The sequence below is a fragment of the Polyodon spathula genome, chromosome 8, assembly GCF_017654505.1.
Source record: "Polyodon spathula isolate WHYD16114869_AA chromosome 8, ASM1765450v1, whole genome shotgun sequence".
NCBI classification, from domain to species: Eukaryota; Metazoa; Chordata; class Actinopteri; order Acipenseriformes; family Polyodontidae; genus Polyodon; species Polyodon spathula.
Window position 1 is genome coordinate 46443693 of NC_054541.1, and position 288358 is coordinate 46732050.

The 288358-nt window shown below is 39.0% G+C and overlaps 7 protein-coding genes across 20 annotated transcripts; 5 read left to right on the plus strand and 2 right to left on the minus strand.

Annotated features, from left to right (window-relative positions):
* The first annotated feature begins 5385 nt into the window (after positions 1 to 5385).
* LOC121320041 (cysteine and glycine-rich protein 2-like) lies at positions 5386 to 13958 on the plus strand. Its single transcript, XM_041258177.1, has 6 exons — positions 5386 to 5470; positions 7652 to 7770; positions 9843 to 10011; positions 11106 to 11235; positions 12109 to 12202; positions 13673 to 13958. Exons 2-6 carry the CDS (start codon positions 7659 to 7661, stop codon positions 13747 to 13749), a joined length of 582 nt encoding a protein of 193 aa, XP_041114111.1. The 5' UTR covers positions 5386 to 5470; positions 7652 to 7658; the 3' UTR covers positions 13750 to 13958.
* A 1933-nt stretch (positions 13959 to 15891) lies between these two features.
* Positions 15892 to 46054, minus strand: LOC121320042 (palmitoyltransferase ZDHHC17). The gene is made up of 17 exons (XM_041258178.1): positions 45980 to 46054; positions 38489 to 38592; positions 38107 to 38229; positions 37421 to 37498; positions 35358 to 35502; positions 32930 to 32994; positions 31859 to 32021; positions 31247 to 31372; positions 30227 to 30369; positions 29588 to 29688; positions 23308 to 23432; positions 22071 to 22133; positions 21770 to 21863; positions 21262 to 21345; positions 19920 to 20077; positions 19195 to 19289; positions 15892 to 18740 (listed from the first exon to the last, which is right to left on the minus strand). Exons 1-17 carry the CDS (start codon positions 46040 to 46042, stop codon positions 18602 to 18604), a joined length of 1869 nt encoding a protein of 622 aa, XP_041114112.1. The 5' UTR covers positions 46043 to 46054; the 3' UTR covers positions 15892 to 18601.
* Positions 46055 to 52069: 6015 nt separating this feature from the next.
* Positions 52070 to 156025, plus strand: LOC121320043 (oxysterol-binding protein-related protein 8-like). Of its 12 annotated transcripts, none has more exons than XM_041258179.1 (24): positions 52070 to 52209; positions 87801 to 87904; positions 109506 to 109542; positions 112931 to 113071; positions 126587 to 126657; positions 129713 to 129793; positions 130724 to 130825; positions 133452 to 133655; positions 138574 to 138658; positions 139243 to 139414; positions 139996 to 140233; positions 143016 to 143200; positions 143936 to 144017; positions 144468 to 144566; positions 144742 to 144838; positions 145800 to 145898; positions 148926 to 149023; positions 149334 to 149423; positions 149705 to 149841; positions 150324 to 150509; positions 152006 to 152159; positions 153167 to 153272; positions 153627 to 153732; positions 154646 to 156025. In XM_041258179.1, the coding sequence occupies exons 2-24, from the start codon at positions 87860 to 87862 to the stop codon at positions 154779 to 154781; spliced, it is 2751 nt and encodes a 916-aa protein (XP_041114113.1). In that variant the 5' UTR covers positions 52070 to 52209; positions 87801 to 87859; the 3' UTR covers positions 154782 to 156025. The 12 variants fall into 12 exon arrangements, with proteins under 12 accessions (XP_041114113.1, XP_041114118.1, XP_041114125.1 ...); XM_041258184.1 differs by having other exon boundaries at positions 152006 to 152093; XM_041258181.1 differs by lacking the exon at positions 52070 to 52209 and adding an exon at positions 83418 to 83516.
* A 2770-nt stretch (positions 156026 to 158795) lies between these two features.
* Positions 158796 to 163047, plus strand: LOC121320276 (Bardet-Biedl syndrome 10 protein homolog). Its single transcript, XM_041258528.1, has 3 exons — positions 158796 to 158888; positions 160026 to 160239; positions 161052 to 163047. The coding sequence occupies exons 2-3, from the start codon at positions 160049 to 160051 to the stop codon at positions 163045 to 163047; spliced, it is 2187 nt and encodes a 728-aa protein (XP_041114462.1). The 5' UTR covers positions 158796 to 158888; positions 160026 to 160048.
* Positions 163048 to 178350: 15303 nt separating this feature from the next.
* Positions 178351 to 204869, plus strand: LOC121320045 (nucleosome assembly protein 1-like 1). 3 transcript variants are annotated; one of them, XM_041258194.1, is made up of 16 exons: positions 178351 to 178466; positions 187231 to 187269; positions 188219 to 188307; positions 196093 to 196195; positions 198196 to 198337; positions 198720 to 198812; positions 199973 to 200101; positions 200512 to 200583; positions 200832 to 200971; positions 201103 to 201248; positions 201621 to 201640; positions 202045 to 202167; positions 202299 to 202331; positions 202782 to 202832; positions 203363 to 203400; positions 204087 to 204869. In XM_041258194.1, the coding sequence occupies exons 1-15, from the start codon at positions 178354 to 178356 to the stop codon at positions 203366 to 203368; spliced, it is 1299 nt and encodes a 432-aa protein (XP_041114128.1). In that variant the 5' UTR covers positions 178351 to 178353; the 3' UTR covers positions 203369 to 203400; positions 204087 to 204869. The 3 variants fall into 3 exon arrangements, with proteins under 3 accessions (XP_041114128.1, XP_041114126.1, XP_041114127.1); XM_041258192.1 differs by lacking the exon at positions 203363 to 203400; XM_041258193.1 differs by lacking the exon at positions 203363 to 203400 and having other exon boundaries at positions 198720 to 198800.
* Positions 204870 to 206872: 2003 nt separating this feature from the next.
* Positions 206873 to 209383, plus strand: LOC121320046 (pleckstrin homology-like domain family A member 1). Its single transcript, XM_041258196.1, has 2 exons — positions 206873 to 207565; positions 208184 to 209383. The coding sequence occupies exon 1, from the start codon at positions 207068 to 207070 to the stop codon at positions 207521 to 207523; it is 456 nt and encodes a 151-aa protein (XP_041114130.1). The 5' UTR covers positions 206873 to 207067; the 3' UTR covers positions 207524 to 207565; positions 208184 to 209383.
* A 59155-nt stretch (positions 209384 to 268538) lies between these two features.
* On the minus strand, positions 268539 to 282323 carry LOC121320047 (crystal protein-like). The gene is made up of 8 exons (XM_041258197.1): positions 278833 to 282323; positions 278248 to 278449; positions 275514 to 275647; positions 273494 to 273621; positions 272983 to 273101; positions 272052 to 272192; positions 271320 to 271492; positions 268539 to 270146 (listed from the first exon to the last, which is right to left on the minus strand). Exons 1-8 carry the CDS (start codon positions 279220 to 279222, stop codon positions 269694 to 269696), a joined length of 1740 nt encoding a protein of 579 aa, XP_041114131.1. The 5' UTR covers positions 279223 to 282323; the 3' UTR covers positions 268539 to 269693.
* Positions 282324 to 288358: the final 6035 nt, after the last annotated feature.

The following is a 288358-nucleotide window of genomic DNA, read 5'->3' on the forward strand; positions in this document are numbered from 1 at the left end:
TTGATTCATTACCCAATTGAATGGAAAACATGATTAGCTAAAGAACACATGCAGAAAACTGGCTTTGTTGATGAATGCAAAGCAGTAGGTTGGAAAAAGGATTAATTAGCTTGTACAAATGTCCAATTAATGTGTTTCATTAATTTTATTTCTCTTTTATACAAAATAATGCAAATAGAATCCATACTGGTATTTTGGGAAGCCAAAGAAAACAAAAGGGGGGGGGCTCAGTCCACATACTTCTGAAACACCTGACCACTAGCACAGAGCTACGAAACTCGTCAGGAGTGAACCCACACTGCGTGTTATACTGGAGAGACGTGGACAGCAAAAAATGAGTAAACTGTATTTCAGACAATGTGAAAGCTGCATTTATCTATGAACATGGAAATGAGAATTTAGCTAGATATAAACAGACCAAATTATTAAGGCAGAAATTCAATCATTTTCCCTTGTTCTCTGCAATCGCCATGACCTCCACTAGACCTTCATATAGTTGTAGTAGAGCCCGCCCAAGAGAACACACTTCTACGCTTTCTGCTGAGAGGGACCTAAATCACCCCCACAGAGAGCCGCTTTGCTCAGACTAGGATATTAGCTAGGGCTTCTTGACAAACACCAGGCATTGCAGCTCTGATTCACAGCCCCCGTCCCGCCAGGGGCATTTTCCAGCATATAATGAAAGTTAGTTTTTTCTAGACATGGATGTCTGCTCTCAGATTCAATTCCACTACTAATAATGTTTGCTGATGAAATCCTATTTTTAGCTGGGCACTGAATAAAATTCTTCTAGGCCATTCAGAAGTGTCAAGGTTAGTACAGTCACATGGAGGAACAGTGTAATTGCAGTCTGGAAGAGAAAGCCACATTCCATTCAAATGCAGTGGAAGGCTGTAATAAAGAACTAAAAATAAATACACAATTTTGGACAACTTCAAAAGAAAGTTAAGTAAGTCGTACGAGAACATTAAGTTCTGAATAGAGGCCTACCTTGATACTATCTGGTTTAGCTACTCCCTTTTAGATAAACAGAAAACACGGCACAGAGACTAATAGTTAATAAAACATGGTTTTAATAGGCTAACAAGTTTTAGTGAGACAAGTTGTCCCTAACCAGCTACAGCAGTCTCACTTTTTATCACCCAGACAGAATCCCATTTGAGGGCACACAATACTTTTCAATAATAAAGTAATTATTTTTTCAAAATACCACCAGTGGGCCAATATAACAGGTTAATATTTCTGTGTTATAAAATTGTATAAAACAAATAACAAAATTGTTAGACTCCTCTTTTTTCAATGGTGAGCTCAAATTAGACCATTTTAAAATTGTACCAGGTTCATACCATAAGAATATAAAAAAATTACAAAAAGAGGAGGCTATTCAGCTCATCTCAGCTCACCCGGTTCCTTGTAGCTGACTGATCTCAAAACTTTGGGAAGTTGAGTCTCAAAGGATCCAAAGGATTCTGCCACAGTAACATGACTAGGTAGCCCATTCCATCCCCTCACACTCTGTGTGAAGAAGTGTCTCCTTCCCTCTGTCTTAGGTCTATCGCCTCTTCATTTCCCACTGTGTCCTCTAGTCCTGGTTTCTGTACTGTGCTAAAAGTATTGGTTTGGGTGAACTATGCCAGCTCCTTTAAAATTTTAAAGACTTCAGTCATGTGATGTCTCTCCTAATTCCTCTTTGTTATGTGTTCCCAATCCGAATGTGCTCTGCCTGGAGTGAAGATTTATTCCCTGTTTGTTGTAAAAACAGTTTTCCAGCGTTTGAGAAGGTAGTTACCCGTACGGAAAATATCAGGGCATTAAATGTTTTCTGTATGATCTTATCAGTATTACAAACATACCACTTCAGTATTACATCTGTTCAACTCACATAATGACTGTGGAGAAAAGCTCTGGGGAGGTAAGGAAGCTTTTGTTTCTTATAATTCACCAGATAGGCCTGTACAGTGCAGAGAAGGGCAAACTACCGTATGGAACAATGCATTGCCATCTCCAGTCAAACACAAACCCCTTTCTGCAATGACAGCTTTAAATTCCAACCCTTCCACGGAGAATTACTTTAAACTGGCACAACCGATGCAACAGAAGACACTAAGACTTTCATCATGGTTCTTAAATATCATGGGAATTTCATGAATATGAAGATTTTACCATAAAAGGTTCACAGATAGATTAAAGCTACCAACCTACCAGGTCCATCTGTTCCTAATTAAGACTTACCTCAAGCATTCTCAAAGAACTATACATTCTTTCAGGATGACATTCCACGTGCTTTGCAGTCCAATACAGAGCTCTGGGCACACAAATAGAGCGGGCAAGACCAGGGTGATTCTGGAAATGAGTGTTTAATGGGTATTTTATTGTACAACATTCTAAATCTGGTGCTTGATGGTATACACAAATGAAATGTAATAAGCTATTAAAGAGGCCGTGCATTCCAGAGGCACAATGTTACAGAGCTCTTGGAATCTGAATTTGCACACACGGAAGGGGAGGAAGTATCCCAGGACGCGGGGTAATAAAAAGAGCAGCTAGGGGTACAGGCTTGGCGTGTGGGGGCGGCTCCAGTGAGGCCTTTAAAATGAAAGATCTAATAAATGAATGCAATAAATTGTATCCTTGATGCTGGGCTGAGATTCATGGAAAAGGTGCACAGGTTCAATTTTTTTTTTTTTTTTTTTAAATAAGTTTCTGTAAACTCAATGTAGTATAATGTAACAATGACACACACTGTGTTTACTTTGCTTCCCCTTGCTTGGACGCATGGCTGCACCCATTACTGTGTTACCAAGTAGTGTTTAAAAAACAAATAACTGAAACAGTTACAAAGCATATCAGAATTGAACCAGATAAAGATTTAAAAAAAAAAAAAAAAAAAAAAAAAAAACGAACAAACAAAAAAAACACACACACCCACAAGACAACTGACATGTAACATTCTGGAATATTTTCAAAGAGTAAGGGGAGATTTTCCAATGGGCTGAGTGGCCAAACCAATTAAAAGTACTGCAAACTAATTAAAATACTGAGGCATTACTTTTACTGACTGTGGCAGGAAGTAGCGTTGCGGTGACGTCAGGCCAGGAGGAGGAACTGAAAACACAGGTACTGCAGTTGCAAAAAGAGACGCGTGGTGCGCTGTTTATTTAAATACAACAACAAATAAAATAGTTAAACAAAAACAAACACTTGCGCACAGAGCGAAATAAAAGATTTAAATAAAATAATACGGAACACAAAAATACAATCCAGGTCAGGCTTCACTGTTCCTAGATGTTTTAAATAAATTCTCCTCTCTCGCACTCTCCTCCATACACCCACCCAGAGCAGGCAGACTTGCAGGCTTGAAAATACCGTGGCCGAGGGGTTTAACTAGCTAGTAATTATTCTATTACCCCTCCGCCACAATCTGCACAAGTTTATTAATTGTGTGACTGCCGGCTAGTTTAACAAAATAACATGGGCAGAGGGGGAGACTCTGTTCTAAAAATAACTGAACACGGTTGCTCGCCTTGATACACTGACTCAGCAGAGCTAAAAGTTTACCTTTCTTCAGACTTGACAGAGAAAAATGCTTGCAATAGCGTTTTAAGCTATTTACTTTTGAACAACTTTTTTTCTTTCAGAAACCTGACCATTTCTACTGCTTTAGTGCCATCTGCTGTTGAAGCGACAAGAACATCCACTGGCCATAGTAACTATGGTAACACACCTGAAATATGCAGCACACATTTTTTCTGTAAATGGTCTGTTCTTTATAAGCGAGTCATGTATATATTATGCAAACAAATCCTTCTATATAAGAGATGCACCTCCCTGTTGTAATTACCTTTCCACTGTATATATTGTCTCCTTTTCCCCTGCCCCACCTCCCTGTCCTTTTCTTAACAGCCTCCCCTTCTCCCTGCATGTGTGCATGACTGGGCCATTACCAGCAACTGGGAGCAAGCAGTTGCATCTCAGTGCTTATCTCCTGTATAAATATTGTATGTATAATAAATCACCACCTCGAAAATAAGAACAGACTCTTATCAACGATCTGACCCCCGCCCAGAACCAACTGGTTCCTTACTTAAATACGCTTGTTCCCCTCTGGCATCCTGTAAATAATAGTTCCCTATTCAGTACAGAGTTTATATGCTCAATCAGACCTGAGTCAGATTAGATATGCAATTTACAATGCTTTAGAATGCATTGCTGCCAACACTAAAGTGTCAAACACAACTCAAACAAGCTCCTGCCACAGTGTTGTGTGGACTGTTTGTCTGGTTACAGCTGAATCATGTATTTCACAAACACACACACACACACACAACTAGGAAAAGATACAATATTAACTGGATTTAAGGACACCAGTTCTATATGCTATCTATAACAATGTATAATAAAGTATATGATTGATACAGCTTTCTCACCACCTTCTGTTCAAGGGGTATTGCACTCTGCAGATTTCTTTATTTCAGAGACATCTGCCATTCCCTAAGAAACGCTTGCTCCATGATTTTCCGGTTGCATTTACAGTCCGGCTTGCAGGATGTCATACTTCTTAACGCTCCCTTTCAAATTCTGTTTTTTTTTTTTTTTTGTTGCTCCAAAACATTTAGAAAGCAACGAACGGCTAACTGCTCTAGGCCTTATATACTGCAATTGATCAGATGACGTTGCACAGCATTGTCTCATCCCTTATCATCCCATTATTCTTGATAATGTGTGCAAGCTATATAATTAGGAATTAAATATTAAAATTACATGCATTCTTTACTTTAAGAAACATAACTTGTTAGAGTAAGCAGCTTAAGTTGTCATTTGTAGTCTTTTTTTTTATTTGAGAGTGGTTACTTGACACTTGCTCCCCTATTGATCTATCATACTCATTATTATTATTTTGAGTCTTTACTTGGCTTAGTGCTTGTTGTTCTAATATTGGGTTCTTATTATTTTTCTTATAAACTGCTTTGATCTTGTCTGGAGGATCCCAAGTGCGGGAACCGACCAGCCTTCTTTGTATAATTATAATTCTGTGACAGTATGACATCATTTGACAGCATGACCTTTTCTACAAATATATCTATAGAAAGAAAAACCAGGTGAAGTAGGCAGAACAGGTAACACTCACGTGAACTGAATGGAACGAGGAAGGCTGCTTAGTCCCAGACACAATATAGAACACTCAATCAATTCAAAGAATGAATTATATAACCATGGAACGAACTTGCAGACGGTGTGTGTGTGTGTGTGTGTGTGTGTGTGTGTGTGTGTGTGTGTGTGTGTCTTTAATTTAAATGAACGCATGACATCATTGCTACACACTCTAGATTGCATAGCTCTGACTCACTACTACATCCCTAACCACGCCCCTCCACCAATCAAATATGAGGTGCCGAGTTCGTCTCTGAGACTTTGCAGGCATCCCGTAGGATATGAAGTGTTGGATTCGGTGTCTGAGTTAACGAAGAACGTGAGTATTGTATTTGCCTGTTATCTGGGACGGACGCTGTAGAATTTGATAAAAGGATATAGTATTTGTCAGTACTCGTATCATAACCTTTGTTGCTCGATTTTGAATTTGCACGATAGATAAATATTGATGTAAGCAGTGTCCGTTTTATTCAATGTATTTAAACGAAACATGATTTTCAAATGCGTAAGGTAACTTTTTTTTTTTACTACAGTATATGTATTTCTCTCCATTATCTGTATAAAGAATGTATAAATGAGGCAGTGTAACGCTAATTGAACTCTGGACACTGCCTGTGTATACGTTCTTGTAGACATACAGGATTGTGATGTTTTGCATTGGAGAAAGTATAATGTTAGAAACCTTACTTAAACCAGAAAATATGTACAGCAGAAACATACTGCCAGGCAAGGTATGTTTATCAATATTTTGGTTGTCAAAGCCTTTACCACAGGGTCTTGGGTTGGGTGGTGTTTGGAGGGGTGTGTAAAAGACATTGTGCTTCAACTTTAGAAGGACAAACTCATAGTTGACTATGTAACATCAATCAAGAGTTGCAACACATGGTTCCTGTAGAAACAATAAATAAACCTGTGTAGAAATGTAGATACCTGGAGTTTTACAGATGGTTTCCATTGTATTGTCAGTGATCCCATGCCCACAGAATGTATGTGGGGATGGGTGTCATTAATCAGAACAATATTGTTTAAATACACAGAAATGGCCATTGAGTCATCTTCGTGGGAAAGGCTTTGTGATGTCATTTTCTTTGTTGCTTCCCTCCCCTAAAGATTGTCATACTTAATGAATTTTTTATACCAGACATCTGGAAGAAACACACATTTTGCGTGGGTGGATTTATTTAAAGTATTGATGACACTACTTTATAAAATCAGTGGAAAAAGTTCTAGACCATTTTTTTCCCCCATATTGAATCATTTGATCCATAAAAGGGTAATTGTATTTTTTTGCAGTGAAATATTTAATGAGACCAACTAGATTGCATGGAGGTAAAACGACGGTTTGTTTGGTCTGATAATAACGCCTCTGAGGAATGTGTTGCTGTGTGTCAATGCAGCCTTTATACTTGGAGTCATCTGCCATGTAGATCTGGGTTGCGGTCAAGCTGAAATTCTGTGTGAGCGTTTTATTAATTTTTTTTTTAACAGTCAAGTGGTCTTGACAAGAGCAGTGCGGTGAAGTTGCTATCTGGTGTCTCTGATCTGGTTTCTGATGTAAATTGAGGAGGCACTGCTCTGATCTTGATATGCATTTAAGAAGGTTAATTATACAACAGACTTCACATGCTTGTAGGGAATCGAGCATAACTTGCAGTTCCAGTTTACACAGTGCAGGGCTGGCTCGGAGTGGCCCAGGGTCAAAGGGGTTGGCTTTTAAGTTGCATCATTAACGTGTTTAGACTAATATTCTGCAGCAGTCTGCTTTTAATGCAATGCTGTCTGAAATAAAGTATACATTTTCAAATTAGGCCTGGCATTGCTGTGAACTGTACAACTGCAACTTGTTTTTTCTGAGGAGAAAGTAACAGACCTGAATTGGATGCAAAAGAAACCAGAATTGTTTGGTGGTGGGGGTGGAAATGCGCACAAGTCTAAACTGTTTCATATCCCCTTCTAAACTTTCATGCATTTGTGGTTGATTTAAATGGAGAAGTTGGCTACCTTTTACTCGCTTGCAAAAAATGAAATTAAAAGCCAAACCAGCTTTAAGTAGTCATGCTGATTGTGTGGAACAGCCATATTGTGGTCAGTTTCACACTTTTTGACTTTGCCTTTAACTGGCCTGCCTCAGTGCTGTGTTTATTGAATGAGAGCCGTGGAATGCTACTGCTGTGTGGTATTAAGCAAAGCTGCAATTCCATCTCTGACCTGAAGGCACAGGTCTGAAGCCACTTTAAACATCAGAACCAAATAGGGTTAAGTTTTGTTTTGTTTTTTTAAATTGAGTAACCAGTTCAGGTCCTCTGCTCCCAGAGTTTTGTTTTTGCTGTAATGGTGCAAGTGCATTGTGGGTAGAGTTGGTCGGTCATGTTACACCTCGGCTTTTTTTTGACATCGGTGTAGAACAGGAAGACCTGCATTGCCTCCACTTCCTGTTGGAGCTGCATGTTTGTTAGTTTTTTATACAGCTAACTGTTAACACTTGTTTGTTTTTGCACAGTGTCAATATGTCTGTCTGGGGAGGTGGTAACAAATGCACTGCCTGCAAGCAGAATGTGTACCATGCTGAGGAGGTGCAGTGCGATGGGAAGAGCTTTCACAAATGCTGTTTCCTGTGCAGTAAGTACCTGTCACGACTGTCTTCATTTGGTTAAAGATACCTTGCACCAAAAACCAAATGTTTTACCAGGAACCACTGTGGAATGTGATTGATACTTTTTATGATCAGAAATATTGCAGCTGCAATACCTAAATTAGAGCTATCTGTGAAATCACCACCACCACCTACATCCACCGTGTACATGGAAGTGTGAGTTCTTAAAGTGGATATAAATATCGGCTAGTGCCTTCTATCCCCAGGCTCTGATGCATCAGTTTCTTGTGGTAAAGACTGAATGTGCCAGGTTTCTCTAGATACCTGTAACTCCCAATTGGGACTTGGGGAGGACAGACACCACCACTGTATCCCAGTCACTGTTGTAAACTGCCTGCTGCCTCTGTTCTGTGCACTTTTAAGATGATCCCTTTAGGTTTGACTTTCTGTCTTGTTTGCGGTGGATATCCTGCCTCAATCAGAACAGGTTGTACAGGAAAAACTAATTAAAACTGGCAGGCTGACTTCTTGTGATTTGGGGAAGCATAACCATAGCACCTTGATGTATATGGAAGGACCCCCACAGTTCAGTACAGGTGTAAACTGAGAATATGTAGTTTTCTGCTCTGTTGCAAAGGGCACCGGGGATCTTTGGGTTTGGAATAGGGGACATTTGTAAGTAGTGGTATTTTAAGTTTGTTTTGGTCTCCAGTATTTTGAAGCAAGAATCTGACCAGTACTAGCATGTATGTAGCTGGCGCCAGTACTAACTTGTTTGTAGTTTAATTAGTGGAGCATAACAGAGTAGTGAGGTGTATAATTCTTTGCATTTGCTGTTGGTCTGTTGAAAATGATACTTGCCTCGTGTGTGTGATAACAACATTAATTGTTGGCAAGCTTGTGGTGTTGTGTATGGCACACTAAGCTGGCTAAGCGTATTTATCAATTGACCTCAATTTCAGTAGTACAAGCAAGCCGAAAAACATTTAAATAAAGCATTTGTGTAAGGAGTGAAGAGCCCTACTTCACTGTTCATTTCAGATTGGTCATGTTGCTGTTTTACGGTGTGTGGATAATTCATTCTCTGTTAGACAGGAAAGGAAAGAACCTCCGTGACAGTCTTGACTGTAACGCATTGTAACTGTCGGGGCTGCACTATAATGCAACACGCATGCTTTGGATTTAGCGTGGACATTGGAAAATATATTTTGTTTTACTGAGAAGAAATATTTATAGTTTTACAGAACTTAATGTATACTTCATAGAAAAGTGTTTCCCAGACAACTGCATGCACAGTGTTAAGACTGCAGTTCTTCATGTGTGCTCTTGCTGTATGCAGCTCACTTTCGTCCACTGGGTGGCAGTTACGCAACAAGGTCACTTTTGACCCAAGGCGGCCCCTGGTTGTAAAGCTTGTGCATTGGCCCAGTGCGCCATCAAGAGGGTGACTTTCTGTTGCAGGAGGTTTACCTTTTGGAGTTGGGCCTTCCTTTTTTTGTTTCACACATCCTCCCAGGCTGACCTCTTGAACCTTCAGGGAATAATGTTGTAGCACATGACTGAGTAAACAAACTAGTCAGGAGGATCCAAACACTGGATTCATAACTAATGTGGGGACAGTCTCCTAGCAACACCCTCTCTGTGACCTCTTCTGAGTTAACATGTGCCCTGCTTGAACAACAAGTAAAGCAAGACTAATGGTTAAGAATTGTCTCAAACACACATATACGCTCACTCTCTGGTGGGCTCTGTTCTATACACCATCATACTTCCTTCTTTTAAACTAACCTGAAATGGTAAAACTGTATGTGTAGACTAGGTAACAGGGTGCTTCTGTCCACAGCTGTGCTCTTTGACAGGTTAGTGTAATAGTGTTCATTTTCTTTCCTATGGTTAAGCTCTGTCTAGGTGCAGCCCTTCTGGAAATGCCAGCTTCAAGTTAGACATGCTGGAGCGGGGGCTACATTCACTGGTATTGGTTGTGAACTGGAAGGGGAGACCCTTGGTTCCCCAGTAGTGGATCATTATTCATGTTGCACCTGGACATACTGAAGAAAGGAGCTTTCAAATAGGTCTTAACTGTTACTTTATATTGCAGTGGTCTGCCGCAAATGCCTAGACAGCACTACGTTGGCCATTCACGATGATGAGATTTACTGCAAGTCCTGCTACGGGAAGAAGTATGGGCCAAAGGGCTATGGCTACGGCCAGGGAGCAGGAACCCTCAACATGGACAAAGGAGAGAGACTGGGCATCAAACATGAGGGGTAAGTGCCGTCATCCAGTGGATACAGGCCTTGATCAGTAGCATGCATAGATATTTTTGGGTAACTTTGTATTTTCTAGTCAAGATAGAGAATATATTGAAGTTCGGGGGAAACGCTTACGAAATGACAGTGCACCTTTGAATTGAGGAAGTGGGAACCATTGCTCTAGTGTTGGATGGCTAGCTTTCTTTATTAATGAAGTTATAAACAAACTTCATTTAAACCAGGGGCTCCCAAATGGTGTGTCCAGTAAAGGCCCACCGTGTGGAGTGCTGGATGTGCCCTATAGCCTGGAGATCACAAGTTCGAATCCAGGCTATGTCACAGCCGACCGTGACCAGGAGTTCTTACGGGGTGGTGCACAATTGGCCGAGCGCTGCCTATGGAGGAAGGCTTAGGTCGGCAGGGGAATCCCTGGCTTGCCATGCATCAGTGACCCCTGTGGCCGATTGGGTATCTGTGGTTCTGTAGTGGAGCTGCAAGATCTGTGTTGTCCTCCGGCGCTATAGGTCTGGTGGCATCGCTGTGGATCCGCAGTGCGAAAAATGATGGGTTGGCAGGAGCACGTTTCAGAGGACGCGTGCTCCAGCCTCTGTTCCCCGAGTCGGCAGGGGGGTTGCGAGCGGTGAGCTGAGGATACAGATAACTGGGCATACTAAATTGGGTTGAAAACTGGGGTAAAAAATTGGTGACCTAAATTTAAAAAAAAAAAATTGTAAATTTCCTACAGTAGGTTGGGACCTGGTGCTGTGCATGTTTATTTTTTTTATGTAAATGAGTGAGAAATCTTATTCTAAATCTGACTTGAGTGTGTTTATTAACATGCTTACAGCTGTGTGTTACTGCAGTTATGAAAAGTTGCTTTGTGCAAGGGCATCTCCTGTGATACAGTGCTGAACCTAATTGCTTGTCAAGTACAATGTAAACCTTTCAGCCACTCCTCACAAAGGATATGCAGCTTATTTTAGCATTTCATAACCCAAGCATAAAACAGTAACACAATTTAAGACAAGGGTAACTAACGATGTTTCTGTCATTTTTGTTAAACTTTTTGAATTTCTAACTGGTAGTTTTTCCACTCTGTCTGGGAACAGAGCGCAGAGTCACAAGCCGACCACAAACCCCAACACTTCCAAGTTCGCCCAGAAGTTCGGTGGGGCTGAGAAGTGCCACAGGTGTGGGGATTCTGTGTATGCTGCTGAGAAGATAGTCGGGGCAGGAAAGGTGAGAGGTTAACTGCAAGCTTGCAATGGCCATCCTTAACGGGAACATTTTCCTGTCTTGAGGAGCCAGATAATACAAGTCAGACAATACTCGAATGTTCTGACAAAAAAAAAATTGTGTGTGCAATGATAGATATATATTAAAAAAACCACACACACACCTTAAAGCCTAAGGGAATGTACAAAGACAAACTTTAACTAGTCTAAACAACACAAATGAGTAGCATTATTTTGGTTCCTCTTGGGGAATCTCTTGCAAAAGCCATTATTTGGTTCACAGATGACCAAAGTAGATAAACTGTGCTTCTTGGCAACAAGGCAGCTCTCCAAATGAAGTAAAGCTGTGAAATGTTTTATTGTTGCTGCTTCAGTAGTAGGAAAACTGTCTGGTCAGAATCTAATACCACTCCACAGAGGGGTCCGGTCAGCACATTGAGGCCAGTAGGGTGCTGTGAAATAGTTAATCAGCAGTCTCCTAACAAACAGGCATTCAAAGTTTCATCAGATTAGAATCAATCATTTTTCTAGATCTTGCCTTGAGTAGCTCGGCTATCCTGTGATTTGTAGCCACTGTGTGGAATCGCCAGTCCAGCTAATTTGGGAACATGATTCTGAAGATGGAGCATTTTATTAGCTCTAATAGTCAGAGGAGAGAACTCAAGGTAAGATCCCCATATTTATATAAAAAAAAAAAATGGCTCTTCATGCCACTCAAATGTTAATATAGGGACTGGACAGTGTATGTTGTAGTAGTTGTATTGGATAGTCATTCTAGCATATACCAGTAACATGCTTTAGTACTTCTGCTGAGCTGTTACCAGCATGCAGATTTACATCCCTGCAGACATTTACAGTGTCTAACTTCTTCCTTCAGCCCTGGCACAAGAACTGCTTCAGATGTGCCAAGTGTGGAAAGAGCTTGGAGTCCACCACCCAGACTGAGAAGGAGGGAGAGATCTACTGCAAGGGTGAGCTTTCTCTGCACAGCTTTATAGTACAGTATAGAAAACCTCTCTGGGGACAAATACTGCGGAATTGGACTCTCGGCATTAGGTGAAAGATGTTTTTGACATGCTTGGTTCTGTATCTACAAAAAAGTAAAACCACCAGGGGGTGGCGCACATTTGGTGGCGTGGCGTGGAGTGGCAGCCAGGGTGTCCTCGCCTCACCGCGCCCCAGCGACCCCTGTAGTCTGACCGGGCGCCTGCAGGCTTGCCTGTAAGCTGCCCAGAGCTGTGTTGTCCTCTGATGCTGTAGCTCTGGTGGAGAGTCTGCAGCATGTAAAGAAGCGGTCGGCTGGTGGCACATGCTTAGGAGAACAGCGTGTGGTCATCTTCGCCACTTCTGAGTCGCTGCAGGGATGGTATTGGTGAGATGAACTTTAAATAATTGGGTATTGTAACTAGGGAGAAAATAATAAAAAAAAAAAAAAAATGGTGACTACTAAATATAAAAGAAAAAAAACACAATAAAACAGTTGGTCTTTTTGAGCTGCCTTTTTCCTCTGCTAACTTTGAGCATAACAAGGTTTCCAGTGTAATTAATAGTCTACTAGACAGACAGAAGGCAATGTAACCACAAGACACTGGAAGGACACTTCTTTCTGTACTAGGAGAAATTTTGTTTGCTGGATGGCTTTTATTTACAAAAGCGTACGCACCAACAATGCTCTGGATGGTATCTCTCTATCCTTCTGACTAATGAACCGCAGGGCTTGAATATGGCATCTTGCCTTATTCTCCAGCTTCCCTTCTATTTTCTGTAAAGGGCCAGGTACCTCAAGATTTATTGGATTTGCTATGGTGAATGTAATAGTTTTGCCTTCAGTAATTTACATCTGCCACAGCTGGTAAGGAGAAGCAAGTGGAGCTGTTTCTGATTTCTCTTTGGCCATGCTTTCCAAAAATAAACTGAAGATTAAATACAATGTGTAAAACTTAGAAGCAGTGTGTGTTCTCTAAGCAGATATTGTTGCCCAAAACAAACTGTAGCAGTTTGTTGCCTTTTTAAATACTTGGCGAAGGGTGGGAAGTGCAATGTGTTGTGGTACAAAAATTGCTTGACCATGAGATCTGTATGGTGCAAGCAGGTTGTGGTCCCCCCCCCCCCCCCCAGGACATTTTACATTTTTCCTGATATTTAAAGATATATATCTGTTTTTTTTTTGTTTTTTTTTTACTTCTAGTAGCAGACTTGATAGGCTGAAACACAATCTAGTATTTTATTTCAGAATGTGTTCTTTGTTCCTCTTCCTTAAGGTGCGAGCTCTACATTTACTGTTCTAGGGTGCACTGCATAACACGGTGATAGGCGCTGAGTGCTCGGGAGAAGGAGGGTTTCTATCATTTTACTGGTTCTTCAAAAATAATTACTCATGGAAGGTTGTTATCTTTTTGCATTTTGTGGTGACTGTCAAAGTGTGAAATCTCTCTCTGCAGCTTGTTACGCTAAGAATTTCGGCCCCAAAGGATTTGGATATGGCCAGGGTGCCGGAGCCCTCATCCACAGCCAGTGAAGGAGCTGCAGACCCTGCTCTCTTGGAACACGCGTAGTGGAGATGAAAATAGCAGCTTTGTATGTTCTGCTGTGAAAACATTTGTGCCATTTTCTTACATTGTTGCGAACAGATGTGTTTTGCTTCTTCCTTTTACACAGATGTACATAAAATGGCTTATTTTTCCATTGTACCGTAATAAATTAAATAAATAATTGTATTTTCAAAAAGTGTTTGGTCTCTTGTCCCATGTTGGTTTGTTTTCAGTACTCCAGGTCTTCCTCATCTGACTGAAGACCTAACTCCCTCTTTCCTCTCTCAATTAAGATTGTTCTTTTCTCAATTTGGACACAATTGGAAGATCAGACAAAAACAGTGATGTATCTGATACAACACATTTCTGTGAAACACTTGGATGCATGTTTAAGAGAGCTGGCAAATTTGAGTAGTTCTAAAAGCTGAAAACAGAGGGCTGATGCATCCTTCCTCAAATTTCACCTCCTGGTAAAGTACAGTTTACAACGGCTGTCAATTATCATGACTTGATGAAACTGACTTGATAAACACTGCTCCTTAATAAATGAACTGAAAGGTAACCTGTATCTTTACTCTCATTTTTTTAAACTTGTAATTGAATTGCTCCATTACACAATTTGTACTGGATAAATGTATGGTATTGCTTTTAATTCATGTGAGCACTCATTTAGGGTTTGTGCAGGAGGACCAAGGACATGGCTGGTTTGCTTACTATTCAAATTCTAGTGTCCATAGTTGCAGTTCTTTAAGTGAAGTGTCATGGAAATATTCAGTTGTATAATTTTGAGGTGGGCTGTGCCTTTCTCATTGGACAATCAGTCTTGTCAGAACATGCTGTATTTGTCTAACTGCAGTCATAAACACTTAGATTGATTGCAAGCAAAGAATCAAAATGAAAGCAGTAAGTGATGTGAAGCAAGTTCCCCTCTATCGTGACTCCAGGATTGAGCCAGGTGTGCGGTGGGGGAGAGGGTGAGTTCTCCGAAAGGTTTTGTGAACCAGGAACATGCCTGATCTCTGGTAGAAGTAATGGTAGTGTGCTCAGAAGGCTTTGGCCCTATGCAACAGGCTTGAAAAATGACATTTTGGAAAACTAACAATCATTTCATTCTTGTCTCTGTACTGTTGTACTTGAAAAAAATGGCTAGACCATTTGCCTGTAACAAACTGCATAACTGAGCTGAGATTTTAAAATGCCCTTTGTGGATAAGGCGGCTGATTTGTCCCATTCTAAAAAATCAAAGTTGACATTTTTCCTATAGATCCTAGCCAAGTATAATATAAAAATTTGTAGACAAAAATCAAAAGAATGATCTGAATTTTTTCCGACACTCAACTTGCCTTCTTGAGGTGCGTGCTGTCTGGAATTCAAGTACTTTAACATGCAGAAAGTGTCCTGCACATCCTGCTAGCAATGTTCTGGAAAAACAAACTGAGCTTGGAACTGTTGGTGGAACCTAAACAAGTATTTGGACAAACAAGTTTAAATTTGCACGAGTTTATTCATAGGGCTATGGATTATGACAAATGAAATCCTGTCCTATTTAACACCCAACAGATGAAATATGATTTAGGTGAGATGACTGTCCAAACCACTTCAGCAACTGAATGTCCATTTGTGGCTTCATAGCTAAAAACAATTCCGTTTTCTAATCCCCATGTTAATCAGTTGCCATCTTAAGAGTGTTAACCTTTCTCTCCAATTCTTTCTAAAAATCTATTATTTCATAAAAATCTCGCAGGACAGAATGTTCATATTTAGCTTATTTTGCTACACAAAACTGATTTAGTCACAGGAGTACTACAGAATATAGCTTATGACACGCAGCAGTTCCAATATAGATATACTTTTCACTACCCAAGCAGGGGTCAGTATTGTAAAATGCAGGTTCCCTAAACTAGATCCACAGCATGTGGAATAGTCTTGTAACAAATGTACCTGTAAAATGCCGTCATATTTAGTGAGTGGCTCCCAGGATCCAACCTTCAGAAGCTCAACAAATTACTGTAGGAGTACCAAGCCAAAGTTGGATAGTACCAACGCAGACTCTGAAAGCTTTGTGTAACATATAGACATTTTACAGTAAAGGGAACAGCAATCAACAACAATGTCTAAACATTATGTAATAGGTTGTGTTTATTTGATTAATAACTTACAAAATCTGACATGTATAACGAGAGCTATTATTTTTTTCTAATTAACATTTACAGGTTTGATTTTTGTTCACAATGTAGTACAATGAAGGTCTCAGCAAAAGTAAATGAATTATTGACAGTTACAGGTGTAGAAAAACATTCAGCATTCAATGCATTAGTTATTGAACTACCCTTTGTAACTCACCTGCTTGCATGAATGCAAAAAAAAACACGTAAGGTTTGGGGTGCAGGTCGCAATAGGTGAAAGAAGCTTGTGCAAGACTAGAAGGCTCGATATACTGAAGCATTGTGACAGCTATGGTTTCTAATACCTGCTCTGTACCATTTTGTAAGCAATAGTCAAATTTTCTTTAAAAAAAACATAGTAAGTAGTAGTAGTATTAAATTCCAGTGCTTGCACCGATTAGTCATTTGCACTAATGCTAATAGCTCACCTGGCCTCTCCTCTGACATGCAGGCAATCTACCGATGGTCCCCTTTCATATATTCACAGATCACTTGAACAACTCATAGGGATACTTTTTAGAGGTCTCAAGAGTTAATGATCGTGTAGTACATAGTTAATCTAACTGCAGCCTGCCAAACCATTTTTTAATCAAGCAGAGTTGGCAGGTAAACACCCAAAAGATTCTCAACTGTCTCTAAGGTTGCAGTCTGTCTCTTTAAAAAAAAAAATTAAAAAAATAGTTTGGAAGAGTTATGATGCAATCCCTTTTAACCTTTTGTTTCAAGTCAGCATTAGCTCTTGCACGAGATCTGTAACAGTGTGCATGGATTGACCTAAACTACGATGCAACCTGTCCCCATAAAACAAATGCATGTTGCCTTTGTGTGACTTAAATGTTGCCTTGAAGTTTCTGCAGCAATCATCTGTGACCTCTTGCGTGCAAACAGCAAAGAACACCAAAGAAAAAGGGTTTGGTTTGTTTTTGCTTTGCATCTTTACAACCGTTTTTATGACAAACCCAGCATATGCCCCAAGACTCTTTATTAAAACTTTTATTCCCCAATATTAAACATTCAAACATAACAGTACACTTGGTTTTTGCAATTTTTTGTTTGATATTTGGTACTTGCAAATTATGAATGTTTTGCGCTACCAAAGTAACAGTTACTGGGAAAATAAAATGATGTCTACTTGCAAATACTGAACAATCACTATTTACAGATTCTCAGTTTCTCTGGGTAAGATCGTTCTGGGCCAACACCAGGCTGCTTCAGTGGAGTAAATGGATTGGATTATAGGGACTGCCATACTTGCAAGCATCAGACATGCAGTGAACTGGGAAAAATGCCTATAAACGGCAGCACTGGACGTCACTAAAAGCTAAAAGCTACAGTAATACAATTTTATTTTTTGGTTGGATAAATAAAATGAGCAGCTTCAACTAACACAGACAGATTCACTCACAAAAAAGGTAAAACTAGATAACTTATGTACAGATGAAGACTCTTTACACTGGTATCCAGGTGCTGCTACAAGGTCATTTCATAGGTGTGTCTCACAAAAGCTTGGTGGCTACCATATTTATTTATTTATTTAATCTAAAACAAGCCTATGGCTGTCTCTCTTGCTGTAAACATGGAAGTGTTCCAGAAGCAATGAATTAGCCCAACTTTATCGTTTAAAAAAAAATAATAATAATAATCAGTGCAATGGTTTAACAAAAATAAAAAAAATAAATAAAAAGAAAAATAAGTTTATAGTGTCCAACAGTGAAATGGAAACTGAAGCACTGTGTACTTTCATTTAACAGTTCCACACACTTTCAAGTGCAGTCTGACTACCCAGAACAGCTCAATGTTTTGGGGATGTTTCTGCTGTACTTGTCATACACCCTTTTAAAAAAGGCTGTCTTAAAATACATTACGTTTTTTGTACACTGTGTTGATTGTTCCACCTAATGTAGGAGAAGGGTAACTGAACTGCACAGTAAATTAGAGAATACAGTCCAAAACAAATTATATTCCAACAGTAACTTCAAGCTATAAATAGTTTAAAAAAATAATAATGTTGGCTGCAAAGGCATGTTTATATTTTAAAGAATACTGCTCACTTAGTACCCCTTGGTATGCATTTATGTTTTGTAGAATTGAACTTTGACAACAATTCACATTACACAAGATAATTATTTGAGCTTCTTCACATTACTCCAAATACTGTACTCAATGTCAATTTTAGTACAGGAATCTTGGATGAGATATTTAAATTAGCTGGTGCACATACGTTAACAAATCAGATTTGGTAACATGCCTTCGTCCCCAGGCCAACAACTGCTTAAAATTGTTTCAATGTATGTCTCATATTCTTAATTCATTACTTAAAGGGTAAAATCTTATGGAAATGTTAAATTTCAAAGTTTAAACCAGCCAAAATGTATACAGAAAAATAAAACAAAAAACAACCCAGCTGCAATGAAATGAACTGCAAATGACTGCCGTTTCAAGAACAAATAAATCCCCTTTTGCATTCTCCTCCTCCTCCTCAGCGTGGCTGGCAGTTTTATACTGTCCGTGTTTTTAAGACGTTGAGTGAAAAGGAGGTTCCAGCAGTCGTTCTTCTGTAGCCCCACAACAGCATGCTAGTTCAAGCTGATGTCAGTCTCAGTAAGGAAATTCTCAGGCACCACTCCGAAACAGCCAATGGTTGATAGGACTTCAGAAGGAAGCACCAGCAGCGCTACACCAGCTGATAGCCCGATCCTGTCGTTTGGTCGTATTCTATTGTGTACTGCTTTGTCCAGTCTACAACAACGAGACGGATAAGACCACAGCATCTGTATTCAAAGAAGTCTATGATGTTCCGTACACATCCATGGCTGGTAACGGGGTGGCAAAAAAGATAAAGATGAAAAATAAGAGAATTAGACCATCATGCCAATAAAAAAGGAGAGATGTATTATTTGTTAGAATTAAACAAATGTAGAATATTTAGGTTGCTATTTGATGTGTTATTTTATTGGAATACAGCAAAAATGAAAGTATTCTGTTGTGTACTATGCAGCTAATAGAAGACCGAAGCACACTACGACGTTGTTGCTCACTGCCTGAGTGAGGTTGCTTCTTCAGATGGTCATGTTCAGATCGGGTTTGGGTTAAGTGAATTTTCTGCATCGCGTTGGGGTCATTTTGCATGACAACCCCACCCTGAACATGGAAAGATTTGGTGGTTCTAAAAATGTAAATAAACCCCATATTATATATATTTGATTGCGCATGTGAGAGTTGTTGAAATCATTTTTTTGTATTGAGTGACAGATGTCAAGTACTTACTTGAATGGGCTTTCGATAGATGTTGTTGTAACTTTAAAGTGCTTGTATCTTCTTGCGTTCATCCTTTCATTAGTGGTTATACCTAGGCAAGCGATCTGGCCAAACAAAGAGAAGAATGAGAGCATAAGCTTACATATCAATTACAGGTCTCAATTCAATGCACCTGTCAAACTGAAAGGTTTGAATCAGTCTTCACATACTAATAAACAGTTATTACAATTACAGGTAGAGATGTTGACAAGCTGGTTACTCTGAATAACAGACTGAAGAATTCTCAGCTTCTTGATGGCGAGAGCAGACACACTAGTGGTTAGCACCCAGTTAATGCAGTATTTTCCAGACTATGGAAATGTACAAAATCGTTTACTAAAACCTGGTCAGTTTGAACGAACAAAGCACTTGGCCTACTAATTTACCAATTACTAACCCGGCCCAATTTTGCAAGGTACAGGCAATATCATGCTACAAGGTGGTATGGCTGTAACATCCATAGAGTAATCATCAGGCATTTGTGATCGATTTATATGTAAACACACATAATAATTAAAACAGGTTACCACTTTGATTTAGTTGACAATAAAATGTATCCTATGTCACCATTTCAACATAAATAGCTTCACACATTTAAAATTTCAGCCCTGATCTTAAAATTCAGTCATGTACTAATCTGTGTGGCTGAACTATCGCAGTCAATCTCCAGCAATGGTATGGGATGCTGCACTCACCTGGTACATCTGACACATGATCAGCACTGCCACCCACATGAAATGGAAAATACTGTTCAGGAACATCCAGAACATCCAGGGCGAGCAGGTAGCAATCTGAGTAATGTACGCCCAGAATCCATCCGTTGAATAGCTGGTTGCACAATGAATCCTCCAGTCTTTAAAACAAAACACAGACACGTTTACACCACAAGAATGGATGTGAACACTAAGAACCACCACCTTAGGGTTTCAAACCCAGGGCTTTATTAACTTGTAAAAACTCTGCAGGAGTAGGTTTAGTACATTAGTGTGCGTCTTTGGAAATGTTTCTTATGTACCGGCTGTGTCTCCATGCAGAAATACTCAAAAAGAATGCAATTCCAGAACCGCAAGTAAGGATCAACATTTACATTAAAACAGCCTGAATCAAAAACTCTGAGTATCATGGCTTCGTTGGCTTCAAAGAAAACATTTCTCACTCATTACAATAACAGTGTTTCTTTCTTCTGTAGTGCATTGCTGCCTCTGCTATATTTACACAATACCACTCAGAGCTGCAAGTGGCTGACTAAACAGTAAATATAACAAGGTCATGTGGAACAAATCACTAGTGGCTGACTGCGCAGGGTTTGGCTTTCTGTACCTCTCAAAGGGCTGCTTGCTGGACAACCTCATGCTGATCTTTAGATAGCAGGGTATTACGGTTAACTGTTTCCAGTTACATTAGGCTATGGTTTCATTTAAAAGCTTTAAATGAAAATGCTGTGTGATAAAAATGGCTGTTCAAAACTTTTATGGATTGCAATGCTCCCTTATCGAATAAGAGGGAATTGTGCACAAAGGCTCATGCGGGTCCATTTTATGGGAGAAGGAACTTTGGTTTCATGAACAGTACTAGTCCATGTGCCCGTAACCAACCTATAGTCACATGGATGAAGACGAGTTCAAATGCAAGACACGTAGGATTAATTTGCATGCCTATACTACAGATGATATGTTGTGACAATAAAACTAATAAGACAATCTCAAAGGATTTTCACTTTCTTCTATATCTCACAACTAACACAGTCCCACATGCCAGCATATGCGTTTAACTGCACATAGACATCCTCCCAACACACCCCCTTGAACAGTATTAGACTAAAGTACTAGACTAAAGTTATTGGGTCTGGAGCATTGCAATACCTTACTTCCTTACAAGGCAATACCACATGCAGACCTTTAGAGTGTACATCACACACCAACTGATCTGCCCAATCCTGGAACCCTTGGTATAACCAATTCCCTGGCGAGTCCAAAACGGCATGCTATTCCAAGCAACTGAACAGTTTAAAAAGTGAAAAAATTTCAATACACTTACAGCAGATGCAACCGTAAATCATCCAACAGAGCATACACAGCAAGAAGAATAAATATCCAATGAAGTAGCGGTGATTTCCAGCTCCTAAACAACAAACAAAATAAGAGTCAGTCATCTCTTTTTCATCAGAAAGAGAAGTCGCTCACCGCAGGGTTAAATGAAGAGACTAGCAGTGTTTGATGTACAGTGCCGGGTTGTAGCACACTTCCAGCTGGGTGAGACTGGAGCACACAACAATCAAGTGGCTTCATCAAGATGATAGTGAGTCAAGGACTGAGCTGGGATTTAAACCCATGATCTTCCCAAATCCGTCCCTTTGATCCGACAGCTAGACTAAACTGCCTCACCTTTCCTGTTTCCTCTAAACTGTTTTCTATGGACACCTGCTCAAACAAAACAAAAAGATCAGGAAAAACATATATAGTAATAATTTAACTGTGCAGGCGTCTGAGGAAACATGTGCTTCTCAACTGCATTTCTTAAAAGGACTATGTGTGTGATCACTTACCTACACAGTTGCCTACCCACGGGCAGTGATGATCAAACTTTGCAATGCACCGGTTACACACAGCGCAATGCTTGGATCTTACTGGTTTCTGTATCTGTTGAACAAATACCGCGATGCAGAATTAATATGCGACTCACATACTCTCCATTGAAAATAATTTAAGGTAAAAGTGCAAAAAAGTAAAGCATACATTTTTATTTCTAACAAAGAACCACTAACAAGGGGAGCATTTCAGCAGCACCTACTCACAGTTTAAGCTTTCAACACACAGCAAATTAGAGTTAAAACAGAAGGCATTTACCAAACAGGTGCTGCAGAATATGCTCAGATCCAGACTCCCTGTCTCTGCAAGTTCAACTATGGTCTGGAATTGAAAACAGCGATTAATTCAACAAAGGAAAGAATGGGCACAACAAAACAGCTAAATGAATTCAAGTTAGTGCATTTTTATATAGGCCGTGTATCAAACATCATAGATAAAAAGCATAAAACAGATTTCATTTTCTTTTTCTTTCTTTTTTTTTTTTTATCTCAAACAATCCCAGAGGACTACTTTGGACAAAACAAGTTGCTACTGGCCCAAAATGATGGGGGCACATAGGGGAGTGATGTTTGCTAAACCTGAATGAAAACAGTGCTTTTCTGGATGTCTGAACAGTTCATTCATATTTAAGAGTGGGCTGTAATAAATTCCCTAATCCTGATATCATGACAAGTTTGAATTTGTGAGATAAAGATAACTCTGCATAACAGCTCTTAAACCATTACCACATGATCCAAAGCATAACAATACTGACAGACAGAGATGCAAGATTTATACTGCCTAAAATCTGATCAAGACCAGAGGATATGAAGCATCTTGCAGAGGCGTTTTGGCAATTAGGAGACTTGTTTTAAGTAATACATGGCTATCTATAAATTTATTAATTATGCAGTTATAGATCTTGATTAGAAATAATAACATTTAATTCCAAAAGATCTTTTTTAAAATGAGATAAAACATGTACGCAATAACATATACAGATCAAATGCATACACAGTGGCAAAGGGGGGTTGCATTGACACTCGGGTCCTTTAACACTGTCTCTTGTGTAAAAAGTACTCTAGACCACAGATAGATAAGTTTTCAAACAGGGCGGTGCCTGGAGATTTATTTTCAATACAAAACAAAATACAAAGAAACCAAAAGCCTAACTCTACCTAGGAGTCTTAACTAAACTTTGTAAGATCCAGGTCTCCAAAACCAACACTTTCTCAAATATGAAATACCTTTTTCATATTGGCCTGTCCCCACAGACTTCACGCAGACACAGGGTCCAGTTTTAGACTGGCTTAAACACCTGCTTGCTATTTAAATTAGTGCTAGTTGATTCTTATTCTGGTTAAACGGCCCAGAGGCATTCAGGGGAATGTAATCTTGTGCTAACTCCTGGACTACATTTGTCCTCTTTCCTCCCCCTATTCTGCCACAACACACACACACTTACATTTATATCGGATCCCTAATGTGTAACCGCTCTAACATTCAACATTTTTACCTTTTTCTTTTGTTCCTCTGTGGCTTTAATTATCCCTGGGTCAGATTTCCAGGATTTTCCAAAGTTGTAGAAAAGTGCTACACTGTTGAGAATGAATGGAATATGGATAGTGACAAAAGGAAGATGTGTGAAGTGTTAAGGAACTAACACAGCGTTTCAGAAAGCAGTGACAGATCTATAATGCTCCTGGAGCGACGACACAGAACAACATCTGTATGCCTTTAACTGCAAACTCTAAAAATAGGTTGCGTAAGCCTATTTTTACAATTCATTCATTAAGATTTAAGAAGATGAAAGAAAGTGGATGATGTTTTGAGTAAAACCAGATCAGGAATATAAGAGACTACATTTTTTTGAAAGCTCAAACCAGTCAACTCCTACATTATTTACTTAGATCATGGTATGCTCTACTTAATTTCCCGTATGAAAAGTAAAACACAATTTTTTGTTTTGTTTTTATAAACGGCCATTCAGGAGTCTGACCTTACAGAACAGCCAGGCTATTTCCTCCCTAACACACACATGCACCTACTTTTAAATCTCTCCAAGTGACAGCTTATAAACAGGTGACACATTTAATATTGTTTAAATATTTCCTTTTATGAAATTAAAACACTGAAGCCGTAACTTATTTTGATGGCTATTTTGACTAATTTAAAATAGGTTTAAATAAAGGTACTGGCAAATAAAACATGTACTTTACAAGTGCTCACAGATCTGGTATTACCGATGGCATTAAATGGTATGGAAGTCATTTACTCAAATCAGTTGATCCATAACTCTTCACTGATTTATAGTGTAGCGAGGTTACCACAATCTAATTCCCACACAGATATTTATGATATCAATAGCCACATTAAAGGCTACACTAAAACGACAGCAACACAATCCCATTTCTTTAAATGCTTATAAAGCTATTAAAAGTATTACTGAACAGGCTACTGGGCTTACCACAAAACACTTTCCCTCCCATTGCTGCCTGCTGTGGTGTACATATCACTATTAACGTTTTATTCAACATAATCACAATTGTTTTGTCTTTTTTGCACATATGTCCTTGGTCATAAATCAGTTCTGAATACTTATTTAGTTTCCTATTAGAATTCCTATTGTCGGTACTTTCCTGTACATAGCCAAACCCAGACTGCAGAGGTAATGGGAGGGCAGTCTATGATAACAGCAAAGAGCAGATATGAAAAAAAAAAAAGTGTTAAAAAATGACAGGAAAGAACAATAGTTATAGACAAAACAGCTCATCCTACAGTGTTCAGGAACACTAAGAGACTGTATATAATACAGACCCATGCACAGGCATCATTAAACACTGGTAGTATTATATAGACAGGGCATGTATAGTTTGGTGGGCTTTTGTGCAGTTATTTCAACTCCTTTTAGAAGGACTGAATACAATCTAACCAACAAACAGTTTGTATGTAATTTGTGGGGTTCTGAGGCGGAATGCTTTCCAGTATGTTTTATTGGGAGAGCTCTCCAGTGCCACCCAGTTAACACAGCTTCAGTCGCAGGGGAAAACAGAAACAGCAACACGGCACATTATGCTCAAATTATGAAGAGAAATCTGCACTTTTTTTTTTTTCCTGGAATAGATTAAAAATTCTGTAAACTTCTTTGAGCTTTCTTTTATTCTTTCTCTTAATTTACCAGTGTTGCGTAGTCTTGGATCGGGCATTATTGAAAGAAGCTCTGTGTATGTTATGCCTGTTTCTAGATAGGAAGACAGGATTTAAAAATTGTTTTTTTAAATGAATAAACACTGGAGTTCATTTATTTCTATTTTGTCCAACTCCTGGTTTATGTACTTTTCTCTAGCGGCCATAAATTGCTGTCAATCTGGCATAAATGTTTTTTGTTACTCGGGATAGCTCAGAGCTACTTTACTGTATTTACGCTTGTTTGCATATTCTTATCTAAAAGCTGGCTGTTTAAAAATTCCATATCGCTGGGGAATGAATGTCAAAATCTCCTTGCTTGCACACTGCTATCCATTAGGCAACACTTCTTTCATCTACTGTACATGCATAAGAATGTTTAAAATGCATAATTTATACATGATATATACATGTAAAAAAGTTTATTGATGCCTAGCACTGTTTTCTAGCACCTACAGTTTTGTCAGTGGAGTGACTGTAGAAAAGGTTAGACCAGTTGCTGGGATGCACCCAGCTGGGTACCTTTTAAGACTCCACAGGATCTTAGGTCACCTCATATGCACATAAAACCAATCAGGCACAGACATTAGTTATTCTGCATCATAACTGGGGCACAAAATCCACATACAGCAATTGTTGTTAATACTTTGGCTTTTAGCTCCCACCTGCCCTGCATACCAGGAGAGATCGGCTACAGCTGTTCCGCTGTGATGCAAACTTCATTCTAATGTATTGTACTGATTGCTCATTGTTTACAACTGCAACAGTAGTTCATGAAACTAATACCACTTAATAAATGTGCATTTGATGCATCTCTATTCTTGTAATTACACCTAGTTTATAAACTAGTGCTTTTACATTCGCGGAAATGTATTGTATGCCTTTCCCCAATGTAGCTCCCCCTGCCTAGTGACTTGCAGATACTGGTTGACAGTTCTGAAATTCCACTGGTACCAGCAGAAAGCTATCCCACAATCCTCTAATACCTGCCTCGAGAGTCAACACACATTTGTAATGCCATTTTAAGTGTCTTTGCAGGAATTAGGCATTTGACTCAACTACAAGTACACTGCCATAGTTCACAAAAAAGAAAGCTTACAATAGAAAAACATACTGTGTCCACTTACACCCCCCAGGTACGATATATTCTTTCTACAGGAGATGTATGCTTCAAGGGGCATTACATGACAGGAAGTTGTCAGGTTTATGGAAAACTAATGTGGCTACGAAGAACACTTTCTCCACTTGGCTGAAAGGCTAATCATGACTCATTCCTACTTGCATCACTGTGAAAACGGCTTGCTCAAGGAAGAACTGACATTTATTGTTCTGCAAAGTCTTTTTAACAGGAGCAAGGCAAATGGCCAACAGAACAAACTAGAAATAAAACTTGAAACAGCCTGTCAATGTAATTAGTATTCTAGTTACATCACGGGTTACTGAGAAAGAGAAGGCGATGTGGCTGTTTAACTGGTTTGTGGCTTCTCGAATCCAGATTTCACAATAAAATTGAATTCTTTTTCTTGTAATCCCTATGAGGCATGGCTAGTGTGTATAGAAAGACTGCCATTGTGCAATCTTATTCTGCAAATGTAATAAATTCTACTAGACTTTGTTTTTGACATACTGTACATTCCATAGTTTTAACTAAAACCATACTTGTATTTTCAGCTCTTCATAATACAGAAACTTTGGTTCTGATTAAAAGCAATAGTGAATAGAAAAAATAAATGGTTTAAAAAGGAAGCATGTAATTTAAAACAACATTTCTATTACTGTATAATAACTGGAGACGCTGAAATTTGCCGATGTAGGGTTACTTAATTCTTCACACACTTTAGTCTTCTGTGCACTCCACTTAGAATTTTAGCTTAAGCTCCCTCCATCATTAACTCACTTGCCACTACATCACTACATGAGTGAAGAAGGTATACTTCAGCTACTGTATTTGTTATGATTTTACTAGAAACAGCCAAAAGTAAGAAAAGGTGAAAACGTAACACCGTAGAAATCATTATATATTTGCCTTGATGACAAAATCCTCAAGAAAACAATACAGGCAGCTAAACACGGCCCAGAAAAGTCGCAGTTTGACTGTGGAGCGATCCAAAAAGAGAATAATTGACTGAGTTTGTTTCAAAGCACTTGGCTTTTTCAAGTGTATGATTTCATTATCCTTTATTAATGACTATGGAATTTTCCATTACAATAAGTTTGACTTAGAGGAAAGCTGTAGCTGTGCAATGTCTGTCCTCTGCAGCTTACACTGGCTTTGAACTACTGTCCAAAGAGAGAGAGAGAGGCGTGCACCGCAAGACTTAACGCTGAGTGAACAGATGCACACACTTAAAGTACTCTACAGCAGATCAAAACATTCATCGCATTATGAGGAACTGAACATATAAATTAGACAGGCTCACTCATGCCTCTACAATAAAGTTATAATGAATCATTATAAACGTTCAGCTAAAAAACGGCTCTCAATATACAATTTTAAAAGTTCAAAATGAGCATCCGCTGTCCCTCCCATTGCTGTGGATAACCATTGACTTGAAATCCAATATTACAGCAAACCAATGTGCTCCACGTAGTCGTAACATATAAACGGGTACAGACCTTGATTTACAGTACTCCTAAGTACACAGACAACCTTTGACAACATTTGTTGCTCTGGAGACAGCTACAGGAATACTGCCAGATGGTGAAACTGCACTGTATATTTCTCTTGCTGTCTGAATGAGCTGTTGAGCAGGTGGGTGTATGGGGGTTGTATAATAAATATTCTTCAAGTTAAACAGTGCAGCCAGTCAGAAAATAAGTACAGCTGAAAGCATTTTGAGGAAAGACTCATTTCTGTCATAGCACATCCAGCCAAAATATACAATTAAATGGTCCAAAATAAGCCTGGATTGGTTTGATAAGCTCAACAACATCTCACTGACTAAATCTGTAAAGTGCAGGTAGACAGGCTGGAGAAACTATACTACAAAACGAATCTTAAGGAGATCATAAATGTCATTTGGGTTTCTTTCAGCAGACAAAAAACAAAAAAGCTGAAACAGCAATATCTAGTATACACACGGCAATCCCACTCACCTACTGTACATCAATCTCATTACATCATTGTCTACTATACTATAGAAGACATTTACAGGAATGAATGTGTGATTATTTTCTTTTTTGTAGCTATGTTGTCAAGACTACACACACCGCAATCCCTCTCATAACTGATTCAAGGCAGACTGGGCACTTGGTTGGCAGGTGCTTCCCTATAAGGCTTCACAAATTTGAAATGCTTCCCAAGTGATAACTCAGAAGATATCAGCCCCTCAGAAGAACTCGGACGCAGATATTGGTACAAACTGGCCGGCCGAAGACTGGACTAGCAGAAGAAATGCATGAGCGTGTGCCTGTGTGGTCCACATGTCCCAGGTGCTGGGGAAGTAATCCAAGAGAAAAACAAACTATCAGAAGCTCATGCATGTTTTTACTAGAACGTTTTAGTGGAATTATAGGCAAGTCTGATGTGCAACAAGTCTGTTACAATGTTTAACTTAAGGTAAATTAGTTTTGGAGATAATATACAGCATGTTCAAAATTGCCCGTTACATTCTCAGTACTAACCTAGAGGAAATTTAAAGTCTAACTGCCAGTCGGAATTTCCTATGCACTGCATCCCCTATTGAAAACTGGTAATCTCTTGGCAAAAGCATGTAGCATCTTAAAACTATTCTCTGCGTTGCCCACATTTCAACACTTGCAATAACGAATCAGCTGTCTAATGCAGACTATATTAATCTGGCTTTGATCGAGTATAATCTGGCATAAAAACACAACCACTGAAATACAGTATTATTTAGTGAAATATACCACAGCTATTTAATATCAAGTGGATCAAGTCCTTGACCAGTAAGTCAACTCCTTGCATCAGTTAATTAATTTTTGTTGGAGGGTCTTATAAAGAAGCTTTAAAAAATACTCAAATGTGCCACATAAATATTGCATGAATTGCTTTTGTATCAGTTTTGAAAAATCAGAATTAAAACATCCTGTGGTAGGGCAAAGACCTGGGTGTGTGTGGGGAATATTGGGTGGCAGGGAGGGAGTTCAAATCCTCCCTGCAAAAATATGTGGGAATGTGGCTGGAGCCAGTAACTGAAAATGTGATTAAATGCTTAATTAAGGCTCCAGCCACAGGTGTATAAATAGGATGAACAGAGGTGTGTGTTAGTGTTCATGCTGGCGAGAGGTGAAGGTGTTTTTGTGCTGACCCGTCTCAGGTGTTCTCCAGGTTTGTTATTACAGACCTTTTGTTTTGGCCCTTGTGCCGTTTATTTTGTTTTATGTGTTTTGTTCTGTCTAATGTTTAGTGTTTTGTTTATTAATTTGTATTTATAATTAAAACATGCACATTAGCGCTTGAAACCTGCAACGTGCGCCAAAGTCTCCGTTCCTGGTCTGAACATCATTGCCAGTGACGTTGTCTTGTCACACACCCACAGAAAGCAACTCAAGGGGAAAAATTACAAACACAACAGTCATTGTCTACTCTAGAAGATTCTTACAGGAGTGAATGTGTGATCTACTCTGAGAGATGTTGTAAAGGATATCATTCCAGAACCAGAAGAACCATGTTATGTACATCCAGAATTTCGTTGCCAGGTATATTCCAAGAGGAAGGGCACTGTGCATGGAGTGATCAAAGAAGGACCTTTAAACAGAAGAGAAACAGGATTAGAAGCAGAGGCCTGAACATCTGCAAAGTGTCACCTAATACCACGAAACAGCATTACTTTAAAGTATTGATGACTCAATGTAATGACCTCCCTTAGCCCAATGCCAATATTGAGTGGTTGGGAAAACATTTTTTGATACACCTGCTACAAGACTGACAAAAACAAAGCATCCCAGGTATCATTATCAAAGGGTTATGTCATATCAGATCGAACGTTTTGTAAACATGGAGTAGAATAGAAATGTGAACAACATCTGTATTACTAACATGTCAGGAGGTGAAAAACAAATGTGCCAGTAAAACAGTTAATTTCTACTGGACACCACCTGTAATGAGAGAACCATATAACACAGCTATGCAGATCCTATGTCAAAGCATGTGATCTGTATCATTGAGAATGCCAGAGCCGAAAACAATGTTGTAGTGAAAGGGTTACCACATATCATAATTCTAGAAATGCCTTCAAGTCCAATAGTGTTTTGGTAAAAAAAATCATCTTGACTTTTTCACTTACTTTGAAAGAAACTGCACTGTCACCCAGACCACTCCATACAGAAGGCCTTTGATAAGCCATGAGTCAATGTCTAAGTCAGCTATGAAACCCACCAGCCAGATGACAAGAAACGGAGTTCCCAGCATCACCTTCTGACGAAACTCCTGATTGAACAGAGCAAGACGAAAAAGGGTGACCCTGTGCATAAGGCAAGCTAAAGGCATTGTTTTATTGTTATTTTACACCTCCTTAATTTGAATAACCTTGCTTTGAACTTGAAGAGACATCTTGCCTATTCATTTCGACAGACTGGTTCTCAGCTCTAGATTTAATCTTACCTAGGTTTCAGATAGCAGTGTGCAGTGTAAGCCTTCAGATGAATTTATATCATGAACTTCAACAAATTATCTGGAGGGTCTGGAATCAACTCCCCAATAGTGCTGTTGAAGCTGACACTATGGGATCCTTCAAGAAGCTGCTTGATGAGATTTTGGGATCAATAAGCTACTAACAACCAAACGAGCAAGATGGGCCGAATGGCCTACTCTCGTTTGTAAACTTTCTTATGTTCTTACATCTGTGGTCAAAATCCCCTTTCCCCTTGGGTGTTAAACGTTTACATGGTGCCACCTGCTGGGCAAAAACTGAAAATGCACAGTTTTGCAAGAGAATTTCAAGGTCTTTACGGCCAAAAACAAATCTAAAATTTTCAGCAAACATTTTTTGGAAATATTAGACAAGCTTCTACCATACTACCCAGTAGAATTTAACACATATCCACTATAGTTCATTTATCACATAGCTATTTGGTATCAGGGTCATTCCAGATCAAGCGGACCAAGGAGGGTTTAACGACCCCTCAATGGCTTGGTTAAAATCATGCAATCGTTGCAATCTTCACACATGTTCTCAGTATGTGGGGCCTGAAATGCACAGCTCTTATTTTGCATGCACCATAACTACTCTGGAACACCTCCCCCGAAACCAGGTCAACCTCAGCTGGATTGACCAATGGAGTCGTCAGGGAATCTGCAGGTTTACCTTGTCTGCCTTCAACCTCTTTAGGAACGAAGGACTGTCAAAACCCTTTGCTTGTCTTGCTTCCTGCAGATGGTTAATCATCCAGATGTTTTTCCTTTGTTTGGAGAGATCTAGTGGTGTTTCGCCCTGTTTAAACAGAACAAGAGCTTGCAATTATTATTACTCTAACAATAGTAATTTGCAGACACATATAATTCTCATGACTGTTACAATCCTGTCATATTTGTCATCTTCATAACTGTTGGGTTAGCAATAAAGGCTTTTTATTTAACTTCCAAATAATGTACTACTGTATTCCAGCCTGAAAATGGATACAGTATATTATTACATTAATTATGAAGAAGAACTCTGATTTGTAAAGTTCTGTACCAAAGCATGCTCCACATAAGCGATACAGAAACAAAATAGTCCTGGCATTACCTATCTGCCAATATTTCTATAGACGCAGCAGTTGCTAATAGCTATTGTTATTTAAATGCTGATCTACTGAAATAAATTAAACCAAAAAAATATTTTATTCTTGCCTATGTCCCGTTTTGTCTTTCTCATATCTGTACTATTACTGCCACACAAGCAACTCCCCTTTAACGATAGAACTGATTAGATTCTTACCTTGATATTCTGCGAGTCCACATGAGCACCAGCCTCCAGCAGCAGGCTAATAACCGTAGTGTTGCCTGCCAGGACTGCCCAGTGCAGAGCAGTGTTCTTGTGATATTTGTCCCCCAAGTTAACTGACACGTTGAACGTGAGCAACAACCTGGTGGGATCCACACTGCAAAAGCAATGAGAATCAAATGCTAAGCAATAAGGCCTGTCTTTCAGCAATCCTAAATACGACATTCTATTGGAAAAGTCTTACCATCTGGAGAAGAGCTTTAAAAGAGGAAGCAGCGGGGTTCTGAAGAATACAGCGTTACACGTCCCAACGTGTTCCTACAACTGGTTAAATAACGTGCCTGTCATTTTTCATTTCACTGTTAACATCCGGACAGCTTTTAAAAATTCAGTTTCAAAGCTCTTTTGAAAATGTCCTCAGTAGTGCACTGATAGTGTGAGGATTATTGCCCATACTGTCAAACAGGTAACACAGTAATAATGATCCAGAATATGGTACGGAACAGAAAAGCAAGAGCACTTGTTAGAGGTTTTTTTTTTTTTTTTTAAATAGCTCTTCCTGCAGTGATTTAGAGGACAGATCTGAAACCCCAGTACACGGGGGGTGTATAACACTGTATTTTCCACAATCCTTCTGCTTACTCTAAGATGTCTGTGTAATTCAATATGTATTTCTACTCTTACTATGAAATGAGGGTGTTCCTGGTGCATTATTGAGCAATCAAACTAAAAATATTGTTTTATATTTATAAAACTAAAAAAAAAAGTTAAAGGCAATGAGTTATGTTGCAGAGTCCAAAGGCAGATGACACTAGTAAAAGAGTACAGTATCTATAACATATTGAAAGAATAAGTAAGCTGATCTAATTTAACCAAAGCCTCTTTGTATGTTAGGGATTAGAAGACAGCTGTCAACACTAATTTACGTATGTGAGGTGACAATCTACTGGTTGTCAACAACTGTCCTAGAGACTACTCACATAGAAAACTAGTGATTTTAAACTTTCTTTGGATGTGCATTCTGAAGGCGTAAAGCTATTTTAAGCGCAATCCAAGCGGCCTTACCTGTGTGTCCTATAGGCTGCCCACATTAACGGGGTCATACCATTCTGATCCATCATATCAACATCCTTTGAAAGGAAAAGAAAAACTAAATTCATTGTCAGCAATTATTCCCAAAATGAGTTGCACCAAAGCTAACAATATTAAAAGGCCAAATAAAACAACTTCAGAAAGATTTCTTAGGAAGTTACCGTGAAGAGAATTATTATGACCTTACAGATGCAGTGCCACACAAACACCCCCCCCCCCCCCCCCCCCCCCCCCCGCAACAGAGTAGCTGTCTGTACACTTTGTAAACCATTCCTTGTTAACAATGTTCTACATTCATAAAAAGGTACAATAGCTTAAGCTGCACTTATTTTTCAAAACGGTTGGTCTCTTTAATGTGTCTACACTATATGAATCACATGGCTACACAGATAAAGTCTGATACATATTTGCAAAGCTATGCTTTATGCAGCGGACTTGCACTGGTAAACACATACAGAATTACATCTGCAGGAGTGCGGATGTTATACACTTGACAAATCCCTGCTTATTTTTAAGTCACTGGCTGCTGCTGTTGGCCTGATTCGGTGTTAACAAGTGAAGCTGTGCTTGACTCAAGCACTGGTACGCCCAGCTAACCATGGCAGATTTTACACCACACTCCCATTAACAGTATGAATGGCTGCTGCTAAATCAAAGTCCTTTTACTCAAGTGAGGTGCTGCTACTGCCACACGAATGCCCTCTAAGTATCTCTTAAAATAAGGACTTTAATAATGTATTGTGTGGCGATGTAGCAGCCCATTGGACTTGTGCTGTGGAACATGCCAGGGACGCTGCTTTTACCATCTGGCTTTTTATCCTGTTTTAATCATGCATGAGTAACCAAAGTAGAGCGTTGTTGTTTTTTTTGTTTTTTTTAAATAAGTGGGTTGCTGTTTCTGTTTCAAAGACTGGATTTGAAGCTCAAAGACAAATAATATCATTACTCAAATACTGGATTTCATCTCACAACTATAAAACTCTCAACAGCGCTATATTTAAAAATACTAAATGAAAACAAATGAATGCAATGACAAATGTTTCTACTAGAGGTCTTTAAATGCTGCCTGTTTTTTAGAATTTCTGGATTCACCATAAACACCATATACAGGGACACTCAGCAACACAATGCTGCATTTTAAAAGGTGCAATAGTCAACCCAAGCCTGTTACCTCAGACGTCTGTGTTGAAAATATTATATTTACAGGTATTTCCTGTCAAAGCAAAAATAACCCTTTCTTCCTTTGTTTGCATTTTTATTTTGCTTCGCCGACTGAAACAGTCTTTACACATGATACTAAAACCCCCCAGCGCAGCAGGTAGTAGCGAAGGATGGTTGTGTCGTGACAAAGACAAAGCCAGCAGTGTCTGCTTTCTAATGAAGCAGAGAGTGCAGGACGATAAACTGGGCTAGAATGCATTAAACATGCAACCAGAAATCAGATTTCAGTATAAAACTGAACTTGATTGAGAGACCCCTTAGTATTTAAAACTGAAATATATTCCTGAAAGATATTCACAGAGAAATCAACATACTTCAAGAGATACAAGAAACGAGAGGGTCAGAATAAAATTTGACTGAATAGATTCAACCAAAACGGATTGTAATTTCATTTTAATCAGATTCTATTTATACTACTATACATTTTATAAGGAGCCTTAACTGTTAAACGAATTCATCTAAAATTGCCTGCAATACTGGGTGTGAAACAATTGCCTTTTCATTAGTCAACAATTCTAAAAAAAAAAAATGAAGGCAGTATGGAGGAAGATCAATTATCCACCAGTATTTAATCACATCCACAAACACAGAGCTTGGAGCTGCACTGTTACAGCATTAATAGATAGCAAATACCATGATGAAGAAGCATAATAAAAACCCAGTTTACCCTTCAACAGGAACTGAAGCGTTAAACAGTACATTCAGTCCCAAGCACCAAACACCACTGCCTCAATACAGAAGGGTTAGCCAAGTTATTTCACATATTTTGGTAATTTTCCTGTTCTTGAATTTGGAACGTGCAGATGTTTCAAAAGACAACGCTATAGAAGTAAAAGTAGCTGTTACTTCCTGGTACCAAATCACTTCACTGGGATGAAGCTGAGCTACATCATAGGGTCTGCCTGTGATCAGGACCTACCGCACAGGAAGTGATTCTATACCAGGGAAAGAAAAATGCTTTATTTATTTAAATTTCCAGCAATGAACTTGAAAAGGAACCAAAAGATCTTCAATGGAATAAAAGGAGGAGAGCAGTGACAATGCTGCTAATGCGAACAACACAGAGGCAAATGGGTTTGAAACACTTGGTTAGTACTCCTTTTTTACCTTTACATATTACACCTGTTTGTATTCATGGAATGCAATTAACCACCACAGTGGAATCGGTATTTGCACCTACCTGACCCTTGGCTATAAAATATGCAACAATTGATGTGTGTCCAAACTGAGCAGCCAGGTGAATACAGCTGCAGCCCTCCCCATCGATGAGTGACGGGTCACCTCCATATTTCAAGAGCTGGACAACCATGGACAAGTGGCCCTGTCTGAACAAAAAACAACATCACACTGCATGATGCAGGGTATAGGAAATAGTGATCCCCATTTGGGACTAGTACTGTAGTATTTTATACAGAGCGAACACAGGCTACTGCCAGTATGTCTGAATTGTGTGGGTTACTACTAAAAGGTGTTTAAATACCCAGAATCTGCAGAAAAAGTATTCTCCAGAATGGACCAAAGGCTCCTCATTTTTGCAACTGTTCCTCATGAATTAACAGTGATGTTTCTGTCTTGGAAAGGGCCTGCCTACCAGTTCCGCACTATCAACCCTTTATCACAGTCTATCAGATCTGAAAGAGGGATGCAGCTTGGTATTTCAGAGTGCATAACAGGATTCCATCAGCAGAGAAACAATGAATCAGTCACCTGATATAGTCATAAAAACTTACAAAAAATGAGGTGGAAAACATATTTATATCTGAAGAATTGATACTGTTTATTAGAGATTACAGTATATACAAAGAATAATATACAAGAGACCAAGGATCTCGTATTCAAGGTTAAGTGTACACTTAAAGAAACAGTTGTTACTTATAGTGAATAAACAGAAGTTTGTCCAAACCTGCCAAAAAGCAATTTCACACTCTATCCAGAATATTTACAGAAGCAATGCCTGCAATTTAAATAGTGCTTTGAATGGCATTCACTCCATTTTTTAAGAGAAATTCTCTCCTTCTCCTGGTAACATATACAATGTTTTCCCTGTGTGACTACTGATGTGTGAATAAAAATATCAAAAACAAAATCAGGATTATGTTTTTATTGTAATATACACAGGATAAAGCAAAGGTAATGTGCAAATAAACTTATACCATAGTGTCAAACCTATGTTTTTAGATCTCTTGTGAACCTTCAGTAACACAGTGTGTATAGATTATTTGAATAAAAGTGTGGCTTTCTATTATGGAAATTAGTCTTCTCCCATTCAAATGTGTGAGTGTAAGGTTTAAAAACATCATATACTATTCCTTATTAAAAGTTATTTTCTTCCTGTATTACCAACACTGCATGACAGTAAATAGATATGCTTGAGCTTCAATCAAATCAAGAGAAACAATAAAGACATGTATAGTCCTGTGTGGGACTGAGCCTGGCTATACTAGAACATATCTTTAAATGATTTTAGCGACAGCCTGTCTGACCGACTGATTCACACACGTATATATATATATATATATATATATATATATATATATATATATATATATATATATATATATATATATATACACACACACACACACACACACACACACACACACTCTAGGGAGGTAGTATTTTCATAGTACTCTAAAAGCTTTCTGTATTTCTTTCTTTTCTCTCCGTAAACTACAACTATCAGTTTCATGTTTATTAATAATGCAAGTTACTTTTTAATCATCACACACACACACACACTATATATATATATATACACACACATACTGTACACAAGTTAATCTTTACAAAAAAAATAAGGTCAAATATAAATAATATTTTAAGTGTAATAATCAATTAGTTTATACCATGAACACTGCTGTTTAAACAAAAATGCTCAAAGATTTGACCTATAAAATGATCACTTACAGATTTAAAATGTAAAGTACACACATCTAAGCTGAGTATTATCTGCTTTCAAAAGCCATTACCTACGGTTAAGCTTTTAAAATCTTTCATTTCAAGAACCACCACCCCAGGCTGCTCTGAAAGTGAATTAAAGATGACACCAATGCAGAAAAGGAAAACTGTGCTTTTCAGATGTAGCAGAAAAGCATCTGATTATTTTCAAATACCCAAACTGCTTGAGGAAATAACTCATCAAAAGAAGTGACTGGCTAGTGTTGCTGGAAATGCTGAGCGAGGATGACACAATAACAAAAACAACACAGATATCCCCAGAAAAAGAAGTACAGGGGCCTCTACCTTGTTGCCCAGTGGAGCGGTGTGGAGTTGAGATCTCCTCCAAGCTGATCTACAATAGAACCCTTTGATATGTAATACCTATAAAAACAGAACATGTGTAATTGTACAAATGAGCATCTAGACAGCGTTAGCAAATTCCAATGCAAAAAATCCTGTTTTTTCTTTTTACCCATGATCTCTTGGAACTGTATCAGATCAACATCACTGGTAAAGAAAAGCAGGCAGATTTAAGTTTTTGTTTTTTTTTTCATTCTTTATTTACTCAAACAAAGAAAAGAATCACACGGAGCAAAGTGTGCACCGTGATAATAAACAGCACATGTGTTGATCACAAGGGCATGTAAAGCATGTGTGCTGCTGATAAAGAGTGAGTTAAGTTGGAGGTACAGGTATTTAAAAAAATGTTGATGTAAAATAGTCAAATATGGGGGATAAAACTGAATCCAATTGTGAGCTTCAAGTCTGATCTAGTAACACACATTGATCTTTACATACATTTCTTCGTTATAAAAAAAGTCATGTGTGTATCTAGGTTTATAAGCCAGCTTGCATACTGTTAGTATTAAATTTATTTAGAAAACTAGGGTGTTTTGTGAACAAAAACAAGCCACCACAGGGGCTTAAGGGAAAGGCATCTCATAGGCTAGTTCATAAACAAGTAGTAAATAATTAGCAGTGTTACTTACTTGACTAGATCTATTCTGTTGTTGATGGCTGCCCAGTGTAGGAGCGTGACGTTTTCTTTGTCTGGTTGTCGGACATCATAACCTGCCTCCACCAGCTCTCGGCAGCGTTCAAATATTCCATACCTGGAAAAAAAGAAAAAATTCTCATTACACAAGGAACATATTCTATTTTTTTCTTATCTTAGGCCCATTGATATTAACGTTGCTTTTAACATATGCATATTCCTTGTAATGTTTTGCAAAGCTACTTTAAAATGAAATGAATAAATAAAACAAATAAAAACAGATTAATCGTAAAATGCATGCTAAGCTAATCACACAGGTAAAACGACAACAAAAAGCTCACAGCAATACAGAGTTTTCACCAGGGTGTATGACTTACTGTGTTGCTTTCACAATATCCCAGGTGCTGTAATCATCAATGGTGCTCTTTCGCCCAAGAGATTCGCTGTAGCCTTGGTTATAATGGCTCTGAGGCTTGATTTCCTGCAAGAAGGAAAACCACAAGTGGAAAAAAAAAAAAAAAACACATTTAACATTCATACAGAATATGACTTCACTGTTTTTCTTTTCATTTATAAGTATAACAAATGTAAAAAATACTTCTCTTGTGCATGTCATAAATTATTAATATACCTGTGACTAAGGTCCTCTCAAATGCCTTACATTCGGGGACGCCTCAGTCCCAATTAATCGGCTGTCCCAGTTAATGAAAGGGGTATGGGGGGGTGGATGATTAGGTAATTAGTACAGTAAGTCAGGTATCATTGTTAATACTGGTTGATGTCTCTTTTTGTGCAGTGTGAAATGTCTTTAAGCAAAGATGAAGGCATTCTGATCATTTTGATGTGTGGTGCGGCTGCCTGACTTAACAGAGAACTGCGAATCCCTATTTATGGGACTTATGTATTCTACCCTGAGAAACTCAGCAGTAAGAAACTGCTTGTTCATTAACACTGTCCTGGCAGTACAATCCCCACATACAGAATAATAAGGAATACGAAAACAAACATAATCATCTTTTAGCTAGAAACACAGGATTTTATTTTAAAAGACCAGCGATCATTGGATGACCTGATATAAGATGGTAATGTATATAGAGTAATGCTGCTGGATATATACAGTACCAGTCAAAAGTTTGAGTACACTTGCTGGAAACTAGGTTTTTTTCATAATTGACCATGCTTTACGTCGTATACGTTTCTGTAAATACTTGAAAATGAAAACACATGTTACAATATACAAAACGACTATCAAAGCAATGTTCAAGAAAATTGAAAATTGTCTCTAAATCTTGGATTCCTCAAAATAGCCACCCTTTGCCTTAATAACAGCCTCATAAACACCAGGCATTCGGTTAACAAGTTTCAGCAGGAAATCACCCGACATGTCTTCCCAGCTCTTCTGCAGCAATTCCCAGAGATGTAGGGCACTTGTGGGTAACTTTGCTCTGACTGTTCTGTCCAGTTCGTCCCATACAAGTACTATGGGATTGAGGTCTGGAGACTGGGCAGGCCAGGTCATTAGATTGAGTTGTACTTCACTTTCCTTCTTCGCCAGATAGTTCTTGCACACCTCTGAGGTGTGTTTCAGGTCATTATCTTGCTGAAGAATGAAGGACTGCCCAACTAGCCGTAATCCTGATGGAATGGCATGCCTCTGAAGTATGCTATGATAGCCATGCTTGTTGAGCTTGCCATGGACTTGGTAAAGATCACCAACTCTGTCACCAGCAAACCAACCCCAGACCATGACACTGCCTCCTCCATGCTTGACAGTGGGAACCACACATGTAGAACTCATGCGTTCACCCTCTCTGCGTCTTACAAATACTCGGCGGTTGGACCCAAATATTTCAAATTTTGACTCATCGGTCCACAAGACCGACTTCCACTCCTCAAACCTCCAGTTTCTGTGTTTTTTGACCCAGGCAAGTCTCTTCCTCTTATTCTGCACTCTTAACAATGGTTTCTTTGCAGCAATTCTTCCAGTTAGGCCAGCTTCACGCAATCTCCTCTGAACAGTTGATGTTGAAACATCTGTACTTCTAGTAGCATTTAGCTGAGCTTGTATTTCAGGGGCAGTTACCGCCGGTTTTGCAGACTTGTGACTCTAATGAACTTGTTCGGTCCTCATGAGTGCCAGTTTCTTCAAATCGTTTGATGGTCTTGGCCACAGCAGTTACAGACACTTGCAAATTTCTTGCGATTTGTCTTCAAGATTGACCTTCATTTCTTAAAGTAATCACAGACTGCCTTTATTCTTTGCTTAACTGAGCGTATTTTGCCATTTTCTGCTCCCTTACATTCAGGAATGACAAACTTGTGCCTATGCTACCTATATTTATAGTAATCATGGACCCTCACCAGTTAACAATAACTGGTGACAAAAGGTTAATTAGGCAACATGCTAGTTAACTCCAAGAACATCTAACAAAGACACTTTTATACTTAGGCCAGTGTTCTAACACCGTGTTTTACATATTTCAGACTTTTAACTGACTTGGGCTTCAGACTGAAATCCCCTTGCTTTGTGACCATTTAATTGAAATTGATAAGATTTACATTTTCATTTAAAAGTTAAATTTTTGAATGCAATTCACTTATGATTATCCGCTCATATAAGTACACGTATCATATAATGAAATATTAAGTGTTTATAGACAAGTTTATACAGTAAAAAGCATAGATAATCATGAAAAACCTGGTTTCAAGCAGGTGTACTCAAACTTTTGACTGGTACTGTAGTCTGATAGGAGGTGTGTTACCAGATTTAATTCCTTTCTATACTAAGGAAATAGAAGCATTCCGGACACACATTAATGCCTAGATGATTTTTGCATTAGTGATCATTTCTTCCCCATTGACTTTTTCTCTTCCTCTAGGAAACAGAAGTTTACAAAGAATTGAACACATCTCTGGGATAAACAGAACAGATCTAGATGTTTGGCATAGCTATTCTGGTACCAAGAAATATCTCTTCCTTTAGCGATGAAAGCTAAATCATCACAGATTAAAACTGCCAACAACTGTGGAAAGGTTCCTGCTACGATACATTTAAATTGCAGTGTAGCATTTATTTTTTTTGTTTAAATTGTATTTAAAGCCACATGGACTTTTATTATCGCTGAATACAAATGTTGTAATTTTTCCAAACAGTGGACATACCCTTTCCAGCAACAGAACGTTCCACTGCTACAGTCTCCTGTTGACAGGTTTTTTGTTTTACTCCATCAGCCTATATACAGATGAACCCACTTTATATCATCATTGTCTTGCAGGCACAGTTTGTGATATAAACCGGGTTGTGATATAAACCGGGTTCCACATTTGCCATGACAGCACATTACGAGTGCGAGAAAAAAAAAACTAAGAAAACTAACAGTGAAAAGAGCAGTGTTAGCACTGTACATTTAGTCGTTTTTTACATTTAACAAATGCATGTAGTTTACTCATTTTGTGTCATTAACTGGAACAAAAGTTTGTGTCATTATCTAAAAAAAAGGCATGAATTGTCAACTGATGAGAGCTATCAATTAGGCGTTTTTTTGTGTGTGTATTTGCATAAAACTGACTTAAATGGTGACGTTGGTGTTTTGCACCCTTAAGACCGCCCACAAAGCATTTGTTGACAGGCCGCACAAAATGTCAGTTTATCAGCCGAGGTGATCATTGGTTGTTAGGCTGCACAAAACGAATATGCGGGTTTGTGAGACAATATCAGAGAGGTAATTTCTCAAAGAACCTAACCGACTTGACCCGAGCCCGAACCATAATATACAAACTACACCCAACCCGACCTGAACCCAGTACTCATTGTCGGGTCTCGTCAGGCTCTGATCGGATAGCAAGGCTCTATTATTCGGAAGGATAACCTTTAAATAAAACATGTCTTCATTCCTCAGTGATTAATACTCCCAAATGAATATCTTTCATCACTCCAAAGGACTTCAAAGTAACTGTGATATTTGCTAGTGTAAGGAAGAAAGGTAAGGTGCAGTGCATGGGCCACTCAGTGCCTCGCCAGCACTTCCAGATGTACATCTGGCAACAAAAGGCTTGCAGCAATCATTTACTGCCATACAAACGCCCACTGTCGACAGCATAATACTGAGTCTGGTAATGATAGTGATAGTTATACAGAAGCTCTCTGGGCCTGAATCCTTGCCTGACAGCAAATAAACCCCCTGACCTCTCTGACTGCCAGGTCAGCAAGCTGATTGGCTTTTCTTCCAGGACTTGTGCTAATTAGGTCTGCTAGCCATGGGTAATTACAGAGATGCAAAACTGCAAGGGGTTTTATCGTGTTGGTTTGCATGTTGACAACAGTGATCAATGCAGCAACTGGGTAAAACCAATGAACATCTTTACAAGAATTTACATTTAATTACACATTCTGAATTTACTGTACAGGTAATCACTGATGAACAAAATATGTTTTAACACTATGCAGTATTGTTATGCAAACTATCAATTCAACAAAAAACAAATTCTGATACGCAATATTGCTGAGCATATGAATTGTCTCATGTTTCCCGACAGAAGGGGTGAGAGAAATCTGCAGGCTAAGCATTTGGGTTTTTTGAGAGTTGTGCAATTCCACACTGATATTTGATCAGCGTCTACACATTTACTACATGCTTCTCTAAGAAACTATATATTTTGAAAATGCAGAGTGTGCTGTATAGGTATCTCTAAGTGCAGTATATAAATGCATTCCCTTTAAGATCTCTGGTGCTTCTGAACATTTGGCCACCTACTGTAGTAGGTGTTTCTTTTTTTTAGGTCGAAAAAGTCCCTTGGGTCGACATTGTCAATACCTTTTAGAATTTTGAATGCTTGAATCAGGTCGCCGCATAGTCATCTTTTTTCAAGACTGAATAGACTCAATTCTTTTAACCTGTCTGCATATGACATGCCTTTTAAACCCAGAATAATTCTGGTCGCTCTTCTTTGCACTCTTTCTACAACATTCAAGATGAGGTATTACTAATGCATTGTTCATTTTTAACATTACTTCCCTTGATTTAAATTCAACACTTTTCACTATATATCCGAGCATCTTGTTGGCCTTTTATATAGCTTCTCCACATTGTCTAGATTAAGACATTTCTGAGGCAACATAAACTCCTAGTTAGGAGTTCTTCAATTTCAGTATCTCCCATATGATATTTATAATGCACATTTTTATTGCCTGCGTGCAGAACCTTACACTTTCCTCTGTTAAATGTCATTTGCCATGTGGCTGCCCAGTTCTGAACCTTGTCTAGATCATTTCGAATGACCTTTGCTGCTGCAACAGTGTTTGCCACTCCTATTTTTGTGTCATCTGCAAATTTAACAAGTTTGCTTACTATACCAGAATCTAAGTCTTTAATGTAGATTAGGAATAGCAGAGGACCTAATACTGATCCCTGTGGTATACTACTGGTTACCTCGCTCCATTTTGATGTTTCTCCTCTAATCAGTACTTGCTGTTTTCTACATGTTAACCACTCCCTAATCCATGTACATGCATTTCCTTGAATCCCCACTGCGTTCAGTTTGAGAATTAATCTTTTATTCGGGACTTTGTCAAAAGCTTTCTCGAAATCTATATAAACCATGTCATATGCTTTGCAATTATCCATTGTCGATGTTGCATCCTCAAAAAAATCAAGCAGGTTAGTTAGACACGAGCTCCTTTTCCTAAAACCATGCTGAGTGTCTCCCAGGATACTGTTACCATATAGGTAATTTTCCATTGTGGATCTTATTATAGTTTCCATAAGTCTGCATATAATAGAAGTCAGACTTACTGGTCTGTAGTTACCTGGTCCGGTTTTGGTTTCCTTTTTTTGTGGATTGGTATTACATTTGCAATTCACCAGTCTGCCGGTACAACCTCTGTGTCAAGAGCCTGTTGCATGATCTTGGTTAGTGGTTTGTAAATTACTTTTTTCATTTATTTGAGTACTATTGGGAGGATCTCATCTGGCCCAGGGAATTTGTTTATTTTAAGAGCTCCAAGTCCCTTTAACACTGCTGCCTTGGTTATGCTAAAGTTATTTAAAACTTGATAATTCATGAAAAGGGTTTAAACAGAATGTAACACCCTTTTGTTTGTGGGTAATGGTTTTGATTGCTTTTTAGATATATTGATTTTTGGGGTGGCGGTCCCCGAGGGGATAGGTCAGGGTGATGCCGTTCCACAATTCATATAAAAAGAAACAACTGGTAATGCAGCAAGAAGTGGACCTGCACTGACAGGAAAGATAAAGTTTACAATATTGTGTTGTTGTTTATACAGACTTCTGGTGTCCAAAATTACATGTTATTCAATGTAAAAATAAATATGTATGTAACCATGGCCTGCAAATCCACAATTGTATTAGCTTTCCCATGACATCGACTGGGTCTGCACTTAGATCTGTAGTGACTCAAGAGTCTTCATATAACACTCAACACTACTTTTATATTTAAGCGCTGCCATATTCAACATTCAATGGAGTGCTGTTATTCATTACTCTTGAAATGCCACTTAAAAATTGTGTTTTGTTCCCTTAGCTTGCTTTGCTACATAACTGCAGAAATGAAACTTGATAGGAACCATTATCTTATTGTGACAGAACAATCATGCCACTAATGTACAGGGAGATAAGACTACAGCTGTGACTTATTCAAATAAATACAAAATAAAAAAAAAAAAAAAATGTATTAGGAAAAAACGTACTGAATTCATAGATCTGGATGGTTTTATTATATATCACCAATATTTATAGCCGGACGGTTTTAAGGAAATGTATACCATCAGCATAGTGGTTCTAGTAATAGTTACAGACAGACAGTCGAGAATCCCAGAGCAAATATGACAGTTATTCTAAATCATGCTAATAAAGCATATTATTTCATTTGACTTATTTGAGATTTGTTTTCACATTTTCTGTCATATATAATATGGAATAACAAAGACAATGTATTTTTTGTTTCTTCCTTATGACACCCCGTTTCTATTTGGTAAACAACCCCATAAGGGGAGGGGAGAAGGGAGAGATAAAACCAAAACAGAAATCCGACATTTGCTATTTGACAGGATAGAAAATATTGTGCAATTCGAAAGTTTGGCTCATATTCTTACAGTTCAGGACAACGTTTATGCCGATTAGCAAGTCAAAACAGTTTGAACATTGCATAAGTCGTATTTTAACATCCATTCTTGTACACCACAGGAGCCGCTTGACCACCGAGACTATGATGCAAAGAAAGAGCGCTTACGAAAACTGTTACATTCTGTGAAAAATACGGGATACGCGACAATTCCACAAAATAAAGCCGTGGTTATTTAATCAGAGCTCAGAAAATGTCACTGGAAATATGCGCAAAACCCGCACTGAGGTCGTTATTTCTGTAAGCTGGTCACTCCTGTGAAATGCATCGGCCCAGCCTCAGTCCTGCTGCTGTTGCCTGGCTTGTTTCCTCAATGAGGATCTTCTATTCTGCAGCAACATAGTGTATAGCCCCCCACTGCAGGTCTGCAAAATGCAAGGCTCAGCTCGGGGCATACCTTAGTTAAATAAAACGCGTATTTAAAATAGAAAAACGGCGTTAAATACTATTTTAAATTACATTTTTTCGTGCCGTTTAATGGAACATGTTATTCAATTACTCCTGCCTTTCACAATAATTACACACCTCTGACAACCTGACAGATTCATCTTGCCACCCCCCCCCTTCCTAGTGCTACTGTACGGGGGGTAACCCGTCACTCTCCCACACGTACTGTTAACCTTGTGGAGCTATTGTTTTGGCTTGGTTTATAAGATGTATTTTACGTTGTTGTTTTTTTTGTTGTTATTTTTGTGTTTTTTCAGAAGCACGATGGCTGAAAAACTTACCTCTGGATGAAGAATCGGGACGCAGCCAGCTTCTTTCTCATATTCACCCATAGCTTCAGCCATCTTGGTGTTAAACTTCGCGTAGCATTCTGGGAAACAACGAGAGAGAGAGAGAGAGAGAGAGAGAGAGAGAGAGAGAGAGAGAGAGAGAGAGAGAGGTTTATTTTTGTCAATATGTACCTATGTATCTTACAGTAGTGGACTTACACTGTAAAAAATGTCCGTAAATTAAACAGTAAAATTATGGTAAACAGTGAAGGTAAATCGCCTTCTCTTATAAAATGACAATTTACCTTAAATTTACAGCAAATTACCTTAATACTAAAAACAAACAAAAAAAAAATGTTTATTTTTACATAACATTTCCTTTAAAAAAAGCAGACCACATTTCTTTAAAAAACAAACAAACAAACATGGGTAGCGTTGACAGTTAAATACCGTCGATATTACATCTAATTAAGTTAAAACTGGAACCCGAGAGTCCATTACAGGGCTAATTGCAAATAGTAGTGTTTTAACAGTGTTATTGTGTGTTAAATGTGCCGTGCGGTTGCACAGTTCTACGTACATTTACATGTCCTGTGTGTTCCCTCACCATTTTATGTGTTTTGTTCATGTTTTATGTGGTCACCAGCTTGTGGTAGGTCAGATCTTGGAGTGGGCTAGCCTTTTATACCCTTTATTGCGTCTCCGTTCTATGCTGAGTTCAATGCTGGCAGTATCGTAACCTATTCGGTAAATACAAAGCGCAATAATTGCTGGTTGAAACTTGCTGCTGTAGAAGCAAATCTTTAAAAAAAAAAAAAGATTACCCTAATATATGTAAAAACATGAAGTGTTATGATACTATTTTTCATACGGCAACCCAGCTGCTAATTTTTTGTTTTTTATACAGTATATTACTGTCAACCCAGCTACAAGTTTTTTTTTGTTTGTTTTGTTTTAACCGTAAAAACAAGTTTTCTTTACAGTATACATTAAGACTTAATCAACAGTTTAAGCTAGGCAATGGTTGCAACCTGATTTTCTTGTATTTGTTATCTTTAAATGCCCCTTCTATATTCATATAGGAATTTTGATCGAATCACTCTCATCATGACATAAAACTTAAATATCCACAATCTCCTACTATTTTGTTTTTTAAGATGAGAAACCCGCATATAATGTTCAGTTGAGGTGAATGTATAATATCCATATGGTTTAGTGCAGCAATCGATTATCTGAGTTGGTGCTGTATTATTTTATATAGCCATGCATTTATCAATGAGGTCTTTTAGCGTTAGTTAGCGTAGAAAACGTTAGAATGCGAACAGTTTTAAGCAGTATGCGCCAGTATATGTTTTCAGTCTTGCCTACGTTTCATATTTTTGAAAAAATTTAATTAAAAAAACAAAAAACAAAACATGTATCATTGGAAAAAAGACACCACAAGACTAAGTCTGTGAGGCGTTTGGTTATTATGTACCACAATAACCTCTGTATCATATATCAGGTATTAACACAATGTGTTACAACAAAATGTATATTTTCACACCTGCAGGTAAGAGGGATCTAGTGGACGACTATGGCATAACATGTCGATTCGATAGCTGATACCTTTGCACATTTCTACCGTAATGCATGACGAAACTAAATTAAATTTACATCAAGCTATATCAATAGCAGTAATTGTGACGTTGACAAGTTATTGCCCATGTGTCTTTCTGGTCTGAATTAGAATGTTAGTTATAAACACGAATGCAGCATATTTAATTAAACAAAAGTTTCAAATTCAGAGAACAACAGACATAATTTTGAAAACTTTTCCCAGTAAGAAAAAAAAAGCTATAGATTGAAACTAAATATGCTTTTCTATATTAACTTAACATCAGACTGCCATGATGGACATTCCTCACTCTGGGTGCATTGTTAAATCTTCTTCATGGAGAGGGCTGAAGCTATGCCCCTGGCCGACCACTCCGATCCCAAGATGCAGGGCTTTCATCTGTCCCAAGGATTGTAAAGCAAAGGGCAGGTGGTAGAGCATTCAGTCATAGGGAACCTGAACCTGTTTTTATTGTTTATATTGTTTTTTATTGTACTAAATGTACTTCCAAATGGTCTTTTTCTTGTTAAAAGCAGCTTGGGATGGCTTGTCATGAAAGGCGCTTTATAAGTACAATTTTAATTTGATTTGATATGAATGAATGGTTGGAGGCAGTGTGTTCCAGTTGTTAAAATCCACGGCTTGTAACCGGACTCGTCACGATTCAAATCCCACCTCTGCAATTGACTCACTGTGTGACCCTGAGCAAGTCACTTAACCTCCTTGTGTTCCATCCTGCAGATGAGATGTTAAATCAGTGTCCTATTGCAAGTGACTCTGCATATAATGCCCATTTCACAGCGTACCTCTGTAAAGCGCTTTGTAATGGTGTTCTGAAAGGCACTATATAAATATATTATTTTTAATAAATGGATTTTGAGTAAATGTACTCACTTGTTTTGTTCTGTTAAGCTATTTTGAATAAGTAGTTTTACATGAAATGCTATTAACTTTTTTCGTCCCAGACTTTTTGTTTAACAATCACTTACTGAGTTACCAAGTTTTGAAATTATGTTTCTTTTGCTGCATAGTTGCAGATAGAATGCATACAATAAATAGGCACGTTGTGTACTACCAACAGATGGCACTGCAATGTCATGCATTGCATTTCCTACTTGTTCCCCCTCAGGACAGTCACATCTAGTTCTATCAATGGCCAGTGACGCACTTGCCTGTCACAGAGCATCACTTCAAAAAGAAGTATCTGGCCCCCAGAACACTTTATATACACAGACAGACGATATACATTTGCAATCTTAAAACACTGTTAAATCTTTTGAACAGGTGGAGACTTATTTGGCTTGCTAAGAAGCTTTAGACAGCATTATTTGAGATATGAAGTCTGATGGTTGGATATCATAGTATACAGTTCAACAGCTCAGCAAAAAATAAACCAGCATTGCCTTCTCCTGGAGCATCATTCACACCAATTCTTAAGAGTGCACCTGAGGGGTCTATTGAAAATGCTGAGGGGCTTTGGTTACTCCTTGTCTTTATTGCATGTAATGCTGCTCATGTTTGCCATATTTTATGTGCTTATGTGTGTGTGTGGGGGTTTGTAGGATAATATAAATATTTTTATGATCATATGTGCTAACATTTAATTAGTCTCGCTCCCCCTGTTAAATGTTATTAAATGTTGCAGGTTATAAAGCTGTTTATTTTTCCTACTGAAACCATGGAATGGAGGAAGATGAAGAAACTGAAATTCTAAAACACTTTAAGAGGCCAAAATAGATTGCATTTAACTTGCAGCTTCTTAACTAACACCAGGAAACTGCCAGGCACCCAATCACAGTCTTCACATGACAACTGGGTCTAACCCACAGTGTTATTAAAACACATGGCTGGAGCAAAGGGACTGTTGTTATTTCTCTTGGCTCAGACAGTCTGGCACATCTAATTGCTGTTAACTTCTGAGCCCTTCACTTACTTGGCCAGTGAACAGGTAACTCTTAATGTTTAAAAGAACACAACCTTAAATAATGGTGATGATTTCCTATTTTTCAACAATTTCTGTAACAAACAATAACTTTTAACACTGAACAGTATTCCAAAGGCTTTCGCTGGTGGGCTATTTATTTTGTGAAAGTCTTATTTGAATGCATATATTAGTTGTGCATGCATCATACTTATTTTGTTTCATAAAACAACAGGCTGGAACAATTTTTCTTACACAACAGGCTGGAACAATGTTTCTTACAATACAGTGAAGCTGTAAAACGTTGGAAGCCTTTGATTTATTCATTTTCCCAGATTTTTCATAGATAACCTTTTTATTTGTATAACTTTATTACTGGTGCTGAACATACTGTTTCTCTTTTAATTAGTTGTTGTGATCTTATTTTCCTAATGATACAGTAGTTATATATAAAACTAATACAAGTAACTAAAACATAACAAAGTCTGGAATATATTGTATAAACTATATTTATTTCTTAAATCCATTAAAAAAAAAAAAATAATAATAAAACATTCTTGAAATTATCTAAAACTTTGTGAAAACGACCCAATATGCATTTTACACAGATGACGTCTGCTGAAATGCAAGGGCATCTTTCTTGCAATAGGATCTGTAATGTCCATAATTTGGCCCCAAGGGAAAACACTTCCTCCTAATGAGCCAGTGCTAATGCTTCCTGCAGCATATCTCGAGAGTGCTTCAAACATCTGTAATTACATTGCACAGAAATGTGAGATTTGTTTTATGAAGTCAACAGATGTTTTGTGTATTCAGGGTCTCCCATTGACATAAATACAAGGTCCAGACCTGCTTAGCTTGTGTTATTTGATGAGACTGGACTCTAAGGTAATATTAGAGGATTGAAGGTGTCTATACAGTGAACATTGTGGATTTTATAATATGAATCTGTAATATAATTACACAGTTCATATTATAATTCAGATTTACTACTGATTTACTGCTTTTGTTAAATTACAAGTAAATTTAAAATTGTGCTGCAGCAATTATAATTACACTACAACTGCACACCTGAACACGTTCACTCCTATTTATTCTAAATAACATTCAACAAACGGGGTCACCAGAAGTGGTTTAAAATACAAGAATAATGACCAAATGCCAAATGATGCGTAGCTGAACTGTAATCAGTCAATTCTATGGTATAATTACAACTGCAATTACGCAGGCATACTAAGACTCCACCACAATTCCAATCCCATTGCAATTTGCACAGTTCCGAATACAGTTGATCCCTGGTCTGGAAAGGAGTTCATTTGATCAATTTATTCAGGATAAACCGCCGCTTCCTTTGCGCATTTTAATGCATCAGGGTCTCACTGAAATTGCACCAACCACTAATTGTACTTCTTGAGCCCTAGAAAAATAAGTGATCGACGCAATTTGGGGTTAACAGTTAAACAAAACATAATAAAGAGGTTACTTTTTTCAAAGTAAAAGAGATAGACGTATAATGTCTCACATACATTACAGTTTCGCAAAACGCATTAATTACCTGTGTGTACAAAATGTTCGTTTTTCCTCAAAATACCACAGATTTGAAAAAATAGGTCGTAGCTTGAAATACCGACAAGGGGCGCACGTAACCCACGTTAACTAGTGGCCTGGATTTCACAAAGATTTGCGGGACTTTTTCGCGTTCACAGAACTGCTAACATCCACGTTTTGGAAACAGACTGGCCTCTTTTGAGAGTGTATGACACATTCAATATGTAATATATCCACATTGAATTCTGTTCGTCCACAGGCGGGGCTCAATTCCTGCTGTTTACAGTACCAGCACTTTTCAAGAAAATGTATATTGCCAGACTCGACAAATCAATCCATGATCTCTGCCAGGCTAGTCCAGGCAATCTAATCAAGCTTTGATCAGTTGAGTTTAGGTTTGCAGGAAGGAAGAGGCAATAGAGAAACAGCTGATCAGAAGTCGGGAAAGAGAAACGGAGAAACGCTGAGCACGATTGCAAATTGAGCCGTTGATAAGGAATGAAGACATATGTTTGCTTGAAGTTTTAATATTAAACCTAGCATTTTCGATAAGTACACGGAAGAATAGACGTAAATGTTCCCTGCCCACATTACATTACCAAGTTTTCCGCAAAACGCATTTCATTACCCTGGTGTAACAAAAAATGGGTGTTTCGTTTTTTTTTTTTCCCCGCTCAAAATAAAACCACAAGAATGTTTTTTGGAAAAATAGGGTCGGAGCCTGCTTGAAAATACCGACCAAGGGGCCGCCCCAAACGTACAAAAAACCCCCGCACCGTTTAAAACTTAGTGGGCCCCCCCTGGGATGTTTCACAAAATTTTGCCGGGCTTTTTTGTTCGCGGTTCACAATGAACTGGCTAAACATCCACGTGTGTTTGGAAAACAGACCCTGGCGCCTCTTTTGAGAAGTTGTTGAACAAAACATTCCCAATATGTTAATAGACCCACATTGACTTCTGTCGTTCCACCAGGCTGGGCCCCCTCAAATTCCCCCCCCTGCTGTTTACAGTACCAGCACTTTTCAAGAAAACCGTCCTCTGGACAGAAAACTCACAGTACACAGATCCTGATGCAGAAAGTGAACCTCGTATGATCATTTGCTTTCAGTAAAGAGTCAGAAACACATTGTGCCTTGCACAGCACATTAACATTAAGGCCGTTTACATCTGAAGAAGGTAAGCTAAGTGTTAAATGCTGCTGCGTTGCACTGAGGGTGTTTATGTACAGCACTCAGTGACTACAAACAGTCAGAGTACGTATTATAATTGCACGAATGTTTTCAATCTGTTCTGGCATGTTAGGATTTGAATTAAAGTAATACAAAAAATAGTGTATAATATATTTATATATTTTCTTTGATGTGAATATTATTTATTTGTAAATAATTGTGTGTGTGTGTGTGTGTGTGTGTGTGTATATATATATATATATATATATATATATATATATATATATATATATATATATATATATATATGTGTGTATATGTGTATATATATATATATATATATATATATATATATATATATATATATATATATATATATATATATATATATATATATATATATATATATATATACATATACATACACACACACACACACACACACACACACACACAAATGTGACAGGTCTTTAGGTAACATTCTCGTCGACCATGATTTAATAAAGCTGTGTTATGTTTTATACGCTGCTTTGTTTATATGCTATATTAAAAATATATTGATCTTAAAAATAATTAATGAACAAAATACGCAACCGTTTTGAATGTTCACATATGGGTAAGTGACCGATGAAATACTGATCAATAAAATCGAGTAGGAGCGAGTTAGTTTAAGTTTTAACCATGTTGATGGGTTTTTCCAAAATGTTTTGCTCTAAACTCTAAACTAAATAAAAACACAAAAATTGGGTGAACGTGACTAATGGCAACTCCCATTAAATATGTGTGGTGACATTCTCCGTCTAAATCAAATCACCCATTTGTATATTCCAGTGTCTTCTTGCATGCAGCTGTTTTAAATAACAGATTCCTAGAGAGTTTTTAGAAAGTCTGATGTGCCAATTTGATTGATAACGAAACGGTGTATTTTTTACGTTGATCGCCGTGCCTCATATGACGTGCACTGTGTGATCAGGTCCCCTGCCATGTGTCATGGGTTCCTTCACAGGGATATGAGTTAAGATGCTATCGGAATGTGTATTGTTTTGGTGTATGATTCCTTTAAAATTCCCATAGGAAATATACAAACTTTAGTCTATCTGCTGTAGTACTTACCAAAATACCACATCATTCTGTCAGGTCTTTCTAGAAGCTTTCTTTCTAAAATGTATGCTGGAAACTGTATAGGTTATTGACAGAGCAAACTGGGAAACAGCTGGGTAAACTTGTTTAGGCATTGTCTCTATTTATAAATAGTTGGAGATTGTATACAACAGCTATGCATTGCACTGTACAGTGCTGTATGCCTTACCATCATATTAAGGTTTATGCAGTTATGTTATTGTTGCCAAACGCTCTTTTTCCACTAAAGCAAACGATGGCTGTCGTTTAATTGCGTCAGTTACGTTTCACTTTTCATTTTTCTCCTTGTGGATAGGAGCTGTGACTTAGTGTTCTGCAATGTGACTCTGCCATTGAAAGCTTTCATAGGTTTAGAGCAGACTTTTGTTACCTTTTGAACGTTTACTACAGCTTCCTTCAGGTTGCTGGCTGAACATACTGTATATGGTGGCTGTTAATCTGTGAGATTAGTGAAAAGGGCAAATGAGACGGGTCTGCCCTGTAATTTCTACACATTGAATGCTTTAATTGTGAAACCCTCAACAAGAAGCTATTATCACATGGAAATGGGAATCTAGCATGCTTTGTTAATTTAGTCAGTTAAGTCCACTGCAAATAACTGCGGCTTAATTTAAATAGAACAAAATAATTTAATCCATAGAACTCGCAGCTCATTAAAGTTACTTCAATGATAACGTAACATGACGTAAAGCATCATTTTACAAACTTTCTAACAAACAGTCAATTTTTTCTGCACTGCTGAATATGTTGCATTGTATGTACAGTATGTATTCTTTCCAGTTCAGTTGTATCTAATGAGTTCATACAGTTACTAGAAGTTAAGGAGCTGTAAATGAGTTTCTCAAACAATAATTTACACTAACTTTCTGAATATCGATCTACTGTGGAATTATACTCATAACAAAATAATAATAATAAAAAAGTCAATGTATTTCATTGACATAAGAGATCTAGCAACACTCATTGGTCAATTTTAAGCTGGAATGACCTCCCCCCTGGATAATGTAGGGGTATGAAATCAAAGATTTCTCAAAGCATCATCAGCAGCTGTTTTAAGATGGCTGTGCGTGATGCTCTGGATACAGAAGCATCAACCGAGCGCCTAATGTGGTCTCTCTATCAAAGTCTGCTGGATCTGCAGTCTTTCCCATCTTCATTGAAATGTACCGCAAAGAAATGCAGCTTTCAGAGATTCCATTTAAGTATTCATTTGAGTGATGTGAGGGACAGCATCTTTACACAAAAGAATCTGCTGCATGTTGCAGATGTTTCCAATTTCATGCCCAGCCCTTGAGTTTTAGTTATTTGACATCACTATGTAATTAGTATTAGACAGAAAGTAAAGTTATTTACTGTATGCATATGTTTTAATATACTGACAGCATGGAAGCGCATTCAGCAGAAGAATCTGATTTATTTGCCCATGGTTAATCACTGTTTGATCGTTCGGCTACTGGAAAGGATTGAAGGCGGGTCTTCTGGCATGCAGCAGGTTTGGGTTACTTCAGTTTATTTCCTGAGTGCCCAGAGGTTCGCAGTGTCTAGCTAATGGTATCCCACGGAGTCCACTTTCCACCGGCACAGCGAATAGAAATGAGCTGAAACCAAGCATTCTAGAAGCTGCTTGAGTGACTATAGGAATCTGCATACTTGAAAAGAGGCAGCTCACTTAACAAAACAATTAACTGAGCGAGTTTGGATTTTTACACTCCTGCTCAAGCTAGAAGTAGCAGGTAAATATAGTGGCTTCTCCCACAACATTCATCCCTGAAGACAAGGGTTCAGAACGTGTTGGTCTCAGTCATTCTGTTTATCCCTCGCTCCCATGCTTTTATTTATACAGCAGTGTCTGGGTTCTGTATATTTTCCATCATTTTATGGTGAGTACAGTATGCTTGTTTAGTTACAAAGTTCTGCACCCAATAAAACAGCAGACCCTGTTGAATATTCATATTTTTTTTATTTCATAGATTTTATATGTCATTATTGTGTGGTACAATTAGCATACATAACATAATTTGTAAAAAAAAAAAAAAAAAAAAAAAACAAAAGAAGAAAAAAATGACTTGCAGGTGAGTTATGCTGTTTTTTTTACATGATACAGTACTGTTATCCTAACTCAGGATGTATATCATGATCTTTTAAACGGCAATAGACTAGGCGCTGGGCTGGGCTACCTGATAGTCATATTGTGTAATGGACAATATGAGAAGATGTTATCGGAAGCAGTGGCTGGGTTAGAGGCTTACCTTTGGTGCTAAATATGTTCTGCTGCGGTTTCTTTCTGTGCCTCTTGTGCTAGTGTTTTCCTATTATGAAAGGCTAATCTGGATCAATAGTGGCCAATAACTGCAATTCATTTTGTTGTTCCTTTAGGTTCATGGCCAAGAGATAAGAATTGTTATCCCAAAATGAAAAGACGCTTTATCTTATTTGTATAAGAAACAACTCCCAGCAATGCATTATTTAGTCCTAATGGTATTAACACCTGCTAGATCTGCATTCTTATTAAAGGAGTGACGTCCTCTGTGTCCTCTATAAACAATCAAACAAAAGCCAGTCAACAGTGTTTGAGGTGGCTGTGCTTGGTTAAGGTTGTGTTTGATGAGCAGGATGGTGAAGGAGCTGTATGCATGCATTTTGCCATGACTTAAAGGTTAGATCTTCCCAGCCAATCCTGTGCACAGAGCAGACATTAATACAGATTGCATGTTTCCAGTCTGTGGTACATTTTTATAGAAAGCCTTTGATGGAAACTGATCTTCGGTACATACAAGTACTGCAGGTGCTCCATGGAGGCCAGCATCCATCTATAGCACAACACATTCGAGGAGTGATTTGCCTGTCAGATGCTGGTTTATAGGCTCCTGAGGCTTAACAAACTGATAGAATTACCTTTGGGTGTGTGCAGTGTTATTTGCAGTACTTTTGCCTCGCCTGTCCTATTAAAGTAGACACTTTGTTATAAAGAGTGTGGTTGATAAAAGTAGGCCTCGCCATCATCACTTTGTGAAAATCCACCCTGCCTGACTCCCAGTGGATGCAGCGAGATCAGTACCTCAGTCTTGGGGTATTGTGTATATCAATTGATTCCTTTCAGATGCCGTCTTTCCCAATCAGTCACGGTCACGTCCAATCAATGCAGTAGATCGATCAGGAGATGTCTTAGGGGAGGCTTGTCTTTCTTTGAGTGCCTATAATTATTTTTTTAGTCTTGCAGTCTGTGGTTCCATCAATTTTACAACCCAGGTAACCGTGCCATACAAAGATAAGGCATAATTGATTATGTACTTTGTTTGCTAAAAGAGACGGTCACACTACACACTGCTGTATATTATCTCAATGCATGGTTAACTATTTACCCTATAGTCTACAGCATATTACTTCCCTAAGCACACTCAGTAGTACTATATATAGTGTCAGCTTACTGGTGTGTTGATAAGGGTGCTTTGTTGTATGAACTATAGTCCTCTCTCTACTGGTACAGTAAGAGCAGTTCACTCCTATTTGTGTGTACTGGTTACTGGATAGGGTTAGAGTCGTTTTCACCTCTGCTTTAGTTATGATATTGAAAGGTACCTTTGGACATGATTGACTCTGTTATTATTTTTACCAAAAGTTGTAAGTGTCTTGCATTTACCTCAGAGCATCTAAGTTGAAAGGCAAAGCAAACTCATAGTGCCGTTTAGAATAGCCCTTTTCATTATGCATTCAAAAGCTTTAAGAAAACTGAAACACAACACAATTAAACAAACACTTATTTGTTTTGAATTATGCTACTGTACTTTCAAGCTGTTTGACAGTTGTCAGATAAGGAAAAAAGAACTACTTGTCTCTAGCTTGTGAATTTCTTTCTGTTTGTTTCTGTGGATGCTGGACAGGAGGCAGGTGCAATGGTTCATCTGGGTGATAATGAATGAATGCATGGCTGATTTTCTTTAGCAAGAACTTTGTTTGCCCGCTGTAATGCAGAGCTTGGACACAGCTGGTGCCAGACAAGTCATTTCATACCTGAATGACTTGCAGAAAACTTTAATAAGGATTTAATAAGACATTTAATAAGAATGTCCAGTCAAGCTCAAAGACTGCACTGTGCTTTATTGCCTTGAGGATGCCAGCATTTTAAATAGTTTTACACTTTAGTCTTCCGAAATTCTGTAATTCCCTTGATGTGCAATCCTGAATCCCAAGGGAAAAAGCAAAACCGGCAAAACCCCTTCTCACCAGTGTAGCAGTCACATACTGTAGGAGAGCTCTGGCACAGCTGGCAGTTTGAGCTTTCAGACAGTCTGTGCCCGAGAAAATGCTGCTGTTAGTCAGGTTTTTTTAAAGGAGTGATAACCAAGGCTTCAGTTTCTGACTTCTTGTTAGTGTGAGTCAGAGATCTCCAAGACACATGAGATTTGAAGAATACTATGCACCCTTCCAGTGAGTGTGCCCCATGCAATCCCCAGCTTTAATCTGCAGCATGGATAGAATTCAAACCTGAATGACCCACCTTACACACCATGCATTCCTACAAGCCACTTTTCATGTGATACAACCCTGTATTTCACCAGTGAAATATGAACTTAAGTAATGTAAGTATCTGAGGCTCAACCAAGCGGGTAGCACATCCTCCTCCCTTCCTTCACTTTCCAGCGTATTCCTTCATATCACACTGCAACCATCTGCTTTGCAGACAACACAGACTCCCACAGCAAGCTGATTTTAGCAGTTCCATAAGCCTTGCCAAGCAAATTCCCTAAAGTAATGTGTTGAACGAATATCCGATAGGCACAGGTCTTTTCAGGAAGGGTAGTTCAAAGATGCATACCGGAAAACACGGGTTCTCCCCACCTGAGGGAGGGAAATACAGTCTAGAGGAAACACTTTTTGTGATCTTGTTTCTAATTTAATAATTTGAGCAAGTTAGAGTTTTTATTAAGATTTTAGCAGTAATAATATTAAACATTAAATACCAAAACATTGTAAAATAAGCTTCACAAAAGCTAACTAGACACTAAAACATGCATCTCCCTAATTAATCTCATATAGATGTGCAGTCTTTTATTAAGAGTTTAGTGGTAAACAGAACCAACTGTTTACTTGGGGATAGCAAGATGAAGGAATTCCACGGTAGGGGATCTGGTTAATGGAAGCACAACAACAAGGTCAAGAGTGATTTGTTTGGTTGTATTGGTGTATTTATGAACCAGGCTAAGCTACAGAGATTCCCCCCAATCTCATTTGCAGTTGAATCCCAGTGTCCGACTGCACCAGTAATTAACTATCATTCAGAATGACAAGAGGCATTAATCTCAATCGTTTTGGCTGTTCTCTGTAATATGTCAGCCTCAAGCTGTTTACTTTGTCATTGTTTCCCTTGAGATAAAGTGCGGTGGTGTTCTATAAATACTGTTTGTTTATTAATTGAATATTTTTGGTAGGCATACAAGCAGTAACGCTAATGCCAGGTAGCACTGTAACCTTGAAGGAAGATGAATTAGTAAAAAGGAACAAAGTTTAGCTTTTTTAATGGCTATCCTGTCGCATTATTTCTTTCTTCAAACTTGGTGATTACAGTAGCATCCCCTGATGAGGGAGATTTCACTGCGTGTGTGCACAGTGTTGAGCATCCACAGAGCTTTTGTCTACAGATGGTTTGAATTAAATTTAAAGGACAAGATGCTTCAAAACCAAAAAACAACCAGATCCAGCCACAACTTAAGTCATTCAGTTAAGCACTTAGCAGTACTTTATGTAGTTCTTTTTTTCAGAACTTTTAAAGTTGCAAGTGTATCACTCAGTCATATTAATTGACATTGTTCTGTGCCGCTGGACTCCTGTACCTCACTATGGGGACATGAAAGACAGTAGTAAGCCAAAAATGTAAAAAAATAGTTTTACTGTACATGAAATGTCTCTAGAGTTTAACAAGTGTTTTCAACATGGGGATATGAAGCAACAGCCTTTTGAAATACAAATCAAGCCATATTGGTTCTGGATGCTTCTTGAGAACCAAAGCCACACAGTGACATGACCAAACTGTGCAAGTGTCTTTTTAGAGGAGTCTTTGTTAATTGGGTTATTTTTTGTGAATGGCTATAGACATATACTTTGCTGTATAGTGTATCAGCTTGTCTCTTACTGGGCTTTCTCTTTGTAATAAATAGTGATATAGCAGTTCTGTGGTAGATTAGAAACCTGATGCATGGCAACGCTGAAGATTACAGGGTTCTTCTGCGAAGCACAGAACTCAGTTCGATTTAGAAGAATCACTCTATAATGGTCCTAGCAATTACACTTAATTGATTGCTATAAGAACATAAGAACGTTTACAAACGAGAGGAGGCCATTCGGCCCATCTTGCTCGTTTGGTTTTTAGTAGCTTATTGATCCCAGAATCTCATCAAGCAGCTTCTTGAAGGATCCCAGGGTGTCAGCTTCAACAACATTACTGGGGAGTTGATTCCAGACCCTCACAATTCTCTGTGTAAAAAAAGTGCCTCCTATTTTCTGTTCTGAATGCCCCTTTGTCTATTCTCCATTTGTGACCCCTGGTCCTTGTTTCTTTTTTCAGGCTGAAAAAGTCCCTTGGGTTGACACTGTCAATACCTTTTAGAATTTTGAATGCTTGAATTAGGTTGCCACGTAGTCTTCTTTGTTCAAGACTGAACAGATTCAATTCTTTCAGCCTGTCTGCATATGACATGCCTTTTAAGCCCGGAATAATTCTGGTCGTTCTTCTTTGCACTCTTTCTAGAGCAGCAATATCTTTTTTATAGCGAGGTGACCAGAACTGCACACAATATTCAAGATGAGGTCTTACTAGTGCATTGTACAGTTTTAACGTTACTTCCCTTGATTTAAATTCAACACTTTTCACAATGTATCCGAGCATCTTGTTAGCCTTTTTTATAGCTTCCCCACATTGTCTAGGTGAAGACATTTCTGAGTCAACAAAAACTCCTAGGTCTTTTTCATAGATTCCTTCTCCAATTTCAGTATCTCCCATGTGATATGTATAATGTACATTTTTATTTCCTGCGTGCAGTACCTTACACTTTTCTCTATTAAATGTCATTTGCCATGTGTCTGCCCAGTGGAAAACACTTTCAGATAAAGCACTTTAGTTGTAAGATTTAGTTTGCTTCCAGTCTTCCTCTTTCTTTCATGGAGATAATTAACAGATGGATCAAAATCAAATTTCATGCTGACTCAAAAGAGCTATAATATTAAAGGTAATGAATTACTGTAGTGCTGCTGTACAGTAAAAACCCACCAGAAGCCTGAAACTATTTTATTAAATACTTTTTTGTTTTTTAATTTACCAAACGCTACTTTTCTTCTTTTAAAAGTTGTTGGCAGTGTCGTTTCCATGGTTTAGTTTCAATTCAGTTGCCTTTCTCAATTTAGTTTAAACTTTTCCTTTCAAATAAAGTTATAAAGATACAGTATGTGAAACTTGGTGCTAATTTCCAACTGTCCCTTCTTCCTGGTTATTGTGGTACTCTTAAAGTAGTGCCTATTGTTAATTTTGTTAACTTCTTTTAAAAACTCAATCAAGTACCCCCTAATTCTACTTTGATCTAGGCTATACTGTACATTCAGTTCCCTCCGCCTATCTTTGTAGCTCATTCTTCAAGCCCTGGAATGAGTGTTTGCTCCTCGCTGGACTCTTGACACTCTCTCCAAGGCCAACATGTCCCTGACTCACTTTCCACTGACTGACCAAAAGTGATTCTGTGTGCTGGTGCACCATCTTCCATAAAAACAGGGATCTCAAGTGGTAGTGATGAGTCGATCGTACAATGTTACCTGGAAATTTTAAAAGTTACACTTCTCTTAACAAGAACAGTTGACGGTACTGAAGCTAAACATGGCTGCACTTTTAAATACTGACTCACAGCAATCCACAGTCAGCCTGTTGAACTCTGTATTCATCTGAGTCTTTGTATCCTGATAACATGGGTCACTGTTTCATACAGCCCAAAGGAATTTGGAAATTGCAAAAGTGTTGTAACAAATATTTGGGCTCATTGTATTACAATATAAAGCACCTTTTAGTTGTAGGTAACAGAATAGTATTGTTGCTGCTGTTATTATTATTATTGGGTTTTACAGGTTATGTTGATGAGTGCTTCCCTCGGTCGTGAAGATTATTTGGCCATTAAGTTTAAACCTGCTACATTGCAGCACACAAATTTCCATTTGCATGTCTGGGTATAAAAGGAAGGGATTAGCAACCAGTAATTGTGTTTTTCTTCCTTTTGAAAGGAGAAAACTCTAGAGTTGTAAATAGGGTCAGACCTCTGCTAGAATATTTGTGATGACTCATATCTTATCGGCTTGCTGGCATGCATCTTAAATGCTCCTGGCATTATACAGCAAGTCTCTAAATATACTGAGAAAGGCTTCTCAAGAAAGAAGTGATCCACATTTTCAAAAGTCTGCACTCTGGAGGGTTGTACACTTTGTATATTAGTTAATCTGCTCTACTGACCAGGCTGCCTTAAGTATTTAGTGTGAGTGGTGAGCAGTGACACTGTTTATCAGTGCAGCTGTTTGTAATACATAACATAATCCATGCTTAGCCTCCTTCTACGAAGAGTTTGATACGTTTACATGCAACACTGTTTTATCCATACTGTGTAAGTCACCTTAGAAGACTTTGATACAGTAACTCAGGAAGCCATGGAACTTTCACTGACCGCTTCTGTTGTCATAAAATTGGCAAAGAGTTTAAACTTGCAGAAACTGATAAGATGTGCTCAAATCAGCATTGCATTTATTTTTTTTCCCCAGAAACAATTAGTGTCATTAGAGGATTCAACAATGCTATGTGAAAGCAAATCATCTTAGTTCTGTAGTGCCAGCAGTGGACATTATTTAATTAGTCGTTTAAAAAATAAATAAATAAATAAATAAATAAATTATAGTTGCAGTGCATTGTATTTTCTGTAACAGTGTGTGTTTTTTTTTTTAACTTTTTATACTCAAGTAACATGAGCTGCAACAAACCTACAAATGTTGAATTTCCAGGAAGGGTCTGTGATTGGAACACTGCATGGCTCCATCCATGTCCAAACAGATGTATTTTGAGCCACAAAAAAACAAATGCAACATAATTAAAATTGAATTACGCATTGAGCAGTGGATGACCTTTTACCAAGATCAGCACACCTCTGGGAGGTCTACTCTGGGTGGACCAGATTAAAACTACTGCATTAGAGCTTGTGGGCAGACTTTCAATATTCCAGGTATAAAATAGATGGAGTAGCTCCATGATAGCTACTGCACATCGCTACATTAATGAAGTGGAATAAAACATTCATGACTCAAAACAGTACTGTCTTTCGTTTTCAAACGTGTTCATGACTCAAAACAGTACTGTCTCGTATTTCCTCGTTTACACAATTATTGAGCATCAGTCAGTAACAATCTGACTGATATGATTTTTTTTTTTTCCCACTTTCCTTGGTTTCCTTAGAAATGTGCCATCTCTGCAATGAATTGAGGGATTGTAGTCCTGGGCAAGGTGTTATCGCCGATTATACTCAACAAAGAAATATATATCCCAGTTTCCACAGCACTAGAGTTAGGGTTAACAAAAGGTAGTGTTTACGTGATGAATTGGTTGTATTTGCTAGTTTTGGGTACATAGTTTCATTGTCAGTTTCTGGCCGCGGTACGACAATATGGCAATAAAAACGTCAGTGTCCTGAATGAGAGGAAAATTCACCTCCAGCCGGCTTTTAAAACACAGTGTGGAAATGAATTGCCAGTGATTGATACTCAATTATAACGAAATCAACACATTATGATTTATTTAATAGCACTGACATACTACTTGCATGTAATTATATACAGTAATACTGAATCTTCTCTGTTATGAATACTTCAGATGCTTAACAATACAGCATTTCGTGTTTGACAGCACTGAATGCGTTCTGTCTACATTTAGCCCCAGGTAAGAGTTTAGCTTAAACGCGGTGAACAAACCTGATTTAGCACAGTGTTAGGAATCCTTTCAGAGCTTATACAGCAGAGGACAGCCATTTGGATTTAATGATGGTTCCCAGTGTATCATTCTTAAACACACAATCTGTGTCAGACTGCCTAAGGGAGGAGCTTTGCGGAAGTAGGGACATTTTTGCTGGTGCAGCAAAAACTCGGTTAGGTTAATTAAACTTCACCAAAGTGCTGATCAGTGCCATCCTTCATAGAGAATAATGGAGCCAACGGGGACGCCTTGGTTTTACTCCAGTGTAGTGAAAAAGATTAAGCTGACAAATGGTTTTTGATTCAAAAACACTTTATATACAAGAAAGGTATACCTCCAATACAATCATATAAGCACGAGATTTAAACTGACTTCGGACGAGACCTCAGTACAGCTCAGTGCATACGTTTGTATCAGAAAGCACGGATATCCATGGAGTCAATTCGAAAGAGATGAAAAGACTGTTTACCATTTTGGGTATTTATACCTTTGTAAACAACTGTTGACTCCACTCCCATTTGTTTTACTTCTGTCCAGTGATAGGGGTTTCCACTCTATCATTGCAAATTCTCTCTGCGGGGGAAAAGGGGGGCTGCATACCATGTTGTACCTAGCAGGGCGCATCCATCTTGTCTTTCAGTTCCCCTCCCCCATCTCACACTATCTCTGCTAATTTCCTGCCTTTTGGCGTTTAGCTCAGACGACCATCTGTGACTTTGAGTCGTGTTAGGCTGTGCAAAACCGCACGTAACTGGTTTTGCCAAATGGTAAATGAAATAATTCAAAACTTACAGAATACTGTATAGAACCTTAATATAAAAGCATATTAAAGGAACTGAATTAGTAAGCACATTAAAACGACTATAAAAACGCATTCACATAATTTAAACAATGATTAGAAAGAACTAAATTATAAAAGACACATATACAATGTAAAACTTACAATTAATGACATCATTAATACCGCATGCAGAAAGCCATCACTACACCAGAATGAATTGGAATTTGTTTGAAGTGTTTTGGCTGTAAAATAAATCGCACAGATACCTGGTAGTATTCTAATGCTTGAATTAATTAAAAGTCCAAAATGATCCGCTATTTGAAGAGTGGCAATAAAAAATCACTACAGAATCAAAATTTATACGAAAAAAACTGTTATTAGTAGAACGGTCAAAAAAGTAATATAGTGCAAAAAGTGCTCCGTGCAAACATTTCGGTCACATGACCATCCTGATAGACTCAGTTTCAGAAGCTAATCTGTAATATGTTGTTTGCATCTTAATGTGCTGTGATGCCACTAGCATTTCCGTTGAAGGGAGAAGCTCAATGCCACCTACATTTGCAATGATTATTTAAAGCCCTGTAGGGTGTAGTGACTGGTGTTCAGTATAACAGCATTCCCATATTTAATCAACAAAGAATAGGCAAGTAGTCAATACAACAATTGATACACAAGCCACAGCAAGCAGAACATGCACAGAAATCGGTGATGTCATCTATCACTGTAGAGTACAATATATTTAGTCACCATGGAAACGGCCTCCGTTATGTCACATACCTGCTGATCTGTTTAAATCTGTTCTAATTGAAGTATGGTTCAGTGCACATACAAAGAAAAAAAGGTTTGTTTTTTTTCTGTTCTAGCACTGTGTCATAATAGAAATCTATAATGTGGTCACAAAGATTAACATTAACAAGGTGAATTACTAACAGGCCTTGGCTTTAATACCTGGTCATAGCCCCCTGTCTGAGCTCCGTATTCTATACATTACTACCTCATTTTCATTTCCCTTGATTGCAAGCCATTAAGTGTCAACGTTACAGCAGAAATTCAACATTTTAAACACTGCATGCAAATAATCCATGCTGTTCGGTTTCAAAACAGTTAAATGAATGGATCCACTTTTTACTGTGTTGTTTCGGGCCATATGCAGTATACCTGCTGAAAAGTGATAAAGGGCACTGGGGGGGTGGAGTATAACTTCCAGTCTGATTGCCGAGCACAAAACTGATCAATAAACTGATGTATAAGAGGAACTTTTTTTACCTTCAGTTTCCATTTTACGCCTGAAGAAGAGACCTTTGTGATCTTGAAAGCTATAATTTTTATGCATATTTCGCTAATCCTACTGTAGTAATGTGAATGTTTATGTATATAATGCAGTTCGTTATGCCACTAGAGGTCACTAGCGCCCTACATACTTACCCTCTACCTAGGATACCGTGGGGTCGAGGATGTCCTTAGAAAACACTAGTGTGTAGGTTTCAACAGAGATTGTTCTAATAAAGACACTGTGATTAAAGTTATACTCTTGCATCTTGGATCTCGGGTTATTACATATGGCGACGAGGAAATCGGACAACTTGTCTTAGGTCGTTGAAAACGGAGACATCGAAGGAGAAAAGTGTAGCTGCAAAGCTTCGGCCGAACCTGCTAACGTTAGCGAGAGCGCTCACAGACAACGTAACATGGCTGCCACGGTAGGAACAACCGCGCCGTTTGATAGTCAGCTACAGACATGGGAGGAATATTGCGAAGTGCTGTCGCATTTTTTTGAAGCAAATGAGATTGACAACGGCAATAAAAAGAGGGCGATTCTCTTAAGTTCGGTAGGAAGCCAAACATATAGTCTGATGAGAAATTTGTTAAGCCCAGATAAGCCAGGGGACAAATCGTTTGTTGAAAACGCACTACAACCCAAAGCCCAGCGAAATAGTTCAACGCTTTAAATTTAACTCGAGAAACAAACAGGCGAATGAGAGTGTGACTGAATATATGGCATTGCTACGAGAACTGGCTCAACATTGCAACTATGGAGACAGGCTAAAGGAAATGTTACGGGACAGGCTAGTCTGTGGTATAGACGATGATAGTATTCAGCGCAGGCTGTTAGCAGAAACCGAGTTAACATTTGAAAAAGCACTGAAACTTGCTCAGGCATTGGAGACAGCGAACAAAAACGTTCAGGATTTACAATGGCAAAGCAAAGGAAGCAATGGTGCTAACTGGAAACATGCTAGCCAGGCTACAGTGCAAAAGCTAAAAACGTGGAGGGAACCATGAACTAGCGGAACTATGAGGGCATGTTATAGATGCGGTGGTGAGCACATGGCGAATGACTGTCGTTTTCTTAAGGAAATGTGTCACAGATGCGGAAAAAAGGGGCACATCAGGAAAGCGTGCAGGGCGAACTCACCTGTGGAGAAAACCAAACCTAGAGGGGGAGGAAAACAAAAGCAGGGAAAAGTAAAAAAAAAACATGGGGGTCATCACATTAGTGAAAATCCTGAAACAGATGCAAGTGACGGTGAAGACGTGTTCATTATGAATAATGTAACAGAGACAAGCATTCCCAGGGTAGCGCCTATCACATTATAGTTAAAATTGAACAAGTCGGATGTGCAATTTGAGGTTGACACGGGGTCCAGTGTTACAATTATGAATGAAACAGAGTACTCCAAACTAAAGAATGGGGCAAAAGTACCTGAGCTAAAGACATGTTCCCTGCATCTCAGAACCTATACAGGCAAAAGAGTGAAAACAACCTAACTGTACAGTACAGAGAGACTGTTAAACAGCTGCCAGTAGTAGTCGTGTCTGGCAAAGGACCAAACCTACTGGGCCGCGGTTGGATTAAGGAGTTGGAATTAAACTGGGGCACTGTAAACCAGATAGGTAGAGACAAAACAACACTCCAGGATATGTTGAAGAAACATGAGAATGTATTCAAAGAGGAATTGGGGACATTGCGAGGCCCACTGGCTAAAATATGAGGCAACACCAAGGTTCTTTAAGCCAAGACCTGTGCCTTATGCTATGAAACCGAAGGTGGAGGCTGAGCTGGACCGCCTCTTGAGAGACAAAATAATTGAACCAGTGAAATTCTCTGAGTGGGCAGCTCCCATAGTCCAAGTGCTAAAGCCTGATAACTCTGTGAGGATTTGCGGAGATTACAAACTTACTGTAAATCGGGTGTCCAAACTGGAACAGTATCCCATTCCCAGAATTGAAGATCTTTTTGCAAAGCTCTCAGGAGGGGCAAAATTCAGCAAATTAGACATGAGTCATGCCTATCAGCAGGTAATATTTGATGAGGAATCAAAAAAGTACGTAACTATAAACACACACAAAGGGTTATTTACTGTAAACCGTCTTCCATTTGGGGTTTCATCCAGTCCTGGTATCTTTCAGAGAATTATGGAGGGTTTGCTGCAGGGAATTACCCATGTAGCCATTTACCTGGACGACATCATGGTGACGGGCAAGAATGATCAGGAGCACCTGCAGATGCTAAGCGAGGTACTTCAGAGAGTGGAGGAGGCAGGCCTACGGCTAAAGAGAAGGAAGTGTACCTTTCTGGGAAGTGAGGCTGAGTTTCTGGGTCACAAAGTGGATGCTACAGGACTACACCCACTTAAGAACAAGGTACAAGCTATCCAAAATGCACCTGCACCTACCAACATAACAGAGCTTAAGGCTTACTTAGGACTGTTGAACTATTACAGCAGGTTTTTACCTAACCTGTCAACACTGTTGGCCCCACTGCACAAACTGTTGAGAAAAGACACAAAATGGCAATGGAAAAAAGAGCAGGAGGCTGCTTTTGAGAAATCTAAAAAGCTCATGCAATCCACAGATATACTTGTGCATTACGACAGTGAGAAAGAGCTGATTCTGTCCTGTGACGCCTCCCCCTACGGGATAGGCGCAGTACTTTCACACCTCATGCCAGATGGGTGGGAGAGACCCATAGGTTTTATGTCAAGAACACTCACATCAGCTGAACGAAACTACTCTCAGCTTGATAAAGAGGGACTGGCTGTGATTTTCGGGGTGCAACGGTTTCACAAGTATCTCTATGGTAGAAAGTTCACCATCTGTTCCACAGATGGTGTCACCGAGGATCCAGAGGTGGGCTGTGACACTGCGAGCGTATGAGTACGTGATAGTCTACAAGGCGGGTAAGGACCATGGCAACGCAGACGCCTTGAGTCGTGTGCCACTGCCGGACACTTCCCAATCCACAGGTCTGGAAGACAGGGTGCTGATGATGGAAGACATAGCGATGGTGACCACAGAGGAGGTGAGAGTGTGGTCAGGTAAAAATTCCATACTGTCTAGGGTGAGAGAGTATGTTTTAAGGGGGTGGCCACAGCAGGGGGAAGGAACAGATTTTACACCTTATTCTGCTAGGAAGACAGAATTGAGTGTGCAAGATGGTTGTGTCTTGTGGGGGGCACGTGTCATCATCCCACAGCGAGGACGACAGGCTGTGTTGGAACAGCTGCATCAGTGCCATCCAGGGGTTTCGCGCATGAAGGCTCTGGCCAGAAGTTATTTCTGGTGGCCCAAACTAGATGAGGAGATAGAGACATGGGTAAAGGCATGTAGTGTCAGGAACACCGGAAAGCACCAGCCACAGCCCCGCTACATCCCTGGGAGTGGCCAGACAGACCCTGGAAGCGATTGCACCTAGATTATGCAGGACCATTTATGGGGCAGATGTTTTTGATACTCATAGATGCGCATTCCAAATGGATGGATGTTTACTCGGTAACTTCAGCTGTTACAATTGACTGTTTGCGAAAAAGTTTTAGCAATCGGGGATTACCAGAAATGGTAGTTTCTGATAACGGCACCTGTTTTGTCAGCTCAGAGTTCAAGGAATTCATGAACAAAAATGGCATTGTCCATGTTACATCAGGCCCGTTTCATGCGTCTTCCAACGGTCTCGCAGAATGAGCCGTTCAAATATTGATGTTACTAGGGAGGAAACTTCGGTCTACCCTTGATTTAGTGCATCCCGATTTAAAGAGAAAAGTGGAATTTAAGCAGAATAAACAAAAGGAACACCACGACAAGCACACAAAGGGGAGGAGTTTTGGAGACGGAGACTCTGTGATGACAAGAAACTTCAGTTACGGTCCCAAGTGGATACCAGGAGTCATTGCAACAGTGACTGGTCCTGTATCTTTCAAGGTAATGCTGGGAGATAGGAGGATAGTACGCAGACACATAGATCAGATCCTGTCTAGACAACAGGACACCGTCATTGGGTCAGAGGATATTGTGCAGGACACACCTGCAGAGGTTCTGCAACCACCAGCTAGAGTAACCATGCCAGATGAACTTGTTCCAAACAATGCGGACACTGTCTCAGAGCAGCTTGCTTTGAAACCAGAGGAACAAACTGGGAGTTCCCCAGAGGTGGGCAGGGACAATCAAAGTATGGCACAAGCTGTGCGTCGTTCCCAAAGAACTGTCAAAAAGCCTGGTTACCTGAAGGACTTTGACTTGTAAATTTTTTTTTTAAAAAGTTTGAAATTAAATGTTTATGTATAGTTAAGGATGGACTATTGTGTGTAGTTGTTACAGCAATAGTTCAGAGATATCTAGTGTATTAGCGTTACATTTTGTTTATAACTGTGTTTAAACTGTTTCCAAATTTTAGAGAAGCTGAAATGTTAAGGGGGGGAGAATGTAGTAATGTGAATGTTTATGTATATAATGCAGTTCAAGTTATGCCACTAGAGGTCAGTAGCGCCCTACATACTTACCCTCTACCTAGGATACTGTGGGGTCGAGGAAGTCCTTAGAAAACACTAATGTGTAGGTTTCAACAGAGATTGTTCTAATAAAGACACTGTGATTAAAGTTATACTCTTGCATCTTGGATCTCGGGTTATTACACCTACAGATAGGAATACCAGCACAGGCAGCTTGGCAGAAGCTGGAGGAGCGATTTGTCACTAACAAAGTCAGATGCTAATTATTTTAAACGTGCAACACACAGACTATACTGTTACGTATTCAGCATTGAGTACTTGCTACATTATTTATGGGAATCTGAGATTAGCAAATAATTAAAGCTTTTAAGTTTTGGTACACACTGACTCTTTAATCCTGCCTTCTTTCAGAAGGATTGGATACAAAATAATCCATCGCTTTTATTGCAGCACAAGTATGAGGCATTCTTTTTTAAAAACTTTAAAAGACCTCTCACAACAACGTGTATTTATTGCGAGTTTAATATGTAGTGTATTGATAATGTATTGATTGAACTGTGCTTCGGCAAAACAGTTCTGCTGTTCACTGTACAAGGTAACTGCAGGGTAAAAAATCCTCAACAGCCAGTCAGCGTGCAGCATCCAAACGTTACGTTCTATAAATAAAGATTGTACTAGCTGGAGATTCGTAGCTCCGACTGTTGTGCTACCTCATGGATGTATTGTAACTTCACAGATTATTAATTCACCTAACTCAATTTCTGCTGTAATTATCAATGAAATGAAAAGTAAACTAGAACCGTTCTTTAAAACTCAAATTTTAAAATAACTTTGCGCACAGAAACAGGCCCTCCCATCGCTTTAAAACAAAAAAAGGTAAGTCACGGTTATTCTTAGTATTATAGTGATTTTTTTATGTGCATATTTTTCAGTCGGCTATACTATTTATTGTGTGGTCCAACAAGGAAAAAAAAAATCAGATGGTCCGTGAATAGAAAAGTTTGAGAACCTCTGACCTAAACCACAGCGATACGTCTCTCTTAAGGTCATTAAAACTGAGTGCCATATGTGTTCAAAGAAATGCCTTCTGATCCTTCAAGGGTTACTGTCCTACCTTTCCCATTTGATTTCTAATTGCTGCTCTAGATGTCTTAGCCAGCTGTCTTCCTGCAAGCTAGAATATCATTCATAATTTATATGCATTTCACAGTAATTTCCATCCTTGGTTTATATTCCTGTTATCTGCCTCCTGGTATTACATTGCTTTTCCAAGCGCTTTATTCCAAACCAGATTTTTCTTGAAACCTTTTTTCATAAAAATAGCTGTCCATACAGTCTGAGTAGTCTTGAAAAACGCACACTGGGAGCTTCCAGACTGCCGGACCAGCTTCTCAGAACTGCTGATCTTTTCATAGTACAAAACCCTGTAACCCAGTTAAAGTTGGATTTCAAGGCTGCCTCTCTGTATTGCTGAAATACGGTTGGTGACAAGGCTGATTTAACCTGGGCTGTTGGTACAGAAGATTAAGCCCCTCCTCATAAAGGGTTAAAGTGTGGTCCTTTTTATTTTGTAGGAGCTGTTTGTTTACCAGACACCTTGGCTGTTTGTTGTGTAAAAGGCTTACAAGCTGGCTTCAGGGTTGAAGAGAACAATTATATTGCGTAACTGCCACAGACCACGTGGCTTTGTGGTTGGTAAATAAACTTATACTGTAGCTTCAGCCAATTACATTGCAGTTTGCGTTGCGAAACTGAGCTATTTTTCACTTTGATGCCAACTAAAAAGACACTGCGTTTATAAGCTTCATTCCCAGCAGCCTCAGAGACAGTGGTACGGTATGGAATATTTGCTGAGTGCCAGCATCCAGGGAAGTGAGACACTATGTCTACTTTCTCCTGATGAAGTAATAACAATCAATAATCACTACAGAGACACTGCTCAGCCATTCCATGGTATTTTTTATATCTGTAACAGTGTAAAAATGTAAAAGAATAAATGTACCGAAAAATACAATGGATTTACTGTACCCAGCCCTTAATGGAAGGGAATGAGCATATTGTAGTTTGATTATTAACTTGTGTAGTGCTTAGATCTAAAATAAACTGAGAGACCGCTTATTTTAAAAATACCTGTCATGTTTAGGATGACCTCATCCGTTTAAAAACCTGGGCAGGGTAAACGTACTGCAGTATCCCTGTCGACGTCCATTTCAGACAGGTTTCATTACGCTCTTGATTAATAGCATAAAACCTATGAAACCAAAACTAGTTTCATGCAAATCAAACGTGTCATGTTTCCATATAGCCTGACAAAAGTGGCCCCTTTGGCAATGTATTTACCACTCTGCGCCTGGATTGGGATTCAGTTTTGTAAAATATTTGCATCGTCATCTACAGTTTACTACATAAAAAACTGAAAACCAGAGTTGCAGAAATAAATGGTGAATCCAGTTTGGAAGAGAAATCTAGCTCTGCAGCTTACAAGGCAGGCCTGTGTGTTACAGAAGCAATATTGGAATAAGCTCAGTTAAGATTAGTCATCTAAATGACTAAAAGCCAATTGAAGTCTTGGGTTACAATTCAAGGGCTTTGAAGAGCAGTGTTTGGAGCTCAGATGTGTTCTTGAGCCTTCCTCCTTGTTCCAGTACTAAAATAGTTTTCCGCCTGGCCGTGCCAAGAGCTTGTATGCTCATGAATGTTACTGTAGCTTGTTGTTTGAAATGTTAAATGGCTGTGCATCTCGCACACACTGGGACCTTGTTGTCATTTACAAAGGACATTTTTCTGGAGTGGTACAAAAGGAAACACCATATTCAGTTCTGCCTCAAAACAGTACAAATTCCTGCTGTGCCATTATATTATTGCCAGATGCAGGTCCTGTTCTATGGGTAACTTGTATCTCCATTTTGTAGCCTGTAGTACATCACATGCAGTGTGCTTCATGACTGCTTTCTGTTCTTGCCAAATAAGATATTCACTTTAAGAGTTTCCCCTGCATAACAGAGGCTGAAGCGTTAAAGGGACTAGGAGTGCTTAACATAAACAGATCCTCTGGGCCGGATGAGATCCTCCCAATAGTGCTCGGAGAAATGAAGGAAGTTATTTACAAACCACTAACCAAGATCATGCAACAGTCTTGCGAGACAGGGGTTGTACCAACAGACTGGAGAATTGCAAACATAATACCGATCCACAAAAAGGGAGACAGAACCGAACCAGGTAACTACAGAACAATAAGTCTGACTTCTATTATATGTAAACGTATGGAAACTATAATAAGATCCAAAATGGGAAATTACCTATATGGTAACAGTATCCAGGGAGACAGTCAGTATGGTTTTAGGAAAGGGACATCGTGTCTAAGTAACCTGCTTGATTTTTTTTTTTATTTTGAGGATGCAACATCGACAATGGAAAATTGCAAAGTATATGACATGGTTTATTTAGATTTCCAGAAAGCTTTTGACAAAGACCTGCATAAAAGATTAATTCTCCAACTAAACTCAGTAGGGATTCAAGGAAATGCATGCACATGGATTAGGGAGTGGTTAACATGAAGAAAACAGAAAGTACTGTTTAGAGGAGAAGCCTCAAAATGGAGCGAGGTAACCAGTGGTGTACCACAGGGATCAGTATTAGGTCCTCTGCTATTCCTAATCTACATTAAAGACTTAGATTCTGGTATTGTAATCAAACTTGTTAAATTTACAGATGTCACAAAAATAGGAGGAGTGGTAAACACTGTTGCAGCAGCAAAGGTCATTCAAAATGATCTAGACAAGATTCAGAACTGGGCTGACACATTTAATAGAGAAAAGTGTAAGGTACTGCATGCAAGCAATAAAAATCTGCATTATAAATACCATATGGGAGGTATTGAAATTGAAGAAGGAATCTATGAAAAAGACCTAGGAGTTTATGTTGAGAAATGTCTTCATCTAGACAATGTGGGCAAGCTATATAAAAGCCAACAAGATGCTCGGATACATTGTGAAAAGTGTTGAATTTAAATCAAGGGAAGTAATGTTCAAACTTTACAATGCATTAGTAAGACCTAATCTAGAATATTGTGTGCAGTTCTGGTCACATCACTACAAAAAGAATATTGCTGTTCTAGAAAGAGTGCAAAGAAGAGCGACCAGAATTATTCCGGGTTTAAAAGGCAAGTTAGGCTAAAAGAATTGAATTTAATTGGGCTTGAACAAAGAAGACTACACGTCGAGCTGATTCAAGCATTCAAAATTCTAAAAGGTATTGACAGTGTCAACCCAAGGGACTTTTTCGACCTGAAAAAAGAAACCAGGACCAGGGGTCACAAATGGAGATTAGATAAAGGGGTATTCAGAACAGAAAATAGGAGGCACTTTTTTACTCAGAGAATTGTGGGTGTATGGAACCAACTCCCCAGTAATGTTGTTGAAGCAGACACCCTGGGAGCCGAATGGCCTCCTCTTGTTTGTAAACTTTAAAAATGACCGCATTATCACCCTCCACTGAATGTATTCCCATATGAATGAACTGTAAAAAGTACTGCTGCCAGTCGATTAAATTCGACTTTGAGAAGTATTGTGGCAGAAGCCAAAGATTTGGACCAATTAGCTGTGCTGTAGCTAACTCAGAATTTAAAGTTCAAAATTCCAAAATGGACCAGGGTTGAAGTCATTTCCCATTTTTTAAATTCCAATTGCTTTTTAAAATCAAGGCCCAATTTCAATTCCAATTCCAGTTCCTTTGAAGGAGAATATAATGATTGTTCAGCGGGTTTCATTTGAAACCAGTTTAACTCTAGAAGTGCTGCGGTTAAAGTCATACCTGAAACCTCCACCGGCAGTCACATTTTAAACAACATCAGTATTAAAATGAAAGACAAACTCAGAAACAACTCAAAACTTATTCAAGCACATCATATCAAACATCTGCACAGCTGAAACGCCGTATTTAAATTAACAATTAAACATAAAGTTTTTTTTTTTCCAACCTACAACATATAAAGCACTACTTCAAAATATGAAACGCTATAATAAAGTAAACATTTCAAAAGACAGTAGTGTGTAAACGGGTAGACGTACATATAAAACCTGTAAAAACGAAAATAGTTTTTAATTTAAACATCTTGCATGTGTGTCACTCGATGCAGCACTCAATACAGGCTGAGCTGCTGCAGCCTGTTGCTTTGCAGTTTTCTGATCAAAATGTTTAATGCCGAAGCACTGTGGTTAGCTTCAAGATGAAATCTCTCCTACTGATATTTTCCCCGGAGCATTCCTTGTACAAAACAAAGGAATTGATGGCTGCAGGTCCAGTACAGATAACAACAGAATGCTGTAGGTTATATTCACAATAAAACATATATTGTAAAAGGCAGTCAAAATGACAGCTTTGGCAGTTCTAGGTGGGTGGGATTATAACTAACTTAATTTCGTGATCCTGCCTTTCAAATGCAGTCATGGTATTTAATACATGTATTTAGAAAAAGTAAACAGACAAACGTATAACTTTCAGAAACGCAGAGTAGTTTAAATTTGTAAACCTCAAAACATCAAAATGAGTGCCGTGGCGGTTCTAGTGTTGATTGATGAGCAGTGACTTTAAATATGTTGTCACAAATGAGAAATGTGAGAAGCTCATTTTAACAGAACACTGGAAATTGCAATTTTGATGAACGCTAATGTGTGAATTGATTTAAAAGGGATTTTAAGAAGGTATTGGAATTGAAAAACAGGAATTGACGCCAACCCTGATATGGACAGTGTTGTTCACAGAGGTAAGAAAAGTTTGTTTTTTTTCATAGCATTGTTTTGATTTATCAGGGCACATCCATTTTGTTTTTTGTGCATTCCTGTGACACGAATAATTGTCTCTGAAGCTTGCTTTCGTCTTGAGGACAGGCTATTTTTGCTCCGATGTACGTACAGGAACAGGCTTCTCATTTTCAGGTAAAGAGCACTGAGTTTGTACCATATCACTGTACACAGCCGAGGCACCAATGCTCACAAGCATTCATAGAGTAATGAAAACCTCACAGTCAAGAAGTCAATGGACGATGAAGGGCCAAAACATTTATTTGAAATATTTATTTACTGCACATGCATAAAAGGACTGCTGAAAGTACCATGGGTATTCATATACATATCAAGGCCTACCTGTAGAGTACAGCAATATGAGGAAGAACTTGGATAAGTCCTAATGCGCTGTAAATATGGTAATACTGTGCTGTACAATGTTACTATGACAGAAATTAGGACTTTATACTGTTGAAACAGAAATGAGTGAAACCAGCTATGTTAGAAAAACAGTGAAAAACCCTTTGCAGTGCTCCGAAGTTGTTTTCCACTCCGCTTTGAAAAATACAACCAAGCATTGATCCGTAACTTCAAACCTGTATCACCTTGGACTGTTTCATCTTGCCGATAACTCCTAGCAATAAGTGCTTGATGCAATCCAGTGGCATTCGCAGGTACTATAAAATGCTCTAATAAAATCAAGCTGTGCTTGATCCCAATCAAACAAAAACACTTATGGCTTGAACTATACTGTAACAAAGTAAGTGACTGTGACAGGATGGACCTGTGATGTCAGGCCAGATGCAGGAAGAATAACAAAGGCAGTACTGCAGGGCAAAAAGATGCGGCGCAGTGTTTTTATTAAAAAAAAAAGTAAATAAACACTGCTCACAGAGCACAAAAATAAAAAGGCATACAAAAACAAATCACGAACACGACACGCAGGCCCGGCTGGGCAGTGGCCTTCACGGATCCAATAAGTTTTCTTAGTTTTAAATTTCTCTCTCTCCTTGCTCTCCCGTTCCTCATCTGAACACCCACACAGAGTGCAGAGAGCTGCAGGTTTATATGTCGTGACTGAGGGGTTTAACCAGCTAGTAGTTATTCTATTATCCCTCAGCCACAATCTGCATGAGTTTATTAATTACTCATGGCAGAGGACGAGCTGCCAACCTCACCTCTGCCAGAACACGCTTAAATAAATAAAACACATGGCGCTTCGCCGTCATATATAAATACAATCATAATACAAACAAATACAAATAACATGGGAGGAGGGGGAGACCCTGTTCTAAAAATAAATAAACAGTACTGTACAGGGCTCCTCGCCCTGTTACAGTGACCTTAAACAGCTTTGCTAGATTTAGCAAAACCACAGTTCTTTGGAGTATTATCTCCAGACTAAAGGGGATTATTGTTGGAAAAGCCATTTCTTGATTGATTGTAATGGTTTTTGCAGTGTTCATCTCTTATCTGGCATCTGTCTTTTATCAGACAGGCAAACCCAACTCTTACAGTATACTGCTTTTCTCCATCTTATTATTTCAACTGAATTATGAGGGACTGGCAGCGTGTAGTCTGCTACTTCAATCAGAAGTCATTTCGTTCTTTTAACAGTGTTTCGTTTTTTTTCTAATGCGATTCTGAACTTCTCTAAAGATTTTGGTCTGGTTCAGACATCATACAAGCACATTGCTTTGTAATGAGAAACTTAAGGACAGTAAAAAAGACATTTATAGCAACAAGTGAAGCGCTAGATGTTTTTGAGGACTTTGACCATATGGAAAAAAAGAATTCTTCAACTGGAACAAACAAACTCAGCACAAAACAAAACTCTTTCTGTCGAACACTGGCCTGTTTTATAAGAGCACTAAAATACTAGTCAATGGAAATGTTCAGCCCCATAAAATAATACTTTGTAAAAAGGTTGTTGTACTGAAAATGAACCCATTAATTGCCATTGTCTTCATCTGAATACAGGCAACTTTTGCATGACATAGATTGCCTTATATGGAGAGAGGAGATCTGCCACTTTATAATGATGCGATTCCCTGAATGCATAGTGACAAAGTAAGGCATCAAGTGTGAATGCTTACAAAAAGCAATTAATAACAATATTTATAATAATAACTGTTAGTTCACAAAAAAAGTTCAAATGTGTGTGCTTTCATTTTCTGTAAAATCCCCAAGTGGACTATTAGGTTACATAGTGTTTGCATCCCAACCTGATTTAAGAATTTTGCATCCTTAACCTGATTAGATAATGTGCCAGTCGGCTCCTTCAGCAGCATGCAGTATTTACAAGACTTTCAGAACTCAGGACGATGTCTGCTGCACTGAGGGCTTCAATCTCTATTGTGTATCAAAACCAGAGCGGGGATGTTTTTTTATAGAGACATTTACCACGTAGTAAAATACCTTACCTAGTGAAAAGGCTAACCGTAAACATTGCTGTATTCCCTGCAGAGTATCATGTGCGTTTCATGATCTTGCATCTACAGCATGTTCTCTGTACTCCAGTTTAATAATCAGAATGAAAGAGCGGAATACAGAGTTGATTAGCATTTTCAGAAGGTGGCCATTAAGGTTATCTATTGCTGTGGGGAAGTGAATTTCTAGTGGAATGAATCATTTCAGTTCTGAGTCCTGCGTTTTCACAGAATTGTGGATGCTGGTGCCGTTATAAACCATTTCTGGAATTCCGTCTGCTCGGCCTATCAAAAAAGAGAGTAATGATACCTTTTTATTTATTTATGTATTTCAATAACAACGCATATAAAGAAACAAGAAATGTTTACAAAAAAGGAAAAAATGTTTTTTGCTCCATGCAATTTAATATGATTTAAATAGTCGCATTTCTATTTATAGGCAAACAATGCCCGGTCTTGAAAATGTGAATGCTGAAATGATGCTAGAAAGGGGGCATTGGTATATTGCTAAAGCTCAGCTGCAGTTTACTACGGTAGCTGCATGAAAATTGTTAGAAACTTCAAATTGCCACCGTGGGCCACAACACATGTCTTATTTCTGTCTTAATGGGTTAAATAAAGATTCACATGCATGGCACTTTCCAGAATTCTAGAACAAAAAAAAAAAAAACCAGGCTGAACTGTTATGTAAGGAACGCATGCTAGATCATCTTTAGGATCCGAGCAGCCTCGGCTTCATGCAATGTGTCAGAAAGATCTCTTTGGAAACATACTGTCATAACATTTTTCAGGTTAAAGATTGGGTCGTGAGAATAAATATTTGGCTTGTCGTGTCTTATGGGGGTTTTACTAGAAAATATTTTACGCTACAGTACTGGAAAGGGGGAATTAAGTGCACTCAGTTGTGTTATTAATCAGTGGTTATAGTCCTTGCAAAGTGGCAGAGGAAGAAATTACTGCAAATAGAGTTTAGTGGCTCTTTAAAGGAATTCTAGCTAATAAAATATTGGCAAGGAATGCCCAAGTCCTTTCATCCCATCACTTTCCATTCAACATGCCTGGGGTTAAAGGAAGTTACACAGTTACAGGTCCTTTTGAGGGCAGTGATTCATTCTTTTTTTTTTTTTCGGGGACATGCCTGTAGTGTTCTGACTTGACAGCTGCACTACACCTTACCTGAGTAGTCAGAAAACAGCGTGTTACTGTCAAATACAAATAGGAATTTTGCAAGACCGCAAAATTCAACATTGTTGCAATGTGTTATTTGTGGTTCATTGTTCTTACAAGTCTAATGGTGTAATCATGTGATTACAGTACCTACAAAACCAAATTTGCTAATTTAAAATACAAGCACAGTTTGTATTAATGTGTATTATGTGCACGCAAGCCAACCGTCAGACAGTCAGTTTTGCTGTTCGGGTTGTTTTTCAGTCTCTTCCTTTCCTTGATGAAACTCGTCTCTCCCAGTGACCCTTGCTGACCTGCGTTCTGGTGAATCGCAGTGACTCTGCATCCAAACAAGCTTAGCCTGGGAATCTCTTCTGTCTCTGCGCTAATGCTGTGCTGCTATTTCAGGGTTCCCGTTACCTGTTGGGATGATTTAAAATGCTAATACTGGCACTCTGCTGAGGAGCGCTTTAAACATACAGCTGTGTTGAGTGCCACACTGAACCACAACACTGCGTGCTTTGTGTAAACTAAAGAAAAATAAATACAAATACTATCATTTCTTATTGTTTTTAAAAGAAGATAATGCTGTACTACATCTTTAAGTGGTATGTTTAAGAACGTGATTCAGCGGTTTGAAAATTGAGAAATGTGCTGTATAAAGCTAACCTGAATCAGCAGGCAGGCTCCTGCAGGTGATGCATTTAAAAGGTGCTAAAATACAATGAGGAAAAATAATGTAACTGTATAAGAACATAAGAAAGTTTACAAACGAGAGGAGGCCATTCGGCCCATCTTGCTCGTTTGGTTGTTAGTAGCTTATTGATCCCAGAATCTCATGAAGCAGCTTCTTGAAGGATCCCAGGGTGTCAGCTTCAACAACATTACTGGGGAGTTGATTCCAGACCCTCACAATTCTCTGTGTAAAAAAGTGCCTCCTATTTTCTGTTCTGAATGCCCCTTTGTCTAATCTCCATTTGTGACCCCTGGTCCTTGTTTCTTTTTTCAGGCTGAAAAAGTCCCTTGGGTCGACACTGTCAATACCTTTTAGAATTTTGAATGCTTGAATTAGGTTGCCACGTAGTCTTCTTTGTTCAAGACTGAACAGATTCAATTCTTTTAGCCTGTCTGCATATGACATGCCTTTTAAGCCCAGAATAATTCTGGTTGTTCTTCTTTGCACTCTTTCTAGAGCAGCAATATCTTTTTTATAGCGAGGTGACCAGAACTGAACACAATATTCAAGATGAGGTCTTACTAGTGCATTGTACAGTTTTAACATTACTTCCCTTGATTTAAATTCAGCACTTTTCACAATGTATCCGAGCATCTTGTTAGCCTTTTTTATAGCTTCCCCACATTGTCTAGATGAAGACATTTCTGAGTCAACAAAAACTCCTAGGTCTTTTTCATAGATTCCTTCTCCAATTTCAGTATCTCCCATATGATATTTATAATGTACATTTTTATTTCCTGCGTGCAGTACCTTACACTTTTCTCTATTAAATGTCATTTGCCATGTGTCTGCCCAGTTCTGAATCTTGTCTAGATCATTTTGAATGACCTTTGCTGCTACAACAGTGTTTGCCACTCCTCCTACTTTTGTGTCGTCTGCAAATTTAACAAGTTTGCTTACTATACCAGAATCTAAATCATTAATGTAGATTAGGAATAGCAGAGGACCTAATACTGATCCCTGTGGTACACCGCTGGTTACCACACTCCATTCTGAGGTTTTTCCTCTAATCAGTACTTTCTGTTTTCTACATGTTAACCACTCCCTAATCCATGTACATGTGTTTCCTTGAATCCCAACTGCGTTCAGTTTGAGAATTAATCTTTTGTGCAGGACTTTGTCAAAAGCTTTCTGGAAATCTAAATAAACCATGTCATATGCTTTGCAATTATCCATTATCGATGTTGCATCCTCAAAAAAATCAAGCAAGTTAGTTAGACACGATCTCCCTTTCCTAAAACCATGTTGACTGTCTCCCAGGACCCTGTTACCATATAGGTAATTTTCCATTTTGGATCTTATTATAGTTTCCATAAGTTTGCATATAATAGAAGTCAGGCTTACTGGTCTGTAGTTACCTGGTTCAGTTTTGTTTCCCTTTTTGTGGATCGGTATTACGTTTGCAATTTTCCAGTCTGTCGGTACCACCCCTGTGTCAAGAGACTGCTGCATGATCTTGGTTAGCGGTTTGTAAATTACTTCTTTCATTTCTTTGAGTACTACTGGGAGGATCTCATCCGGCCCAGGGGATTTGTTTATTTTAAGAGCTCCTAGTCCCTTTAACACTTCTGCCTCTGTTATGCTAAAGTTATTTAAAACTGGATAGGAACTGGATGACATGTGGGGCATGTTGTCAGTATCTTCCTTTGTAAAAACTTGTGAAAAGTAATCATTTAACATATTTGCTATTTTTTTTTCTTCATCTACGATTTTGCCATTTGTATCTCTTAAACATTTAATCTCCTCTTTGAATGTTCTCTTGCTGTTGTAATATTGGAAAAACATTTTGGAATTGGTTTTAGCTCCCTTAGCAATGTTCATTTCTATTTCTCTCTTGGCCTTTCTAACTTCCTTTTTGACTTGCGTTTGCAGTTCTGTGTACTCTTTCTGCGTGCTTTCTTTTTGGTCCTTTTTTAAGGCTCTGTAAAGTGCCTTTTTTCGCTGAATATTTTTTTTAATTGATCTATTAAACCATTTTGGCAATTTAGTTTTACATTTAGATTTGTCTACTTTAGGGATGTAATTGTTTTGCGCCTCTAGTACTACATTTTTGAAGAACAACCATCCTTCTTCTGTGGGTGTTTTCTCTATTTTACTCCAATCTACTTCTGTTAGTCTCTGTTTCATACCTTCATAGTTTGCTTTTCTAAAATTGTAAACCTTAGCTTTAGTCATTACTTTTGGGGTTTTAAAAAACACTTCAAATGAGACCATGTTGTGGTCTGAGTTTGCCAGTGGTTCTCTGACCTCTGTTTTAGTTATTCTATCTTCGTTATTTGAAAAGACTAAATCAAGGCATGCCTCCCCTCTAGTCGGTGCCTTGACAAATTGTTTTAGGAAGCAGTCATTTGTCATTTCCACCATTTCTATTTCATCCTTCGTGCTACCCACTGGGTTTTCCCATTTTATATGGGGGAAGTTGAAATCCCCCATTAGTATGGCTTCTCCTTTGCTACACGCATTTCTAATGTCATTGTATAACAGATTATTTTGCTCACCTTCTGAATCTGGCGGTCTATAACATGCTCCTATTATTATGCCCTTTGAATTTTTGTCCGTTATTCTGACCCATATTGATTCGGCTTTATTTTCTTTGTCCAGGTTTAACACCTGGGCTTCAAGACTGTTTCTTATGTATAGCACTACCCCTCCTCCTCTTCTGTCCTGCCTGTCTTTCCTATACAGTGTGTACCCAGAAATATTATATTCGTCCCCATCACTCTCAGACAACCACGTTTCTGTAACACCTATCACATCATAGTTACCTGTTAGTGCAGTAGCTTCAAGTTCTAGAATTTTGTTTCTGATACTTCTAGCATTTAGATAAATACATTTAATGGATGGTAAAGCTGGTGCTGAACATCAAAGCAGCAGCACAAACTCGCAGCCAATAGAGGGAGGGTACGGTCTTACTGAGGTCCTCAGACCGGCTATGAGATTGCCTGCAAAGGTGACAGTTGCAGAGTTTGTGTACCCATTTATATTCTAAATCCCCCCTCATTGTAATTGTTAACAGTGGTGACTCAGAAAAGGGCTACTTGCTGAAGAAGCACACTATGACTTGTATTGGGAGATTCCCCTTTCCCCAGAGAGAGTTCACTAGGGTTACTGGGAGGAAGAAAAAGGGTAATAAATGTGTTTTAAAAATTTAAAACGTTTTCTTGTAACAATGCATACCAGTGCACATGGAACAAAGGTGTGTTAATATGCAATAAAAGTCCACAGGGGTGTTCTGTAATGCTTTAACTGGACTTGGGCCATAACTGAAACCAGAAAGATTGTTGTATGCAAATGTTTTGCTAACTGCAAAAGGAGAAAAACCTGCTTTGGCAGCTGACCTGTTCTAGAATTTGAATCACAAAAGCCAGTTCACCCTGCATGCCAAAGCAGAATGGAGGTTCTTAGAGCTGTTCAGGTGCTCGTTTTGTGTTGACGTTTATCTTCCCATCCTGTTTGGTAATGAAACAAAGTCCTCAACGTGCAGACTGTCAGAAATCTCATTCCTGTACAGCACATCCACTTGGCTGAGCCTGACTCTACAGCTGCACTGCACTCCATGTTCAGTTTGTAAGTCACCATTCATTACACTATCTATAATGTGGCTGCTTCAAATGTGGTTTAGTCTGTGGTGCTATCTAGCAATGGTGATGCATTTAAAAGGTGCTAAATCTACAATTGCTAATTGTAATTTAGTTTGCATGATTCTTTTTAGCACTGTAACTGAAGCAGTTTATAATGTGTTGCATTTCAAATATTTCCAAATTTCTGAATTAACGTAAAAATGAAAGAACTAAAAGATTGTGAGTGGGGGTCCAGTAATACTGTTTAAAAAAGCTAACTTTAAAGCATTAGTTTGCATTTTCAATTTATAGTCATGTGCTATCTTGTAAAAAAAGAAAGATCAGAAGAGATTCTTTCAGTGCTATTTCCAGCATGGAAATAAAATGACAATATCTTTGTGTGTTTTGTTTACTCAGTGTACATATTTTCCATTACGAATGAATAGTGATTGCTAGAACAGACAGTATAATGTAATAGAAACATACTGTGTGTATTAGTGTCACTGGTGGATGACATCCCTCGACTGCATGTACTGGGTGCAGCTTACAGTACTTTTAATTAAAGAATTTGTCCTATCTGGCACAGCATATTTGAAATTGTTTCAGTAAAACAATGGGAATAGTTAGACCTATAGGATTAACATTTTGAAGGTGTGCTTGCACAAGCTGAGGGTGATTGACACACAGAATCTATTTCCAACGGGTTGTGAATCTGAGCAGCAGGGAAATCTCAATGCATTGCGCATTGTGTACGGAGAGTGAGAGGTCTTGAGTCTTAGTCATTGTGTTCCAGCATTTAGACCAAAGTACAGTGGCTTGCGAAAGTATTGAGCCCCCTTGGCATTTTTCATATTTTGTTGCCTTACAACCTGGAATTAAAATTTATTTTTATTTGGATTTCATGTAATGGACATACACAAAATAGTCCAAATTGGTGAAGTGAAATGAAAAAAATAACTTGTTTCAAAAAATTCTAAAAAATAAATAACGGAAAAGTGGTGCGTGCATATGTATTCACCCCCTTTGCTATTAAGCCTCTAAATAAGATCTGGTGCAACCAATTACCTTCAGAAGTCACATAATTAGTTAAATAAGGTCCACCTGTGTGTAATCTAAGTGTCACATGATCTCAGTATATATACACCTGTTCTGAAAGGCCCCAGAGTGTGCAACACCACTAAACAAGGGGCACCACCAAGCAAGCAGCACCATGAAGACCAAGGAGCTCTCCAAACAGGTCAGGGACAAAGTTGTGGAGAAGTACAGATCAGGGTTGGGTTATAAAAAAATATCCGAAACTTTGAACATCCCAGAGAGCACCATTAAAGCCATTATTAAAAAATGGAAAGAATATGGCACCACAACAAACCTGGCAAGAGAGGGCCGCCCACCAAAACTCACGGACCAGGCAAGGAAGGCATTAATCAGAAAGGCAACAAAGAGACCAAAGATAACCCTGAAAGAGCTGCAAAGCTCCATAGCGGAGATTGGAGCATCTGTCCATAGGACCACTTTAAGTTCACTCCACAGAGCTGGGCTTTACGGAAGAGTGGCCAGAAAAAAGCCATTGCTTAAAGAAAAAAATAAGCAAACATGTTTGGTGTTCGCCAAAAGGCATGTGGGAGACTCCCCAAACATATGGAAGAAGGTACTCTGGTCAGATGAGACTAAAACTGAGCTTTTTGGCCATCAAGGAAAACGCTATGTCTGGCACAAACCCAACACCTCTCATCACCCCGAGAACACTATCCCCACAGTGAAGCATGGTGGTGGCAGCATCATGCTGTGGGGATGTTTTTCATCGGCAGGGACTGGGAAACTGGTCAGAATTGAAGGAATGATGGATGGCGCTAAATACAGGGAAATTCTTGAGGGAAACCTGTTTCAGTCTTCCAGAGATTTGAGACTGGGACGGAGGTTCGCCTTCCAGCAGGACAATGACCCTAAGCATTCTGCTAAAGCAACACTTGAGTGGTTTAAGGGGAAACATTTAAATGTCTTGGAATGGCCTAGTCAAAGCCCAGACCTCATTCCAATTAAGAATCTGTGGTATGACTTAAAGACTGCTGTACACCAGCGGAACCCATCCAACTTGAAGGAGCTGGAGCAGTTTTGCCTTGAAGAATGGGCAAAAATCCCAGTGGCTAGATGTGCCAAGCTTATAGATACATACCCCAAGAGACTTGCAGCTGTAATTGCTGCAAAAGGTGGCTCTACAAAGTATTGACTTTGGGGGGGTGAATACTTGTGCACGCTCAAGTTTTCTGTTTTTCTGTCTTATTGCTTGTTTGTTTCACAATAAAAAATATTTTGCATCTTCAAAGTGGTAGGCATGTTATGTAAATCAAATGATACAAACCCCCAAAAAATCAATTTTAATTCCAGGTTGTAAGGCAACAAAATAGGAAAAATGCCAAGGGGGGTCAATACTTTCGCAAGCCACTGTAGCTCTGTGCTTTATCTTGTTTTGGATTTGTGCACCCCTTTTTATCCTCTATCACATAATTTCTATGAACTGTGTTGGCCAGTAGGAATTAGAACAGTAGTTGTTTACCGTGATATTATTAATGACTAATTTAATATGTATTTACTTACTGTACCGAAATATTATTAGGGATAATTGTGTTCTGTTCAAGAATCGTGTTTCACACGGTCATCTCAAATGCCACTGCTACCTATATTGTTGTTCCTCTCTTCCTGAAGACAGCCGATGTATCCCCTCCATTGTAGGAAACAACAAGAAGAATTATTGCTTTATTTTAAAAAGCCAAAAAGTAAGGGGGCTCCCGAGTGGCGAATCTGGTAAAGACGCTCTGCGTGGAGTGCAGGATAGTCTATAGTCTGGACATTGCCGGTTCAAGTCCAGGCTATTCCATTGCTGATTGTGGGGAGCTCCCAGGGGGTGCCGCACATTTAGCCAAGCACCACACTGGGTGTCCTCGGCTCACTGCACACCAGCGACCCCTGTAGTTGTCCTCCGATGCTGTAGCTCTGAGGTGGCTGGATGGTGAGTCTGCAGGGTGAAAAGAAGTGGTCGGCTGACGGCACACACTTCAGAGGACAGCGTGTGTTTGTCTTCCAAGTCAGCGCATGGGTGTTAGCAGTGAGCTGAGCCTAAAAATAATTGGTTATTCTAAATTGGGAGAAAATACAAAAAATTATTGGCAACTAAAAAAGTTTAAAAAAAAATAAAAAAATAAATAAAGACAAAGTGAAAGGCAGACTGGAAAAAATGAACAATGCAAATCCCAATAGATGGGATGTGAAAACCTGATTTTAGATAGTCATGATCATTTTGAGCTGATAATCGATAATGTAAAATGTAATTATCGTCCAACCTTATTGCAGTGCTACTGCATGCAATTTCAGTTCAGTTTTCTGATTTGAAATAATGAAGGCTTTATACATTTATGGCTTCCTGAATTTTTCAGTTGAAGGAGGGGGTCTGAAGATAAACTTGCCATGTGAAAATGATTTCCTCGTATGTGTTTTGAATATAGCTTGTCGAGATCTGTTTTGTATCTTGTGCAATACATTGTGTAGTAACTCTAAATTTTGTACCTAATCTCTTCTGTTCCATATAGCCATCTGTTTGTAATGCCAGGCATTGGACATCGTTTACAGCCTTTGCCTCTGTGCTGAATATAAAAGAAAAGAAAGAAAAAAGTGATTCTTTGCAGCTTTGTTTTGCCTTTTTTTCTACCTCACTTTTCAGTATATTATTCTGCATTTCATATTTTTTTCTGCCGTTGTTGCTTTAAAGGAAAAATTTATTACATTTGAAGCAATTTAGTCCTTAAAATGCATTATTATATGTAGTTATTAAGTAAAATGGCATCTGATTTAGCGAAAGTGAATGTATACATCGAGCAGGGACACAAAACCAGTACTGAATGACCACACACTATCTGCTGATTGCTGCACTTGTAGGGTTTCAGTGTCATTTCCTGACACTCGCAGTGAGGTGCTGACTGTGTATTTAAACCAGTTTCCTTCTGCAAATGGAATTGCAGATAACTTGGACCCGTGGTCTATCTCTATGAGACAGCTTCTGTTGTGGTCCCGTCTCAAACTGGAATTCAGACCTTTCTTGAAAGCTTTTCCAGCGGGAGTCTCTTTATCCTCGCCCCCTTTTTATTTCCCTGTCTTTTGTCCTGCACTCAGGACTTAGATGTATGTTGAATTCCTGTAGAAATTGCAATGGCAGTGACAGGCTTTTTTGTTTTCTGTCGGTGATTGGTGTAATTGCTACTTTTAGGTCAGTGACAGGCTATTGTGTTTGTGTTGAAAGACATGCAGGTTTCTGAACAGCGGTAACCATCAGGAAGAAGGAGAGGAAGAGGGAGGGACATGGAGCTTGCTGCCGAGTCACAAGGGGAACCTGAAAGAACTCTGGTGAGTTTGGACTCTCTTCTGTCTCTCTCTATTCTCTCTCTGCTCTCTATTTGAAGTAGAATCTATGGACTTGAGAATCACTTGATGCTACAAAATAGGCTTGAGATTGTCGCTGGTGTTCTTCATTTACAGGTGTGTTATTATGTAATCAATATTGTTTTATTTTTTGAGGATTACAGAAAAATTACTTCTGCCTTTATTACATGTTGCACCTTTAAATATATGCAGCAAAATACAGTAAAAATCCACAGTACATGCTCCTAGTATTTCATATCTTACCTGTTTAATATCCTGTTGTGTGTTTTCAATCATTACATAATGTTGCACTGTGCACTTAACCCCATTAACAAAGCAGCAGCATCATTGTTTAATATCTCTTGATCTCTATTGCTGAATCCTTAATGCTACAAAGAGCAGACATACATACAGTAGCCTCCTGTGACAAAGTGACCGCCCCTGTGTATATTATCTGTTATGTGTTGCGTGTGGTGTGTTTAAATGTTGGTGTATAGTCATTGGTACACGGGATATAAACCGGTCTGTGTAACACGAGTGTTTAAAATGTATATGTGTATTTAGGCACGAGGATTGCACAGCACTTCACTTGCAAGTAAAATGTAGTAATATGTGAGCACGGGGAATTGCACTTTATTAATTCACGTGCTGGGATTCAAGTGAATAATTAATTGGTAATTGAATCCCAGCACAACAGTATATATAGATGCACGTTTTCACATACTCACGGTTGGGTGTTCGGTGAGTGGAGAACGGGATAGAGAGTAGGAGAGTGATAATTTCAATTACAATTGCTATTGCGTGCTGGTGGGACCAGCACGATACTTGTGTGTTCAAAACTCACCATGTTTGTCAGTGTGTCTGTCCGTGCACCGTTTTGTTAAGTTTAGTCCGTTTTTGTTTCTGTTTATTTTGGCTACCAGTGCCGTGTCCTGTTTTTGTATTGTTCCAACCGTTTATTTTCTGTCTGTCTGTTAATTCATTAAATGCTGAGCAAGACCATTCGCTCAGCTCCACCAAACTCCACCTCTATCTTTGTTTATTTTCCTGCTACTGGTCTGACACCACCCACTCCGGCCGTCTCTGTGACACCTCCTTACAACGGTTTATAGAATACTGGACTGCAGTCTTATAGCTTGGGTGTACTGTAGAGGGTGTATGAACTACAGTACTGTACATGCAGTACCCTATCACTGTGTGTAATAACACATCAGCCTCCTCTAATTTAAGTGCAAGGCAGTTTGAGATGATATTGTTGATGGGAAGCTTGATTTTTCTATTTTTTATACCTCCATCATCCATGTCTCATAATCTAGCAATAAATGATAATCCATTTGATCTCTTTTCTGACGGTATGATGGGTATTCGTCAAGATGATTGTGAGTATGAGTTTTCTTTCTCTGGGGGTTTGACCAGAGTGACAGACGGTTACTGCTGTGTGCTGTAGTGGAGGAATTTAAAATGGGGGGCATCACTCTTCACACAGAATCGCTTATCCAGTTGTTATGAATCTTGCTGTAAACATTATTAGCATTAGTTCTGGAGACGGTCAGATTCTGGAGATACAGTGGTGTCTGACTCTGTCTGTCTGTCTCTCAGTCCATTCATCCATGTGTGTCGCACTTAAATTTTTTCATATTACCTGGAGAAACACTTTAAATTGTGATCAAACTTTTCATTAAACTGATTTCAGTTTTGAGTCCGTGGAATGATCCGTAGCTCTACTGTTTTTGTTCAGCAGATTAATAAAAGCTAGACGTTTTAGCTGGGATATGTAATGCATTGTAATGTGCTTTTGCATGTGGTGCTCCAGACAGTTATTGATTTTGAAGGTGATTGAGAAAGGTCTGGCGTTGTACTGCCAATGCAGTACATTTCAATAGGTGGCACTGTAGTAGAGTGCATGCCAGAAAATCAAACCGTGACGGGAGATGTCACCAAACAGGAAACTCAGTTTGAAGCGCAGGCAAGTTTTCAGATTTGTGGTGTTTGCTGTAGATGTTCAGTACGCTTTTACACCAGGTGTGTTTCAGCAGTTGGTTTTCACAAGTTTATTTTTACTGTACGAGTTGATGTTTGCATTATAATTTTAGTATTTCAGTCTTTTTTTTTTTCTCTGCAGCCTTTTAAAATCTTTCTGTAATCTGCAATTGCCTGTTTAAGTAGAAACTTGTATTTTCTGTTTCATTTACTTTTACGAGGGTAGTATACTAATTTAAATTTTTTTAATCTAACAGTTTTTAAACTAAACTATCCACAGTACCACCCTGAAGACCAGTCCCTCTGGGGTAAGGTGTAGACAGACTGATGGAGTGGTCTGGGTGAAGACCACTCCATCACTAATAGTTGGTAACACACCAGGTTAAAGACGTCTCTGTTTGCAAGCCTTGCTTTCAGGTTGTCTTGTACTTCCTGGGTCATTTCACCAGGAGAGTGAACTTGTCCCCACCCCTTCAGGGCCTCCTTTCCTATCAGTAACCAACCAGCTGCTTCCCCTGATGACTGACATGCTTTACAGCTGCTGTAACCCCAAAAGCATACACCTGGGGTGAGATGGCATCCTGCAGGATGTGAAGCAGTGACAGACTGTATGTCAAAGAAACCACACGAAAATGTAAACCCCTTTCAGGCATTTTTTTATTTAATTTTATTGTAGCGTGTTGCTGTTGAATGAGAACGTAAATTTTTGTATTATTATTATTATTCTGGTAAGACTAGAACTACATCTCAGTAAATGCACAGACTGTCCTAAGTCCTTCAGCGCCTCAATATGAAACATAGAAGAACGTTAAAGATGTGGCCGGAGGATTCGCAAGCAGTTCCCAGTCTTAGTGCATTTCAGATCAGAGTGCTAGAAAGCAATGTGGAGTTTAGCGCTGTTTATTTAGTGTGCTGTATGTGAGGAATGTTAAAGTAGCACGCCTCTGGCATTTAAAGATCTTATGTAGGGGGGGGGGGGTTTGAAAGCCCCCACAGCACAACTGGATGCTCAATCATTTATGGTATTCTTCACATTTAGACTAAAAAAGTAGAGCCCCCTTTTTCAGGTAGAGAACACTCACTTATCAATCTCGTATTCAAATCTGCAATAGGAGTCTTATTGCCATCCATGTAATTTTTCCTAATTTAATATTTAAATGGTGGCAGTGTTTGGGTCTTGATGTTTTTGTTGTGTGTTGTTTTTACCCGGGTTTTCTCCCCAGTTTGGAATGCCCAGTTGTTATTTTTATCCCGGTTCACCGCTGCAACCCCCTGGCTACTCAAGAAACGGAGGCTGAAACATGCGTCCTCCGAAAAGTGTTCCTGCCATTGAACCATGGATTGCCCTGCTGACCTACCCCTCCCTACCCGAGCAGCGGTTGGCCGATTGTGCGCCGCCCCATGGTAACCCCCAGTCACGGGCAGCAATGCCTGGATTCGACCCTGCGATCTCCTTTACTGGATGCGCCACTGGGTCTTGATATTTAATAGACCCTGTTATCTGTAGGCTATAAATAGAAAGGTAGCGAGTGTAAAAAGTATTTCATTTAAACATGATATAGTTTTTTTTTTTTATCTTAAATTACATATAAGTATACCTTCTGTGTACATTTCTTTTTCTAATATTCTTAAACTGATGGAGCGAAACTGTGTGTGTGTGTGTGTGTGTGTGTGTGTTTCTTTTCTCCCAGGGGGTGTCTAACAGTTCTGGAGTTACAGTACTATGCAGCAGGGTGGAGTGCCACAGACACTTGTGGTTTTTGTTTTATCCAAGCCCTAATTGATTGAATGATTGGTTTAATTGGTCAGAATTACCATGTGTTCCAGGTATTTAGCAATTGATGATTTAAAGATACATACAAAACCTGCAGGATTGTGGCACTCCAGGACCTGGGCTGCCTACCCCTGCTATAATTTGCAATCTTGGAATACTGTGTATTAATAAACACTTATCATATTCAAACAGTAATGATCGCTGGAGAGCGTAATCAAAATTAATTTGTAGAACCGTAAATCTTTCTGAATGGTCTTTGACACCTATTCTGTTACTGAAAATCTAAACTAATAGCTGAACTCTTGTCACCCTCGCCTTCTCTGCAGAGGTCTCAAAGGTGAGCTCTGTATGGGGAAAAGGCCTGGCCTTATCTGATATTTGCATTTGTATATTGAACCAAGCTGCAATACAGATTGTATGCTAAATGCTTAGTTCTAGGAAGAAACAAAAAAAGGAAAGGAAGCCTTTACTGTGTGTTTAATATTCTTTTAAGACACATTAAAAGATGAGATAAATCCGTTGTTTAAATGTTATATCAATGATTTGTGTCAGTGTTTCTTTTAGATCTACTTTAAGGGTAGTGTAAATATGCATTCTACTTTTTATAAGCAAGAGTTGTGGTCAGACATACTAGACAAATACTGGTGATAAGAGATGTGTGTAATGGAAAAATAAAATCCAGCGACCTTTACACTATCTCCAAAAAGAAACAACTTAGGACAGAGATCTCTAAATTAGTTTACGCCGCTGCTAATTGCTACTCCTATATTAATATGGTCAGCAGCGTATTTTTAACTAACTGAGTAAGAACCAATTAATTAATCTTGATGTAATTAATCCTACTGCATACTTTTGTGGTGAGGTGTTCTGTGTAGGTAGATCTATATGTTTGTAGATTTGTTTCTGTCTGTATCCAGTAATGATTCTTTCTTGTACAAGTTGTTCTTTTCATTTAAAACCCAGTTATTGCTTTATGAAGTCTTGCACAGTCTTCCTGGCTTTCACTCCCAGCTGATTTGATAGTCTCATCATGGTCGTTCACAGACACCTGCATTGCAAAGGTGTTCTGTTTAGATACCTGCAGAGCGAGACTGGAGGTTTTCAAATGGTATAAAGGCTTATCAGAAGCTAGGGATGGAAAGGGAGGATTTTGATGCTTTGTTATGTGATTTTAAAATTGTTATTTTTAAAATTGGCAGTTTTTTGTTTCATAAAAGATGCTTTTTCACATTTAAAAGGGAAGAATTAGTTGTGGTTAACCATCTAATTGCAGGAATTTTCTAAGAGACAATTGTATGCTTGTATGTCAAGCAAAAAAGCACAAGATTTTAATTAACTAAAGGAAAAAAAACAGTTTAAAACACCCCTGGTTGACCTCGAAAGAACCAAGAATAGCTCTGAAGTTTCAGAAACTGGCTCTTCTTGTCTGCTGGAAACAGCACTGTAAAACCTTGTCTTGAAATTAAAAGGTGGATCATTAAAAGCCCTGCAGGATTCTGATAACTGTATATGTTTCTAGTTTACTGTTAAGTGTCACAACAGGGGAAATTACTGTAGGCTGGCCATTCCATGTACACCAAGTCTTTATCCGTCACGTGGTCCGAGAGATCTCTCTCCCTGGTGACCCATGTCGTCCGCTGGGAGAGGGAGAGGGAGAGGGAGAGAGAGAGAGAGAGAGGGAGAGAGACAGACATGCCCTCTGCTCCCCCTTGGGCTTCTTATGTGTGTGTCAGCTTTCTCAGACAGGTTTCTCATCACTAGAGCGCTGCCTTAGCCACAGAGGGGTCACAGTCTTCTTGAGAGGCACTGCAGAGCATGTGGAGAGCAGCGGGCTGGGGGAGCACAACTTTACAAGAGAGGCTTCCTGTTCATCTGATGTACACATCGAAAGTGCAGTGAGAATTGCCGTTATATATAATATACAGTATGTGTGTTTCTTTTAACTTTGCTATTGTTAATCCTATCGTTAGTCTATACAGTACTGTAAGTTGATTGATTTGGCTGTTAGGAAAGGCAACATACTAGACTAGGTTTGATTGATGATGTACTAACAGCTTCTTTAGTAATGAAAGGATGAATTGAATGTGTCTGTCTTTTTTTTTATTGTTTTTCAGTGTTTAAGTTTAGGATCGTATACAATCATTCGTGTTTGAAAATGATCTTGATAATGTAATTTTGACTTTTGTCTCAGGGACATGGACATAGGTGATACTTATGTCTAATTTTCCCCCGAGTTTGAATCCCATTAGGTAATAACATACGTCAATACAATGTGATGTACAAACGAAAGAAGCATAATATTTCTTGCATTATGTTTCTGTAACTTGTCTTGTTGAAGACTGCATTATTTTTTATTTGATTTTTAAAAAACTGTTCCTTGGCTTATGCACAGTATACCCACAGCTGAGGCATCTTGTGCTTTTCCTGCTGTAATAAACCCAGCATTACATGTCAGTGCTCTCATTAACAACCGTGTGGTCCGATTTCTCAAGGGTTATTATTACGCCTTGCTTTACAGGAATGAATGCAGCTGTTGAGTGTTTATTACTGGAGCCCCCAAGGGCCCCTTGACAATTAGATGCTGATTACAAAGGTATTTTATCCTATGAGTGGAATTTAAAACAAATCAATACATTCAAGCACAGCACTTAAGAGAACTGCAAATCAAAGCAGGGCCTGTTTCCAAACACTTGGCGTAATTGAAACAATTGACCGGAATTCATCCCAATGAAGGCGGTAAACAAATTTGTAATTTCTCAATAGGATGCATTTTCAAAATACAGTAGTGTTTAAATGTAGACACGCTTCTTCCTTGTGGTAAAATGTATTTTACGGTACTATTTATACTTTTTCAAGTTGTTTTTGTATTCTGTACATTCATCATTCACTGTTTCGTTTGAATGATGTAACTGTGTTGTTTGTGTCTGGCATCCCCCAGGATTTTGAAAGGAGAAATTGCAACTCTGGGGTGTATCTGGAAGTCATAAATAAATAAATAACACCGTAAACAAGTGCAGTTAAAAAGAAAAATAACAAGCAAACAAAAATGTTGTAATGAGATAGAGATACATAACACAATATGTTCATCTTTTTTTCCAGTAGATATTATCATTCAGCTTCTGAATTTTTATTTTATGAATAAATAAAATACAATTGTTCCCTCGTTATTAACAAATTCACAGTTCGGCCATGTTGACAGGAAATTGTCGTGCACTATACTTTTTGTGTAAAAGGGCCTTTGACTAATTCACATCTATTTCCTGATTTTATTTATTTTTATTTTAAGTACTATGTCAGCCAGATAGCAAAATAGAGGGAGCACTGTATTTTGTAGCATGTCACTTTGACTTTAGCAAGTAGATTTGACACATTTGTATTGTTGAAATCCAAGGACACCCTGCAGTGTTTTTCTTCTCAGATTTTATTTGCACTGTAATATTCTTTTGTGTAGCTTTAGGGTTTATTCTTTATAAAGTATTCCAGTTTGCTCCAAGGCCGAGGTGAATGCATACAGACTGACTGACCCTCTGAGCAGCGGAGAGTTCCATCTCATCAACAGCACGGCACAGTAAAAACAGCTGCAGCGTATCGTTCTGAACACTGTCAACTGCTGTCTCAACACCCAGAACAAATTGTGCTAAGGCCATCTTACCATCGTGTGTTTTAAGATGTTTATGTAACATTGAGAGCATGGCTTTTTTTATTTTTTATTACCATCTCTTTTCCCTTCTCTCTTGTGACCCCAAGCAACTCCCTCCTGTCGTGCTTCTCTTTCTCCCTCCTTCCAGTAATCCTTCACTATTGAAATGGTACTTTTCACGTGTGAGCCGCTGCTGTTCAATAGGACTGTGGTCTGTTCCTCTCTCTGCAGACCAGGAGAACGCCATTCTTACTCTTTCAGCTTGTGTTTACATAGCTTGTCCCTTAGATGTAGCATGTCTTCTTCTGCATTAGAGTACTATGCTGTCAGAACACACACACGCTGGTTGCATTGTTGAGGTGTCATCCACAGACTGCATTGAGGGTAAGCAGCCTTTTACTGAAAGCGCCACTGTTGCCCAATTAAAAGTGTTTGCATAGAGAGGAAAGTGCTGTGTGAGCAGCATTAGCTAACTACAGTACTTAGCTTTTTCCTATGAATGGTGAAAAGGTGGTGTGTTGATATTAAAGCCAGACCATTCTATATTTTCCTCAGCTGTGGAGATGGGCGTGTGTAAATGCATTCAAATCTTCACTGTATGACACATTTCTTAGGACTTGTACCTACTGTAGGCCAACGTTTGCTCAGATCACAGCCTTGACAGAAAGTGTCATAGACTCCACAAGATGCCTTAAGGGATGTTATTTGTGTATTTCACATATTAATACAATAAATAATCTTTCCATATGTTAAACTTTTACATATGGTCTACAGTACTGTAATGTAGGTCATGGTAATCTGCTTTTTTAAAGTTACAGATGCTAATAATAGTTTCACATTTTTTTTTTTTTTGATAAGGCTTCAGTCAGTTAATTTTCTATCTGGATGGGATGATTTTTTTTAAAATGTTGTTCCTGCTCCTCAGCTGGAAGCAGACTTGTTCCTGAAGTTACACCACTCAATCATCCAACATGAATCGCAGCTGCGGATTCCTGACAGCGTGCATTTTTAGGAAAGGGTGAATTGCCTCCATGCATCAGATGACAGTGAGCTATTGCCAACTCCAGCAGGCAAGTCTGGATTCCACTGAATTTAGACCAGTGTGCTGCAAATCATTGAAAAAAAAAATAAAAATAGGGTCTCTATTGTGAATCGATAAAAGGAACAACTGAAGGACAGTCTGATCAGCAACTGGAACAGTAAGCACAGTCTACACCTTAGCTACTTCACAAGTCGCACAACCAGCATTTGAAGAAACAGTACTGTCCCCACTTCTGTCACCTGATTACAGGTAAGTTTTTTCCTGTTTTGTTTCTGTTATTTGCAAATAACTTCTTCAGATGCGTGGTAAACGCTGTTCAATGGATTTTGCATTATGATTGTGTTGGATGCATTCTGACAAAAAAAAAAGAACTCTTGCAAAAGCATTGATGTACAGGATGTGAGACTGTGGCTTTAGTGACAGCAGCAGCGCCGTGTTTGTCATGTTCTAGAGAAGGAGCTGAGACTCAAGGACGCAGACAACCTATAAAGCAGCTAGTCTGTGAAGAGCTACAAATATGTTGCCTGTGGAGATTTCTTCAAAGCAAAACACAGCTATACCCTCAAGCAAATAGATCTCTGAATCTTCGCTATTCCTTAACACATCAATTACCTTTATAGCTGAGGGAAATTATCCCCAAAACAAGTGCTGTATAATAGAACTTTATTGAGAAAAATGTATTCAGTTAATAACAACAACTTTGATTTATAAAGATTGCCTTATCATGTGCAAACCTGCACATCTCAAGGTGCTTTACACAGTTAAAAAAAATAATAATAAAATACAATACCTAAGAGTTAAAACACAACAGGGCATCGACCTTATTTTTAAAAAAATTTTACCTTCAGTTCAGACGTGAGACATCATGAGTTGAAAAAACACCTCTGCAGTTATGTTGTTGTTCAAAAATTGAAATAAGTGTCTCACCTGTTAGAAATCTGATTAAGTGGAGGAGTCTTTGTTGAAGCTCATAAAAAGACTCTTACAAGGGTGATATAGTTGACCAAGCTGTTGCGTAGAAAGCTTTTGGTCTATTTTAAGCTTTTATTTTTATGGAGACTGTCCAATGCCTCGTTTTTTAAAGCTGTAAATCAACACATTTAGCCATGTTTCGAGTACGATTTAGCTTTGAGATGGGCCTTGAGGCATGCAGTGTCAGGGTTTTTTTGTGTTTTAGAACCAGTCTGTGTTTTTTAGTTGGTTTTGTTTCATTTGGGGTTAGACTCCTCATTAGAAACATTTAGCCATGGTGTAGTCCTGGGGAGGGCAGGGCAACTGTGACACAATCATGGTATTAAAAAATAACCTAATTACAAAGTGATTAGTAATACCTGCACAACACCATCCATGAGAACAGGAAAAGAGAATGTAATTATCCTAACAATGGATTCTGAAAGAGAAAATCTACCTTCAGCCACAGCATTAGGTCGTGACATCACTCTAGGGACCTGGTACAAGACTGAGCCTGCCTTGCCTGCACAGTGTCTCTTGTCTCATTCCTTTGTTTTGAATCTGTTGAAGAGGACCTGCAGTGGATCCTGCTGGTCTAGCACTAACCTGCTCTTGGTCTTGTTAGTGGTGCAGTCGCCATACAGGCACTGTGTTTTGCGCTGACTGGGATTGTGCAAGCTGTCTAATATTTGACACAGGAATTTGACACACGCTTTATCCAGTGGTGGCGTCTCCTGATGATGTGTCCCATACCGGAGTGGTTAACCAGCACAATTCCCTTTGTCACGGATGTCAGCAGGACAGGAGGGCTGCTCATTGTTTAGGAATACTGTGGAAGGGTTAAAGGTACTGTACTGTAGCATTTCTGAATTTTTCTCCCAGTTTCTTGTTTGTGTGTGTTTTGAGTGAATGCATGTTGTTTCTGCCTGCTTTAGAAAACCTTTAAAAGTTGGATTGCAGGGTGCTGTGTTTGGACCAGTTTGCACTACTGGTTTGAGCAGAGGACTGATCCTTGAAGCCCTGGGTTAGATTACACCGTGTAACAATTTTATTTTTATTTTTTGTTTCCTGGGTAGTAAGTGTTATTTCCTAATTGCTTATGCCTCAAAAGTATAGAAAATGGCTATTATTCCCCACAAACTTTGCTTTTGTGACCAGGACAGTGATATTTTGAAATGTACCTATTTTCCAGAACATTCCAGATAGATTCAGTGCTGAGTAAACTTGGAGTAACTTCTAGAACTTTCCAGTAATATAAATAGTAGTATAAATACAGGGGCCTTAAGCCCACCAGTTCAGTTCAGTTCCAGCTGCCTAAGTGGATACATATCTGCACTTTTCTGAGATGGCATCAAGAGGCTGCAATGGTGGCATTCCTGATGGGTCTCCAAGGCGGTTTTACCAAGTTTCCCTGCTATCTTTGCCTTTGGGACAGCAGGGACACCAAGGCGCACTACCACAGGCGGGACTGGCCACAGCGGACCGAGTTCTCTGTGGGGAGGAACAACGTCAAGTGGGAGCCACTGGTGGACCCCCGGAAGGTGCTGATGCCACCACTGCACATCAAATTGGGCCTTATGAAACAATTTGTCAGAGCTCTAGATAAGGAGTCAGCAGCCTTCAAGTACCTTCAAGACTTCTTCCCTAAGCTGTCTGAGGCAAAGGTCAAAGCCGGTATCTTCGTCGGACCACAGATAAAGAAGATCCTGGAGTGCAATGAATTCCCCAAGAAGCTCACTAGTAAGGAGAAAGCGGCTTGGAACAGCTTTGTCGCAGTGGTTTGGGGCTTCCTGGGCAATCACAAGGCCGAAAACTATGTGGAGCTGGTTGAGACTCTGGTGAAGAACTACGGCACAATGGGCTGTAGGATGTCCCTCAAAGTCCATATCCTTGATGCTCATCTTGATAAATTCAATGAGAACATGGGAGTGTACTCGGAGGAGCAAAGCGAGCGCTTCCACCAGGATATACTGGACTTTGAACGCCGCTACCAAGGACAGTATAACGAGAACATGATGGGAGACTACATTTGGGGGCTGATTCGTGAAAGTGATTTACAGTATAATCGTAAATCTCGAAAAACTACTCGCTTCTAAATCTTTTGTAGTCATTTTTGTATTACTTTAGTATAAATACATGTTAATTTGGATTCATATGTTGTTTTTTCTGACTTTATGTGAACGAAAAGACAAAAATTCACCCTTTTTCTCATTGGAAATAGGTAAATTTCAAAATTTCACTGCCCTGGTCACAAAAGCAAAGTTTGTGGGGAATAATAGCCATTTTCTATACTTTTGAGGCATAAGCAATTAGGAAATAACACTTACTACCCAGGAACAAAAATTGTGTTACATAGTGTTATCGGCTCTGCCACGCATCTGTCTCACAAGATGTATGTAAAAAATTAAGTGTGACATTCAGGCAGTGGGACAGACAGATGGCCTCCATACATGCCCAGATTACGACACACAATAATACGCTGTAAAGAAGGTTAGCCACTTTCATCACTTGGACAGTCAGATGGACAGCCAAACAGCCACCTTATAGCCCACACAGCCCCCACAGATACTTAGCAAATTTTGGCACAATTGGACAGATGGTTCTCTAGATATTTGGAAAACAGCAGGGGATAGATAAAATGGAAGAATCTGTTTTATTTTGAGTTGTAACTGGAAAGGGAAAATGAAGCATGGGGGAATATGTTAGGCGTGGACCAACTTGAGTGAGAAGACTTTCCTCTCCAGTGTTGTATCTTCACAGATGATTTCAAAGTGAGGACAATGTATTGGAAATTAAAAGCTCAGCTTCGCAAGGAGTTGTGAAAATGGTAGGGAGCTTAGTCCTGCTTTGAAAATTAGATAGATTTATATCTCTCAAGGGTATTGTACAGGTTAAATAAAATTTAATTAAATTAAAATTATATAATTGAGATAGAAAATTGCTCTAACCATGCGACCAAACTACCTTTTCTGTGCTCAGGGATTTGCTGTAATTAGAATGGCTTTGGAAGGAGTATTTAGATATTCTGTGAAGCACTGCAGTGGTGAATGAACAGTAAACCATGCATGGTAACTAGATCCATCATGCTGATCAGTCACATTTAAGAGGGTGTAAGTGAACAGAAGTCCAAACGAGGAGGCTTGCAGTTGAGCCAGGAGATTCTGTTATTTAACTTCGATACTAACTTGTCTGATATCCATTAACCATTTACTGCACCACCCCTTCCAAGTCACAATAAAGGTACATGATAGTGAATCTCTTTAAATAGCCAATGATTTACAGTGTGTAATATTAGACATTGTGTAAATGACTGCTAAGGATTACACAGCTCAGATGTTCATTAATTCTTCTAGGACTCACTAACTACACTAGCACAACTGCACTAGTGCAACTACCTGCTGTATAAGTAGACCTGCCTCCACTGTTTGTTTTCAAGCAGACACTCCCAAAGGAGCACCCACTTCAGCCAGAGCCCTATTCAAAATAACACTAGGCGTGGTTGTGTTCCTGCATTTCCAGTATCGAGTCTTTGAAACCACACACACTCTGGAGTATACTCCGAGTGTTTGTAATTACCTGTGTTACTTCTATATGTTAATACAATTTCAAAACCGTAAAAGAACAACTGATCAGTATGCAAATCCCTAAACGTATGGTGAAACAAAAAAATAAACCTGAAAAACCCAGCATCCGAGCATGGTTGTTTTCTGGGTTGCGCTAGATTAGAGGTTTACTTATAACACCAATTAACAGTTGGCGTGTGAAAATAACTTCATTTTTAGCTTCTGCTACACCTCTGCACAATATGTCCCCCAGAGAAATGAATATTCATATTTTAATGAGGCATATGCATAGCTTGTTAACAGTGTTTTGTTGCACTGTAAATTTAATACCGATAATAATGGCTGACATTAGTTATTGTCACAGTAATAAATGTGAGTTACTGTACTCTCAGGCACTAGGGCTGCTCCTGTACAGTATAGAGCACAGCCTTCACTAAAGAAAAAAGTGCTTTATTATCTGAAGATACCTATTGAATCGAAACATGTTTATTGAACAGGTATACCAAAGTTTAAATGGAGGGAAAAAATCTATAACACAGAACGTTTGAACTAAAAAGCTGGGCTGGTTTTACAGACCATGGTTAGCACTAATCTTAGACTACCTATGCAGTGTTACCATTGTAGCTCTAAACCATTCAACCCAGACAGTATTGAAAAGGGCCGGGTATTGGGATATACTCTAGACTGTATCACTTAGTCATCATTGCTATGGCAACTGTGTTTCTAATAAGCCGAGGACAGGTTAAATAATCCATTCCTAGAAAGATTCTTGGAATGCATGCATTCCACTTCTTTTGTAAACATGCTTTACACTAGTTTGTGTGGGATGATGCAGTAGGTGTCTAACATTTCAAGAACGGTCTTTAAAAAGGCAAGTGCAACAGCTCATGAACCAGACATAAATAAGGATGGTTTTATAAACTGTGACCTTGAATAGAAGAGCAAGCAGTGATCCTGTTGCATTCTGCATTCCTTGGGACCTGCTGTGTGTCGTGCTTTTGCTGTCTACTCACATAATCAGTTTTTAGTGTTGTGGACCTCGTACTGTAATGTGCTACGCCAGCAGGGGTGAGTGCCTCCCCTGGATACTTTAGTGCGGTACGTGTTTCACACGTGCGTTTCAAGTTATGATGCATCACTCTACCAATTTTGATGAAAATTGCTATGGACGTTCTTGAGGGTACTGGAATGTAGGTTGCGGTGACTGCTGTCTACAGTATGAAGTTTGTAAAGTTTGCCCTTCCAGTCTGGATTTCAGAATACATAAAAGATGGGAGCAGCACTGGCAGACACTATTGCTAACGGTAGCTGCAGGTAGATCTCCAAGTTAAAAAGCAACCCAGCGTTGAGTATAACCCTGGGGTTTGATGTCCGTGCAGCTTGGTCTCCGTTGAGTTAGCTCTCCTGCAGCACATTAAACAAAACACATACACAAGTCCTTTTATTGTGTGAATTAGTGATTGTGGTACAATGCAGTTTTACGGTGATACAAATGAGTCGCTGTCTTGGGTTTGTGCTGGCCTCAGGCAACAGCTCCGGAGTGTATTAGCCGTCCAAATGCAGACGATTACTAACAGACACAAACAAAGAAAACAGTCACGAATATTCTTAAAGTACAGGTTTATTTCAACAGTGGTTACTGTGTATTTCACGGTTCTTCAGGCTCAAGTTCACAAACCAAGCAAAGGAACAGACTACAATTCTCCGCCGAATGCAGCTGCCTTTACAATCTGCGGCTGCTACATTGTTTCCCTTCCAGGTCGACACATTCTTGCAACAGAGTCTCATCTTTTTCCAGACTGACTGACTTCCTGACCCGGGGAAAGAACTGTCAAGTCAGCCCGCCCAAAGAACTCTGCCCTTGCTTAGCACCCTCACAGGTAGAGAGGGGGATTTACAACCAAGGTTCGTTACATTTCTGTCACAGTTAATTATTTATGTTTTACACATCACATCACTAACCTTTTTCAGGAAAGCCTTGCAAAATTGTGAAAAAATATGTTAGACTGGAGCCCCATTTATTATATTAAACAATGAACCACACAACTTATTTGGCTTTTGTAAACACTCTGGTGGTTTCGATTAAAAATAAGAGATTGACCATTTATTTATTTAATAACCTCAACCCTGTCCCAAATGGAATACATTGAGGTTAACTGTGGAACACTGGATAAAGAATTTTCTCACCACTGGCTCAGCGAGTTGTACTTTAGCCTCTATTGTAGCTTCCAGTAGGGTTTTTCCAGCTGGGTTGGCTTAGGCCCACGGAGGTCAAGGGATAGGGCCAGGGGTCAATTAGAGCCTGAGCTGGGATTTGAAACCTAGAGTCTCCTGGAACTTTATTCTGCCGCCTTACCTACTGTATCACAGTGATCCAAGTGGTGATAATATTATTTTCTTCACAATAGACTCCAAAATGTAGTTTTAAAATAACATTCAAATTGAGTTGTTCCAGTTTCTTGATATTTTATTCAGGTACACTGCAAAAATAAAGAATATTTTTTGTAGTTATCAATTTATTTTATATGTAAAGTGGGTTATGATTGTGATTTATTGTAATTGTTTTCAGCCAATGAAAGTTAAAATAGAATGTAATTATTCTGCAGCTCTACTCAAGGGCTGTTTTAGATTAATGAAACTGCAAACAAACTCTAAGCTACCTTAGATAAAAGACAAGAGTCCTTGGCTAGCAAAGAGAATTTATTCAGGTTTCTCTACTTTCACTGATGAAGGAGTATTCTGCTTTTTTGGAATAGTAAAGCAAAAGTCTACTATTTGTGTTTTTAAACCTGGATTAGAATGTATTATCTGTAATTTAATACATCTGACAAAATACAATGCCTTTCTTTGTACTGTATTGTCGTGCTTGCTTTCAGGTTCACATATTAATCTGCTTTTCTGTAGCCCGTTCTCTTTCATCTTCCATCAGAAACACTGACCTTTAGGTCATTCCTCTCCTGATGGTTTTCAGAATAATCAATTATGTGGCAAATAGACTTCCCCTAGCTTTCTACAAAAAAGCTTTACTGTACTGTATTAAATGAAGGTTTTAAAACCTCTTACAGACTTAGAGTCTAATTAGACTGTAGAGCACCCTGACCTCTGCTCAATGCTGGCCTGGTATCTGAGCCCCCCAGTTCTGTGGGGTGGAGGGCCCTTTCTGAGAATCTTGAACTTGTGTGTCATTCACCTGACCACACTGGAGCTTCAGGGAAGTAGGATTTAGCAGCACAAACTGGAAAGAAGCAAAGGAAGCAGGAAGGACTGTTAATGGGTGCGGACCAGCATGATAGCATGGGATGCTGGCTGTATTGTGTGCCGTTTTGAGAGCCTTTACAAAGTTAGGAAGATGTATTCAAATGAACTGCAAAATAATAATTATTTATTTCTTAGCAGACACCCTTACCCAGGGTGACTTACAGTTCTATACAAAAAAAATACATATCAGGAATTACAGTACAATGTAGATCAAGGTGAGTAGGAGAGACAGTGATCCAGGGTTACTCCAGGGTTCTTTGCTGAGGAGGAGGCAGAGAGCATGGTAGATTCCAGAACAATGGAGAGAGAGATCAGAGACTCAAGACTGATCCTTGGGGGTTCCTGTTGAGAGAGGGTGAGGTGTGGAGGTTGAGCCGCGCTAGGGTACCTGGTAGGAACCTGGCCCTCTCATTATACAGTACAGCAATGGATTGTTAATGCACATGTTCATTGTGGAGTTCAGTCTGACAGTCAGAGCCCAGTTTATTGGCAGCTGAAGCATGTGTGCAATATTGACAGAAGCTTTTGTGTGTTACAATAGGTTAGCTGCATGGTTTAATATTGAATATGGATAGCCTTGTGTGCAGTTCTGTGTGTTCTACTACCAGTGTTTTATACTGTAGGTCTGTTTATTAAGCTTTGTCAAGGCTATGTTCTCTCAAAGAATATGAATTTTATCATGAATACATGAACCTTATTGCATCATAACATAACTTTCCTGGAATGGATCAAAGTGCCCGCCCCTATATATATATATATATATATATATATAGAGGAGAGAGAGAGAGAGAGAGAGAGAGAGAGAGAGAGAGAGAGAGAGAGAGAGAGAGAGAGAGAGAGAGAGAGAGAGAGAGAGAGAGAGAGAGAGAGAGAGAGAGAGAGAGAGAGAGAGAGAGAGAGAGAGAGAGAGAGAGAGAGAGAGAGAGAGAGAGAGAGAGAGAGAGAGAGAGAGAGAGAGAGAGAGAGAGAGAGAGAGAGAGAGAGAGAGAGAGAGAGAGAGAGAGTATATTATTATTATTATATTATGATTTATTGTATTATTGTTTACAGTTGTTATTGTTTTTTGGAAAATTACCTCGTGGGAATGCGTGACTGATCAGCTACATAATATGATTAGCTGACAGTCACGCATCCACAGTGAACCCGTGCAGAATGCAACCGAGGGGTTAACAAGATAATGAATAGCTAGTTAATCCCTCGGTCACCACTATAAAAACCTGCAGCTTTGGCTGCCACGGGTGGAGAGTATTCAGGAGTAGAGAACGGGAGTAACAGGTGGTAAAATCATAATAATTAAAAGAAACAATTGTTACGCATGGTACTGTTATTATCTGTGTGTTTGTTTGTTTTGGCCCATGTGCCGTTTGTTTTGTTAAGTATTTTATCTTGTTTAATAAAAACGTGCATCAGTGCGTTTCATACCTCAGTCTGCTGTGTGATTCACATTCATTTCACTCTCAGTACGCTGTGTTCTTCCCGGTCTGATGTCACCGCCCAAGCCAGCCTACGACAGTCCCCTGTGAAACTCCAGTCCTATTCTCAATCCCATGGGATTGAAAGAATTCTGATTAATTGAGTAGAAGTATTCAGTAATGAATTCAGGGGATAGTCCCTCTGTATTTGTGACATAGGCACAATTTTATGAAGTGAACTATTCCGTGTAATGTCTGGAACCATTCTGCATGTGGTAGTCGTGTGACTCTGGTTTCTTGGCACAGCTCTTTATTGATATGGACCTTAAAACAAGATCTGTATTTTTTCTTGTTACTAGACATTGATTTTTTAAATGCATTTATTTAGTAATGTCCTACACAACATATTATTTACTGCTGAGATATTTTCTATTTTAACGTGTTACATATTGTAATAAAGGCACACACAGGGGCCACATCCCCTGCTCCTGCTGCTTTGCTGTCTCTGCCTGCATTCAGAGCAATTTAATGGTTTTTATTACTTTTTGAAAAATAAACAAGTATTTAAATAATGAGTGAAAATCCGAATATGAAAATCCCGTGTTCATCCCAGCACTAATATTAGTAGCCATTTCGAGGAATACCATAATATGTACATAATCTGTAAGGGTTATTTTACCCTGAAGAGGCTTCTTGTGAGGATGTCATACAGAAATACAGTGTTCTGTGTGTGCTTACCATTCATTGGCTTTATATTGCCCAGTTCCTAGGAAGAAATAGAGATGTGGTTCTGTTTAGAAAATCCTCCTATTCCACTGTGTACTAATAATTTAGCAGCCTGCTGTGATCTTATTTAACGCTGTTCTGGGTGCCCTGTTTGTTTATTCTGCGTTTGCCCTGAAGTACTGCTAGTAATCTCTTACTTTATCCCTGTGGCTGACTGGTGAGGGGAGGATTTAAGATTGGGTTTTTTGCAATTGTTCAGTGCTGTTGACATTCCTTTAATGTGCTTGATGAAAGGGGAAAAGCCAGAAACGGTCTTGGAGTGCGCTGAGCAAGTGCTGCTGTGAGTAAGAAGATAAGAAAGCCTGGACTTTATAGAATAGCTTCTACTTCTCGTCTAAAGATCCCGTGAAAGAAAATCCAACAAAAGGTAGCGCGCAGCGAGGGAGTTTAGGATCCTAGCTGCATTGCTACAATCCTAGCTGCGAAGCTACACGCTTCTCTGAATAACTCGTCTGCAGGTAAGTGTGTTACAGACAGCAGGAGCCAGTGCAGCTTTTTGAAGGAGTACTCTGTCTGCTTGGTGTGTTTCTGAGCGTCTTAAGCATTCTGAAGTGTTGCACTGAGCTTTCAAAAACTCTTCACTCTGCTTTTATAGTTGGTAGTTTAATTGTGTGTTTGTGCATTGAGTTGTTTCAACCATTTTCTCAGTAGGCAAGTAAAACCTCACAACTCTGATTGAGTGATTGTAAGATAAACACATTTTAGGTAACTGAATAATATTTAATACTTCCTCAGGCTATTTTTCTTATGTTCTTGCCTGGCAGAACGAGTGATTCAGTACAGGCATGTTAATTACCCCAACAGCACTATCAAGCCTTGAGAGACGAGCAGTTTTTTTTCCTCAGTTGGCCAGTGTGAGAAGTGGCAGGGCAATCCGACTCTATACAGTGCTGTATATTTCAGTTTGCATGCACAGTACGGTTAGTTTTTAAAAGTGTTGAATTGTTGATTTTCGTGCTTGGTCTTGAAGCCTCTCTCTCTTTTGTTGTTGTTTTCAGAGGCATGTTTGTTTGGACAGGCATGCAGACGGTGACATCATTTGAGTGCTATTATTGCCCAATAATGCTTGGGTGCTTTATGCACTTGTAATCCACAGATGTACTGCAGTTATTTGGTCATATCGCTCTCATAATGATGTAATTACATTGTTTTCTATTTAATGATCCTAACAGTATTTGTGTGTGTGCGTATTTATTTCATTTTTCAATTTGTCTTTGTTCTTAATTTTTCTGCATTTGCTCGCATATCTGGGATAGATTTGTTTTTTTTTTCAAGCTTGAAAAGTTACATAAAAGTTTACAAAATAATATATACAGCAACCAAAGCCATTCATTTTGTTGGCCAGAAAAAAGCAAGTTACTGTATGTAACTGAAGATATATGGAAAGCAAGCTAACCAAAACAAAAAAGGGAAGCGACATTAGAGTAGCTGCGGCAGATTTCAGTCTTTTAGAAAAAACAGTGAAACGTGCTGAACAGGTACTGGCATATCTAGTGTGCAGTGCAGTATGCACAGTATGTGTTGTAAAACTAATACAAATGAGACTCTCTGGTGAGCTCCCCCTTCCCTAGCAGTACATTTTGAGAGACACATTGCATTCTTTACTGTAAGCATATGGGTTTGTTAATAACCAGTACGGTTCACAGCAGAGTCACTGTGACATCTCTTCAATCGAGTTCCGGAACTTTCTGCTCAGCAGGCTACCACTGAAAGGTTACATTGCTCTGAACACACCGTCACACACAGCACTCTGCACGATGACAGAGTGCTTCTTTTGATGTATGAAGCTGGGTGGATGGTAGCTGGGTGACTGAGCTGTAGATACAACTGGCCTGGATACTGGGAGCATGCCTTGCCAAGCCTGTGGGCCGGAACACAACAGCAGCGAGGAGAAATGTTTAGTAAACAAAAGCATTCTGTGCTGCTGGTGAGATGAGACAGCAAGGAAGACAGTTCAACAGGCATGACGGTGTGTTTGTATGCCTTTAACTATGCCTGGCTCTCTTTATGTAAGTATTCAGGTTAATTTGATGCTTATTCTGCACCTACTGCCTTTTAAAACAAGTCGTAATCAGAAGATTGGTTTCCATTCTGTGTTTCTGTTGAACAGAGGTAATGTTGTATACAATAACGTAGCACGTAAACATTTGGGTTTTAAAGCGAATGTGAACAAATGCTGTTTTTATTTTGAAGTTATTAGTGCCTTTACTGTTTAGCGTTTTGTCTGTTGCACAAAGCAGCTTATTTTTAACATGGAACCGGAGCTGCAGTACTATGATTAAATGTGTCATGATTGCTGTTGAAATGGTATTTTTCCACTTTTTTTTTTTTTTTTTTTAAATAGTATTTTTCCACAGATAACTCATTTCCACATGTTTGGTATAATAAACTCAGTATTTAGGGTTGCTGTTTTCGTCAGTTGACAGTCCACAGCACAGTCTGGTGCTGCTCCAACCTGTCAAAATACACATTCAGAACCAGTTACGCTTTCCCAGCAAAACGTTCATTGTGCCTGGTTTTCGAGCAGGGCGTGAGAGTCTCGTGTAATGTATGTAACACGAGAGAACTTTCCTGTTCAGCTTTTCAAAATGACATAAAATGAGCGGTTCTGAAGTTCTTGAATCTTTTGAAGTCAAAAAAAGAAAAATGATTCGAAGGCAGAAATCACTGTCTTATGTAAAGTGAATTTGTGAAACACATCACGACTGCATATTGAAAATTAGTTTATTATGAAAGCAACACAGCATTTGGCTGTGCTTTAACATTAACGTGGAAGCCTGTGAGTAGCTTGGTGATTCTTGCATGGCAGATTTTGTTCTGTGTAATGTTTGCAGAACTCAGTAACCTTCATTTGGAATAAAAACACATTTTTTTCTCCTTTCCTTATCTTTTGTAATCCCAGTCTGTGTTTATTGTATTGCATAACGACAAGCCAACCTGTGACCCGTTTTGCTGTGACCTGGAATCCATGTGGTTTGTTTGCACACCTTGCCTTGTACTGTTCATGTACTTTACTAATGCATTGCATTGTATTGTTCTCTCTCCTGTTTCCTGTGCTGCTGCTGCTAAAGATTTCTCAATCTCTCTACCCCCGGGCTGGGATCTGCATCTGCTTTGCATTTTGCATTTACCCCCCCCCCCCCCCCCCCCCCCCCCCCCCTTCGCCAAAAACACAAACAGCAACATGGAGAGATCAAAGACCACCTTGCAACATCAAGTAAGTGACTGACCTTCCCTTTAGCATTAAACAGCAAAGAACATAGAAAGCGAGCAAAACATTTCACTAAAGGTCAAAGGCTGAGCTTTGTGTAACCTGCTCTATAACTAGTGGTCTGTACCAGCTTTGCCATTCAGTATTAATAGTGTGGGAAATCCCTCCCCTGCGTCTCTGTTCTCTGCACAGTGCCTGATCTGAATGTATTTTGTTTTCACATTGTAGAGATTGCTTGTGCATCGCTCCTCTCCTGTTCAATGAGTCACTGGTGTCCACCTTCCTGGATTGATCCACTCAGCTGTGGTCATCTTTTAACAGAGGCATACTGAGCTCAGTTCAGAAAGAAGCTCCACACACAGGTTCTTCCCTGGGTTTGAATGAGCTCAGGTTGAAATTCGTGCATGCAAATATTTCAGGTTTAACACTAGATAAGGTGCTGCGTCCAGGTACTGTACTGTTGTGTTAGGTCACATGGAATGATTAGGTCGTTGGCTGTTCATATCAACTGACATGTTTTTATGCTGTACTTTCCTGGTTTTAGTTTTTGTATAAGATGAATGCTGGTTGGCGTGTTTGAGACACATTGTTTTGAATTTATATATTTTTATTAAGAAATGTATCCACTCAGAAATCAGAATCTGCAGTCAGAAGCATGTACAGTAGCCTAACCCTGCATCACCTCATTCTCACATCACACCAACCTTTTTCCTTCTGTTTTCATTTAGTGTTAATGGCTTGAAACAAAAATAAAAGTGTATATTAACATGTGTGAAAGTGCCAGAGCAGATAAAGGTAAATTGAAGCCTGTCCAAGGGCCTATGGCCTTGTGGTTGGAAGCAGACCTGCAGAGCGAGAACCACTGTCACACGACACAAACATACATCGGACCACATTCACAATAGTCCTGGTTAGCCTGTGGTTTAACTATGAACTACATCTGACAACCTCTTTTTTTTTTTTTGTTTTAGTTTTTTTTTGGACTAATGGCACAGCAAAAACAATGTGCAGTTGTGAATATGGCCCAAAATATGGAAAGCAGGGACTATTCACTTAACTCTTTAACGTCTTTTTCAATGATGAGATTAAAGATGGAATATGTTTTATTTCTCGCAATTGCGTAACGATTTTTTGAGCCATAGTTTATACTGCTACCCACATTGGTACAGAAGTGATTGCAGTGTCATGTGCTGTAAACTACCCATCCAATTAGACTCTAGTTTACAGCACTGTCTGTTCTTCCTCCACTCATAGACCAGGGTCTAGCTCAGACTGGCTTAGCTGGCTCCCTGCTATCATCGAGAGTACCACTTCTGTTTTTCATCACCTAGTTAATGAAAGTGGCGAGCCTGGGGCCTGTGAACAGCCTGTTGAGCTAGGAGAAATGCGAAGTCATGAGATAGCTGCTGGTAACTAGGCATTACAGTAATACATATAACAATTATCGGGCTTTGTTTGCGGAGACCAACAGCTAAGTATAGTTGCTTGCAGATTGCTTCGGTACATTAACCTAATTTCTGTGAATTTAGCCCTGCTTTAAAGCGACATTGACCAGCACCTGCAACTGATACTGCACAGTATCTACCTGTAATGTGTATTGTGCTTTGTCTTCTAAAGTTAGCAGACAAAACAAACCAAAACCTCAATCAGACCAGTGATAATACCATTGTGTAAGTAAACTAACACATCTCAAAAAGAAATGATTCGGGAAATAATATAAAAGTGTACAATGAAAGGCAGCAAGTGACTCTTTCTCACCAGCAGAGGGCAGTATTTGGCTATGTCTGCATAGAGCAGGGGGTGCTGTGGATGCAGCAATCTGTTTTTCAGCAGGGGAGTGACGCAGTAAATACACATTTACGTTTGCTCTGTTGTGAGCAGGTTTTGGTAATTGTCAATAAGCACAGCTGCCTCAATTAGCAGTGAAGAATTTGTGAATATACACTCACCTTCTGAAAAACTCAACAATGGTTTAAGTAGCCCATAAAGTGTCGCAACTGTTGTATGTTTCTGTGCTTGTCCCATGTACACATATCTGCAGGCTTGGTCTGTCATGACCTGTTTGCAACTGGAAAGCCTTGTGCTTTCAGGTGGTAGATTTCTGTGAACGTTGCCACTCCAGAAACACTCGGAAGACTGCCTTGATAGACCCAATGCAGCCATCTCCCTTGTGAAGTCACTGAGATACTTGTCCTTTTTGTTCATCTTGCACTCAACTCTCACATGACTTACTGTATGTAGGTCATGTGAACCACGTACATCTGCATACTGCACATTGCTGACTAGGGGATTTTCTCATTATACTTACATTCTCTGAATTGCATTGGTCAGTCATTGTAGGTCATGCGTGCTAACCTAGTTTTACACAGTACTATTTTGAGAATCAGTTTTTAAAAAGCTAGTCCATTCCATTTGTGTTTCCATCCCTGGCTGGGATATCTACTGTTGACGTTACAGGCTTTGTTTTAATGTCACAATGCTCCTCTTCTAAGGAGTCCCTGAAGAACCTCTTAACTGCCTTATTGTCACAATTACACAAATATCTACTGTCTTTCTGTGCACACAGTAATCTAGCAACCAAGACTATAGAAGTCTAATGATTACGAGTACAAGAAATGTATGATTTTGTAATATCTGAATTCCTTAAGCTCTCTGTATGTTACCACCACCCTGGAAAGACGCAGCACCCATTCACAGCTGCGTAGCACAGGGTCTGCTGTTCTGCGGAACTGACAGTCAGAATGCTCGCAGTTCTTCAGTTCAGGTTTCTAATTGGTGGTATCGGTACTAGGATGGGCAGCTCTGTGAATTGGCAGTGGGTCACAGACTCGCCTCTAGGTTATCTGGTCAGGTTAGGGATCAGTCTGCTGGGTGAGTCGGGGTGAAGGAAGTCATTGGTTTTGTCTGACTGTCATGGAAACTAAACCACCCTCTTGGCTCTTGTGTGCAGGGATGGGGTACTGCGGCCTGGTGTATGCATGGCTTGCATAGGCAGTACTAGCTGAGCTAAACAGTACCTATTGCATGAATACTTTAGAAGACTTCAGGCTACCAGTACATTTCACAAGCACTGAATCGGTACAAATGACCAGCATAGTTGTTCAACTGTAAATGTTTATCTTGCATTGATTTTTTTTTTTTTTTTTTTAATAAAGTGTGTTGTGACTTGGTGCATTGTAAGCCATTTAAGATTAATATTTTAAGTGAAAATCCATCAAAATTTGAACTCAATACAAAGTAAAACATAGTACTTGTTTTTTTTTCTTCTTCCTAAAGGGAGCTGTTTTAATATTGTTTTGTGCTGTTACATGCTCATTGATATTTGCCCTGTCCTAAGTGGCGCTGCAGCTGTCTGTGGGAATTGTCTGTAATCACATGACCTCTTGTTTTTCAGCTGCCTTAATGACCAGTGATGAAGCTCATCCTGTGACTCCTGGAAAGATGAGCCAACGCCAGGGGAAAGAGGGGCATCCTATCCAGACTAAAGAGCTTCTACAGCCCAGCGCACTGAGCCCGGGGGTCAGCTACAGCATTGGTAAGGAACACCAGTGCCCTGTGCAACTCTGAGGTCTGGGCACACATTACAGGAGGTGGAGCTTTTTATTCCATGTGCGCAATCAAAAAGATGACCAGATTTGATAACATCTGTTGTGAAGGAAACATTATTGCAGTTAAAAATCCAGTATGCGGCTATCTTTTTATCCACCACTAGAGGGTGCTTTAGGGCAAAGGATGAATTTAATCTCAAGTACTATAATAACTGCTATGTTCAGAGGACATTAAACCGAGCTTGCTCTTTCATTGTAGTTCCAGGACAATCTAGGCACACTTGTTTGCTTTTTTCTGCACTTAACATTGTCAATCATTCTGTGTCTGGGCTCAGATTTACTCATAAAGGGTGTTGTGCCAGGAAATCCCATGCAAATATTAGCCTAATACAGTGGAGTATCACTTATAAACATAATTCAAGCATTCAAAATTCTAAAAGGTATTGACAGTGTCGACTCAAGGGACTTTTTCAGCCTGAAAAAAGAAACAAGGACCAGGGGTCACAAATGGAGTTTAGAAAAAGGGGCATTCAGAACAGAAAATAGGAGACACTTTTTTACACAGAGAATTGTGAGGGTCTGGAATCAACTCCCCAGTAATGTTGTTGAAGCTGACACCCTGGGCTCCTTCAAGAAGCTGCTTGATGAGATTGTGGGATCAATAATCTACTAACAACCAAACGAGCAAGATGGGCCGAATGGCCTCCTCTCGTTTGTAAACATTCTTATGTTCTTATGTTCTTATGTTCTTATGATATAAGAATCAACCGCATATAATGATCAAAACCACTCAGACCAAATTATTCCTATACCAACCAATGTAAAATAGTCGGGCAAACTGACTACATGTTAAATGGTACTTGATCAAGTGCAATGAAGTGTACAGCCAATAAAAGCTGTTTTTGAATTTGAATTTGATCTTGCGTGATTAGGCACGTACGCAGCGTGGATAGTGCAATGTTACAGGAAACACTGCATTGTTTGTAATCAAACGTGACTGCGTCACTGCATTGTGCTGGTATGTTTTTTGTGTTCTCTGTTAGTGAAAATGTGTGTCAGTAAAGTGAATACACATTCATTGAATACATGCTGAGTACAGCAGTCTTATTGTGTGATATGCATGGAGACGGCGTGGCGTGGTGAGGAGGAGGAAGGGATTGCAGCGCTTTGCATCTCCATTTAATGAAAAACTCTGAGATTTGCATTCCAACAGAAAATAAGAAAGCCATAGATGTTTAAAAAAATGCAGTGACTTTTAGGTGTAAACCACACAAAGCATTACCAGCTAAAACAGCCATGGACCTCAGCCTGGACTATAATTCCTGGTATTCACGATATGGAAGGTCTTGATGCTATATTAAGACCTGCAACACTGCTTTCTCGAACAAAACTAGATCTCATTATTAATACAGTACTGCTTTGTGAACTGTGTGTTTTATTTCATGTTCTATGGCACAGTTCATCCAAACATCCAAGCCTGGAAATGGACAGAACCCACCCTGGCCACAGAAAATAACATCTCCTTGGAAAACACGGCTGAATCATTGAATCCACTGCTTCATATGAAGTCTTAGTATTGTTAAGAGTCTCTACACATCATGCTTTCCTTGAATAAAAGAGAAACATTTGTTCCTGTGAAACGAAACTACAGTTTTTTTATTTTTTTATTTTTTTTTTAAATACGCTACAGTGTCATAGAGTGTGACATGTTGCTAGGCTACACTTTACACTATAGGACCCATTATGCAGAAAGATAATTGCCTCAAAAATTGAAAATAGACAATACCTCCCCCCTCCCACAATATTCGTGTGGGGGATGTTGAATGAATTACTTGCCTCTTGTAACACCCTTTAATTTGATTGTATTGTTTCTTTTGTTTGTAAAACCCTGTTCTGCAAGACAAACATTATGAGTTAACCAGTTGTGGGCTGGATGCATTGGCTCTGTTGTTCTGAATATCCAATTTGAAATTCAAGTGGACCTACTGTAATGTCCATTTCTTTGTAGCTACAATTACAATGCAAATGTAATTACTGTTTTCAACTTGAAATCTCAGTTTTTTGCTTGTCCCTAGCACACTCCAGAAATTGTAACAAAAGATTTGCCCCTTCAGATTATACACTAGTAAAATCTGGTTTTATTAGCTGCAAATATCTATCAAAAGCTATTATAATGAGCAGATTTGCATATCAGTTTAATAGCGTATTTGTGAGGATGTTAAACAGCAGTAAGGTTAGCTAGGCAGAATTTTAGACGCAAGAGACGTGTTTAACTATGTGTGCTTCAGTTTTGTAATTAGGCCGTTTGTGTTATATGTGTGAATGTATTCTTCCCTTGTGTCATTTGGGAGACTCTTGAAAACACGGTAGCTTTGTTTAAGTCGGTCTTTTGTATTTGCCTGTATGGCCAGGTTTGATTTAATACAAACAGGTGCAGCCCCTAGGCATGAATGTGCTGGCCAGTGCTAGCCATAGAAGCAGTCTTTTATTTCCGGTATCTGACAAGTCTCAACCCTCTGCCCAGTCCTAACCCGGTACAAGACCAGTGTACTGGCATGGCTCCATTAGCTTTCCCTCACAGCTCAAACCAGTTGTACATCTTCTGCTCCTAAGGATTGAGATGTGATTGTCTTTTACTTGGGTTTCCTTGCCCCAGTCCCAACTCCCATACTGAACCATACACAACCATACATATTGTACAACAGCTGCTGTTTTTAATATCACCTGCAGACAATATGCACAAGAAATTCTGTTTAACATATATATTTAACAAGAAATACTGTATACGTTGTGGAATGTATTTATATATTGTAAGGTATTGTATAGCACACACATAATACTGTAGTGGTAATAAAGCAGTGTACTGTATCTGAAACAGGAAGATTTGTTTTTGAGGGATGTTGTTCATTGTTTTGTTGGTGATGCTAGAGATTGTCGTCAGGTCACACTAAAAGGCAAGTACAGCGCTGAAAATGTAATGAGCTTTTAAATGCATCAGCTGAATATCAAAATGAAGTATGATTTAGTAATGTCCTGGTCTTGTACTTTACCACATCCTGGCTTTGAATATGTACTGTACTCCATGTGACTTACTGTGGATGTTTTCTTGTGTGAGGACCACAGATTATTAACAGTTGATTCTTTCACATGGGTGTTGGTAATAGTATTCTTGCATGCAGCAGTATCTTTGTAACATTTAGGCAGAAAGTGACAATAATATGAAGCCGAGTCTTTGTATTTCCCATTCATACCATTGTCTTGCAAATTATTCATCCGGTTGTGATGAGACGTGACATGAGCTTTCCTTAGCTGGCACATGGTCTGGGTTACGTTAATCTTGCTTAGCAGGATTTTTGGACTAATTATTTGATCTACCGACAGCTCCATGTTACAAACTGTGTTTATCTTCTTTATTAGGGATATATGTTAATAACATGCCTTGTTTGTATAATGAAAAGGGACATTAAAATAGCCATATTACATATTATGTAGTAAAAATTATGTAGAGCTATTAAGTTGAAATGTATAATACCGTCACTTTTAATAGCTTCCCTAATGCTGTACTTAATCCATAACTATAAACAGCTACTATCATTTTTATAGTTCTGCAAAATACAGTTAGAGGGAGCGTGCTAACATAAGGGATGTTAAACCCAATGGTGGTTGAGTGCTTGTGCCTGTTTAACCCTTTACAGTCCCACATTACAATTCTCCCTTTCCAGTCTGATGTCAGACCCTGAATGGCATCATCAAAAAGACATAAAGCACAGATCTCTAGTTGTTTTTTCACTGGAAAAAGCCGAGAAAACCTTTCAATGGCCGAGTGAGACCAAAAAAAAAAAAAGGGCGCATCTGATAGCACCATGCACTACAGAGATAACACGGACACAAACAAAGGAGATAGCTGCTTCTGCATCCAGCGCTCAAGGAGTATCACAGGCATTTGCAGACCTTTTTGAGATGTTATAGTAATAAAATAATGACTTTATTCTCATTATTGAGGAGTTTGGCGATAAAACGAGTGATCGGGAAATGATTTATTAGTATGCACTATAAAGAGGTATGTGAAAAATACAGCGAACAAGGGGTGGGACTTGGCTGGAGATACATTACTGAGTGTCCTTTTGTGATTCAGGTGGTAGTTTACTGTAACAAGGAGCTGGGTTTTCCAGCTGAAGTGATTTGAAATGCTGAAGAGGGAAAATATCTGGTGATCACCAAATAACAGTAAATGACTTCCCTCTGAGACCTTGGCCAATCCTTTTATAATCTACGTGTAGGCAAGTGGTCCTGAGGCACTGACGGGACGTGTCGTTTGCAAGGGTTGTGAATTCGAATCCTGGCAGCATGTGGCCTGTCACTGACTCAATCTCCACTGGGGTGGGGGATATCAAACCGATATTTGTCACACTAGGGGACTGTGACATTGTTGCTGTAAGAAAATTGATTTTACAGCCTTTATTAAGACTAATTTAATAGCGGCAGTGTCCATAGTGGATAGAAAGTAAAAAGCACATGCAGTGCTAACGCCTAGAGATCTCACAGTGACATTTCCAGAGGAGAAGATGTTAAAGCGATGGTCCAGATAATGTATTCTGTGTGTTTGCAGTCTGGATCTCCAGAGCTTTCCTCCCTCAGTGTTTTCATATCATGTGCATTTCACGCCTTTGCAGTGATACCACGCGTTGTAAGATATTCTACAGAGACTACACATAGAAGTAAAAAGCTTATTGATGGCGTGTTTGGCAAATCAAATAGAAAGTGGATCAAAAGACAATCCAGTGTACTGGATTCCGGAACCTAGCTAAACCAGATGGATCCTCGAAGAGAGCAGTGTTCCATTCAGAAAGAAAGCGACCCGAACCGGATTCATGAGTATCCCACAGTCCATTGGTGAATGTTGACATTCTTCCATAGCTAGGCATTCTCTGCCCAATCACAAGCTCCCTGCTTGCCACTACAATAGATCTGTCACTGACCCAGATGTGTGTCATGCTTTTACTTGCAGAAATAGATAAGGATGCCATTTTCAAGGTCTGTTAGCTCCGGACATACCACAGAAATCACAACAGAGGACATCCTTTGAATTCCAAACACTGTCCTTGTTCTACAGGAAACATGTTTTCAGCATTGTTTGATAAGGTTAACCTTCTTTAATTTGTAACAGATATTATTAGAACACCATGGGGCACTACAGCTTTGAAGTAGCTTTACCAAAGGCATGCCACACACAGCCAGTGCAAGTACTGTACTGCAGTTAGGGCTCAATTTACTGCTACGTTAATAAAGAAACATACGCTATAGATGTATCCAACTGTAAAGCAACAAACTTAATTCAGCCGTTAGTACAACACATTTGTATACCTTTTGCATTTTTTTATTTTTTTTGTATTGGACTAAATTTAAACATAGGAGGTTGAGAATTCCTTGTAAATCAAATCTGAAACACTGTAGCTAGGACTTTAGCTAAGAATCAAGCCCTTGGGGTACATTGGTCACATGGCTATTTTGGTATCTCTAGTGTCTTTGGGTAGTATTGTTCTTTGTCTCTATCCACTAATTGATTTTTACTGGATGCAGAGGTTAAATGGAGGGGGAATTAATGTATACACAATCAGCTCAAGAGGACAGTACATGGACTGCAGCGATTAGTTATTTTGAAGCACAGTATAATTGTAATAGGTAAACACTGTACCGTACAAGCTTGTTCATTTGCACAGTCCTTTCACTAAGGAATCATTCCTCCTCTATTGACTGAAAGTAGACACTCAAAGGCGCCATGCATTCTGAATGACGGGTTCCGTCTCAATGGCTTTCTCTTGGTTAAATACATTAGTAAATAGTAGAAAAGGGCATATTGATTTTTCTTCCAGTTTGGAAGGTCATGTTCTTAAAATATGCCATGCAGAACCTCTTAGGAATTTGATTTGGTCTTTAGTTCTCTTTAGAAGTATGGAGTTTTATGGTATTTGAACTGTATGTTTTCATCGTTAATAGAATTTCCACACAGGCCAGATTTTGCCATAGACAGCAGGCTGTGATGATTGTGCCTGATCAGTATGTATAAGAAACAGCAGCTAGCACAGAGGGAATTATGGGACATTGACTATTTCTCCACAAAGTTACTTAAGGAAGACAGCACTATTGTAACTGATTTAAATACTGTCACTTTCTTGTTGGGAAATAAGTATGTATTGCTGTAGGGGCATATCCAAGAGCATTGCTGTTTATCTGCTGTGCTGTGTTCAGTGGACTCATTTAAAAATGTTAGGGAAATGAATTTTGATATGGCATAAATTGGGCATGAATTCAATAATGGAATTACAGGCAGCTGCAGAAAGATCTGTTGGGCCCAAGCTAAAGCCCAAGACACAGATAATTCCTGAGGAGCACATTACTGTATTAGTAGTGCTCTTTATGCTTACATAATACGTGGATTTATTTGTAATTTTAAGCATGTTGGGTTTTATTTTTTTCACCGAGGATGAAGTTTCCTTTCTTTCTTAAGACGTAGCTGTTCAGTTTGCTGGGGAAATGGCTGAGATAGTTGAGGAAAGGCCATGAAGAAGTCTAGCTCTATAAATGGTGGATTATTAAGGACTTTGGTGCCATGTGATGCACTGAAATGAAGGCAGTGTCAGATTTCCACATGTGGCAAATAGAGAGCAGTGTATCAGTGTGCTGCTGTAGTATAATGGATAAGTCCTCCTCACTTCATTGCATGAACATGGCAGTGTTATGTTACGTGATGAGCAAAAATGATAATGCTATTTGTGCCTGAAATAATGAGGGATCAGGTTTTGCAACTCTACCTGGGTTTTCAGGACGTACAGTGGCTTGCGAAAGTATTGACCCCCCCCCTTGGCATTTTTCATATTTTGTTGCCTTACAACCTGGAATTAAAATGGATTTTTATTTGGATTTCATGTAATGGACATACACAAAATAGTCCAAATTGGTGAAGTGAAATGAAAAAAATAACTTCTTTCAAAAAATTCTAAAAAATAAATAACCGAAAAGTGGTGCGTGCATATGTATTCACCCCCTTTGCTATTAAGCCTCTAAATAAGATCTGGTGCAACCAATTACCTTCAGAAGTCACATAATTAGTTAAATAAGGTCCACCTGTGTGTAATCTAAGTGTCACATGATCTCAGTATGTATACACCTGTTCTGAAAGGCCCCAGAGTGTGCAACACCACTAAACAAGGGGCACCACCAAGCAAGCAGCACCAGAAGACCAAGGAACTCTCCAAACAGGTCAGGGACAAAGTTGTGGAGAAGTACAGATCAGGGTTGGGTTATAAAAAAATATCCGAAACTTTGAACATCCCACAGAGCACCATTAAAGCCATTATTAAAAAATGGAAAGAATATGGCAGCACAACAAAACTGGCAAGAGAGGGCCGCCCACCAAAACTCACGGACCAGGCAAGGAGGGCATTAATCAGAGAGGCAACAAAGAGACCAAAGATAACCATGAAGGAGCTGCAAAGCTCCGTAGCGGAGATTGGAGTATCTGTCTATAGGACCACTTTAAGACGTACACTCCTCAGAGCTGGGCTTTACAGAAGAGTGGCCAGAAAAAAGCCATTGCTTAAAGAAAAAAATAAGCAAACACGTTTGGTGTTCGCCAAAAGGCATGTGGGAGACTCCCCAAACATATGGAAGAAGGTACTCTGGTCAGATGAGACTAAAACTGAGCTTTTTGGCCATCAAGGAAAACGCTGTGTCTGGCACAAACCCAACACCTCTCATCATCCCGAGAACACCATCCCCACAGTGAAGCATGGTGGTGGCAGCATCATGCTGTGGGGATGTTTTTCATCGGCAGGGACTGGGAAACTGGTCAGAATTGAAGGAATGATGGATGGCGCTAAATACAGGGAAATTCTTGAGGGAAACCTGTTTCAGTCTTCCAGAGATTTGAGACTGGGACAGAGGTTCGCCTTCCAGCAGGACAATGACCCTAAGCATTCTGCTAAAGCAACACTTGAGTGGTTTAAGGGGAAACATTTAAATGTCTTGGAATGACCTAGTCAAAGCCCAGACCTCAATCCAATTGAGAATCTGTGGTATGACTTGAAGATTGCTGTACACCAGTGGAACCCATCCAACTTGAAGGAGCTGGAACAGTTTTGCCTTGAAGAATGGGCAAAAATCCCAGTGGCTAGATGTGCCAAGCTTATAGATACATACCTCAAGAGACTTGCAGCTGTAATTGCTGCAAAAGGTGGCTGTACAAAGTATTGACTTTGGGGGAGTGAATACTTGTGCACGCTCAAGTTTTCTGTTTTTCTGTCTTATTGCTTGTTTGTTTCACAATAAAAAATATTTTGCATCTTCAAAGTGGTAGGCATGTTATGTAAATCAAATGATACAAACCCCCAAAAAATCTATTTTAATTCCAGGTTGTAAGGCAACAAAATAGGCAAGGGGGGTCAATACTTTCGCAAGCCACTGTAGCAGTATAACAAAACAGAGGCATGACTGACGTACTGCAGAAACCTAATGTTACCTGACTGCATTTTAGAAGGAATGAAAATGCTAAATTAATAACTGAAAAAACTCACCTGATTAAATGATATTATGAGGAACCTGTTTAAAATCAAATGGGTTATCAGTACACACACACATTCACACCAGGCTGCTAATTTGTATGATATATACATATATTCTCTTTTATTGAACAATTTAATATGCTCCAAACGAGAAAAGGAAGGCAATTAGAGGCCTACTCTCCCTCACAGAGCAGCCTGTAGAGAATGGGAAGTTTGTGAGGTTGCCTAGCAACCCTGTGCTTGTCACCTTGCTGATGCGGAAGTCAAAAGTGAATTACGTTTAGAGTTTTAGGGGCTGTAGAGCATAAAGGAAGACTGACTTCATCTTCTGAAGAGATGTAACAGACTTTTCAAAGGAAAGAATCATCCTGCAACCCCTGAATACATCACACTTTACAAAGGGGGTGAAAATAGCTTTATGTTATATCTAAACAAGAATAATTTCCTTTAAAACTACAAACCCAATGAATCTGTACAGGTTCTTTAAATCCAGACCTGTTTCTATGTATATATGTATGTATATATGTATGTGTATATATATATTATATATATATATATATATAGAGAGAGAGAGAGAGAGAGAGAGAGAGAGAGAGAGAGAGAGAGAGAGAGAGAGAGAGGATTGCAAACTACAGTGGTTCTGGGTAAGCCTGACAGGCAGCAAAGCTCCTTGGTAGTATACAGTGCCTTTTTCTTTTTTTTTTTCTTTTTAACTTACTTTTTAACTTGCTCATTCTTCCTACACTTTTTCTAGGGTTTAATTTAAATAGTCTTCAGCCTTTACATTTGATGTTGTTATGGTGCAATCCATGTTGCTTTTGACAATCTCTGAACTAGGACGAGCTGAAGGAGTGTTCTTCAGAGGAGGAAGAAAACCTTTAATATTATTCAGTTATATTAAATATATTCAGTTGTGCCACCTTTGTGCTGGTTAGCACACATTGTGTGATGAGGCATCGGTTTCTTCGCTAATGTTGACTTGGCATATATGCAATCTAAAAATGAGCCTTCAGAGTGGAAGTGGTTCCAGACCCAGTAAAGGCATTTCTTCAAGTTAATGATTTATCAGTAGAACCCTGTATTTTGAAATGCCTGTGCGTTTCAGGGGTTTATCAGTAGAACCCTGTATTTTGAAATGCCTGTGCGTTTCAGGGGTTTATCAGTAGAACCCTGTATTTTGAAATGCCTGTGCGTTTCAGGGGTTTATCAGTAGAACCCTGTATTTTGAAATGCCTGTGCGTTTCAGGGGTTTATCAGTAGAACCCTGTATTTTGAAATGCCTGTGCGTTTCAGGGGTTTATCAATAGAACCCTGTATTTTGAAATGCCTGTGCGTTTCAGGGGTTTATCAGTAGAACCCTGTATTGTGAAATGCCTGTGCGTTTCAGGGGTGTATCAGTAGAACCCTTTGTTTGAAATGCCTGTGCATTTCAGGGGTTTATCAGTAGAATAATCTCCAGTGAATTAGCCAGTTAAGTTGTCTCCCCAGGTAGTTGAGCACTGAAAAAAATCTGAGTTTGCAAGGATGTATTTAGGCAGCAGAGCTTTGCAATCCTGTCATTGTCAGGGTAACATGAGAGTATTATAGGATGCTGAGAGACAAGTAGGCAGAGTATAATATATTAAAAGATGTCGCTTTTTTTTTTTTTTTTTACCCTGAGCCTTTCAAAAGCCAGTTGTCATGTGCATGGTCTGAAATGAAAGGGAAACGTGCATTATTCACACAGCAGGGATTTACAGCAAAGGAGTATTTTGAAGAATCTGTGCGGATACAGAATTAAAACAGAAAGTCTTGAATAGCCATGCTGTTGCCCCAGATAAATACTAAGAGAGATATGATGTTTTTTACAGTTTGTTTGAAACACCAGAATTTGCAAGAGGAGTAGACTTAGTGCTGATTCGCTGGTTTGAGATCCAGTGGCCAGTTGAGAGAGAGAGAGAGAGAGACAGAGAGAGAGTGTGGTCGAGTTTGTATTAAGCGCTGCTCTTGCTTGCCTGTGAGTCTCACTGTTCCTACTAGCTCATGGTAGCTTGCTGCTTGTCTCAGCAGCCTCAGTCCTTTGTGTTGAGGGGACATTTGCCCAGGGTACAGCGCCTCTATGATGAAAGAAGAGGGCATGCTGCGCAGGAGGTTCTCCACCTGCGCCGGGGTGACGGTCGTGTTTTCACCCCGGACCGATGGGCGCAAACTCGTTCGCAATGCTTCTTTTGGGGGGTACAATGAGCTCTCCCCCATTCTGTCAGGTTAGTTATATTTGTTTTTATTCTCTTTTAATGTAATCTCTATATGTTACTGTACCTTAAACTGCGGGTATGCTAGAAAGGTCAATTTTATTTATTTTTTTTACTGCAAATGCAATTTATGTTTTTTGGTCTGGGAGTTATATCTTGAGGTTTCTAACTTCACCTGTTGATTAGGCAGGTGATGTAGAAACCTTGCGTTAAATGCAAGAAACGTAATGCTATTTAAGATATGTTTCCTTCCGATGTGAATCTCAGATAAAAATGAGAAGCCTCAATCAAACACTCAAATGCATGTACTGTATGAACCTCACTGTGACTCATTCAGTTTCTCCCAGCCACCTGTTTCAGTTACTACGCGACACATTATGTTCTCTTCTCCGTTATTTGCATTGTGGCAGTGATGACTTCTGGTGTTTCAAAGGGTCAGTTTCCATTGTTGTGAGGTGATGGCTTGTATGGGGGGGGGGGGGGGGTTGACATTTTGAGTTCAAAAGCTGCTTCTATGATGCAGGTTCTCTGTTCTTTTACTCCAAAGGTTCAAAGATGCACACTAAAACAAATCTTAAAAGTTCCCAAAATGTTTCACTTGATAAAACCAGTACAGTTTAGTATTAGAAATTTGGATTGTTGGAGTTCATAATTTAGTAGTGCACTGTAAGTACAATTTTTACAAAATACTAAGCCTGTTGTGTGCATTTTCACCTCTCGTGGTGTGTTAACCTTCTACTGCATGTCTCATTTGGTCATTGAGCATGGCTACTGGAGGTGGCTCTTGCCAACTGGGGCTTTTGAGCGGGGCTGTGAAGAGGTCACACCGGCTAAACAAAGTCTCCTTAATTTTATTTGGTTTATGCAGCACAGGGCTGGAAAAAAAAAAAAAAAAAAAAGGTGTTGAAAAACATCTCAGGCCTCTGTAGGAAATGTGGTATTATTACAGTATATGAAGCATTTTGATTCTGGCTGATTTGGTTGTGTTCCTAACACGATTCTTATCCACACTGTGCATTGAGCAGCACGTCTCTTTGAAGTTAAATTATACCGCTGGACATGTAAGGTAGTTAGGATTTTGAGTGATCTCCTACAATGATTCATTGCCCACTCAAACACACACAGAACGTGCTCCTTATTCCAGCGATGGGCACTGAATTGTTGAACAGTTCCCTATTGTAGGATAGTCTGTAGTTTAAAGCTGCTTGTGTGTGGACACTGGAAGGGATTCCTGCATTAGGTACAATTGGCATGAATGTATGTCAGTCTGAAATGGGTATGTACAAAACCAGTACTGTACTACACAGTTTAGTGTATGTACACACAAAAAAATCGGGCTTAAAGCTGGAGTCTAAAGACTGTCATGAGTAGCTAAGGCTTCTACTACCTTCAGTCTGCAAAGAGTTTAACTGGTCTTGGGTTTACATGACCATCCCTCAAAAATAGCTACTTCTGTTCTTCAGAATGCATACAAAAGAAATTGTAGCTTCTGGGCATGAAGAATTTGGCAGAGTGTGCATTTCCGAGTTTGAAGAAAGGGCTGTATGAATGAAGCAAGGTGTTTTTCAGTAGAGCATTGAGTAGAGTGGGAGGATGGCAAAGAAGCTGAACTAGTAAACTCCCTTCTCCTCTATCTATCCAGTAATCCATCTATCAAACAGCATTTTCTAAGTGAACTTTTGGGGCTGTATTAGGGTTACAGGATTGTATTATTAAACATACCACAAAAAGTACTGCTGGTACACTCTCTTAATTAATAAACTTTGCTTCTATCATTTATGAATGCCTACAATTAATATTGAAGTTCAATGTTATATTACTTAATATATATATATATATATATAATATTAATAATAAGTGTATATCATATATAGATATATCATATAATTATGCTATATATAAACAGTTGCCCACCAGCCCAGGCTCCAAAAATACCTTCAGTATGCATCAAAATCTGAAACCTCATGCCTGTGACCGCATCCTGTTGGGCTCTGTGTGAAAGATTGCCAACATATTCTGCACTGCATTCCTACCGTGACCTTGCTGACAACATAATCTTAAGGGGGAGAAGAAACTTTATCCAGAAGTTTTCAGTTAACAGTAGAGACAAAAGAAGCTGTACAATAGCTCTCAAGGATATTAACTTGGCAGCCTCACAACACTGCCAGTGACGGCAAGTCTGTAAGTCTGGTACAAAGAATTTTATATTCTCTGTGTATCCAGAAATATAACAATTAATACCTGATTGAATTTCCTCTCCAGTAGAGGATAATTTAAAAGTTTAACAAGGTCAGAGTCAGACCAGCAAGATGATCAATAAGGCCTTGAATTCTGTTGTCCTTAGATCTCAGATTTCATGTAAGGCAGGGCGCAGTGAGCGTTAGGGTGAGTGCTTTAGCAGGCCGTGTTAGTGGTTCCATAGTGCATGCTGTGATAGTCAGCTACAGGTTTGCTTCGCATTGTCTTTGTACATTACCCCAGTGTTGTAAAATGAGTACCTTTGACCCTAAACAAGACCTGTCTGTCTCTGGATGGACCCAACCAAATACACATTCTACCCTGGCTTCTCAAACTTAAATCCGCGCAATCCCCAACATCGTGGCTGGGAAGACTAGATTCAGCATTCATTCTGAGGGGTACACTGAACTAGAGTTCTTGCAGCCCTTGAAATCCAGTGTTTTTTACAACAGCTGTTTTTTTGTCTTTGCAGGTTTCGATAGGGGAAAGGATGACGTTTTACAGCCCAAAGAGGACTCTGCCCTTTCCATGTCTAAAAGCAAGGTAAGCAGGAACACAAAGAGGTTTTAACAGTTAGTTTTTTTATAAAGTGTATCTATTTACATTATATTACTGTAACATTTGTATAAAGTGACAGGTTCTGAGTGTCCCCGTAATAATTCTTATTTGCTTCATTTTTACTGTTGATTATTGCACAGACATTGTGGAGTAAACTTTCTTTTAAGGTGTGAAGCTGCGTTTCAGTGTAGCCTTGGAAAGGTAAATTGGGTGTATTTTGAGCCACTCAAAGACAGCACTTCTCTGAAGTAATTTAAAATCAGCCGCACAGTGAGGCTGAGCAGTAAATACCCTGTGCACTGTCAGTAGGATGTAGGGCCACCATTGGCAGCCAGGCCCTGTTTCGTTACAATAAAACCTTGCATAAAAGACATTTAAAATGGTCCTCCATTTCATTGCATCCAGCTTGACGACACACCTGTTACTTCAATAATATGAGTCACTGTCACTTCAGAGTAAAGTGATGGGTGTGCGTTTCTACAGTGTTGTGGAACATGCGTCAGACTGTGATGGAGGGAGACTGGGGATTTTTAACTGATTTGACCCTTGAGGGGTTGTAAAGTAGATGCAATCACCCTATTACTGCCGTGTCTCTGGCTCTGAGGCTGTGATCAGCACCACAGCACGCAGGCATTCATTATAATCATTAAGCGAGGCAGCACAGAGGGAATCTAAATGGGATTAGTGTCCATTTGAGAGCACAGGGCTGGAGTAGCCTCTGCGAGTGTGCTCTATTGCAGAGTTTATCTGGTTCTTAAGCCTCTGAACCAATTTCTTAACTCTGCTGCTGATTCTAAGCCGGGGGGTGAAGGGCACCTTTTCTAAGCAGCCGCTGGGAAAACCTTGTTTACCGTCTCCAGCAGTTTGTTAATCCTCCCCAGGGTAGTTTTACCCGCTGGGAAGCACTCTTTCTTTCTTTCTTTCTTTCTTTTTCTTTCTTTCTTCTCCCCCGATACCTGCCATTCTAGAAGCCAGACTGCTACACAACAGGATGTGTCTCGTGTGCATAATCCAGGAGATATTTGAAAATTTAAAAACAAAACGAAGGAAGGAATTTCGGTAACACTAAATGTCGCTAATTACTGCGTATTTACATAACGTAGTAGTTACTTCATAAATGCATGCATATTTACACATAATTACAATGCTATTATGCATAGCTACTTAATGTGTAAACGATTTTGCATGATATAATGGTAACCCTAACCCTTTTCTGGTACAGTTGTGTACTTGCATGTATTGGTAAGGACTCTGTGTTTTGGTGGTTAAAGAAAAAGGGATTGTAAACTGGAGGCCCCCAGCTCAAATCCCAGCAGGTCACGTAATCTCCTTGTGCTCCGTCTTTCGGGCGAGATGTTTTTTTAAGTGACTCTGCAGCTGATGCATAGTTCATATTCCCAAGTCTCTGTAAATCACCTTGGATAAAGGCATCTGCTAAATAAAGAAACAATAGTAATTGTAGCTATACATAATAACATTTGGAATTGTGTGTAAGTGCACGTGTGTGTGCCATGTAAAGAAACAGTAATTAGAGACACTTAATGTAAAGTGTTACCCGTAATTATTGTAACGGTCTTGTAGCATTATAACTAAATTGTGAACTTTTATGCTTAGCAGGTTGTATGGCTTTTTGTCTGTGTCAAAAAATACATTCTCTTGTTAGAGCACCACACCACATTGGAAGAAAATTAAAAAAACAAGCACTGAACTGTAGCTGTCAGCTGCTAATTGGATGTCATTTTAAATGTGTGATAAGAGGTGTCAAAGATATCCTGGGGCTCGTTATCCTAATTAAAGGTGACGCGCTAGTCTGAACACTTAAATCCTCGCTTCGGGATACGACATTCACTCATTTGGAGAAAGGGTCTGCGATGAGCAGTCTCAAGACAACTTCACCCTGCATATGAAAGTGGGGACCACACACACACCTCATAGCCTAATGATGTCTGCAGATAACAGGACAGCCAGGCCTGCTGTGCTGGGGAGGCAGTGGTTTTAGGTATACCAGATATACTCTGATTAAAATGGACAGAAGAATCAGCGAGAAACCCGAGATCATTTTCACATGTTTCAGCAGAACAGTGAGACCTGAGTATATAGTACTTTAATAGTCCATTCTTTAACGAGCGAAGCATATGCTGTTTCATTTTTACACATAGTCAATGGGTTAATTGTGAGACACTTCGACATAAAGACCCGTATCTCAAGATTGCATATTTCATTGTATACCAGTAGTTTATGCTTGTTTTACATAGTTTGTGTTCAACTTTTTTGGGGTGGCATTTAATAAAAGAAATCCCAAACAGCAGAGGATTTTCGAGACATTTCTTTCAGTACAGCTTACGCTATACAGTGCTTTGCTGTTGAGATGGAGAGTGAAGAAGTGCCTCTGGATAACACGAGCTTGGTGGAGAAGGGGCGGACGGCACTCGGTTTTCAAAATCCAAATTATTAGTGTTAGCGTATGTTTCAAACATATTCTACTATAACACTTCTCTTACACTGTCTTGTACACTAGGTATTCAGTACATATTTTACTGAAGCACTACAACTGCTATAGGTACCCCCCCCCCCCCCCCCCCCCCCGCCCCCGCCCCCGCCCCTGTGCTTTGGTATAATAATATACCCAGCTTCATACACGGCAGCGGCGCCATATAGAGTTGCTTACGATTTGGTAGTGGATTTTCATACAAGTTTTATTTAAGTAATATGCATTATACAAATCAAAAGATTGGATTTTTCATGAGAGTGACATTTCATTTTTGATTTTGTGGTATTCACACATTGTTAAACGGATTTTGAAATAACTTTGGATACCTGGCTAGCGAACAAACCTTTGAACATAGCCCTAGCTACCACATGTACAGTAAAGCACTGTAGGCAACTGTAAACTATTAGAGCATCTTTCTGAATATGGTTGCTTCATTCAGTTTACTTTTTTCCTTCTAGAAAGAATCCTGCATTGTTGGTTTTAATACCTGTTCACCAAATTGTAGTTTATATACTGTATATATCTAGTTTTCTTTTTTATTTTTTTCAGTCTGAATCAAAGCTCTACAATGGTTCTGACAAGGAGGTTTCATCCACAGAGAGCAAACTTACGAAGAAGGAGTCTCTTAAAGTAAGGCAACTTCAAACGTATTCCTCATTGTGTATTATTTACTGTCTGTTTAGAAATGTAGAAGCTCTGAAGGACTTGAGTCTGACGTCTCATTCTGAAGGGCTGAGGAAATTCATTTATTTTTTTCTGTTTACTCCCAGTACATTCTTTTCACTGCAGACATTTTTAGATCTTTAGGTATGGTTAGTTCTGATGGATTGGGTGCAGTGCGGAATGACTGATCGTTTGTGTTGAGTTATTAGTATGTCTGCTGCTGTACTGCGTGAAGGCCAACCAGCTCTTGAAATTAAACCTCATGGAAGGTCCAACCTAGATACATCACCTTTCCACTCTGTAAATACAAATATACTGTCTTTAGCCTGTTAAAATGAAAGCAAGTGGTCAATTATCTAAAAGTACTACCCTCAGAAACACTGTAGTTGCTAAGAAAATCTAGACATTTCTATCTGCACCCTACTGCTGGCATTAGAACAGCTTTCGAGGGCACTTAGAAAAGGGTTGATCTACCGAAGCATCAGCAATCTGGGGGATTTCATGACTCGTTTATAACATCTCAGGAATGTGTTTGTCTTTTATGTGTGATTATCACACAGGTTACAGGGCGAGCCAGTGGCTCAGCTGAGGTGTGCACCCAGGATATCTTATCATTGCTTATGAGCTGTAGCTTTTTCTGGAGCTCTATATAGTTGCTGCTTCCAACACGTTTTTATATTCGTTGTTTTTTTATTGACAACTTAATATTTTCACTTGAAGATAAGTGACTAATATTGTGGTCATGTGACTATTTGGCCCTAACGCTCTGAGGTACTGTCTTCATTTCTAGTGTACATATTTCATGAGTTTTTAGGTCAAGGTCCGTCATGGATAATTTAGGAACACAGTAAGTAATGATTAAGCAATGAGTAGCCTATGCGTACATCTTTATTGCAGGTACAGAAGAAAAATTACAGAGAAGAAAAGAAGAGGGCGACTAAGGAGTTACTCAGCACCATCACAGACCCCTCGGTGATTGTCATGGCAGACTGGCTGAAGGTCAGAGCAGTTCTGTTGATATTGATCGCCGGGGCCCAGTCGGTGTTTTCTGAAGGCATGGGGTTGTAGACAGTGAAGTCTATTGTAAGGATTTAAACTGCAATGGAGCCAAACACTGCAGTGTTTACATTGGTAGAATATAGTTTCATTTTAAAGGGAAATTGCGTTTGGTGGATATTTTGGTTTTATAGTTCAGGAGCAGTAGGGATAGCAGCTTTTTATTTTGTTTTGATTTTTTTTTTATAGCTGATTCAAGTAGTATTACTTTGATGTGAATGTGCTAATATATATAAAGTGTGCTCCAGCTGCCTGAGTTATGACATAGGATTCAACTTTTGCGCTGGCAAATATCTTTCAAAAAAATGACCACAAAAATGTTAAATAGACCACACGAGTACTAGTAAGTACACTGAACAAAAATATAAACGCAACATGTGTTGGTCCCATGTTTCATGAGCTGAAGTAAATGATCCCAGAAATTGTCCATACGCACAAAATTCTTATTTCTCTCAAATTTTGTGTACAAATTTGTTTACATCCTTGTTAGTGAGCATATCTCCTTTGTTAAGATAATACACCCACCTGATGAATGTCATATCAAGAAGCTGATTAAACAGCATGATCATTACACAGGTGCATCTTGTGCTGTGGACAATAAAAGGCCACTCTAAAATGTGTAGTTTTGTCACACAACACAATGCCACAGATGTCTCAAGTTTTGAGGGAGCATGCAATTGGCATGCTGACTGCAGGAATGTCCAAAAGAACTGTTGCCTGAAAATTGAATGTTCATTTCTCTACCATAAGCAGTCTCCAACGTCGTTTTAGAGAATTTGGCAGTACGTCCGCAGACCACGTGTAACCACGCCAGCCCAGGACCTCCACATCCGGCTTCTTTACCTGCGGGATTGTCTGAGATCAGCCACTCAGACAGCTGATGAAACTGTGGGTTTGCACAACCGAAGAATTTCTGCACAAACTGTCAGAAACCATCTCAGGGAAGCTCATCTGCATGCTCATTGTCCTCACCAGGGTTTTGACCTGACTGCTGTTTGGTGTCATAACCGACTTCAGTGGGCAAATGCTCACCTTCGATGGCCACTGGCATGCTGGAGAAGTGTGCTGTTCACGGATGAATCCCGGTTTCAGCTGTACCAGGCAGATGGCAGACAGCATGTATGGCGTCGTGTGGGCGAGCAGTTTGCTGATGTCAACGTTGTGAACAGAGTGTCCCATGGTGGCGGTGGGGTTATGTTATGGGGATTATGGTATGGGCATTTTATCGATGGCAACTTGAATGCACAGAGATACTGTGCCGAGATCCTGAGGCCCGTTGTCGTGCCATTCAGCCACCGCCATCACTTCATGTTTCAGCATGATAATGCACGGCCCCATGTCGCAAGGATCTGTACACAATTCCTGGAAGCTGAAAATGTCCCAGTTCTTCCATGGCCTGCATACTCACCAGACATGTCAGCCATTGAGCATGTTTGGGATGCTCTGGATCGACGTGTACCGCAGCGTGTTCCAGTTCCCGCCAATATCCAGCAACTTCGCACAGCCATTGAAGAGGAGTGGGACAACATTCCACAGGCCACAATCAACAGCCTGATCAACAATATGCAAAGGAGATGTCTCGTTGCATGAGGCAAATGGTGGTCACACCAGATACTGACTGGTATTCTGATCCATGCCCATAACTTTTTTTTTTTTTTTTAAGGTATCCGTGACCAACAGATGCATGTCTGTATTCCCAGTCATGTGAAATCCATAGATTAGGGCCGAATGAATTTATTTCAATTGACTGATTTCCTTATATGAACTGTAACTCAGTAAAATCTTTGAAATTGTTGCATGTTGCGTTTATATTTTTGTTCCGTGTATATTCTGGAGAAAGGAAAATATCACAACCTCTGAACAACAACACATCCTGTAACTCGAGCAAAACACTGATTCACTACTATCATAGAATTGTGCTCAAATGTTATAATTTGCTAAAGGATTACAGGGATGGAAATAAGTCACATTGCATAGCAGTTTGATCCATTCCTGGTTTTACTAGGAGTTTAGTAAGACACAACACACATGATCTTGTTATCTTTATGCTGTGATCAGGTGTCTGCAACTTGTCCGTACATGGACACGCATGTCCATGGCAAGAGTTATCATTATCCATGGCAGTGAATACGTCTAACACACATGCACATAATTGTATATAACTTCCGTTTTGTTTGCCGTGTCCAAGATTATTTATTTATTTATTTATTTATTTTTAAACGTCTGTCACCACTCTACGTGGTGCCAACCCCTCTGTGACTGATCAGGCTTGAAGTAATGTCTGGAATGGATGAAACTGCTATGCAATAGGAGTCTTATTTCCAGCCCTGTTCAATTAGAAAATAAATTCTCATTCAAGACTTTTTAGCCACTGCGATTTCCCAACAGCAGTTGTAGTACGTTGTAACCCACATGTCTAACAACAGCCATGCCCACTGGACCTGCTGCACAGCAGTGTCCTTGCAAGCCAGGGACGAAGTGCTGGAGTACGGGTCTCCTGCGAGGCTCCCGCGCATCACAGAGTGAAAGTTCTGAAAGCTGTGCCTCTCTGTCTGTGTGTGTGTCTCAGATCCGGGGAACGCTGAAGAGCTGGACGAAGCTGTGGTGTGTGCTGAAGCCGGGCGTGCTGCTGATCTACAAGACTTTGAAGAACGGACAGTGGGTCGGCACGGTGCTGCTCAATGCCTGCGAGCTCATTGAGCGCCCCTCCAAGAAGGACGGCTTCTGCTTCAAGTTGTTCCATCCCCTGGAGCAGTCCATCTGGGCCGTCAAGGTGAGTGCAAAGGGCCCGCACCGCACAGGGGTGCAAATGTGGCTCCATGGTACCTCGTATATCGGCAGCAACATTAAATTCTGGCACCATGAGCAGAGATTTTGAAAAGAGCTTTGAAACTGTCTCATTGGAGTATTATAAAGGAAAGGCTCAGGAGGGAACAGTACTCCTAGTGGTTTAAAGGTTTTTACTCATACACTGGGCCCGAGGGAAATTTATACCTTAAACCCAGTAAACTTTATGAGAAACAAAAACAGACAAGACGCTTGTGTTAGGATAACAGCCTCCTTCAGAGAGGCTATGTTTAATAAACAATTAGGAACACAGCAATGCTTCTAACAATGCTTTCTCACATTTGGAAATGTTATCTCATTTTATTTAAACACGCTTTGCATACAGAGAGTATCGAAAGAAGAATACTTAAACGCAGCTACTGCATTAATCAGGCGTAGTAATCTAACTAAACCACACTATACGTACTATACATCACTATACATGATTTCCATTACATGAGAGTAGGTGTTAAACTTCATGCTGATATTGGACTCGGCACTCGCCAAGAGAAGCACCAACTAAGACATAGCTTCTTTTACTGTTAACTAATGTGATCCATCTGCAATTTCCTGCCATCTGCTCATGTAGATATCATTCTGCCTGGATGTTGATGGCTGAAGTGTAATGCTGGCTCCAGGGATCAGCCTATTTTGCCTCCCTGGCGCATCAGCACACACAACTGCTGCAATGCTGGCTCCAGGGATCAACCACAGTGCGGCCTCTCTAGCACATCAGCATGACAACCGCCTGGACTGAGCTGAATAGGGTAGTTCTCTGGGGTCTTCAAGTGGGCGCCTTCCATCCTTGGTGTTTTGTCGACAAGCCCATGACACCTTAGAGGGCTCGACAGTGATTCTGGCTTCTCGGCATCACTCCCCCTCCTTCCCCCACTCAGCTAAGCCCAGTTTATTTTATTTCTACTGTGCTTGAGGTCCCCAACCAGAATCTTTTCATCTCAGCTAGAGCCAGTTCCTTCCTCTCCTTTTTAGCTGTTTGAATTTGCTGCCAGATCACACTGATGTGTGCTAAGCATCCTGGGAAGCCTGGAATACCAGCTTTCTGTACTGAAGTGTCATTAAAGCAGTTCTTTTCTGAGCAACAATACTGAAGAAAATCTTGCCTTCCACGTTTAACAGGGAAATAGGGCCAAACTGACCGATACTCGTAGAATCTTTTTCTTTGGGTATAAAACCCCCACCTGCACAGCACCATGCTCTTGGTACAACCTGTTTTTCATAAGAAGAACATAAGAAAGTTTACAAACGAGAGGAGGCCATTCGGCCCATCTTGCTCGTTTGGTTGTTAGTAGCTTATTGATCCCAAAATCTCATCAAGCAGCTTCTTGAAGGATCCCAGGGTGTCAGCTTCAACAACATTACTGGGGAGTTGATTCCAGACCCTCACAATTCTCGGTGTAAAAAAGTGTCTCCTATTTTCTGTTCTGAATGCCCCTTTTTCTAAACTCCATTTGTGACCCCTGGTCCTTGTTTCTTTTTTCAGGCTGAAAAAGTCCCTTGGGTCGACACTGTCAATACCTTTTAGAATTTTGAATGCTTGAATTAGGTTGCCACGTAGTCTTCTTTGTTCAAGACTGAACAGATTCAATTCTTTTAGCCTGTCTGCATATGACATGCCTTTTAAGCCCGGAATAATTCTGGTCGCTCTTCTTTGCACTCTTTCTAGAGCAGCAATATCTTTTTTATAGCGAGGTGACCAGAACTGAACACAATATTCAAGATGAGGTCTTACTAGTGCATTGTACAGTTTTAACATTACTTCCCTTGATTTAAATTCAACACTTTTCACAATGTATCCGAGCATCTTGTTAGCCTTTTTTATAGCTTCCCCACATTGTCTAGATGAAGACATTTCTGAGTCAACAAAAACTCCTAGGTCTTTTTCATAGATTCCTTCTCCAATTTCAATATCTCCCATATGATATTTATAATGTACATTTTTATTTCCTGCGTGCAGTACCTTACACTTTTCTCTATTAAATGTCATTTGCCATGTGTCTGCCCAGTTCTGAATCTTGTTTAGATCATTTTGAATGACCTTTGCTGCTGCAACAGTGTTTGCCACTCCTCCTACTTTTGTGTCGTCTGCAAATTTAACAAGTTTGCTTACTATACCAGAATCTAAATCATTAATGTAGATTAGGAATAGCAGAGGACCTAATACTGATCCCTGTGGTACACCGCTGGTTACCACACTCCATTCTGAGGTTTTTCCTCTAATCAGTACTTTCTGTTTTCTACATGTTAACCACTCCCTAATCCATGTACATGTGTTTCCTTGAATCCCATGCTACTTTCTTTCATCAATTTCCACAGGATTCGTAGAATACCAGGAGCACTCTTGTACACTGATGATGATGACGCCCTTGCCTTTTTCACAGCTTGCTCTACTTCTATCCATTTAGATGGGCAGTCCTCCATTTGGTATTCTGGTAGATTGATAGGTGGGATGTCTAAAGGAATCCTGCCTTTTTTATCTGCATGCGTTTCCTCGAGATATCTCTCCAGCTCAGACTTGGTTGCTTTTAATGTGCCATTTTTCTCCCTGGTGAATAACTTCTTTGAAAATTTGAATGGGTCTTTCGAAAAGTTAGTTATGGCATGCTCCTTCCTTTTGCAATGTTTCCGTAGGCGCCCAGCTGTGTGCAATGTTGCAAGCTTATCTTTTATAATAGATTGAGTGCCTCCTCCTGACTTTGTTCTGCTCTCCTCCATTGCTTCCTCAGCTTCCTCCTTTCTCTAAGCGCTCAATCTCCTGCTGCCATCTAGACTTTACAGGAATAGTTTGTACTTTCTCCTTTCTTTTTTCAACTCCAAACCTCTCACTTCCGTATGCGTAGATGGTATCCCTAAATTTATCCAGGTTCTTTGACTGTTTCACCTAACCTTTCCAACGCAAAACAGATTCATGTTTACTGTGTCCCGCTCTGTTTTCTCAGAAGCTCTTGGCCATTTAACTCCAGGCTTGTGCCTGTTGAGGGTTCTTTTCTCTCTTGTGCTGATTCATCAGACCAGGCTCATAAGAATCATTAGGTTCATCAATAGTGTTTATGCAAGTCCTCCTGTCATCTGTGTCGGGGGTGGTGTGGTTTGCTTACTGTAGCTGGATTTCATACTAATTCTACTCCTCTTTAAGACATCTATTTTTCAGGCAATGAATATATGCTTACCGCCTTCTGTGAAGTGTGATTAATTCAGAATCTAAAATCAGGATTCAACTTCAAAGGCTGGGTCCGACAACACATATATACTGTTGTTATTTAACAGATAGCGTTATTTGAAAACAACAGTGGTTAACAATGAAAAGAAAAATGACAGATGTGTTATTTAAACAGTTGTGGCAACACTTTGGGACTAACTGTTTTTTTAAAGAACTTCCTCTTTAAGAACCATACAAGGTGACAGTTTCTCATTGTATCTGCACTACTCACATGACCCACCCACATACACAGGAGAGGTGGTTTGTGTCGTGTGGAAAGTTGCAGAAACTGGTCGCAAGTTTAGCACCAGTAAGTTCTCTTGTACTGAATAGTTTAGCACCAGTTTTTAACCCCATTTGCGCCCCTGATCGCAGCGGAACGTACAGTCCACTTCTTGGAATATTTCTCACTAGAGAAAGGCCGCGTGGGGTGGTGTTTACGGCTAGTTAAATGTTACCCAAAGATACTCGCTGTGCAATCTTAATCATCTTATTCTACATCTCTGACTGCAACCCTGCACAAGCAATGACATCATTTCTAAATAAAAAATACAGCAGAAAGGCAAATTAAAAATACATTCTTTGTTTGTAAGGTTTGGCCTTTGGCTAATTCAGGACAGAGAGAGAGAGACAAGTTGTTTGACCGTCCAGTTAAAGTTAACCTAATTTAAATTCTTGGTTACCTACCAATCAGATTAGGGGACCTTAGGAGTTGATATGATGCCATTGAATACAAACATGCTGTAAAACTGCTGGAATGTACGTGTTCAAACATTGGAACAGTGGTGCTTTGGTTGCAGATCAAATACATTTGTTAGCTTTTACACTTGTTAGTGTTTACTGCATTGCTCAACAGTTGTCTGATATAATGTGGATTGTTAGTGTTTCTAGTTCAGAGGGCCATAATAGTTGAACCGCTGAGTGGCCGGGGAGTGTGTGTGGAAAGTGTATACGTCATACCTGATCGAGGATTTCACTTATCAAATATGAGAGGAGCACTGCAGTCACTTGGCCCCTGTCACTAAAGGAACTAAAGCGTTTTTAGCTTGAAAGGATGAATAACCAAAAAGATACCGTGAAATAGGCAAGATTTGGGGCAAGAAAGACAGACAGTGGTTAATAATACCCTCTGGGTCTGCGATACAGTTCTCCACCAGAATCTCACACTATAATGTATCATTTTAATGCATTGAATGCATTTAATTTTGGACACGAAAGCAGTGACACTTCAGAGTGTCAGTTGTTTAGTGTTTTGTACAGCACAGTTCCATGGAGTGGTGTTTTATATAGCACAGTTGCATGGAGTGGTGTTTTGTACAGCACAGTTGCATGGAGTGGTGTTTTGTACCGCACAGTTTCATGGAGTGGTGTTTTGTACAGCACAGTTCCGAGAAGTCAGTGGAGGCTGCACAGAGTTATCAGCGTCTGCCAGAGTTCCATGTGAATGCTTTTACCAGTAGCCTACAGATGCTGTGTTGTCACTATATTGTGGGCTGGTATTTTGATGTGGCAGGCACTGCTGAGCATCTGAGTTACTGTTCAAACAGCACTTTCACTGCCATGCCTGTGTCTCCGGTTGCCATGGTATTGTTTTTAGACCTATTCAATACCAAACTCTCTTTCTGAAGCACCGTCTGTTGAATTTCAGGGTCCAAAAGGGGAAGCTGTAGGATCCATCACTCAGCCTTTACCCAGCAGTTACCTGATCTTCCGGGCTGCTTCCGAGTCAGATGGTAAGAGGCCGTTTTTATCAGTGAATTTACAACCTTTACAGAATCGTGGATATCTGTGCACATCATAATAGCAACTGCCTGTCTGGTTGAGGGACACTCGGTCGGGGTGCCATGGCTGGAACAAAGATGCCAGACAAATTAAGTCGCAGTGACACCTGGTGGCCATTAACATTACAATTACAATACATTAACATTACAAGAAGTGAGGCCAGTGAATTGAGTCAAACACTCAATTATACTGCATATACTTGTTTATTTACTACCAATACAGTTTTATAATTTTGTTGAACATCAGGCAAACTCTTACTCCCACTAAATTCATTTGTTGTGGTAGTGTTTGTACTGGTCAGTTTATTTGAACACATTTGGTATTGCTTTATTAATGAGGAGCACTGTTCCACAATTTATTTTTCATGGAGCCCCTACATTGTGCTGCTGCTTTGATTTTGGCACATTCAACAAGTATCCAAGTGTAAAGAGTTGGGTTTGTGCATCTGCAGTGTTTGTATGTTGAGTCATTGTTGAAAGGTCAGCTAGTAACAGTTACTAACTCCTGTGTTAACTTTCCTGGTCTCCCTCGGCAGGCAGATGCTGGCTGGATGCACTGGAGCTGGCGCTGAAATGCTCAAGCCTCCTGAAGCGCACCATGATCAGGGAAGGCAAGGAGCTCGAAGTGGGGTCCTCAGGAGAGCACTCCCAGGTCAACTTCTACAGCCTGCTGCGAGCCAGCAACCTGCAAGGACCCGATAGCTTCACGTGAGAATCCTACTACTCTGTAATCTAGCACTGGATTAAACCAGGATTATGCATGTCTGTAATTGAGTGGTCATAATCATTGTTCCTGACCATTACCATCCTTTAAAAACATCCTTTGATCTGCTTGTGGTTAAAAAAATATATATGTATGCTTTTTATATAACACTGAATAATGGTGATTAAAACAATAGTGCATACCTAGGCATATTCAATATTTAGTTTAATCCCCGGCTTTTTCTAATGGATCTCTTTCTTATAGGCCTACTGCCATATAGTGTTGAAAGAGTTATTTCTCAATTTATGACTCAAGAATGGCCAAGTAAAAGTGACATCAGCAACCTGTGTCCAGTGTTTGCCTATTTTATTTGAGTAAAATGTTTTATTCTTATAAATTAATAATATGATCAATAAATCTGACATGGTTCCCAAATAAGTGATTTTTTCTTAACAGCAATGGCTGAGCAGGCTACTTAACCCAAAATCTGTTGTCCTTTGTAGGGTTTAAAACATATAACCTGTCATTGTCTGTAACTTCCAAGTTGCAGTGCCCTCCACCATTAAACGAATTGTGTGTTGTGCAGCTTCAATGACAGTGAAATCGAGACGCAGCACTTCAGGGACCACGACCTTTACTCAGACAAGTCGGACCGGGAGAACGAGCAGGACCACGAGGAATCGGACAATGACGGGCTGGAGAAGAGCGAGGAGAGCGACACAGATACTTCGGAGCGGCAGGACGACTCTTACCTGGAACCCGAGCCCATCGAGGTGCTTCGTGAGACCACCTACCTGGAGCAGTCTCGCGAGGAGCTGGGGGAGGTGAGGCAGCAGTGCTCACGCTAAGGAGAGGGAGCAGGCTGGCAGAGTGTAGGACTGAGGTGTTGTGCGAGACCACCCACCTGGAGCAGTCTGGCGAGGCAGTGGTCTGGCACAATGCAGGGCTGTAGCCTTCCTAGCCCCCTCTGCGATGCATGTTCTTATGGCTCCCTATTCATGACTAGACAACAGCGACACACAACACAAACCATTATTCATCCAGAAGAACAAACCCAAAGATTCAGTTTTATTCACTCTCCCTCAAGCGATTTTTCCAGACATAATCGGATAGATCAATTGAAACAACCTCTTAGAACAAGCCAATTCATAATACAGTGCTCCTGACAACAAACTGCAGCTCTGGCAGGGTTTTTAACACTGACAGAAATACATATTTGATTGCTGAGGCTTGTTGCGCCAGGTATCAACGTCTATAATTCAGGGTCATTTGCCAGTGAAATAGCTTTTTAATTTCTGTATTGTAAATAAATGTGACGCGCCACTTCCCTGAATTGCAGAGGTAACATCTGCCTGTAGCTGTATTCATTAATCTAGAGGATGGGAATGTCAGTAATTGAGCACAAAGCTGTTTGTTTCCATTGCAAGTTGTTTCTCTGCTGTGCTGTCTCTGGTCCTGAGACAGGTTCCCTAGCTTTGTTGTTTTGTATGATGTTCCTTGGGCTATTAATGAAATTGTTGTGATGTTATTAATCCATCTAGGTTGTTCAGGTAGATCTCTTGTGGACAAAACAGTAGTCTGTGTTTTTGTTCAGCTTGCTTGTCATCAGTTGCAAAGTCATCTACTGGAGTATATGGTTGTACAGATTCTGTGTAGCCCGCTCTATAAACCTCTGTGCTATTGAAAATTATTTTCAATTGCTTATTACATCTTTTGTAAGGTCATAATAACACAGTTTTGTTTTAAAAGTAACTGGTCATTAGTAATCATCTCAGATCTATTCATTTTATATATGATATTGATTTGCAATCCTTCACAACAAACTTCCTTAGTATTCCTACTAGTCACATAGATCATATGCATATACTGAGTCCATAAACAAGCATTCAGATTTTTTTGGAATCAGCAAATAAGTTACAGCGTAAAAAGGGATTTAAAGGGGACCTGAGGAGTATGCTTATCCCAAAAAACGTTTATTGGAAGCAACTATAGAACATGAAAGTGATACAAGAACCATGAGAGCATAGAACACATTGAACAGTATAACAGCAAACACTATCAACACTTGCAAAGCAGAAGCACGCAATGCATAAAGTGTAAATTGGTTTAACCAGCAACTTCCAATAAAAGGCAAGTAGATAAGGTTAATTAAAATATAAATTTAACCACAGTTCAGTTGGTAGCAGAGAATGGTTAATTATAATCTAACCACAGTTCAGTCTCCTTCGTGAAAAACAAAACAAATCCAGAAAGAAGATTCATGAAATACTCCAAAAAAATCAAGAATCCAGTGAAAAAACAAAATGGCCATTCAACAAAACTGCAAATACAAAAATGAAACAAAAGGTTTGATCTCACCCAGATGTTGTTTGCAATCCACTGTATAGGTCTTCCCTTCGAATTCCTTTAAATTATGTAGTTTTATAAGTCCAGACAAGGATCCAAAACTGGGCAAGAAAAGTCACAAAATAACCAAGAAAAAAAAACAAACAATACAGAGAAAAGAAACAGTTAGTTAGCTTGACTGTGCACGTAGCAAAATCTAAACACAGCAGAAGATTTTGACTCGATTAGCAAAATAAAATACTGCTGAACAAATGAATAGAAATGCCTTTAAAACACAGACTAACAGAATGAAACTCCTCATCTACCAAAAGTTCTAATAAAAACAAGAACGGCAAGAGTGAGTCGACGAGAGAAAAAGCGCCTCCTGTTACCTAGCTGGTTCTCTTTTTGAACTGGCCGGCAAAGAGCGAAGGGTAATAAGCCCCGCCCCCAACTACGGACAGTCAAAAGGGTCAATAAGGAAGACCATACCAAGGACAAAATGCATAGCAGACCTAGAAAACTTCTACAAACCAGCACACTATAAAAAAGAAAAAACAGTTAAGGCACAGTTTCAAAATATTGAATTATTTTATGCATTTAAATCAATGCCTGGAGAGTTTCTTTAAAAAACTAGGCAATCTTAATAAAAAAAAATCACAGAACAAATTTGAAAACTTGAATATTTGAATATCAGAAATCAAGCTGACCTGGCCAGGCTTACTGCTATTCATTTAATAATAAAGCAGAGGCTGCACTTACTGCAGCACATATGGGGCGGTTGTCACACACTAATAACTATTTTTTTTGTATGGGTCATTATCTTTATTTTCTATGAAACATACAATAAAGAAAATCGAATGAATAGAAACGATTTTGAAAAGAGTGACACTGACCCATTTTTTCCCTGACCCTGTTTGATCTTTATGTTCTGTAGATTTCTTGTTATTTTGTAAACAAGTTTTTGGTCCTCACTCACTTCAGTTTGCAGCAGCCATGCCTGGAATGAGTTTCAACAAAAGTTAAAATTAGGAAAGTTCTTTTGTGAGGTTGGTTCTTTTGTGAGGTTGCTTTTAGCTGTAGAGTTGACTCATTGCTGAATGACACCTGCTGAGTTTTATGATTGATGTGTTTTTTACTTCTTATTTGTTGTGTTTGATGTTGTTTGCTGTGGGGGTGTGAGCCTCTTGCCAGCTCGTTATTGTAAATGAGAATTTGTTCTCAACTGACTCATCTGGTTAAATCAAGGTTTTGATTGATTGATTGATTGTTTGCTTGCAGGCTGGGGAAGCCTCTCAGACAGAGACAGTGTCCGAGGAGAACAAGAGCCTGATCTGGACGTTACTGAAGCAGGTGCGTCCAGGGATGGACCTGTCCAAGGTGGTGTTGCCTACATTCATCCTAGAGCCTCGATCCTTCCTGGACAAGCTCTCCGATTACTACTATCACGCCGACTTCCTCTCTGAGTGAGTACCCCTCTCCGCTCGTGGAACTGGGTGATTTTTAAATAGTGCAGGGTCTGCATTAAATAAGAAAACCAGACCTTTCAAATGTACATAGCTAGTTAGACAGGAGTCTCATTGATTGCTAGCCCGCTTGGGAGAAGTATCTGAGAAGTGACTTGGTTTCCCAATATATACAGTGTTTCCTACTGCTGCATATTTTTCACATACTTAAGCATATGTCAAGCTGCACTTGATGAGTTATTAAGAAACACATTAAACCGGGCTCTGCTTCAGTTTATTTTTTGCTCAAAAGAGCCATGAATCACATCCAGTCACAGGCAGTCTGTCCACATGTCGTGTTTCCTATTGCAGAAGTATTAACTCCCATTGCACTCTGTGCAGTCCAACACTTTGTTAGTCAGCTACTCTACTTGATGTTTCTCATGCCTCGATCATCCATGTGCACCAGTGCTGATTGTATTAGCATTGTTGTCTGCAGAAGATTGATATACTACGATATGTGTTAAGATTATTTCAGTCCCTGTGCCAATTAGATTGGATTACTGCCACTCATTTTAATATTACCCATGCTATGGCTGGTTATTCTCATGAATAGGAAGATTCTGTATTTGGGAAGCTAGACGTGTTGCAGAAGCATGACACACATTTCCAGTGCAATTGACACACTGCTCACACTGTTACTGCTCACAATTGTTCACACTGCTAGGATCAACATTCATTTGTTTGTGCCAACAGGGCTGCTGTTGAAGAAAATGCCTACAATCGACTGAAGAAGGTTGTGAAATGGTACCTGTCAGGATTTTACAAAAAGCCACAGGTAATTAAAAAAAAACTACAGGTATTCATTCACTTTTACCTTTTCACATGGCTGTTTTTCAAAGAGCAACATAATATGATTCTCTTAAGAACTAAAAGGTGCTGTACCTTTTAATGTTGGCCTGATGGGCTTTTCTGCAGCATTTAAAATTGATCTAAATATCTGCAACTAAGCAGTACAACAAACAGTAAAATGTCTGTTTTGTAATTATTAATAACATGGGGGGTTTTCTGCATGTTTACAGGAGGATGTGCTAAACGCCCAAGCAACGATTGAGGGACGATTTTTAGAAAAAAAACATTCAAATTATTATTTTTTTTATATATAGCTGTTATAAGTAATTCCAATTTCGTCTTCCTATATTTAAAAACATTCTTCAGTTGAATCTGGAATTTCACCATAGGTGTTTTCATTTGAATAAGGTTCCCTTCCTTTGCTTTCTGTTCTCAGGGACTGAAGAAACCTTACAATCCAATTCTTGGTGAAACATTCAGATGTTTGTGGATTCATCCCCAGACAAACAGCAAGACGTTTTACATTTCTGAACAGGTAACAAAAATACCCTTAAAAATGTCTTGGGTATGATTTACTTTGAAAAGCTTTTTTCTTGGTGTTTTCTGATATGAAATGTTGTTTCTCATTGTTAGTGCGATGTGTGCTGTGCAGAATTTCTCTCATACGCGCTTGCAATGCATTCAAGTGCTGTGTGTTGTGTGCTCAATAGGTGTCCCATCATCCGCCAGTGTCTGCCTTCTATGTAAGTAATAGAAAAGATGGGTTTTGCCTCAGTGGTAGCATCCTGGCCAAATCAAAGTTTTACGGTGAGTTCATTTTATATATTCTACAAAGGTTATGCATGTGTGTGACTATCCCCATAGTTCACACTACCCCTGTCATTTTGTATGACTGTCCTTTCATTTGATTAATGCTGCAGCACCCTCTTCAGAAACCTTTAATTGATGACCATTCAGTGGACCTCCTATTGACTGCTGTATGGAAGCTTTGTCACAGCCACTACATTGCTTCCTGCTGCAGCTCTTAGTGTTCGATTCATGTACGCATTGTAGTTTTGCAAGTTTAAACCCAGCCTGTGTGCTCATACACAGATGCTCAACTGTCCTGCACTAGATTATACTATTCTATGAATATTAGAGTAGAGCAAATAACATTAAAAGGTCTCTCTGTGTGAACTCCTAATTATACTGTGTTTGCTGTATAATACGCCTCTTTTCTGTTTTCTCATGAGCACTAGAAGGCATTATACTGTCAATCCTATTAATTGTAGGCGTTTAACCAATTGAAATATTTCAGGGTTTGGGACAACTTTCTGGTCATTTGGTCAAGTGTCTGGTTTAACTGAATGAATGTCACATAGGATGTACTGGAATGTTTGTAAATGTGCTTGGATATAATAAGTTGCATTCAAAATAACTAAAGATGAACCTGTAAGCATACAGATGAGTAGCAACAAATCCTGCACCGCTAGTATATTTACCCAATAACTACAAGAAGCATCGATTGTACAAGGAGACAAGTCTTCTGGAGTCAAAGAGAGACGGCTTAGTTTTCTGTACTAGTGAGGGAGACTGTTGCCCTGAAATGTGCTCGATAAGTCCTCTAGTGGACCCTGTATCGTGTAGTGTTATCGAACGATCCCAATGAGAATTAATAGCTGAGAAGTTTCACTTGTAATAGAATCTGTAATAGCACCATGTCAATGCAATAATGCAAGTCATTGGTGTCATTCAAGGGATTTACTCAGAAAATCTTTTCTTCTTGCAGGTAACTCATTATCTGCCATACTGGACGGAGAAGCCAGACTAACTTTCCTGAACAGGGGAGAGGATTATGTGATGAATATGCCGTATGCTCATTGCAAAGGTATACCTCCTGTTCTGTCGAAGGGATGGAACCACATTTTTGAACATGCCATGTACACTGTGTCTCTGCCTGAGCCATCTGCTTCTCTTGGACAGGAGAGAAGCTGAATCATGGCTTTAGTTTGCCTGATATAGAGATGTATCCATGGTCCCAGCACATTTGAAGAAAGTATCCGAATGCAGCTGCCATGGTTATCACCAGCTGTGCCAGGAGCTTTTTTGATTAATTGGAAAAAAATTGTCTGTACTATAGAAGCTGAAGTATCTCAGTGGTAAAAGCATGGGGGCTGAGCGATGTGGGGTCTGGTGTAGGACCTTACAAAATTAATCTTGTTGCCACTTGGTAGAACCTACAGTTACAGCGAAAATAGTGTATACTGAAAAAGAAATAGAAATGGGCATGTACGGTGCTGTGAAAAAGTATTTGCCCCCTGTCTGGTTTTCTGCATTTTGCACATTTTTCACATTGAATTTGGTCAGATCTTTTTATGGGTTGTAGTAGTATATAGAGGGATTCGGAAAGAAAAATAACACCAATGTTTGGTGCTTCTTTCTTGTTTGGTGTGCAGGGTGATCAAACATGCAATCTTCAGGTGTGAAAAAGTTATTGCCGCCCTAGTTAACTCAACCCAATTAAAGGGATAATTAGGCTCAACTGTTTGAATACTTTTGTTAATAATCAGGCCTGATTTGGGCCAGCCCTGCCCAATATAAATCTGACTAACTTTGGCCCTTACCATCAGAGTGAAGTCGTCAGCACACAGGTTCTAGAGGCACATCAAGCCATGATAAAAAGAAATTCCTGAAGACCTCCGGAAAAAAAGTTGTTAATGCCTATCAGTCTGGAAAGGGTTACAAAGCCATTTCTAAGGGTCTGGCTCCACCAAACCGCAGTCAGAGCCATATTGCCCAAATGGAGAAAGTTTGGGACAGTAGTGAATCTTCCCAGGAGTGGCCGTTCTGCCAAAATCTCTCCAATAGCAAGGCGTAAAATCGTCCAGGAAGTCACAAAGAACCCTAGAACAACATCCAGGGATCTGCAGGCCTCTCCCGCCTCGGCTAAGGTCAGTGTTCATGACTCCACCATCAGAAAGACACTGGGCAAAAATGGGATTCATGGCAGATTGGCAAGGCAGAAACCACTGCTCACTAAGAAGAACATGAATGCTCGTCTCAAGTTTGCCAAAAAGCACTTGGATGATCCTCAAGAGTTCTGGAACAATGTTCTATGGACAGATGAGTCAAAAGTGGAACTTTTTGGCTAACATGGGCCCCGTTATGTCTGGCTAAAACCAAACACTGTATTCCACAGTAAGAACCTCATATCAACGGTCAAGCATGGTGGTGGTAGTGTCATGATTTGGGGATGCTTTGCTGAATCAGGACCTGGACGACTTGCCATCATTGAAGGAACCATGAATTCTGCTCTGTATCAGAGAATTCTACAGGAGAATGTCAGGCCATCCGTCCGTGAGCTGAAGCTGAAGCGCAGCTGGGTTATGCAGCAAGACAATGATCCGAAACACACAAGCAAGTACATCAGAATGGCTGAAGAACAAGAAATTTAAAGTTTTGGAATGGCTTAGTCAAAATCCAGACCTAAAGCCCATTGAGATGTTGTAGAGGACCTGAAACAAGCAGTTTATGCTGGAAAACCCACAAACGTCACTGAGTTGAAGCAAGTTAGCTAATACTTTGCAAACATTTGGGCAATCGCTGAGCTGATGGAAATAGTATCACAGAAGGTATGAACATGACATCAGCACAAAACAAGCCAGGTTCATAAAAAGAAAATAAAATTGACAGAACTGGGTGGTGCAAGCCATAAGGAGACATGTCAAAAATCACACTGGACTTTTCCATCAATGCGTTTCATAAGTTTACTAACTAAAGCATCACCATTTTTGTCAAATATTTACGATTAAGCTTGTTGGTGTTAGGCAGTGTTTTAGCTGATGGACGGTACTGTCACACAGTCACCAATACATACCTCTCTGCAGTAAACAGTGTCTGTCCAGCAAAGCACAGCGCTCTGACAAACTCATTCACACAGTCATTCTGCGCTCTCTTTTTAGTAAAGCATGTGTAAAAGCTGCATACATGGATTGCTTGCCTCTCGGTTCACTTCGTTTTAGTTTATTGTGTCGCTTATTTTTCAGTATGTTCTTTATTATCAACGTGAACATGTACCTCAATGCAGTAGTATTTGCAGCTCTATACATCCTCTGCCTCATCTGACCCACTTCTGCTATTTTTGCTTTTTGTATACTTCGAAACATTTGTTTTCTTTTGTATATTTATAAACTGACTTATGTTTTCTCCCCAACACTCATCCACTAAAAATATGTTTTTGTGCAAGTGTTTCAAGTTAGTTTTTGATCAAGCTAGTAGTTACTATGCCCAGCAATTGCCACAATAATTTGACTTTAATTGGCACTGATTTGACAATCAGGTGATCATGTGTTTGTGAAGTAACAGAAAACCACGTTTGAACGTCATTTGAGCCTCTGACGTCTAAACATCTGCTGTATCCTAGGATACAGTGTAGGGCTGCTTATTACAGTGTCAGAGTCAAAATAAACAGCATTTTAATCAAAATATCGTGTATTTCCTAGTAAATAGTACCGGGAAAATATTTCATAACAGACAAAAATCAGGTATAATTAATTTCGGTTAAATTTGGAATAAACTGGAAACGCGGAACACTAAGTATATGGAAAACAACAAAGTGGCATGTTTTCAATATGCTAACGTAACATTGTTCAGGAGGTTTCATTCGACTTTATAATGCAAAATTAGTTAATTCTACAGGGGGATGAAAAACTTTTGGCCATAACCGTACAGTTTACCTGGTGTGGTAGGGGGCCAAAAATAGCATATACTGAAAAATAAATAAAAATGGGCATGTATCTCTGGAGTCTTGTGTTAAAATGATGTTTGATCCTCCTTCCTTGTGCCCAATACAGATGTATGATCTTCAAACAGCATGATGCTGAATGCTGTGAATATATTTGTTTATTTTTTAAAGGAATTCTTTATGGTACATTGACTCTGGAGCTTGGAGGGCAGATAAACATCATGTGTGAGAAAACGGGATACAGCGCTTTGCTTGAATTCAAACTAAAGGTAATTGTGTGCTTGGCTGATTGAGATAGATCAAAATGCATTGAAAGAAATAAGAACAAAAAGAAAATGTAGAAAAGCATGGCGAAAGCGTACTGAATGTATCCCTGTGTGTTTAAAAGAACTGTGCTGGCATACGTTCATTCAGCTGAGGTGCTTGCCAAATCCAGTTAATGTGCTCATCGTGACCCAAATTCACACACACACAGAAGTAGTTCTTAGTGATTTCTGTGGCTGGCAGGGTTGAATCTGCTTGTAATTTAATAGCTGTTTTCAGTTACTAATGAAAGTAACCAGCTGAATCTTTTCACAGCCGTTTCTAGGCAACAACGACAGTGTTAACCAAATATCTGGAAAAATCAAACTTGGCAAGGAAGTACTGGCTACTTTGGAGGGCCACTGGGTGAGTGTTTCCATTTGAATGTTTATGGTGAATCATTTACTGAGAGATTTTTCAATCGCTATGATGTCAGACCGCCTATTGAATATAGTAATGAGTCAATGGCCCTAAAACACTCAATCGAACCATAACCTATAGTATCGCTGTGGGAATTATTGCTTAAAACTATAAGTAAAAGTTGACAAATAGAATTACAGTACTGTATAATGTGCAGTGTTTTGTTGTAAAATAGTTTTATAGAAGCCACAAGTAACTCTGAAGCTCCTGCTACATTTGTTATATAGGACAGTGAGGTCATCATCCACGATAAAAAGACCGGAATCTCCGACACGTTCTGGAATCCGACTCCTGAGCTGAGGCAGAGCCGGCTGACGAGGTGCACCGTGGTGACCGAGGAGCAAGAGGACTGGGAATCGGAAAAGTGAGGGATCGGGCAGCAGATGCACAGGAGGCTTGAGTGCTTTGAGGCTTCAGTGCAGCTGACAGACTGCATTGCCAATTGAGCGGTTATGGCCAAGATGAGGAACTGTGATTTTAAATACGCAAACCGTTCGTATGATTGCCTGTAGCATACTCCAGTGGCACACTGACAGTATATAGGCTTGTGGAGTAATGTATGATTCTTCAGGTTCTTCAATATAACTATTGTAATCATAGCTTTAAACACACAAAAAAAACCTGCTTTGAGAGTATGCTGTAGGATTATGCAAATACTTTATAGCAAGGCTGATCCTTTTTTGAAATCCTTTTTGTTTTTCAGTGTAGCTGCGTAAACTGCAGTGCGATTCATTGACAGCGGGGTTGCCATTGCCAATCCACTGGGATGAAAGCGCCCTCTTGGAACAAAGCTGTTTTCTCATTCTACTGATGCCCTTTCTCTGTTTCATGCTCTCCTTTGATCAGACTGTGGCAGCACGTTACCCAAGCCATCCATAACAAAGACCAGGTGGAAGCCACCAACGAGAAGTACATCCTGGAGGAAGCGCAGAGGAAGGCGACCCGGGAGAGGAAAGCCAAGTGCGAGGAGTGGAAATGCAGGCTGTTTGAGCAGGACCCCATCACAGGAGAGTGGCAGTATAGATATGCAGAGTAAGGACGGGCAAGCACAGGGCAGCCCACTACATCCAGCACCACATTTTGTCTGGGGGAGGGGGGTGGGTCTTTTTTTTTTACCTAGTTGTAAAGCTGAATTTGGATAAGTCACTTTTTTGAACTTATTTTGTTTTGCTTGCATGAAAGAAAAATATGAAAAGTACATCCTAAACTTACACCCTTTGAAAAAAATGGATAAGTGGTTTTTCCACGGTTACAATCCACCTGGAATCGAATTTCTAAATCATGAAATCATCAGGGGAAACTTGAATTAGTGAGTTAAAACTGTGAATAGATTACCCCAGCTTTGCTACAAAAAGGGGACATCTGTGGACTTTCACGTGCATTGCAAATGCTTATGTATTTAGTTTCCAGTACTTTTATTGTATTTCAGGGCTTCTGGAGTTTATACAGGTTAGCCGGAAAGTACCGTATTTGTTCGAAAAAAAAAAAAATCAAAGATAGATGCATTTACTCATATAAGAAAACGATGTGTGGAGGCAGTTTGGAGTCATCTGCTGTCACACAGAGCATTACAGTTATGAGCTGCTTCTCATTTCCAGTCTGCTGTCACACAGAGCATTACAGTTATGAGCTGCTTCTCATTTCCAGTCTGCTGTCACACAGAGCATTACAGTTATGAGCTGCTTCTCATTTCCAGTCTGCTGTCACACAAAGCATTACAGTTATGAGCTGCTTCTCATTTCCAGTCTGCTGTCACACAGAGCATTACAGTTATGAGCTGCTTCTCATTTCCAGTCTGCTGTCACACGAAGCATTACAGTTATGAGCTGCTTCTCATTTTCAGTCTGCTCTCACACAGAGCATTACAGTTATGAGCTGCTTCTCATTTCCAGTTGTTATTGCTCACATGTTTTTCTCCCTTTTGTGAACTGTGGTATTGCTTGGCAAGCAGAAAAATACAGGGGTGTGATTACTACTGAGCCTAATAACGGAACACTGAAATTGTAAAAGCTTCTCTTCGAATTCCTCAGGAAACTAATGATGCTTTGTGATAGGGATGACCCTGCTCGCTGGTTCAGCTGCACTGCTGCTGTGGTAAACAGGAAGGCTTGCCCAGAGCTCAGCTGATTGGGACGTCCTGATTGGCTGGGGGGCGTGCCCGGGGAGCCTACGCCTGTTTAAGAATGCAGCAGCAGTGCCAGTTCAAAGCTCCTGCACCACAGCCATAGCTACACAGGCGGGCGCTGAATGAAAACTTGCTTTGTTTACATCGAGGAGGAGAGCGTCCATTCCACAGGATAACTATTACGGAACCCTTCAACTGGCAGTCAGTCACGTTCCTGTTTGTGTACTCGGGCTGTTGCATCGTTTGTTGGCGATTTTAAACACACGCCTCTCTATACTGTACTCGAATTTGAGACGCAGGCCATTTTTTTGAAAAAAAAAAATTGGTTTAAACAGCACTTGAATTTGAAGGAATATGCCTAGCCGGAGGACTTCTGTTAACCTTGTATTGTTGTTTTGTGCAGTACCCGACCTTGGGATCCTCTGAATGATATGGTACAGTTTGAGAAAGAGGGTTGGATCCAGACAAAAGTCAGGCACCGCACACCTATGGTACGTTCTGGGAGTGTAATTAGTCTCAGTAACCAGGGGGCAAGGCGGGACAATTGCAAATGCCAGGTAGGTTGGTGCATTTCTGTTGGCTAGAGCATTTGCTTCAATCTCGCTGTTGCTCGCACAGTGCAGTTTTAGTTTTTTTGTTTTTTTTACAGCCCCCTTTTTAAGATGTTTGTGATTTATTCAAATACATTTTTCTTTTTGTTCTGTACATAGTCTGTTTGATCTGAATTTGAAGATTGTCATTTAGGTATAACTGCCTTGGTCTCTAATTTGCTCTTTGACCTCCTTGTTCCCTATAGAAACCCAGCAGGTATAAAGGATAGATCAGCAAGCTCTGTAGAGTTATTTGTCTCTTATTGTTAAGTTATTTTTTTTTAATTATTGTTATTTGTATTTTTAATTGTATTTTATTGTTTTATTAGTCCCCCTCCCTGTTGATTTCTTTATTGTATTTTATTGTTATTATCGTTGTTTTATATGTTTAGTTTTATTTAGTTTTTGGGACTACCAATGAAAATTAGCTTTGGCTAAATCAGGTGTACAATGCACTGCTTGTTTATTCATGAATGTTTTTAATTGTACATGGTCCCAACCAAATAAATAAAAATAATAAATAAAATAGCGCCATCTAGTGCACGGCTGTAAAAGGAAACTTTACTTTTACATCTGGTAACTCAATGTATTGGGTACAAGGAAATCAAAAGGCAGTTCAAACATTAATGTCTGACCCTCACAACTCATCTTATACAAACTATAGAAGAAATTAATAAAACAACTTCATGGAAAAGGAAAGGGGGCAGTAAAAAATATGAACGTTATACTCTATTCTCTTATTTTTGCACCATCCCCACCCAGTCTTGTATAAGGATAACTTTTTGTTCCTTGTTGTTTGACAATCCATTTCCATGAAACATGGGCACTACAGCATCCACAAAATGTCACAAATAGGCACGCTTGCATGCTTTGCTGCAAGGCTGGTCAAACGATCGTGTGCAGCATGTGTGTCTTTTACAGCCCTTTTTGGATTTTGCAGATGTCCTTTATTGCTGGTAATTGATGCATTGCAGGTCACTGTTCCTAAAAGAAAGCGCAAGCAAACTGATCAGCCGGAAAGTGTGGAGAGTGGCGGCTCCTCCCCCGAACCTGATCAACGTGATTCTTCAGGCAATGAAAGTAAGGAAACCTCTGCCTCTTTCCAGTGTGCATCAGCAATGCTGCCTGTCCCAGACTGCAATGGAACAGGGCAGCCCAGGTTCAGCTGTAACACTAGCACTGGTGATGAGGAGCAGAAAGGGTTGTAAAAGTCACAGGATGTATTTCATTTAAACAAAGGCTGTTTTGATGTGCTTGTGTATACCTTTCCTCATACAACAGAGACAAAATCCAGATAAAGTGAAATAATAATTGGTTAAGATATATTTAAAAAGTTTGCAGGCTGTGTAGGAAACCTGTGATGCCTCACAGAAAAGTAGATGTTGTTTTGAGTTAGTTTTGCTCTGATCTACAATTTTAATATTTTTATTTCAGGACACAAAATAAAGCACAGTGCAAGGTTAAGGAAAAAAGGTGCCGACCTCAATGACCTTCAAAGTGCCATTGACTCTATTAAACACACCCAAGAGGAAATTAATAGGTAAGAGAAAGAGAATTCTTATTCTTTAATAATACTGTTTGTTTGCATTTCATGTTGTCTAATAAAAAGCCAATGCTTGTTGTGGAACATGTGGTGTACAGGATTTCCTTGTCCTATGTTATTGTCTGTGGTGATCCTAATGCAACCTGAGCATGTAACAAAGTCACAGTACTCAAATAAAGTAGCTTAAGTTTTTATAGGGCTTTCCGTTGACCTTCTCTTAATCTATTGAATTAAAGGGAGGTGAGGTTAGTACACACAGTACTGTAACACTTTGATAATTGAATTCTTCAATTCTCTTTTCCTTCTGCTCTGATTGTGATATGTTTTAGAAATACAGCTAAGCAATGTAATATATAGGTAAAGGTTAGGCAAGCTGATGGGATGTTTTATGCGTTGGTATTACAAAACGTGAATACTGTATATTAATCCCAGTTAGTGTAAATATTATATTTATTTCATTATTTTTTCAGGTTAAGGTGTTGTTTTTTTTTTTTTAAACGTTTGAGCACAGCAAGTCTAAATGACTCCAAATTATGATGGATTTAATCCACTCACTTAACTCTTTAGTTTCAGTGCCTTATACAGCAATCAGTAACTATAAAATGTGCATATGGGCCTATTTCCATATATGTCTGCTGTGGTTAAATAATAATAACAGTTCATTGTTGTTGGTTGTTCATGTTTTAGAGGTATGTGACGGTCCTGTCTTCAGTCAGTCAGTCAGTCACTCATTAATTATTTTTGGGTTACACACACAGAACCATCCTCTTGTCTTTTGAAAACTCCCAGTATGGTTTGTTTTCTATTGCCCAACTCCTCTTGGCTGACTGGAAAAGTATTTTGGTTAGGCAAACCCCCACACATCAGATAATATATATTTTTTTGTTACTGTTTCATCTTTAATTTTCAGAAGCATCACTGCTCTCCGAAGTCGTGCCCTTGCAGGCCAGCCTCCACCAGAGAGCAATTTCCTGCAGCAGAGGGATTACATCATCATCTTCCTCCTCATCTTCGTCCAGATCTTCATGAACTTCATGTTCAAGTAGCCAGGCTGCTCCAAACCTGAGCTGGAGAGAAAGGAGGAATAGATGCCGGAGGAGATGTGGGGAGAAGCAGAAGGACTTGTCTGTGGCAGTGCTGTCCTTTCCACTAACAGCTCCTGAGAAGACAATAAGAATTCTGTAAATTAGTACAGGGAACCAAAATGGGGGGGAAAGGTATTATTTATAGGTAATGTACAATTTGCTGTCAAGACAGGCAAATACAATAATGATTGTGGATCCTTCAGTTTATTACTGACATATCTCTAAGATCCTGTGTGGGGGAAAATGAATTAAAAGTACACCACCTGGTCACTTGCAGATTGTTGAGTAAGACATGTAAGAAACAAAGTCAACTGGACAAACAATTCAGGTAACGCCTTCATTACAGAAACAGAGTGTTCTGGATCTCACCAGATTCCAGTGCACTAGGACTGAACAGTGCTGAAGGAAGCTGGCCAAGAACAAGGGCAACACTTTGTATGTAGCATAATTCCAACCTGCCCCTTAAATCTTCTTTAGGATGGATAATGGCAGTGTCAGTACATACCAAATATGAAGTCATGTGCCTAATGTGATGGGGCTTGATAAACTGGCTTTCAATACACAGCAGAACCTCAGAGTTAGGGACCCCATACTTACAAACTGGCCAGTCAACCTCAAACTACTTGAGATCAGACACATGACTCCTGGCTGCTGTAAAAGACATAAAGATCAGACAGTTAAACACAGGCCTCCTGGTTTACATTTTTGTTGTTATTCCTCAAATTAAATCTGTAGGCCTTGCACATATATTAAATCACTGGAAATGTTACAGACACTTCAGACTCATAAACAGCCTCTATTCATGATCTGTTTGGAACATGGCGGTTCTACTGTAGTCTGGAAAACAAGACAATTTACAGCAGCGCAGTAAGGAACTTGTGAGAGTTAAGCACATGTTTTTTAAACCACTTGGTCATTAGCTCTCCAGAGCTGCATATTTTCCCTAACATGTATTTTGAATGTCAGAATAATCCTTTTGAGATCAGTTTGGTACACCGTTTGAGAAGAAAAAGGAAAGCAATCTGAAAAGGGTGCTTTTTTAATCAGTTCTTAGGTAATGCTGGGTGTTTCTGTAACACAGATAAGTAGAAATGGAAATATATTGAAATGTATGGAAATGCAGGCCTGCAGGACAACAAATTGTTTCTAATTTAGCAGCTACTAGAAAGCACTCCTTGCATTGTACATAACTTATAGACACATAACTTATAGACGCATAAACAAAAGATAGTGCAAGCTCGTAGAAAATGCCAAATGCCACTTGTAGAAGAGAGACATGGAGCGCTGGTACAGTGAGTGTAAATACGCTGTGTTACTGTGCGTAAACTTTTTAACAAAGAAATATTTCTATTGGTCCGTAAGCACATCTCTTGGAGCACCGAATCGGTGAAGATCACCTTAGTGCTCATTGCTTTTGTTATTTTGAAGTTTTCTGCATGTCAGTTCTCGTCGCTGAAAGTGAGAATTCAGAATTCTGTAATGAACTATTGCTGATCAGTGCCTTTAGGATGGATCTAACTGGGGGAAGGGTGAATATATTGTCATGTGGTTGTGCCATAAAAAGCCTTTGAGAAGTCTGAACATGACCATGGCTGTGCGTTTCTGTTTCACCTGCACAATTCCTCATCATTTATTCCTGCCACTGCAGCCTAATTTTCTACGTTTATTAGTTTACTGTCATTGTTAACTGAAAAGGCACCTTCAAAGAGAGGCAATTGTCTGTTTTATTTCCATAATATATATATTTTTTGTTATCTAATGGTTTTGTAACTGTTTTCCACATGATTGTCGTTTATAGATTATAATTTTAAACCATCAGTATTTTTTTTTTTTTTTTTAAATAGAGGTTCTATTTAACAATGTGGGACCCATCAATGTATGTAAATGCCAAGCCTGTGTATGTCCTCACATTGACTATTTATTTGTAAAACACTTCTTGTAAGCTTTTATAATCTACTGTATTATATTTTAACACATCACCAAAATAAATCTTTTCATTGGCATTATTGCATCTTTGTTTTTTAAATGGTTTTGTTTGTGCATAGTTCCAGCTGTTTCAATGTGATACTTCAGAAAGAATGCTAGAACCTGCAAATTGTACACTGTGGTGTCCCTTCGTTATAAACATGCTTTTGTTGATTACATGTGTATTATGAATCTCTGCTGTGCTCTGCAAATAGACACAGTACAGAGCAATAGGCAAATGCCACAAAGTCCCATTCATGGTACAGCAGTGTTGGAGATGACTACCTTACCTCTGTCTATGGAGGGCAACCAGAACAGAAGGGTCACTCCTTAACCCATAGTTAAAGCACCTTAACACAATCTTATCACAAAATACAATATATTAATAACTGGAAAAGAATCACTCATAAGGAGTGCAAAAATCATAAAAATGTAAATGTACTGTAAAAAAAAAAAAAAAAAAAAAAAAAATGTAAGAGTCTTACTCTTTAAAAAGGAAAGTCCACAGCACTTGTCTCACAATAGCTTGTAACAACCAATAAATACAGGATGCATGGTGTATACTTGCTGTCGCCCAGCTCAGATCTGAACCACTGGGAATGCTGTGATCTTGGCGATCTTGGAATGCTGTGATCTTATTGACCTGAGAATGTTATGATATCATTAATCTGGGAATGCTGTGATCTTATTGATGGACCCTATAGTCCCCTCTTCAATTCACTTGAACAAAGTTACTGTTTTGTAATTTTGTAGTTAGTTAAACAGCATTAATACATACCTATTAGCAGCTAAAAAATAAGAAATCAATAGTCATAAAACTATAAACATCTATTAGTAGAAACCATGGTGTTCTCTGAAGTAAGTCTATTTGACACATGTTCAATCATAAGGCACCTACTTTGGCCACATGATCATAAAGTCAAGAGTTTCATTTATTTCAATTTGACTGCATTTATAACCCGAAAAAACAAAAACAGTTTAGTTTATTCGAGGAACAGTTGAATTCCACCAAGATTTTAATTACCGGTAACATGACATATACTTGTGTCTGGCTACTATGATGAATGCTGTTAACTTAATGCCAGCACACCGTCACTGCATCAACAAATCGTGTTGCGTATTTATTTTAGAAAACTTTCTGAGCGCACACAGTTTCATATTTGTATTGTCTGTTTGTTTGTTTTTGTAAAACATTTTGTTGACGCCTTTGAAGAAGTGCTGACGGCATTTATGTACTGTAGTTGTAGGTCCGAAGGGTAGCCTAGTAGTGTTTTTTTTTTTTTTTTAATTTGTATTTAATGACATTGAAAAATACTTTTAGCATTTTACCGCATTTAAGACGGCGATATGAAAAACTAGTGATATACACAGAAGAAAAAGCACTGCTCAGGAAAAAATAATCTACAAATATCTCACGTCTTTGAATTCTGCACACAATCGAAACTCCTTCCTGTCTCAGTCTTTCACTTGACAGGAAGCGGAAGAGTGGTGTTTCTAGGATACAGCAGAACGCTCAACGCTTTTCTGTTTCTGATAGAAATGTAAACGAGGAAGTGTGTTTGATGGGAAAGCAAAAAGGAACCTCTTGCGGTGAGTTTCCATAATGTGAATGGATGTATTATTATTATTATTATTATTATTATTATTATTATTATTATTATTTTTATTTAATATAAAGCATGTACATATTAATAAAAACGCAACGTTTAGGCAATAATATTACTGCTAAATTACGAGATATAACTTGTTTGAGAAAGGGCGCGTTGCTGTGTCAGTGGGCGAGATTTCTAGCTGTTTAAAGAAAACGACAATACTTAAGCAAAACCTCTGTTTCGGACTAGAAATAAGGTCGAATATGTTCGTTAGATGTGGAATTGAAGATTGCGTAAGTATAGCTGTCTATTTATATTTAGAATATGTGAATTATAGAAGAAAGGTTGTGTTTAAAACGAGTGTATCGGGATGCATTTTAACACACTTTTTTCTCTTGTGACACTTCCTTAGCCTCCCAACCTAGTTTCTGATAGAAATCTTTTACTGATCAACAGTGTTTGGATTTTTAAGTTAAAGGTCGCTGGGTCGGTCCCTGTCATTTTTACCGAGGTGAGTTTTGCAGAACTGCCGATTTCCAACCTGTTCTGCCAGCCAATAGATACTGATTAATGGCTGTGGCAGAAATAATTTTTCACAAAATCTGTGTAAAAAAAAAAAAAAAAAAAGAAACAAAAAACGACGTTGGTTTCTTTGTAAATAATGGTATTAATATGTACACAAGACCTCCCCATTACTCCCAGTGTTAAAGATAAAAAAATTAGAATACCGTGGTTGTTTTGTAATAGTTTCATTTAATAATTTAAATGGAGTAGAAACACTTTTGGGGATTAATTTCTGTATGTGTTGTTATGTTAGGAATATATATTGTATAATTATCATAAAGTTCCATTAATGTTAGCCAGAATGAAGATTGGACTCTGTTTTAATAGTATGGGAAACAGCCATTGAAACTATATACCAGTAGCCATTGTAGGCTTATTAATGTTTTGTGTCCACCTAACCTGTGTGAATGATTAACACTGAAGCTTCTGCTTGGAAAGGTCAATACTGTTGTTACCAAAGATGTCACTTTTAAACAGCTTTCACTGCCAAAGGTCAGCCTCCACTTATATCTTCCTATGATATTTTCTCATTTTGATCCAGTTTGAATCAGTCCCCCAAGAATAAACAGGACTGGTAAGAGTCACATCTAGTTCAGTACTCCCTAATAAATGCATAACTCAACATTTTGCCTTTAAGTAGAATCAAGTACAGTGTTTTTTTTAATTTTTTTTTATCCATCCTTGGCATGTTATATTGAGAGATTACACATCCAAATGTAATACAACACATAATCCTGCGTTCACACACACACAGCATTTGTTTAACTAAATACTGTATATCCCTGACAAGCATTCTGAACCTGTTTCACTGGTCCTGTTTATTCTCTGTGCAGATTGATTATGAACAAAAATGTATTTTCATAGTTGCCTGAAGTTAAAGTTGGTTACAGTAGTCTTGAAATCAGTAAGTGGGTTGTACACTACACTTATTTATGCATTAATCTGCAGTATCGTTTAGTACAGTATGCTGTTTTATGATAAATGGCTGGCTTACTTGTTGTTTACTGAATGCAAAATACTGTATTCTTTGTATTAACATACAAATCAGTAATTGTGAACCCCTTTTTATTTTTATTTTTTTTAGATCAACAAATGTGATATTCTAAAATGAACCATGTGCATTCTTTGGATATTGATACTCTGATACAGATTGCTGAAACTTTGGAATCCATTGTTTGTCAATGTTTTGGACCGAATGGGGGCCAAGTACTTTTTACTAAAGCCACAGGTGAATTACTTGTTACACGAGATGGAAAGAGGGTACTGAATTCACTTCTTCTGGACCATCCCATTGCCAGGTATTCAGAAAACTTAGTTGGGGGGTCAGTGTGAGAAAGGAAGTTGGTGGTTAGTAACACAGGCAAAAACCTTCCTGTCTGAAAAAGGCCAGAGATCAGTATGATGTTGTCTGTCTGCTACATGACATGATATTAAAAACATACAGTACCCATTTTGAGTCCTTTATGAGATTTATAAGATTGGATTTATAATATTTCATGACTGTTTGAGATACAGCAATGATTTAGTATCAGTATACAGTCCTCTCTAAAGGGCAGATTGACACAGAAACCTAGAGAAACTACTACAGTATTTAGATGAATAATCATGAGCAGAGTTGTAATTTGTTACCTGTACACTGGAGGGCATTCCAGGACAAGATAAGTTGACCTAGCAAAAGCATCTTGTTAAAGTGTTTGTCTACTGGGCTACAGTATTTATTAAATTTTCTTCACATTTATGACTGAGTGTTTGAATTGCACATAACCTTGAAGAACCATCGTAGTGGACAGATCAATAAATTAATTCCCTAGGGTGTGCTGTTCCTCACATTTTCATGATTTCTGAATCGATCTCTAGAAAAGCTATTTATTAACATAACACGGAATGCATTATATATGTTTTGTTGTTGTAGCTTTACAGTAATTTAGTTTTGTTCTATGTGTTTTATTTATTTGTTTTGGATTGTTGCTTTTAAAATCTAAGTAAAAAAAAAAATAACAAAGATAAATAAAAATAACAATTTTGCTTAACAGTGTAAAAGCAAATGTACCAGTACTCTGGCTTCTATGAGTTAAGAACCCTTTGCTTTGTTTTTTTTTTTTTCTACCAGAATGATCGTGGATTGTGTCTCTGCTCACTGCGGTGTGACTGGAGATGGTGCCAAGTCATTCATTTTACTGCTGTCTGCATTGCTTCGAGGACTTCAAGCCTCGGTAGACAAGGGCACAGCAGGACAATCCACCTGTCACAACTTTTTAGGGAGAGCAAAACAGCGAAGTGAAGAGATGAAGCATGTGACCGACTGTCTGCTTACATTTCAGACACAGGTTTTGAATCAAATTATCAGGCAGCACCTTAATCAGCACGTCACATCTTTGTTTACAGGTGATCAGATGACTGTGACAAATGACAAAATAGGGTCAATTATGGAGGCCTATTTTTGTGGCAAAATAGGAAATGTTCATTGCAAGTTTTTAAGTGAGATGGCCTGTGATTTCTTTTTTAAGTGCACCTGTGATCGGGGAAGAGGTCAGACTCTGAATTTAATTTGCAGACATTTTTTAGACCTTCACACTGCAGTGAAGGGTTTTCCTATAGGGAGTTCAAGGGTCCTGGAAGGGCTGGTGCTGCACCGAGATTTCACAGTTTACTGCCAGACAGATGGTCAGTTAAAAGTGTTGGTTGTCACAGAACCAATCCAGCCTCCTCTTTCAGATGCTGGAACAACATTGCTCCTCCGTTCCAACTTTCAATTGCAGTCTTCCAACATCTGGATTGCTAAAAGAGTGGAGGAAATAATGAACTTTTTACAACAGAACCAAGTGAAATTATTATTATCCAGTGTAAAGCAGTCTGATGTGGTCCTCTATCATGCACAGTTGTGTGGTATATCTGTTGTGCAATGTATAGAGGCTGATGAGTTATCTCTCTTCTGTTATCTTGCTGGAATAGCTCCTCTTTCATCACCTTGGGACATTCTTCACAGTAGAGACACAGACCTGGCAAACGCAGTGTTTTGCAAACCTGTTTTGCTTGGAGCCCATAGGTATGCTCACATTGGTTTGATGAATAGAGGTGATTTTTCCCCACATTGTGTTATCCTTTGCGGGCCCATTCCTGGTCTAACCGAGCAGTGTGTCTCTGCCTTTCACGGTGGTTTGAAAATGCTGCAGCATGCATTTGAGCCTGTTGATTTATGCCAAGGGCAGGGGTTGTGCAGCAGAAATTCAAACAATGCTAATGCAAACGAAGCCCATCAAGTATTGACCCACTGCAGCTTGAAAACAATTGTTCAGGAAGATAGTATTAAAGATACAATTAATGAAACCAGTGACAGACATGACATTTGCTGCCCTACAACTGAGGAAATTTGTGCCAGCAGCAATTTGGTCAGTGATAAAGAGCAGAGGGGTGTTATAAGGGAGGACCCAAAGGCAAATCAAAGCAGCCTTGCTGCTGATGTGAACTTGGACATCAGGAATGCACAGACTGGTATTTTAGCAGGATGCAAGACCACAGGTGATAATTTGGATGAACATTTAAAGCAAAGGAACATTAATTGTGTGAACAAAGCAAGAGAAATGGGCAGTGTATTTGGACAACATAGTTGTGCTTTCAGTAGCTGTGCCATTCAAAAAGAGAGTACTGCAGCTAAAAATACGCAAAGGGATATCCGAGGCAGTGCCCTCACACAGGAGCATGCAGATGTCCTAATAGAAGCTGGCAGTGTTTTGCCAGTAGGAGGCAGCTTTGAATTTCTCTTACACCACTATCTCCGGCTGTACGCCCAGCACAGCCTGCAGCCTGAAGTGAAGACAACGTGCAGCCTTGTAGCAGACGCTGTGCTAAACATTCCCAGGAACATTTACAATACCAAAAGCACAAACAGACATTTTCTACAAGTTTATACCAAAGTCAGAAATGACATTCAAAGCAAGGGATGTATAAGTGATGGCCCTGGGTTACTAGAGTCGGTGTCTTGTAAATACCAGCTTCTGGTTTCAGTACTGCAGTGTGCAAGGAGTCTGGTGACTATAGACTCTTTGATTGGTATTGACAGAAAGACTCAAAACACAACAAAGGGGGAAAAAGAAGATGTTGAGTGAATCCACATAGCTAGTTTTCCTGTAACTATATATGTGTGTGTGTGTGTGTGTATATATATATATATATATATATATATATATATATATATATATATATATATATATATATATATATATATATATATATATATATATATATATATATATATATATATATATGTGTGTGTGTGTGTGTGTGTGTATTGATCAACTTAAGGGTTGATTTTATTACCCTGTATTCCACTGGGTTATTGCGATATAGCTGTTGTTTTTAAAGTGTAAGGTACCGGGGAATCTCCCTTTACTGCATCACCCACGTGTTTTTATCCCAGGTTAACCACGGATAAGTGGCTGATGCAATCTAGGGTGATGTAAAAGTTAACTAGTATTTTCATACAATAGACATGGGTATTGTATAGTTAATCGCACACTCCAACCATTTGTCTCATTAGAAACTTAACAAGACACTTATAATCTTGGTCTAATTCAGTGAGCTTGAGGGCAGATTGTGCTAGATGTGCAATACTAGATTACTCTGCTATTAATGAGGCTCTTCTAAGGAGGGAGATCACTGTCAAATATGCGTATGCATAAAAATATTGTACTTGTAAATACGACTCAAGAAAAGCTACTGGTATAAATCACAAAGTTACGACTCAAATAGTTATGTGTACAACTCACAAAATTAGGAGTTGGATAAATCTATATACACATGATAGTCAACTTCCCCTTTTTACCGTCCCCGCCGATAGGGTGCATCATGGGAATCCCAAGAGTTCGGGTGACATTCTTTAATGTATAGTCTGCTTCATTTCCTATTCAAAGTCCTGTCCTGTGACCTCTGTGACGTATGTTTGACAGTGATATCATCTTCTATACAACTTGTAATTTTTGAGTTGTAGTCGTTATTTTTTGATTTGTAGCCGTAGCTTTTCTTGAGTCGTACTCGTATTTTTGATGTGTACTCAGAATTTTTTTTGAGTCGAACTCATAGTTTGGATTTGTACTTCTAATTACAAGTCCAGATTTGTTTTTTGTTCATACGAATATTTTTGACAGTGATCTCCCTCCATACTCTTCAGATTGAAATGTCATTTTCTTTTAACATAGTTCCTTTGATTATAAGAAGTATAGCAGTAACATGGCACAATGTTGCTTTTAATTCATAGATTTTAAATTTGGCAGATTTTCTTTCTTTGCAGTGATTTTAGGTTTGCTTGCTGTACAAAACACAATCTGGTCATTTAATCCAGTAAGTTAAAATTCATCAACTTTTTCTCTGTTGTAGTCCTTTCTATTTTTCTAAAATCAATTTTCCCCATTTAAAAATATTTTGAATTGGTTCCTTGTGTTGTACTGGACATGTAAAACTAGATGACTGTGAGAAACAAATGCCTTCAATCCTTTCTGAGTCTGAATGTTTACTCTGTAAATACATCCAACAGTACATAACGTACAAGTCCCTGAGGCACAGATTGAAGACGTTCACATCTGTCACTTTACTGAAGATCACATAAGCAGAAAAATGGAAGTCAAATTTGACCACTGTTCCAGTTAGGTATAGTTGATGTATAGTATCTCTCTCTCTTTGTTTTTTTGCTTTTAGGATACATAAAACAGAAGTCTTAAAGTAGTTTGTTACCTTGAAATCTTCAATTTAGGTAATTACTGTGAAATGTCAAAAGTAACAAAAAAAAATGAATTTTTAAATTTATGATTTGCTCCCTGGCCTATAACTAAGAATGAAAACCAGACTGGGACACTGACATTTGTTTCAAAGTTATTTTATTCTAAAATTAGAAACCGTTCTCCTGTAATATTCCCTCTAGACTGAGAGCACTTTGTTGTTGAGACAATAGAAGAGATGAAGTAACTGTTGGCTTTTAAGGAACAGTAAGAAATCGTGCGGGTTGTTTCACAGGGTGAATAAAGTAAAGGTGCTTAAATGAAAGTAGTGACACAAAAACGGGAGGTTTATGAATGCAAATATCTTTGAAAAGGTGGGCTGATTGTAAGTACTGCATTTAGACTTCTATATTCTACGTTATATTTGAACTTTGTGCTACTTATTGTTTTTGGCAGCCCTTTCTTTCCAGTGTTTAAATGAGTTGAAAAGGTCACTGAAGTATTTCTCAGCACAATTCATTTATTTTAGTGACATGCAGTTAAGAGCTACAAGACTGACTGTGAAGACTTGAGCAGTTTGGGAGCACATCTTTTGAGTGCTTTTTATTTTTTTTTCTTTTGTTTTTTGTTTTTTGGTAGATGGTCTTCCTAAAAGTAACTGAAATGTATTAGCTGGGCATATTTTTTGACTTATTAAATAAATGTAAAAAAATAAAATAGACTGGGCAAATACTTACACATTTATGAAAACCATATAAGATATAAAGTAAGGTAGAACATTTATTGACCTGGGTATTGTTTGAACTGTCTGTTTTTGCAAAAAAAAACCTTGACCATGGTTAGAGAGGTGTGTTAATACATTTTTAAAACATGTTCTTAACAACCGTAAGAGGTAATCCAAAGATTGCAGAGCGTAGAACGCTTGCTCAGCAGTGCATTTATCCCCTATGGAATTACCAGCAGATAAAAGAACTGCTGCAGCAAAGCTGTCTTTCATTGCAGGATTAGGGAAGCATAACCATTCTCACTGCCTGGGAGGGAGATCCGCTGCAGACGGCATTCAATAGCAGCCCATCCCACTCACAATGTATGTCTCATTGCCCTGCTGTGAATACAAAATAAATAAAATTAAAAAAGGCTATATCGAACAAGAAATGTTTGTTTTCTTACTGTAAAGGATATAATGCCCTATAAATTTCTGAAGGCAGATGTCTTGGTGCGGTGGTTTAAAAAAAGGGGTTGTAACCAGGAGATCCCCAGTTTAAATCCCAGCTCACTCACCTACTCACTGTGTGACCTTGAGCAAGTCACTTAACCTCCTTGTGTTCCGTCTGGTGAGACGTTGTGGTAAGTGACTGCAGCTGATGCATAGTTCACACATCCTAGTCTCTGTAAGTCGCTTTGGATAAAGGGGTCTGCTAAATAAACAATAATAATATACACAATGAGTTGGTATTTCTTAGCTCTATAGCTCAGTTTATAGTTGTCACCTATAACTGCCAACTGCTGCAAGTAGTTCCTGGAATATTCCGTGAAAAAGTAGTAAAGCAGATTTCAACAGCCGTCTTTCTGAAGAATGTAATGACATTGAAAATAAATGTATTATGTATTTTTACATGTATTTTTTACTTTAGCAGTTTTGATTCTCCCACTCTGAAAAGCCACACACAGTCACAACAAAGCTGAACTGTGAAATATACTGCAGCAGCTTGATTACAGAGACAGGAACACAGTTAGCGACTTCATGGGCCCTGGATTTAATTGGACTTTCACAGCTCTTCTGCAGAAATATTAAAACTTCTCTAATGAAAGATGGAGCTGGTGTTTCTCTTTACTTACAGGGCATATTTCTTTTTTTATGGATTTACTTTGCGCCAGCTGTGGCCCACAGAAGAGAGACCCACAGAGCCATAATTATGTGTGTCCAATTGCAGTCTATGCACTGCAGTCAGCTGCAGATTTTCCTTTACAGACTTGTTAAAATTATTATGAAAGTGCATTGTGCACAGAAGGGGAGGGCTTGTCAAGTTAAAATACTGTCAGATGCAGCACTGGGAAAAAAAACAAAAAAAAAACAGATAGTCCCAGTAAAGTCACACAACAGGAAGGAGCTCTCAAATATCTTTCTTATCTGCTGTCAGCAAAATATCTTGGGAAGGATGATGTGGCAGATGCAGCACAGCAATAAAATGACAGACTTTGCTTTTCTGTTTAAAAGTAAAGTTTCTTCGGTTGTTTTTCTCAGGAGCGTCACCTCTGTCAGAACCTGTTTTATTATGAGAATGGTAACTGCTTCAAGAGGTAGCAGCAGCAGCTGTGATGTTTACCACTGTGGGCATACTAAGTATCTCAACTGGTTGCTGTGACACATTTTGGTTATATGTATTATTTTGTATTATTAGTACCTGATTGTTTACTATAACAACCACACATTTGTTTTGCTTTTTATAGTCTCGCAGTGAATATATGTGAACTTTAAACGCATGTTAATGTATAGAATGAAAAACAACATCAATCCTGGCTTGCACTTCAAATTGCAAGGCGATTACAACATTTGGCCAGTTTATTAGAAAGGGGTTTCAAGTGGCAACACTCCCAGTTGAAAATCCATGCTGCATAAATCCCTGTGCACTGTATTTCTTTCATAAAGTGATAATAGCTAACAAAATAATTCCGTAAATCCAGCCTGTTGTGCAGGTCTCACGTGCAGTTTTGAAAGAAACACATACAACAAACAGATCTTCATTGTAAAGCGTGCTATCAAGAACTACACAAAGTTAAAGACATCTCTTTTTGCAGGCCTTGCTTGCAGATGCTCCTGCTCTTTCTTGGTCATTTTACAGGAGAAGGAAACTGTCCCCACTCTTCCAGGGCCTTCTTTCCTGTTCTTAAGCAGCCAGCTACTTCCACTAATGACTAGCTTGCTTTGCAGCCAGGAAGACGCTTTGACCGGAGACGCTGATGAGGTGAAATTACCTACGAAGAGAAGAGTAACAGATTTCCTGGAAAGATTCAGCATTATTTTTTTTTTGTTAGCTACAACCACTAACTCTGTACTGGCAATGATGGTCAAGAGGACCATTATTTGATGTCTTATTATCCCTGCTGAGGATGAAATCCCCTGCAAAGGCAATTGCATTACCTAGAATTTTAGGACTATATATATGTCCTAGTTTTTCATTAAGTATATGGAAAACTACAAAGTGAAATGTAGTTCAATATGTTAAAGTAACATTATTCAACATACTTCATATGACTTTATGAAGCACAATTTGTTCATTCTTAGGGTGATGCAAAACGTTTGGCCATAGCTGTACGTATCCATGTCACACTTTCTCCTTTATCTGGAGAACGTCTTGTCCAATAATGAAGCTTGGTATTAGTATTACTTTGATTCGTTATTACAAGTTAGCAGATTCTGGCTTGTAACTGGTATGATCAAATTTCACCTTGAAACTACATTTGTGTTTTTTTTTTTTTTTTTGTGTGTGTGTGTTTTTATTTTAAAGCAGTTTGCATGGTAAGACTGCATTGACATCTGACCTATCCATTTTGCCTTTCCTTTCTACATAATTGTCAATACATTATACTTGCTAGGGTTTAATCTCTTACAATTTATGTGTGCCAGTTTGGCAACGTTGGCTGCATTAATTCAATCTTAGGATTGCAAAGTGAAGGTTATTGGAAAAAGAAAAAAACTTCATGCTTCATTAATCAGACATCATACTGATTGGAAAACTCTAAGAGAAACCTTGCTTTTGATCATTCAAAAAACTTTTGCTAAGTGGTAGTGTCACACTAAATATTAATGCTGGCACAAGTGCAGTGGAGCAGAGTGTCCAGTATTAATAAATTAAGATAGATATATATATATATATATAGAATTAGTCTCCTTGCATAAAGTTAAGACACTGTCTTTACAGACTTTTCTTGATAATGCTTTTTATTGATTAAGACGACAGCAATACATTCTATTGAATACTGCATTGCTATCCATAAAGCTGGCAGAAAACTGTTTTATAATTCATCTGGTTATTCACACCCGATAATGTGTTTTTCAATGTAGATTCCCCTTTGAGAAAGGGAAACGATACTGTCGCAGGCAGGGGTTTCTCACAGACAGAGGTGGGATGTGAACCCGGGACCTCCCACTCTGAAGCATAGCGCCGATACCGCTGCACAAAAGAGTCGGCTCCCTAAGGCGCTGGTATCGGACTTGTGTCTTCATATTTGATTATATCACCTACCAGCCCTGACCCTTACGCTACAATACCTTCTTGAAAACTTGAAAGCTTGTATTCATTTTAATAATTGTCCCTTTCATTACTAAGAAGGTGCGTGTTGCAACAGCAGGTAGAGCTGTTACACTCTGAATCACCTACTCCATCTTAGGTTTTCCCCACTCCACTCTGTAGCCTTTGTTTTACCATTTCACCAATGGTGCACAGTACCTTGTGCAGCGACCCTGCTAGTGCCACTATACTACAGGGACATAATGTACAGACACACACATTCTCGTGTAGAACTTTTGGATTGAGGCTAATAGAAACCAGCCTAGTCGTTTCTCTCTACGCTCACAACAAACCAGCTCATTCTTTGCAGAGATTAATATTTTAATTTAAATTAGGTAGCACTTGGGGATGTACAGGGTTACTTCACACAGAAGGTGCATATATAGTTCTCACAGAAAAAGTCTGCTGTGAAAACCCATTAATAGGCTTTAGTTGTTATTTACTGGGTGCTCTTTGCCACTGCAGCAGATTGGCAGTGGGATATCATGTGAATCTTCATGGGCTTGATTCCAGCCCAGACTAATGATGATGGAGGGCTGTCTCCAGTTGGTCGTTAGGCCTGTGTGAAGGTTTTAGTAAACAGGTGGCTGTGTTTGGCAAGTTTGTCAGCTTTTTAAAAGAGAGATCAAGAACTGAATGGTGTACGAAATCTGTTTAGAATGAAGAGAATATATGCTAACCTGAGGAACAAGAGCTGTGTTTTTAAATGTGATCCCTAGGGTTTTGAATCACATTTTCTTATACTTTATTAGCTTTGGTACGCTTTTAATGGCTTCCTGTTGTGATTTTTCCAGCTGGACTTCTCAATTAGAATACATTTTCTTCACTTAAAATATATATATATTTTTAAAAATGTAAATGTTGAAAAATAGTAAAACCCTCAGAACTTTCATCAGCCAATCAGGAAATTGCATTAGCGGACACTTCCTCACAGTAGATGACCATGAAACATTATAGCTTCCAGAAAAATATTCGATGCAAATCAACACAGCACTGAAAAAGCAAATAAATCTGTAGTTTAAAATAGCAGCAGCACCATAAACCCCCTGTGTGGGCTATCCTTGTCTGCGGCTCTTACAACTACCAGGCGGCAATGCTCTCTAATCGCGGTTCTTTAGCTCAAAATAAGGGCATAGCAAAAATGATAATTCAGATAATGGGTTTTGACTAAATCTTTCAACTTATGATATTTTTCAGAAGGCATTCATTTAAAAAACAATAACCTCTGTCTGGTTTCAATGTGGGTTATATGACTGGATCTCTCGTTGCGTGGCGGCTTGTATCAATACGGCACGGTGTACGAAGGTGTTGTGGCGGTTTCCCTCTGCTTTGGCCCAAAGCCCCCTGTTTCACAGCAAGGTGGCAGCTACTGTGATGAAATTAAAATTCTGAATAGTCACAACGGGAGGGGTAGCTAAATCCCCTCTCATCCACTCTGAAGATGTGCTCTCAGGGCAGCGCTAATGCATATTGCACCTCTTTCTCTTGACTGCCCCTGTCTAATCAGCTCTATGGAAACAGAGGACTTAATTATCCACTGCTGACAAGCTGGCATCTTTGAAAAGCATTCAATTCATAACAAGATGGAAACAAAATGAAACCAGCTTGGTGGATATTGACTTCTCTACAGTCCGGTGCACACACATATACAGTGCAGGTTAGAAAAAATATGCATTAAATCATCAGGGATTTTTTTCCAAATGTGTCTGTAGGAGACTTGGAGTTTGAATACAATTCAAAACAGTTATTGTGTTGGTCATGTACGACACACAGGCTGGATCAGTACTCAAGGGTCCACATTCGAATGAGGACATTAAACACTGTATGAATAGCATCATATTACACACCTGTGCTAAGAAACCTTTTGTGTGATTTTTCTTGTTTTAGGTTTGTTCCTTAACCTTCCAGAATGGGAACCTATGCATACCGTAGATCATTAAGGGTTTTATGCTATTTTCAAATCCTGGTTAAGCCTGTTTATTTAATCCCTGTCATGTTTTGCTCTGAAATGTTAATTAGTTGCAGTATGTTGTGAAAATAAGGTAGTGTCTTGGGCTCTGTTATTGGAGCAGTGTTAATGGATTTGAGTATTTGCATATCAAAACCCAGTTGCAGAAGCAGAGATGCAGAATCTCTGAGTCCGAGCTTCAGGATGGAGGTCTGAGAATTTGCTGAGTTGGCAGGCGATCGAGCATGCACTTATCCCTTGATAATAATTTGCTGAATCCTTTTGTAAAAGACCTGAGAATTCTGAACATTTAACCAGCTGCAAAATAAAAAAAAAAATAAAAAAATGTTGGATTAGAGAAGGTGGGTCTAAAAGCAATGGTTTCGTGTCTGATATTGTTGATAGGCACATATAGATTATTTTACCAGTCTTAGAAGTACTATTTTCCATTTGGTTGATCTCATTGCTATCAATGATTGCTTGGTTTATTTTTGCATGTAACCCAGGGTAATCAGACTCACATTGACTACTCTATTGAAGGTGATTGTAATATAAATGGTACATGTACTGTTTTGAAAAGGACAACTTGTACAAGTGTTTCATAAAATTCTCTCTGGTTACGCTTACACTACGTGTCAAAAGTTTTAGAACACCCCCATTTTTCCAGTTTTTATTGAAATTTAAGCAGTTCAAGTCCAGTGAATAACCTGAAATGGTGCAAAGGTAAGCGATAAACTGCCAGAGGTTAAAAAAAAGTTTGGGTTACCAAAAACTGAAAAATAATGTACATTTCAGAGTTATACAAAAAGGCCTTTTTCGGGAACAAGTAATGGGTTAACAACTTACAGCTGTTCTGCAGCAATGGAAGTAAATTAAGCCTTGAAAGTTGATGCTAACAATTCCTACAGGTGTCCCAACTTTTGTTGCTTACTTACAAACTTTCTGTCTTTATAAAAGCAGTGTTGGAACAGAGTGTTACTACACCCTCTTAAGCATTATTTGGACAGTATTGTACTGCAGGAAGTAGTATATTGCTATCATAATGGCGAGAAAAAGGCAATTAACAAAGGAAGACAGACAGACCATTCTAACCCTTAAAAGTGTAGGAAGTCTTTCCTTTAGAGAAATTGCAAAGAAAGCCAATGTGTCAGTGAGTACAATTTCCTACACCACCAAAAGGCACTTGTAAACTGGAGGAAACTCTGACTGGAAGAGGTCTGGCAGACCCAAAGCCACAATAGAATCAGAAGACAAGTTTCTGAGAGTCAACAGCTTGCGTGATAGGCGGCTCACAGGACAACAGCTTCAAGCACTGCTTAATACTGGTCAAAGTAAGCAAGTCTCAGTTTCAACTGTGAAGAGAAGACTTCAAGCTGCAGGTTTGACAGGTCGAGTGGCAATAAGAAAGCCATTGCTAAGATGGCAAAATAAGAAAAAGAGGCTTGCCTGGGCCATGAAGCACCACCAGTGGGCTACTGAAGACTGGAAGAAGGTCTTGTGGACCGATTAATAAAAAATTGAAATCTTCGGTTCATCACGCAGGGTTTTTGTACGCCGTCGAGTAGGTGAAATGATGGTTCCTCGGTGTGTAACACCAACTGTCAAACATGGAGGAGGAAGCGTGATGGTCTGGGGCTCTATTGCTGGATCCAGAGTTGACGACTTGCACAGAGTGAGAGGCACCCTGAACAAAAACGGCTACCACCACCACCACGGCATTTTGCTGCACCATGCAATACTCTCTTGTACACGCCTAGTTGGTCAGGGGTTCATCCTACAGCAAGATAATGACCCAAAACATACCTCCAGGCTATGTCAGAACTACCTTAGAAGAAAAGAACAAGACGGTAGTCTTCAAATCATGGAATGGCCAGCATAGTCTCCAGACTTAAACCCCATCGAGCTGGTTTGGGATGAACTGGACAGAAGGGTGAAAGCAAAGCAACCTACAAGTGCAACACATTTGTGGGAATTTCTGCAACAGTGTTGGGAAGAACTTTCCGAACAATATTTGATTTCCATTGTAGAAAGAATGCCATGAGTGTGTTCGGCTGTTATATATCTGCAAAAGGTGGCTACTTTGAGTCAAAAATTTAGATTAAATTTTGTTAAACAAAAGATTCCATGATTTCTTTTCCTTTTATCTCCACTTGTTTATTTGTTCTATGCTTTAATTTCAGAGTACATTGAGACATTAAACTACGTAAATTTAAATAAAAACTGGAAAAATTGAGGTGTTCTAAAACTTTTGACTGGTAGTGTATATTGAGCAGGCAACAGCTGAGCAGGAATTGTGTTCTGTTTTCTTGTAAAATAATCAATATTTCAAGGTAATGCTTTGTAACAATCTTATTGCTTGACCTAGAAACAAAAAGGCATATTTTCAGTGTTTCCTTTAGTCTTTTAATTACTCTGACTCTTTTTTAAATTTTTATTTTAAGTGCAAACTTTCCAGTTAATGCTACAAACTTCAGAGGTCTTAAGGGGCAATGAATTATATTAGATTTTTATTATTAGATTTGAAAAAATTGTGGTAATTAATCAGGTGCTAATAGTAATTTTAATATTAATATATACTTTATATAATTATATATATAATATATATATATATAGATATATATATATATCATATATATACTATATATATACATATATATATATATATATAAAGCTATTAGTCAAGAGGAAGAAGATTTACATGAATAAAAGCTATTCTTCCCTCTGATTCACCCTCTTGTCATCAGCCCTTCACCTATAGGCTTATTGTATCTGCTGCTGCAACGGGGCAAATTCAAGATGAAGATTTACATTAGATGTAAATTCAAATTTAATTCAAATTGAAATCCAACGTTCATTAGAATTGGGCCTGTTACTGTTTTGAGCCTCTCTCTCCTGTTCCACAACTGGCCATGTAATGCTGTAACACAGTCTAGTGTCTATATTCAATTGATCTAAATCAATGCCATCATTGTTTAATTCATTCCAATAGGTATACAAGCTCTTTGTGCACCAATGTTATGCAAATCAAACAGCCCATGGGATGGGAGCTTCTGTTATGTATTTTTGTCTGTAGAGATTTGGGAAAACTTCAGATATAGTCCTTTTTTAATGATTTTAATGACGATGGTATTTAGATTCCACTGCTTAGATTCTTTTAGTAGACCCTTGTACTGAAGTGTGATTGCCCCTCCTACTGTAGCTAATTCGGTATGCCAGTTTATGACACTAGTTTATGTTGCTGTACATGTCCCTATAATATTTACTCTGGGCTTGTGAGCCCCTACCAGTCTTTAAAAGTCTGTAACACTTGTAGGATGCTATACCCCTAGTGGTATAGACTTAGATAAATACATAATAGCTTAAAGAAATGTGGTGGATGAAATTATGTATTATGCTCATTTTACAAAATTTTGATTACACCTCTTTTTTTTTGTGAACAAATCAGAAATCATTACCCTCAAAAAAAAAGTCATTAAAAAAAATCTGACAACGGAAATCACTAGAATGTGTAATTTCTGGACTAGACAGGTCAGTAAGACAAAAAATGTAGCATTTAGTAATACATAATTTACAGCTTTAACCTTGCATGTATCTTTATATATATATATATTTTCAATTGTTTCCAGTTTATCCAGTAATGTGGGCTTAATGACAATTAATGGAGTGGAGAGGACGCACAGTAGAAACCAGCTCATGAAGCAGTTTCTTTTTACCCAGGATTAAACAAGCGTGGCTGCTGATTGAAAGGAAGGTTATGTCTGTGGAGACAGCTCTTTGGCTCAGGAGCTGCAAACAAAACAGAAGCATGATGATAAACACAACACAGGCACAACAGACACAGTGAGTACATTCCTTCACCTTCAAGAGGAAAAGAACGGGTGATCTTCACAGTCATTCATTGGTTCCGGCAGCTCTGTAGTCAAAGGAGTGACTGGTGCTTAGTTCAGAGCCAGGTGCTCAGTTACTATTGGCTTTCTCTTGAACTTCCTTTATTAAAGTCTCTTGGACTTCTTATATCAGTCTGTATGAACATGAAACTATTGTTTCCTCCTGTGCCCACACCAACATGTGTAACAGGGGCTAGGGCTGGGTGCAAACCTCCGACCTTGCACAACACAAGCAAGCATCTTAACCATCGTGCAAAAGTGCCAGCTGATCTACATTCGTGATTATAGAGCTTTTTAACTTCACCTCATCTCCCTGACAGGGAACAGAATCTGTAACGGCAATGCATCACCACAACACTGCCCGTTACATTCATCACTCTACGCTGGCTAGATAAATCTAAGCACGTCAGGATATGTCCCAAGTGCCCAGTACTGTACATCTACTAACTATGCAATAGATCAGAAAAGTAATACAATATATACAAACATAGTTGTTTTTTTCACCCCAAGTAGTGTTTTTAATACTGATAACATTTTAGAGTTGATTCACCATGAGCTAATTAATAAAAAAAAAAAAAAATGAAATATGTATACAGTATATTTAGCTATTAAGCAATGTTTCCTAAACCTGTTAGTGCATTTTGCAATCACTTGAGCATTGCTAATCTCTCCAAACCATGCACACAACAAAAGAGCTTGAACTTTTGATCAAAATGAATAATTAAGCAGAGCCTATTCCTGTGGTACAATCTCCAGACACAGACTCCTCTTGCCCTTGGTTATGTAGAATTAAAATGTGTATCCTTTCCCATGTACTGTAATTGCATCCCTTATGGGTTTAAGATTGTGCACAGTTTATTATAAATTCCTTCCTTGCAATCTGCAACATGCTTTCCTTAGTTCACAGATTGTAAATCAAAATAGAAACATATTGAAAGACAAACAACTCAATTAATACAGCATTTTCATTCTTGTGGTAGGCTTGTCGCGGACAACACATTGTCAACCAATTAAATTAAATTGTTTAGAGAAGTTGGTTTAAGGATTACAATAGAAATTAACAATTAGTTAGTTCAAGGCAAAGAACCATTTAGCCTCCCTTACGTAACCTGCAGAAGCACCAGAGCCAAAACCTGCTCTCCCCTGGCTGTATGACTCACCCTGCACCTCATGCGGTCATGCTATTAAGAGGCGAGTCACTGTACTTTTTTTTAACAAAAATGATGTCTACCCCTTCTACAGAGCTGCCTGTTCTCCATTTGAACCAGTGGTATCCCCTTGACAAGTAGACATGTGTAATTAACCGGTCAAGAAAGAGACTGAATTGTGGTGGCTACCTAAGACCGGATCCTCTGGCTTTACATCAGATGTAAATAGACTTGAGTTAGACCTCTAGTTGCATGCTTGCAACAGTTTAAGAAATAAATCCCAAAGATGTAGATTGCTGTTATTGATAGCATGTTCCCTCACCTTTGTTGTGATGTTTGGTATCTTCTTGTCCTTTAGTCACCACTAGGGGACATCTGTTTCTCATTGATTCAGAGGAGTAACCAATTACTTATCAACATCATACGTGTAAGTGTGGCAAAGTGCCCGCCCCTGTGTCTATTTATTTATGTATGTATCATGTGCCCTTTTGTGTTTTATAAGAGTTTTTTTTATTATTATTTAATAAAAGTACTGCTACGGCAGTTTAGTCCCATACTTTTTATTTTTGCACTTCTTCCTGGTCCGTGACATCATCTCACCTGCCACTGAAGCCCATCTTTGTGCCAATAAGGCTATACACTACATAGCATTGTAGTCTGCTACTCTACTGTACTTCCGCACCAATTCTTTATTCATTCAACGAAACCAGGTTGGTGACTTCCTTTCAATAGATCACTGTAAAGCCTTTTTGGGCAACAACCACAGTCATGTTTTTATGACAAACCTTACTGCCTATTTTGGACTTGCATTATTTTCGTATTTTCTGATAAATTCAATTGCAAACCCTGATAGCAACAAAAATGCTACTGCTGTTTTTGAATTAAATACTTAATACCACAGTGTGTGACTTGCTATTGCTCTTGTCTAACGATGGTACAGGAGAAATCAAAGAGAAAGACAGAGAGTGGCATCGCCTGCACTTACATGGGTCCCCTCATAGCTCTACCAGCACATCTCAGTCCTGACCCAACCATTCCCTTGCCATTCAATCACGGGCCTTCAGGCCTGAGACACAGTAATTGTGTTGTATTGTGTCCACTGCAGGCTAAGCTGAGAGCAGGGATGGGGTCCTAGGGGTTGATGAGCTACTGTCCAATGATTTACTGGGTAATTAAGGAGATGCAGAGGAACACTAATTACCCTGGCTCTGGGCAGGCCGTCTCTCTGTTTAAGTTTCTACACTTTCCTGCCTTCAGGCACCAACACTACAAGTGGCCTATATAAAGACACCTGAGCAATCCCTATTGTTTTGTCAGTGGGCAAACAGTTTATGCAGTCATCCTCCAAAGTGGAAACCTTGAAATGTGTATAGACCTGATATCTAGGTCAATATGCACCAGTATAATATATATATATATATATATATATATATATATATATATATATATATATATATATATATATATATATATATATAATATCCAGTGGGATTCTGGTATGGTGTTTACCGTTCAAATTACAAGAAAAGGTAAAACTGTCAAAATGGGGGTTGCAAGCACCCCCACGTATAGGAGTGCTAACCAATGCTTATGAATCCTCTTTCTCCTAATACCATTGACAACATTATTACTAGCTCCTCTACGGATGAAAATCTGTTGGTTCTTGTTGTTTTCTGTTAATCAGGTGACGCTGTCCATATTCCAAATGAAATTTTCAGCTCTAAGAGTGGATAGTGATAATGTTGCTATTGTTAATAAGAAGGGATGTTCAAACCGTTTAAAGGTACTACTGCATATGCAGGCTTGGGCCACCATTAAATTCAGCCATTGAAGGAACTAATCAAAACAACTCATTTGCACCAGTTTTTGTAAACATTTCATAATAGAAAACAAAGACTGCATTGTAATGAGAAATGGAAAGATAGTTACACGATAACGTCCTTATGATGGAGCTTCATTTTTGGATTGACACGTGTAATTTCTACAAATAATTTTTTTTTTTTTCCCAATGGCCATTTTTGTCCATCTATATTGTTTTATTTGCCTTACTCATCTTCTTAACACCACTTAGAGCCACTGTCACAAATTACAGTATTACTGGATTTGAATTTCACAAGCGAAACATACCCGTATGAAATGTATACTTTATATTTTTAGATATCAAGGTAGCGAAATCGCATGTGCCGTTACTGATATAGGTGGAAAGTGAAAATACGTCTAGAAAAAAAAATAACACTGAGACAATAAACATAAATGATAAATTCTGACAAAAGTTCTTCACACACATATCTGTACAGAAATGCCAAAAACACAAAAAACCCCCCCCCCCCCCCCCCCAAAAAAAAAACATTTTTCCCCTCTTCTGCACCCCCGCCCCTCCCCTTGACAGCGCGTTGCCTGGTGACTGAGTAACGTGCTGACGCTCGATGTATATGAGCGCGAGCGGCGGGATCTCTTCTCTTTTTGCCGCCATCAGCGGAGTCTTTTCTCTGATTCTGTGTCTCTGCGCAGTGCTGCTGAGGTGCTCCATCAGGACAAGGTAAGCGAAGAAAACAGCCTTCCAATACACGAACCGCATCCCTAGCCGGCACATTTACAGACCGCGGGGTCTGCTCTGTTCTAGCCTGCCGTGGGGTTCAAAAGCGGAAGGTGAACTTGAGAAAACCGTGTACGAAAATTGATGGGGAAAAAAAAATGTTGGCGCTGTTCAGTGACAGAGAGCAGCCATTGAGACTGTGCAGTGTGACCACCTCCACCATGATGCGAGTGAATGCACAATACAGAAGATAATTAAATATCTGATTTCGAATAATTTACAACAAACGATCCCCTGCGTGGAAATTAGCCTGCATTTATTTGGTAAAGTTATTTGTACGGTTTGTTTAATGACGTTTTGACACATTTGTGTAAATTAAGGGGGAGGGGGTTTGATGCAAGTTTTTGGTATCTGCTCACGTTGAAGAATGGAGATCATGGCTGCTTGCTTGTCACGGTAGCTAACGAGAATGTATAAATACTGAGGGTGTCAGTGTTGAGAAACAGGAACATATTTAGAGTGCTGGCCTACTATAAAACAAGCTATGACACACAGGGGACCTCGCCGTTGGAGTTTTATTTTTCAGTTTGCCGTCCTTATTCTTGGTATTTCATGTGGTAATAGTACGGGTTATTGAAGTATACTTTCTTTCTAGACACTGGCGTAGTTTTATATCCGTTCCGCTTTGTTGGTCACGAGTGAGTGATTGATTGATTGATTAATTAGTTTAAGCCTGCTGTGTTACACAGTGTTGATGTTTGAAGTGAGTTGTGGACCACGTCCCTTCAGTTTTCCGCAGATATTGGTCTTCCCGGGGCCCAATGCAAATACAGCACGTGGTGACTTGAATGAGATTTGGGGGAAAAAGTGACGGGAAATACGTTTAAAGGGAACTACTAAGTATTTCACAGCGATGTGGTAACCAACGTAGATATCGGTTACATAAATCTTAAATATGTTCCTAAACCCTGCATATTTCTAGCCGAAGAATCTGGACCTGCACTGTCACGCTTAACGCTGACACTAATTTGCGTAACAATCATGAGCTAAAGAAGTAATCTCGCGTCTGGTCAATACTTCTGTTAACAGGAGGCGTTTAAATTAGTTTTTTTTTTTTTTTCTATAGTATATCGGTATGATTTCACGACTGATAGTATTGGTCTATAACACTGGTGCACAACTCGGTCCAGGAGGGCAGGTGTTCCTGCAGGTTTTTATTCCAGCTGCAACCTGAAGTACTTTATTGGACCTTTATTAGAAGCTTAATTGGACCAATTAACTCATTTTATGTATGGTTAGAGCAAAAACCAGGAGGGACACTGGCCCGGAGTTGTGCACCACTGGTCTATAGCATCATGCATTAAACTTCAGCAATGACATGGTGCAAGTCAGATGTTTGATCATAAGGCTGCGCTACACAGGTTTTGAAACATCACTGTGGCCTTTAGCATTAATACAGGTAATGGACCTGTGGTGTAACCTTGTGAATCTGTCACCAAACTGAGCAGATGTAAACAGAGCTTACTCGAAATGGACTACATTGACACTTGTTTATTTTTAGATTAAGTAGGTCTAGGCTGGGCCTAAAGGTTATTATCCCTGGACTAGTTTTTAGTTTTGTAGAGAAGTTGCACTGTGTAATAGAGAAATGATATTACCACTGCACTGAGACTGTGTAACACTGATCTGTGGGCCACTTGCTGCACTGGGCAAAAGTGCTAATAATAATGTAAACCTGACAAGCTCTGCCCACAGATTAGTCTGCAGACTCTGTACCAGCACACTCCTGGATTCTGGGTCCAGCTGCCTGTATTTTCACCAGAATCGCTCACTGTATTGAAACATATACTGATTTCAATTATATATTTGCAGCAACCTTTCAACTGAGACCCCATTTTGTATTTCAACATACCACCACTCATCTGTTTGTCTCAGTCTAGTCTAGTAATGAGGGCCCTTTTTAAAGTGCTTTTCTGCATCAATGCAGGGATAAGTGTTCATGGAAGGGTGGGTGGGAGTTGAGCTGGTGGGTACTTTTTTTTTTTTAGTATTTTTATTCACTCTTCTAGAAAACTGTGCAGTAATCAGTTTCTTGCATCATGCAGTCCACGTTGTTGCCATCCAACTGTTTGTGTGGTATTAATTTAATGTTAATGCTGATTTTTTTCTCTCTGTTCTGGCTCATTACCTTAACCTGACATTGCTGGGCTGAACCTGGGATGCAGGACTTCCAGTAGTTGAGTACTTGACTATTTCAGGGCTTAATATCAAATTTATACTTGAACAGCATGACAACCGGCAGTCTGTCACAGAGTTTAGAAAAAAAAAACAAAACAAAAAAAACTAGACAGTATATGCATAGAGGTTTTACATTTCTGGTGGGTGCTCAGAACAAACGTAGGTATAAAAATACACATCCTTTTATTATTTGTATATTAGTCAATGATGTAGTCTTCCTGTAAAATACATATTTATTATTTAAACATTTGTTAATTCGAGAACGTTTACATTAAAGTGCCCACAAATGTATTAATATAACGAAAAAAATTGCTGATGTTACCTGGAAGCAGTTGTTTACTTCAGTGGCAAAGCTGCCATTTAAGAGAATTGAACAAGGTCTTTGTGTGTGCATGTCTTCAGGCTGTACGATTAAATCTCAAATCGATTTTTTGATCGATTCCATTCCTCATTATATACATAGATATAAATACTGGGCAATTAATTCAATAATTACATTTTTGTAACGTGCATAGTTAATAACATTATTTAAAATTATCAACAAAACTACACCAAACGCGCTGCTTTGCTATTTACAGTATTTCTGCCAGTCTTGCAGTGGGCATGCTCTTCTATTCCTGCTAGTGTTATTTGCTGGTCCCATCCTATCAGCGAATCAGTTTTGGAAATGCGTTGTAAGTAGCCTCTCTGTATATTTGATGTAAACAAACAAACAAGTGTGTTGCCTTAAATCCAGAGCAGGACGACAGGCTGGTATTCCTGGCAGACAGCCTGTATATAATGTGCACATTGAAGAAAACTGACTGTATGCAGTTTACACTTTGGAGTTTCAAAATGAACTCTTACAAATATTTAATATTTAACAATATTATAATAACGTTTATATATATATATATATATATATATATATATATGATGTTAAACGCAACGTTGGAGTAATGACCAGATTGACCTATAGCGGGTATGCATGTTGTGGTAAGTAAATCAATTTATTGTGATGATGCTGTTTTAGGCAGGGATTTCCACGTTATGTGTTTCACAGAAGTGAAGGTTAGGTGGTACAGCATTAAGTTGCAGCTTTGGTGCAGCTGTTGCTGAGTAAATATTTTAGTAACACCCCCTGTAGTATGTTAAACCTGCTTTAGGCTTGCTGTGAATGTTTTTTTTCTCATGATACCACCATGTCATAATTGCCCCTTGCATTCACAAGCGTTTACTTAACTGCAGTGATATGAAAATAATCACGGGGACGGGGGGACGGGTATGCTTTGCCAGTGTACAACTTATCAAAATGAAACCTTGATGTAAGCTAAAAACCATAGCATATTGTTTAATATCAGTATTTACTGTACCTTCCCAATGTGCAAAGTGCTCACACAGACCATGCTTTACACCTCACGCAGACAGTTCAATGCCGCTTACTGCTCGATGCAGAGCCGTTCCTGCTTCATTGGGTCACGTGATAATTATGATTATCGATAATTTTTCAACACAATAATTCTCTGCAAAAAAAAAAAAAAATCGTGATTTATTGGTATTATCAGTTATTGTTGCAGCCCTACTGTCTGGTTGCCTTACTTGCCAATAGTAAGTGAGCATTAAAGTAAAGCAGAGAATGCTATGGTTATATCTACATAAGCTAAACGTACGACGTTTGAGCTGAAGGTCACGTACATTTTTCCAACCTCCACACTATAAACAAATTGTTCAACGTAAATCGCAATCCTGCCAACACAAGGTGACTAGATTGGTTGGGCCTGATTCATTCTGTTGCTGGTGGATCAGCCAGATAGAGATGCAACCCAGTGGTTGATGGCTTTGATTTAAAACTTGACGTAAACAGCAAGTGTGTCGTGACTGCTACAGAGGTTTTTGGCGTCTTGCCATTTGATTTGAGCAGAGTTAATTTTGTTTAGCTTTTTGGAATTTAATTCATTTCACTTCTTGTGGTTGGATATTCCAAGTCGAGTTTTAAATGTTGGAGTATTTTTAAACTCTAATTATTAACCTAATTTTGCCTTCAGAGAACGGTTAAACCTAACCTGGCACTATTTCTGGGATTCTTGCACAGCACTGATGGCTGAACTGTCAGCTATGACAAAGGGTGTTTTGAAATCATTACCCCTGTGATTGATACTGTAGATGTAGCTTGAATGGTGTGGGTTTTTTTTTTTTTTTTTAATTTGGAACTGGCATTTTTTAACCCAATTTCTCCAATTTTAACCCTTTTGTAGTCCATTTATTCAGCGCGTCAGGTCCAATTTATTTTCAAACATGCTGTTTAAAATATTTTTTTCAGAATAAAACAGGTTTAAAAGGCATTGAATCGCAAAAGGACACTCAGTACTGTATCTCCGGCTAAGCCCCACCCCTTGTTTGCTGTATTTCACATACCACTTTATAGCTGTGCATACTGATAAGTCCTTTCCTGATCACGCCTTTTATCACCAAACTCCTCAATAATGCGGTCCAAGTCATTATTTTATTACTATAACATCTCCCTGAAAGCTCCGCAAATGTCCATGATATTCTTTCAGCACTGGATGCAGAAGCAGCTACCTCCTTTGTTATGTCCGGGTTCTCTAGTGCATAGGGCTAAGAGGTACGTCGTGTTTTTTTTTCTTTTTCTCGCGGCTCCTATCGGTCTCACTCGGCCATTGAAAGGTTTTCTCTGATTTTTCTGGAGAAAAAAAATGACTAGAAACCTGTGCTTTACGTCTTTATGATGTTGGACGTCGGACTGGAAAGGGAATATTGTAATGTTGGACCTGGTCTGACATTGGATCGCAAAGGGTTAAGCCTGGCTCACTGCGGCAACCCTTGTACTGACTTGAGAGAGCAAACGTAGATGTCCTCCGAAACGTGTGTCGTCAGCAGTTTGCTTCTCTTTACTCTGCAGGCCTGCCATACAGCTATCTCAGCTACCGCGTCGAAGGACCACACAGCTCTGGGCCGCTTGCAGGCGCCCGGTCTACAGGGGTTGCTGGTGCGTGGTGAGCTGAGGACACCCTCGCTGACCTAAGCACTCCCCACCCCGGGCGGCACTCGTCCAATTGTGTGCCGCCCCCTGGGAACGCCCATTCACAGTCGGCAGTGGAATAGCCTGGACCAGAACAAACGACCTCCAGGCTATAGGGCATGTCCTGCACTCCATGCGGAGTGCTTTTACTGGGTGCGCCACTTGGGTGCCCCCTGAATGTGTTTTTATCTTTTGTAAAGTGACATACTGTCACACAAGCAGGAGTTTAACTGTTTTTAAAGATCGAATACTTTCATACTTAATCCCCTTTCACCCCAAGACACTGTTGGAGCTACAAGAGGACAGTTAACTGGAAGATGTGTCTGCAATTGGTGAACTGATTTGAAATGAACATCAGTTCAGTGGCATCTCCTGTAAAGATGTTAAAACCTTGAACCCCTTACTGAGGATAACTAGCATGCCAGGGGATAAGCAACTCTATGCATTGACTTGCCAGCATTGTAGTGATATATTACTAAAGTCCACAATGCTCAGTCTTGGCTCATTTCTTTGGACTGGAAACAGGTGCGTCTTGTCCAATGTTATCTGGGCTACTGTAGAATGTCTGTTGCTTGTCACAGTATTTTGCATATGTCTGTGGACTCGGTTTTTTGCAAACCCTGCAGCCTGTCCTGATTGACGCATTGGTTAGTTGTAGGGAGGGATTGCACAGGTTGCTTTCATGCCCTGTGAGAAATTTTGGAGATCGTTTTTCCAGTGATTCCTAGGTTGCTAGCACATGTTTGTGGGATACAGGGTCTCTCCTAGCTTTTAACTAGCTTTGTTTCCTTTTTCAGGGCTAAAGGTTAATAGATTCCTTTTGATTAACAAAAAAGCCAAAACACAGGCATGCAAGATTAGAATATTTAGTTTGCAAAGGATTTGTTTTAAATAAACCTTCAGATAATGGGAACAAATTCTGAAATGTGATTGATTTATCACAGGTTAAACAGGTCTGACTGAACTTTAAAATGGCTGCTTCAGTTTTTATAACCTGTTCATTAATATAAAAAAAGGCTTGTGTGTGAATTTAATTTGCGGTAGTCAGTGTTGTTTATAAAGTAAGTGCAATGTTGCATTTAAAATATACCCATGCTTGCTCAGTAATGCCATTTAACAAGTTTTTTTTTTTTTTTTTTTTTTAAATTGTGAAAGTCCTGAACACATTTTAGAATAGGAGCTGTGTTGAATTCCCAAACGTTGAGTAATATAAATAGGTTTGGATTCAAACTGATAATTTTGTTGTCAAAGTAGTTGAGTCATTGCAAGGGAGAACATGGGTCTTGGTTTGTTTTTATTTATTTATTTTACATCTACCTGAATGTAACTGATTTTCAATTCATTTCACACCTTGGTAGCTTGGAAGGATGAGGGGTTGACCTTTGATATGTACCCTCTTGTTTCCAAACATCTGTCTGTAATTTCTACTGTACAGTGAAGTATTGGAGGAAAGAAGTGTAATGAAGGCATAGGCGCCGGAGATGGGTGGGCCAACAGGCCACTGCCCACGCAATTTTAAAACAGGGGGGGCCCTGCTCACCCACTTTTTACAGTGAGAGCAAAAAAATAAAATGCACTTATCTCATCGCTGTTCCAAAACAGTGACACAGATAAGTCATATACTTCCACAAATTAAGCGTTTTAATAAATCCTATATGACAAACTTCACGATGCTATACGTTCGGATTGTTGCTTTTCCCGCATTTTTTTTTTTCAAAATACGCAAGCCGAGCTAACTAACGGTATTGAAGTAGGCCTATACTTACCTCAATGTGTAGAGATGGATTTGAGGAATTTTTATAAGCCAATCGCTGCACTGAGAGCATACAAACATTTTGAAATGTGGGGATGATGCGTTTATTTCACTTGGCATGAATAATTGGAAGGATTGTTCCGCTAGACTGAATGACCAGGAGAAATCGAATTATCACAGGGAATCAGTTTATAAAGTTCACGCTTACACTTGTAACATGAATGTGGATGTTCAGCTGCAACAACAGAAAGAAGCAGAGCAAACTACAAATCGCTCGTGTATTTTAGAGCAACTGAAATGTATCCAGTATCTTATGAGACAAGGGCTGGCAGTTAGGGGTCATTCAGATGATCAAATCAACTTGCAGAAGCTACACAAGCTGTTTCGACAAACAAGAAATAAATGGAGCAATGGCTGAGTAAGAAGTGCCACTATAATTCACATGATCCTATCAGTGAGCAGATTGTAGAAATGTACCGCCAGGCCTTTTCCAAACTAACGAAGGATGTCAAACGGTCAAATATTTTCTGTAATTATTGCTGAAACCATGGATGTAAGTGGTCATGAACAGCTTGTGTGTGCCATCCGTTACGTTAATGATACATACAAGGTTGCGGAAGAGTGCGTTGGACTATATGATTGTTCGAAGACCGATGCGATATCTCTTGTTAACACAATAAGACATGCTGTTAAGAATGGGGTTAGACCTGAAAAACATCTGCGGACAGACATGCTATGCTAGGAATAGCTTTTTTGGAAAATGGGATTGACTGAATTGGACTGCTGAACATTTTAAGCTTTTGTTGCATGTATATAGTTCCCACTAGTTCTGCATTTTCTGAGTGTTCTGTAAATGCTGAAAATTACACCACCTACCGACAAGACAGAAGGCTAGCTGATTAAACAATGAACTAAGCCACCCAGACTTCTACGTTACTGTACGTTACCTTTACAATATGTTTAATGCTTGATTTGCTTTGAAAATTACTTTGGTTAAATATAGTATTGTGTAGTAGTGAATTTAATTGAGTAGTAGTGAGTGCTGATCAGTGATGTTTCGAAGTGACACTGCAGCAGGTAGCTGTTATGACGTGGTAGTTCACTCCCTCAGAAATTTTTCATTTGGCCCCCCCACTTGTGCAGTCCTTCCGGTGCCTCTGAATGCAGGTCAACAACCCTGGTACCATATAACATTTAAGGCAGGATAATGACCTAGAAAAATAGAATCTGCAAAGCAAATTTTGAATGAAATCATTAGATTCCCCTTCAAACTTAAATGAGAACATCTGAAGTGGCTGTTCAGATTTAGTAAAATATGAAGTCCGTCAAATATGTTGTATTGAATGGTCACTTTAAATAAAACAAACGGGTCATCCTGAGATGCAACCAGATACAACTTTTAGGTGCTGGAAAGTCGACAGCTCAGGATCAGAAAGATGAAAACCACTGCAGCATATGCAGCAGAATTAGGATATTTTATCTACAGGTCAATACTGGGGTGTGGCCCAATTGCTCTGGCAGACTCCTGTTAAAGCCCCCAGTGAAACTTGTTGGTGTATAAATGGAAAGACAGTATTTAGAATGCTCTGCTAAGAAAGTTTGGCTGCCCCCCCCCCCCGCGTGGATTGTTAAAGATCTCTGTATAGAAGAGGATTGCATGGAAGTTTGTATATTTGTCTTGTGGATTAGGTACCTTGTTTGTAAATTCATTTTATAATGTGTGTTTTTTTTTTTTTTTTTTTTTTTTTTCTCCTTAGGAATTCAGCAAACCAAAACAAGATGGCAGACATTGACAAGTAAGTGCCCCCACCCCCCCATACACTGACGTGCCAGTGTGGTTTTAGACTCATCCATTGCTATGTTTTATTCATAATCAGTTTTATGTTGGTTTCTTATGTCTGATTAGATTATATTGATGGTCTCCAGCAGTAAACTGCGTGGGAATGTTTTGGGGGACTTTGCAATTTTCGTGTAGTTACTCATCCTCTTAGTACTGTAATCAAAATATAATACATAGGTGCAGTGTTGTGTGATGCACTGCAGTTCTGGATTCTGTCCACTGTCAGAATCTCCCATCTTGCCAACTTTGTAGGCATTTGGATTTAGAAACTTGGCTGAAGATCTTTTCTTTCGATTAAGTGATGGGTTGACATGTAAGCTTTAAGTTTATGGTGAGGTTTTTCTTTTTCCTTCATTTGGGGAATGTTCGAGTACAAAAGTGTTGATAGTGATGGGCAGCACAGTCAATACAAATAATATATTTAGGTGTTGTGAATGTTTACAGTGCAGACTTATGTTTTTGAATTTATCAGAAGCTGCATGTGGCGCTGACCACACTCTCAGGGGAGATTCCTCTTGACACTGGTGCCAGTAATCTACTTGGTGACCAGCATTTCCTAGGAAACGTGTTGGCAGTCCATTTTAAATATTCGCTTTGTAAGATAGGATAGGCAAAATAGTACCATTGACCATTGCAACTTCCATCTTCTATTTAACAGCTTTGAAAAGTTTTTAAATAACTGTTTACACAGGATAGTGTGAATGAGATGTGCCTCAGCATCTCAAGCAGGGTGTCCAGTCTGGGTCCAGTTACTCCTCTGTGTAGACATACTTCCTAACAGCACAGGGCGGGTTGCCGGTGAAATTGTTTTATCGACCAACCTGGAGTAAATTGTTTTTTGTAAGAAGATCTTTTGAGGTGTGATAATATGTTGGATACAGTATGTTTGTGTGTTTTTCTTGCAGCAAAGATCAGGCTGAGATGGACCAAGCAGACATGGAGGATGTTGAGGAAGTGGAAGAAGAAGAAACTGGCGAGGATGTCAACAGCAAAGGTAAGAAATTGGATGTTTTTGGACAGGACTTGCCTTGGAATACATTTCTAGACTGTTTGTCAATAAACCAAACTTTGAGTGTGTGTCAGTGTTAGCTCCAGGACTACAGACTGAGGGTAAATGTGGCCCCCTCTCAATTTTAGGGGGACATTTTCTTCAGTGAGGGGGTCAGTATGTTTGATTCAGAACCGACCACCATTTCTTATTTTTGTTTGTTTTAAATAGTCAGACAGAGTTTACTAACCTTTTTGTTTCTGAAGAACAAAAAATAAAACTAAAGCCGTGGAAACAACCAAGGTGTCTCTACAATACCCACTTTTGATGAAGATATTGGGACATGTCACAGTGATGCTGGTGTATCACTGAGTATTGGATATTCATTGTACCAAATCACTTTACAACAGGGGTTTTCAATCTTTTTAAGCTGCATACCCCTTTCCAAAAAATGTCCAATCCGTACCCCTATCTGAGAGAGTCATAATATGAAAACAGAAAAAAGGTCTGTACAATAATGATACAAGAAAACGAACAAACCTTGGCGCGTATGATGGATACAATTGTACAAGTTACAGTATTGTACTTTTGGATAAAAATAGTCCCTCCAAACAGCCTTTTAGTTGTTGGAAACAGCATCATTTTATTGTAATTACTAATTAATTAAAATCAATGTAGCCTCAGTCACTCAGAAATGACATAGGACTATTCCGTGATAAGAAATTGCAATCATGGATGCACAGAATCTAGGATTCGGTTTCGGATTCTGCCCGAATTACCTACTTTTTGAGCTGGGTTCGGATTCGGCCGAATACTTGGGATTCGGTGAATCGAATCCTATATCCCAGTGCAACAGCACATTTACGTCACACTTTCCGTGGAGTAAAGTTATGCATTAAACCCATAATATATAGTAACGGAAAACTGTTGTAGACTTTTGTGCTTTGCTTTGTCTGTCAACGTGTTATAAAAAAAATCGGTGCACAAAAATATGTATTTTTTTGTAACTTTACAGCTGTTAGATGTGCAAGACATTGTTGAAAAATATGCTTTAGTAAGTTACATTTTATATTATTGTGACGTACCAATAAAAGCTGAACCATTTGGAAACTTCTGTGTTCCATTAATTAATAAATTTTTTACTATTTCGTAGAAAGAGGTGCCGGGGCACAAGCAATGACAATAATACCGTCCCAAAGAACCACACATTCCAAATCATAACAAGTTTATTTGAAAGGGTATTGTATGTACTAGTGTTAGATGTTTACACTCACGTATTCTACATACTGTACAAAGTAGTAGTACGTCCAGAAAAAATTATTTAAAGGCAACTGCAGGACAAGTAATTTTTTTTCTTTCTTTAAAGCCTGTATAGATGTGTTTTTTTTTTTTTTTTTTTTTTTTTTTTTTTTATGGTTTTACATTTTAAATGTGTGTTTTTTTTTTTTTTTTTTAAACATTAAACGGCATTCATAGGACTTGGTTTGATCCATGGTCTGCACTATATATCGGCGATGTCTATGCAACAGAAGCTACTGGTAATTACAAAAACAATTTAATTAAACTTAGGCTAGGTAGTTATCTTAGTATGTTTTTATTCTCTATTAATTAAATTGTATTTATTGAAAAGGCAAGAGAGAACCAGATTGGTTTTTTTAATTTATTTTTTTATTTTGGTTTAATATGATATAGCACGCTAATGTTCCGATTTGAAGTAGGCTACAATATTTTTCATTAAAGTTGTCGTTTGTTGAAATTAATGAGCGTTCATATTTTGTTGTGTACTACTCATTTAACTAAAGTATTGTAAGAAGTTGCTTGTATCGTTCATGACGTTTTCCAAACCAAGTAGGCTTATTTGTGTATACAAAACGACAATGGAGTTGCAGCCAGTGTCATCTACTTAAAGGCACTAATTTTAAAGTAGGCTACAAACGTGGCAGCACACTGTCTGTCTCTCCTTTAGCGCGCATGCCAAAACATGCAGATTTGATACAACTGTGTTGAGACTTTAAAAAGAAAGCATTATATGAGAGTTTTAACTAGAGGTACCGGGAATAAGACTGCACGCCCAGAGGATCCATTTGGTAATAAAAATACTGTTAACTGAAAGGCTCAAAACTATCCCTTGTTAGTAGCTGCCAGTCTGATTTTAAATTCTTGGTGACTAAAACGTACTGTACTGATGCGAATTAAAAAATAATAATAAAACGCTTACTTAGTATCAGTGTGATGGATGTCCCTGCTTGTTGCAACACAAATCACTGTTGATGGCAGGGAAATTGGAGAGAGCTTCAGTCGCAAGACATTGTTGGCATTTTTACTCTCTGACAGTATTCAGTCTTGATTGCCTTTTGCTAGTAATGTACTTGTATTGAGCCAACATTTTTTCACTGGATTGAAAACTAAACTCTTGTCTTGCACTCACATTGGATGTAACGGTTTGTCAAATTAGACCGCATGCCAATATTTCAGTTTCTGATTGGCCATACGTTCTGTATTTTGAAATAAGAACTACTGGTTTAAGTTGCAGTAAACTTTAATTGGATCATTGAAAAAAAGAAATATCGATTTGCAGGCACAATGCACACAGGAAACAAAATTAAAGACCAGGCTTTTAGTTAGAAGAAACCACATTACCAACAGATACAGTTTTAATAGTAGTATTTAAATGTTATTGTCCTGACTGGTAAATTCTTACCTTCTAGCTGCCCCTTTTTATTTTGACAATTTCCATATCAAATGTTTTTCGTGTTTTTTTTTTTTTTTTTTTTTTTTTTTTTTTTTTCTTCTTGACATTTTTTATTCTTCTCTGCCCCAAGTAAATATTCTGGACAGTTTTAAAAACAATTTTTGCTTTGATTTTTACAACACACGTTGATGTTGATATGTTAACGTGGCATTTAGCCGAGCTTGTATTTCAGGGGCAGTTAATCCCTAGTTTCGCAGACTTGACTCGAATGAACTTGTTCTCTGATTCTGAGGTCACCCTTGGCCTGCCTGACCTTGTTCAGTCCTCATGGGAGCCAGTTTTTTCAAATCGTTTGGTCTTGGCCACAGCAGTTACAGACACTTGCAAACTTCTTGCGATTTGTCTTAAAGATTGACCTTCGTTTCTTAAAGTAGTGCTTAACTGAGCGTATTTTGCCATTTTCTGCTCCCTTGCATTGAGGAATGACAAACTTGTGTGTATGCTACCTATATTTATAGTAATCACGGACCCTCGCCTGTTAACAATAATTGGTGACAAAAGGTTAATTAGGTAGCATGCTAGTTAACTCGGAGAACATCTAACAAAGACACTTTTATACTTAGGCCAGTGTTCTAACACTGTTCTACACCTTTCAGACTTTTAACTGACTTGGGCTTAAGAGTGAAATTCCCTTGTTGGGTGACCATTTCATTGAAATTAACAAGATTTACATTTTCATTTAAAAACTACATTTTTGAATGCAATTCACTTGTGATTATCAGTTTATATAAGTACACATGTCATATAATGAAATATTAAGTGTTTATAGACAATTTTATACAGTTAAAAGCATAGATATTAATGAAAAACCTAGTTTCAAGCAGGTGTACTCAAACTTTTGACTGGTACAGTTGTGTGTGTGTGTGTGTGTATGTGTGTGTGTATATATATAATGTTTTTTTTTTTTTTTTTAAATCATTCCTTTATAGGCCTACTGGCGAAATGGCAGAGAGACAATTGGTGCTTAACACATACTGAATTATTTTGACCCTGAATTTTAGCATTTTGTCGTCAGACAAATTTCACATATTTTATAACGTTACCGTTGGCTACTTTTTTTTTTTTTAATCGGGTTTTTGTTTCACAAATACTGCAATTTGTCTATAAACTGTACTGTAGTACACAGAAGTACACATTTCTCCCATTCACTTGCTAGGTCATGCCATATCTCCAAACGAAGCTTACAGCGCATGAATTTCCCAGTATTTAAGCACAAATATAATAGCCTACTTTTCTACAGTCACTGCCGAAGCGGATTGCTTATTCTTCCAGAAGTAATGGTTGGGTGTAACGGGGATATAAAGTTGTATTTGTGCCGGGCCATGTTGTTAACAAGCCTGATATTGTTGCCCAGGCTTTACTGTGAAACTGACTGTAACCGGGGGGGTGTGTGTGCTTTCTACTGGACTGGAGAGTAATGCGGTGATGTAACTTAAAAAAAAAAAAAAAAAAAGGATGGGGAGTAAGTAGATTCAAGAAAATGCACAGAGTCCTTTTCTTCAATCAGTTGTTAGGTTTTTTGAAATATGCAGGGAGTCTGGTCCCAGGTACAGGACAAACAGAATATTCGTTCATACAATTTTTGCATGACATTAAATATCCTTCTGTAGAGATGGTCCACCTCCTCTTTCTCTGACATTTAACCAATAGCAAAGGTACAACACATTATTCTGTTACCATATACTATACGTATTTAATTTTGTGTGTGTGTGTAGTCTAGTGTGACAACCTCTGAACTCTGTGCATTCTTCAGACCCCTGGTGCCCCAAAAGGTACATACATCTAGTTTTTGTCATCTTCCTTGTTCGTATTTCTCCGTTTTGCTTGAGACCCTTTGAGTCCTGTGGCGTTATCTCCTTTTCTCCCTGAGAACCTCTGGGTCCAACGGCAGTCCCTGAGAGCCCTTTATACTTTGCATTCCAAAAGTCTTAGAGCCTGGCCCCTTTGGTCCACAGCATTGTTATCTTGTTAGCTTGCAGTCAATGCTGGGCAAGAAGCTTGTAAACGCAAGGTCTCTATCAATTGTTAGTAGCACATGCAATTTGAACCAACAGTCTGATATCTGCAATATTAGTCTCTTTTCAGAAAAGAACACCGGTATAGCTCTGCCAGTCCACATGCGTAGCCTACTGGTAATCGAGTCTTGATCCATGTTTTCCAACATGCGGCATGGGAGTTATTATGAAAACGCAAGTGTAAACAAACAAGATTAGCCTATGTTGGTTTTGTGTCTGGTCTGGGAAGGGGGACACACGGCCACATTAAGAGATTTGGCGGGACTTTTTTTTTTATTTCAGAGGGGCATTGGTGTGGCCTAGTGCGAACACTATGTATATTCTTCATCTATAGGCAGTGCTGTAAAATATATTTTCATGTGATTTACATGTTTATGGTGCTTTCCTGTATGCTGCTTTTTATAAAGAAGCTGCTGCCATTTATTTCGGGGCACAGACAGAACTACTTGGGGTTAAATGTTAAGACTGTGCACATGGGATTGGATTGCTTGAGAAAAGGGCTTATGCAAAACCCTTGGTGTATTCAAGAGTCTTTCAATTACATTGACTGAAGACAAACATCTTTCCAAATAAGAATTGGTACATCTGGACAGTGTTGGATAATTCTGCATGATTTTTAAAGTACATTTTCTAAATTCAATGTTCACTACACTTCATTCCACAGGGATGGGGTGCACAGTAAGTGCTGAGCCAGTATTGGGGTCCTAAAAATGGTCTCTTCAGTGGTCCCTGAAGGCCTTTCCATGTAAAGAGCAGAGGAAATTATTTAATTGTGGCTTTTAATGAGTAGCAATTCATTATCCAGCATTTAAGTCTTTCACAGAATTTGTCGATCGGGGGGGGGGGGGGGGGGGGGGGGGGGGGGGGGAGGGGAGGGGGGGGGGGGGGGGGGGGGGGGGGGGGGTGGGGGGGGGGGGGGGGCGGGGGGGGGGGGGGGTTTAAGTCTTTCACAGAATTTGTAATGCTAGATCGGGGGGGGGGGGGGGGGGGGGGGGGGCTTGCAGACGGTGGTCTTGGCAAGTTGCTGTTTCCACAAATAAGTACTGTGAATTAAACAGTTATGGTGTGGTGAGCACCATCTCTGCCTTTTATTAGAAATGCTTTCATGTTAAATATATTGACAGTACGCTTGTCTTGTACAAGAATAACCAAGTCCACAATTTTTTATTGGTCCGCATGTGAACCCCTGATTATGAATCAAGAGGTTAAGGCGTTGGAAGGCCATGTTCTCCGCATTGTGTGAAAAACAGAAGTTGCCAGACATTTGATTCCTGTAGAAGTGTGAAAAATAAAGCGGGCATTTTAAACTTAACGGAACATTACTGTTTTTTTTGTTTTGGTTTTTTTAAGTTGTACACGGACCCTGTTAAGTTTTTAAAAACATTTTTCTATTACTTGCATGAAAATAAGCAATTTAGTGTTTGTTTTTATTAGAACTATTTTACAGTGAAGATTCGTTGCTGGTTAGTTTTCGTCGATTGTCAAGGCATACCAATGTACATGTTTTGAGGGTGAACAATAAATGTAATATGTGTTAAAGATGATACTTATTACTTTTTTTAATTAATTTTAATTGTATTTTTATTGTGCTGCAAGTTTACCTTAAAACATGCTTATGTTCTAATATTTACAGGGCTGTCTTTAGTGGATTTTACTGTTTATTGCATTACAAATTGTTATTATCCACTGACACAACCTTTAATGCCGTTGCTGGAATGTTATAATTTACTTATTTTGTTTCTATAAAGTTGTGTGCAGGCAGCTTTTTCATAATTGCATCTGAAGTATTTGCAGATGTTAGTCATCTTGCATAATAAACGCTGAGACTAATAGACCAATAGGCGCCATGGCTAGTGGCAAATAAATGCAGGGGTGTTTTATTTAAAGTTTTTACGGTAGTTCTTTTTTGACCTTTAACAATTAACAGGAAGTGACTTTCTGATGTGAAAAAAAAAAAGTTGTATTCAAGATCCAAAAGAAAAAACACTGTACAACATTTATTAGCCCTTGAGCACTGTAAAATAGATTTCACTTGAAACTAAAGTATATATTTGACATCACTTTCTTTTATTTGACTGGATGCTTGCATCAGGTTTCACAGACCCTATTTTACCATCCTGATGTGTCAAAAAATTTTTTACCTAATTTTGCTTGGTAGGTGCGGTTTTGCTCACTCTGGGTTTGTGAAACCAACAGTTAACAGTTTGCAGTCCAATGTCAGACCAGGTCCGACATTACAATTTTCCCTTTCCAGTCTAATGTCGGACCATGTCCGACATCATCAAAAAAATGTAAAGCACAGGCATCTAGTCGTTTTTTTTCTCCGACAAAGCAGAGAAAACCTTTCAATGGCCGAGTGAAAACCCAAAAAAAGGGGCGTGTCCACTACAGAGATAAAACAGACATAACAAAGGAGGTAGTTGCTTCTGCGTACAGTGCTCAAAGAACGTCAGACATTTGCAGAGCTTTTTGGAGATGTTATAGTAATAAAATAATGACTTGGATCGGATTATTGAAGAGAGGTGATAAAATGAGTGATTAGGAGAGGATTTATCAGTATGCATGTCTATAAAGTGGAATGTGAAATGCAGTGACAAGGGGTGGGGCTTGGTTGGAGATACAGTACTGAGTGTCCTTTTGCGATTCAATGCATTTTAAACCTGTTTTACTCTGGGCAGAGGGAGGGGGGAATGGTGTTAAATGGCATGTGTGAAAATAAATTGGACCTGACGCGCCTGACAAGCGCTGAATAAATGGACTGCAAAGGGTTAAAGTTCACTTATTTGGTAATCTGAATCTTAACTTCAGTTTGGGTTCCAACATGGCAGTGGATCCCAGATTCCTGACTTCTTCTTTTTTTTTTTTATTCTCATTTTCATCTCCTAATATGTTGCCTTATCATAAGGCTGCAGCATTTGGATTTTCCTCCTCCTTGCTTGTAAAAAATAAAGGGATTACTCTGATACATGTAATGTGCTTTCCCAGCTGCAAGCTAACTTGAGTGTATTTGTGTTCTGGTTTCAGCCCGTCAGCTAACTGTTCAGATGATGCAGAACCCACAGATTCTCGCAGCCCTGCAGGAAAGACTGGATGGGCTTGTTGGGTCCCCTTCTGGCTACATGGAAAGGTAACAAACCAACTGGTTTTCTGACATTTCCTATTCATGCTACCCTTTTTGCAGTGGGGTAGAAATACAACAGAATTTATTCATGGAATTGTATGCAAAATGGGGAGGGCAGGTAACCCATTGTACACACTTCTGTGCACTGTGGTGCCTGTTTAATTCAGCATAACTAGTGTTCATGGTTATCACACTTTTCATTCAGAATTTTGAAAATTAACTGTTGTGCCATCTGCTGGCAGTGGTGGTTCTTGGAGCTTACCAGTGAATGTGTAATGCCATCTGGCAGGAGAAACACAGGAAGTCTTTACAGCACATCGTGTGAAAAGCAAAATTGCTTCAGTTCCTGGAGAATAATGTGCTTTTTCTAACTGAGATTGTGTAAGTGTTCTCTCCTGGTCTCCTCTTATAAAATGCCAGTTTGGTATCCTTGTTGATGTAGTGTAGTATAGTATAGTGATGGATGAACCTCTCTTGGCAGGTGATTGCCTCTACTAACTTTTTTTGCTATGATTTGACTGGAGGAACGAAGCGGTTACAGTCCTGTGTGGTGTTGTGTTTTTTTTTTTTTTTTTTTTTTTCTTGCTTGATATGGGCTGGTGTAATTAATCTGTCCAAGTGAACAGTGAACCGCATTCAAGCAGCGCTGTTCAGGGTCACATCTATAACTCTTGATGTGATGGCATGCAGCCCTCCTCCCCCAACCTGTAATTGCTGTCAATTTGATCGCAAGGTTGCAAAGTGTTTCTCAGTATGAACTCGCGCGTTTAGTTTGGGCTTTACTTTGAAATTATAAAGTATGTTTACAAAATAAAGGCTGCTGGTATTGCATCATAATAAAATATTGCAAAAAAAGTAACCAATATAGTGTCAGAATTTATTTCTAGACAACAGTAGACTAGATCGGACTGCTATGCAAAGGAAATCTTATTTCTGTCCCCGTTATAAAGTTAAAGCAGTAATAAGTAGTGTAGTTCACCAGGAACTATTGCAAGACTGGCAGTCAGCAATTTCAGATTCATAATCTCATTCGCAGGCCAGTGACAACTTGTTGGCGACAGTTTGACAGCGATACTTTAGAATGCAAAGTAGTTTTAGTTTAGCACTTGAATGTAGTATAAATTAAAGTACAGTTGTATGTTTGGACATAGTTTTGAAGGGTGAACTGAGTATCGCTAGTGTGTCTTCACGCCCCCTGCCAAAACAAAGTGTGTGCAAAGAGACCTCATGTGGTGGTTATTAACGGCTTTTCTAAGTAGTTTAAAGATTTGCCAGTAAGTACAGCAGGACCAAATGTCATTGCGCTTGTAACGCAACTACTGGATTGCAGGAACATGTTTTTTCTTTGATAAACAAGTTGTCCTTGCATTGTCATTCTGACTTAACGTTTTGCTTGACAGAACTACCGGGGAAACTGACCTTGCTTTTAAAATAAGATGTAATTTTCAAACACTGAAACTAAAGCCCAGAGTGATTTTTAACAAATGATATTCTCTGCCTTTTTAGAGCATGGAAAACCACAAGACCTGTTAAGGCCCAGGGCAGTTTATGGGTAAAGCAGTGTTTTAAAACTACGAAGTACCCATCGGTATGTTCTGGGATGCAGATGCATGCATTGTTAATGTTCATGGTGCAAACTTCTCAGGCTTGTGAAACTTTAACATTACAACCTCGAGGTTCCAACCTCTGATTTAAATGTACCCCCCCCCTCAATATTGAATATTTAAAAGGGCTTGTTTTGCCCCAAAATAAATCAATCTTTATCTGGAGTACAGTAAAACTATTCTTGTTCATAATACCATTCACATATCAAGCTTGATGTCCTGAAACGTTTGATATATGCAGATTAAATCCACATTGCTCACATGTTCACTTTGCAGCTAAAAACTGAATTTGGTTGGAGCGCTTGCTATGTTTTACATTTCGTTCAACCTCTTCTTGCTTTTTGCTTTTTCTGTGTCTCGTTATATGTATAAAGTCTAATGGATTCTGACTTCATTTTTCAGCTTGCCAAAGGTGGTGAAGAGACGTGTTAATGCATTGAAGAACCTCCAAGTAAAGTGTGCCCACATCGAAGCCAAGTTCTATGAAGAAGTACACGAGTTGGAAAGAAAGTATGCATCACTCTACCAGCCCCTCTTTGACAAGGTAAGGTGACAAGAAGGGGTGTAATGATTCAGAGTACCTGATGCATTGTATTAATGGTGGGGTTGAGGTTTGTACCCAAGTGTAAACTCCACTGTGCACAATAGATTTATGTCCCTTGTGTGGAGTGTAAACCCTAACAGTACAGTTCAGTGGCTGACAGGCATGGCTGATTCAATAACAAACTGTTAAACCAGCTGGTTGGAAATATTACATTGTGTACTTTCCTGACCTAAAATGATATAATGGTGGAGTTGGTGAACTGTGTAAAACAATTGCATGCATGCAGCATTTACATTTTATAGGATTAGCTATTGTAATGTACAATGCATTATTGCCGTGTTGGTATCAAAGTAAAACGAATGGCTTCCCTTGTTACTTTCAGAGAAGTGAAATCATCAATGCTGCTTATGAACCAACTGATGAAGAATGTGAATGGAAAGCAGATGAGGAGGAAGAACTGACAGTAAGTAGTCAGGTACAAGAGACTTTACACTGTTTCACCTCAAGGTGTCTCCATGGTTTAGGATTGAGCATAGCATGCACACCATTGCTCTACCTCTTTATAGATGCGAATACTGATCACTCGTTTTATCACCAAACTCCTCTGATGTGATCCAAGTCATTTATTTTTACTATAACCTCTCAAAAAGCTCTGCAAATGTCTGATTCTTTTAGCGCTGGATGCAGAAGCAGCTACCACCTTTGTTTATGTCAGTGTTATCTCTGTAGTATAGGGGGCTATGACACACGGCCGCTTTTTCTTTTTTTCTTCTGGCTCCTATCGGTCTCACTTGGCCATTGGAAGGTTTTCTCAGCTTTTTCCATAGAAAAAATGACTAGAGACAAGTGCATTACGTCTTTTTGATGTTGGACAGGTTCCGACATCGGCCTGGAAAGTGAAAATTGTAATGTCGGACCGTAAAGGGGTAATGGTTACAAAATCTCACTACTTAATCCTGTTTCTTTAGTGAACCATGTATTCTGTAACAGGCTGCTTTATTTGTCAAAAACAGGAATTCAGGGCTTTAATTTCTTTGTGTGCTGGGGGGCGCTTCCCCCCATGCTTCAGCCAATTTTTTTATGCATGTAACTTTTATTTTTTAGAATGTAATTGCACTTAATATCTGATAAGAGCATTGGACTCCAAAAACGTAACCTAAGCTGTGAATTCATTGAAAAGCCAATGAACTTTTAAACCAGCCAGGTAGATGACTTTTATGGTGCCTGAGTAATATGCACGTAACCATCGTGGCGACGAAGCCCTGAAATCAACTGGCTTAGTGTAAAGAGTTAAATAAATGTTTGCATGAGTATAGTATGCGGGTCATTTTTTTGTTAAAATGTATTATCTGGCCAGTCAGGGATGTAACCTCTATTTATAACATTGTTCCTATGAGAAAATGTGCTTTGACTTACGATGTGTCTCTCTCTCTCTCCTCATTTTTGTAGTCGAATACATGTCAAAAAATATTTGGTCAGATATTTGTCCCAGCACATAATGCCTGATACTTCCTGACTTACTAAAATACAACTGTGTAGTTGATTTGTGGATATAATGAAATCTCTGAACTTCAGTGATGCCTTATGTTTTATTTCTTTGCCTTATGTGTTTTTTAAACCTGTTCCTTAACACAGGAGGAGATGAAGGAAAAGGCAAAGGTTGATGAGGAGAAAAAAGATGAGGAAAAAGAAGATCCAAAAGGAGTTCCAGAATTCTGGCTGACAGTCTTTAAGAACGTTGACTTGCTCAGTGACATGCTACAGGCGAGTGCCTAGACATGTTGTATTGCATTGCTGTGCTGCATGCATGAGGGGGGTGGAGGGTTGAGACTTTAATGGCTGCAGCAGGTGCAACATGGGCAAACCTGCTTTAAAACGTAGTGTTACTGAACCTGTCAACCTTAATGTGTCGGGCAGCGTTAGTTTTGATTGGTGCTTTTTGTTTAAGATCTCCATTTTGTAGTGGAAATAGTTTAACTCAATTTACAGACCCCCTTCTATTTTGAGATGGTGAGCTTGTGCTGCCACCTTGTGATAATTACAAGGATGTAAATTGCTCGTGCTTGTCGTATGTCTAGCATCAGAGTTATAAATACCAAGAGTTGTCAGAAAAAAATATTATGAAATAAAGGAAGCTTGTTATATAAATTCTGTAAATTTCACTTTTGTTACAGGAGCATGATGAACCAATTCTAAAGCACTTAAAAGATATAAAAGTTAAATTCTCAGACCCTGGGCAACCAATGGTAAGTTATTTGTTTCTCTATGTTTGTTTCTCTTGTTTCTCTACTAAAATGCAACTTATGTATGGTAGGCGGTACCTATTTATTTAGCTTTTATATAACTACTAGCAAAAGAAGAAATAACACATTTGGGTCATCTAGAGCAGAATACAAAAAATGCATCTGACCTTTTTATTAGTGTATTTCAGCTTGATGAACAGTAAAGTTGTCATGTCACTGTAGAAAATTGAATCTTCTTTCCTTCTCGTCAGAATTTCACGCTAGAGTTTTATTTTGAATGCAATGACTTCTTCTCAAATGAACTGCTGGTAAAAACATACAAGATGCGGTCAGAACCAGATGAGTCGGATCCCTTTGCTTTTGATGGACCAGAAATCATGGGCTGCACAGGGTAAGAACTGTAGTAATATATCCTCTAACCAATGCAGCTTTATTAGCAGACAGTGCTCACACGAAATGCAATGAAGAATTAGCTTCATTGCGTCATGCATGATTATTTCATTTCAATTCTTTTTTTTTCAGTTGTCAGATTGACTGGAAGAAGGGAAAGAACATCACATTGAAAACGATTAAAAAGAAACAGAAGCACAAGGGACGAGGCACAGTGAGGACGGTTACCAAAACGGTGCCAAATGATTCCTTCTTCAATTTCTTCACTCCTCCGGAAGGTAAGCACACGATACCTTATGTACATGTTTTCAAATTACTGTGCTGGGACACCCTAGGTTTCACAGCCCTTGATGGTACATTTTGAGTCAAAGCTGCATGATGAATCTTGCCAATTTTATTTTCTGTGCTTTTAGCTGAACTATATGGCTGTTTTAGATACATCGCTGTATTCTTAATTCAAAGCAAGTGTCCATATCTGAAAGTCTTTTATATAGTCCAGTCTGTTTTTGTTTTTTGTTTTTTTTTAAATCTGCCCTTTTTTTGAGGGACACGTTTGCTTTGCCCATGCTAGCAAAAGTTCATGTAGGAAAACTGCATTATAACCTGAGGGCAGTTCACTAAATTCTTATTTTTTTGTTTTCTTTTTATAGTTCCAGAAAGTGGTGAGCTGGTAAGTGTAAAATTACTTCAGTATTCCAGTAATGGGAAGGGGGTGGTTACTGGTGAGCTTGCACTTTTTAAAATGGTTTTGGATATTTAAATCAATGCACGTGTCTCACATTCAGCCGTGCCACACACATGTTTTGTTTTAGTCTTGCTCTAGTGGTGCGTGCTGTTCCACTCTAGCATAGTCTCAAGTACAGTGGGTGCTGGTGGTATTCAGCACTTCTATAGAACTTCAGTTTGGTGGTTTTTCAAATATTGCATTGGCTTGTAAGAGATTGCTGCTGTACAGTAGCTGCTCTTTGCCTAGCAGGGCTCTCCTGTAAATAATGTAAACTAGCAGGTCATTCTGAATATCTGTCCAAAGGTCTGTGCATGAAACGGCAAACTTATTTCTGGGTGAATTTACAGGATGAAGATTCCGAGGCAATCCTGGCAGCTGACTTTGAAATCGGTCACTTCCTCCGAGAGCGCATTGTCCCGCGGGCCGTGCTGTACTTCACAGGCGAGGCCATAGAGGATGACGATGATGATGTGAGTTTTTTATAAAACAAGTCTTGTACATGGTGATAAATATAGATTTCAGACAAAGCATGTGGTGTGATTGTGCATAGGTTTGAATCGGGTTGTAGACTACCTGTGTTTTTTTTTTTTTTTTGTTCTAGTATGATGAAGAGGGAGAGGAGGCAGATGATGAGGTAAGTGCATTGTTGTTGCTACTAAAATGACTATTTACAAATACATGAATAGTCTGTCAAATGTCTTGTTTTACAATGTGTGTTGCCTTTCTTGGCGATTTCTGTGCCAGCCTAAAATTCCTTGCAGCTTGACATCAGTCTCGACTGCAGCTACTTTCAGATGTAGCTATTGGTCCCCAGTGCTTGGAGACTGGCAGACCTGAGGTACCTTAGTTAGTTTCCAGTTTCTTCTCAGTTGACTTGCCCTAATTTTAAATATGAATGGAGGATGTGTGATTTAAGGCTCGACCAGCTAACAGGGTGGCATAGAAGCTACTGCTGTGTTGCTTGGAAGGCATTTCTTAGTGTGCATGTGTGATTTTTTTTTTTTTTTTGATTTTTTATTTATTTATTTATTTACTTAATTTTTTTGTATGTGTGTATATATATAAGTGTCTTGTTTTAAAATAGGAAGGAGAAGAGGAAGCAGATGAGGAAAACGATCCCAATTATGACCCCAAGGTGGGAATTTATTTAGCTTGGTTTAAGTGTTTGGGCAACTTAAGTCCCATAAAATAACAATTTGGTTGAAACATTTTTATAGTGAATTCAACATACAGAACACATACTGTCTTATGCATGCCATTAGCATGATTTTAAAAAATATATATTTGTATTTAAACAGTATTTTTTGGAGAACTACATCACATTTGGGGAGGGTCAGATTTGCTTGACTAATACAGGATTGGCTGATCTAGAAACTATTAACCTCCTGGTGGGGTTTGGGTGGAGGTTCTCCATACCCCTCTTTGACCAGGAGAGAATCATGTGAGCCTGTTCACTGAACTTTTAAATAGAATGCACATGTTTCAATATAGACCACGTTACTTTAATTCTACTAAATGTACAGACGTCTCCTAGATTTAGACCCTCCAAATAATTCTACGCATGTTCTAAAACGGTTCTGTTCTTTTGACTCTAAACCCTTTTTATTGCTTCATCTACAATCACTCTGCACTTTGTCAGTTCCTTTCTAAATTTTTCCTTGCTAGGTTTAATGATGTCTGTAGAAATAACCCTATCCCAGTAGGTAAGGCTAATTGTCAGTTTAACACACCTTATATTTGTATGTGCTTTTCCACTGTACACTTCTTGGGCACTAATGTGGTTTTATTTTCAATAACCTGCTTTTGCAACAGTACTGTATTTCTTCTGTATGTTGAAGCTAGTTTAAACTCAAATGGGTTTGGTACTTGCAACTGCATGTGTACATCCTAAAGCTCTGCTAATCCTATATAGCTGGACATTGTGGGCTGTGTGATTTTGGAAGAAAAGGGGAAGCACTATTTTGTAGAAAATGTGTTCCTTAGCTGATTTTTTTTTTTTTAATTTCCTGGAAGTATTGAGAGCCTGACTGGACATATGTGCAGTCATTCTAACCTTCAGAATAAAAAAAATACATTTAATAAACAATTTTAACCCAGCCTGGGTGTAAACAGTTGATGGTTTTTCCTGTTTTCAGTTAGTGTTAAAGATTGTAGTTTCTGCAACTTCCAGAACAGTAAAACCTTTGCAAGTACCACCCATACCATAAATCCTTGACCATTTTTGGGGGGGGGATAATTTTTTTGTTTGAAGTCTTTGACATTTTGAAATTAGTCCAACCTGAGCAGGTTTAGATAGGCAAACTTATACTAAACACTTGGGGTTTAATGCATTTGCTGTGTGTTTTTTCCTAAAGGGATTTTATGTGATGTTTTATGTTTATCTCAACAGAAGGATGCAAATCCACCACCTGAGTGCAAACAGCAGTGAAGCCTGCGTATGTGGCCTTGAGGATTAACTGCACTGTAACAGCTTATTAAACAAAACCTAGTTACTTACAGCCTTATACTGTTTTGTATTTTCTTGTTAGAAATAAGTTTACATTTCTTTTTGTTACAAAATCATGAAGGGCCGGTTTCAGGCCTTGGCTCATTCTGCATAGTATTTTAATAGAATACAATACATACAATAAAATAAGTTAGACTGCAGTAAATCCAACTTCAAAGAAAAAAAATAAAGGAAAGCATGACATTGTTTATTCACTGCTAAATAGTTTGGGTTCTTGTGAAGCTGCTTGTATTGCTTTTTGACAACAACTGTGGAAAGACTTTGTAAAAAAATTTCAAATTCAGAGACCAGTGTTTGTTTGGCCCTATTCCTCCATTAAAGAAGAACCAACCCATTTTTTTCCCCCAGTCGTCTGAATGGGTTTAATATGTCTGTGCTTGCACTAGCTGTGCCGCCTTTGTTATAGACATGCAGTGCTGCAGTGACTTGTAATAACTAGACTATTAAATATCATATTCAGTTTCTGGCTGTGATAGAGACCGAACTGCGTAGCCACAGAAGGAAACAAATATGAAACTGAAATGTGTACATGCTGTCTGCTTGTTCGCAGTGGTTTTTGTTTGTGAAACTGACCTACAGAAAAAGAAAAAAAAAATAAAATAAATAAACTTAGTTAAGGTTACTGTGTACCACTCTGGGTGTGAATAAAAAAATAAATAAAAACAAGTTTTGCGTTTGTCTGCTGTTTTACTCTCTACTTGATTTGTTCTGGCAACTAAGACAGTCAAAGTCTAAATCGGCCTCACTTAAACATAGCTTTGCAGGTGTCATCGTCAGACTTTTTGGGTCATACATAAACACAAAGTATCTAGAACTAATTCAGCAGTAGTGTTATTTCTTAAAGAAGAAAAAAAATTCAAATTGGTGGCCGTGTTTAGGTAACTCAAGACTGTTAAGAGCTCTGTGCTTGTTAGTTCTGTTAGTGCAATTGTGTTCAAACATATTAATTGTTTTATGATTTGTGTTTTGCAGCAGTACATAAGTACCCTGCCAAGGCTGTCCCAGAAAGCCTGTAGCGTACTAACTGCAACCAATAGGAGTTTGTGTGTGTGTGTGTGTGTGTTGCTTTTATTTTTGTTTTATATGAAACTTTTTGATACATGTCAACATTTGTGCAATTTCAATGTATTTTAAATTCATATACACCATCTGTATTTGACAACCTAGTGTGAACTTGGTATAAATATTGTTGCTCCACTGTGGAGATACAGTAGGCCTATAGACTTGCATTTGTACCCATCAGTGTAATAACTTTGCAAGGATACTAGTATTTTGAAAGGGGGTCGAACTCGATACATTTCTAAATCACATTTGCATTTTTAACGATCTAGTGGAGCACCACATACTGATTAAAATGTGCATGGACATTCTATATTGAGAGTATCAAAATTGGGGATGATTGCATGTGCCCCTATGTTGCGCTTTGAGTATACATACAAACATCCATATCTGTATCTACAAATGTGGATGTCAATGTAACTGACCTCCGTGTTAGTCAATTTAAAAACGATTACAACGCTTTATTAGGATTATGTGGCGGTTTTAACCAAGACCACTCAATTCTGTAAAATTGTTCCTACCCTTTTTAAAATGAGATCTAGTGTACATGTTTCCCACATGGGAATTATTGCATTTGTCATTACCATAATGCAACTTTAAATTGTACTGTTAAATCTGTTTCGAGTCTCGCTTGTAAAGCAGTTTTGTAGAAATGTGTGCGGAGTGGAATGCGCTCGTTTAGCGTCCTTGTGATTCCTTGACTTGCCACGAGGAGGAGATTCCGTTCTGGATAGAAACCCATTGACAAGAAAAATGCTTTTTCTTTCAAATACAGTATACGAACAATGTGTTCGGAGATTAAATCAAAAGCTACTAAATGTTCAAATCCACATTGTCTCCGAGCACAACGAACATGGAATACGCGTGAAACTGCATATTTTATTTGGTTTACATTAAGAAACCGTATTACTATTTACAGCAGCAACGAGTGATTACTTTATCTAGGTAATTCAGGAGAAAATGCCGATTCAGGGTTGGATTTTTGCGCTGAACGCTAACGTGGGCAAAAAAGAACATAGAAACAAAAATAAACTAGATATGGGGAAATGATCTGAGCGCGTAACCATTTGTTTTAACTAAACTCCATTAAATCCACACGTGATAGATAAATTACCCCAAATGCCCGTTCAAATGATGGAATTCTGCAGGATATAAATGGGCATTAATCAGTTTTGCTACAACAGGCATATTGATTGTGTTATTATTGGCGAGTGTAGCGCCATTCAGATCTCGGGAGCTCTACAAACCGTTAACCGTGTTTAATGTGTATTTAAAGGTGTTTCAAAGATATACATTCATTAGCACTGTTTTTTATTTTTTTAAACAGACTCCCTGTCGGAATCACAATGTATTCTGAGGGGCAGATTTGGCTCTCTTGAGCTGCACAAAGCGAGTTAATTGGGCATTAAAATGGTGTTACGTTAAATGAATCTCTCCTCCACATGCTCATATGCGACTCCGCTTGAATTTGACACTTGCCACGTGTTTGCGAGGACTTCAACTGCAATCAGGACTTGCCTCTCCGCTGGGTGTCAGCCAGGAGGCGGGACACAGGAAGAGCTCCAGATAAAACCGAGTCCGACTGAATGAGAGAGAATCAGTCACAGTTCTGCAACTGCTACAGACGGGCTAGTGGAACTCGGGAAGGAGGGGGGAGGCAAGCTGCTACTACTAGCTATAAATAGCCAACAACAGTGTACTTGTATGTAGAGCGCTGATGTTGACACAGCTGAAACAACAGCGTTTATAGTAATACTTTTAAGTCGGGATATTTTTGTGGAGATTTGCCCCCTTCTTACTCAGTGATGTTGGAAAGCAGCGTCAAGGTGCTGAAAGAAGGTCTGATGGAGAAAAGGAGCGATGGCTTGCTTCAGCTATGGAAGAAGAAGCGCTGCTTTCTAACGGAAGAGGGACTTCTCCTTCACCCACCGAAACAGCACGACCACCAGCAGCACCAAAACCATCAGCAAATCACGGCCAGCGAGCCCGGCAAGACCAAAGAGCTGCTCTTCTCCAACATGAAGACGGTGGATTGCGTCGAGAGGAAGGGCAAATACGTTTATTTCACGGTGGTGATGGCAGAGGGCAAAGAAATAGATTTTAGATGCCCCCAAGACGAAGGCTGGAATGCCGAAATCACTTTGCAAATGGTACAGTATAAGAACAGACAGGCTATCCTGGCAGTGAAGTCGACCAGACAAAAACAGCAGCACCTGATAGTAGCTCACGGGCACAGCATCATCAATAACTCTCTATCGTGACGCACACAGGCAGCAAGCTGGGTCGGAGCCCCATGAACCTCGGTAAGCATCGCAATAATAATAATAATAATAATAATAATAATAATAATAATAATAATAATAATAATAATAATAATCATCATCATCATCATCATCATCGAACTCATTGCAATGTACATGGCATCGTTCTTTTCGTTTTGTCGGTATGTTCCAATTGATAACAGCTTGAATTGTAAACTTTTTGTTTGTTTGTTTAGGGTTTATCATGTATGTTATTAGTATTCATTATAGAGCATAACCGGGCCCGTTATTTGAAGTCTTAATTTCATTCACACTACACTCCAAATTCACTATTAACATATAGTATTGCAGCATGTATTATTTTGTACAATTGCATAAAATAATAATTTTTAAAAAATGTAACATTTTTTGTATGATTATAACTAGTCTCAGGGTTCCCATCCACGAAACAAGTGTCCTAAATTTACCTACAGTATCGTGCAAGAGGTAGGGATTTTTTTTTTTTTTTTAATGTATTTGACATTATTTAAAAGTTGATTAGAATAGGCTCCCGCTGCACAACCTACCCCGATAAGCACTTTGATTTAGCAGCTCTGTTTTTTGCGGTGATCTGTCAAATGCATCCACAGTTAATTACCTTGAAGTGTATTTTGTTCACAGGTTACTAACGGGGCACATTCAGCCAGTGGAAGGATTCATGCAGCTTGATTTTTGTCTTCTGTTGATCGATGGACTGAGAACAAGTCACCATAGATTCGAACTGAAAAACTGGCAATTAATTTGAGATGGAAACAACATTGTGGACTAAGACATCCGTTTTCACAAAGCTTGTCGTTTTATAGACTATAAACTAATTTATGAGAACTACGATTTGAATTGCTTCACACTCAGCATGGAACGAAACGCGACATTGTATTTTAATGTATTGTATTTATTAGTTACCTATTACTCGCTGTACTATGTATTTGGCATTGAATGTAAGAACGCCGTCTGCTAATGGAAGTCTATTGTTCTGCTCTCGCCGAATCCACTTGAAAGCTATCTTTACCGATTGGCTAAATTTGACGGATGAGACTATAAATGTATATGGCACTATGGCACAAGTTTAAACCGTTAGTGTATCATTAAATGTTTAAGATAAACTATACTATCCTCCACCTGTTACAAGTTACCTGTAAAACAAACAGTCGTCAAATACACAGTAGCATTTGTGCTAAGCAATTGCACAGTTCTTTCTCAAGACCATGAATGTTTATAATCACTAACAACAGAGCTGGTTACAAAAGCGACGTTGTTCAGAATGAACCAAAATGTAACGGGTAGGAAATGCATTGATGTCTGTATGAAACAATACGATTAACCAAAAAAATCTGCACATTATTATACAGTAACACTTCTTGCAAAAAGTTGGCCTGGTAGTTTGGATGCGATTTCAACAGAAATCGCGCAGACAGGAAACCAAGCTGAAACCCTTACCAAAAAAAAAAAAAAAAAAAAAAAAAAACAACAACAAAAAAAAAACAAACAAACAAACAAACAAAAAAAACCGGTAGGCCTATATCTCTTTTTGAAAGGAAGTGTATGTGTTAATTTAAAATACATGAAACTCTGTTGTCCCTATTAAGTTAGATTCACAGTCTTTCCCGTTTGGTCCATGGTGAATATTTTGGTCTCTAAACTGTGAACCGCTACTGTGATGTAACACTTGTACACGCATTGCAAGCACAGTGCTGTATTCGGATTCTTGACAGCTGTAATAACTGTGATGTAATTTCGTTGTTTCCTATGTACTGTACTTTGGCTCTGTTACGGTGTGAGAGCTATCTTCATACCTTTCAAAATACATTCCATTTCAAAGAACAGTGTGTAACGTGTGTGTGTGTGTGTGTGTGTGTGTGTGTGTGTGTGTGTGTTTAAAGTGAGTATCCCAATCACTTTCACAACCAGTAAGTATGTAAGTTTAGGAACTATGCAACACAGGTGGCACTTGAGAGGAAACAGGTGATGACATAAACTCAACTCTAAATGTGTGAGTGTAGTTTGTATCAGTGGTTGCTACTGTAATATACAGATCCAGTATTGCTTAATAGCCTGTCAATAAGTCTTTTTTTTTTTTAAATTGAAATAACATACATGCAATCTTATAATACAAACATATTCTCAAATATTAGCCAAAGTGAAGGTCTAAGGTGTATTCAGTGGTACATTAATGAACAGTTTATTGCACAAAGTTAAAAAATATATACATTTAAACTGACCGCATCTTCTGAATGTGAACAGAGTAAGCTATAAACTGAGAACATTATGCATGCATTCTGGGGTTGAATGCAATATGACAACACATTCATGAATACATTTCTGATATTTACAAAGTAAGGCACACAGTGATGTACATAGCATCTGCATTTTGGATGTATCATCTTGTGGGATCCTATTTATTAGAAATGATGTTAATATCGTCTTAAGCCATTGTTCTTTGTTACTAAATTCTTTATATTCCCCTTTTTGCAGTAGCTCTGCCCAGGTGTAAAATCATACATTTATTATACAGGGTTAAGACTTATTATTTGATTATTTCATGATTGCTGTCATTGTTTAGACATTGAAACACAGTTCATCTGGATTCTTAGCCTTGTAAGCTTGCTAACATATGATCTATATAGAGTATAGTTTCACTAAGACATACTGTGTGAAGACAATGGTACTTACTGCCCATTGTGTGCTCCTCTAAACCCCCAGTGTCATGAGCCCCCATTTGCAATCACTTGGCACACTACCTCAATGTATCACTGAAAGCTCAGAGATAATGAAACGATGTTGACAGATGGATCTATGGTGAAGGTGAACTGAAAACTCAACAGCAAATTACTAGCATTCTTTACATGCCTGTTATGATAGCATGAGAAAAAGCTGGAAAACAGATGGAAAACACTTTTCTTTCTAAAGAAGGGAATCCATAGTCAGTGAGGGAAGTAGCAGAGCTGACTAGCAGGCCTGACCCATGAGAAGCTGTTAATTTACACAGGCTAGCTGTTAGTTCATTCAAAGTGAGTCAGTGGGTCCCGAGCTGCAAACTATAAAAACTGAATTAATTTTACTTTTTTACTAAATAAATAAATAAAAAAGATGGTGTAAACTGGCTCAGAGTGTACTGGTGAGGTCATTTCTACTTTGCTGTTAACACAAACCATTTAGATTATATTATAACGCAGTGTACACTATCATCATCACCATCTGTTCCAGCCACTTTCATCATGATTACATTTCAGACGTGTGCATTTGTTACTATGCTATGTAACTGTGCTTGTTAAGCAATCTTTTGGCTTTTATATTGTCCCTTAAAGTTTTTAGTTTAGGGTTTATGGAATATTGAAGGGTAATAATCTATTTATGGTGCTTACAATCATTCTGTTATAAGGTGGAGTTTGAATAATTATTCCCAGTATTAGAATCTACCTGGCATTATCTGAGCTGCTTTTTAAAATACTTCCTAAGAAATCACGCAATGTGATGACTTTCCCACCTTCTTGCCCATAGGAAGCAGCCAGGTTCAAAGGTTATTGCATCATGATTTATTTTGGGAGTAGCCTAAAATCAAAATACACAATAATACATTTAGTAAAGTCATCTTCATAATCAGTAGGTCCTCTGGTGCTAAACTTTCAAAAAGGGTTTGCACCTCTGATTCTAAAAGCATGCATGATGAACTAACCAATACCTTCAGAGTGTTGCATGTGCTAGGCTCTGGCATGGTCACTTTATTAGAAACTACAAGGGAAGAAAAAGCTTTGAGAGGCAATGAATTGTAAAGAAGAGGAGCCGTCTGACTAGTAAAGCAACAGACGTGGTGGTCATACAGTCACTTGGGGAATATGCACACATGCTGTGCTATCTCTAACCAATGTAGTGCTGAACTGTGGTACAGTATCACCCCCCCCCCATTTCAACAACAGATTCTTTCACTATTACTGCATTCTTTGAGTTTTTTAAGGGACGCAACATGGTGATGGATTATCATGTATCTTATCCATTATTACAGGGAATCATTCAGGTTATGTGTAATCCTGAGGTACATGTGATCAGTACAATAGTTGGAAACAGAGTTCAATAAAAAGATTCTTGAAGAACACCATCCTGTCCTTCTCTCAGATATTGAATAATGTTTAGAAAATGCAGCCCCCAACACACAATGCTTCATTCTCCTGATTAACCAGTAACCTATCAATTTACCCAGGTGCCCACTGACCTCTGTGTTCAAGTTCCTTCTCAGTCTCCTTTTCTACCCATGGAACTATCCCTTGGTCTAAGTTCCAAAACACTATGAGCAGCTTTGTATTACAGAATAAAATATAACCAATGAGAGAAGAAGGTAATCATGTACTTGTGTTCTACTGACAGCAAAAAACTAACGAACTTCGGAATAAAGCTTCAGTGGTTTTTAAAGTTAGCAACATTCTCAAAGGGAATTACTGCTTCTGTGCCATTATATGATATGTACTGCTATTATTTGTCACACCAATAAAACATTAAAAAAGCAATAGAAGTCAGCCATTTATTATGTTATGTCATGTTTCATTGTTGACATTTTCTTTGTAAGTTCTTTGTTGATTTTATAAAGTGCAGTTTGCTGGGGGTTCAGTTGAATAAGCATACAATGTTTGGTATGTAATTCCTCAGGTAAAAACATTAGAGTCTCAACACTTGTACAGTATAATTAAACCACATGCACTTTGGATTACAGGACATGGATAGACATGTAGTTACATTCTAATAACGACCGATGATGGTTGCTCTTACATTGTAACTACTGTGCAATTAAATGGAAATGCCTTGTGTGTAACAGTTTGTTACATGGTGTAATTACATTGTACTACCATTGGTAGTTACCCAGTTATTACAGTGTAATTACACACACACACACACACACACACACACACACACACACATATATATATATATATATATATATATATATATATATATATAAAGCCTGGTGAACAAAACCACAAGAAATCAAACACAATTTACAGTGGAAAGCATTTATACTGTTTGCAAGTTAAGTGCTGTCAAACCTTGTCGGTACAAATATTTGGGGGGACAAATATTCATTTACAGTGGCAGAGATAACAAACCTTGTGGCCTCAAATTGACAACAGTCCAGTGATGGCTTATGTGCCAGTCAGACCTGAGGACTATGTCAGGAGGCGCTCTCAGTACAATGCATCAATTATGCATTTAATTATAACATTGAACAGTGTTAATCTGTTTCATAGTCTTGTTTGCATGTCATCAAATATTTCAGATGCTTGTCAAAATTTATAATAAATATATAGTAAACCTAATAGATTATCACACAGCTAATGAGATCATTGTCCTTTCTGATGCATGTTTTATTTCATACTCGTATGTACAGTAACCTAATTATATTAGAGAATGCTGCATTAGAGGTCACTACAAAATGCATTACACCTGAGTTGAGATGATAGAGGAGCACTCAAAAGGAAGCAAAAACACATTTTAAATACATTATGTGATGAAACTATCATTTATTCATCATAAGCAACAGGGAAGCTGTGAAGCATTTCAGTTTTGATGTCTGTCACAGGATGTCATTTTATTAATGATAAATGTCCCATCTTTTTGTTATTAATGATATAAGTGAAAATAGCAGCAACATACAGTTTTAGTTTTAACATATGTCGTACTCTCTCAGGAAAGTTTGAAAATGCCATTGGGAAACCATTAGAATGCTAGTGTATTACTCCACATGGGCCAGCTCTTGAAAAGAATGGCATGTTTATTCAGGGTTAATAACCAGATTTCAGTCTAGCCCTTGTGAAATTCCTTTTAATCTTCGCCCCGCTGAATACCTGGAATAAACCATTTCCTTTCATCTAGAGACATAAAAGGCAAAGGCATAAACGGATGCCCTGTGCTCCAAAAATTAAAAGGTAGCAGCTGCATAAAGAAGTTAAGCAATAAATGACTTAATAAATATTACTTAACATAGTCAGCTGATAAAAAAAGCTTGTATCTGTGTAAAGGGCTGCCTAGTGTTATAATCTGTAGTATAATGATTCTTTTTAGAAAGTTTGTCTTTATACTGTATGGCCAGGGCCAATCTCAAATATCGGTGCCAATAAAGAAATAACCTGTATTATTACCAAACAGCAGGGAAAAAAAGCACTCATAAATCTGGGGTTTAAGGGTTTTTTTGTTTACATTTTGACGGGAAATTGCATTCCCTGCCTCAAGATGGCTTCCCATGTACCCGAACTATACACACACCTCCCTTTTCGCAGAGGTTGCCACGTACAATGCAGTACAACGTCACAAAATGACACTGGATGCAAAATCTGAAAGGGTTCAATTTTTTGTCATTACACATGGTTTATTCAATTGATCTAAACAGCAGCTCTCCTTATACCCCTCCATTGAATTACTAGTGGTGTACTGTACACAGCTGTACTCCTCGGGACAGCTTTAGAGAGAACCTTTCATAACCTTCAGGAAGAAAAAAAGTAAGGCTTAGTGTTATTGCAGGCAGGAATTCCACCAACAAAGGATTCAGTTTAGCACTTTTACACACATTCACAAAGAACATGCGATCGCTTTCATTAAGTACATCAGAACAGCAGAAAGCAGTAGCTAGTCACTGCAGTCCTTGCGCTCCACATACAGTTGAACGGTGACCCAGCTTGGTATAGTTGCACGACTGAGGCTGCTTCCTATAGACTTTCGCTCTTCAACGAATCTCCCAGGTCCACTTGTAGATCCCTGGCAGGTCTGACATTTACAATCAACGGTGAATACTTCACAGGGACTGGCCCTTTTTAACTACACAGTTATATAACACACAGAGTAATTCAAACCAATACTAGCACAGCCAATACTCCCACTTCAGAGGGGAGGGCAGCTTGATCCAGGGATCCCGCCAGCTAACGTTTGTATGTCCAGGGTTGCTATCACCTTGCGACATAAATACAAATGTACTCACCCTGTTGCCTATTATTACACAAAGCAGAGCCCTGCATTTCATTATTTCAATGGCAGCTATTCAGACCTGCTGTAAGATGTATTGAATAGACTCTCATATTTAGAAGCAAAAATGAGAAATACACTGCTTTGTTCACTGTCCTTGCTGTGTGCTGTAATTTTTGTTTTAAAGCTGAATTATGTATTCCCATGTTACTTTGACACGTGATCCTTTATCATCTGGCAGAAAAGATGCTATTTTGATCAAAAAATAAACTCAGTTCTTAATTTTCCTAGAACATAATGTTTGCTGTTTTAATAAATTTTGGAATAAAAAAAAAAAAAGAAACAGCCTGCTTAACAAGATTAAAGCTCGTGTGACTCCAGCATTCTGTGAATCCTGCCACCATTACCGTTACCACGGCAATGTTTTATTAAGAACCCCTCTCTATGGAAAGCAGATGATTTGGTTTGCTTCGCTAACTAAGGAAACATTTACCTCCTTGTGCTTGTACAGCAGAAACATTTAGTAAATATCTGCAAAGCCTGCCCAGTCTGTAAAGGCCAGATTTATAATTGCATGCCAGAGTAAACAAATTAGCCTGGGATTTTGAATACTGTACATTTCATTGGGTAATGAGTAAGTCAAGCAGAATTTCAAAAGGGCCAAAATACTTAAGACAACGGTTATTTATATAATGTACTTAGTTCATAACAAAAACAGGATATTACTCAATGGCAGGACAGTCTGACACTTAGAAATCGATGACACATAGGCCTCTTACTGACATAAACAAATGCAAATAAATCAACAAGGCCTGGGAAAATACTTCAGTAGTAGAGCTCATGCTGACGTGAAGATTATCAGACCACATTATTGTTACCAGTGCCTCTTAGCATAGCAATGACTGAAATATTAATATTGTATCTATCTTCTTTTACCTTTCTTACAGGGGACAACAGTTTTCCTTTATACACCTCAACGCCAATATATATAAAGTAGGACTATCTTTACTGTATAATAATTGTATTACTGTACTTTGAACCACAGGTGGAATGGCTCATATCAGTCAGTAATTCTTACAGAGGTATCAGTATGCATACAGATTTGTACAGGGAACTGTTTCAAGTGTGTGGTAAGAAATGAAACAAATATTCAGCCAAAGTTCCTCTATCGAAGTAAGAACCAGTGCTATCTAGTGAATAAAACAGTTCTGTGCACAAGGGCGCTTAATATAAAGATACTTCTGATCTAGCCTGGATTACGTATGTCTATGGCAGACATCTAGAACTGAAGAGCAGTTCTGGAGTTGGGGTGACAGCAACTTTGCACATTACTAAAATTAAAAAAAAAAGATAGGAAAATGTAATTTGACTTTTTAGGCCAATTATCAACTGGTAAAATAAATACATAAATAAATAACACTGGATTTTGTTGAAGTTCTGAATAGGGTTTTAAATTTGACTTTAGTTGAAGGTCCTTCAAGGGCCTTGCACGTTTCCTTTTAACCAGTGCGATAAAGCCTGTAGCATGAAATCAGTTTCAGAGATATTAGATAATAATTCTGGGTTTTCAGGTTGTATATGCCATGTGATGCTTGGAGCTCAGCTTTGAGAGTACAAACTAAGTCTAAAGGTTTAAAGTCTTGATCCTTGTTTATATTGTCTGGCTCATTTATTGTTTATCACCATGTTCAGCCCCTAGGGAGAATGCTTGTTCTATAAATTCATATTGTTGTTGTTTGAAAACAGTTGGACATGACCAGGCAACCGTTGCTATGTACTAAGGGAGTGCCTGGGAAGCTGGAACAGGAGAGATAAACAGAAAACAAAGAAAGAAGAAATCTGCTCCGTCATCTTAAAATAAAGTCTTTGTTAATTAAAACTCAAAGTACACTGAATGTGCTCTATCATCTATTTCTCTGCCTACCTAGATTATATAATGTGTACAAAATAAGAAAGCCAACTAAGGCAGTTTATTCACTGAAGACAAGGACTGGTGGCTCTGCAATGGTCAGAAATGTTATACTGGATTGTATTTCACTGTGTTTACTTTATAAAGGAGTATCAGTTCTCAAAGGGAATCATTACTTTTCTTTCTTATAATGCTAATATTTATGACCTAGTGATTTATATTAAACCAATATGCAGACCCCTGTTTCTCAATACTTATTGGAGGGCATTAAGGGGATAAACAGTAACAAGGAGCTGATATGGGAGTTTTAAGTGAAGAAGAGGAACTATAGAGCGATATAGAACAGCAATAAAATTATCACAATTCATTTAGGATTTATGCTTACCCAGACTAGATAGACACAGATCCCTGCTATTTTTTTTCACAAGGGTTATTGGCCACATGTTGATGTTTATTGTCTAAAAATAATTCTCGGCCCCCAGCATTAGACCACAGTGACCCCAGGATGGATAAACCTCCCATTTACTGGAGCATTAACTGAGGAGTAAACAAAGAAACATTGCTGGGCCTTGCTGACAGGTGGATTGCCAGGGCTGCTTTGTGGTGAGTCCAGTCAGGATGGTGAAGGATGTAATCTTCAAACATTTGCTAGCTCTTTAAGAAGTCGAGGGCATTGAGCAGCAGAGGAGGTACACAACATGGGAAGGTCACTCTAGTAGCAAAATAAAGTGTCCTACTAATACAAATACTCCCCAGAGAAAACTACATGGAGAGAAGAGTGGAAGAGAAGAGAGCAGCCGAAAGGGCAAAGGAATCCAGGGGGATAGCGCTGAATGCTTACATGGCATACACTATAAGAGGCTGTGTCACATATGATTAGGACTTTCAAGATGATGTGAATTCAGCTTGAGTTGATACACACTAATTAGAGACACAATGTAAAGCTAAATGTACTAATCACATATGAGAAAGCAATATCTTATCCTGTGTTCAGATGTGATCCTGTACATAGAACTTAGAGGGATGACTTGTTACCCTATACCTGTGTAGTGTTCTGAACTCTCGCGGGCGGTACCTCTATATGCTATTCTAGATATGCCTATCACTGTGCTTTTATTGAAATTAATACAAATTAAATATGGACACTTGAAAACGTTGTCATGTTATAAGCTGATGGAAGTTGTTACTTTCCACATTTCTTTTCTCTATTTTCTGTAGTGAAGGAATGCTCTTTGTTGATGTTGTAGATATTTCAGAGTAGGCCTACATACGAATGGTATTGTTTTTATCGTGTTTCTCTTCATTCACAGTAATCTGGAACTAGAACTATAGTAGGTTCCTCCTTAATATTTGGCGTTGTTACTGTGGTTGTCTGCTGAGTTTAAACTGTGTTCAACATATTTCCTAGACATGTGGGTTAAGTACTAGAGTCCACTCTTCCTACACATTTCGCTACCATGTCAATGCTAATTCAAAGCAGCAGTTTCTTGTTGAATTATTTTATTCCTTAATTACTTTCATGCTTTTCTAGGTCACACCATATTCTAGTGGATGACCTATGCATGGTGCCTGAAGTGTCATCAGCAATTTGTCTAGCAGTTCCTGTAAGTTCTAGCAGCCGCAGTGCAACAATTGCCTTTGTCAGTTTTGTTCTTTGTCACAGCTAGCAGCAAGTCACCTTCTTCTCTTCTTCAGAATTAAAATTAAAGCTTTTTTTAAACCCTCTATGCCACGTGTTTCAGAATTTAGGGTAAGCAAGTGCAACTGGATTTCATATAACTAGCTGTCTGCTGGTGAAGCAAACGTTTAAACAGTGCGTTTTGAAATGCTAAAAATAGTATTCTTTCAGAATTGGAGACTTTCACGGAGAATTGGATATTATTACACAGAACTGGTTCTAATTCATGGAAATTGTGAAATTACCATGAAAAAATACAGCCTTAGTGACACAACAACACATATCAGCCATGTCAGTGTAAGGAAAGTTAATAGATTTTCAGGCAAACTACCTGAAGATTTATCCATGACTGGAGTGTAATAACAATAGGGGTCAAATGAGTTTAATTAGATGTTTACATCTGAGAGACTTTATATACTTTCACAACTCTTTAAATTTTTTTCAACAGTTTTGTTGGTGCATTGCTGCACTGCACTCAATTCAGGAAATAAAAGGTCTGCTGTTTCTATGCATAGACATTCTAACCCCTTCGTGAAAGCACACCTTTAAAAAGCACAACTACATAAGGTTGTGAATGAGAAGGTATTACACAAAAATAAATGAAAACAGAAATCGATCTACTTCTCTATATCATGATTCGTTCACTATTATGCTATCTCTCCTACCCGTTTCATAACGCAGAGCTGCTACTTGAACCATGTCACAGTCATAGCTACTTGTGTTTTTAATTAGTTTATTTTTGATGTAAGGTTTTGAGCAAAACTAATAATTACATCTGTATGTGTGTATGTGTATTTTCAGCGTTTATGTTTTTGGGGGGAATAACACTAAATTACAAAACAGCAATGGTCATTGAAATGTCTATATAAATTAACAATTTATACACACTGAAGACGAGGAAGGAGTCAGAATGTGTATTGCACTGTTGCATTTTAATGTATTGCAATCTTAAGCATAGCATCAGATCTCTTTATACCATGTATGATCACAGAATATGTGATTATGTGTAATGTGGTAGGTTATATATGTGTTTTTTTTTTTTTTTTTACTAAGCTGTAAATTTAAAAAAGGAAAATTAAATACAGGTCTACATTATCTGAAGGATATTCACTTGCATGTGAAATAGCGGACAGCGAAGCATCGAAAACAAATGAAATTGCAGCTGCTAAGAAATGCCCTGAAAACCCTCTGCTGTTTGATTTTTTTTTTTTTTTTGTGAAATGCCTAAATGATCCAAACACAGTGGAATGCACTGCGCAAGCGGCTCTTAACATATCAATAACTTTTGCTGTAAGTTTTTTTTTTTTTTTGAGATGCATTGCGACAAGTGGCTTCGGCACCATCAGTTACTTCGCGCCCTCGCTATTTTAACTGTCTAACTAGGGGTGCACCCCCTTGTCTTTGCAGGTCTTCCATCCTATACAAAGGTTACAGTTTTGTTCGATAGCTTTCAATACCCCCACTTTAAAATTGTTCCAGGGGTAAACTAGTAATTAAAGCTAAACCATTTTAATTATGGGGCAGTTCTGCTTATAGCAGTTCTTACTACCCTTAAAAAGTACCAAAAAAACAGGATAAGGCCTTGCCTTGCCTTTGGAACTCCCTCCCAAGTCATACCAGAAATTCTGGCACAGTCAAATCTGTCACATCAAATTTTAAAACATATTGAACTGGATTGATTGGACCGTGAGTTTTAGTTGTTTATGATACTTGAAGTTGTTGTTAAAGTAAGAATAAGGAACTGAGTGGTTATACTGTGGCCTGTATAGCTGCAACTGACCTTGAGTTTTGATATCTCCAGGGACCGCTGTAAGTACACTGCCTGGACTGTCTGCTGTCTGAGTCATGGCTCAGGGTGGTCAGGCTACGGTTTATTTTGGTGGTAACATAGTTCTTTCTTAATACCTTATCCAGAGCTAATAAAATCAATTGAAACATTTTATTGAAATTCCTCTCTCAAAAATGTTGCCAAGTATTTTATTTTTTTATTTTTTATTGGGAACACCTGATAAGGTAAAAGAACAAAATCTTTACTTGAAGCAGCTAGCAGGTTCTTTAAAAACCCATATATGAAAGTGCATGGTGCATTAAACTGCACCGAGTGAAATGAAGGCAAGCTTGCAGCAGATGAAATGATGAATCATAGATGCATCCAGACACAGGAATCAGACTCTGACGATCACTAATCACTTTGGTTCACAATTATATTTTTGCATCAAAGTGCAAAAACTGGCTCTGCAGAAGTTGAAATGAGGTCTGTTATCTCCGATGGGCAGCAGCTGTGTGCTTTATGTACGTAAAAGCCACTTCACTTTTATGGTATTTATGTCATGGGGAAGGTGTAATTAACCCCCCACACTGAGTCTGTTTGCAGCTAATGTGCTCAGATACCCCATGTAGATACATTGGAAACATACAGTACACTGCGTTTTACAAGAATAACCAACCGGAAAATAAAGCAAGTGTTTTTATGTTCATTACTGTTCATATCACTGCAAAGTGATATTCATGTCTGAAATTGAAAACCAGTAAAAGGGGAATTATCAAGTACTGGATTTCGAATGAAGCAGTACATAGAAGATGGGGAGAGACAAGCTTTTCACTTTGTTAGGGTTATTCAGAGATGTTCATACGATACCCATTTGTTATTCAGCCTTTGGCAATAAAACGTCTGTCTTCACCAGTGTGTTAAAGGTATTAGCCTTAATATTTGTCTACTTAGATAATATCCTCTACTTCAAATTAAGTTTTAGTTAAGGTTGTCCAAGATTAGTTCTAATCTCGCTCTGTAAAACCGGCGTTTGAAATTACTTACAAACTAGTCAACATATTTCTGTGATGAGACAGTGTTCTGTTTGTATTCTTTAAGACTCAAGGTTCACAATGGGAACGAGAAAGACTGATTTTAGTACTGCTATAATCCAGTTCCATATGAACAAGAAATTGCCCCTGATGGTCAAATATAGTCAGAATGAGGCAGGCTGGTCATGTCAAAATCAAGCATCTACAATCTTTATAGTGGTAGGTGGGAAAATCTTCCATAAGCATAATTGTCATACAGTGTGTGTCCTATTCCGAGGTGCAGGAGGATAGTAGCATCCTCTTCAGCATTGCACTGACTCAACACAGGGACCAAGGACATAGCAGAACTCGGAATGGGGGAAATCTCCCGACACCTTTTACAACGTTACTCTCTTCAGCTGCACTCACTGAGGCTGGCTTCATCAGCAGCAATGACTGAGGCTGGCTTCCTCAGCTGCAATGACTGAGGCTGGCTTCATCAGCTGCAATGACTGAGGCTGGCTTCATCAGCAGCACTCACTGAGGCTGGCTTCATCAGCTGCAATGACTGAGGCTGGCTTCATCAGCTGCAATGACTGAGGCTGGCTTCATCAGCTGCAATGACTGAGGCTGGCTTCATCAGCAGCAATGACTGAGGCTGGCTTCATCAGCTGCAATGACTGAGGCTGGCTTCATCAGCTGCAATGACTGAGGCTGGCTTCATCAGCAGCAATGACTGAGGCTGGCTTCATCAGCAGCAATGACTGAGGCTGGCTTCATCAGCAGCAATGACTGAGGCTGGCTTCATCAGCTGCAATGACTGAGGCTGGCTTCATCAGCTGCAATGACTGAGGCTGGCTACATCAGCAGGAATGACTGAGGCTGGCTTCATCAGCAGCACTCACTGAGGCTGGCTTCATCAGCAGCAATGACTGAGGCTGGCTTCATCAGCAGCACTCACTGAGGCTGGCTTCATCAGCAGCAATGACTGAGGCTGGCTTCATCAGCAGCACTCACTGAGGCTGGCTTCATCAGCTGCACTTACTGAGGCTGGCTTCATCAGCTGCAATGACTGAGGCTGGCTTCATCAGCAGCAATGACTGAGGCTGGCTTCATCAGCAGCAATGACTGAGGCTGGCTTCATCAGCAGCAATGACTGAGGCTGGCTTCATCAGCAGCAATGACTGAGGCTGGCTTCATCAGCAGCACTCACTGAGGCTGGCTTCATCAGCAGCACTCACTGAGGCTGGCTTCATCAGCAGCACTCACTGAGGCTGGCTTCATCAGCAGCAATGACTGAGGCTGGCTTCATCAGCAGCACTCACTGAGGCTGGCTTCATCAGCAGCACTCACTGAGGCTGGCTTCATCAGCAGCAATGACTGAGGCTGGCTTCATCAGCAGCAATGACTGAGGCTGGCTTCATCAGCTGCAATGACTGAGGCTGGCTTCATCAGCAGCAATGTCTAAGGCTGGCTTCATCAGCAGCAATGACTGAGGCTGGCTTCATCAGCTGCAATGACTGAGGCTGGCTTCATCAGCAGCAATGACTGAGGCTGGCTTCATCAGCAGCAATGACTGAGGCTGGCTTCATCAGCAGCAATGACTGAGGCTGGCTTCATCAGCTGCAATGACTGAGGCTGGCTTCATCAGCTGCAATGACTGAGGCTGGCTTCATCAGCAGCACTCACTGAGGCTGGCTTCATCAGCAGCAATGACTGAGGCTGGCTTCATCAGCAGCAATGACTGAGGCTGGCTTCATCAGCAGCACTGACTGAGTCTGGCTTCATCAGCTGCAATGACTGAGGCTGGCTTCATCAGCAGTAATGACTGAGACTGGCTTCATCAGCAGCAATGACTGAGGCTGGCTTCATCAGCAGCAATGACTGAGGCTGGCTTCATCAGCAGCAATGACTGAGGCTGGCTTCATCAGCAGCAATGACTGAGGCTGGCTTCATCAGCAGCAATCACTGAGGCTGGCTTCATCAGCAGCAATGACTGAGGCTGGCTTCATCAGCAGCAATGACTGAGGCTGGCTTCATCAGCAGCAATGACTGAGGCTGGCTTCATCAGCAGCAATGACTGAGGCTGGCTTCATCAGCTGCAATGACTGAGGCTGGCTTCATCAGCTGCAATGACTGAGGCTGGCTTCATCAGCAGGAATGACTGAGGCTGGCTTCATCAGCAGCACTCACTGAGGCTGGCTTCATCAGCAGCAATGACTGAGGCTGGCTTCATCAGCAGCAATGACTGAGGCTGGCTTCATCAGCAGCAATGACTGAGGCTGGCTTCATCAGCAGGAATGACTGAGTCTGGCTTCATCAGCAGCAATGACTGAGGCTGGCTTCATCAGCAGCAATGACTGAGGCTGGCTTCATCAGCAGCAATGACTGAGGCTGGCTTCATCAGCTGCAATGACTGAGGCTGGCTTCATCAGCTGCAATGACTGAGGCTGGCTTCATCAGCTGCAATGACTGAGGCTGGCTTCATCAGCTGCAATGACTGAGGCTGGCTTCATCAGCTGCAATGACTGAGGCTGGCTTCATCAGCTGCAATGACTGAGGCTGGCTTCATCAGCAGCAATGACTGAGGCTGGCTTCATCAGCAGCAATGACTGAGGCTGGCTTCATCAGCAGCAATGACTGAGGCTGGCTTCATCAGCAGCAATGACTGAGGCTGGCTTCATCAGCTGCAATGACTGAGGCTGGCTTCATCAGCTGCAATGACTGAGGCTGGCTTCATCAGCTGCAATGACTGAGGCTGGCTTCATCAGCAGCAATGACTGAGGCTGGCTTCATCAGCAGCAATGACTGAGGCTGGCTTCATCAGCAGCAATGTCTGAGGCTGGCTTCATCAGCAGCAATGACTGAGGCTGGCTTCATCAGCTGCAATGACTGAGGCTGGCTTCATCAGCTGCAATGACTGAGGCTGGCTTCATCAGCTGCAATGACTGAGGCTGGCTTCATCAGCAGCAATGACTGAGGCTGGCTTCATCAGCAGCAATGACTGAGGCTGGCTTCATCAGCAGCAATGACTGAGGCTGGCTTCATCAGCTGCAATGACTGAGGCTGGCTTCATCAGCTGCAATGACTGAGGCTGGCTTCATCAGCTGCAATGACTGAGGCTGGCTTCATCAGCTGCAATGACTGAGGCTGGCTTCATCAGCTGCAATGACTGAGGCTGGCTTCATCAGCTGCAATGACTGAGGCTGGCTTCATCAGCAGCAATGACTGAGGCTGGCTTCATCAGCAGCAATGACTGAGGCTGGCTTCATCAGCAGCAATGACTGAGGCTGGCTTCATCAGCAGCAATGACTGAGGCTGGCTTCATCAGCAGCAATGACTGAGGCTGGCTTCATCAGCAGCAATGACTGAGGCTGGCTTCATCAGCAGCAATGACTGAGGCTGGCTTCATCAGCAGCAATGACTGAGGCTGGCTTCATCAGCAGCAATGACTGAGGCTGGCTTCATCAGCAGCAATGACTGAGGCTGGCTTCATCAGCAGCAATCACTGAGGCTGGCTTCATCAGCAGCAATCACTGAGGCTGGCTTCATCAGCAGCAATCACTGAGGCTGGCTTCATCAGCAGCAATGACTGAGGCTGGCTTCATCAGCAGCACTCACTGAGGCTGGCTTCATCAGCAGCAATGACTGAGGCTGGCTTCATCAGCAGCACTCACTGAGGCTGGCTTCATCAGCAGCAATGACTGAGGCTGGCTTCATCAGCTGCAATGACTGAGGCTGGCTTCATCAGCTGCAATGACTGAGGCTGGCTTCATCAGCTGCAATGACTGAGGCTGGCTTCATCAGCTGCAATGACTGAGGCTGGCTTCATCAGCTGCAATGACTGAGGCTGGCTTCATCAGCAGCAATGACTGAGGCTGGCTTCATCAGCAGCAATGACTGAGGCTGGCTTCATCAGCAGCAATGACTGAGGCTGGCTTCATCAGCAGCAATGACTGAGGCTGGCTTCATCAGCAGCAATGACTGAGGCTGGCTTCATCAGCAGCAATGACTGAGGCTGGCTTCATCAGCTGCAATGACTGAGGCTGGCTTCATCAGCTGCAATGACTGAGGCTGGCTTCATCAGCTGCAATGACTGAGGCTGGCTTCATCAGCTGCAATGACTGAGGCTGGCTTCATCAGCTGCAATGACTGAGGCTGGCTTCATCAGCTGCAATGACTGAGGCTGGCTTCATCAGCTGCAATGACTGAGGCTGGCTTCATCAGCAGCAATGACTGAGGCTGGCTTCATCAGCTGCAATGACTGAGGCTGGCTTCATCAGCTGCAATGACTGAGGCTGGCTTCATCAGCTGCAATGACTGAGGCTGGCTTCATCAGCTGCAATGACTGAGGCTGGCTTCATCAGCAGCAATGACTGAGGCTGGCTTCATCAGCTGCAATGACTGAGGCTGGCTTCATCAGCAGCAATGACTGAGGCTGGCTTCATCAGCTGCAATGACTGAGGCTGGCTTCATCAGCAGCAATGACTGAGGCTGGCTTCATCAGCAGCAATGACTGAGGCTGGCTTCATCAGCAGCAATGACTGAGGCTGGCTTCATCAGCAGCACTCACTGAGGCTGGCTTCATCAGCAGCAATCACTGAGGCTGGCTTCATCAACAGCAATGACTGAGGCTGGCTTCATCAGCAGCACTCACTGAGGCTGGCTTCATCAGCAGCACTCACTGAGGCTGGCTTCATCAGCTGCACTCACTGAGGCTGGCTTCATCAACAGCAATGACTGAGGCTGGCTTCATCAGCTGCAATGACTGAGGCTGGCTTCATCAGCTGCAATGACTGAGACTGGCTTCATCAGCTGCAATGACTGAGGCTGGCTTCATCAGCTGCAATGACTGAGGCTGGCTTCATCAGCAGCAATGACTGAGGCTGGCTTCATCACCTGCACTCACTGAAACATTAATGGAAGGGTGACAAAGTGCCCGCTCCTGTGCATATTATCTGTTATGTTGCGTGTGGTTTGTTAAATGCTGGTGTATAGTCATTGGTACATGGGATATAACCGGGTCTTTGTAACACGAGTGTTTAAAATGTATATTTGTATTTAGGCACAGGATTGTACATCACTTCACGTACATTTAAAGTAGTTAATATGTGAGCACGGGGTTGCACATAATTAATTCACGTGCTGGGATTCAAGTGAATAATTAATTAGTAATTGAATCCAAGCACAACAGTAGATATAGATACACGTTTTATTCACTCGGGGTTGGGTGTTTGGTGAGTGGAGAACGGGAGAGAGAGGATAAAGAATTTAATAACAATTGCTATTGCGTGCTGGTGGGACCAGCACGATACTTGTTTATTTAAAAACTCACCGTGTTTTGTCTGTGCAGTTCGTTTTGTTTATGTCTATTTGTTTTGGTGTAGAGTGCCGTGTCCTGTGTTTTCTGTTTGTTTAAACCTTTTATTTTGTAATAAACCGGCGCCAGCAGACGTCTTCATCATTTCATTTCATCCGTCCTGTCTGTGTATTTCCTTCCTGGTTCTGATGCCGCCCACTTCGGCCGTCTCTGTGACAGGAAGCTATTGCAAGTCAAGGTCAGTACATTGGGTCTAGAAACCAAAATGCTATCCTTCTTTCTTAATTATCAGATCTGGTATCTTTTTGTTTACAGAGGAGCCACTGGTTTGTGAGGTCTGTTCAGCAAAGTGTGTGCAATTGTGCTGAGCAACGCACTGAATTAAAGTCATGGTGGTGCTTTTTAAAAACAAACTAACTGATCAGAAGATAACTGGTATTTTGGCATTTAATGTAGAGTCATCATGTTTTTTATTATTTGGTACTTTTTAAAAGCACCTATAAGGCTAGAGGTAACTGAATTAAAACTGAACGTAGCACTAGAGACACATTTTGGACCTAAAGCTGTACATTTTAAAAAAGCAACAGCAAACATTCCTGCTAGGTCTGGCCTATTTCTTGTGTGTTCTAGTTTGAATCTCTCCATCATTAACTATACTGACAGCCCACAAAATATGCTTGACATAGTTATCAAGGCAACAGGTTTTCAATTAGATGTGGCAATTTGCATGTGCCACTGAGTAGATTAAATGATTAGAATGGAAATTAAAATACAGCTTTAAAAACAGGCCTGTTTGTTCATTAGACCGGCGAATCTGTACTTTCTCAAGGAAGATGGACTGATTTTCAGAATCCTGTCATTGGAAAATTACAGGGACCTGCATGCTCAGCAAACATTTCAAAACTCTAAGAAATTAGTTTAGTCAGCTTGGACCTCCTGCTGGTCCTTTGAACTGAAAAAGGAGTCCTCATAGCTCCTGGGGGTTGGGGCGGTGCATATCTGCTGCACAGTGGAGGAGTATGCTGTATACACTGGTTCTTATTAAGTGCTGTCTTTCACAATTAATGCAGACTAGAGTATCACTATCTGAGGATCTATGGAGTTTTCCATAAATTGTCACACTTTTTATGTCAGGAGAACTGCTCATAGGATTATGATCAAACTTGGTTTAGGCATTTTTTAGTACAAATTATTGATCAACAATCTGAGTGTATCTTTCTGTGTGCCTGCACATGTGGACATAGTCCATGGTTATCTTCTGTTCATAACACTCATTTTGTCATTTTGTCCCAGAGGGATGCATGGTTAATTTTGCTTTGTTTTGACTGTCAGACTAGAGTACTGGAGCTTCCCTTTTTCTTAATTGTTTTTTTATCATTTACTAGCAGGGCAATTCATGGCTTCTGTCAACCTGAGTCCGACAATAAAAGCAAATGATCAAATACTCCAGTAATAGAAAGGATAAAGAGCTCTGTGTTCTTGATCACGTGATCAGAGCACAAGATCAGGCATCCCCAAAGGCAGTGGGGAGGCTCAGGAACAGAAAGAGCTGCCCTTTGCTGACATCACATTCTGAATAAAGAAATTACTATTGGCATCTGGAAAATAGAACAAACAGTTATGATCTCTCAGATGGCAATACAGCACAGCGCACATGCTGCTGGGAGACATTCTAGTTTGTATGACTGTATATTTTTCAGGTTAGGTCTATCTTTCTTGAAAATAAGTTTATCATGTTTATCATTTGTTTATCATATATGAATGGTCAACGCATGCACAAACTGAAATACTGGTAAATATACTGGGATCTATTCATTTGATCTAAATTGGCGGCGATACACCTCCAGTGAATGTGAGAAACACCATATTTGTTCTGTTTCTTACTGATGTATTTCAAGCAGTGTTGCATGGGGACCGGTTAACGAACACACTCTGGTATACCAGCTGTACTTAGAGAGAAGACACAGGGCTGCGATAAACATACGTATACATTATTTAATACTGATATTTCACACTAATTTGCTCTTAAAGAGACATACACACACACTCTAAAAGTCCTCTTCCTTTAATGACTTGAATGACAGCCTTGTTTAGATCTGCCACTGATTAGATCAATTGAATAAACCCCACTGGACCATGGACACCAAAAGAACTCTTGCAAAAATACATGCATGACTAAACTTGCGAGAGCAGTGAGATGTGAACCGCATGCATTTTAGCAGACAACTGCATTTATCACCCCTGATAGGAATGAGTCACTCTCCGCCTCCCTGACATATAGCTCTGTGGTTTCTCTGCTAAACTGATTATGATAAACTCTGGCGGTAAAACAGGGCTGTTCTACACAATAAATGATGTTTATTTGAATCAAAAGTAAACCTTTTCCGGAAGGGGAGAACTCAGTGAGGATACGCCTTCGTGAGTGTGTGATAAATTGAGTAAATATGGACTTGTGAAATCAACGGCAATAGGTTCATAATTAAAGGGAGCTGCATTTTCACTACAGTGTTTTCAAGTTATTAATTTCCCTTTGTTTATCTGAAATAATCATCGTTGTCCATTATAGAGTTTTGAGTGTCCTCTCAGGTTATTGAGGAATAACAAAACTGCCTCCTGGGTATTATGATACAATGGGAGGGCAGTGTCTGGTTGCTGTATATTTGGGGTTAATCGTTTCAATTCTAATAATATAAAAGCAAATTACATCAGCTTGTTTCCAGCTGCCTCTTTAGGAAAGCCTATATATATATCGCTTGAAGGTGAACTTCTGTATCTGTTTTACATCTAAAGTCATATAAAGAGAAATACATTCATATTGATATAACAGCGGAAACAAATCTGTTTATATGTAAGAGTGCAAAACATTCCTACCATTCCAGAGTAACATCCAGAAACGACAAAACATTATAAGCCTCAATATTGCTAATAACCTCCTGGTATTAATAGGACACTTGTATTATTATGTCTCTTTTGTCTTTCACTTGACAATGTGTTCTGTGTACAAGTGCTGAGCCTCTATTCATTTCCATAGAAAATCTTATTGAAACATTTCAGAAGTGACCTGACCCTAGCCTATGCGTGATGGTTCCTCTGAATGCTTCTGAAATAAACTCTGTTCATGTTTTCCCTTGTGAGTCTCCCCAGAGGCAACCTTATGAGAAACTCCTGCCACAGTACCAACACTGCATTCCAACCAAGGGCACTTGGCACGCGAAGCAATCCTGCGTCACAAGAACACAGGACACAGATGCAGTGTACAGAGACCTAATTTTACCTTTAAATATAGAAAATTAAAAAATGCCAGAGCATAATTAATTCAGCTTCACAGATACATGTGATACAGATACATTTTTTTTTTTATTAAGAACAAGGGTGTATACAAGAGGATTTTTGACAAGTTACAACCACAGATTAAATATTTACTATGAAAGTTTTACCTTTATGGAACTGCCCATATGATGTGTTTGCAGAAATTAACTTGTCTGTTCATTTTTTAATGCAGTTTTGTTACTTTTAAAGTTGTACATTTGCATCCTTGTTAAACATTTCAGTCTTCTTAGCTGGCAACACTTTAGTTTAGGGATCCATTATCAGTGCATAATAACTGTATTGCAAAAACAAAGCAGACCAATACAATTGGTGAGACAAACATATAAAGACAGACAGACAGATAGATAGACAAAGAAAGACAAACAGGCCTGAAAAGACTACATCCGTTATAAGGAATTATAAACAATAGCAAAAAATAAATAAAAAAATCCTTATCATAGTCTATAATTGTTAATAGCATAATTAATAACATGTTTATAGATTGCTTATACTCACTTATATGACGGAGCCCTAAACTAAAGTATTACCTGCATAGGATTCCATACATAGGATTCCATACATGTGGAAAAAATTCCAGAGTAAATATTACATTTTTGCCTGTCACATGTAGGCAAGATTTCCATCCTATAGAGCTGTGTCCTTTCAGGGAGAGTGAAGTTTAACAAACAAATGTCAGTTAGTGCTTGTTATTAATGTACAGTAACACATCTGCCCTGCTGTTGGACTAATACATGACCTGACAAATCATGTTGCTGGCTGATTGTTTCAGTGTTATATTGCAGATTGCTGCTGCAGCCGCTGAATGAGGGGGCTGTGTGAATTAGGTGTGTATTGGACTTAATACTCTCACGCTACAGACATGATATGAAAAGAAGAAAAATGTTACACTGTACAGTAGTTTTCTGTATAAATCAGTAGGCTTTCATTTTACTGGGAGCAGTGACACTGCAATTATAATGCTGTCAAACATCAAGGTGAAATCCACTCACTTCTTCGTAGGTGTGCAACATCATGAGGCCATTATTCAAGGAACAGCACAAAGAAACGCTCACAATTTCTTCTTGAATCTCAAGTGATTTACCAAGCTTCCTCAGGCAAAGCAGCAATAGTTCGAACAGATGGCCGTAGTTTGAACCTTCCAGTGCGGTTTCCGTCGAGAAGCGGTGTTTATTTTGACAGCAGATCCAGTCAACACCAGAAAAGCTTTGTAATATGAAACAGAAATACTTTCTTTTATTTATCAGGTAGACTTATGCAGTGTTTATGTATGGTTACTAAAGCTTTCTCTTGCAGTATAGAGTTCATGTAACCCACTGCAATGTATTGAAATTTCTGAGGCTTATGCTTGAGAATTGATAACCTCTGCAAAATGCTCAAAAGGAGGTCAACCTGTTGCTTTTATATAATATTCATACAAAGACTACATAGGTGGGTACTGTATTTTTAAAATGTTGACGTTTGATTTAGCTTTTTTTTTTTTTTTAAATCAATAGCAGTAATTCCTTGTTTTAAGTTCATTAAATGTTTCATTATAGCCACACATTTTATTCACTCATTTTATTAATTCCAGCCACGGCTGTAGATGTACCAAGGGAACCACTTCATTTGTAGGTTGGCAAAATAAATAAATCAATCTTTTCTTGATATGCCCATGCGTCACCCTGAGCTGCTAATCAGTGCATTGGCTTTTACTTAAACATGTGCATTAAGATTTCCATCACAAGTTCAACACATTTACTGGAATGAGCTATTTTACAAATCAAATTCAAACTGCAGTGCACCGTTTGTCTACTTTAAAAGTACAAACTTTTAAACACAGTGCTTATCATATTTCAATTAGGAGCGTATTAATAATTTGAGAATGTATTTCAGATTGCATTGCAATTATACTGTAATTACAAGTGTTATATCGCAATGGCATTGTAAATAAACAACCTTGTGTGAAAATACAGTGTAATCACAGAAGACACTCCATTGCAAACATTTTATTTTTCTAATTAAACATGTTGCATTGTAACTATACAAGCAGGTGTAGTGTAATCACATTGTGTTTCCATGCAATATAGAAGTAAAGTGAAGTCTACATCTGAATCCTGATGTGAGAACCTGAGGAGGACACACAAAGAGATAAAGACAAGTGTTTGAAGTGAAAACGCCTTAGGACTAGAGCAAGACCAATGTTGGATTGAGGAATGCCATATTGACTCATAGATGAAAGACCATTGATGTAAGCTCAGAGTACTTTGATTTACGATCAAGACTCATATGCTTCAATGATGAAATCTAATTTTCATTGTGGTTATTGCTATACCATAACTGACCATGAAACAATCCAATTATGGTACAGTGATTTACTGAAAACCAGGATTGCTCTTGTTGTAACCAGAACCACTTTGAATTTAAGTCAAAATTGGATTGAAATGTATGGCACTACCATCGATTATTTACCCAGAGATTACATTTTAATTATGACGCTGATATCCTTATAGCGCAGTGGTGTCCCATCACGGTCCAGGAAGGCCATTCCACTCCAGGTTTAACAGGTAACATTATATCATAAACTACTTCAGGGTCTGAATGAAGGTTTAATTTGTTCAATTGAACTTTAGAACAGGACTGGAACAAAGACCAGGAGTGGAAGGGCCAACCTTGGACACTCTTGTTATAGCGGCTTTTAAAAAGTACTGCATTTCCAGAACTGTGATAACCTTGTGCAGTTAAAAGATAACAATGCATACATGTCAAAACGAACCTGTATCATAATTATTGTTTGTTTTGTTGTACTTTTTTAAAGCTGCTACAAGAATAGCATCACCATAATTCTAATTGAATCCAGGGTTAGTGACGGCGGCTCCATAATGTTTATATAACACAGGCCCTTCTTACCACTTTGCAAGTACAGTTTTAAATATGTAGCTGTTACTGTGTAAGAAAAAAAAACGTTTAATGTATACCAAGCAAACACTTATTATTCATATTACTTACTCAAGAGGCTTGAAAGAAGTGGGGCGTGAAGGATGGTTTCGTGGCCTCTATCCTTTAAATAAAAAGAAATCTAATTTGTAATAAAAGCATTGCTCTGAGGTGATGTCTTTTCCATAGGATTTAGAGACGCGTGCTGATGCTGTGTTTTCTCAGATTACAAGATAGGAGATAATTAAGAAAAAAAGAAACAAAACAAACCATTGCTGTCTTTTTCACCACCAGACCTCTGCCTTAAATACAAGCCGTCATCTGAAACTTCAGCCAAAAGGCTAAACTGTGACATTAATCAAATCTTACTGCAGCCTTTTGTTTTTGCTGTAGGGTCTATTTTTTATGTAAATACAAGATGAGAAATAGGGCAGCACTGCACTCGATTCTTTCCCCTAATTTTTTTTTTTTTTACTCTTTGAAGCTGTTATTTCCAAAAAGGCGTCTCACTTGTTACAGCGTTTTAAGGAAAATATATATTTTTTCTCTATGTTATAACAATGATTTTTGTTTGCTAAAATGTAGACTGATTTATTGCTGCTGCATTGGATGCAAAGTTTGGCCTCCAATCCATATGTATTACGATTGTGAATCTAAATAGGGTTTGGTCTTGTTTTCTGTGAGCAGCTGCAATTGAAGTCAAAAGTGGCAACCCTGAAGTTCAAAAGTTACAGGGCCTCTTGATAGAATAGAAGGAGGAAATCAAATAAATGCTGAAATGCATATTGCCTTTTTTGAGCTGAGTGGTTAAAACAGAACCCAGTTTTTTGTTGCTGTTCTTAGATACTGCAATGAAACACATGTCATTTTTCTAAGACTGTCTACATACAAGACGTTATGGAGATCGAGTGCTTCAGTCTAACCTTTGCTCTGCATACTCCTCTGTACATAAATATGGCTTTAAGGCAATCAGTCACACAACAGAGGGTAGGTTTGACAGCATTACCACACCCTGCAGGGTATTAATATAAGGATGGTGTAACTGAGTGACAATTGTCTAATCTAACATAGCATCAGACACATGTAACTTTTTCAGGACCACTAAAATTAAACATAGTAATAACATTAGACAAAGGCTTTGACTTTTATATCTTAATAAGTGTTACGTATCTCTAGATAGTGCAATTTCATAGTTACTCAAACCTTCCCACTAATGTATTGACAGTTTTCCTTGCTGTGACTTCCGATAGCTTTACTTAGTAGTCCATAACAAACATCTTAGAGGCTCTTGTGCAGCTATAAGAAGATTTTCCCCCTAATAAACCTAGCCCTTTGTTAAAGTGTTTTGTTTTAACAAAAAGGGTTTGTAATGGACTGGCATCTCAGCCCATTGCATTGAATGGGAAGGCAAGGGAAAGATCCAAACCATATGGTTCAAAGATTAATGTCTCAACCATTCAACTAAACAGCAAGCCCTGCAGTCCCGAGGTATAGTAGGTACGTGTCTTATGCTGATATCCTTATGATTAGCTCATCACCCGCTAGGAAGAGGATCCATTTCAGGTTCAATAAGTTTACTTGGGTTTCTGTTGACTGGTGACATTCATAAATACTGCTGATCTCACAGGTTTAAACTGAAGTAAACAACAGAGTACAAATTCTCAGCAGTGCTAGCTTCAAATGGCATGAAGAAATTGATGGAGCTTTCCATTATACTCACTTATTCAGCAAACATGCCAGTACCAGGGATTGGCAAAATAACCGAATAATGAATTCACAATTGTTATGAATTAAAAGTCAGCAATATGTAGTACATGAATATTTACCATTGTCTGACCAACTTATATTATGTTGTAGCACCTAAAAAATAATATCACGCAAAATAGTAGCGTCCTTACTGAGACACTAATAATAAGAATAACTTCCTACTGCATATATGGCTGTGAACAGCCACTAAATACTGAGAATTTACAATATGTGATCAGCACCCAGGGTTATACTGTATGCAATCTGACAAGGAGTCCTGTGTAATACTAGAAGCACATTTTATATTCCATAGTCTCCAGCCTGCAACAAGCAAAGAACGAGGTCCTTTCAAACTTCATACACACGGCAAGACAAACGATTCAGCATGACCCCAAAACCATGTCTCTCTGGTGGGCACTTAAAAATCTGTACTGTCGTGAGAATCCAGCGTCACAAAATGTGAATTAATGCTGCTTAGTTGAAACTTGGAAAGAACTCCAGTTGCTTTCTATTGTGTTCAATGTAAATCTTTAGAAACAGCCTAAGGGGTGAAGGGGGTTTGACGGATATGCACGCAACAAAAGCTCTTATCATGAAATGGCATTGTGCATCACTAGAGAGTAGACTTATCTTTTAATTCAGCCCATGACCCCCCACTCTCCCCTGTTCATTAAGACCATCTGATTTTCCTGTCCATGGTACATTGAATATTCAGGAATGGTTCAGCAGTTCTTGTGGTTAATCTCTCCTTCTCAGATCTTGCCTTGTGTTTGGAATCAATGTCTTTCCTGCATGGTCTGGTAAACCTGGTGCAGTTCAGAAGTACAGCAATCAGTCATGTGCATCTGCATGCCTTTGTCAAACTAATGAAGGGAGAGCATGTGATAATAACTATTATCACTCGAGGTTTGCAAGCACAAAAAAAAGTTGAACGCTAAGATACGCCTGAGGGATCTCACGCAGCTGCAATGAGTTAAGAATACCATGGTTTGTCAAAAGAATGATAAATTGATGACCTGGTATCCATTGTAGTTGAAAGGTCATTGTAAGCCCCCTAAGCAGTTTCTAAAAGTCATGACTACGGTTGATTTAACAAATAACAATTTAGCCACATTTGTCTGGATATAACAGACATTCTTTACAGCAACAAAGACCAACAATATTAACAATATAAAGGGAACAAAATCGATACAACGTGGAGCAATTTAGAATAAATACGGAAGTGTGAATAAGTGTAGAATTATTCATGTTTCTTTTAAGTCTTGTCACTGTGAACAACTTTTGTGGTGTATGATTTAAACTGAGAACAACAGAGGATGTGGGGCTTGATATTCAAAGTGATTACTACCTCAAAGTTATTTAAGTTTTCTTTTCTGGGCGTGTAGCAGGGCGGTAGGAAAGCCCTGCTATTTATAGGTATTTGTTTGTTTTATGATTTATTTATTGTATTTATGTTCTGTATATATGATGGCGTAGCAGTGCATTTTGTTTTATTATTGTTTTGAAAATGTATTTATGTTTTGTTTGTGCAGCGTGGATGGGAAGCCCAGCCCCATTAATAATTAAACCTCATGCAGAAGGTGGCCATCTCCTGAATTAATGAAATGATTAATTCATTGCTAATCGGGAGATGGTCACCTGTATACATACCTGCAGCTCTCTGCACTTCTTCTGGTCTGACGTCCTAGCTCACCCATTTCCTGCCACAGGGTGCTCTCTATGATATGATATGTTTCCCTTGACATTTTCCCATCTAGCCTGTCAATGTGGGCCTCTCACATTCAAAGGTAAGATCCCTGTGTGTAGCCTGTTTGATGGTTTTATTAATTTTCTTTGAAATATTATGTGATATTGTAACCTTTTGACTAAGTGGACTCCACCTGCAACAAATAAATAATACATGGCAATGAAGCCATCTCTGGGGTGAAACCCAACAGCCGATAGCGTTTCAATACAATATGGCAATTATGGATATTCTACAGCTGCTATCAGCAAGCAATCCATTGTGATAGCATGGTTTGTGCTAAAATGAATCAGTTCAGACTACATGACTTTTACTTGAAGAAAGAACTGCATTTTAGCTTGATTCTCCATAGGTGCTTCTGTACAAAACACAAGGCAGCTCAAATGGCGCGCACCAATATAAACGTAATGATGTGCTAATATATATATATATATATATATATATATATATATATATATATATATATATATATATATATAATATATATATATATATATATATATATATATATACACATATATATATAAACAGCAGTTAACCCTTGTAGTATGTAAGAAAATGTCAACCCTAAGAACACTTTGGGGTTAAGAGTAAGAGTAAGGGTTTCTGTAGGTATTCGAATTGTGTTTGCTTTCTCATGGCACTTGTCACAGTCCTGCTGAGAAGGGTTCGAGACTTTACCAGTTCTAGCCTTTCCAATCAAGCCACTTTTTAAAATTACAAGACACAATAACTTGATGGAACATATTCTTGCTCTGATGGGTTCGTGATATACCAGTAATATCAAACCACTGTATTTTTAAGACCTCTGTTTTCAACATCCAAAATTAACTAACCTTTTACATGCTGTAATATGAGGTTCAGAATTTCCATAGCTGGAAGAATCCTTTTAAATTGGTAACATTCTGTTGTGCATTTATGAGGACCTTGTCACAAGGAGTGTATTGGAACTAGTCCTTCTGTCTTATAATCCCATATAGATAAATGAATTGTTTCTTTTAACCTTTCCTCATTTAGTGAACAAGTCACCTGCCACAGAAATGTGTAAGGTGACTTAACAGTCAATTAACCTTTCCTTAGGCCAAATTATCACAAGCAAGCTGAGAGGGCTGTTGGCAAGGCGATTTGATTAAGATCCCACTGTGGTTGGAACAGAACTCGTTGTGTTTACAGTGCTGGTCAGAGGTACGAAATGTACTGTGTATGAGTTCAAATCATATGGGGTTTCCCATTTGGCTAATATGGTTATCTGACTACTGCATCATACCCTAACTCACAGCTCAACTTGACATATTGGGCCATATTTTCAAAGCATTTTCTCCAGTCTTTAATTAACTCTTATTTTTTTTAAAGAGATAAAATGTTTGTTCATTTTACAAAACTAAAACCAAACAACCAAGTCAATTGATTCAAGTTCTCTCGTTGTACATGATTTTCCCTCTTCAAAAAACAGGAGTTAATTAAAGACTGGAGGTAACGCTTTGAAAATATGGTCCATTTTTTTCCCCAAAAATACAGTACTTTTATTTACTGAAGATGTGCCAAATTTTCTTCCTAGAACAGGTTATTAAAAGGCCTACAGCAGCATTATTGCTAATTGTCAAGCTATTACCTTATTTATATTACGCATTCACTTTGAAATTGAAATGCTTATTTGGGAAACGTACCCACCACAGTGAATGAGCTCTGATAATTAAATTCCCCTTTGATAGCACCGGGAGCTTAACTGAGAAGCTAGACTGGAACCATTTTAATTATATTTGGTTAAAAGTGTGAAACTCTTTGCTTCTTTAATGCATATATTTTGCTCTGAGGTGTGGTAGCAGTGTTATTACCATAACAAAATAGCCGGCAGAATTATTACATCTTTTTTTAATGGTAAAATTCTGCTGTGCTTTAATGCTTGTGTGATGGTACAAAAAGACTCCCAAAACAACTTAAATAAATAAAAAGAATCTTTATTAAAAAACATATCAAGACATAGGATGTATTTAGGTATCAAAGAAGACAGGGGGGAGTCTGTTTGATTGATTTTAACAGCACAAGATCTAGATTCATAAATCATTCAAATCTGACCCTTCCTTTTTTCTTCATATTTTCACAAGTAGAAATAAAATGTTTACACAAAAACCCTCTTGTTGTAAAGATCCCAAGCCAGTGGGCACTGATCAGCAGTTTGCTATAAATCTATTGGATTTATAATTATAACGTCTTTGTATTTGAAAGCAGTTTGGTTACACTGAAAGTAAAGCTACTGCGACTCTGTCTAAGATAAAATTCAGTTCAAGACAAAGCACCTAATTTAGCTCTCACTTTGAGATACCAGCATGAATGTTCTTATTGCAGTGCTACGTGACAAAATAGGCGAGACAATTAGCCCGCTAATGATGAACTTGCAATAGACTTCTAAAGACGCTATACTAAATGTGCAATGTTGTGGTTAATCTGCTGGGTCTCTTTGATTGTATACAATCCTGTGCAGTTTGAGTTAAGAGACAGCCATGCACACAACTTCTTATACATCAGAAAAGAAGATTTGTATTCAAGAACTACTAAAAGATGCGCTGTATAACTTTTTAACAGCTATCCTGTAGTCAGCGTTTCATAGTTTGCATTGCATATAAATGGCATTGGATCAAAAGAAAAATCTCCAAATGTCAACCACTCATATCTGTTTCCACAGTGCTGGTCAGTCAACTTCATTATCACTCTGTTTATGCAGTCAGTTTTATGCATAAAAATCAGTTCCCTTCTGCATAGTGCTATGATGGCTATATGTCATATGAAGCCACTCTTGTTCTGTATAAGCAATGGGGTTTTATTGGTACAGAAGTGACTAAGAAGACAGTATGGACTGTTGTAATAACACAATGGGCTATGTGTACCTACTATAGATTAAATAGTGGGAGTTCCCAAGATGTCCTGTCAATAAATAATAACAAAAAATTTATAATTAACAGCACTAAACAATGGCATTTAATATGCTATTACCAAACAAACCATGTCAAACGTTTTTTATATATAAATCAAGATTTTGTATTAAGTTGTGGGCTGTGGTTACAGTTAGATTTTATTCTAAAGGTCTGTTTACTTAAAGGGCAACTAATAATAAGGATAATAACAAACATGTGAGATATATAATTGGGGCCTCTGTGTTTATTTATATCCCTTTTATGTGTTTGTTTGAAGCAATTTATGTGCGCTTTCAGCTTCACCCGCTGCCTTATTACAAATTCTGTATGACTAACCAAGGCTGGCCTCTTGACTGTGCCAAGATTTCAACGAGACCCTTTTGGTGTTTGTTCTTTTGGCTGTGCAGTGCAGCACTGACACTTGCAAATCCTCTGCCTAAAGATATTAGAGATAGCTGCTCTGTTTCTGTGTTCAAGTCCAAACTGAAAACACACTTGTCTGGCTGATTGCTGAGGATGTGGTCATGACTGGGCAGAATGGTTTGAGTTTTGTTCTTATTTTATTTCTCTTTGGTTTGATTGTAAGCTCTTTGATGTTATTATTATTATTATTATTATTATTATTATTATTATTATTATTATTATTATTATTATTATAATAATAATAATAATAATAATAATAATAATAATAATAATAATAATAATAATAATAATAATAAATAAAATACACAATCCCAGCAGAATACACTTGTCTCTGAGTTCAGAAGCGTAGGTGGAATTTTTTGTGGTAACCATGGCAACCAGGACTGATGAATCACATGACTCATGCTGCTGAGAGGAATTAACAATATTATATATATTTTTTGGGGGGGGCGGTTGGGGGGGCTGTCTTGTACTGTAACAGCAGATATTAACAACTGCTTGTGTGGTAATTGTGCTGCAGCGTTTAAACCACATCCAAACCACATTGAAGCAGTTTTTTTTATTCATCATTGCCATTCGTTTACAATGGTAATATCCTTTTTAAAATGTCATATTACTAGCACGAGCATAAACAAAAAATAAATGACAACATTGTTTATCAGTTCACTGCGGTATAACATGGCAAAGATGAAATTAAGTTAATAAATTGTTAACATAACGCAGAGCTGGGTAAAGCATGACAAACTGCCTGATACCCTGCTTATGCAGCACAGTTCAAATCACATTCTGAAAGCAGATGGTCCTGCCGAGTGTGGATTGTATAACACAGGTCTTTCTTTTCTCTATGCTTTGTGTCCTTTCATCAGATGTATTTATCTTTAAATGTATGTGTTCCTTGCTTTATTAACAGTTTACTTCCTCTGTTCCCTGAGGGTCCAGGATTGATGTAAGGCATCCATTAAAAAGACTGGTATAGATTTCATGGAAATACCTTTTTTCTAGATACAAGAGAAATCATTAGAGAGCATAGGTTTTGAAACAGGCTTCAAATACACCATAAAACCCCTAGAGATAGAGCTACTAATTAAAGTTAAAACATTTTATTCATGTTTTATTCATGTTGACAACTCAGACTTTTCTAAGTTTTCATTTTAATGAGCTAGAAAAAAAAAAACACTGTAGACGGGTGTGTTTACTTTTTCACTGTTCTTACGTTATTTATGTACTGTAAATAAAGTTTTTTTTGTGGTTGAACACACATTTCTCACAGGCCTTTGCTCCAGGGCCAGGATTGAAACAAACTTCATTCACAGTTTAGAAATTACAAAAGAGCCAAGTATTGATGTTGGAAATACTGTAAATGTAGCAACACCAGTTCCTTCTTCCTAGATAAGAATCCTGCAGTTTCTTACTAATTGGTACAGCCTTGTGATTTCAGTGGGTATCAGTCTTTTCACACTTTGTCCTTTTACTTACCTGACTTCACCCATTTCTCATGGCAGTCATGCTTCTCAGCGCATGCTTCTGTAGGCTGATAAACAATGGCTATGAGCCAACACTAACACATTACTGCTGTGATGGAATATAATGCTGTTTAAAAAAAAAAAAACTATATGAACATAATGTACATATTTTATTTAACATCTTGTAAAATAAAATATGATTGCAAAAGTTTACCAGAAGCATTAATAGTAGTACAGTATTTCATCTTAGATTTTGAAATGTTCATTTTTCAATTTTTGCCTGTTTTTTGTTAAGTATATGTAAAACTAAAAAGTGGTGTGCAATTCAAGTTGTTAGCATTATTCGGCAGGTTTCATTCGGCTGTAATTAATTAATTCTATAGGGTGCTGCAAAACTTTTGTCCATAGCTGTACATACACACAGTACATACAGTACTTACATGTATTCATAGCCTGACCCATTTTTTAGCCGCGTGTCTTCCCGATTGGATTTGTCAGTAACTTGGTGTGGGGCATGTTCTCATGGTATACTATGGGTCCATGTGGTTTACATTGCAGATCAAGTCCTCATCACTACGCTGCACTTGTACCCTGATGACAATTCCTTCTTTAAGACGACGATGCACCCAGCCACTGTACCAGAATCATGTGCAAAAGTGGCTGCTCTCCTCCTCTTGTGTGAATGGAGTCTCTTTCACTGCGTGAGGGAAGGGGCTGCTCTCCTCCGCTTGTGTGAATGGAGTCTCTTTCACTGTGTGAGGGAAGGGGCTGCTCGCCTCTGCTTGTGTGAATGGAGTTTCTTTCACTGTGTGAGGGAAGGGGCTGCTCGCCTCTGCTTGTGTGAATGGAGTCTCTTTCACTGTGTGAGGGAAGGGACTGCTGTCCTCCGCTTGTGTCAATGGAGTCTCTTTCACTATGTGAGGGAAGGGGCTGTTGGTTCTGCTTCCAGACCAAAGCCTTTTTTAAAAGAAAAGAAATGACTCAAGTTTATTTTTAGAAATCCAGCTTTAGAAGAACATCGATTTTCTTAGCACATAATAAACTAAAGATAGCAGACCTAAAAATAATGATGAGCAACAAGATAATTCAAAAAATGAAAAGTAGAGCCACCTCCCCCCAAAAAAGAACCAAAAACTTACTTTCCATAAAACTGACCATGGAACAGTCCTAATGTATATGTGTGCTTTGCATGGAACAGTCCTAATGTATATGTGTACTTTGCATTGAACAGTCCTAATGTATATGTGTGCTTTGCATGGAACAGTCCTACTGTATATGTGTACTTTGCATGGAACAGTCCTAATGTATATGTGTACTTTGCATGGAACAGTCCTAATGTATATGTGTACTTTGTCAATGTGTAACCTGTATATGTAAATGTGTGCAGGTTTTGAAATGACTTCCATGGTTTTACACACACAGACGCACTGTTTCCAGATCATGATAGATATGCACATCCACATCTCAGCTTCTGAATGCATCACATTATACCTTCTGTATGGGGAGCTGCCAGTGCATGAAATTAGATATTAAAGTGCCAATACTCAACACAATCTATCCACACAGATTCATTACGACTGCACAAGCTTATTGGCAATAAAAAGGGGTCAGTATCTGGGTTGTACTGGCTCATTTCGAGCATATGAAATGTTGGTTTCAAGTTTGTATTATCTTTGATAACTCTTAAAAATCGAATTGGCTTCCTGTTATATTTTTAAGATAACTTTTATTATTATTATTATTATGATTTGTAAATATGCAAGGCACTATGTGGTAAAGGTAGCTTTAAAAGCCTATTTGAAGTAAACTGTTAAATTTTCTTTGTTTTGCACATTCTTGCAATCCCATGCAATTCGTATTTCATACAAACATCAATATCTGCTCTGAAAGACAACCAGAAGGAAAAGGCTTCCCTGCTGTGAACTACAGAAGACTCCCTCTTCCACCACTCAGTCTTCTCATTTCATCAGATTTATTTTGGAAAAAGAACCTGGCACCCTCTGTTTACTTTGTGTATTTATTTAAAATATGTATGTATTGAAAGGGTTTTTATGTATCCTCTTTTCACAGGGATGCAGTGATAATTATGTATTTCTCATACCCCTTCTTACACCTAGGTTCACACAGAGCATCAGCAGCTGAGCTGGGAGTGTAGTCTTTCTCTGTAATCCCCAGGTTCACACAGAGCATCAGCAGCTGAGCTGGGAGTGTAGTCTTTCTCTGTAATCCCCAGGTTCACACAGAGCATCAGCAGCTGAGCTGGGAGTGTAGTCTTTCTCTGTAATCCCCAGGTTCACACAGAGCATCAGCAGCTGAGCTGGGAGTGTAGTCATTCTCTGTAATCCCCAGGTTCACACAGAGCATCAGCAGCTGAGCTGGGAGTGTAGTCATTCTCTGTAATCCCTAGGTTCACACAGAGCATCAGCAGCTGAGCTGGGAGTGTAGTCATTCTCTGTAATCCCCAGGTTCACACAGAGCATCAGCAGCTGAGTTGGGAGTGTAGTCTTTCTCTGTAATCCCCAGGTTCACACAGGTCGTGTTGTATTACACTGAGGTCAGTCAGTATGGTAGTCTAAGGCGGGGTGTAAATTCTTGTTCAGCCTGCCTAAGGCAACCTGTAAACATTTATTATGGGAGGTTAGGGATGGGAAGTATTTATAACATCATGGTTTCATATGTTATTAATACTTAACTCTTTCAGCACTGAGCAACTTTATAGAAATATATACCAAGGTTAACTAATTAAACAGTACCAATGGCTTATGGACATATACTCTGCCTGGCCACTTTGCTAGGACAAGTACTGACGTGGAGATGGGCCCCCGATGACACAACTTGGCATACTATAGATACACGCTTAATAGTGTCTCGTGGGATGTTAAATACTATAGTAATGAATATCTCATGCCGCTGCAGAGAGGTAGGCAGTGGATTATGAAGATGAATACATTGCTCAAGTACTTCTCAAGCATGCTCAGTTGGAGTTGGTGGCAATGGAAGATGTTACAGAAGATGGGTACATTATTGCATTGACAGTAGCCATCACCATCAGGGTACAATTCCAACATTGTTGGGTTGACTTGAACAGCATGTTGCTTAAATAAACATTCATTTGCCCTTCCAGGGTAATTGTGCAGTGTTTATTATTGAATGAAATATTTTGCAAGATATTGACATACATGTATTTCCAGTATTTGGTATTTTTAAAAATAATATTTTATGAGCAGATCTTAAAATTACAATAACTGGTACATATTAAAATATATTATAATATCTTGTAACATAACACATTATTTTAGTTTTACCAAAAGTATATTACAATATGTTACAATGCAAAATTAAAAACATATAACATTTCCATTTAATCCATTTTTATATAACCATATATTTTTATTTCCATTAGGGTTAAGAGAGTTTAACACAACCTATTTATGAATGATTTTCAAATTTTAAATAGAGTTACCAAAGTATCTTGACCAAAGTAGAATATTCAACTGCTCCACAACACAAAAATAAAGAAGTCAGGTAATGAAAGTCTCAATTCATTTGCAATTTTGAACATTAAATCATAAATTCTGTAGTGAAACTAAAAGCTTTTGCTAGTGTTAATTATGTTGAGGTTTGCTACCCAGGGATCTCTACTTTTATATTGACATATGCTGACACTATGTGAAGGTTTTGTTATTTCTTTATCTCTTTGCATACAAAAGCAATGTTTGCTGTTCTTTGTGATGCATGACCATGAATTTGGATTTGGCCCACCCAGTCTGAATGCCCCTGGGCTGTGGCTGACCCTAATCCTTCTATGCTCATCATCTTTAAGTTTACACAAGCTGATCTGTTGACTCCGGGTGTACAACCATGCTGATCCTGTTTTCAGAAATAAAAACAGAAAAATTCCTCAGTTAGAGCTTAGACTGACTGCAGAATCAACACACCTGGTGGTGGTGGTGGCGGCATGCATCAATAATTCAATTACTGTTTTTGTTTCACAGACTACAGTTTAAAAAGTTAAAACCTTAATAGCAGTACATTAATCTGTACATTAATCTTTGCTGATACAACTGTAGATTATGAGTCAGTGCCAATATACTTTAGTGGTATTACAGGGGATTCAAATGTTGTGATTTTCTGTGCGTGTATTCATGATAAACAGTGTGTGTGGTAGCAGAGAGTGTCACATGATAATATAGGATTTCATTCTTGTTTATTTAGATTTCTGCATCAGTACTGCTACACTGAGGGCCTAGCCTATTTCTCAAATTAAAAAAATCTGTCTTCATAAATAAGACCAATTAAGATTTTGTATTCAAGGGTAGTTCATGCCAAAATGATTGATGCTTCTCCATCTCCATACACTTGTCCCATGTCAGTAGTACAGTGTTCAGAGTATACAAGCTCTCACACATCCTTGTCACCACAGAACATATGACCACCATGAAGTACCTTTAAAAAGTTATCACTGTCATTCAGAAAGGTTTATCAGGGAGGGCTTTAGGACAATACTTGACCATCATTGCCCATGGGGTATACTCTTCCAAGTCAACTTATTAACTCCCTGTGGCAAAGTGCCCGCCCCTGTGTATATTTTGTGTTATGTGTTGTGTGTTAATGTGGTATATAGTCATCGGTACACGGGATATAAACATGTCTGTGTAACATGAGTGTTTAAAATGTATATATGTATTTAAGCACGAGCATTGCACAGCACTTCACGTGCAAGTAAAATGTAATAATATGTGAGCACAGGGAATTGCACTTTATTAATTCATGTGCAGTTGTACCGCGACTCCAATTGAATGATTGATTAGCAATCGAGTCTCGGTACAGCTGCATAAAAGCAGCATGTTTTCACTCACTCGGGGTGGTGTGTTCGGTGAGTGGAGAATGGGATTGGAGACTGAGGTAATTGTGATAATTGTAAGAAAAATAGAAGCTCACTGTGTTTGTCTGTGTAGTCCATTTGTTTGTCTATTTATTTTGTCGAAAGTGTCGTGTCCTGTGTTTTTGTTTTTTACAACCTTTTTATTTTCTGTTCTGTTTATTTATTAAATGCTGAGCGAAACCATTCACTCAGCTCCACCAAACTCCACCTCTCCCATTGTTTATTTCCTGGCTCTGGGAGGAGGAAATTCTGACACACAGTGGGGATGGAATGGATTAAGATAAGATATAAATCCTATCCTTGTCAATAATTGGACGCATTGTTTATTGAGGGACAAATATGATACCAGCTATTCGATTGACGATTTGATCTGGTATTGGAGGCACCTATAATATGCTTGATGTTTACGTGATTGATCTAGGGTTAAAGTGAATTCCCTGTCTAAACCACTACTTTGCTTAACAGGTTCATGGTTCAGGAATGATGATGAGGGTCTGGCCTGGTTGCTGAGTCCATTCATACATTTCATGCTGCTCATTATACACCAATGGGACACTTACATACAAATGGAGGGACTTTACCGTGGAAGAAAATACTCCATTCCTGCTCTCTCTACCATGTACTGCTATGGAATAAATCCTGAAGGGCACGTTTCACTTGAACAGATCTTGTCAGTTATTAGACGTGGGGGAATTTGATGGATAGATGTGGCATAATACAATTTATTCCAGGAAGGAAGCACTTTATTACAAAGGTGTGCTAAAGCATGACATGTTGGCTGGTTAAGGGGAATAAAAAGCATTTTCTTCCATACTTAAAATCTTACCATGCACATATACAATGTATACATTTACTTTTGTCCTGACACATTTCATCCCTGTCGCTACAATATACAGTAGATCCACGATGCTCAGCTTAGTACTGAAATGATCCTGAAAACAAAAGGGCTATTGCTTAACTATAGCACAACGTTATCTGAAAAAACAGTGTGCTGCTACAAAAAACAATAGCCTTTCCTTTTTCTGATCACCATTTCCCAAGCCTCTCTCCTCTCATGGCTGTAGTTTTAATATTGCTTTCCCACAGTCCTACAAATAAAATGCACTGTGATTCCTCTTTCCTACAACTTAATTAATTATTTATGTCACTGTTGTCTCTAAACACCTTCTGCTACACATTGAGTTATTAGAATGACTCTCCTCCTGGTACTGTTTCATGTTTTATCTCCTTAAATTCCTCTCGTACTCCATTTGTGACGTTAACCCTAACAGCACTGGGAGTGTCCAATGTGAATTTTTATTACACTGTTATAATGCATCTGCCTATTAAGCAGCACTGATGTCAATTTTACAAAGTAGGAATAAAAGTGTATTTGTGAAATCAGAAATTTGATACAGGCAATTTCATCAATTAGCAGAGCATTCAATAGTTGGAATTATTCATTTGGTCACACTGTCATTTAAGAAACCTTTTATTAAACATCTATACATTTGTTATCAAAAAATGATAGCAGTTAGTAAAAAGGAATTATAATTTAATTTAAAAATGTATTTTAGATTGTCTAATATTGTGTCTAATATTGTTTATAACACATGTATAGCTGCAGTATTGTTTATAACATATCCTTAATTACAGCACATACTGAGCACATACTGTACTACACTATGCGATTGTACTCAACACTGGCTTTATTTGTTTAATTTTATTTAATAAATCAGAGAGATGCTCAATGTACTTTATTTATTGTGGTAGAAAATGACATGGCTATAAGGAAAGATGGTTCACATGCACTGAAATCTTAAGTCTTATGTTCATCCCATGACACTATATTAAATATGTATTTCTAATAAAAAACAAAATAATCTAGCTAATACTTAATATTCTATATATGATCATGTAATATCATTAGTAGCCACAATATGATTATTTCCAATAATGACCTTTGACAGGGTTTTTCTGAACCACTTGATTGCGTTAGTAAATGGATTATTGTCTCTGGCTGTGACATCATGCTGAGTTTCAATCAGCTTGTACAGCAGTTACTCTGCTTTCATATCAAGCAGGAGATCAATGACCTAACTCCCGTCTCCATGGTGATTTCTTTTCCCCATACGAAAATGCCTTTTTTCCAAACTATTGTGGGCCAGAAGGCGTGGGTGTAGTCTCTATAGCTTGTTGTTTTAAATTTAGAGTGCCCACTCATGTGTCTCAGCCCTTCTTTCTCCCCACCTTGAATTGCACAGTCAGAGTACAAGCTCAGGAGCACTGCATTGCCTGTCTTCACCCAGCAAAGCTAAGCAGTTACTACAATACTGATCCCTTTTAATGAAATATGTTTTTATGAACAGAAACTATGGAGCGATATATTTTTAGCATTATGTTGAATGAAACAAAAATTTATCCAAATTTCATCCACTCATGGCATGAACTAGAAGTAACCCCAATGTGTAAAAAGCTCACCCCCCCCCCCCCCCCCCCCCCCCCCCCCCCCCCCCCCCCCCCCGCCCTGAAGGATACATTGAAAAGGATCTCCTAGGCCTCTGAAATGGTCACACAATGAACAGGTTTCATGATGTTCCAACAAAGAACACAAGACAAATACTCTCCTCTCCTATTTTTGATACTCGTAAAACTGAAACATTCAAACCCTAATAATTTACCCTAATCCTTAATCTCATACTTCATAGAGTATCCCACAGTCTATGCAATCTATAAACCGTCTCCTTTAATGTCAGTGCTGCTGCAAATAATGGAAAACGTTCCTGTTGTTGTCTTTGCTGGGAAGACACTTTGCTTGTCTGGGGCACTGCCAAACAGTTTATTTCGTGAAGCACCATAACCAACCCCTTAGCATGGTTTATAAACATGCATATAAAGCACATTCAAAGACAGCAAGCAGGAGATGAAACAAACATCAAAGTACAGAGAGAAGACTTTGGAAGCAAGACAGTAAAACTGGATGCAGAAAATACTATGCAGTTGTGAAAAGTTGGTGAGTAAGAGAGACAAATAGAAAAAGTCTTTCTATCTGAACTGATGTGAAAGACACCTGGGAAATATGCAATGAGTATTTGGCTTAGAGGGACAAACACATTCAAACTTTATATACAGTTAAACCCTTCCCATGACTTTATGTAATAACAGATTGTAATAGCCCACGGTTATTAGGTGCCCCCCCCATCCCCCCCAGGCTGCGCAGCTAGCTGACTTTTGTCATCCCAGGCTGAGATGCTTTATGTAATCAGATAGGATCTTTTTAATGATGCAAAAGAGAATCCGGCTGGAAGTGAGAACATGGTTTCCATGGGAACCATGTCACTCACAGCCACTGAAAATGTTGGTTTTATTAAATGTGAGAGGGAAATAAAAAAAAAACACAATTATAAGATGTGGATAGGGTTAGAGAAGCTACATACATTTTCAGTGAATAGAACATGAAAGATAGGAAATTGTATTTGCGTTTATGAGCTGTAAGAGTGGTGTGGCATTTCCAAAATAATGAGGACAAATTGCCGAGGACAAATCATTTTTTAATATTCAGTTCATTAGTACCGGGGAGTACATGGCGGATGTTAAAAAAAATAAAATAGCTTCGGCAAAATTGAGCTCATAAATTAGACATTTGGTTTTCTTGTGCAGACATAGAAAAACTTTAAAATCCTTTTTTTTGAACCGTTTTATTTTTCAATTCTGATAGATAATTAGGATTAAAGCCAACCTAACATTTTCTCACCACAGTAGGGTGCGTGACCACATGTTAGGATTTACAGTATTGCCAACTAACCACTTTCCCAGCTTTTTGCTGCAGTTTTTCTATAATATGTTTTTTTTAGGAGTCTGTGTAGTGTGAAACCAAATCAAAGAAAATCCTCAACTATAATTCATCTCTAAAAGGTTTTGCAGGACAGGAGTCTAGAGACAACCCAGAAGGAGTCAATATTCATGGCAGTACCTCTTTTTACCCCTAAACCCAGTAGTCTAATTACTCCAAATCATCTCAACACTTCTGTTGGTTTGTTTCATTCTGCTACCAGTGTAAAAATGTTACAGCTGCCCCGTTATTTATATTCCTTAACCATCCCTTAAAAAACTATAAGCATGTATCTCCTTTACCAAGAGCACATTCTCTCTCATTTTCACCATTTCCGTTTAACTCTTTAAATCCTGTGACAAATCAGTCCCCAAAGCGTTCATGAGGTGTAAGGAGCTCCCCTTCGATTCATTAGCACTCAGTCTTCTGCAGGCATCATGTTACAGTACTGCTTCAAACAAAGGCTTTTTTTATTACAGGAGCCTGCAAAGGAAACTTGAGGAAGGGCCTCGCCACTCAGTTATCATACTGTAAAGAGGAATGCCCACAGGGGGAAGACTGTTCTTGGTGTTCATGAGGCAAGCACATATTTAGATATATCTCAAAGTATTACGTTTCTTGCTCTCATGAGTCAGTGAGATTTTTGACTTTTGGTCATTTTGTTATTCATTAAACCTGATCCAGGTTATAGAATTAGTTCTATTGTCAGACAGTCTAGTGCACCTTTCGGAGCCCTTTTTTTGTGTCAGCTTATTGTCATGGGGAAAGTAATTTAAATCTCAAAACCACCACACAATGTCAAACAATTTGCAGTATTTGCTTAGGATTGACTGAGCATCCATGCTTGAGATATACTCCCTTCTATAGGAAAAAAGTGAGTCGCTCAGGTAATGTATACAGTAGGTTCAGTAGAAACATGGATCAGTGTGAGGAGAATGGCATGCACTGCAGCATCCCTGATATACGTTCAGCACGGTGTTTATGAACAGGATTTTTGCACTTTTACCATGTTTTCCAGTGGTTATACTATGCATTTATGATATTTTTAACATGCTTTGCCATATTAATAACCAAGTTTAACTAGGGTAAACTATCATAAGGGGTGCATTTGTGCAAGGGAATCATAACCGATACATGCATCTTACATAATCAGTTTGATGGCCTATCTCTGTATGAGGGCACATGTCTTCACTATTGGGGGTTCTGTTTGGTCTAATAGAAGAGAGACAGTGAGAGAGAGAGACTTCATGGGCCACAGTAGCAAATCCAGCTTAACCTCTGGATCTCTCCAGTACATTGAGCCAATAAAAATACGTTTGCTCTCCTGCAGAAGTCTTCTCCTGACTGTAGAACACAAACAATGTTCTTTTAACTATGAGAATCCTTTGTGGTGTTTCAAAACCATTCAGAACCTTTTCATCATGCTCTCTCATCGCCTAGTTCACACATCATCAAGGACAAATATGTAAAGTATGAGTATTTTTTATCTATCATATTATCATGAAACATAATATTTAAATTTTCATAGATCAGTCCAAGAAAATACTAAACACTACAGAATTATGATTTTTTTGTACTGTATTTACAGCATGTTCAAAAAGTTAGGAAAAACTCATCAAATGTATCTAAGTGTAAAATAAGATTAGTAGCAATCTGTGTGAAATTATGAAACCTGTATGAAATATTGAATCCTGATGCCTATTTAAAACGCATTGCCTTCTGACAATGGTACTTAAATGCTGTGGAAGGTCAGAAGAAAGTGTAATAAGTGAACAGGCTCGGCTTCATTCATAAAATGCTCAGGGCACAGGAGACTGAGATCAGTGTTCAGTATATATATATATATATATATATATATATATATATATATATATATATATATATATATATATATATATATATACTGTATGTGTAAAAGTGCTACAAACTGACTACATAGTCAGAAGGTCAGTAACTGCCTTTCCCCTGCACTTCCCTGTTTCTAGTTGAGACGTACAGTATAACATAAAGTCTAAATCAATTGAAGACCCACTACAGAGGTCAGAGCCAATGTCTCCTAGTCTGTAGCAAATACTATTCCCTTCAGTACTGAGCGCTGATCCTGTGGACACTTTGGCTAATCTAGCCTTCACCATGTCAACTGTTGTAAGTCCTTGCTGATACGACTAGACACCTGCCTTGAAGTCAGCCCAATAACAATATATATGTAACGTCAAGCAAAAGCACCCGCAATCACCCGTTGAACTCATAGATAAAAGATAGGAGGACAGTAAAAATGTGTACATTTGATATATTTTCACAATAATGATTTAATATAAATATTATTAATTCCTGCCATATTTGTCATCTACCACTTCTTATCCTGAAGTACATCCATCTAAAACATCACATTATAGCTGTATAGTTTTATGGGAAAGTTTTTATGACGTGGTCATCGGAAAGCACTGTACAATATAACCAATAAAATCAATGAGGGCAAAACAATTGAAAAAACAGCTCAGCAGCAACCATGAACATTCTAGCAACATGCATGACCCATTGGCTGTGCTCTGGGGCTCTACAGTATATAGTCCCTTCCTTGTCAAAGTGCTTGAGGACTTGTTCCAACCAGCTTCTGTAACCTACTCTCTGTAATTCTATCTGCAATTTGTGTGCTGCACTGTCATTACGGATTCTGTCCCCTCTTAGTGAGATGAGTTTAAAAAAAGCTCTACTACATTTACAGAAGAACCAATTCCTTAAGAACCTGTCTTAAAACATGAGGACATGTAATATGGATTAATGATGTCTTAGAGGACAGACTAGAACCTGATTACAACATGCTGTTCTGTATGTATTGTCTACAAGAGGCTTGTGATAATGCATTTCTACATGTGTCTTCCTTTTGGTAAAATACTGTCTGTAAATTGATACTAGTTACAAAAGAAACAAGTACAGGTTTCTCTGTGAAAATTGAAAAGTTATCATAATAGGAAGTAATTGAAAACCTAGTTCCACAGTAGGACTTGCATGACAGGAGCCTATTCCACTTGGTCTCATGATTTTAACCTCAGGAAGTTCAATGCGTTCAGTTCAGCAGTCTTATGTGACTATATGATCAACAAACTCTAATATTAACTATATTAACCTATTAACCTATGTTTATAATCTGCAGCAAGATGAAACACATACTGTATACCTTTTTTTTTTTTTGCATACCAGTATTTTTGATGCCATTGAATGAACTAGTTAATATATTTGTGTATTACTGTATAGAGTATGCACTGTACAGGACACAGGGCATTGAACAATTAGCTTACAAAAAATGGCATGCCAATAAAAGAGGGTTTGCGCTCTACCATTCACTGTTATCCAGCACAAACACATGGTACAGTTTGGCTAGACCCTAATGACTGATTTGGAAGAAGTCGGACTTTAAAATAGGATAGACCAAAGCAAAGCTACAGCATAACCAGAGAGTACATTGAGAGTACAGCTGTCTCCCTTGCTATTATGAAAGCCTTGACTTCGTCTCATTGTGCTGATGGTTATTTTTTCTTTCTCTTTGCCTTTTAAGTGTAGCCCTTGCTAGATTTAAAACCATTAAAATCTACCTTTGATTTTGCACTTGCTTCAAAACAGGTATCACAGTGCTGAGGAAAAATATACTTAAAAAAACACTGCACAAATTAAAACTGAAATCGACCGGGATTACACACAGTAGATACGTTTCAGGATTTAATAATAGGATTAATAATATCCAGTTTAGCGTTTGCTTTAGTCAGTTTGGAACATGAAAATCCATCTGATACTGTATTTCCTTTCACTCCCCACGCTGAACAACCCTTACCTTATAATAGCAGGTGTGTCAGTGAACAAGGTTATGTAAATAATAAGGAACCCTAACCTGGTGGGAGGAATCACTGACGAATGTAGTTTCCTCAACAATACCTCTGTGGCAAAGCAGTCACTGTGATGTACAACCTACTCCATAGAAGTGCACATTCCCACCAATATAATGTGTCACATCCTAACTCAGCCCTGCAGACGAGGATCAGGGCAGAAAACTTCCAACCAACCAATTCGTTTTGGGACTGAAAAGAGAGCTTTGTTATTTGTTTTGTAAGATTGACAGTTATTTTTCTGTTTCCCCAAAACAGAAGGTACAAATTGAACTCAGGCAGAAATACCGGATTGTGATAAATCTATTCTATGTTCTCATGCACTCAGCTTTGCTGTGAAACAAAGGCTGAGGCACCCATGTTCTACGCTGCCTAAAGCAGAGTCAGTGCTCTTCAAATTGAAACACTGCGATAGTCATAATGTGATGCATGGGTTTGGGAGCAGATGGAAATGAGGTATTATTTACACTAGGTGGTATATCCTTGTGTGTTCAGAAACACCTTCATATCTGCATAGCAGCATACTACCTGCGGGTGTGGCAATTTCAGTTAATTTCTAGGTACAAGTACAAAATACTACACATTGAGGCAATTGTAATGAATTGGTGTCTCTGCTTCTCAGCCCATTGAATTGAATGGAAAAGGCCAGGGTTGGACACAAGCTGATAACCACGCAGTTGAAAGAGTAACGCCTCACTATTCACTTAAAGAGCAAGCTCTGTAGTCGAGAGGCAAGTACGCGACTTCTGCTGATGTCACTATTATTAATTCATCAGCCTGCTTAACAAAAACTCATCCTTGAGTATAAATGAGTGCGCGTCTACCAAGGTTCAGGGCTTGTCACCGCAACCACTCACCATTCACTGGGATCCAGAGCAACCTTAGAATAACAGGGTCTCCCAAGCCAGTCTGCATGGCATAGGTAATCTCGCCATTCACTGGGATCCAGAATAGCCTTAGAATAACAGGGTCTCCCAAGCCAGTCCACATGGCATAGGTCACCTCGCCATTCACTGTCTATTACACTGATCAACTGGTGTAAATACATCAGGGTTTGCATAGTGTAGACAAAGAAAAAAAATCATGTGGTAGGAATATCAACAGCTAGCTTTCTGTCTTGTGGCATTTAACATTTGTCTGTCTATAGTTATTAACGTAATACTGTATAGTGGATTCTTGAAATTACCTACCAATACATGAAATGATTATTTAGTATAATAATGATAATAATCTTATGGACAGTCCATGTCAGAAGACTATTAGTTCAAGATTGTAAATTGGATTTGAATGTAATAAGCATCCACTGGGGCCTGAAAACATTTACTGGATGTCAATTTGCTTCCATAATGTGATAATTTAAAATATTAGTAATTTGTTTTAATACAGCTTTTGGGACCCCTGTGTGAATTCCCTATATTAAATCACTGAAGTGAATCTGTAGAACTGTGCCAAGCAGGGGAGTCTTGAAACAAAGCAGGAGTAAACTAACAACAGAATAAACTGTAATGCATCCACTGCTGCTGTTGCTATCAGTAAACACATTCTCTTAGAAGCGGATGCTGAATGAGGCAGTGTGACAGAGAAAGAATGAATCTTGGTTATAAATCTCCCTCCCGACCTGTGAGGGTGCTGTGTAAAGGGAACAAAGTGCCCTGGACTGGATGGCCTGGCAATTCATTCCCAGGGAAAGGTGGAAGTCAGCCATCTAGAAAGGGGATGGAGCTATGGTACACCAAGTCATCAATCTGGAAGGGAAACCACGGACTGGAGGAGAAATGGTTGCACTCGCTAACCAAGAGGATGTGACTGACGGTACATACGGGGACGTAGCGAGGTGATCTGTTCATTTGTCACGGTTAAGCTGAAACTGGAAAGGAGTACTGTGAAGTTACTGTGAGTGTTTTGTTTGTTTTGTTATTATTAGACAGCTAACATGATCCTTAGTTGTCGCTACAGGCCAGCACTAAACCCTGACAAAACTTCACCACTGTGCACGAATAAATTATATTGTATAAAATATAATAAATTATATTTCACCACAAGCATTTTAGCACTTGTGATTGTGTTTGTCTTTATGTGTGTTCTACTGTGTTTATTCTTTGAAACTGTATCAATATTTTGGGACTGTAACCCATTGTTTAGACAGTGCAATAGACATTGCTGTGCATTGCTTGGGATTATTCTTTGTGGTCACTAGACCAGGATTATAAAATAAAACCCATTTGGATTGTGAACTTTGTTGTCTGTCTTCTGTTTCATGATCACATCACCACTGCACCTGTGCATTGCAAACCACTTTGCCACAGACAGACACAATGGGGAGGGGTAAAGCCTTTATCAGCCATATCTAAATAAACAGGTCCTCTGGGTCTTGTATGATATTTTATAATGTTTGATGCACAGAACTCCCCATGGGCTCTTCATTGGAAAGCTGTGTGGTCCCACGTTCTCAAGCTCATTGCTCTGTGTTGCTGGATGTCGAGTCAGATTATTCTGCTATTAGATGAATCACTGTATCCCTGTATCCTTTTTCAAGGACACAATTCCTATTGCAGTTGTTAACATTGCTATCATCATTACTATTGTGATTGTTTCCAGTGTATACAGGGTGTGCCATGAATCAGACGTCAAAGAGAATATCATATATATATTAGGATGTTAAATCTGGTGGCCACACCCCTTTGACTAGCTGCACCACACATCAAATTAACTTTTAAGATGAGAAAGAAATAGAGACTACCAATATTAATATTATGATGCATGACTTATGCGACTGCCTGTATTTCCTTATTGAACAAACATATACATGGTTTCTAAAGGACACCTGCTCCGAGCCGAGAGGCTGGATCACAGTTCCAGTGAGGTTCCTCCAGTATTCAGTTTATAGAATCCTTACTGAGGCACAAGGAGGTCAGACAACTTTCCCCTGGAGTAACTGCAGTGTGGCTGAGATGCATTACGATTCAAATTGGATATCACATGCTTTACACACAGACACATATTGCATTACCTGCAGTTCTGACCTGTGTACCTAGATGCACAGCAGTATATCATATCATCTAGTATATGTATGGTATTAATTCAGTGTGCTATAATGACAAGGTGTGACTTATTTAATTTAGTAAGGTCACAAATTGTTCTATAATCACATTTTCTGTAATTACAACTGTTTGATACTTTCCTTATTCTTAGATTACATTTATTTTCTTACTGCATGCCCCTTAAACTGGGATATATCAATGTACCTGCAATATATTGTAGTGATCTCGGTTAACGCAGACAGGCGCATCACACAGGGAGTGGCAATCCACACACAGGCGGTGGGTGGGTGGGTGCAAACCCAGGTCCTCTTACACTAAAGCATAGCGCTGATACAACTGTACAAAAGAGATGTCTCCTTTGCAAGGATCATATATCGGGCTTATGTCTTTGTGTGTGAGTATGTCACCTACCAGCCCTGCAGCTGCCTTCCTCCGTGCATGCTACAGTATTATAATAATTGATGCAATTAATTTATCAAATGTACAACATTTCATATCATGCTGAGAATCCGGAGGGAAATGACAAATTACAAGCAAAACATTTTCCTTTTTATAAAAAAAATTAAAACCAGCCTGAAGAGAAATATTTAAAATGAGCTCATGTTAAAATACTGAGGGATGGATTCCAAGGAATAAAGCTTTGCTTCATGACCCATGATTTCCGAGAGGAGGCCATTCGGCCCATCTTGCTTGTTTGGTTGTTAGTAGCGTATTGATCCCAGAATCTCATCATGCAACTTCTTGAAGGATCCCAGGGTGTCAGCTTCAACAACATTACTGTGGAGTTGATTCCAGACCCTCACGATTCTCTGTGTAAAAGTGCCTCCTATATTCTGTTCTGAATGCCCCTTTATCTAATCTCCATTTGTGACCCCTGGTCCTTGTTTCTTTTTTCAGGTCGAAAAAGTCCCTTGGGTCGACATTGTCAATACCTTTTAGAATTTTGAATGCTTGAATTAGTTCGCTGCGTAGTCTTCTTTGTTCAAGACTGAATAGATTCAATTCGTTTAGCCTGTCTACATATGACATGCCTTTTAAACTCGCTCTTCTTTGCACTCTTTCTAGAGCAGCAATATCCTTTTTGTAGCGAGGTGACCAGAACTCAACACAATATTCAAGATGAGGTCTTACTAATGCATTGTATAGTTTTAACATTACTTCTCTTGATTTAAATTCAGCACTTTTCACAATGTATCCGAGCATCTTGTTGGCCTTTTTTATAGCTTCCCCACATTGTCTAGATGAAGACATTTCTGAGTCAACAAAAACTCCTAAGTCTTTTCCATAGATTCCTTCTCCAATTTTAGTATCTCCCATATGATATTTATAATGCACATTTTTATTTCCTGCGTGCAGTACCCTACACTTTTCTCTATTAAATGTCATTTGCCATGTGTCTGCACAGTTCTGAATCTTGTCTAGATCATTTTGAATGACATTTGCTGCTGCAACAGTGTTTGCCACTCCTCCTATTTTTGTGTCATATGTGAATTTAACAAGTTTGCTTACTATACCAGAATCTCAATCATTAATATAGATTAGGAATAGCAGAAATCGACCTAATACTGATCCCTGTGGTACTCCACTGGTTACCACACTCCATTCTGAGGTTTCTCCTCTAATCTGTACTTTCTGTTTTCTACATGTTAACCACTCCCTAATCCATGTACATGTGTTTCCTTGAATCCCTACTGTGTTCGATTTGAAAATTAATCTTTTATGTGGGACTTTGTCAAAAGCATTCTGGAAATCAAAATAAACCATGTCATATGCTTTGCCATGATCCATTATCGATGTTGTATCCTCAAAAAAATCAAGCAGGTTAGTTAAACACGATCTCCCTTTCCTAAAACCATGTTGACTGTCTCCCAAGATACTGTTACCATATAGGTAATTTTCCATTTTGGATCTCTGTTAAATTCCCAGAAAGGCAGTGTGTTCAGTGTATTCAGTGCAAGCTAACTGAATGTTTATGTTATAGTTCTACATTTCTGTTAAAAGAAGATTAGCTGGAAGTTTGAATGATAAGCACAAGAGAATGCTAAAATAGTACAGATTCTTTTGGACTGAATCTACACCACATTTTTGGCTAATAGAGACATAGCAATTAGCAGTGAGTTATTTTAGAGGTAGAAAAAGAAAAAAAAAGTTTACTTTGCTAATTAGCTGACGAAATGTGTGAGTCCCACAAAGACACAGCTTCACGTTGCATATTTAAAGCACAACATGATTGAAACGCAACATCAATATCCAGATGGTCTTGCTCACTTTAACCCATTAAGTGCCCTTGTTCTCATTTGAGAACAGGCTACTTTGTGATTTTTTGGAGTTTTTTAAATCGGCATCTACCCGTTATATACATTTTCCCTTTAACTATATTGTTATGATAAGTGAAATATTCAAATTTTCCTGGTATCTACACAGCCCTCCCATAAACACAGAATTTCTGAACCAAAACTGGTCTATTAAAATATTTACAATTCTCCACACCAGTATTGCATGAGAAATGATTTTGAATTAAACTACCTAACGCTGGTCGGGGCTGGCCTCAGCAAAAAAGCATATCTGAGTAAATTGCAAAAACATGATTACAAACTTAAAAAGGCAAGGAGACAGTAAATTCATGAAGTGATTAATTACTTCATTAAATACCTCAGAAAATTGAATTTGAAGCCCTTTAAAGATATAAACAGGAGAGTAAACTCCCTGTCCCAAAGAATGGCCATTTCAGGCACTTGTGTGTCATAGCTGAGTATTGTAGAGACTTCTTCTGCCATTTCCTCTGCCTCATAAAAAGCTGAGTGTGACAAAGGAAGATGTCCCGGAGGCAGTGAGGCTTGAACCAAGGAAGCTGGGATTAGTTGCCTCTTTGAAACCAACTGTATTTACTGTTGAAGGTATCCTTTGTGTTTTCGTTTCCACCACATTCATTTTGTCAGCCCTGTATTTGATAATGATCTTGCTTGTTTTGTGCCTCTATGGTTTGTTGCTGACACCTGCTGCCTCACAGCGGATGGGGGCAGATGCCCTGTTACAGGCTGCATTAAAGGGACAGTGCACCAGCCCCTTTTTGTTTGATCTGACAATAAAGACTGTGGATTGAATTGCATTTTTATTGCTACCTTGCAACAGTAATATTTGTAATCACCAGCATCTTCCAAAGAAAGCTACCATGTGGCTGTCTGCCATTATAACTGTGGTAGCTCAGCAGACTGTCATCCTTGCCAAAAATGTATTCTCTGTTAATTCCCAGGTATTACTTCATATTATCTTTATTTTTATTTTTTTTATTTCCCTGTAGTCTGTTACATTCAGATGCCTGCATGTCAGCATGTGTTAAGATTAGAAGCAAAATTAAAAGGGAAATAATTTATACCATACTAATAACAAACAACCGGAATCTAGATGCCAACAACCAAAAAAAAAAAAAAAGTTTTCTTTTTAAACCTAGATTGAAAAGCAGAACCTGATTTGACATAATACGAAATACAGTGTGTTGAGCTTGAGAGTGTAGTGTTATGTTGAAGAGTCCATGGAGAGTTCTATCTGTCAAAAAATCACAGAAAAGCCCCCAAAGCCATTTTCTGTTGAAAATCAATTGGTTTCTATTGTATTTTTCTGCCTGCTTCATTTAACTTCAAATTCTAAAAGCTAGAAAATATACAAGGGCATTTTTATGTTTAGGTCTTGTGTCCACCAAACCCTGTTTGACACTCGCTTCAAATTTTCTGCTGCGATTTATTACAGGGAATATACAAAATGCAGACACTTTCAATTAGCATTTTCCTCTGTAATGAAGCATCATTTTTTTCTGGTAAGTCTTTATTCAGGAGCTGCTTTTAATGTATAACCTAAGCTAGCTCAGACAAAGTGTCTTTATACAAGTAAGAGCCAGCACCATCTTGTGATCGGCAACTTTGGAAACAAGTTTCCTTTTGTTTTGCTTCTAATACACTAGCTGTGCACTAGATGGTGCTAGCACTTACTAGTATAAAGATACTGGGTGATGCAGAGTATATTACTTATGTCTATGACAAGAAACTGGAACTGCAGGGCCGTATCTGAGCTCACAGTCAAATCAGGATAACACAGATGTATAAAAAACAGGCTTTATTTGAGTAATTGCAATAAGAACCATTAAGAATGATTGCAAAGATTATAGAAAGGTAAGGAGACAGTTTAAAAAAAAAAAAGAAAATGGCATTTGAAGCAACACTCCCTTTTACTCTTTTTTTCAGGCACATCTGTTTTTACCTGCTGATTCTGCAGTGAAACCCTCTTCATTTAACTTGATACTGTATCTCTCAGATGCTGGAGTCTCAATGAAAGTGAACATTTCTCAGTTCTGTTTCCCACCCACAAGGCGACAACAAAACGAATAAAAAGGTCATAGAGAAAGGCACGCAGACCTGCGCTGGTTTATTCTTGCTTCAATGTCTCTTGTTAAGATGACTTTTTCCTATAGGTGAATTCTATCAAATGCATTCCATCATCCTGCATTTTCTCCACTGTCTCTGTTTGAAAGTGGTGTGCTCATATTTCAGACTGAAGCCTGTCTCCAGTGACCTTGTCAGGGTTTCTAGTTAGATTGCCACACTGCTGTGGTTTTAAATGTCTCAGAAGGGAACAATATTAGAGGCAACCGGAACTAAACAATGTGGTCCCTTCAGTAACCTTAAACAAACAAGGCTTGGATAGCTAATGCCAGACCCACATTGAAAGAAGGATGATTTTTAACAGTGTCTAATGTAACCTTATATTAAACCCTAATGGGAATAGGGAAGAAAACATATTCCTCCTAATCGAAATATAAGGTATATTATTTGATTCTGACGCGCTGTATTCCGTGCCACCATACTGTGTACGTGAATATCATTACTGTTGCATTGTCTCTCTACTGTCGTGTATTGGTATATGGAGATCAAGGCTACTGTGACGCTGTTTATTAATGCAGAGGGTTATAGAGCACAGTCTGGACTTCAAAGACCTCCCCTGGCTGCTCGATTGGCAAGGCTCAATCTAATCTCCACCACGCAGGATAAACCTGCTTATCGTCAATGTGACCCCCGAATGCAGTCTGGTAGCGCCGTGTGGGTGTGTGCAGGGTTTACCCTTTAGGTATGAACTGTACAAGAAGTATGATGCAAGGAAACCGAACAATGGTCACACATCTTATTAGAGATGGATTGGTCAGATACAAGTGCCAAAAAAAAAGAGTTTTGAAATATTGAAATGTTAATAGCATGTTCAATCTGATCCATGCACTAACTGTATAGTCAATATACAACACCCACTTGCGGATCAACAGACACACATCTTTTCACCTTTCATGCTTCGTCAAGGTCAGGGAAGATTATTCCTATTTGTTAACTGCAAACAAGGTGAGCTCCAGACAGACTCCGGATTTGTTGGTACAGGGATGTGGTTTGTTGCCCAAAACAACTGAGGGGTCATCTGTACAATGTTGCAGTCTTTCTGAGCCCAATATTTCTGTCTGGATATGTTTTGAAAACCCTGTGCAGCATTGTACAATTATTAGGGATTTGGTTAATTTGTTCAGTGTTGTTTTTTAGGATCTAGCCTAATGATGTTCTGGCTAGAAATAAAATGACAAATGGGGAAATTTACAAAGCTAGAAATAACTTTATGTTTTCACAGTGTCATTATAATTTTTGGTAACACTTTACATTGTTTCTGTAATTTAATGTGTATTTAAATAGCAGTTACTTAGTAAAGATGTACTTACACATAATTACAATGCCATTACACATAGTTACAATGCCATTACACATAGTTACAATGCCATTACACATAGTTACAATGCCATTACACATAGTTACAATGCACGATATAACCCTAATTCTAAACCTAACCCAAACCCTAACCTTTTTCTGATACAATTGTGTACTTACATATATCGTGCAAAAAGATTTGCACATTAAGTGCATTGTAACTATGCATAATAACATTGTAATCATGTGTAAGGACACATGTATGTAAAAGTAGCTACTATGCAAATACACAGCAATTCGAGACACTTAATGTAACGTGTTACTCATTTTTTTGTTAAAAGAGAAAACACACCTATTAAGGTTACAAAACTAGAATCAAACAAGTTGTTGATTTCTACAGACGATTTCCTTCTTTTCAGAAAAAAAAAAACTGTTTCTAATGACACTGGATTAAATGACAGAGTGAATGGAGCCCTAGCAGCACAAAGCTAAACAGTACTACTAGCCAGGCATAATATTATGAACAAATATGAGCTGAATGCAGAAAAGTGGTAACAATTCATATTCTGTACATCTGTTCCTCTGTAATCTCTCAGTACTGAAAGTCATCCAGCTCTTTATTGTATTGCTGTCATAAAATGTACATACTGAATTGAACTTACTGGGCACATTAAAGTTATGTTGAACAGAATCGGTGAGGATGTGACCACTTTATTAGGAACATGCCCTGTTTTCAATAGGGGGTATGAATGGTACTATATAACTATAATCTGCTTCTACATGTAACAAGGGCAGACGCTGGGTTCAAACTGGCAACCCTGCACACCGCAAGTGAGCATCTTAACCACAATGCAAAAGAGCTGGGCTCGTCTGCAGCATGGTTTTAGAGCTCTGAACCTCATCTCACTGTCAGGGATCATGACAGAATCTGTGCATTCGAAAAGGGGCTCTGATTTTCCAATCACCTTTAAGGGTTAATTAATAACTGTTTAGTCAAGGGGAACACTCACTTAGCAATCATGTGTTCATTTCTTATTTGAATCTTGCTACCTAACAGTGTTCATTCACCTTCTTCTGGCTCGTGGTGATCATGAGGTGTTTTCTTTTCTTGCCAAATCATTGTTATTCATTACATTTCTGCTGATCAACCCCACTGATGCATGTTTTCTTAATTGTGTGTCTGATTAGATGCTGCAATAGAACAGACTCCAGACAGAACCTGTACTGGACATTGTTTGCTATATCATTTCAGCCAGGACAATTAAACAGCCACCTGAATGAAAATCATTGCTGGGTAAGCCAACAAGTAGCAAGAAGTGTTACTCAAGAAACAGAGACTGATAAGCCGTTTGGCAGTGGATAAGCTGAGAGCACTTAGTTTAGTTTAGTTTATTAACTTGGTACCCACAGGGCCAGCACAAGTACATCTGGCAGCAGATAATTTAATATGACACGCATGCGTATGTATGAGCATCTCCACACATTTTTATTTTTACTCAGGTAAAAGGCATGCAACTTCATGGGTCGTATCCACAAAATATTAACCTGGGGTAAAGTTTGCACACGTTTTTTAAATGAAGAATTGAATACATCATTTTGGTATTACTACACAGGGTACACTACCATTGATTGGTTTGTTTTTTATAGTTATGCAGTTTTTTTTTTAAAATGTTTTGTGAATAATGCTTTGTGAACATGGCCCTATACTGTATCTCCTACCAGAAACATCCCTCACTCTGTCTCCCTGCTGTCTTCCCATACTGTATGTCACATTCAGTTCCAACAAGATCGAGGCTATGTTGTAGACATTCTTACCTCCAGTCCTTGATTTAACAAGACCATACTGTTCTTGGCATGTAGATTATTGCGAGCTGACACTGAGTCTGGATGCCATGCATTTTTTTTGTTTGATGACAGAATACTGGAGACTTCTCATATTAATACACACTGCAATGAACAGCTCTTAATGTACTCTTCTTTCTATTAAACGCAGGTACATGGTTTGAAACGTTTTAATGGATTTCAGAATGTTACTGAGCCAACACAATGTGGAAGAATGAAGTAAACAGGCACCAATGTTCAATTACTTACTTTTGTCTTAAAAGACCAATGAACGAATCCCTGGTGTACCTGACTAAGACCCCGTTCACACTCAGGATGGCTGCATATTTAGGTCTGTGACCCCATTCATATTTGCGTTTTAAGGTGCCTTTGCGTGTTCACATATGTGACTGAAAAGCAGGCCTGAAATGTGTTGAATTGTTTGTTTGGAAGGATATATACAAGTCAATAATACCCGAAACATATAAGTCAGAGGTGGTTGAATGCTTGTTACTACTCCAATTTGACTTGCTAAATGACAAATTATTAGTATGATTTTTATTTATTACTATTTGTCAGATAAAAGGCATATACAGAAATAATGTGAAACTCTAAATATGTTGCCTGCACTCAGAATGGAAGAGCTACCGGGGTATACAGGAATCCTTGATTTCTAGCACTAAAGATCGTCTAAATATATTATTTAATAAAAAAGTTACGTCGTGTCATCGTTAAAAAATACCATGGTATATTATATATATATATATATATATATATATATATATATATATATATAGACTATTTTGACTTAATGTTATGGGGTATCAACGATCTTAATATTTGTGGATGAGAACTGCATTTTATGTGTGTCTAAAAGCAAGCAGCTAAAAGAAATCATCTGCATTTTAATGTAAAGATGTACAGTTCTATATATCGTTGCATACAAAATAAACAATGGTGACTGAATATGCCAAATTGCCAGTGCCATTATTGATCATTACTGAGAGCCACAATCCTGCAATTTTTATATTTATCGCTTAGTTACTAAACAACAGGAAGAAAAGGTAATTGTGACAAATTAAGACTAATTCTGAATGCACTGCAGACATTGTGTTTGTATTACCGCACGCGAGTATGGGGGTGGCTCTGTTTACCTTTCACACACATGAGAGTGTCTACTGAGCTATGTAACCAAACCATGAAAAGGCAACACGAAAAGGCGTCCCTAAGTGTGCTTTGAGTTCATATATCTGCAAAGTCCCGGTTCCGTTCCTGAAATTGCAGGCCCTGGGCCACATCTTAATATGGTGGCCTAAATCTAGGCCAGCCCTGGGCTGCCTTTACTTTTTTGGAGTGTTCACAAATGAGAAAAGCCCTTAATAGCAAGTGTGACTGGGGTCTATCTATCTCTGATTCATCCCTAGCAAGTATGTAGATATGTCTCATCCCACGTGTGCTCCTCATGTGATTTACACACAAAGCAACCCAATTACAGTGAACAGCCAGAAACTGGGGCCGCATTTCAGGGGCTCTTAGGGGGCACTCTGTTTTTAATGACTCTCACTCAGTATTCTAATCATTTGAAATGCTCTGTTAAAACAGCACACTAGAACCATTTACTTGACACGATTAATAAGTGACACCTGCACTGCTATTGGGTCTGACCTAGATGAGTTTCGCTTCTGTGTCGCCAAACGCTTTACATGGTTTGAAAGGCAGAGGGGTTTTGTAAGAAGACTCAGGTAACATAAAGTGAATTACAAGGCTTTTTTCTTTTTAACCATTCTGCATGTAAACAAAAGTGTATCCTTACATTTTTTTTTTAAATGTGGTGCAATCCTTTAATTTCAGTGACTCAGCTATTGTTTTTTATTTCATAATGTGTGTTAAGGTACTTTGACTAGGAGTCCTGGAGCTGCTCTTCCATTCTAATTATATGCTATATATATATATATATATATATATATATATATATATATATATATATATATATATATTTTCATTATTTTAATAATACTCTACATTATAATACTGTACTGAACTCAGGAGAAAACCTTTTAACACAGAAAAACACATTATCTGAGTGACAAAGCACTGCTCACATTGTTAGCATAAAACATCACCGAAAAGTAAAAAAAAAAAAAAACCCAAAAAACAAACCTTGCTTAGGGTCACACAATGAGTCAGTGGCTGCGCTGGGATTTGAAGGAGGGACCACCAGGTTATAAACCCATTTTCTTAACCACTGGACCACACAGACACTGTTGTCACATTTAAGACCAACTGATGCACCATTTCTAAGAACTTGATATCTAATGTTTACAAACAAGAATATCTATACTTTATTAAAAAAAAAAAAAAAAAAAAAAAAAAAAAAAAAATCACTAGTGAATCAGCAATTAAATAAATAAATAAAGCATAAGATTAGGAATTAGTGCTAATGTTGCATATGCATTTAAACACAGCTTTCAGCCTGGACAATATTGACCCCAGAAGATGCAAGAAAATGATTCCGCTCCATCCAGCCCCTTGACACCTGGATTGCAAGGCAGGGGCAGAAGATTCATGCTTTAGCTTTAATCTAGGGTTTCAATGGTACAATCACATCCTACTGATATGCAGTCATGGATATAATTTACTGGCACAGCCAGAAGGGAGGAAGGACAAAGACCCAGTGGTAGGAGATTGAACATCTGGCTGCGGCTTGGATTAAACCAGAGTTCATCTCTCCCTTCTAAAAACACAGTGCTCATTGAGAAACGAGATACAGATAAAATGCACAGACTTTGTGTCATCTGTATTGTATCATACTCACAATAGCTACTGAAATATGTACGGAAACCTTGACAACACACTTTCAACTCCAGTGTTTAGACTGGGACGAAGATGCTACTCTTATTTTGTAAATGCTATCTCTTTGTAGAGGCACAGGCATCTGCACAACCTAATATTAGAATACCATGTGTACAAAAAGATGCCTTCACCCTGGGAAATCTATTTCCTAGAAAAACTGTAATGTCAGCATGTTTAAAAATCAATGTCAACCACTGAATTATAAATATTATTCAGCTAGAAAGATTTTTGAATATTGAATTGACAGCAGGAGACCAGGGTTATATGATATGACATTCTTGGAGTATTAATTTGCTGGAATGAGATATAGAAAAGGTGAAACAGTATGCAAATGAATGGGACTATATTTGATACTGCTGTAATACACAGCTATTTGAAAATTTGGGGTACCAGCGTTCTTGTGAGACAGCTTGCTCATTAAAGTTATCTGCATAGATCCCTTTCAGCCCTGTGGCCAGAAATGAGCTCATGAATTTTAACTGATGGGTTTTCAGAACTGAAGATGGTTTTTGAAAGGCAGAACGGTTATCTATTCAGGGATGTGGCAATATTTAATAAGAACATTCTCCAAAAGGGGGTAAAATAAACTACCCCAAACTCTAATCATTGATCCAGTCAACACAACGACCTCAATGACTCAAGTAGGAACCCTTTCACCCTGTTTGTCTTTACTACTAGCTGTATAAACAAAGTGCCTAGCCCTTCATTGATCCAGTAGTTTTTCTCAAATACAAAATCAATCACAGCATGCTGCTCTGTCAATCTGTGGCAGTCCAGTCAGCTCCCATGTGCAACAGGTCCTGTGAAAACTCCTCGAGACATCAACCCTGAAGAGAGGCCAGACAGGCTGTCAGCTCTCATAAATACTGGATGGGGGAAAGGTCCATTTCTCCTGGTCACACTGAGCCCAAGATCCACTGCTTTCATTTAACAGATTGAGAAATATAGACTGCAGGTTAACAAGTCATTTGCTTCCGAGTGGTTTATGGTGGAATTGTTTTTTAATTTTTTACATTCTCTCTCATGTCTCTCATGTCTTTGTTTCACATGTGTTGTAGAAGTGAACTCTATATAAATTGTTAAGAAAGGAAATAAGACAATGGTTACACATTTTATTAGAGATGGATTGGTCAGATCCAAGTGTCAAAGAAAAGAATCTAAATACTACAGCTGGCAGTTCTCCACAGCCACCCATAAAACTGTTTTATGGGATCTGAACATTCCCGGATCACTGTCTTTAAACAAAACAAACATAAAAAAAACATGTAGAAAATAACAGGATAAGACAGTGTGAGTTTCCATCTATAGGAGTACCCAAAGGGAATCATAATGCAGGAGAGTTGTGTATCCACACTGTATGATTCCATTGCTACACCAGAGTGAGGCCTACTAGTAAACAAAGGGAACTCGGACAGAATTAATTTTAAGAGTTCATCTTTAAAAGCGGCTCTACAATGGATAACAATAGTAGAACAAGGGCAGCTAGAATGGTCATTGGTGGTAACCACAGGCCTATCACAGAGGAACCGATATACACAGGTATTTCATTTCAGTATGGTAGTAGCTTATAATTCCTAGTGTGCTATCAAATCAGAATCACAGAGTCAGAATTGATTGATTTTGAAAATCAAAGTCCAGCTAGCTTTTTTTTTTTATCCTATGGGCAATACACTGGCATTATAATCATAGTAGATGCCATTCCCTATTCACTTTATTAAGTACCAAGAAAAAAACAAACAAAAAAACTACAACTATGTGATTGCTTATTTTTTTTTTTTTTTAATTCTTTATTATCTGAAGACAGTAACAATGCCTTGCTTATGCACAGGTTCCAAGATGTTAAACACAAATGGTACACAATACAGGGAACTGTAACAGTTACTGATCGATACAGTGATCGGTGTGACATGTTTTGGATTTATTGCAGCACGGTAAGTTACTGTTAATTTAGCAGGAGCGGAGGCCTTATGAGGAAAAGTGAAACCAGCATCAAATTACACAGGATTTAATTGAACAGGGCTGTCTTATAAATAGGTTATCATTAATATTTATAGAAAGAAGTTTAACAGTGAGAATAAGTATTATTGTTTTTTGAAGTGCTCTACTTCTCTATATGGGTTAAATATAAGTTTCAATATATGTTATTAATTGTAGATAATACATTGTTTGACAGTGAGCAATAGGAATTGAAAATAGTGAAATTTACAGTAAATGGAGAAAATGATATTAACTTAAACTACAAATTAATTTGCAGTAGCTTCTATGTGACATGTTTTCCCAGTAATAATTAACACATCTTTCTGAAAGGAAAATAAAACTAACTTAACTTGTTATAAAAATACAAGAAATCTGAAGTCGGTGTAAGCTGTTTTTAAGACATATTCATACCTGCATATTACAGGTAGAATACTCCAGTATTTTAGTTTATAAATGCACAGATATACAATTTGCTTGAGGGCTACTGAAGAAAAGCAGCTTTTTAAAAGAAGATGCATGAGCTGTGTGATAGCAGGTATTACTATAAAAGTGAATATTATTAAAACACAAAGCTTTTTAAATTCTATCACCAGCAAGTACTCAGTGCTAACAGTTAGGGCCAGTGCTTTCCCGAATCCGAAACAGAATCATTCCAAATCTGCAGTCTTGTTTGTTGAACATTTGCAGCGTTTGCAAAAGACAGTCAGCCTTACATTACATTACCTCTCCTTCCCCATTCTCAGCTTCCTTTCATAGTTCCATCCTCTCCAAATGGATTATTTTCTTACATGCAGTTCCTTTTTTAAATGGTCTGTGAGGGCTAACGTGGCTGTATTTAGTGTTTAAAATTTTAATTCCAATATGATCATTACATATTACAATATGATGAGCACAATATAAAGACACGTTTCAGAAAAGACTCTGGTAAACACTGGCCCCACGAACAGTAGAGAATGCCATTTCAGCTTCTTAGTAAATATCGAGTGTGTCCCAGAAATTACAGAAGTCGTCTCGGTAACCGATCTGAGAATGTGACACTGTGGTAAGATTCATGTGAAGCCAGTGGCCTCTGTCTGTGTACTCTGGCCACGACGGGAGGTTCTGTTGACCGCAGAACTCAGTCTGGTCACCCTTTGCATTGGGATTCCCGCTGTGGGAAAACCTGCCCCAGTAACACACGATCTGGTTGGCCAGCACCTGCTCCTCAGCTGTGAAGGTGAAGTTTCTCATGCTGAAGGAGTTGAACACGAAAGGCAGCTCCGCGCTGTGGCACACGTGGTCATAGCAGAAGGTCAAGTCACCCCAAACTCTGCGGTCAGAGGTGACGTGGTCGAACACGTACAGCCACACAGCGCTTCTGTCTTTCACAGCGGCGCGGGCAGATTTGCAGGAAGAGCACAGGAAGACATAGTCAGTCACCATCTGCAGAGAGGACAAAATGACATGTGAGGGACAGGACTGATTTCACTTTTTTATTTTAAGTGCTGGTCGTTCTCGCAGTTCATAAATTAAAAATGTTTGTTCAGACAGCAGATCTATGATTACGTTTCTTAAATTAGTCCTTCAGTCAGTTACAAAGACAGTAGAAAAGTCTGTTTACTTTCTTTCGATAGCAGCTGATTCACTTAATCTTCTTAAGCAGGTGTGAAGCTTGGCAGTAAACAGTATGGGACTTAATAAAAACTTCTAATACCTTGACTCAGTTGTCCACTACAATGTATGTCCACTTACTGTAAAACAGGAATTGTCTGCAGCAACTTCACTCTACAGGCAACTACATGCATATTTAGCAACAAATGTTTGCATAATAACACCATACATTTAATGCAATAATTATACTAATTTTACGGCATGTATTTGGCAGATTTTCAATACATTTGAAATTAGCAAAAATGTCTTGCTAACAAACATGTCATGTTTTACAGCAGAAGGCAGCACTTCAGAGAGGCCTCTCCAGTGCTGCTGGACTGGGGGGCAGGCACTGACAGCCAACAGCTGTGGGGGATGTGCAGCTGCTCTGGCCCTGCCTGCCTCCCCCCAGCAGGTGCCACTACAAGGCAGCAGTGTTCCAGGAAGGCTGTGATGAGGAGGGTGATGAAATGGGGGCTGGGATTGACTGCATCTACATTACACTGTTACAGCTACTCTTTCAATAGAGTGTAATTAATGCACTCTTTATAAAAGATAATTGGACACCGTTATGGAAGTGAACTCAAAGCGCCATCTGCTGGATGCAAAAGCTCAAACAACTTGTCTAAATTGTATTTATAGTCGTCTGCTTTTACTAGTTTATCCAGTAAGTGTTTTGTTGGAGATCCCTTGAAACAAACGTTATAATGAGAAGCAAACCATACCATGTGGGGTATAAGCTCCAGCGTTTATCCGTCATGAACCATGTTGGAAACACCTCCTCAGGATTCAGGAATGGCATGTCCAGCACAACAAGATATGCTAGAGATCGGGTCAGACAATTGATTTTACTCAGTATTGAAAGACCTCAGCATGGCTCAGATCCACCACTGTAGGCAATCAGATCTTGAACCATCTGATATTCTATAACTCGTGAAGTTGAATTGTAAAAATGTCACACTGTACCTGCGCCAGCAGTTTCCTGCGGTCTTCCTCAGGATAGTGAGGCAGGTATTTGTAAAGGACTAACAGGGTGTACTGTTTAAAAATAGCAGTAGCATATGCAATGCACTCAGGCAATGACATGGGCTTCTTGAAGGCTCCATAGACAAACATCACTCCTTCTTCAGAGGTTGTGCCTGGACATCGACACAGATAACACAGAATCAAGCATTGTAACAGCAAGCAGACTTCACACTGAAGACTCTGTTTTTGTATAAGCTAAACTAAGGGTTAGACACTCAAAGCTGTTTACTCCAAATGGGGGTGGGCTTGTAGGTAGTCTTCAGTTTTGTTATTTTTGACTTATAAATGTTTTTTTTTTCAGATTTGAGAATCTAGCCCTTTATCCTATCTTTTCTTTATATCAGCGATTCTCAAATCTCAAACTGCAAGGACACTTAATTAACCCTTTCAGGTACAAGAGACATATGTGTCCCACAAATAAAATGCAAGAAACTTAAAGAAATTTAAAATTTGCTGATGGGTAGGATCTGGTCATCCAAAACGTCAGTTTTCCTTGTGATAGTTGAGTCACTGCATTTTAAATAAAATGCATTTTATGAAGAAAATGTTTGAACAATCGCTCAATTTCTAAAACTACACTGTATATACTGATGTACACTGAAATCTGCAGTATAATTGAGAAGCATGCCCCCGCATGCACAGTGTGCATGTCCCATATTAGACCAAACCAACCTAGAATAACAGGTTTTTCTTTCTGCCAATGGCCCCTCCGAAAGGCAGTAGTGATTTGTTCTCTGATCAACGCCCCATCAATGAACGGGCCCCAGGTCTGAAACATCTCCAGAAACTTAAAGGGATTTAATATTTTGCGACCTGCAGTAAAACAAATGGCAACTTTCACACCTGCAGGATCCACTCCCTATGCACATTGAAGGCTGGTTTCAGAGACCCTGATTGACACTAATCTTAGAACACATTACCTAACAACAGAACATTAAGCTGCCCAGTATCAGAACTAATCAGGGTCTCCACCACCAGCTGTCCAACTAATAATAATAATAATAATAATAATAATAATAATAATCTTTATTTTATATAGCACTTTTCATGTAGTACGTCTCAAAATGCTTTACAATTAAAATCACAACAGACACATACAACAGTCAGTATTAAAAAACAGTAGTTTAAATAAAATAACTTACAACTTCAGTAGATACAATTTCCAATTTAAAACAGTATGTTTTCAGTCATGCCTTACTTTCAACACTTCCCGAGTTGTTAAATTTCAAGGGGAAGAGCTTTCCAGAGCCTAGGTGCATAATCACTCACAGACTGCCACCTGGTTGTAGGGACACTAAACAGTCCAGAGGCTGCAGGACGCAAGCTACGCACAGGAATATAGCTTGTTATAAGATATGAAATGTAACTTTGAGCCAGACCATTCAAGGCTCTAAAGGTCAACAAGAAGATTTTAAAATCAACCTTCCTCCTAGCAGGCAGCCAGTGCAACAGTAATAATAATGCCAGAACAGGTGTTCTGTGTTCAGGGGTTTTAGTGGTTAATGACTGCATTAATACATTAATACAATGCATTGACACAATGGAGTCAAGCCATCTTGCTCCAGATGGGATTTTGATTTGCACAGATTGGATGGTGCTGTACCTGCTTCTATCTGTGCAGCTAGGATCTTCTCCGGTGTGAGGGATAGCAGGCAGGACATGCCTGTTTCGGTGCAGTTTGCTATTTCAGCAAAATCTTTGCCCAACTTTAATGCTTCATGTCTGCAAGAGATAAATGAAAACAGTTAGTCTGACCGCACTGAATCCTGATGGGAAACACAGTAACAAATAAAACGCCCACTGCATAGCAGTTGAAGCCTTTTCAGACTTTACAAGTGCTAAATTAATACACCCAGGCCTGCAGCCTATAAGACATAAGGTATTAAGATTGTCTGAATAAACAGATATGCCAGTGGTACAAAATTAGAGCCGATGCAAATGTAAAATCACAGTGACCCACGTCCACGCTGTGCACTTGTTTCAAGAGGGCTGCCATTGCATCTCTGACAGCAAGCTCAAAGTGAAGTCAGTGTTGGCGTTTACTGCATTTGTGGTTCAAGCCACTAACAATTATTAATTAATGAGCTTATTTTCCTTTTTCATGGCACTCTTACTTTGACTTGAGTGGAATGGAGAAGGGAAGGCTCTGCATGATGGCTTGATTAAACAGTGGCCCGCTGCTTTCGACCATCAGATGGAGGCCAACAGACTGGCTTCCGGAACTTTCTCCAAATATTGTCACCTAAACGTGAAAAAATATTTTTTTGTTTAGCTTTAAAACAGGAGAAATACAGATTGCACATTGAACAATACCGTACACAATGCTAGTACTCCACGTGTGCTCTTTATCGTCCGGTTGATCTCAAAATGCCATGAAGTCAGGTCATGACTCCGTATCAACAATGTAGCCCATTGCATACCTTCACCACTCTGTGTAATGAAGCAGCACCTACTCTCTGTCCTGTCTCCACTTCGTTTCTAACCGTATCCTCTGGATCTGGTATCAGTACTGCAGAGGATACATCTTTCTAAAGCCTTGGGATTAGTCTGGTTGCTCTTTGCAGTCTCTCTCGCAAAGCCACAATGTCCATTTTGTACTGGGAAAACCAGCAAGATAAATAAACTCTCATGAAAATGTGCTCACATTACCAGCCACAGAGAGGTTTTCAAAGCACTGGACACAATTAAAGCTTGCACTGTACTTGCACCCCCTGACTGCTTTAGTAAATAAAAACAATTCTCATTATTCCCAATAAATTAAAAGGTTTCCTCAATTTAAAGGATGGAAATTATGAAAACGGTGTATCATAACTGAATAAATTCACCTCAAACACCATCATTACCATGTACTTCTAAATACACATCTACTTCATAACCCCCTGTAACAGGGAGAGATCTGTGCTGACTCTGCTGGCGTGTTCACGGGCTGCAGGAAGAGGGCGGCAGTCGCCCAACAACCGCCTATGAGTCATGGCAGTGACACGGGGAGGTGGGAAAGTGTGAGTGTGGACTTTTCCCCTCTCTGAATGGCCGAGAGGCGGGTCTTGGGTGATTGTCGGTCCTATAAAATAACGCTCTGTTGTTTCCTCAGGTCTGCCCACTTAGACGCGCTAAGGGTGCGGACACTTTGATTCGGGACCGGGAATCAGCGAGACAGAGAGAGAGAGCGGGGAACCCTTGGGCAGACCCCGGCGTATTGTGAAAGAGCAGGCTAGATCGCCGACAGAGTAGGACGGTGATCCGGGTCGTGCGGGTAGCGGCGACCGGGATAACGCTGCCGAGTGCAGCACCTTTTATTTGTAGTTTTATTACTGTTTTATTTTCCCTTGTTCTTTTCGCCTTCTGTTTTCATTATTATTTCTTTGAGCACCTGCGAGTGCATTTGCAGGTCGTGTACCAGCTGTGGTATTTCCGTGGTGCTGTCTATCATCGTTGATAGGCAGCCCACGGTCAACAGTGCCCTCTACCGGAGAGAAAAAATACAAGGAAAGAAAAAGAGCCGGCCTAAAATAAAACTGGGCACCTGTGTGGTGTTTCCCAAATACACCTGTCTGTCTCCTTGTCAGTGAATTACCCACACCCCTTTCACACCCCCATAAAGAACACAGTACAATATACACCATCAGAGATTATACAATACAATGCACATTTCTATAGAGTCTTTCATTCAAGGATCCTAAAGCAGTTCACACCAAAAAAATGAACACTTAAACCATTAAATTAAAAACAAATCTAATACAAAATGTAATAAAGCTGAAATAAAAAAAAAAACTTTAATATAACTGGAATTTAAAAAAGGGCAAAAAAGAAAATGCAGTTTTGAAAAATCTGTTTTTTATCTTGATTTAAAAACAGTAAGTCCCAGCTTCCCTGACAGAAGAAAGTTGAACCCTCCTTAACTGAGGGGCTTTACAAGAAAAGGCCATAGATGCTACAGATGAAAAGCTGCTGCTTCCTGTCTTCAATCAGACCATGTCACCTGACCTACAGCTAGTACTGTGTTCAACTCGACGATTCTGAGCACAGCACCAGGGGGATGCATAAGAATGTTAAAATGAATCCAAGGACTATTTCATACAGGTGAAATATGGGGAGAAAGGGCAGACCTTCTGACAATATGGCACTATAAAATACCTTGCTTGGGTCTCCCCCAAATTCAGCAATATTTTGTTGAACCCAAATGAGAGCAGCCTGTTGGTCCAGAATGCCATAGTTTCCAGTTGCTGATTTTTCAGGATCCGTCCCAGTTACAAGGAAACCAAAGACACCTGTATGATAAAATACGTCAACGTTTGAGACATTTAGTCTTGCACATGAATAGAGAAACAAGCCAACCCAAAGCACTCTGCTCGTACCTGCACCTGAATAGAGAAACAAGTCAACACAAAGCACTCTGCTCATACCTGCACATGAATAGAGAACCAAGCCAACACAAAGCACTGCTCATATCTGCACATGAATAGAGAAACAAGACAACCCAAAGCACTGCTCATACCTGCACATGAATAGAGAAACAAGACAACCCAAAGCACTGTTCATACCTGCACATGAATAGAGAAACAAGACAACACAAAGCACTGCTCATACCTGCACATGAATAGAGAACCAAGCCAACCCAAAGCACTCTGCTCATACCTGCACATGAATAGAGAACCAAGCCAACACAAAGCACTCTGCTCATACCTGCACATGAATAGAGAAACAAGCCAACCCAAAGCACTGCTCTTACCTGCACATGAATAGAGAACCAAGCCAACACAAAACACTGCTCATACCTGCACATGACTACAGAAACAAGCCAACCCAAAGCACTGCTCATACCTGCACATAAATACAGAAACAAGCCAACCCAAAGCACTGCTCATACCTGCACATGAATAGAGAAACAAGCCAACCCAAGGCACTGCTCATACCTGCACATGAATAGTGAACCAAGCCAACACAAAGCACTGCTCATACCTGCACATGAATAGAGAAACAAGACAACCCAAAGCACTCTGCTCATACCTGCACATGAATAGAGAACCAAGCCAACCCAAAGCACTGCTCATACCTGCGCATGAATAGAGAAACAAGCCAATGCAAAGCACTGCTCATACCTGCACATGAATAGAGAAACAAGCCAACACAAAGCACTCTGCTCATACCTGCACCTGAATAGAGAACCAAGACAACACAAAGCACTCTGCTCATACCTGCACATGAATAGAGAACCAAGCCAACCCAAAGCTCTCTGCTTATACCTGCACATGAATAGAGAACCAAGCCAACCCAAAGCACTCTGCTCATACCTGCACATGAATAGAGAACCAAGCCAACCCAAAGCACTGCTCATACCTGCACATGAATAGAGAACCAAGCCAACCCAAAGCACTGCTCATACCTGCACATGAATAGAGAAACAAGCCAACCCAAAGCACTGCTCATACCTGCACATGAATAGAGAAACAAGCCAACACAAAGCGCACTGCTCATACCTGCACCTGAATAGAGAACCAAGCCAACACAAAGCACTCTGCTCATACTTGCACATGAATAGAGAAACAAGCCAACACAAAGCACTCTGCTCTTACCTGCACATGAATACAGAAACAAGACAACCCTATGCACTGCTCATACCTGCACATGAATAGAGAAACAAGCCAACCCAAAGCACTCTGCTCATACCTGCACATGAATAGAGAACCAAGCCAACCCAAAGCACTGCTCATACCTGCACATGAATAGAGAAACAAGCCAACACAAAGCACTCTGCTCATACCTGCACATGAATAGAGAACCAAGCCAACCCAAAGCACTGCTCATATCTGCACATGAATAGAGAACAAAGCCAATCCAAAGCACTGCTCATACCTGCACATGAATACAGAAGAAAGACAACACAAAGCACTGCTCTTACCTGCACATGAATACAGAAACAAGACAACCCTATGCACTGCTCATACCTGCACATGAATAGAGAAACAAGCCAACCCAAAGCACTCTGCTCATACCTGCACATGAATAAAGAACCAAGCCAACCCAAAGCACTGCTCATACCTGCACATGAATAGAGAAACAAGCCAATGCAAAGCACTGCTCATACCTGCACATGAATAGAGAAACAAGCCAATGCAAAGCACTGCTCATGCCTTTGCACCTAAGGGCCTAAGCTTCTGCACATCGTTGAAAGCGCTTAATACAACACCCTTAAAGAGGAGGCAGCATCAAAAGCCTTTTTCCACCTTTGCTTTGCCTTTTATAGTGTTTGCAATTGATGTTGAGTGGTCCTGGGTTCTGCTGATCCTATAGTTATCATTTGTGTTTAGATTGGTCTTGACCTGCCAGTGAACTTCCAACTGCTGTGGACTGATTGCATTCAAACTATGTGACAAAATGGCCTTGGCTTCTACTTATCCTCTCTATACAGTATATGAAGAGCAAGGTCAAGGTTGAAAAGGTCATATCATTGCATCATTTCAATGGAATTAGTTATAGAAGTCTGTTCACCTGTAGGCAGTCAGAATTCTCCAGACAGGTAAAAAGACAGACATAGAGACAAATGGTTTCAGAGCATCACAATCACTCTCAATGACTGCAATCATCATAAAAAAACAAGGGAAAGGGGAAACTACCCCATGCCATTTAAAGCTGCTTGCTATAGTACTCCTTCTCCATTGCGGGTCTCCATCTGAGCGATTTGGGAAAAGTGCTTGAGAAGTGTCCCGTGGAACAAGTTGCTTGAAAAGTTGTCAGGAAAAGTGACCACACTACTACATGGACTTTAGACATTAACCAAAACAACTTTGCCTTTCAGATCATTTTACCAATAGCAGAACTGACAACCATGTACACGGCCTCCGCCTGTAATAGAAAAAGCCTGACTTACCCAAACGATATTCTACGTTGACAATAATGGTATGGGTTGAACTGGCAAGAAACCTTCCATCATGCATGGGATTGGAAGCAGTGCCAGCGACAAAATCCCCCCCGTGCACCCAGACCATCACTGGGAGCAGCTTTGCAGGAGGTGCAGTAAAGTTTATATCAAGAGGCACAAAGATATTGAGATACAAACAGTCCTCGCTGAGCTAGAGGGGAAACAAATGTTTATACTTTAGTTTGTAATAAAATACATACTTGTATAATAGGCAAATATAAAATACTGCAGTAAAGGTCCCAAGAATTGGTCATTTAGACATTTTATGAATGTGACCTAAAAGATTCCGCATTAGGCGACACATTACCAAATCAGATCTATTTTATTGAACAACAGATTGACATTGAAGCCCTCATTTACTCTGTGGGTGTACACATCTGTAAAGATGCTAGAGAAACAGTTTCCTTTGATGGTATGATCATATGTGTCCAAGCCTACAGTATGCTGGCATTAGTTTCAGGAGTAAGTGGAAAACAAAATGAGCAACTGGCTTAATCAATTAATTATACAACTTAAATACATAGGCCTACTTACCTTTACAGGGCAATCCCTGTTTTCTGCTTGCGCCCCGAATGGCCCTCGGCAGGACTGCATGCATGCTGCTCTGGGGTAGGTGGCATTGTATACTCCCTTCCATGGTGTTGGGGCGCGAGGTGCCTTCCATCTGCCAGCTTTAATTGGTGGAGCAGCGTACGGGATTCCATAGAATATCTGTGCCTTGTTACTAGCAAGACCTTCAACTGTCCCAGACTTAGTTTTGACTTTTGGCCCGTCTTTCAGAACTGTTTCAGAGAAAGCCCCTTCGGTCCTCCCAAAATATCTGTGTTTCAGCACCTTTCCATTTGTCTTTAAAGCTGTTGTTGAAGCTGCCACTGCCACTGCTGCAGTTACAGCAAGCAATGTCCATGGTACACCAACACCCATTCTGCCTTAAACAAAACAATTACAAAACCATATCCCGATGTGTTTGTTCTGTAGTCTCACAGTTTGTCCTCGTTTGGTTTTAAAGTGTTTTTTTTTTTTTTTCGTTCCAGCACAGACCTCCTCCTTTGTAGACTGTGTAATCACTTGTGACTCTAATTATGTTATGGAATTTCCAAAACAACAGATGTATCTATTTCACTGGAACTGCCCAATATATTTGAGTGTTTTGCCTTTGGTTTTGAATAATTGTCTAATTTGTATTTGGGGGACAAATACAGAATAGTGGGAGTCTTTCTTTTCAAAGTAATACAACTTGAATAATTGAATTAAGGAACCCACCGGTCTGTAGTTAATTCAGAATAGGCTAATTAGTCTCCCATGACATCTTAATGAGGATGTGAGACTTTGAAAAACTCCCAGTTTACCCAAGGTTGCTTGACATTGAAGTTCAGTAAAAAAAAAAAAAAAAGAAGCTTTTTTTCAAGTTTTAGTTTCATTTCATTAGAATCCAAATAATTAAACAATCAAATAATCAAGTCACCTGCTTAACAATGGTGGTTTATCGTGAAATACACAAAGGTGTGTCTGCAGATAGCGATGTTAAAAAGTAGCGTTCAAATCAACGTGATTATTTACCCCAGGAGCCTCACCACCCATCTTTAACATATACAAGAAAATAACTGCACTGGGGTCTAGATGGGAGTTTTAATTGGTTCAATTAAACAATTTAGGACAGACCCAACTCTGGCCACCCCTGGTTTACCCTCACTAAGGGGATCACGTTGGTACAACTTATTATTATTATTTATTTATTTATTTTTACTTAACTTCCTTTTCAATAACATTGGCTTGTTTCTCTATTCATGTGCAGGAATAAGCAGTGCTTTGCCTTGGCTTGTTTCTCTATTCATGTGCAGGTATGAGCAGAGTGCTTTGCGTTGGTTTGTTTCTCTATTCATGTGCAGGTAAGAGCAGAGTGCTTTGCGTTGGCTTGTTTCTCTATTCATGTGCAGGTATGAGCAGTGCTTTGGGTTGGCTTGTTTCTCTATTCATGTGCAGGTAAGAGCAGAGTGTTTTGCATTGGCTTGTTTCTCTATTCATGTGCAGGTAAGAGCAGAGTGCTTTGCATTGGCTTGTTTCTCTATTCATGTGCAGGTAAGAGCAGAGTGCTTTGCGTTGGCTTGTTTCTCTATTCATGTACAGGTATGAGCAGAGTGCTTTGCGTTGGCTTGTTTCTCTATGCATGCGCAGGTAAGAGCAGAGTGCTTTGCGTTGGCTTGTTTCTCTATTCATGTGCAGGTATGAGCAGTGCTTTGTGTTGTCTTGTTTCTCTATTCACGTGCAGGTATGAGCAGTGCTTTGTGTTGGCTTGTTTCTCTATTCATGTGCAGGTATGAGCAGAGTGCTTTGTGTTGGCTTGGTTCTCTATTCATGTGCAGGTAAGAGCAGAGTGCTTTGCGTTGGCTTGTTTCTCTATGCATGTGTAAGACTAAATGTCTCAGTCAGTCACATGCCTTGCTGTTACACTGCAAATGGTTTAATTACTTCTTGTAGGAAACCCATTAGTGTGGATTACGCACTGTATATTTGACTTGTCGTATCCGCTACTGATATAATGTTCATAGCTTTAAAGGACATACAGTCTAAATTTGAACACTACATTTGGGGTGATTTTTCAGAGCTTAAATGTATTTTTATTTTTTTTTTATTTCCGTATTCCTTTGATTGTACTGTTTTGTTTTTCAATCCGCCTCAGTGGGTCTGGGTTCTCTTGCTCCATTTGTTTTTGATGCAGGTGTCTTTGATTTCCTTGTAACTGGGATGGATCCTGAAAAACCAGCAACCAGAAACTACGGCATTCTGGACCAACAGGCTGCTCTCATTTAGTTTCAACAAAATATTGCTGGATTTGGGGGAGACCCAAGCAAGGTATTTTATAGTGCTATATTGTCAGAAGATCTGCCCTTTCTCCTCATATTTCACCTGTATGAAATAGTCTCTGGATTCATTTTAATATTCTTATGCATCCCCCTGGTGCTGTGCTCAGAATCGTCAAGTTGAACGCAGTACTAGCTGTAGGTCAGGTGACATGGTCTGATTGAAGACAGGAAGCAGCAGCTTTTCATCTGTAGCATCTATGGCCTTTTCTTGTAAAGCTCCTCAGTTAAGGAAGGTTCAACTTTCTTTTTACAATTAAAACCGTGTTTCTTTTTTTGGGGTGGGGTGGGGTGGGGTTCTCTTTTATTTCAGCTTTATTACAATTTGTATTAGATTTGTTTTTAATTTAATGGTTTAAGTGTTCATTTTTTTGGTGTGAACTGCTTTAGGATCCTTGGATGAAAGACTCTATAGAAATGTGCATTGTGTTGTATAAGCTCTGATGGTGTATATTGTACTGTGTTCTTTATGGGGGTTATGAAGTAGATGTGTATTTAGAAGTGCATGGTAATGATGGTGTTTGAGGTGAATTTGTTCAGTTATGATACACCGTTTTCATAATTTCCATCCTTTAAATTGAGGAAACCTTTTAATTTATTGGGAATAATGAGAATTGTTTTTATTTTCTAAAGCAGTCAGGGGGTGCAAGTACAGTGCAAGCTTTAATTGTGTCCAGTGCTTTGAAAACCTCTCTGTGGCTGGTAATGTGAGCACATTTTATGAGAGTTTATTTATCTTGCTGTTTTTCCCAGTACAAAATGGACATTGTGGCTTTGCGAGAGAGACTGCAAAGAGCAACCAGACTAATCCCAAGGCTTTAGAAAGATGTATCCTCTGCAGTACTGATACCAGATCCAGAGGATACGGTTAGAAACGAAGTGGAGACAGGACAGAGAGTAGGTGCTGCTTCATTACACAGAGTGGTGAAGGTATGCAATGGGCTACATTGTTGATACGGAGTCATGACCTGACTTCATGGCATTTTGAGATCAACCGGACGATAAAGAGCACACGTGGAGTACTAGCATTGTGTACGGTATTGTTCAATGTGCAATCTGTATTTCTCCTGTTTTAAAGCTAAACAAAAAAATATTTTTTCACGTTTAGGTGACAATATTTGGAGAAAGTTCCGGAAGCCAGTCTGTTGGCCTCCATCTGATGGTCGAAAGCAGCGGGTCACTGTTTAATCAAGCCATCATGCAGAGCCTTTCCTTCTCCATTCCACTCAAGTCAAAGTAAGAGTGCCATGAAAAAGGAAAATAAGCTCATTAATTAATAATTGTTAGTGGCTTGAACCACAAATGCAGTAAACGCCAACATTGACTTCACTTTGAGCTTGCTGTCAGAGATGCAATGGCAGCCCTCTTGAAACAAGTGCACAGCGTGGACGTGGGTCACTGTGATTTTACATTTGCATCGGCTCTAATTTTGTACCGCTGGCATATCTGTTTATTCAGACAAGCTTAATACCTTATGTCTTATAGGCCGCAGGCCTGGGTGTATTAATTTAGCACTTGTAAAGTCTGAAAAGGCTTCAACTGCTATGCAGTGGGCGTTTTATTTGTTACTGTGTTTCCCATCAGGATTCAGTGCGGTCAGACTAACTGTTTTCATTTATCTCTTGCAGACATGAAGCATTAAAGTTGGGCAAAGATTTTGCTGAAATAGCAAACTGCACCGAAACAGGCATGTCCTGCCTGCTATCCCTCACACCGGAGATGATCCTAGCTGCACAGATAGAAGCAGGTACAGCACCATCCAATCTGTGCAAATCAAAATCCCATCTGGAGCAAGAATAGTTCCGAACTGAGGTAACACCCTAAATTGATAAAAAATTTTATAATAATGTGGGGGGGGGGGGGGGGGGGGGGGGGGGGGGGGGGGGTATAATTTATAAATATAATTCTAAATCTCTTACGATTTAACATTTACCAAATATCTAACTGGCCAGCTAAATCTCACAGAATTTGATTGGCTCTTGTAATGCTGAAATTAGCATTACATGAGCCAATCAAATTATATATATTTTTTATTATAGTTATGGTGTAGTAGTTAAACTACTCAACCGTGTTTACTACAAAACTACAAATTACTTTTAAAATTAACGTGTTCCTTTAACGCGCTTAACGAGTTATATTCCATAACACCATTGGTATTAAATTACCTTTTTGTTTTTTTGCATTTATTAGTTCTGTGTGTCTGTGCAGTGTTTGCACCCTCGCTCTCCGCCTCTGTGGAAGTCGCCATGCTTGCTCTGTACCTTTTCACCCCAGAAGCGGCTCAGACTTGCGCAACAGTAAAAGTGGTCCAAGAGAAAACAAGGCTAATTCTCACTGCAGCATTTGGTTCCAAGGTACACTACAGTTTATTTAAATGCATTTTTATTTACTGCAAAACTATCATGATGCTTATTTGTGCAATGAGGGGGGTATTCTCAGGGTTTTGATCATGTTTATTCAACGCATATGCTATACTTTCTTACATATAAAAACTCTAGAATTATGTTAAATCACAGATAACAAATTCATTTGAGCTCATTCCCAGTGGATGATAGAAACAAGGCACACGCTTCCAAAATATACAGGGTGTATTCATTTATTTAAACATTTCACAATTAAGTTAAAAAAAAAAAACTACACCCCACCACACACAAACACCACAATGGAGTTTTCACGTACGTACACAGCTCTGGAATTCCTTGAGCAAAGAGGAGTTATCTTTTAGTTATTGGTCCAGAAAGTCAGAGTTAGCTTTTGAAACCCTTGTTTTTTATAAACACTGGCGACTTAAGGTGATTCTGCAGTGCCACAGTCCTTTCTTGATGCAACTCGTTGTATCTCACAATGACCTTCAGTACAATCAAACCAAACAAAGTGAGAAGCAGGACTCCTGCTGTTCCACCAACGACCAACATCGCATTTTGAACTTTTCCCTGTCAAATAAAAATCAAAAATATTTAAAAAGCACAGAAACATTCCCACAGTAATCTAGCAATCACACACCTCCCTCTTTACAATTTGCAAATGTTTTTATTAAAACTGAAGAAAAAAATAATAATTATAACAAATTGCTTCCTGAAAATACTTACAAAATGGTGGCCTTTGCCCAGGGTCCTCCATTTTATCCTGATGATCCCAAACAGTGATTGGCAGTGAAAGGGCTGCTTCACCTGGATCAAGTTGTGATTTAAATCCCTTCTCCTCACAGAAGGTGTAGCTAGACATTTCTGTATATAAAAAAGGGAGGAGTAGTTTCATGCTGTAAAGTTTCAGAATATTTTACCTTGGTTTTAATAAAAAGTCTGAACGTTTGTAACCTCGTCTGCATTTCTATCAGTTTAAGTATTTAATGTGTTGTACAACCCTGTTGCACCTCTCCATTGCAGTATTGCAAAGCAATGGTAAGTAACCAAAAATATATGAAATGACCACGGACATCTATAATAAAAGCAACAGCTTTTTTTGTGTTTGTTTAATTGTGTTTCTTTAAAATGCACATTAGAGGATTACCCCTGAGCAGTTGTGCTTTTCTGTCACAGTACAGATCTTGATCCAGCAGTGGATGTGGATATGATTGTGGGGGGTGATGGAAAACATTTCCACAGAAAAACGACTCTGCCGATCAGCTTCCAGCACAGAATATCACTTGAACGTGTGATCAACCGGGCAGCTGCAATACAATCACATGTCAGGTTTAAACAAAAAAAAACACACACACAAACACCACACAGGGTTTCTGTTAATATACCGGGCTAAATTTGCAAAACTGGTTGCTCCAAGTCATCAGCACTGCATTTTTTTGTCTTGGGATAATAAACAACGACAATTCACAAGTCCCTTAATCCTGTCTGGAGTGGTTATTTCTGGGGTTCATAACTTTACTGGGTGTGATTCTAGTGTCTGAAAGAATCATGCTGATGACAACCTGGAGTAAATGGCCTTCTTTGAGGATTCAGTCCAGTCTTTCCACTTTATTTATCCCCTTGCCATCCCTGTAAGCCTGTGGGTGGGCCATTGTGTAGATTTCTAGATCAACCAGAGCTTCTGCATCACGTTGTTAAGATCAACAGGCAAGCGGTCGACCACTACTGTGGTTCTTTTAGAAGGCATAATGAGACAAACTAAGTAAACAACACTGCATTGAAATTGTGTATTTGCCCTGTCCCCTATACCCAAGGTTTCACAGACCATTGGACAATTTAGGTAAGGTACAGCAGTCCAAGATGAGCATTAAATCTGGCCACAGTTAGATTACTGAACAGTGTATAGCAAAGCTGTCCAGATCTGTTGGACTGACACAGCTTAATGGACAGGCAGGGGAAAGAGGTGATTATATTTGTAAGTTCACTCCTGCGGTTACAACCTTCCTTTCAGAAAGAATGTCTTTGGTTCTTCTGCTGGGTTTGGGGTCTGTGTGGCCCAACAGGAAACCACCTCCAAAACAAAGTCCTCAGCGAAGGTTCCCTGTGACCCAACGAGAGTCACTTCAAAGAAATGGTCACGCCTTCACCACAGCAGCACTTTGTCCAGGAGCAGGTTATCACTTAATGTGTCACCCTGATGGAGAATCATGCGGAGCTGAAGAATCCCACTGGAATTGTACTTGATTAGCACTACAGACATAGGCCTACCAGAGAAGAAATGCAAAATTAAAAGCACACTACTAGACAACTGGATACGAGGAACACGAAACCTGGTTCAGTTTTCTAAAAACTGTTTGCCTTAAAAAAATAAATAAAGAGAGAAAGAAACTTGGCAGACCACATGGATTTTGGATTTATTCCTATGAGGTGAAATGACCTTCAGAGATCAGAGCAAAGTTACATAAAATCGAAGAGTACTTTCCTCAGGACATAGTATTTATTTATATTATGGCAATGGGGTTTAAGACTCACTATAGTTTTTTTTTTTTAATCCCAAAACACGACCCGTTGTTTACAGCAAATCCATGTAAACAGGCTTTCACATGACAATATGTAGTACCAGTTACCTAAAGAACATCTATGTAAACAGGCTGTCATGACAATATTCAGTACCAGCTACACCTTGCTGTTGCAACTCAGCCTCAGTCAAGTTGGGCAAGAGAGCAGATCTAACAGACTTGGATATTTAATGTTGGGCTGGCAGTTACTTTTATATTCAAGACTGCACACAGAGAATTAAGGCTTTAAGACTATCAGTCTCAAAAGTAACAGGCCATTCTGGAGAACACACTTCACTACAGATTTCTTACTTGAGGGATTTAGAGGCAATTAATATTAAAATAAATGATAAAACACAAATCCAGAACAATTCTAAGCCCCTGCAAACTCCCACAACACATTATAGGACTTGTTTACTTACACATTGGATGGATCCAATCCTGGCTGTGTCTGCAGCAGGTATTCGCGAGGATACACACATTCCCATGCCAGCGTCAGGTCAGTGCGAGGGACAACCTGCCTGGACTGATGGGTGGTGTAGACTCTATCCTTAAACACAGCATGGGTGTCATTCCCCTGATTTAAGCAGACACAAAACACACACTTTAATATTCAATGGAGAGTATTAGCATTTTAGCAATCCACACAATAACATGGAAATATTCAGATACTAACACCTGAACAAATGTAGACGTGCGTTTGTACTGCATGCTCTCGTTTTAAAGCAGCCAATTATCATGGCTCCCCCTATAATGCATTCGCATTAGATGGGAAACAAATAGGACAACCTCAGCTGCGGATCTTGAGAAATATTTCATTGCTAATTTATTTATTTATTTATTTATTTCAGAAAATATGCTGCATATATACTAGTTAGATTAGTTAAATTAATTTATTTTTAAAACTGCTTCACTGGAAAACTCAAAATATTGCCTACAACAATTATGTTAATTATTGTATATAAATTATATACAATCTCAAATTATAAAATGAACAGGATGTGGTCATTCTACTTGGGTTCCAGTGATGGAAGGCTATCACAATCCCCTGATCCAGGAGTATGGGACAGAGTAAAGAGTGAAAACCCTTTGCGATACTTGCCTGAATCAAAGCGCCACAGTAGGTGCGTTGGTCTCTAATGGAGTAGTAGTAGAATTCTGCTCCCTCTTCAGCCGGGCAGCTACCATCATTCAGAACCAGACTGAGGTCCTCGGCAAGCCGGCACTTCAGAAACTCTTAAAATTCCAACTTTCATCAAGCTCGGTTCACAGAGAACATACATTCCAGCCTCTGTGTGACAAGCACAGCAATCAGCGCCAGACACTCAGAGGACACTTGCTCTTTAAAAAAAAATAAAAAATCACTGTTCCCCCTTATAATAGTCTTGGTTATTTTCCAGTTTAGTCAGGGATATGCATTTAATACTGTAACCCTGCTGAAGATTTACAAGGTTGACAATCTTTAAAACCAGACAAGGAAAGGTTATCAAAATACATATTTTATTGACAGGAAGCAACAGGTTCAGTATTACTGTATTATTTTTGCATTAAAATAATGAATTGCTCCATCAAGAAATTGATAACTGGGTTGGACAAGAACCGCTGCATACTCAAGCAGTTTATTCAAAATTCTGGAACTTCATAAGCTTTCTTTATTAACAAGTAAAATACCCAAAACATACAACTAAAGGTAGCATACTGCGGAGCTCAGAGCACGGTTAAAGAAAGAGTATTTAACTGGAACGACATGGAAGGCCTACCGTCACAGAGTGCTCCCTCAGTACTGCCAACCTCACTGAAGTCAAAGTACCCTGGAAAGCACACACAGGTGTAGGAGTCCAAGGTGTTGATGCAATGGGAGTGTTTGCAGCACTTATTCAGTTCAGAGGATTCACACTCATCTGCATCTGCAATATGAAAAGAGGAATCACAATACAATAGAAGAAATATTCCTAATAAAAACACTAATGCAACATATCTGAATTATGCAAAAAAAAAAAAAGTCACTGTGGTTCACAGTGCTAGACATAAGGAAGCATTTTACACCCAAGTGCAGTTTCTTCACATAAGAATTCTGAAACGTTCCAATAGCGAATTCAGGACATTACATTTAAAAAAAGCACAGACAACACTTCATTCAATTCTAAATCTTTACCATCCCATTGCAGAGTGTGGTTGTCCTCGGCAGTGATGTTAGTCACTGTGGCAGGCTGGCGAGTGGATAGAGGCCCAGAGACAGTCTGCAGTTCAAAAATAACAATTTTATTATAAATAAACA

Bases quoted from the DNA above. Each gene is read 5' to 3' on its own strand.
- LOC121320047 (XM_041258197.1), bottom strand. From the start codon at position 279,222: ATGGGTGTTGGTGTACCATGGACATTGCTTGCTGTAACTGCAGCAGTG. The intron at 273,622-275,513 runs GTATTTTATAGT...TTTCACGTTTAG, and splicing joins TTGGGGGAGACCCAAGCAAG to GTGACAATATTTGGAGAAAG. The intron at 270,147-271,319 runs GTACAGTGTGAC...TCCTCTCTGCAG, and splicing joins GCAGGAAACTGCTGGCGCAG to ATGGTGACTGACTATGTCTT.
- LOC121320041 (XM_041258177.1), top strand. From the start codon at position 7,659: ATGTCTGTCTGGGGAGGTGGTAACAAATGCACTGCCTGCAAGCAGAAT. The intron at 10,012-11,105 runs GTAAGTGCCGTC...GTCTGGGAACAG, and splicing joins CTGGGCATCAAACATGAGGG to AGCGCAGAGTCACAAGCCGA. The intron at 11,236-12,108 runs GTGAGAGGTTAA...TTCTTCCTTCAG, and splicing joins AGATAGTCGGGGCAGGAAAG to CCCTGGCACAAGAACTGCTT.
- LOC121320042 (XM_041258178.1), bottom strand. From the start codon at position 46,042: ATGGCTGAAGCTATGGGTGAATATGAGAAAGAAGCTGGCTGCGTCCCG. The intron at 30,370-31,246 runs GTAAACCTGCAG...CTGTTCAATCAG, and splicing joins AGAGGTTGAAGGCAGACAAG to GAGTTTCGTCAGAAGGTGAT. The intron at 29,689-30,226 runs GTAAGTGAAAAA...TTCTGTTTAAAG, and splicing joins ACAGTGCAGTTTCTTTCAAA to GTCCTTCTTTGATCACTCCA.
- LOC121320046 (XM_041258196.1), top strand. From the start codon at position 207,068: ATGTTGGAAAGCAGCGTCAAGGTGCTGAAAGAAGGTCTGATGGAGAAA.
- LOC121320045 (XM_041258192.1), top strand. From the start codon at position 178,354: ATGTATATGAGCGCGAGCGGCGGGATCTCTTCTCTTTTTGCCGCCATC. The intron at 187,270-188,218 runs GTAAGTGCCCCC...TTTTTCTTGCAG, and splicing joins AAGATGGCAGACATTGACAA to CAAAGATCAGGCTGAGATGG. The intron at 188,308-196,092 runs GTAAGAAATTGG...TTCTGGTTTCAG, and splicing joins CGAGGATGTCAACAGCAAAG to CCCGTCAGCTAACTGTTCAG.
- LOC121320276 (XM_041258528.1), top strand. From the start codon at position 160,049: ATGAACCATGTGCATTCTTTGGATATTGATACTCTGATACAGATTGCT. The intron at 160,240-161,051 runs GTATTCAGAAAA...TTTTTCTACCAG, and splicing joins CTGGACCATCCCATTGCCAG to AATGATCGTGGATTGTGTCT.
- LOC121320043 (XM_041258179.1), top strand. From the start codon at position 87,860: ATGGAGCTTGCTGCCGAGTCACAAGGGGAACCTGAAAGAACTCTG. The intron at 113,072-126,586 runs GTAAGGAACACC...TTGTCTTTGCAG, and splicing joins GGGGGTCAGCTACAGCATTG to GTTTCGATAGGGGAAAGGAT. The intron at 130,826-133,451 runs GTCAGAGCAGTT...TGTGTGTCTCAG, and splicing joins TCATGGCAGACTGGCTGAAG to ATCCGGGGAACGCTGAAGAG.